The sequence below is a fragment of the Syngnathoides biaculeatus genome, chromosome 2 (genome assembly GCF_019802595.1).
Source record: "Syngnathoides biaculeatus isolate LvHL_M chromosome 2, ASM1980259v1, whole genome shotgun sequence".
NCBI classification, from domain to species: domain Eukaryota; kingdom Metazoa; phylum Chordata; class Actinopteri; order Syngnathiformes; family Syngnathidae; genus Syngnathoides; species Syngnathoides biaculeatus.
In genome coordinates this window covers 2622466-2871247 of record NC_084641.1, presented here as the reverse complement: position 1 = coordinate 2871247, position 248782 = coordinate 2622466, and the positions used below count along the sequence as shown (strand labels likewise).

Genomic DNA, 248782 nt, shown 5'->3' with positions numbered 1-248782 from the left:
AGCTGGGAGTGGAAAAGAATTTTTTTTTTTTTTGAGGCACTGATAAGTGCTTGTTTTCTTGTTTGTGTTCTCCTGGCACTGAGGTTCCAGCATTCCATGCTGCTCACAGAAGCAAACAAATATAGCAGGGTTTCTTGGGCCGGGTACTGAAATGTAACCCTTCTCTGGAGACCGGATGCAGGGTCATAGGTTTGGGACCCATGGAAAACAAAAATATGGAGGTTGGGACTGCCACCTCACAAAAATGTTTCACAGGACACTGTGCAAGTGGTCAAAAGGCTTTGGCTGCTCAGTGTTTACATAAGAAATGAACACATCAAACGCTTGATGGAGGCTTTTTACAAGCGGTCCTGAACAAGAAAACTTTTGTCAGCTAGGATTTCTTGGTTCAATTTCGTATTGTTTAAACATTGTGCAGTTCATATTTTGACAAACAGGATGTTCTCAGAGAAAAGTGGCCAATGGGCTTCGATTGTCACAAAGAGAGAGAGAGGGAAAGAGAGACTAGAAGAGTTGCAGAAAAGCATGCAAGTGGATGTCCTTGGAGATTTACTGGGTCATTTGCGGGTAAAACTCATCTTTCATTCAGTTCCCTGTTAGAACCCAACAAGTTGTACAAAAAGAATTGGAACATTGATTAGTTGGCTGTAGAACAGGAACATTTAAAGTAAGGTCAAATTAGAGGTCAGGGTGCAAAGATGGGGTTGATTAAAATTCATGTCTGGATTATTTTGTTTTGTAATACATGCACATCATTTGCAGCAAGTTGCCAAACATAAATGGGGTAAAAATATGTTTTTATTGTGCACTCCTGAACATTCTTGATTTTGAGTCTTTCTGGGTGTAGTTACTCTATCGACCGCGAGGGCTCCAGGAAGTGATGTAATGCTTTTTAAACAACTCCGCACTACACTTGGAAAGTTAAAGAAGCTCTTGCCATACTGCCTGCACCAATAGTATAACCACCTGCAACACAATAAAACATCGCGAAACAGCAAGGTCAAAGTACATGGGAATGAAGCGAACAACGGCAGACCGACACTAAATGAACAGCCGAAAATTCTTCCAAAAAATAGCCTCAAATTGCTAAAGACGGGAAGGCGCTTGATTCAAAACACAGATGACACATTGAGTCAAATTTATCGTTTAAACTGCTGTATAACAGCTATTTAATCATCTCAAAATGGCATTGTTTTTAGAGTAGTTAAATATTTGCTTATCCCCAACTAGTTATAATACCCTCGCTTATTCACTATGTTTCCCCTTGCTCACCTGTTTTTTTAACCATTCCACTAATTCACTTATTCATGTTTTTATTCCACGAAATATATTCCTTTTTTTCATAGCATTTGGAATGACTGCTGATTATTCAATGATTTTTGCTATTCAAACACAAATCACATCAAACTTGATTACATTTCCACTCCACAATGGACAAAAACTGTTCCCGGGAGTTTAAAAATATCACTAAATTACAGCATCCATCCATCCATTTTCTTCACCGCTTATCCTCACAAGGGTCGTGGGGAGTGGTGGAGTCTATCCCAGCTGTCAACGGGCAGGAAGCGGGGTAGACACTGAACTGGTTGCCAGCCAATTACAGGACACATGGAGACAAACAGCTGCACTCACAATCTCACCTAGGGACAATTTAAAGTGTCCAATTAATGTTGCATGTTTTTGGGATGTGGGAGGAAACCGGAGTGCCCGGAAAAAACCCGCGCAGGCACGGATCGAACATTCAAACTCCACACAGGCGGGGCCGGGATCGAACCCGGGTCCCAAGAAACTGTGAAGCCATCGCTTTACCAGCTGATCTAGCCTGCCGCCTAAATGACAACAATGATTTAAAAAAATAAATGAATCCATTACAGTATCAGTAAATATAATTCAGTGTATTGTACACACACAATGGAACTACAAGAACAGTGTATGGCACCACAGTTCACATCAAGATATTGCTTCAGTAGGGTACACTTTTTAGCTGTTTACTAAATGTAAAAAATGTCTATATAATAACATAGATAGCATGCACACGCACGTAGTGTAAATATACATATAAGTACACAGTTCAAGAAGCTTCTGTGAGAACAACAATAGATGAAGACGTTTCACGGTCAACCACAGCCGAGTGGGAAGTTCACACTTTTTTTTTTTTTGCACACTGAGGGAGTAAAACTCAGCTTATTTCTTCTTCTGCCGCTGCTTTCTTTCCCCCAAAAGTTGTGAGGGTGAATGTCCCAAGCCTCATTTGTGGTACAAGCTGAATATTTGTAGATGATCATGCAAACATGCCTTAGGGCTGATGTTGTGGTTTGATGCTGTGCTTTGTTGCTCCCTGAGTTGCACTTCAGAGTTCTTTGGGAGAATGAATATTCAGTGACAAAAATGGTAGAAAACCAAATGTGGCTCAGTATTAACATTGTAAGCATTGATTGTTGTGAGTGTATTTTGCCCAAAAAAAGGGAGACTGAACAAAAAAAGAAAAATGCAATTTTGGCAGTTTCCATTTGACGGTCCACGAGCTTAATCAATAATCAGTCAAAATTCAATATGCAGTCAACCACGTCAAGTCAAACCTTAAAGTGCTTGATTGGAGCTCACTTGATCTAGAATGCTTTTTGTATTAAAAAAAAAAAATCTTACACAATTTCTCTCATGCATACTACATTGGAATGCCAAACAAAATAGCATCTACATGAAAAGTCCATGAATTGAAAGCAAGACAGAACCCTCAAGAAAGTTATAATGCACAAATAAGGATCCTAATTTAGACATCTTATTGCAGATTTACTTTTTAATCACTCGCATACAAATAGTTGGGCCTCTGGAATGCGTGTGCAAGTGTGAAATTACACAACCAATTAGCTGTTGTGTTTGCTGCTGCTAAAGTCCAAAAATTTGTCTGTAACCAAGTTCTGAATGAGGCCAAATTGTGTCGTAACAGTGTGTTTAATGTCGCCCCACACACTGAGATTCTTGTGTCAGACAATGTATACTGTCAAAGTCAAAAGGTAAGCAGAGGTGGATTGCTACCACAGATTAGTATGCACTAACAGTGTTAGCTTCTGATAATCGCAATAATGTTGCACTCTCGTCCGATGTTGTCAACGTGAAGGTATTTGTAAGCAAGTGTGAAAAGCACTGCTTTGATACAGTAATATGCTTTTGTGTGTGCGGACATGAAGCAAATTCTGCTGATTCCACCTCACAAACACAACAACCGAGCAACGATACCATCCTGGAATTGTCACGAAATGTTGTGTATCAGTACTAATTAAGGTTCAAACCGAACGCTGCCGTGTCACTTGAGTTGGCACGAACTGCAGGAAGTACTGAATGTGACCGATAACATGCAGTCATACACTCAATCAAAGGTTATGTCGATAAAGAGACGCAGTAGAACATTTACAGTGGCCTTCCCTTTGTGACCAACATTACTCCGTCAGCCAGCTGAATGTCTTGTGGTGTAATGGTGTTATTACAGCTGACAATAGTGATGTTTTATTTAACTCGAGCGAGCAATACTTTTTATAGCCTAATGTGACATTCAGACAGATAGCATCATCACCTCCCGCCTTGCTGCGAGAATCCATTTTTCAATGTCACGTTCTGGACCGTGTTGTTTTTATTGCGGGAGGAAGGCTCTGGGTCATGATGTGACTCGCCGAAGATTTTTTTGCTTGCTCGTTCACTTTTCCGGGGAAAATAAGAGACGAGCTCGTGTGTTTACATCCTTCTCGCTGTCCATCTATTTTTGATTTGGCCGCTTCCCTGCCTCCACAACACAAGCCGGCCTGTGGGCCAGCCTGAATGACTGGGACTCGGGCTGAAGCCTTTGGGTGGTTGCCGTATGTTTGAAAATCGTCCCCGTGTATGTGCCTTACTCACTGGGAGGCGGTGCCGGTGGTGGTGTACAAAGAGGCATTATGCCGCATGCTCTGCCTGCTCAGCGCCCGGCCCTGGCTTCCACACAGGAAATGATAGGTTGGAATTTGGGGGAGGTTGGAAAATCCAAAAGTAGAATCAAGGAAATGCTAGAAAACAAAGATGGGCGAGGACAATTGAGATTGATCAGCACTCAGCTGCAATGTTTGTGTTTAGCTGACGCCTAAACTCATTGGGTGCAACATCTTTGCGGCATAATCACTGTACCCACATATGAACATTAATGCCAACTTGAATATTCTGTGTGTGACATGATTTGCAAAGATTTATTACACACCACATGACCTCCACGTCACGACTTGGACACCTTACATGAGTTACATACATCCCATGACATGCATACATGTGTCTTAGATAGACTGTATCACATGACTTTTGACTGTTTTGATCGCACACAATTTGGTATAGAAAAATTTGTGAACTAATTTTAAAAGACAAAATGCCGCAAAATATTCTGGGAGGATATAAAATTGCGTTTGAAATGCACGTTTTGCGTCACCTATTTCTTCTGTGATTGTTGTATTTGTTGTATAATTTGCTAATTATGCTATTTCTTGGCGGCACGGTGGATCAGCTGGTAAAACGTTGGCCTCACAGTTCTGACGTCCCAGGTTCAATCCTGGACCCGCCTGTGTGGAGTTTGCATGTTCCCCCCGTGCCTGCGTGGGTTTTCTCCGGGCACTTCGGTTTCCTCCCACATCCCAAAAACATGCAACATTAATTGGACACTCTAAATTGCCGCTAGGTGTGATTGTGAAGTGCGACTGTTTGTCTCCATGAGCCTTGCGATTGGCTGGCAACCAGTTCAGGGTGTACCCCGCCTCCTGCCCGTTGACAGCTGGGATAGGCTCCACCACTCCCCGCGACTCTCGTGAGAATAAGTGGCGAAGAAAATGGATGGATGGATGCGATTTCTTTTGCTGTGGCGCAATAATTTTCATTTCATTGTGACACCGCGAGGGTGAACAATATCTTGAGTAATGAATTGTCTACACTGGCAGTGTGTGAAACAATGTAAGATTTTTCTGCTTACAAATATAAAATTGAAATTGTTCTTCACTGCCTTGTGAGTGCCATCATATGATAGGTTGCATACGCACTAAAACACATGCCAGCGCGCATGCTAACACTTTAACCAATGTGTTCAGTTGTACTTCATTGGAGTAGTCAGACAAGAATATTCAGAGATTACGGAACTCGTTGTGTACTTAAGGTGCGGTCTCCATGTAAGTGCTCCCTATGGTCACAAAAATATGGTAGATATCATACATAAGTATTTTAATACTCCATCCGTTTGGAGACTTCATGAGTTGGGATGTCTGGGTCTATGTGTAGAGTTAGTTAAAGGTGTACTGCTGCTAATGACTAGCAGATGGTGACTGCCCACTGATCTTTGCGTTCTAGTAATGTCTCCCTTGAAAAGTGAAAGTCAAGTTAAACTGTCCAAAGGTTTTGCATTGATTGATGTCTCAATCAGTGCCAGGTTTGAGCTACTGGAGGGAAGTAGAAGCAAAAGCACAAGCACTCTTAAAACCTTCGCTGATATTTAGAGCTCACCACTGATGCTGTGAAGAGGATGGAAACAATCTCATACACACGATAGAACTCGATGCTAAAAATCTCGGAGGATGTTGAAATTCTAACAACTGACATTAAGAATATGGCTCTTTCTGACCATTTTTGTGTATTCTTTGAAATACACATTCATCTGAAAGTTCAGACAACCTCCATGTCATTCAAGAAAAGGTATATAAATGAGAGGACTGCCGCTAAGTTGCTGCCATGTGAGGAAGCTATAGACCCGTCTCAAATCTCCCTTTCATCAAGATTGAGTTATTTTGACTCAACTCAGCATTTTCTTGAAGTTAAATGGATTGTTTGACAAATTTCAATCAGATTTCCAAACTCATCACTGTACAGAATCTGCTCTTATCAAAGTGCTAAGTGATATAAGGTTCAATACTGACTCAAGAGAGGTGTCACGTTTGGTTTTGTTGGATCTCAGTGTGGCTTTTGATATGGTAGATCATAATGGGAACTTAGGTACAACTCAATGGAACAGTCCTGATGTTCAGGTCCTATCTGGAGAAAATTATTTTGTGACCACTGGAAGTGCTCAATCTTAACAAAGGGCCATGACCTATGAGGTGCCTCAGAGGTCAATTCTTGGACACCTACAGTTCAGGTTGTATATGTTACCCTTGGGTCAAATTCTTCAGAACTTCAATTATTGACTGTTATATTTAGCTGATAAATAACTGGATGAGCCAAAATTTTCTTCAACTAAATTATAACAAAACTGAAATAATTATTTTTGAGAATAACATTTTACAATTTTTTTTTCGGCTCATGTACACAACTGAAATGCTTTTAGACGCACTACAAAGAACGTTTTGGGTCAGACACATAACTGAAAGGCTTTCACACCTCGACTGAGAGACTCTCATGCACACTACTGAAATGCTCTCACTTGTATTGGCCATGCCGGTGTGACGGCCTGAGCGCTCCCCCGGGCTGAAAAGTCTCCTTGTGATTAATGCGCATATGTTACTAACAGGGGAACTCTGGGTACATAGCAGACGCTTACTGGGAAATCCCCCAGTCTCATAGTTCCCCTTCTTCTACATAGAGGGAGCTAACATACGTTATATCCTAACCCTAATACAACCTTATAACAAAAGTTGATAAAAAGGTATACACATATATGTACGTTCACTGTGTTCTTCTTTCTGAGACAAACACGGCGAATATGAACACTCCGCGAGTGTTATTAAAAGTTTAGTTTAGAGTGTTAAGAAGTTATCGAATGGCACATGTTGAAGAAGCATGGATGGGATGTTTCAGACTGGCCGGAAGTTCACAAATCATATGTGCATGAGCATTAATCACAAGGAAACTTTTCAGCCCCGTGAGCGCTCAGACCGTCACCCTGTCATGGGTGTGCCAGTCCCCGATGTGGCACCCACCTGCCTCAATCAGTAGATGAGCACACGGGTGCCTCGTCCCAGTAATTACAGCTCACAGTTACATGGCCATGCGTGTGAGCTGGTCTTTGCCAGATTGTTGTACTTATGTAACGTGCCTCCAAGTCCTTCCTGTGTACCAAACGCCGCCTCGTTCTTGACCTTCCTCTCACGACTGCCGATTCTGCTACTGCTGCCTCCATGGACTACCTGCTGGTGTTTTGACCTTGGACTGAATAGAGACTCTTCTCTAATTGCTCCTAAGCCTCGTGACTTGTGCATTTGGGTCCAGCCTCGAGTTCTCGCCGTGACACGCACACCACAGATATTTTTTGTTTTTCCTCAACTGCTGTCACACACACTTTAGAGTCCTTAACACATATCATTGAAATACACTTTTAATTTAGTAATATACCGATGTCACGCTGTGGCGACCCCTAACGGGACAAGCCAAAAGAAACATACTTTTTTTTACTCCTCTCTGTAGTTGGATTAAGTGTTTCACTAGTGCTAGTGTTTTAGTGGTTGATGCGAGCAAAAAAGAAACAAAAATCAGTCGTGCGTGTGTGTGCATGTGTGTGTGTTTCAGTAGCATGTGTGTGTTTGTGTGTATGTGGAACGTAATCCTGAATTATGCTCCTGATGACCTCTCACAGGTAAAAGATGATGTTCATGCAGCTCTACATATCCAAACACGTCTCCATTTCCTCCTGGGCTGTCCTATCTGATCCCATCCTGTCCCAGCGGAGTCATGCGGAACTGAATCAACAGGTGGTCGTCTAAGAGGTTCCTCGCGGCTTGGTGGCCCCCCTACATCACCTCCCTCCTCCGTGTTGACTTTATTCACCTCACTTGTTTCCTGCCGTAAGCGTTCACAAAAGGCCTCGGGAGCGACGGGCGGCCACTCGATACGGAAGGAGGAGAGTACAGATGCGCCTTGAGGAGAATCTCATTCTACTTGATTGAGCACATAGGAACGTTTGCCACACCTCTTTGACCTGCATCTCAACGCACACACACACACACACACACACACACACACACACACACACACACACACACACACACACACACAGTGGAGGCGTCGTCTGAGAATATGAGCATGTTCCAGTTCAGGGCATTGGAATGCTGAGCTAATGTTGTGAAAAGCGGGGGAGTAGATTTGCTTGATTTGATTTGATGAAGATGCACACGAGGAGGCTGCCTTTGAATGTCTACCAAATGACGTTCAAGGCTCTGAACACTTTAGAGCGCCTTTGAAGAGTTCTGAAAAACTACCCTCAAAAAGGATGAGAAGTCCAGAATTTGCCGGCGTTAAGTGCTGCCTACTTTGTTGGCTCGCCACTGTTGCTGTTTCATTGCCAATGTAGCGTTGTTGTTTGCGGGTTATTTCCAGCCTTCCATTTTCCCCAGCTGACTTCGTGCACACCCAGGACTGGTCCCCAATCAATCAATCACATGACAAACTAGCATTCTGTTCGCATTTACACCTTTGGACACATGAGAGTGGGGGTGCACAAAGTATGGCTGGTGGCCCAGATACAGCCCTCTCCACTCTTTAATCAGGCCCACAAACTGCAACTACGTCCATTCATATTTTTTTTGAATGTCCCACTCATAAAATATCCAGTTAAAATGTAGCGTTTGTGACAGGTAATATTAAAATGAGATGGAACTTGTCTTAGGGCAGTGGTTTTCAAACTTTTGGGGTAGCAACCCCAGTTGGAAATTAACTTTTTCCGTGCCCCTTGCTGCTTCAAATTTTCTCTGATGGGGAGTGCAAAGATGCTGGTGTTGAAAATTGGAAACCGGGGAGGGTGAAAAATTGTCAAGTGGGATGGAGTTTGGGGGGACTGAAACAATCTGCAAATCATGACACTGCACCCCCATTGAAACCATTGTCTTATGCCCTGTTCAGTCATTTTTCTAAAAGCCTCCTACTGTATTATTCGATTGTATTTATAGTTGTTACATTTGCAAGGCTCCAAAGCAACAAGTGCCAGTGGACAGTGACTGACAAAAGTGAAAATAATAGTTTCTCATCGCCTGTAACAAAATTACAATGCGGAATTTCCTCAAGTAGTTTTATAAAGGCTATAACAAAACATGGACAACATTCATTACATTTCACTGCTTTGTTTATTTTTGAGGGCTAGGTTTTAAATACAAACAGCGGGACAAATGATGCCTTCACGACGAGTCCATTTGAACAAATGTGTGGAAACGTCGAGTGTCTCACTGGTGTATTCCGCCTCAGCAAAATCGAACAGGCTTGGGGTTAACCATTTTTAAGTCAAAACAGACATCTCTCTCCTTCTGTGGTTGCCGGTTATTTGTCAAACGTCAGGAAGCTTTGCTTTCAAGAAACACTCCAACGCAGCTTGGAAGTGGAACAATGTCCGTTCACTTATGGACTGGACTGAGCACGCCAAGCGAAAACAATAAAAATCACTTGAGATGTATTTATTTGGTAAAATATGCATACATAGAAGATTAAGCATGAAAGCAGAGCGACAGATTCATCTCACGCTGTGTCTATAGCTCCAACTCCAAATGAGCGTACCTAGGAATGCTACTTTCAACTCACTTCAGCATAGACGATGACGTCAAAGTGCAACTTTTGTCTAACTGAAGCTCCACAACACACTTTAACATAGCTCGTTGGCACAAAGATGTTAGCAAGATTGTGGCAAGGTACAATTGTTGTTTATGTGAAGCTCCTCCATACACGTTAACATAGTTCTTGAGGCCAAAAAAGCCAAAAGATGGCCAAAAAGCACGACCTGTGTCCAAATGTAGTTCCTAAACTAACTTTAACAGTAAAGATTTTTTTGTGTGTGACTAACACAGAATAAATTCCCTGACAAATCTGCAAATATTGGAATTTGCAAATAGATTTTGCTGTACACAAAATGAGGTGAAGTGGTTATCATTCACGTGGTGGAAGGGATGTCTAATTTTGCTAACAGATGATGAGCCTTTGCGCACGCATGTGTGTGCATGGAACAACAATTGGCCGGCTGTTTGCAGTTGCCTTACACCTGTGCTTGAATCCCCCCTCTCATCTCACACACACACACACACACACAACACACACCACACACACACACACACACACACAACACACACACACACACCACACACACACACACACAACACACACACACACGTGCACACGCACGCACGCACGCACACGCACTCAAGCAGTGACCCCAACCCACTTGAGTTCTCACTTTACATCCTGCATTAGCACTTAGTGCTGCACCACAAAGAACAATGCATATTCAACAGGTGTCCCAGGTGCAATCATGCACATGCCCCCCGAGCGTGACATCTTATCGTTTCATTCAAATGCAGGATGTCAACCTCCCCCCCTCAATCTAGTCATGACCAGAAATAAGAAGCAAAAGCAGAGCAAAGTGCAGAAGAAAACATGGAAATAGTTGAACAAAAGTCAAGCGTACTTGAGCTCTACCAGGGTCCCCTTGAGCAACACACTGGACACTGTTGGCACTGGTCTGACATCCCAAAATGTGAAATTGAATCCCACCCTGCAATTCTAACAAAAGGCAGCTCCTTATTTCTCTGCCCTTAATAGCGCTCCCTGGAATTCTTCTAAGTTAATGGAATGTATTATTGTGTGATAATCCCGTCTGCGTTTTAAAGGTATCGCTAATGTTATACACACTCAATGACACAACCTTGGAATTAATCTTCAACAATGCCAAACTCTTGAGAACCTTTATCAACTGCACAGGAAGTGCTTTTAAAAAAAATGTTTCACAGAAATTGTAAAAATGTGTCGACTCCTGCTTATGCAAGCAAACAAGGGCTCTATGCATTGCAAAAGCCAAAGAAAAAAAGAAAAAAGGGCAACGTTGATCTTTGATTTTTGTGCCCTCTGATGCTATACACATAGAATACTACTGTATATGTGCTACAGTATATGACTAGAAGTGCTAGATGTTAACTAGTACATTAACTAGTACAGTGATTTCCAACCTTTAAGGAGCCAAGACACATATTTTACAATTGAAAAATCCCAAAGCACACCAACAAAAGTAAATGTCACCAAAAATGGATCGATTAATTACTGTATGTACTTCCTGCCATCAAATAGAAGAAGATTTTTTTGTTTTGTCTGTCATTGTGAATAAAGATACATTATTTCTTGGAATAAATTTTGTTTTTTTTAGCAATTGCATAAAATGGGATAACTTCCCATGGCACACCCGAAGAGGGGTCACGGCACACTAATGTACCCCGGCACACTGTTTGGGAATCACTGAACTAGTATATAACTAATGTTTGCCTCCCTTGTTATATGTACAGTATTTGTCCTCCAAATGTAAACTCTTTGTCCTCACTAGAAAGATAATTCAGCTCACTAGTAGAATGACTACGGAGTACTAGTCGGATGTATGTGTCTTACTAGAAATGTTAAAAAGTGCCACTTTTGGCCTACTTGTGTGACTTTTAGGCTACATTTCAAGAATAACACCAATGATTAGCAAGGGGGAAGTTCGAAAGGCACTACAAAGGATGAAAAATGGAAAGGCAGTTGGTCCTGATGACATACCGGGAGAGGTATGGAAGCAATTTGGAGAGGTGGCTGTGGAGTTTTGGTGCCACTGAAGAAACGACAGGAAGCAGAACTTGAGGTAGCAGAAATGAAGATGTTGAGGTTCTCGCTCGGAGTGAGCAGGTTGGATAGGATTAGAAATGAACTCATTAGAGGCACGGCCAAAGTTGGATACTTTGGAGACAAGGTTCGAGAGAGCAGACTTCGATGGTTTGGACATGTTCAGAGGCAAGAGAGTGAGTATGTTGGTAGAAGGGTGCTGAGGATGGAGCTGCCAGGCAAAAGAGCGAGGGGAAGACCAAAACAAAGGTTGACGGATCTTGTGAGGTAGGATATGAGTACAGTGGGTGTAAGAGAAGAAGATGCACGAGATAGGCTCAGATGGAAAAAGATCTATGTCACGCTGTGGCGACCCCGAACGGTACAAGCCTAAAGGAAAAGAAGAAGAAGACGATTTGATCATTGATGTGATTTTAAAAATATTTAGCGATTATATTTATAATAATAATGATAATATTTTATGGCGACCAGTTCAGGGTGTAGTTCACCTTTTGCCCAGTCCTTTGAACCTTGTGAAGTTAAGCAGCTTGAGAGATAGATGGATGGATGGCACTAGTGTTCTCCTCATTAGTGAGACAACAACAGTTCCAAGCTGCAACGAGTAACATTTTTCCCCCCTACTAATGCCTTCCACTACTGTGTGGCATGTATGAACACTCGTAGTAGAACTTTGGCATATCAGTACAACAACTATATTATTCCAGAGGCATTTTTGCATGATACTCAGAAGGTCCAGGGCGCTACCTACCTACTAGTTGGGGTGCGACACAAAAAAATTTTCTATCAAAGTGTATTGATTGTGTATTTGTAGGACAAAATTCAGCGCACTCATGGATTGACTATTTCGTACTAGTAGCGTTCCTCCATGACTGCATTCCACTACTCTATGACATTTGTGTAACAGGCGTCTATGAATGGAGGTGAAAAGAGCGTGAGGCGTGGGTAGTGTGGGGGGTTTCTGGGGAGTTTAGGGGGTTCTTCTGCGCTTTGGGGTGAGGGGCTTTGTGTAACTGGAGCCTTAAGAGCGGCACATAGGGAGGGGGAGGAAGAGTGGGGTGGGGGGGGTTATTGGTGTGGATAAAAAAATGTTCCCCCCTGGCTGAGAGGTTCACCTTCTTTCCCGCACTCAGCGTCACAGGTGTGTGCGTGCGTTGACTCAATGGCACACTGTATTGTAATTATGGCGGCGAAGCTGCTTCTCCTGCAAGTAAACGCAACTGCAGAGGCTCTTATCATCGTCACACTTGTTGCGACCCATCAAAGTGGCCCGTAAACAAGGAAAGTCAGTCAGACAATCAAGTTTTACGGCAGGGGTGTCCAAACGTCTTTCTCCGACGGGTTACATATAGAGAAAAAGAAAAATAATAAATAAAGAATGCATAAAAAAGTCATTCAATGATAGCTGCTGCACGATACAAAAGCACTCAAACTTTGAATTTTACATTTCACTCTCTCTTCCTCGCAGGTATTCTAAACTTAATTTGGCCTGCATCAACAGTCAGTGGTTATCTGCTCATGTTTTGATCAACTATAGTGGATAAGTCCCAACAATTATACAAGTAAATAAAAACATTACTTAGAGTTCCTTATTACTGAAATGAAAACAGCTAATATGGGCATTTCATATCCTTTCAACACAGCTGCAGGTTTTTATTCGGTCAAATGTCATTGATGGACTGGACCATGGGTTGCTTGGAGCATAGACTAGTTAGCTCCTTAGCATAGCGAGTTGAGCTTGAAAAGTAATAAATAAAATTAATTGTTATTTTGATTTTGCCCTTTATATATCACGGCTGTGATTATTTTAAAGATTGCAAAAATATCCCGTAGACCTCTACAAAACTGACGACTGGCTCCGGATGGCAACCCGGGCCGTAGTTTGGATCCCGATGCTTTCCGGGGACAAGTGTTGCACATCGCTCCCACGTTCCCTCCTGCGACCTCATCACGAGATGAGGCCTTTTCGCGCTGGGATCTGTCTGCACGCCTTTTGGGGATAATTCCTGTAAGTTATGACAGGCTATACGTGGGCCAGCTGCGATTTGGAGTCTCCATTATGCCTGTATGAATCCATTTTGCCGCGCCTGTCGCGCCGATTGTGGCGCTGTATGCCGAGATGAGTGCGACAAAGCTACGTCTCCCTCCGCTGGATCCTTTCACGGTGGCAAACGGTTGTGCATGCGTCAGTGTAACAATTGTCCCTTCCTGTCCTCGTCTTTGGATTGTAGAGCAATACTGTACAAAGCACACCAGGGGTTATATACTTCAATCCTCTCTGCATTTCTGAATATTACACAAAAGCAGCCTCATCTAAGAATAGCACTTTTGTATTGATTGATCACTTTTCATCACCAATTCAAATTTATTCCCACAATCTCTCTTTACGACATGAACTGACTGACCAATCTCTTATTAAAAAAAAAAAAAAAATCCACCATGTACATTGAAAAGCATTTATAGTTGAAACCACTTTTTTCCTCTCTCTCTGACATGAAATCAGGCTAAAGTTTTCTTGTTTTAGGTCAATTAGGATTAACAAAATCATTTCTGTTTGCTTAATGCCAGAATGATGAGAGATGAGGAGGACATTTCCACGATTCTCTTCCAAGGGTCCAGATGTTTACAAACATTTAATGAGAATTTGGAACCGTTCCCTTGAAACTGTTGAACTTGACGAGAACATTTCAGATATCCTTGCACGAGCTTCACATCAGTTGGCAGGAATTTTGCACGAGTTCATTCCTCCTAACAGGACTGGTGCAACTGAGCCAAGTTTGTAGGCCTCCTTGCTCCCACGTCTCTTTTCAGTTCTGCCCATAAATTTTCAATAGAATTGTGGTCAGGACTTTGCAATGGCCAATCCAAAACGTAGACTTTATTGTCCTTAAGCCACTTTGAAACCAGTTTGGAAATATGTTTTGGGTCGCATTTGCACCCCAGCTTTAATTTCTTGGCTGATGTCAGTATTTCCACAAAATATTATTTTGTCAAGATGCCATCTATCTTTATGACGCTCACCAGGCCCTCCTGGAGGAAAACAACCCCACAACAGCTGCCCGCTCCGTATTTCAAAGTTGGGATTGTGTTCTCAGGCATGCAAGCTTCCCTCTTTTTCCTCCAAGCGTAACAACACCAATTGTTGCCAAACCGTTCAATTGAAGGTTTGTCTTAAAAATGGAGGTCTGGCTCCCTCTGTATATTTGCAAACTGGAATTGACGATACTTTTTGTCTGTGCAAAACATACAGTAACTTTAGGAATTATGCCCCACATGGACCAGAACAAAATGCATGAGGGAAAAAAATATTATGCTGATGTCACCATTGCACTTTTGATACTTTACATTTAGTACTTCCAGTCCTATATAGACAATAAACAGCCACTCTGAATGTGACTATTGGATAAAATGTTCTTTTTCTGCCTCATTTATGCCACCCATCATGTGTAATGTATAAATGTTGTTGCATACATTGTGTAGCTTTCACTGTTATGGTATTTCATGCAATGTTTCCCAACGTTTATTTAACCGGGGCACATATTAACAAAATCTTCTTTATTTTTCTCAAGAAGTATACATTATATACTAAACTAAAGACAATCTTGTTTCACTTGACTGGCAAATTGCTATGACGGCTTTCTCACTCTGAGCGTGTCGTGACTTATTCTCTTGCATGAATGGCATCAGGTTAACGCACTGGTGTCAAACTCAGGGCCCGGGGGCAGATTCGGCCCACCGCATGTTTTTGTGAGGCCCGCAAAGGCAAATCATGCGTATCAACATCTTTGATTTTGATTGAAATCTATACCAAAATTTCAAATTGTGATATCATAAATTTTGTATTCATTGATTGTATTGCAAGAATTTTTGTGCTACCAAACAATAGTTGAAAAACCCATTACCGTTGATTTCTGACTCCAAAGCTAATTCGTAAATTTTATGTGTAAATATGTTAAGGCTGTTAAAAGATTTTTCTATGGTTTCACAGTCGTAACGGCCTTCTGAGGGAAACCGTAACTACAATGTGGCCCCCGGCAGAAATAAGTTTGACACCCCTGGACTCAAACTCCGCCATCAATTGGAGAGCATTTGATGCCTCTGTTTGTAACTATATGTTGCTGGCATAGCTAAATAAGAGATTTGGGGTAACAAGAAAAGCTAGTAAAAGCACTTCCATGGACACAACAAACATGAATCAGCCCTCACATATGATCATTTAAAATCTCCGGTGTTTTGCCCCCAAACAAACCACTTTGAGCATTTTTACAGCGAAGCATGGTGATGATAGCATCAGATCATAGCAGCAATAGTGTTGATAACTTTTGTTTACACTCTGATAAGAGATTTCATCAATTATTGTTGCTGCATGTGGGCAACCTTGTTATGTTGTTCTGTACTTCAGCGGCAGGAAGGAAGGGTGGAGGAAGTGAGGCATAATACAGTAGGTATCTTTGGAATGCTGTGCTTTTCATTCCTTCACCATTTTTCATTCATCATCAGGCCTGCTTGGCCGTGTAACTTTTCAAGCATGCAGGTTCATGAACACATAACGTTTTTGTTAACATCTTTGCAGATATTTTTTTTTTCTTTAATGTGAATGACAACACAGAACCAGGAGAAAATTCCCACTACGGTTTTTATTGCTCTTACCGCCTGAGATTACAAACAAGGCACTGTTGTATTTAACTCTGTCGTAATATCACCACAGACCAGTAGGAGGCGCCATGGTCGCAAAGGGCATCCAGCCTGCCCAAAATTACGTAAAAGAAGAAAATACTAAGCTAACTGCTCGATAATTTCGCGTCATTTTTTTTTTTTTATTACGGTGAGTAAGAACAACAGTTCGGGGAAGAAAAATCACTCTTAGTGCACCAGTGTGGCTGCAGTTACCTTGAAAAAGTAATTCAGTTACTTTACTGATTCCTTGATCTTAAAAGGAACTTACTTATTTCAAATGTTAAGAGGTACACGTAAGTTAACCATGTGCAAAAAATATGATTATAAATTATAAATATTTTGACTTTCTTTGTAGTTAGTTGTTATGTGAATTTTAGTTATGGAGAGTTAAGAATATAATGTGTTTGCATCTGTTTGAGTAGTCACAACTCAATTAAAGGCTGAAAAATGATCTCTACGAATGATATCTATGCAGTATGACAGATAAAGTGTCTTGGTTATGGATAGGTTTCCAAGACGTCACCACAGTCCTTAGACCAATCGGAAGAATTAATGATAGAAAAAAACTTCACGCTTCTCTTATCATCTGTGTTCTCTGACCTCTATGACACACAAGATGGCGGAATTGTAAACCTATCCATTGACTTGCCTTATGTTCCCGAACACTGTAGTTTGTTAATGATAAATATCTGTTGACTGTGCATAAACAGTGTATTTTAAGATAAAAATGATAAGAGCCGTTTGTTGTGAAAAAAGTACCTGTAATCTGACTAGTATAAAAAGTAACACAGATTACCTGATATCACCAGACCACATTTTTTGAGTGATGTGTTACAAAGCTTTATTGGCATCACTTTTCTGAGATACACTAATCTCAGAAAAGCGGCTCTCAGAAAACTTTATTTGATTGAACGGGCATTTTTTTTTTAAAATGAAACGCAGTGCAACAAAGTATTAATGAAAGTAAAACAAAAACAAATATTATTAACAGAAAATTGTTTTCCAAGTAGCAAGAAAAAAAAGTGAACTGAATTGGAACTGCCAATTTGGTCATTTGATAATAGCGTTTGTGTATATTAAACCTCAAAACAGGTTTGCACATTTTCCACACAGTCCTGAGGAAGAATGATGCGCTCTTCCGTGAGATGGCAGAAGGTGCCATAAACCTGTCGCTCCACTTGTTGCCATTCATACAGCAAAGTCAACTGCGGCTTTGTGTTCAATTGAACAGGCCCAGATTTGTGTTTTGGTGAATTCACTGGGAAGAGAGGATCATTATTCACTTTTCATACTTATGGTGCCAATTTTTTTGATCAGGCGGTGTCCAATGAGATATTTGTAATGTGTTGGTGATGTGTTCGGTAACACTTTTATAATTAGCTGGGCTTGGCTCACAGTGATCCCGTGACCCTAATGAAAATAAATGGAGGGTTCGTGGTTCAGAAAATATTCAAATTAAATAGAAAATAACGTTTGAATATTGGGTTAACTTCAGCTGTATTATTTCCAGAGAACATTTTTAAAATAAGTGAATTCTTTTTTTTTCAAAACCCTTTTACTTTGTTTTGTTTTTTTATATGCGCTGCCAATGAATGTTTCAGCCCATCTGTTCGTTTTACTCTTGAGCCCGAAACTGTTTGTCCACCACTGGTCGAAATTACAAGCAACATGTGGCACCTCCACCGAGGAGACTCTTGACATTTCCGACGGTTCTTGAACGCAGCAGTAGCAGCAAAGGTTTCTCAGAGGCCTTCATCCTGCCCCTTCCTTCTCCTCCTCCCCCTCATCTCCTCCTCCCACGCACACGCACGCACGCGCGTTGCAGCAGGCAGGCGTCACCGGCTTTGTGAATGAGCGTGCGCGTGTGCGAGTTTTGAGAGCGGCGCTCCGCAGTCGCTCAGTCGCAGCTCAGCGAGCGAGCGAGCAAGTGCGAGCAAATGGGATTTGTCACAGGAGCCCGAGCGTTCCACATCTTCACCTGCGTGCTCGTCCACGGCATCCTCGTCACGCTGCAAAGCAAAGAAGGTGAGTGTCACGTACCTTCTTCCGAGTCGGGAGAACGCGCGCCACGAGGAGTTCGTCCAAGAAACTTTCCAGGGTCGGCGCAGCTCTGATATCGAAGGCTACTTAGTTCGAACACTTGAGTTGTCCGTATTAATGATACACTATCGATATTGACCCGTCTTTTCCTTGCTTAGAAATGAACAATATCGCTTGTTTTACAAGTTTTTCAAATATTGTGCTGTGAAAGACAGATTCATTAATTGGACGGAGATTAGAATTTACAGATGATTTTTTTCCTATTGGCACAAAATCTGGCACATTTTTTTTCGTGTGCGTGTGCGTGTGTGTGTGTGCGTGTGTGTGTGTGTGCCAGTCGTGGCCCCCTCACAGCCCATAAAATCCCTGCTTAACCTCAATTGAATTTATTAGGAATGTTCCGTCCCACTTATTTTGAAACCAATACTCTACCAGTATGACTTTTCAATGTTGGATACTCACTGATACAGATACCGAGTACTGATACCACTGCTCCTTATAGGTACCTAAAAACACAATGACCAAAAATTGTGAATAGAGAGCTTTGTTTCATTGTGACGGACACCATAATTGGCCTCAAAGTGTACCAAGTGCTTATAAGTACTGTTAATATTTTACTTCTAACTTCAAATGCAATTTTCTGCTGTTTGTTATTCTCCAAGTGTGATGTACGGCTGCCACTTAACAGTACACATGGTCCTTCCAGTGCTATACAAAAGAATCACTCACCGAATTAAACGGATACAGTTTACAATACTGTATTTTAAGCATGAATTCGGATGTATTAGATTGAAGCTTGTGGAGTTGTGTACATCTGTTTAAAAACTAACACTTAACTTTCACAGTGCTTTTCAAATACGGTAATAGAACAATTTTAGTTTTTCTCTTCCATTTATATCCAACAATGATGAAATGCCAGGTCGATTGCGTAATCATATGAGGCGTTTATACTTTTATATACAGTGGGTTTTTACTGTGATAGAAAGCCTTAATTATGTACCACGTGGGCCGCAATGAAAAGGAGATTTCACTTGTAGAAATGTCCGACTGACTGTGCGCGTGTCCACACTCAGAGGTGCTGTTGGACATGAAGGCCACGGGAGGCGAGCTGGGCTGGTTGACATGGCCTCTGGAGCAGGGAGACAAGCCCGGGGTGAGTATCGGCCTCGCTTTGGCGCAGCACCCACACGCTTTACACACTTGGAATTTGTGCAGGAAGGCCCCAGCCTCGCTCGTGTGAAGTATTTGACCGTTTGACTTGTGCGGCGTGCTTGTGAAGGTTCTGGGCCTTTGTGTCAAACGTGCCACGGACGCGCTTGAAGTTGCCCGCCGAGCACGTCTGGGCTCCGCCGAAGTGGAGGCAGACAGAATAGTGGCTCGCCTTGGACTGGGAATGCTTGTGGCTTCTTGTGGTTTCGAGGCTTGGGCTGCGCAATTGTATGTTAGCGAGCAATTAACTTTTAAGGTCTGCCTCCTTTTCAGAGGCAAGGGGGCTCTTTAATGGTCACGGATAACTCAAACTATCTCAGAGACAAATGAAAATAGCCTTTATCGTTTTCATACAAATACTGTGCTTATTATACAGGAGGTGTGTTTGTCGAGTTCCATAGTGCGGTTTCAGAGTAATGGAGTGCTCCAGTTCACTGTAAATGGGCTGGTTTTACGTGCTGATGACTCAGATGTGTGGTCCTTCCACTTTAAATGCTACTTTTCTTTCACTTTGTATACCAGGGGTGGTCACGCACATTTTATACACGCAGCTATTTTATGTGTATGAAAACTGCGTACCTAGCCTGCCTTAAAAAGCCCCCGTGGGGCCAGTTGTTCCTTGAGAGCCAAGGCTGTGTTCAAACATGTTGTGGCTTTTCCAGAAATATTTGCGGCAACTTTTAGTATACAGTACAAGCTGTGTCGGAAAACTAACGTGGAAGCTTGCGCTGCTTTCTCACGCTGCGTTGGTTCGGCACACGACTCGTGTTTGAGAGAACTGAATGAACACTGGACCTAGTTTTTTGTTCCGCAGTGACGTTAATTGCTGCTCTTGAAGGAAATGAAATCCAGGTTTAGACTGTAGTGATTGAACCCTTGTATGTGGTCCACTGTCAATCTACTATACTAAAGCATACAAATTGAATCCATCCCTCAAATGTAGTGTTTCTATTAGGGATAGGTGTAATAATCATTGAGGTGCTGTCAAAAGAATCTTTGGAAAGTTCACATCTGCTGTGGAAACATGTCCAGGCGGCGTTACTCTGCTTAAAGGAGAGACTATTTTTTTTTCAACAATTTTCAAGCCATTCCCAAGTGTCTTAATAACGTGTTTGTGACATGCATTTGTCAAAATACCTCAAGGATCAAGAATGTTAGTCACTCTCTGGTCTCTGCGAAAAACTCAACCACCATCATAAAATGCACCATGATAAAACACATTAACCAAAGTACAGTACATGATTAAACTGGGTTATGTAATTTCCATTTCTCGTCTCCAAAACATAAAAACATAACACACGTTCAGAGTAGCCCATTGGTAAGTAACTCAGAGCAAGTACAATATATTAATTACAAGGGTAAGAAAACAAAGTACACAATAATGCACTCAGTGCGTTTGGCATTTTTTTTGTTGAGGTTTAAACGGGACATATTTTGCCAAACCAAACTTTTTCTGGCATTTGGGATGTAATCTTGACTCAATGGTGTCTCGGTAAACACGTGAAGTGAATTCAAACGGTCCAGGCATTCTGAGTTCCAGACATTTCTCTGCCGAGGGTCCTGCAATCACCTCTTTGGAATTTCTCGAGCTTATCACTTGCGAAGATCTTCTTCTTCCATTTGCACTCCCGAGCCAGCGGTGTCAAGATAATAAACACGTCACCAAACAAGTGGGTCTTTTCCACGGAAGCAGCCAAACATATGAAAGGGGGCGGTCTTCGCCAAATATGGACAAATCAGATTTCAAACTGGGTCAAACAGAAGTAATTGTCAGAGGGGCCTTTTCTGGACACTCGTATGACAAAATCAAGGTTAAAATAAAATTGACGATTTTATACACAGTACTAAGTCCATGTTAGAGTGTCACTCAATGGTGGTCTGGAGATCTCAGTAGCCAAAATACGGGAGGGACCTTTAAAGGTGATGTTAGTGGATCTTAACGCTAACTGGGATATAAAGGTTGTTCCACACTGAGCAGCTTTTTGTTGTTATATTAAGTCCAAACACAGTCCGTTGAGGCAAATCTCACAGTCACCTCTGGTACCTGAGCGAGGGTCGCGACCTCTATGAGTGTTTTTGTATGGTGCCTTAAATCTGTTCTGCGGCCCTTGGCCACCTGGGGCCACTCTAAGACGAACATACTGTATTTTGTTGGAGGCTCAGCCCCTTTTCCGATTTCGGATTGTTAGTTGTTCTTCACAGAGGACAAAGAACATTAGGTTTTACACCAATGTGATCAGCCTGAATGGTATCGTCTGATAATTAGCATTTTATGATGATGGTGTAAAGCCAAAAGAATATATCCCTGGTAGTAACATTATATGACCTTTCTATTGTTAGCCTGTGTGCCTTTGCCTTGTTTTTCAGTGGGAGGTGGTCCAACGGACCCTGAATGGCTCTCAGTTTTACACCTACTCTGTTTGCAATGTCGGCGAACGCGAGCAAGACAACTGGCTGCGCACCACCTTCATCCAGCGGCGACCTACAGCCTCGCGGGTCTTTGTGGAGCTCCAGTTCATCGTTCGGGACTGCAACTCTTTTGACGGCGCCTCGATGACCTGCAAGGAAACCTTCAACCTCTTCACTTCCGAGTCGGACGTCGACGTGGGCACCACCTTCCGCAAGGGCCAGTTCAAGAAAGTGGCCACGATCGCTCCCGACGAGATCACCAGCAAGAATGAGCTGCGCATCAACACCGAGACTCGGGTGGTGGAGAACCTCTCTCGGAAAGGCTTCTACTTGGCTTTTCAAGACATTGGCGCCTGTGTGGCTCTTCTTTCGGTCAGGGTTTACTACAAAACCTGCCCCGCCACAGTGATGAGCCTGGCATCTTTCCCGGAAACTGTGGCTGGTGGTGAGAACCAGGCTCTGAGGCAAGTGAACGGGGTATGCGTGGATAACGCCGTCAGCGAGGAGCCGCCTCGCGTGTACTGCACCGTGGATGGAGAATGGGTGTTGCCAGTCAAGCACTGCCAGTGCAAAGCGGGCTATGAAAAAGACCAAGACGTGTGTCAAGGTAAGCGCTTGATTGAACCCTCCAAATGTTGTCGTTCCCATGTGAATGTCTCGTCACACTGACCATTTGGCTTGACTGTTTGTTTGAGTTCCTGTCGCGTCGTTTGCTGCGTATGTTTGTCATGGGCGTTATTATCATCGCTCAGAGGAATTCTCCCCTTGGCTAACGTGGCTCCTCTGCAATGGAAGGAATGCTTACATGTCTCAGCTTCACCCCTGACCGTGATTCTGGGAAGCACAACCTAGACAAGGAGGATGTGAGTGCTTTTTACCCTCTGCGGTAAATTTGAGAAACAAATACAAATTGTACGGAGGGTGCAACTGTCTTTTAAGTTTTTGGTTGAAAGTATGAACCATAGTCTTAGTTTGAAAATATGAAACTGTCTAGAAACCGTACTTGTCCAGCAATGCAATGAGCCGGCATTTTGGCTAACACGAAGGAACAACGAGCTACATTCCCGGAGGTAAAACTAATGGAAACAAACGAGTCCACGAGGGGGCGACGCTGTCCTTTACGTCACTTCCTGCTTCTTTTCGAAAACAAATCCCTGAGAGGATTTTCATGGCGGGAGTTACAAAAAGCTGTGTACGTCAAAATCATGTTTTGTGGTGAAAAAACACATGGGACCATATAGGCTGTGGGAGTTTCATTAATAATATACCAAAAACCATCCGTTTGACGACACTTGACCTTTAACCTTTGCTTTAAGTCAGGGGTGTCAAACTCATTTTTCTCCCGGGCCACATTGTTGTTCTGGTTTCCCTCGGAGGGCCGTTGTGACTGTGGAACAAACATATTTAATCATCTCATCATATTTACAGAACCGAATTATGAACTTGTTTTGGAATCAGAAATCAAGGGTAATGTGGTTTTCAACTGTTCACGTTTAGTAACAGAAAAATGCTTGTAATATCTCAACTTTATCATTTACGATATATGACAATTTGAAATTTTGGTACAGTTTTTTTACAAAAATCATGGAAATTAGCACTCTAGATCTGGCTTCACAGGCCACATAAAATCATGTAGTGGGCCAGAGCTGGCCCCCGGGCCTTGAGTTTGACACCTTTGCTTTAATTCCTGATTTGAAACTTTAACCTTTGCTTCATACTTGAAACTGTGACTTTTATTTTCAAACCCCAATTTGAAAACCCAATATTGTCTTCCAGCCATGACTTTTAATGCCAAAAATCCCATTTTGGAACTTTAATCCTTTCCTGAAACGCCAACTCTTCAAACCTGTCCCTGTCCTGAATCCAAGCATTTCTTCCAATCCTTAATTTGGAATCTTTAGCCCATGCTCGAATCTAACTTTGTCTTCAAACTCTGATTTGAAACTGCAACACTGTCCTGAAAGTCCACTTCGAAACCCAAACATTTTCCACTTCAAAGCCTAATTTGAAACCACAACTTTGTCTTGAAAAACTCATTTGAAACCCTAAACCAGACTAAAATCCCTTATTTATTGCTTGTCTCTCCACTGTCATTATCACGACTTCACTTGTTACCTCCTTCATGGAGATGATGTCGTTGCTCATGTGTTTATGTACAACTTTCCCTTCTCAGCATATTCCGATCACATTTTATCAAGAGTCCATACATTGATGACATCATCATTGCAAAATCTCCCTTGTCAGAAATGGGAAATCCCAAGAAAGTTGGATGTGATTGTGTAAATTCCATTGAATGTGAGCAGACACCACCTGTTCACGTCTATCTTGATGATGATATTGTTGTACAGCTGTTCTTATTGGGTTTCATAAATGGTGCGGTGTGGGCCGCAACTGACCATCATTTGAATAATCGATTAATCCGTCAATTATTTCTTTCCATTCATCAACGTTGTCTTAAAAAGCCTTTTTTTTTTTTTAACTCCCATCCCTTTATTTTAAAAGAGAACATTTTAAATTGACAGTACAGAAAACTCACAAACATAAATGTGTTATGATTCATTTACTGCTTCGGTGCACAACATCAGTCTGAAAATTGGCACTATTGTTGATCATTGATTTCCAAAGTAAAACCAGATGTTTGTAAATGTCTCATGTTAATTGAACACAAAAGATAATCAGATTGGTTTCGTGACGGACTAAAGAAATCTGAGAATATTTCCAGTTGAGATGGCTGAAATGTTTCGGTTTGGACAGTTTAAGATTCGATCAATCGACGATCAAAATAGTTGCTTTTGTGTATACCCCGCTAATAAAGTACTAAATTAGATACCCTTGTTAATGTTAACTTAACCTGTTGCTGTTCCCAAGCGCTGGATGCTGCACTGTGATACGCTACAATCTCCATTCCACTGCAGCAGACATTCTCTTGTTGACCACAGTCAGAGCACCGATTCTGATTCATTTGCAAATTCAGTTGAAAATACAAATCCCGAATCATAACTTTGGCAATTGAGTGTAATTGAATGAAAGCACACTGCACAACGACCTTTGATGGGCATTGATCTGTTTTTGCCGCGGATAAAAGCCCAATTAGCAAAATCAACTTGTAAATCAAGGTACTAGTGTGCTATTAGCCACAACAGGATAATTTGTTGCGATCAAATTCTACCCCTCAGATTTATTGTAAAAAGTTTTTTTTTTTTTTTTTCCCCAGTTAGTGCAAGTGGAAATGCAGATAAGTGTTCAAGTTTCTAGGCCACAGCTTTAAGGTGTGTTGTGCCACTTGCATGCTCAGACAGGCCTGTTCAGATGACTAAACACCTCATGACTTCCATCAGTCCAAATTGCTCTTTTTGTGGAACACGCCAATGTAAAGACACACACACACATGCAAGCACGCGTATGCGCACATGGACAAATGCACTCTGGATTAGGCTTGTAAATCCCGCATGCCTGTAATAGATTTGCATTTAGTTTCCCCTTTCGACGGCATAAAAGTGGTGACGTTTACTGTCAGTCCATCAACTTTAGGCTGGCCAGAGAAGTGCCAGGTCAGATGATGTGGGCGACAGAGGCGGGTGGGAATGAGGACAAAACCTCTTAAAAGTGACAGAGAGCTTGTATTTAGAGGAGGCCTGTGATTTTAAAACAGAGACTGGAATGTAAAGGTAGGAGAACAATGAGGCGCTCTGTTTCCCGCTCACCTCCCCAGTGCATTCCTGATCCGTTTGCTGAAGAGCAGCCTCCTTCCCAGGCATGCTGGTAGTGCTTGGTGGAGGTGGAGGTGGTGGTGGTAGAGTGGGGGTCAAGACCTCTCATAATAATGACTAAACACTGCAAATCCAAGATGAAGTCAAATGGGAGCTCAGAGACGCATAAAGGAAGTAAGAGATGAAGGTGGAAGCGTCTGCTTTTGCTCTCCATCTGCTCCGCAAACATTTGAAGACGGCTCATGCTCGCGTTTGCTCAAAGGGAAATCTTCGACGGTGCGATGACGGACTCCCCCCATGTGACTGCACAGAATTTTATCACATTCATAAAGTGTAACTCACGTCCGCCAACCAAATTGTTTGGAATGAAAACACGCGGCTCATTTTGGCTCTTACAATGCGTGACCGTCAAGCTGACGATAAATCAAACAATGACGAAATGTTTAGTAGTGCTTTCACTCATATTTACCCTTTCTACTTGGTAGCTCGCTTTTACTGCTGCAATTAATAATACAGTTACAAATATGGTTTTAATTTAAAGTATTGACGTAACGACGACAAAGTCTGCTCATGAATGGCAACATCTCTTCATTTGAACGCCTCTGAGGAGCAACAAAGTTTTCAGTCTGTGAAGTTAAATGATAACGTTGCGGTGTGGAGTTTGAACTGCTGTCATGTAGCATAGCGCACATTTTTCTTTTTCTGTGGTTTTTATTCGCTAAAAAAGAGCAGCCTCCACCAGAAAGGTAGTTAAGTAAAGAAGAATTTCTAAGTCAAGTTAAGTGCAGCGAGAAAAGTTCCAAGCGCTTTTGTTGTTTTGCCGCAGTTAACTTCTTTTTCAACTTTGGTAACAGCGTAATGTGTTCAATTGTCTGTAGAGTTTCTGAAGGTTTCGACCCCGAACATACAATTTCCTTTGCTATGATTTCCTTATTGGAATAATTGTTTAAATTGAAAGGCTGGATTGTTTTCGACCATGCTTACAACTGACTGCAGTTACTCTAATGGTTGTATTTTGCCTGTGGATTAAAAACTTCTGGTATCAAAATATCTCTTGATGTGAATACTAGGTCTGGATAATCATTTGAATTGTGCATCATGCACAAATGTAAGTAATATGATAACTTTTGCTGCCAGTTGGTCCTCTGCAAATTCACTTCAACTTTTCCCATTAGCGTATTCATTATCAGTAAAGTGCTGGCGTAACTTACACTTGACCTGACTTTTTTTTTTTTTTCTAGATAGGAACTGTGGTCCCGACAATTTTTGCTTTGACTTGCCAACACTCAGGTGAGCGCTGCATGATGCCAGATGGCTCACCTCAATGTACTTTACATTGTGCAGCAGTTTGGAAAATAGTGAACGATTCCTCAAAAAAGAAGCTTCATACAGTTTATTGCCATAGCCGCTTGTAGTATTTGTCAAACAAAATTTAAAACAAAGAGAATTACACAGTGCATATTCAAAACTTGTTCACAACTTTACCTTAAAGGCTACTAACTTAATGCTAACTTCCAAAGGGAAACGCCATATGAGTGAACAAACTTTATATAAAGTTAAATATTTCAGAGAGTTATTTTTTTATTAAAAATGTTTGGGGTGTTGTTATTTCGGGAAAGGCTGGAATGGATTCTCTTTTGCATACGTTTGACTTAGAAGGGTCACTTTGAGATACTTTCTGAATTCGGACTGTAATTTTGTTCCATTATTTAACTTCTCTAACGTTCGTACCATGCATCCATTTTCAACGAAGTTCTTGGCCCCACTCCGTTTTTCTTCATTTCCTATCGGGTCCTTCATTCCACATCATCCTTCCTGCTGCAATGTTAAACCTTGGAGCAACGGACGGCCTCGGCTGCCAGACTTTGGCTCATCAGCCTCATCACACTTAATCGCACGTCGTGGTTTTTGCTCTGGAAAAGGCAATGAGAAGTATTTGGACCGCTGAGTGCAGAATTAGCATCCTGGATGAGCCGGAGCCTTTGTGGAGTTCCAGTAAAGTGATTATTGGTCCTACCAGAGACTTCCTGTAAACTATTTTCTGCGTCTCCTAATTTTCCACTCTGGCTGAGTCTCCACGCTCATCCTCGGGTGACGTGACGATCGGTCGGTGACTAACTTGTACTCGTGTGGTGAATGATGTGAATGATTAGTAATTGACCCCTCCGTACAGGGCACTTAACCACGCCTCCTGAAGTGACGTCACACCACGTGCCCTGACGTAAGACAAACAGTAAAAATGGCAAATACAATACAATACATTCTGAACTGAGACAAACTCCATGCTTCTGATTTCATTCAAATCAACGATATATTATAGATTCTAAATACAATACATTCTTAACTGAGAGAGACGCCATGCTTCTGATTTCATTCAATCATTCACACGTAGCAATGTTATGCTAGCGGAGAACGTCTCATTCATTTATACGAGACGTGTATTAAAAATCAAATTTAGGGCATATCTTCGTGCAAACACAGTCTGGTTAAGCTTCGGTCGCGAGCCAGCAAGAAAGCGACACGTTTGTGCAGTCCGATCATCGCTAAATATCGCTCAACAAAGAATAAGTGTGTCAATCTTTCACATGTAGCGGTGTTATGCTAGCGGAGAACGTCTCATTCATTTATACGAGACGTGTATTTAAAATCAAATTTAGGGCATATCTTCGTGCAAACACAGTCTGGTTAAGCTTCGGTCGGGAGCCAGCAAGAAATCCATACGTTTGTGCAGTCCGATCATCGCTAAATATCGCTCAACAAAGAATAAGTGTGTCAATCGTTCACATGTAGCGGTGTTATGCTAGCGGAGAACGTCTCATTCATTTATACGAGACGTGTATTAAAAATCAAATTTAGGGCATATCTTCGTGCAAACACAGTCTGGTTAAGCTTCGGTCGGGAGCCAGCAAGAAATCCATACGTTTGTGCAGTCCGATCATTGCTAAATATCGCTCAACAAAGAATAAGTGTGTCAATCATTCACACGCAGCAGTGTTATGCTAGCGAAGAACTTTGAATTCATTTATACGAGACATGTATTGAAAATCAAATATAAGGCATACCTCTGTGCAAACATATCTGTTCCAGTTGATATTAGATGGATTTAGTTGATGATGCGGTCTTCCACAAAGTTTGATCCATCGAAGGCATTTTTCGTACTGGGTCTTCGGTTTTGGAAAGGGTACGAATGGAACTCCACCAACTAGCCTTTCAGGATACCTGTCGTCACTATTACAAAGTCCGTGACTACACCTCTTAACCATATTTTTTGTTAAATAACCCAAATACGCGATAAAATGCTAACAAAACCTATACTGGACTATGCAATGTTGACTGAGAAAATGGCGGGAGCAAAAAGGGGCGTGGTTTATGCAGATCTCTGGCCTCTGATTGGTCAGTGACGCGGATTGCGCAATATCCACGGAGGGGTCAATTGTCTTGGGTGTGTTTACTTAACGACTAGTCTTGTGTGCTTCCCCCCTCACTCATCTGGCGCAACGTCTACCTCCGACCCCTCCCCTGACCGCTCCCATTTGCGCTCTATTAGTGTATTTATTTTTAAAAACTCCCATCTCTTTGTAGGTATATACTCATCCTCATTCCCATCCTTGTTATTCAGTGTTAAACGCAAAGACCTGCACTGTCACCTAAGGTCACCAAGCCGCTAAACAAAAGTCGCTTTGTTGGTTGTTTTTGAGCCGGCGTGCGGAAGTCGTGGATATGACACCAGGAACGCTGAAACATCCCGTTCCGCACGTCTCCGATGGGAGCATTCATTGTACGGCTGCTCAGCTCTCCTCACCACATTCAACCACCATAGAAATTCAAATCTAAAAGTTCAGTTATTAACCGTTTGGTTAATTGCTGCATGATGTTTTCCTCCCATTGCAGAAGTCCTAATTGACCCACTATTTGGGAACAAGTGACTTTGATTTGATACTGGTGTGTGTTTTTGAGAATTGGAATCCATTTGTTGGCGATGTTTGACAAGAAGGAGCATTGAGTGTACATATGAAATTAGACTCTGCCAGCCGCTAGCTAGCAATATGTGAGTGGCCTCTAAAGTGCTAGCTTTATGTGTCTTGTGTTTGAACGTTTTACAGTTTAATTTTGTGTTCGTGTGACAGAAAATGAGACTGTTCGCCTTTAATGTTGAAGGACTTGATTGTCAACAGATGACTGCTGACTGACATTTAGCAAGGATGCAACATGAACTTCCTCTTTAGATTTATTGTCCTAATAGGCTCTGATAACGGTGGAATTTCAGCAAGGAAGGCTCTTTTGGAGTATCTTGATAAAAGCAAGTAAATCACAGCCATTTTCTTGTGCTCTGAGTCAATTGTGTGTTTTTAATCGCTTTAACCCCTTCAGACCAAGGTCTTCCACCATTTTACTTTGTTTGGTCGTGAATGTGGCCAAATTCATTTTGTTGACCTGTGCTGGATGACATGTCTCCAATAATTGCTGAGTGAGATTTTTCTATGCGACGCTGATAAGTTCAATGCACACGTAGCTCTTTTTGTTCAATTTAAACACGGATTCTTCAGATGTGGTGCCAAGTTAGGATGTGCCGGGTGGGCGAGGGAGTCGTTTCTTCAATAATGGGAGGATGATAAAGGCTCTTTCAAGTCATGTCATGTTTCAACATTTGAAACCAGGTTGCCAGCCTCTGCCGACGAGCCAACAGGAAATGCGCCATTACAGTGAAGGCTGTTACTTTGTTGCTTTCTCTTTCTGTTGCGTAGGGAATTGCACCCTTGCGTGACAGAATTTGTATTAAGTATGGTAACGTAGGCGGGGCAGGCATTTATTTAATGATATGGTATCAAAGCCACTGCAGTGGAATGTTTAGCACAATTTCAAAACTATGTCTTTTCCCCAAGGGGAAATGCTCAATCTGTTACCAGGTCAGACCGTCGCTATCATAAAAGCTTTATTAACTCTAAGAAGTGTTGTAAGTAAACATTCACAAGTGTACGAGTCATACAAGTTTAAAAAGGAGTTCACCTCTGTTAATATTGTTGACATCAAAACACTGAAAAAGGGTGTGTGTGCATTTAGGGAATTACCTGATGTAATCAGTCACAATTATGGAAACCATTAATACTCCACAAAAAGACAAAACCGTGCCACATCCATTGTTAGGTGTTTCAGAATCAAGATTTGTGTAATAAGTAGTCACTGATTGTGTAGTGGTACACACACCTGACTTTGGTGAGGGCGACGTGGGATCTTTTGCTGCACAGTGATGGCGTCAATATCTGCCCTGCGACTGACTGGCGACCAGTTCAGGGTGTAGTCTGCCTTTCGCCCGAAGCTAGCTGGGATAGGCTCTGGCTCTCCCGTGACCCTTGTAAGGATAAGCGGCTTGGATAATGGATGGATGGATTTGTCTCATAACATGAAAGAATCATAAGAACATTTAAATAGATTGCGTCATACTTACCACAGATGCTGGTTTGTAAATGTATATAGGTGTGCAGATTGCTAAACATGTATTTTATAAGTCAAAGTTAGTTCAGCAGATCAAAGTTAGCTTAGCTTTTTCTCCGACGGATGAAAAAATATCGACCTCATTGAGGCTGAGCACAAAATCTTATTGGTTCGAGAAACCGCCCTATTGCTAATTTAGTTAAAGTTACATCGACAAGCATTACAGATTCTGAACTCCTGAGCAGATTACACTGAAATAGCAGTACCTAGTGGCTGAAATCTTACTGGAAGCAGTGCCGATGAGGAAAAATTTGAGTAAAAATGGACAAAATTACAAAGACAAATCACCCCCAAATACTTTTGATATTCACTGGACTGACGTTTCACACGCTTTGCACGTTTTTTCATTCTTTCTGTATAGAATAAAGCTGAATAGTTGAGATGTATAGATGTGGTTTCTCCATTACAAATTGTTATTGACTGTGTTTTTCTGCTAGAAGGGAACTTGGGAATGTTGTGTGTGTATAGATGTGTGTTTGTGGTAGCGGTTTGGAGGGAGCGCTGGGGCGAGGGCGGGGGTCACTGCAGCGCAAAGCGCAACGTGTTGTTCTGCTGTGTGAGGTGAGCTCAGCACTTTCCTTCCAAGCGTGTCATTCATCTCCTCGTCCGACAACAGCCTACCACCTATCACTGCCAACAGGATGAGCGGAAGCCGGAGGCCACCTAATCCCCGGTTGACTCCCCGACCCGTTTGGCTCAGGGCTTTCTATTGTGGCCGGCCACGCTCAGCCATGTTCGTAGATTTTTATTGTTGCGTTTGATCAGGAAGTAGACGGCATCCAGGAGAGAGCTCTTTTTGCCACCTGGCTGTCTCCTTGTCCACTTGATAAACACTCTGACGCGCACACACACACACACGCACGCACTCATGCACTCACACACACATAAACATGCGCACACACACACACAAACGCGCACACACACACACACACACGCACGCACACACACATAAACGCACGCACACGCACGCACGCACCCATGCATGCACACACACACACACACACACACACACACACATATATGCTCACACAATGCTATTTGTTGAAACACAATATGTGTCCTTTCTGTGCTATTTCACAATATTCCATGTACAAGTTATAACTTGCCAAGATGCTTGTCTGCTTTGTAAAGAGCATCATAGCTATTGATAATATATTGATGTAAAAAAAAGTGCTTTGAACATGATACTTGATGATAAAAAACTTGTGCATACTCACTATTTGAAGTTATTCTCGCTGCCGGCCTTGGACAGATCCGCTATGTTCACGACTACACTAGCAAAGGCCTCTCATGTCTTCGTATGGAGCAAACGGCAATTGCTTTGGCTGGATCTGGTCTGATTTTCTGAAGACGTGCTGCATTTGTTTGACTTATCACTTCACTATTATCTACATTTGTTAGTTCTACAATAATTTATTATAGTGGGATTTCCACAGGTCTTACAAAAAATCAGCTTTCAGTTTAAGCAAGCCAGCAGTGTTTTTATTCTTTAGTCCCCTTTCGAACTGGTCTTTTGATTGGGTGCATCCAGCCGCCCCCTATTGCCGGTGGTCCAAGGGGAGAACGGGGCTGAGAGAATGGATTGTGTTTGCTAACGGCCACATGAAAGCCAGAGGAGCAATTCTCAAACAGATGTAATGCCCTTACAGCTGCTAATCCTTTTGGCTGATGAGCGTCCATGTGCACGCTTCCACCGTCCCTTACCTACCACCTTCCTCTACCTCATGTTACCTCCCCCAACAGAGACCCCCATTGTTCCACTGCAGCAGCAGGCAAAATGCTAATGACGTGTTGTCACCCTGCATTCAATCAGAAGGACATGACATATTGCCGTGATAGATTCAAGTAGTTCATGAAAGGGGCAGTCGGGGATAATGATTTACACATTTATTTGTATTCATCCAGTCAGCGTGTTTTTGTGTTCTTCGACAATTCTTTGGCCTGTTTCTCACCTCCTCACTGCGAACATGAGTTTGTTTTCCTTGGCCAGGCCAGCGACTCCCTGAAAGCTGCGCGCACCCTTTAACTCACCGCTGCCCTCAGGCACACATGACCCTACTGGCAAACGCCAGTGAGGGGCCCCCCTACCACTTACGCTCCGGGTCTCGGAGGCAATTTCCCTTGTCAAGCCTCCGTGTTAGCCATTCATCCATCTATCCGAGGACGCATTCATCACTGTCACCGTCTCATCCGTCTTAACTTGTGCAGACGCGCCGGGAGGGGCAATTCGTGGCTCCGGCTCCCGGACCGGGGGGCTGCCAGAATGTAACACGGCCCTTGCACTCAGCCTCAATAAACAAACAGAGCCGCTGGAGGCTGGTGGGGACTGAAATGACAAACAGCACTTCACTTTGCATCAGTCCAGAGAGAAAATGGGTGCCTTGATTTCATCAAGTGTTTGGACTTTAAAAGGCTTTTGTTCGTGGTCATATCAGGAGTCTTCCTTTTGGTTTCGACTCATTGCTGCTCCTTCTCTTGGTCACGCTTTCTGTGTTTTGTTACTTTCATTGAACGCTTGAGGAAGGAAGGAAGCGCTGCGCCAGCCTCACGCTTCCTCCTTCCTGTCGTGTCGCGAAACAATCCGCCTTGTGCATGGACTTGGAAAGCTTCCTTTCGTTGTTGTCTTGGTAATAAACCTCAACAGTCCCCCGACTGATGGTCCTAGTTAAGGTCGAGCCTTGGCTTACTGGCTCAAGGGTCAAAACCTACAAGAAGGGCCATGAAGAATGGAAGTACTTAGGAAAAGAAAAATATTGACATCAAAAACTGATTGCGAGGAAGTGGTTACATTTGGGTACCCTTGAGCAATTTCGTTTAAATGGACGGTTTAGCTGAGCTCATGCGAAAGCTACAAGATGCTGTGGGCTACGAAACCAAGATGACGCCTTAAAATCAGTGCTGGGCTGTATGACACAAAATTTCAAGTTAAAAAAGAAAAGGAAAAAGAAACTGTTTTCATAGAAGACCGACTCATGATTGTGAAACACCGAGGAATTATAATTCAAGGACAAATACAGTCAAAATATAGAACTTTTACTGTGTATACAGTATTCAAGTAGACCTAAACAGGAAACGTAAAACAAGAGTAACTTAATGAAGAGGCAATTAATATTTATGTGAGCCTTGAGGTCATTCACATTTAAAAAAAAAAAAAAAAAAAAAAAAGTAAAACAAAGTAAACTGCAAAGGAAAGTCACATCATAAATGGTATGTAGTAGAACTTGTATTAGTTAAAAGTCCAGGCCCAGTAGTATTGCGTTGCTTTGAGGTCTCTATGCACATTTAAACAAATCAAATTGTAAAATAAGATTATGCAGTTTCGATGAATGATTCATTTCCATCAGAAAATTGTTTTAAAGCCAATATTGATCATTTTAAAACTATAAATCGCAACTTGGCTTAAGTGTTTCCTGTTCAGTATTTCATAACTTCAGCCTGGCAACATTTGCCCAATTTCGGCCAATGTCGGCTATTTGAAACCACAATTATCCTCCAAATAATCGACTCATTTGTTGCAAGTTGTTCTGTTATTGTGTTTTACGCGTTCTGCAGCTTGGATTTTGGAACATTCAGTGTCTTAGCCCGCTTCCCGGTAATTTAACACCACTGTTACCAGAACTGTTTTCCTACACCACGGCTCTTTAGAAGCGCAACATTTGAAAAGGAGATGCCGGTATACTGCCCAGCACGACTATCAATTGATCAACTGTGCCTCTCTATTGACGGACTTCAGCATTTTGTGAAATGGATGCAACCACCGAGCGTAGTATGTCACAGTATCTACAGTAGCTTGAAACATAGACTGGAATAGCCGGAAGATTTTATCGGTCATGTACAGTATGAGGTCAACGTATGCACTGGTACGAAATTGGATCTTTGTCTGCTTTTAGGGACACTTAGCCCAACATTTCTTGCACACACAGAAAAAGCGTTTACTTTGTACTTGTTTTTATGTGGTTTTTGTATATGCTTGTCAGTAGTAAAAGAGTAATCCCACTGCTTGTTTTTATTCCTCCAGTTTCTAGAGAAGCACACATGAATAAACACTTTGAATTCATAAAGTCACATAGTGGAAAGTCCATTTTTTGGGGGGGTTTATTTTGGTCGGGCCCTCCTGTAGCGTGGCGTTGACTGGAATGCGTCTTTGATGCAACTGTAAGTTCGCGCAAGATGCATTAGGCTTGTAGGCCTGCCTGCTTCTTTTTTTTTCACTTGCCATGTGGCATTTGGGCAACTCCCATCTTCCAGTCTTTTTTTTTTTCCCCCTCTTAGCACTTGAATGGCGTGGCATTCCCATCGCCTGCTGCTCGCTCGCCGGTGAATAGCAATGTTAATAGCTTCGTTGGGGAGAGGGGAGGAAGGAATTTGGGGATTAGGAGTGAGGAGAGGTAGGACGATGAATGTGAGTTACAGGCAGCAGCTGCTTCCCCTTCTCAATGCTCAAGTCAGGTTTGCTCTGTGTCTTTTTACCCTTTCCGCAAGCCCCACAGCAGGATCATCATCTTCTCCCCACGGCACCTCACTTGGCCGGTTTAATCAATAGCCAAGCAGCTGGCCGAGGTAGACAGGAGCTTCTGTCCTAATGGGAGGCTTGAGTGACATGCGAGAGAATTCTTTTCATGCAAACTATTTTTTTTGGTGCGCCGTCCGCCCTTCAAGTTAATGTACACCTCTTCGCTGCTGTGCTCCCCTCTGCTGTGTGTCAAGGAGTAAATCCAAGTGATACGATGTCGCACTCTTTTTTTAGCTTCTAGATGAATTCCACTCAGCTGAAAATTAATCAGTTTCATATTGGCACTCGTCTTGTCACCAATTTTGATTGTTTTCATCATTCCACTTTTATGTCTCTGCTGTTGTCAAAGTCAATTAATCAATGATGTTTTTGATATTTTTTCAGCACAGTGCAGCGGTCCCCATCCTTTTTTCTCCACTACTGACCAGTTTCACGTGATGACGTAAAACATATAATAATAAAAACACAACTCCCCAGAATGCAAACTGTAGTTGTTGTCAAAGTCAAAAGTCTTCCGTTCAACGGGCCTTATCTGGAACATCACAAGCGCAAACCTTAAAACAGGTTGGCGGACTTTTTGTGCGCAGTGATAACTATGGGTTGATGACACGATAGTTTGAACCAGAATTTTCAAGAATATTGCTCTCTTTATCAGACAAAAGTTAAATACATGTATATCATTTATTCATCCATCCATTTTTTGAGCCGCTTATCCTCACGAGGGTCGCGGGAGTGCTGGAGCCAATCCCAGATTTCGTCTGGCAGGAGGCAAGATACGCCCTTAACCGGTTGCCAGCCAATCACAGGGCACATGGAGACAGACAACAGTGGCACTTACAATCACACCGAGGGGCAATTTAGAGTGACCAATTAATGTTGCATGTTTTTGGGATGTGGGAGGAAACCGGAGTGCCCGAAGAAAATCCATGCAGGCATGGGAAGAACATGCACACAGGCAGGTTTGGTATTGAACCTGGGTCCTCAGAACTGTGAGGCCAATCCATATCATTTATTTATCCCTAAATGGTATGCTACACATTGGAACCGCTGTCAAACAGACCCTGTTATAAGAGATATTGGATAAAATGGACCGGTGAGACCGAACAGTGCGTTCAAAAATAGTTTCCATTTCCCGCTTAAAATACCGTCAAGAAAGTCTGTTAGTTCTAGAATTGGCCGCTGCAGTTTAATGGGACTGTGGTGGAATGCAGGCAGAGAATAGGGTCGATGTATTTTTGGGTCACAGAGATACTGTGTGACTAGAACCAGTTCTAAAAGACATACAATACCTCCTGTGCCTTCGTGGCGGCCATGTGATGATGGTTCTATCTTTTGTCTATTGTGCATAGACCGCTGGGAGAGAGTGAGCGGTATAGCTACGGCGCTAACTCTGAGGAATACAAAACAAAAGTCTTTAAAGACATCTTGGGCAAAATAAAAAAGCACCGCCATTGTCTGGGGCTACTTCTATAGTGCAGCATTTCAAGTGGAGGGGGAAAAGTGTGTTCAGCATGCCATGCATGTACTGCATATAGAAATGCAGCCTAATTGACTGGAACAGGTGACGGGCAGCAGACATAATCCTCGCTCTGATTCCAGATATTACACACCCGTATGTGTTTGTCTGCATGGTGCGTTTGTGCGAACGTGCCACGGTGTGAGGTCACGAGCGACGGCCGCCATTGCTGCCGCTGGCGGAATGCTCTCGCCCGAAGGGGGGCCCTCTCGTTTTTCCTTTTACGAAGTGCTCTCTGGGACATTTCACGCCGTATTAAGTTCAAATTTCAGTACGCCGACAGACGGCGGGGTGCGCTACCTGTAGTTCTGTCCACTGACACTGGATGTGTGAAATAAAGTGTCACCTTATCTGGGCCTTATGCTTTAAAAAACATGCATGTGGTGTGAGGGGGGGATAGAATGTGCTAGAATGTTGAATGCCCTTCATTCACCGCTGCTGTTGCTTCTCAGATTTTAGAAAATATTTATAAATGATTTGTCAATGTCCTTTTATTAAGCTTGTCTTGTTTTTTTTAAAAACATTTTTCTAGGCAAATAAGTATTCTTTCAAGGGTGTTACTGTTTAAGAACAGTGGTGCAAATTAACACATCATATCGTGAAAAGCTGCAATACAGAGACATTATCGTAGTTTTACCTCTGCCACGTGCTTTAAGCATCCATCCGTTATCTGATCCGCTTCTCCTCGAAAGGGTCGCAGGTTCTTGAAATGTATTTAAACAGATTGGTAACGTAATTGAGGGCACAGCAAATTGCCAGCATGTGTGTAATACCTGCGATATGTGCTTTTAAAAAGCAGAGCATGGTGTGGTGGGATTTGACGTCAGCTACCTCGGTGTGATCTTGCTATTTGGAGTCCGCGTGTGAGCAGTGGTTGATAGCAGCTCCTGTTATGTTTGTCTTCATTCTCCTTCTTTTATTGTTCACCTAAGCCAGTGGTTCACAAAGTTACTTTGCACCGTCCCCCTTTTTGGAGGTGAAATTTTTAAACCCCAGCATTTAATAAGCATCTGATAAGTGCATCGTTGACTGTGGCACATGCGAGGAGGACACAGATTTTCGTTATTGTAGTTCCACATAATACTTGAAAACTGCGGTAGGTGAATCACTACAAGTGGGGGAAAACTGCATCACGTGTCGGAACTCAATAATCTAGTAGTTCTACTATCATTAGTTTATTTACAATATGTTCTCCATCAAGGTTATGCCTTCATTAGCGTGTGTCTGTGTGTGTGTTTCTTTTCAGGCTACACAAAGGAGGTCTTCCGCATAAACAAATTCTCAAATTATTTTGATACCATAGAAAATGAAATGAGTGGCATTTTTTCCCCCACATCATATATACTATGTGGTGTGTACTTTCATCCAGATCCAATCTCGACTGCAACATCTTAATGAGGCAGGGAAGTCTTTGTCCTTGTAAACTGGATTTGAAGTGAGCATTTGTATGGACAGAATGTGTACGTTTCACGGGGATCTCAGTGTTTGAAGTTAAGCATGACTGGAACCTGCTGGCTCACACGTTACCCGTCTTCCTGCTGCTGAATGCGGGACGACTGGTTGTTGTTGTTTTTTTTTTTTTTTTCAAAGACAGGCAGGAGTTTCCTGTGTAGAAGAAACAAAGAGGCAGCGTATCGGTGGCAGTGTTGCAAGGATTGATGCAATTGTAATGACCTGAGTCAACATCGCACAGCCTCTGTTTTCTTTCTCATATCTCTTACACCTCTGACCTTTGCCTAATAACATATCCACTGAAGACCACTGTTTTGCATTATATGAGGTAAAAAGTTCACGGCACTCGGGGAAACCTTCAAGGAGGCCAGACTAGCTGGTTTTGTGTCACATGCGTTGTTTGCCTCAAGTCACACTCACAAATGCCCCTTTTTTTTTTTTTTTTTCCTCAATGCAGAATGTCAGCCCGGCTTCTTCAAAGCGGAAGCTTCTGATGAGAAGTGTCAAGCGTGTCCTGCCAACACCCATGGGCCGGGTGCCGGGGCTTTGTTGTGCTCCTGCGTGGAGGGCTTCTATCGAGCCCCCAGCGACCCTCCCACTGGACCCTGCTCAGGTGACAACACGCTTACATCTTTTTTTTCACACCAACTTTCCGAGTGGACAGAAGTAATGTGTCACTAAGAGGAAATGAAATTGCAACAGCGTGTCACCGAGGTGACCTGTTGGACGAGAGGTTCTGGTTGGATCTCTGCGCTTCTCCTTCACCAAACCTTTGCAAACATGCATTGATGGACCTTACTTCGTGTAGAGATTCAAAAACATCAGACATTTTTTTTTTTTATTTAAAAGCAAGTAGTGAAAATGTTACCTTTCTTAAGGGAGAAATCCTGACCTACTATCTATATTTTTTTGGGGGGGTGGTGCAAACATTTGAGCAAATTCCAGACTTCTCCCAGTTAAAATCCAATCTGAAGCAGCTATCTTAGAAAGATGGGCAACATTTTGAAACTTTGTACCAGAGAATTGTGTCAAATTTGATGGTTATTTGGTGAATTTGCCATGAAATAGGCAAAGAACTATTTTGTCACTGCTTGGTGCTTTAATTTTAGCATTTTTAAAAAATGTTTTTTTTTTCATCACGGTTGTTCTTTGGGAGGTCTTGACATGTCATGAGTAGACCAATTAAAAAATATATATCTCCCCCTCAAAAAAAAGAAGCCTGAAAAGACCAATTCTGCCATTTGAACTTGTCAAAGTCATGCCGGCCAAGGCTAGCAAAGGCTTTTGTGTGCAAAAACTTGATTGCTCACGCAAACAGATGGCGAGACTGATCTGCTAAACGAGCACTCCCAGGATTACATCTGCCAGTTAACTTTGTGCAGTCCAAGGGAAGTAAGTATAGGTTAATTTGACACATGGAGTGTAATTTATCAATTTGAGACAAACTGCAATGGCTAATTTTCCTACTTTGCATGGGTACTTTTTTTTCCCAGCTAAAGTCTTTTGGGGAAGGCAATAATGGATCCCGTTGAGTATTCACATGCACAAATGAGCGCGCATATAAACACAGCCCACATACTGGTTGGCTGCTCTAATGAAAGTAACTTTATCCTAACAAGATTTACTGAGAGATTCATATGAAAATGCTACTCAGACGGCCATCTCTGCTTTGACGTGTTTGTTAAAAGTATTTTTCCACACGTTAACAATATATTTTTCTCAGTTCTTTTTGGAGCAAAGCCCGTCAAAAGTCTTGGCACGAGAAGGGTAATGCCAGCAGCAGGATGTACAATCCTAATTGCTGTTGTTAACTTTTTGCCTGATAGGCTTTACTTTTTACTGGAGGTCATTACTGTGTTGGTGCATCCAGATGTTCTCATAACACCAAACGCTGTCATCTGGCTTACTGAGTTTCAATAGTTTCAAAACTATGAAAATAAGAAGGAAGAAAAAGAAAGAGAAGAACAAGGTCAACAGAAGCTTTGTCCTAACTGAGTTTGGTTCTTTGTTTTACACGCATGGACAGTCGAAGCAAGAAGTTGAAATATGGTGTGCAAAAATTCACATTTCATTTTCTGTCTCACTGTCTGAAGTCAAATCAGACTAAACCTCTCCTGTTGTAAGTCTTTCATGATCATCAAAAATATTTAATTTTGTCAAATGCCACAATAATGTGAGAATTTCTTAGAGAATTGTATATTTTCTTCAAGGTCAAAAGTTTACATACACAAAAAGTACTATGTCTTTAAAGAACATGGGGAAGCACAGATTATGACGTCATGGCTTTGGAAGCTCGTGATAGTTAACTGACAACATGTGAGTTCATTGACGGCACACCTGAGGATATATTTGAGGCCACACCTCAAACTCAAAAACTCTTGTTTCCTTGTTTGAAATCATGGGAAAATCAAAAGAAATCGGCCCGGAAATCAGAGAAATAATCGTGGCTCTCCACAAGTCTAGCTCGTTCTTGGGTGTAATCTCGAGATGCTTGAGAAAGTGCCACATTCATCTTTTCAAACAATGATATTGATCATGTAAGTGATGACTCACTTACACCAGTTCTATCAGGAAGAATGGGCCAGGAATCCAGCTGAGTTCTTTCAGAAGCTTGAGGAAGGCTACCCAAAAAGTTAGAACGAAGTCATGCAGTCCAAAGAAGGAAATCTAAACTTTTCGCTTTGAAGAAAATAATATAAAATGCTTTTAAGAAATTCTCTGTCATTATTGTGGGATGTAACAAAATCCAAGTTTATGGTGATGCTGACTGATCTGAAACTGGAGAGGTTTAGTTTGATTTGACTTAAGACAGTGAGAAAAATGTCTCTTTGCACACTGTGGAATAAACTTTTGGCTTCAACTGTATGTATGAGTGCATTGTAAAGCAGTTTGTCAGTCCATTTTGGGAAAAGTGCTGTACCAGTTACATTTACTTCCTTACTGAATTGATCGTTATAAAAGATTTTATTTTTTATTTTGAAGTATCTTTCGTCTTGAGTCGTGCACTCCAGCATCAAACATGGACCCAGTTTTGACAGCCCATGTCTAATACCTATATTTTTATTCATCCCATGCCTAGGTCTCCCCTCTGCCCCCAAAGACCTCATGGCGACGACCACGCAACTTTCCGCCGGAAAACTCCTCCTCTCCTGGAGTCCCCCAGATGACAGCGGAGGCCGGTCGGACCTGACGTACAGCGTTGAATGCCAACGCTGTGACGGCTCATCCTGCCAGCCCTGCGGGGAGAAGATCCAGTACGATCCGTCCAGCTCTGGCCTGACCGACACCAGGGTCTCAGTGAGCGAGCTGGACGCTCACTTCAACTACACTTTCACCGTGGAGGTGCACAGCGGCGTGTCCATGTTTGCCAGTGAGGCCACGCCTTCCACCAGCGCTTTGACGACATCTCTGCACTACACGGGTGATGAGTGATGCTGTCTTTCTGCAGAGCGGAACATGTCATTTGTCCTCAGGATGGAAAACTCAACAAAGGCGCTCTTGTCTTTAGAACCCCCAAAGATCACCTCCATTCGAATGGTGGAGAGAACAGCCACCAAGTTGTCAATCTCCTGGGACGTCTCCCCCCGACCGCGTTTCCAACCTCGGACGTTCCGCTATGAACTTACCTATCGCAAGAAGGTACTTGTCTTTTCTCACATTTCAAATCAGCACTCTTCTGCATTTTCTACAAATCAAACTCCAAGATACGCATTTAAATTGATCTGTTATTGAGCACTGATGTCATACAGTAGATTGAGAGAGCTTGATTAATGTTGCACAAATTTTGAAGATAAATGTCTCCTTTATTGTGACTCTGCTCGTAAAGTAGCGGGAATAATTCCAGAAACTTTCCATGGGAAGTTGAGGTGAGGAATTTTGGAATTACCCTGTGTGTACATTGGACACGTTCTGTGGGAATTGATGAGAATGAATATAAATGAACTGAAACTTTCAAATCATTAATATAATCAGTATCATGTACAATTTAATATTATAAATTACCTTATGCAAATTATTATATATTTTAAAATATTTTACCCATTATGTATTGGTTAATAGTACAAATGTACTGTACTGTATGTTCCGTCATTGAAGAGGGGCCTGGGGAATGCAAATGAGAGATGGTTTATCAATGTTTTCAAATTGAGTGCCCTTAATAGCAACTTTCTAATTTTGGCACATTCTTACTGTCAAGTCATCTCTGAATTTCCTTAATTCCTGATCATGATTCAATTTTTTGAGACGTACAAGAACGGCGCAATATGTCTCACCTGCCCTAAAGGGACTTTTAGAATACCATTTTGTTGACACATTTGTGACCCACATTGCAGCATAATAAGCATTATTATTTTTTTTTTTTTTACTTAAAAGCACAGATGATGATGTAGAAATTTGTAAAAAACACCGCAGCCTCATTTGAAATCCCCATGGTTCTCCCAGGATGACAATCTAGACGTGACCACCTACACGGTGCTGATCTTGGAGAAGAACTTTGTACAGATCAACGATCTGGCCCCAGGCACGGCCTACCTGTTCAGGGTGCAGGCCCTCGGCACTGACAACAGTCACGGAGGCTCCAGTGTGGAGGAACAGTTTGAAACCTCGTCAGCGGGTAGAGACCACTCGAGCGACTCTTTCACACATTTTGGAACTGTGCAATTTTAATGGCGCCTTTCATGTGGCTTTTTCCAGAACCTCTGACTCAAACCAACCCCGGGCTTATTTTCGGCCTGCCAGTCGCTGGCGCAGCCGTGTTGTTCATACTGGTCGTGGTCGTCTTTCTCCGCAGACGGTCAGTAAGCACTCCTCCTTTTTTCCTCCACGGGGCCTCAAAATGGCCTTCTGTCTTCGCCTCTTCTTTTCTTTCTTCCTTTTGTCAACCGTCTACACCTCAATGTGTCCCAAGCTTCAAAGAACAAAACAAAAGTGTCGGACGTTCAATACTTGGGAGTGTCGGGTCCTTTGACAGGCAAGGTGTGGAGAGTGCGACGTTGTCGGTGACAAGAGGCATACGCCTCTCGGCATAAAGAGCTTCTCTGTTTTGTAAAGTTGCGCCGAAGCGCTCCTGTAGCAGTCGGAAGCTCGTCCTCGTCCACCTTCCCCCTATCGGCGCGTCGCTCCTTAGCAAACACAGCCCGTCGTTAGCGAATATCAAAGAGATCCTTTGTGGAAGCCACGACAAAGGTTGCTATGTGCCACTGATATTAAAGTGGGGCTGTCGCGTAAGGAAGTAGAATATGCAGCTTCCCCCGCATGCCTCAATTAACCTGCATGTCGCATTTTTTCATGATTGAGGTGTGTTTCTGTGTCGCAGGAAAACTAAAATGGGTTTTATTATATATTTTTGCTATGTATGTGCAATTATTTTAATTTCACTATCATTTGAATTTTTTTATCTTTTTCTTTCTAAAAATATACACCGGTACTTTTATGTCATGAAATGGGTCATAATGGCTTGCAACATAACATGATTTTTAAAGGTACAGTTGACTGTTTTAAAACTGTTACATAAGGTTTGAATGGAGGTTCACTTTTTACACATTATACTAATGTAGGTCAGCTCATACTGTACACCGAAAACAGGTTTATATTTTTGATGCTAAATCTTTAAATTTGGTCTGTACACATCACAAATTCCTACCAAAAATGTTTTATTTCTAGTCAAAACGTACTGAATTACACTTGCGAAAATGGTTTATAAGCAAGGCACTTTTTAGGTACTTAGTCTTATTATACTTGTAATCAGATTAGTTTTGGATGGAAATCGGCCAAATATTCTTGTTTAGCTTTTGAGTATTTGCATTGCAGCCTATAGGGATTCTGGTCTTACTGTGTACAACCTTGTTTGGTGGTAAATAAAAGTGATCTTTTGTTTGTTTTTATACAGAAAAAGAAACTCTCACACCAGACAAGGACCGGAAGATGCCTACTTCTCCAGCTCAGGTACTTGGAAAATAAAGCCCATTTTATTCCTCTTTCTCCTCGCTTGATTCGTTTGATCAGCGAGACAACATGCATCCATTGTTGTTTTCTGACCCCCGTAGAGCAACTGAAGCCCCTGAAGACGTATGTGGACCCGCACACCTACGAGGACCCCAACACAGCTGTCCTGAAGTTTGCCACCGAAATCCATCCCAGCCACATCAGCAAACAGAAAGTCATCGGGGCTGGTGAGTGAATGGCAGGCGGCATGCTGAGCGATGTGGCAATCCCCAGTGGGGCTGTTTACTCAGCACATTTTCGGCAGCTTAATGTGCCGATTGACAGCGGCTTAGTTCAGTAAGATGAACAGCTACCTGGCTTGTTGTGGCAGGTCTTGCCCGAGTTGCGATACATCAGCACCTCTCAAATCTCCCACGCACAAGATGTTTATTCAAACTTCTTTTTTTTCTTTTTTTCTCCGATATACACCCCCACCCCGGTTCCCACGACCGTGTACCCCTTTCCTATCTGAGAACTGATTCCCATCCCCCTACACCGCAGGTCGTCCGCTGCTTCAAAAGCATGCAACTTTGAACACAGCTCTGTGGGAGAGCCTTAGGGCAAATAGCTATAAATATTTTAATTTTTCTCCCTTTTTTCACAACTTTTTCCCCCCTCCATCTTGCTGCCATTGTGCCCTGCAGGAGAGTTTGGTGAGGTGTACCGCGGTATTCTGAAGGTCCCAGGCAGGAAAGAGGTTGCCGTGGCTGTCAAGACGCTAAAGCCGGGCTACTCGGAGAAACAGAGGCAGGACTTCCTGGGCGAGGCTTCCATCATGGGCCAATTCTCCCACCAGAACATCATCCGACTCGAGGGGGTGGTCACCAAATGTATGAAGTCTTTGTTCAAAATGGTGTCTCAACTGTTTCTTAACATGTTTTTTTTGTTTGTTATCTTTGTGTTTGTGTGCAGTCAAACACGCCATGATTGTGACAGAATATATGGAGAACGGAGCACTGGATAGGTACCTCAGGGTGAGTTCATATAAATATTGTACAGATAGTGCCAGTTTCGATTTTTGGGCTGGTTACTTACAGTCCTTCATGGAAATCATGAGGGTACTCATTAGCACCGACAGGATGCATGGTGGTTTGAAATAATCGAAATTGCTCGATACTGTTGTGTTGGAAGAGGGCACGTTCATTTTTGACTTGCTGGCAATAAATTGTATGCTGTTGATGTAAAGGAGACAGCTTGTTTGTTTTACAGTTTAACAGTTCCCAAGTGTCTTAATAAAAGGTTCCTGACATTCTTTGGTCCAAACACACTTAAGACACACAAAGGATAAAGAATCACAAATCTCACAAGATCTTCACCTTGCCTAGCTGCAAAATCATGGGGGTGGACAAACTTGGTGTGGGCCGGTATCGCAACATTTTCAACAGTCACACGTAACACAGATTTTCAGAAATAGGTATCTTGCAAAATATTTAGGTTATTGGTTTATTTAAAACTTGATGCGTCAGGCAGGCACTCCATGGGTATAAAATTAGGTACACAGTTTCACAAATGACTCTTATATGCTCAAATTGTTTCTCTTTAGCATTTTCACATTCCTGTGGTTAAGTTTCTACTGAAGACGTCTTCAGTGTTATCATTTTCTTGGCTTTTTTTTTTTTTTTTTTTTAAATTTGACACATTATTAACCCTAGAGAACCCAAGACATCCAGATCCTCTTTTAAAAAAATTATGTACTAACTAAATTGATCAATAAGCATCAGAGGAACACAAAAACATCACATTTGGAAAAAAATACTTTCGATTTAATGGGTCACATATGACCCAGTAGGCCTTAACTGGCAAAAAAACAATGCATTTAATGCAGACACATCTGAGACGTTGGGCTTTAAGGGTAAAAAGAGTAACTGGGGTGCGTTGTGTTTATACAGTGGGTCCTTAATTACACTGGGTCAAATGTTCATCATGGGTTCTCGAGGGTTAACTGCATGGTTTTCCTGAATAAAAATGATTTTTTTACAACACTCCAAATGAAGAAATCTCTTGTGTGAAGTCTGGTGATCATGGTGGAAAAAAACAAATAAAAAAGAAATAAATTGGAACCTCAATAATCAAAGAAAATGTATTTATATAGGATGTCTGTTATACACTAAAACTCATTTTAAAGGCCAATTGTACCCAATTACTATACGGTAAATAAATAGTTTTAAAAAGCCTGAAAATATTTGAAAGTTCCACATTTTAATTCAGGCAGGCTCATCACGCATGTGTGCTTGGTCACGGTAACATTGTTGATGTACTGTACTCATTTTAGGCGAATCACTTAATGAGCCACATGGAATTAGTGTGCTTCCTAGTTCCAAATCTGTTGCCATAGGGGAATGGCTCGACAAAAAAAAAAATCTGTTACTGACTCAAAAATAGCATGTTCCAGACTTGAACGACTTATTTTATATTCTTCATAGTTAACGCCGCAGCCATGCTGCTCTCTCTCTCTGCCAGTGCTCTTTTTTCAATAGATTCATTAGACCATGGCTGCCACGTCAGCGCCCCGCATTCAACAATGTTCACCATGTTGGCATGGGGGGGGGAGAGACACGTCTTTTGGAATAGGATCTAGTCATATCGTATAACTGTGTCCCAGAAATACTTGTTTTCTGCCTGTATTGCACCACAGCACCAGTAAATGACAGACAATTCTGGAACTGACAGACTTTGTCAATTGTATTTTAAGTGAGAAATGGAAACTATTTTTGGACACATTATTCTGTCCCATTTGATCCCATATCCATTATATATGGGTATGTTTTACTGAGGTTCTAATCTTTGAAGAAATCAAAAAAAGAGGGTAGACAATAAAGAACTCGGTATAACTCTTGAAAAGTCAACTTTCCATAATATGTCACCTTCAATTAACAAATTTCAAAACTTTGAAATGGAGGCCAGTTTGTGACTTCTGGTTCAGTTGTGCTACTGTATTTGGCGTTTGTAATATTTTCTTCTCTTACCTTCAGGACCGCGACGGTGAGATTTCCTCCTTCCAGCTGGTGGGCATGCTGCGGGGCATCGCCGCTGGCATGAAGTACCTCTCTGACATGAGCTACGTCCACCGCGACCTGGCCGCTCGCAACATCCTGATCAACAACTCTCTGGAGTGTAAAGTGTCTGACTTCGGCTTGTCACGGGTGCTAGAAGACGATCCTGAGGGGACCTACACCACAAGCGTGAGTTAGATGTAGGACGAATGGCATCAACCCTTGAGTTTAAAGACATGTTTGGATGAATTTGGATTTTCTTTATGCAACAGGGAGGAAAGATCCCAATTCGCTGGACAGCTCCAGAGGCAATCGCGTACAGGAAGTTCACATCAGCAAGCGACGTCTGGAGTTTCGGCATCGTTATGTGGGAGGTGATGGCGTTTGGCGAAAGGCCCTACTGGGACATGAGTAATCACGAGGTAAGATTTTAGTTCTAGGCCGCACTTTACGGCAATACGTAGTGCCCGCCTCCTCCGAGTCACCAGCGGCGCTCCTGGAAAACTGTCTGCAGGTGATGAAGGCCATCAACGAGGCTTTCAGGCTGCCGGCGCCCATGGACTGCCCCTCGGCTGTTTACCAACTCATGCTTCAGTGCTGGCTCCAGGACCGCTCTAAGAGGCCGCGTTTCGGGGACATTGTCAGCCTGCTGGATAAACTGCTGCGCAGTCCAGAGTCCCTCAAGGCCATCGCCGACTTTGACCCACGGTAACCTTTATTCAAACATAGCATTAAGTTAGGGAGCCCGAGACAAGACACAGCGGGAAAAGAAATCAGTTGTGGCAACAATATCTGAGTTGGGTCCAAAAAAGTAAAAAAAAAAAAAAAAAAAAAAGATTGCTTTTAAGTCCACGGGGATGATTTTAAAGGGAAATCTTCTCTTCTGGATTCAAAATATATTTTTGTGGCTAAAGTCCTATAACTTTTCTGACACACCTCCCAAAAATAATATGTGCTCAAAATGCTAATTTTTGACCGCAAATTGACGAAAGAGCCATACTGGAGATTAGGACAAGCATATCGAGCACATCTTCTGTAGAAACGACAAGATAGACGTCGAGGCCATGTCACGACATTGAACAGAATTAGTCTGATTGAAATGTATTTTAGGCTGGGGAAGAGCCAAAAAGACATTCTGAGAAGTTCTGCATTTTCAGGTACGAGTGAATGCTTTCTTAGTTTACCAAAGATTAGATGCCAAAGTTGATTATGGGAATGATATTAAAACCACAAACGAGTATATTACCTCTTGCATAGGTAATATCCGTTTCGTGGCCACAAATTAGTATATTGTGGCCACCATTTAATTTTTCATCTCATGTGTCGGGATTGGTTATCAAGGCCTAGAAATGAACATCAACAATTTGCATTTTCTTTCGAGAAACTCAGTGATTCTCAAGTGTGGTACAAGTACCACGAGTGGGATACAGTCTCTCTCTAGTGGTATACGGAAGAATTATTGGATTAAATACAAAATGTACAACAGTGAAAACATGAAATAGAAACGGAATCAAGCTTGTGGCAGGGCAGCAGCTTTTTTTTCAACTTTGAAAAATTCAGCACGTACATTTTTAATTTTCATTTATAGTTAATTTTTTTTTATTTCTAATGTACATTTTTTTCCAAGTACAGTTGAATTGTACAGTACAGTTAAATGTGCTTTTAAAGAACCAAGCTTCTGTATTTTTATTTACTTTTTTACAGTACTGTACTAATGTACTAATGTTGTCCATTCTGGTAGTACCTGGAAAGCTAAATATCTGCTAATGTGGTAGTTGGTGTAAAATGTTTGAGAAGCACCTCTATAGAAAGTCATTGTTACAGTATTTTATTTGTAGCTACAATCTTAATTGTGTGGACACTTAAGCCTACAACAACTGCAAGAGTAATACTCGAGTAGACAAATATCTTTGGAGGCAGCACTTGTAATAAAACGTTGGGCAACCGCTGTTTGAAAGAAAGGGTGCAGCTTGTGTACCCGTGGACTCCATAGACCAAATTCTGCAGTAGCTGTTTTACCAGACTCTCAAGTGTCTTTGTGCGTGAGAAAAGGGAGAAGCGACATTGCCGTCTCTCAATCGGCACTTCTCCCCCGACTGCCCCAACTGGTTTCCATCATAGCGTCTTCCGGAACTGTTATTAAAGCCGTCACTCATCTGCTTTACGATGATGATTATTAATATAATCGCTTATTCTCCCCCAGTGTATCCATCCGCCTGCCCAGCGTCAGTGGCTCAGATGGCTCGCCCTTCCGGTCCGTGTCCGAGTGGCTGGAGTCCATCAAGATGAGCCAGTACAGCGAGAACTTCAGCTGCGCCGGCATCGTCAGCATGGAGCAGGTCCTGCAGATGAAGAACGAGTAAGCGCTGACTTTTGTTGATGCCACACATTTGTTTTTACATTACTCTTATTATTATTATTTCTGGTTTCTATCCATACATTATATTGCATCAACGCGTTTATCCTCCCACCGGGACATCTCTTCCCGACTTTGTCCGAGTAGTTTCTAAAATCTGCAGAGTCGTCGGCGTCATTATCATCTTCAACCTCAGTCAAAATTTGTGATGGAAAGAAGTAAGAATAAAACATGTGGCTTTCTTTTTTGAGGTCACGCCATTTTTTTTCTTTCTCTCATCCCTTAATCCCTCCCTCTGCCCACACACTTTGCCCTGAGCAGCGCTTTGCAAACCCTCAAAAAGTCACTTTTGGCTGTTGAGGGCAAAATGCTTCTTGTGGCTTTTTTTTTTTTTTTTTTAAGTGGAGAGAACATTCTTGAAGAAATTGAAGGTGGAAGAGGGGCTCAGTCTTATCTTCTCACATGTATGGGAACATTTAGAAGGAGGCAATTGAATCAAATTGCCCAAACGTTTGGAGAAAAGGCTTAGTCAAGCACATCATATCTGCTTGTTTGGGACAATAATGAGGGCCAGAGCTTTTTCCAAGCGGGCAAGCAGCCAAAAGGAAGCCACAAGAGGAATCTTCCCTGCCTGCTGTATGGCGTTTGCATTTTAACTGGCTGTGATATGGGAAGATTGTGAGGCAGATGACAAAATCGTTTGAAGTGTCGGTTGTGGGGCAATGGTGCGTTTGCGCGGCCCCATCTGCAAGCACTCGCAAGGCGACCGGCAGCCAAGTGTATCATTGTTAAATCATTAAAACCGCTAATGAAGGCTTTGACCAAAGTGTTGTCCTTTCATGTTGTTACGTTGAACCCGCTACACATGAATGGTGTGGAGGCGGGTGTTTAATGACTTCAAACACGGGAGTGTGAAAGGTTTTGAATTTTGGCCGTAATGTAAAAGCTGACATACTGACATATGTCTCTCTCTATCGCTCTGTCACAGGGACATCAAGAACATCGGGGTGAGGCTGCCTGGCCATTTGAAACGAATCGCCTACAGCATTTTGGGCCTAAAAGACCAGACTAGCACTTTGAGTGTGTTCGCAGTGTGATTGCCGCCACAAAGGGACTTGAAATCAAGCACTGAAGCAGAAAAGAAAAAAAAAGAAGATAAAAGCCCTTTGGACTCCCAGTTGAGATGGAGCGAAAGCGCAGGGACAGCGCGAACAAAAAAAAAAAAAAAAAATTGAAAACAATCATAAATTCCTGTCCACTTTTTCACGCTCGTGTCAACAAGAGACCCGAGCAAACATCAGCAAGCCGTGGAGGGAATACACAAGTCGACTCAAGTACACGTGCATTCCGCTTTTACAAAAAAGTACCACGAGTCGTGGGAATGGCTTCACGTTTGTAGCCGGCGTGGAGCAAAGGTAGAGAGAAGGTGTGGCAGCATCAGCGGCGACAGTGCGAGCGTGGAGTCCGGCTTCCATTTCCTGTTCAACCAGTGAGGACGCTTGAAACGAGCTCGAACCAAACTAAGCTAGAATATTGTAAGCAAAAAAAAAAAAAAAAAAGTCAGGCTTATGCATGAGGTACTCTGTAAATAATTCACTTGTTCTTTGTTTTTGGGAGTTCACCCAAACCACTGGGATTAAAGAATTTCTAATGTAGCACTTCCTTTGAAAATTTTGTGGTTTTGGTTTGTGTAGAAAGGACAGGAGAAACGTCTTATTATGCTTTTAAAAATGAAAAGCGATGGTGCAAATGAGAAGTCACTCGATCTGATCTGCCGGTAATGAAGATGGAGTGCATAAGCTTTGCCAGAATCCAAAAAAAAAGCAAAAGAAAGAAAAGAAAAAAGATGACATGAGGATGAGTCTTGTCATGGTGGAAATGATTTCATACTAAATGATAGTTTCAATGTCTCGTGTATTTTTGTAAATGACACACAAATCCTCGTGCGTTTCTGGAGGATATGGGGAACAAATGCTTTGACAATGAAGTGCCACATTAAAAAGTGCCTGTTTTGTTTTTTTTTTTTTCAAATTGATGACTGCAAATTGTTGTTAGTGATGTACACCTTTCTTGACTTGAATTTTTCAAATGATCCTTTTGTAGATGATCAATCTAGCTTTGGAAAAGGGATTCTTTTTGTGTTACATTTTATATAATGTCACTCAACAGATAATTTTGTACATTTTCCACTATTTCTATCCAAAGCCATTTTAGCTGCCTCTCCAAAAATGATCCTTCATCAAAGAGTTAATGACTTGTATTTAATAGTTTATTTATTTTGTACTTTTATTTATTCATCCTGATAAAACACTGATCTTGGATTAGAATTGAAGGTAGCTCTGTCATTCGGAAAACAAAAAGCTGTCCTTTTTTATTGCTGAAATATAAGTTGAGTTTGCTTCCATTCATATGTTGAGCAATAAAGTCTTAAATCTCGATTTGACAATATGCTGTTTGTGCTTTCTGTATGTGAAATTTGTGGAATATCAATATTTACTGTTGACTGTAATGGTACACAACTGTACTGTATCATTTCGAGAGGAGGTACTGTACTTAATATTTTGGTGAGACTACTTGGGTACACGATGGACAAATACTGGAAAAAGTTCAGTTCAATTATGTTTACTCCAAGCAGTTGTAATAAACATTATTTTGTACGCTGTTGAATATTGAAGAAGCCCATTTCTGCCAGATATTTAAAAAAGCGAAAGCTAAAATAATCATTCATAAAACAATTATGTCAAAACGATGTGATACAAAGTCACAAAAATGGAGGCCCTGTAGCTCAATGGTTAGAACACTGGTTTAGTAAACCAGGGGTTGTGGGTTCATATCCCACTGGGGCCTCCACTCCCTGAGAAGGGTTGTGTCAGGAAGGGCATCCGGCGTATAAAAAAAAAAAAAAAAAAATTGTGCCAAACATATATATGCGTTCATTTGAGATGATACGCTGTGGTGACCCCGAAAGGGACAAGCCAAAAGAAACTTACTTACTTACAAAGTCATAAAAATGAGAAATGAGGTCATAATTAGGAGAGTCATATTTATGAGTTATCTATAATTCTTACTTCGAAGCTCATTATTATGAAATAGTATCTCATCATGACTTACAATGTCAACACAACATAGTATTTCATTATTAAGACCAATTTTTCATTTTTTTTTCATCTTATGGCAGTTTTCCTGCAGCATCAACATATTTTGGGGTGTGCCAAAAATTAACATGCAATGCATTATGACAACTGTCAAGTGAATTTGATTGATATAGAGAACTCTTCCTCAGGTTCTGGATCAAGAAACGTTTTGAATTGTAGAACCCCACTCAACCAACACCGTTTAGAATTGCCTCGACTTACGAACGTCTCGAGTAACGAAATATTCACGTTCCGAAACGCGTAAAAATATTGTCTCTAGTTATGAAAGGAAAACATAAGCACTGTCAACGAATGGATAGGTTTCCAATGACGTCAGCACAGTCCTTAGACCAATTGGATAAATTAACGATAGAAAAAAACTTCACGCTTCACCCATCCCCTGCGTTCTCTGACCTCTATGACACGGAAGATGGCGTAATTGGAAACCTCTCCATTACGGTAGCACACATTGGAAAAGTGCAACTTTTGGAGAGTTTTTCTTTTCTTTTAAGCACGTTTATTAATCTTTATTCACCACCAACATTATTATTCTGAACTGTAAATATACCCCTAAGTTCGATCCCGAAACTCTTTCATATCATTTCAAACTCACATCCATTACTAACGAGAACAAATGACAGTACTTTGAGTGCTTCCGCAATGGCCGTTTGCCCATATTTGGCGCTAAACAGAAAGTAACCTGTTGCGTTTTCCTTCACGTGTGGACACAAATGGGCCACAGCTCAGCTGTGTGGTTTTGTTTCAAGGGAAATCCCTGCGTCGCTTACAATGAGGAGGAGGGAGGTGACTAGCGGCAGCTATAAAGAAAGTAGACCTACGGGATCACTGCACATTAATGGCTGATTTTAAATACAGGCCTTTTGTGTCGAAAGTCTCCAATGATTCTGTTAGTCCATACGTCAGGGCCTTTACAGGTGATTTGATTTTGAAATGGTGTTCCTTCAAATGTGGAATCCAGAGTTATTTTTTTTTTAAACACGTAATTTCTCCCAGTGTCCATTTATTGTACTTCTCTTTACTTATGGTATATCCGTCATATTCTAAAAGCACAGGAGTGGATCAAGATTTAGGATAAGACCTGTTAGGAAAAGCATTTGTGTAGCGTTTGATTCCAAAGTGCCTGGGTGCGTATTACTGTCCACCTATTTCAGGTTATTTTTGCAGGGGCTAAGAATGTTGCCCATGTTGTCATGTTCGGGCAGAATATTTAACTGTTTACAAGGTCGTTAATTGTTATCACGTTTGCTGTCACCTTCAAAATGATTGATGCTTGTGACAAAGCCCTCAAATGCATTCTTCAGATAAGAAAGGGGAATGTCAATGTTTAAGTATTGAATTCATCTGGAAGAAAGGAGCCTGGGAACAGGGATTTGTCACTAAGTCTCTAGCGAGTCTTTGTCCTTGACTTCCAGCTGGCTGTGTGTTCGCGCCCCCCTCCGACCAGTAGAAGGCCTCAAAATAGTTGCGGCTTTGTGTGGCAGCGCTTAGCGCAGAAAGACATTTTCCATCCATTCTCTCTCAGCGGTTGATTCTCTTTTTTTTTTCCCAATGCGAGATGGAAAAAGAGGGGCAGAGACACGCCGTTGCTGATTGGACTCATTGGTTTTATGCAAATCCACACGTGAGCGTGTCCAAACCGAGCGGCGGCCGGCCGAGTTTTGCTTGATGTTCCTCTCGTCAGCTCTAATGTGATTATCCTCACGCTGCAGGGTCTGAATGAGCGCAACTTTGTATCATGTCATTAACTGACAGTAAATAAGGGACCTGCATGGCGAGCCAGGGGGAAGGGGGGGGCGCTGGTGGTGCTGGTGATGCTGCTGGCAGCAGCTTTCATTGCAGAGTGGAGCCACGCTAAAGGTTTCCACCAGGTCACATTAGCATGTTTGGCCATTGTGGTGAAAGCGTGGGGACTCCCGTCTCTCCTACCTTCTTCCACGGCTTTTCTCCATCTGCAGGCCACATGAGAAAGAAAGGGAAGCTACCGCAGTTCATGAAATACATCTTTTTCCTTCTGTTTTTTTTTCTTTTAAGTTCTACTGCTTCCTCTTTGTCATGCGTTGAAAAAGGGAGAGGGAAAAAAAATGGCAACGCTGTGGAATTTACATCCTGGCTAACTTTAGCTTTGGGTTCCCAACCATAAAACACATCCTCCAATTTCTGTCTATATTGGTCTGCCTGCGTCTTCCCTTATGGGGATTTTGCACATAATTCCCCTTCCAAGCTCTGCAATGAAGATTTTACGCCCTGAACCAAGATCATAAAAAAATTCTAAAGCTTTCTTTTGAGAATAACTTGCTGGATTTTTACAGTAACTTTTGTCATGTGGTGTCAAAGAGCAAATAATTCTCTTTCTTAAATGTCCCAGAAACAGCTGTTGATTGATGGCTGTACAACGCCACATCAGATGTACATCAAAGGACATTGAGTTAAATGTAGACAACTTGAAATATTTACTTTAAGATTCTCCAAATGGAGTTTTGAGATTGATGTTTTTTTTTTTTAATGAACTGAGAAAAACCCTTTGTAAAATGTGTGTGTGTGTATAAATATACTCTAAGTTGATACATTTTGAAATTTAGAAGAAAGTTCAACTGTATTGAAAAGGTCTTTGGTGTCATTTCATGGCAAAACCAGTCAAGGCCAAGAAAATAGTTCTCTTCAATAACAGATGACATCCATCCTTCCATCCATCCATCCATTTTCTTCACTGTGTATCCTCACAAGGGTCGCGGGGAGTGCTGGAGCGTATCCCAGCTGTCAACGGGCAGGAGGCAGGGTACACCCTGAACTGGTTGCCAGCCAATCGCAGGGCACATAGAGACAAACAGATGCACTCACAATCGCACCTAGGGGCAATTTAGAGTGTCCAATTAATGTTGCATGTTTTTGGGATGTGGGAGGAAACCAGAGCACCCGTAAAAAAACCACACAGGCACGGGGAGAGCATGCAAACTCCACACAGGAGGGTCTGGGATTGAACCCGGGACCTCAGAACTGTGAGGCCAACACTTTGACCAGCTGATCCACCATGCCGCCTAACGGTTGACAGAAATTTCAAAATGTTTGCATAACTGAAAATTACCGAACGTAATCATGCTTTGCGAATTAAAAAAACAAGACGTGTGTGTACTGATACTACGAGTTCTTGAACTAACCCTTATTCTCCTCACCGATTCACAAAGTCTGCAGTCGAAGTCAGCAGAGCCCCATCTTCACTACACTGTGTTGATGGTGCACTGCTTCCCCGTCCCGAGACGGCCGGATGGTGGACCAGAATTTCCTTAAAGCCGTCCGGACGTCGTTCTCCACTGTCTCACCAAACTTGCCCCACCCCCAATTTTTTGCGACCACGAAAGCTGCATTCCGCTTGGCCAGCCGGTGCCTCTCAGCTGCCTCGGGAGTCCAAAAAGGCCCAATAGGACTTTTTCCTCAGCTTGACGGCATCCCTCACCGTTGGTGTCCGCTAACGGGTTCGGGGATTGCCGCCACAACAGGCACAGACTACCTTATGGACGCAGCTCCGGTCATCTGCCACGACAATAGAGGTCGCGGAACGTGGCCCAGTCGGACTCAATGTCCCCCGCCCCGCACGAGACGTGTGTGAATTTCCTGCTGGAGGTGGGAGTTTGAAACTCCTTTTGGCAGGGGATTCTGCCAGATGTTCCCAGTAGACCCTCACAATATGTTTGGGCCTGCTGGGTCAGACTGGCTTCTTCCCTGACCATTGGAGCCAACTCACCACCAGGTGGTCATCAGTTGACAGCACCCCACACACTCTTCACGCGAGCTTCCAAGATATGCAGCCATATTGCTTTAAAAATGGATTGTGACGCTGTCCATCCACCTGCGTGTCCTCATTGGGGCCTCGGGTGAACAGAATCCTATCCCGGCTGACTTTGGGCGAGATTATGCCGTGGACTGGTCGCCAGCCAATCACAGTGCACACGCACAAAGACAATTTTTACATTCGTATTCGCACATATGGCCCATTTAGATTGAGGGAATAATTGTGAGACTAAAAGTAAAAAACGTCTATATGTTTTATTGACTTTCTGAGCAGTGCTATTGAGGAAAAGTTCACAGAATTTTTTTTTCTTTCCTTGTAAAAAAAAAAAAAAGAGACTAGAAGTACTGTATTGTGATTTGTATTTATTTTAGCCAGCAGGATCCGCGTCTCTCTCCTAACTAGATGAATTTCTTTCCTTACTTTTCAGAGCCCCCTCTTCATTTGCGCCTGTCTGCATTCGTTTGAGAGGCCATTTATCGTCCCGCGTGCACCCCAGCTGGTAATTACGGTCATTATAGCAATTAGGGAGCATATGGAGGGGAGGTTTTAGTTAGACCCTGAGGCTGCGCGCTCCTCCATCAAGAGGGATGAGGTGGTCCGCACACCAATTTTAAAGAGAAGGGAAGAATTGGATGACGGGCCTTCCTGTTGTTGTCGCCTTCGCAGACCTCGCCTGCTTCGTGACCAGAAGCATTAGCCAGCAAAAGTCCTTCCCGCTCTCACATCCTCTGAAGATTATTTTGGTGCTTCAGTAAATGGGAGGTGGCAGAGGGAGGAAAGCAGACTGCGGTTTTGCGGCATTTATACTCGAAAACACTCACGCACGCATCCCCACGCCTGTAGTGTCACATGAGCCTTGGCCTAATATTATGCTCTCATTGTGTCTGCCACTGTGGGAGTCCTCGCAGATGCGGGTGATACAGCAAGGGAAACAAGCTTCACATGTGCACACAAGCCGCAGAAAGTCCCCCCCACACCGCGCACACGCGCTTTTCCTCGCCATGTTGGACGCCGAAACTGTCCTCTGTTGCTCGGCCTTTTCGGGACTTTTCCCAGCATTGCCACTGTTGTCTTTGGCGCGCGCGCACAAAGAAAATAAGAAGGAACAAGGAGCCACTGTTGCAGGTTGTCTTGTAAATGAAGTTCAAAACGAAGGCGTCGCTTTTGAAGATGCGATCATGTTCATGTTCATAGCCAACATAAAGTGTTTAGTCAAATTTTAGTGCGGTCATCTTTGTTGTCAGGACGGAAAGGTCAGTCGATGTCAAACCATGAAAGTCAACTGAAGAACAGACAAAGTGTGCTTTTCTTTCTTTCTTTTTCTTTTCTTTTTTTTTCAAAACGACTACGTTTATTAAAATCCAAAGCAAGAAGTATATGAAAACATTTATTGTTATGCTTGTGCAGTGGCGGCCATTCTGCATCATACTGTGAGCGGGTTGTCATGTTTTGGTTACCTCATAGCGAGTGTTGGAAAAATGTATTACATGATAATTACTTTTGAGTACCTTTTGTTGATTTCTTAATTTTGAATGAAGCGTCCTCGAATAAAAGTGGATTAAAACCTTTTTTTTCTAGATAAAAGGGGCACCGGTGACAAGACGCTTGAACTTCTGACGTGAGTCGTCCTTCTCCCACTATAAACACTAAGACGTTGAGCCACTTCGTTCCCGGTTATCCGACCGAATCGCGACATGTGGTCAGATAGCTACAATCCCACAATGCACCTTCCTTTCAGATAATCTGATGGCGTGGCTGCTTTTGAGCGTGACGGCCGTGAGTGCATGAGAGAAGGCGGATGAGTGACTCAACTTGTTTTTAAAACGTCCAACGTGACAGCGTGTGGACAGGAGCAACGTGACTACTTTAGAGTGCCTTGTTGTTTTCCTCGAAACAAAAAGGGTGGGATACATCCCAGAAGCGTTAACATTTTTGGGCAGCTCAAACATGTAATTAGGTGTTGGCATTAGAGAGATTCCAGATGAAGAAGGATACTTTTATTTTTTTTTTTTCACACCAGGTCATAGACGTCTTGTTTGGTTAGATCATCAGTGGACTGCTGAGTGGGGTGTTTGATGGTCTTATTCAGTGGACGCTCCCACTACATTTGGGACTTGGACAATGGCTGGATTTTTTCTTTCCTCTTTTTAATAACAATTGTGTATTCCAATCCCAGCCCCGTCTGTGTGGAGTTTGCATGTTCTACCCGTGCCTGCGTGGGTTTCCTCCCACATCTCAAAAACATGCAACATTAATTGGAGACTCTAAATTGTCCCTACGTGTGATTGTGAGTGCAGCTGTTTGTTTTAATGTGCCCTGCGATTGGCTGGCAACCAGTTCAGGGTGTACCGCTCCTCCTGCCCGTTGACAGCTGGGATAGGCTCCAGCACGCTCTGGTACCCTTGTGAGGATAAGCGGTTAAGAAAGTAGATGGATGGAGATGGATATATATATATTTGAGTGTGTGTGTGTGTGTTACCCAAACAACGGGCACAAATGTATGAAGAAGCTCGACAAAGGAAAGCCGCAGCTGGTTCGAACTGTGAACTTTAAAACTCTCTCGGAGGCAGACGTGCTAACCACTAATCCAGTTGCCGGGTAGGGAGACCACAAAGGATTTTTTAATGGGATGACCAGAAATCGGGAAGAAAATGAAACAATGGTCAAAATGTTAAATGTTGTAATTAAACGTTCAAAATAACAATTTTGTAACCGAGCCAATGTTGCTTTTTGTCAACAGGGCGTAATATTTAATAAGTAATTACAACAGCATCATGATTTTTTTTTTTTAAATAAAGGGGTGGCAAAAAACTTTCCAAACAGTAATGCCCCCCTCTGCTGGCCATTAGAATTCTGGTTGTAGACACGACAACAAGACATACTCAGTTGTTGCTTTTTAATATTGTTTTTGTTAATTTTGTTCTTGTATTGTATAGATTATTGTCAACAAAATACATGACGTGTACACATAATATTGTCCAACGAAATTGGTTGGGTGGTACAACTGCTTTCCTGCCATCTAACCACAAGAGGTCAGACTGGCTCCAAGAAGTATTGCTCAAGAGTGTTGGAGATTCGTATAGTTAAAAAAAAAAAAAAAGAAAAAAATACTAGGTGGAAGAAAGGTGTGGTCGTGGTCGTGGTTAGCACTTCTCAGACTTCTGGTCTTCCATTGTGGCTTTTCCACGTTTGTTCTGTACTTGTGCGTTTTTTTTTTTACACTAGCTTTTCTTTGATCGAAATTGTCCAAAGCTGTGAATAACGTTGTCTGTCCGCAAGGGGCATGTGATTGGCTGACAGCAAGTGCCCGGTGCCCCGCCTCTCACCCACCCAGAAGTCAAGTGTTACATTAAAAAAAAAAAAAGGAAATCGATGTTAATTTTAGCAAACAAATTAAACATTGAAATAACCCCAACATAAATAAATAAATAAAAAATAATTATGGGCAGCACACCACACATTTTTATTTCTTTTCCATACATTTTCAGTGGAGTGTAAAACATTATGTATAGCACTGTATTCTTTTAATTTTCAAGTAGCGACAGTACTTTGTTCGTGATAAATACATTTCAAATCTGTTTTTATAGGTAACAAGCAGTGAGAAAGAAAAGAAAAATGCATGGAGACATGAAATACATAATTTCAGTATTTGACTATTCTTGTTGAACAGGAAAATGTTGCCTGGTTTGAAATGACAGAAACAAAAGAGTAAGAGAGTTTTATTCAGACAACAACAGATAATACAGTATTTTAATACATGAAAAGCATTTATTAATAGAGCGTGTCTATGTTGATAATTGTTTAAATCTTAATTTCAGTGCGGAAGGTCTGTGCGTGCTCGTGTTTGGCTGGGTGTCGCCGCGCCCGGACCGTTAGAGTCCCCTCTGCAGCCAGTGATGACGTCACTGAAGTGGGGTCCACGTCCTCGGGTAGCTGACATTTGTGGGTGAACGTGTTCATCACAGAACCATCCTGGGCCAACTGTCAACCAGGAAAAAGAACATTAAATGGGTTTGCATCAGTTGATGAAAGTGTCATTCACTCACATGGACACGAGAGATCACAACTTTGGGGGATTCCCAAATTTGAATGTGTATATTTTCAATTTGAATTGATTGGCCTTGGTGGCATCGTTTTGGCATTCTGGGGTTCTTTTTCATTGTTTTTAATGGCCCTGAGTTTCATATTTGTCTTTGTTGAATAGTATAAAAACCTGGGAAGTCAGGAGGTTAATCAAATATTTTTATTGGTAATATTTATCCAAAATTCAGACATACTGCATGCTGTGCAGTGTAGTGTAGTGAGAAAAATGGGAAAGACCATGCTGGCTTTACACAAACACTTGGCGCAACATTAGAGATCAGCTTCTTTGGGTCCAGAGTAAACAGTTCATTTGCAAGTCAGAAAGGAGGGACATTCCTTTGAGAACAATAATTTTTACATTCTGGATTGGGAATATCGCTGGTTTAAAAGAAGCCATCAAAGTTGAACTAATGCGGTCATAACGAAATAGTTGAGGTTTGAAGCATCGCCCATTGCCAGCTTCCAACAATGTCCTGACATCTGTCCCCAAAAGAATGTCTCATTCTACGGGGAAGAGCAGCCCGAACGGGAAAATTTGCCACCAGGCGAATGAACGACCGGTTTGCATGAAGGTCATTCAGCACCCGAGGCGGGAGATGACGACGTCATCATCTTTATTAATATTGTGACCATAACATTTTACCAAACCATACCAAGACAGTCCCGAATGCTACGTGATCTGCAAGTTGAGATTCATTTTCCATTCATTAGCGTGGGGGCATGGAGGCCTGCCACCCCGAAAGATGGTGGTTGTTTTGTGTTATAAAAGTCATCACAGAGCAAATGAAACTCGCATTTTAAGGCATCAATGGACTGCGAAAAAAGTACCACTGGGGAGGACATTTCGAAATTAATGATGGAAATGCGAGAATACTTGTGATCAGAACCAAATTAGCATGGTTGGTGGAAACAGAATTTCAAGTCAAGTAAGAGATTCCGTACCTTTTCGGCACGGACTTCGATTTGGTTGTTGGACGTGGTGACGATGACGTCTTCAGGGGAGAAGTCTCGAACGTCTACTGTGAACTGGTATGAATCCCCGAGAGCTTTGATCTTCCCGCTTCCACCTGCAAATCACCAACGTTGTTAATAGGAACAGTAGTACAAAAGGATTTTTGCTCCGTTAATAACATTTTCGCCCGACTTCAGAACTTCACATTGTTTTCATTCATGTCTTGACGAGATGGCCCTTTGCATAGTCAAAATACGTATGTATGTATCTATGGTACTTGAGTTTATAGTGGGAGTACTTTTTCTACTTTTTATAATAATTGTTGGTTGTTTTAAATGCCATTGTCAGCCAGATTTTAGTGTTGTGAAAATGCCGTAAGTAAATGATAAAGGTTGAAAAGGTATGTTTTTCAAATTAGCAGACAAATCAAGAACAGTTTTCCTCTCCTTCTGACACATTTTAACTACTGCAATTAGCTGCCGACCAGTTCAGTATGTTCCAGATAGAAGATAGCTGGAGTAGTTTCCAGCACACCTGCAGCTGAATGAGGATAAGTGCTACATAAACTAGAGGGATGGATGCAAATATGGATGGATGTTCCGTCTGATATATTACGCAAGACTGTTATAATGCATAGATGAGTCAAGAGGCATACTGTATGTCAGTGGTGATGTGATGTGTGGACAGTGACAGCTGTTTTTACCAGTGTGACCTCAGTCATGAAGGATACACACAAACACGGCAACAATTGGCAGTCCGAGTGATATCAGATTGGGTTTAACATATGCGGGTTAGGTATATTACACTCACTATGTCCATGTGTATACCAGTAACCGAGCAACCATTTGTTCATGCCTCTTGTGCAGACATCAGCCAGATAGTCTGTGTCTGAAGTCACACTGGCAGGCAGTCCAGAATTCTCCAGCTCGAGTGCATGCGTGTCTGCTCTAGTGCACCCTGCCCGCTCCTGTGCAGCTTCCACAGGATACCATTCATGGTTACCAAAACAATTGTGGAATGTCGAGCACACAAATTCCTGAAAAATTCCTTTAAAGGTCAAGTGTTTGTCCGTACACGACATTACCGTGCACATCAATCATATTGATTTTATGGACGATATATGTATTCATCAGCAACTGGAAAAACTAAACAATTATATTATCCATATAAATATCAATATACTTTTAGAGTATCAATCTAAGTAATTGTCGGCTAATGAGTCTTGTGAAGAAATACTTATGTGAGCTGCACATACTGTTTGATAATTTCCAGATGTGAAGTCAGTTTATCACCAGCAAACATTCAGTCCGACGGCACATAAAGTTGACAGGAAGCAGATTAAATGGTATGCTAATTATGCCAGCCTGGGGAAGGGTACTCCGTTGTCTTTCCCTCAGTCTGAGATATGCTATAAGTTTTATACACTACTGTACCACCATCATCGGAACAAAATCCATTTTACTGCTAGCAATGCGGAACCAAGAGCTTCACAAAAAATAGAATGGATCACAGCAATAGATCAGAAGTGAAAAGATATGGACTTGGTAAACCACACACACACACACACACACACACACACACACACACCACACACACACACACACACACACACACACACACACACACACATAGCATTGTCAATGCAGTGATTCTAAAACAAATGTAATGTGCAGCCACCCTCTGGTCCTCATCAGCACACGTGCAGTCACATCAGATTAGCAGTTGACTTTTTCAGAAGACCACGGAGAAGGGCATTACTAGAATCTAGACGAGAGAGAAAGCCACGAGTTCTGGGTATGTTCTCCATGTTCCCATATTTTGGCGATTTTAGATCTCCATAGAGTGACTCTCTAACGTGGATTTGGGATTTAAGTGTCATTTTCATGGAAAACAAGCACCTTGGCTTTGTCGGAAAAGGACCTTGTGTCACATGAAATCGTGTAGTTTTGGCAAATGTTCTTTTGTTCTCCTCTGTTTTGTCCTGGTTGAGCTGCAGGCAGTTCACTCTCCATCCATGACTTTATAGCTAAATAAATTTTAATAAGGCATCAGTAGACTCAGTGCCATCAGGACACACGGTGAAAATCTGCATTATTATGGCAATGCAGGGACTCCCGATCACATCCCCAAGGGGAACTGTGTAAAGATTAAAAAGTTGTGGACTTAAAGTTGACCCTTGGACCACCCACACTTAATTTCATGTGTTCCTGAGGAACATGCATCCAAACTCAAAAATAACAACTGATAAGATAAGAACGGAACCAGTTAGAAACAGCACCTGAGAGATCAGCCATGTTTCTGAGTCTGTTTAGTAACAGTCTCCAACAATTGGTGTAAACGTTCGTATCAAATGCCAAGGTAAAATCCAGTAAAACCAAGATCGTGACTTTTTGAGTGTATTACAACTGATGTTATTTAAAATATTTTAAAGACTCGCCACTGTACAGTGGTTCATCCGAAGAGTAATTAGCTATTTTCTCAAATTTGATTTGTTTCAAATAATTGCTTGGATCAAAACACTTTTTCCTCTAAAACATTGCGTTAAAATGGTAAGGTGGATACTGCCCTTTACTTATTAAAACATCCATCCATCCATTTTCTTAGCCGCTTATCCTCACAAAGGTCACGGGGAATGCTGTAGCCTATCCCAGCTGTCAACGGGCAGGAGGCGGGGTACACCCTGAACTGGTTGCCAGCCAATCACAGGGCACTTAGAAACAAACAACCACTTACACTCACAATCACACCTAAGGGCAATTTTAGAGTCTCCAATTAATGTTGCATGTTTTGGGAATTTGGGAGGAAATCGGAGTGGCCGGAGAAAACCCACACAGGCATGTGGAGAACATGCAAACTCCACACAGGCAAGGCCGGGATTTGAACTCTAGTTCCAGAATTGTAAGACAGACACTCTAACCAGTCGTCACTGTGTGGCCGTGAGTAAAACATCGGGATCCAAACTGCTCCTTTTCACAAGGGGCTTAGCACTGCCGCTTTGAAGGCAGTGGGTGAAAACATCCATCTGATCAATGTTCCTCAAAGAATTCATAAACGCTTTTAAAAGCACTGTGGCAATAGGCTCATAACAGTTGAAGTGCTCCTGACATCAACAATTTTTGGAGTGGTTGACCTGTCTCATCTAAATAATTACCACGCCCGATTGACTACTTGGGTTACTAACATGAGTATGGCCTTAGGTCACCAGGACAATCGTCGAGAGAGTTAAGGATTGGGCTAGCGATACGACTGACCAGACTTGGGCCTTTTTGTGACACGCGCCATCATTCAGCCAAATTTTTGCTTTGACTTGCAAGTGCGAAAAAGATACCGGTGCTTTATGCTGGAAGTATTTCAGTTAATCTTACTTCACAATAAGCATTGCAACATTTGAACACTTAATCAAAAACAGTGAAGTTTCCAGCTGTTAAAGTTGACAACAACCAAATGAATAGAAAACACCAATGACATGCTAACAGTATCCACAGTCGCGGTATTAGGACACTTTAAGAAACATTAAAAGAACACATAGACAAATGATATAATAATTGTCACAGTAAAATATTCTTAATTCTTAAAACCGATCAACACTGCAGCAATGTACTGAGTGGTAGAACAGCAGAAGAAGTCTAAGGCATTCTTCTTCATTTGTGTGCATGACTGAGCCATACAAAGTGCCTGATGGGTAAGGTGGGCACACCAGAAACTAGTTTGTATTACTATATATGTTTTTCTTTTTTTTTCTGGGGGAGATGGGGAGACTGGAACGGATTAATGGTATTTACATTTATTTCAATGGGAAAGATGCTTTGAGGTTTTTTTTTAAACCCTGATTAAGAATTTTCAAATGCAAAGTTCACGACAATCACAAAGACATTAAAACGCATGGATAGTATTTTCTGCCATAGAAGCAGCACTTCACAAAGTCCCCCATTCCTATCAATTTCATATGCAGATCTGTCCCAGTGGTGGATGCTGTGGACATATTGCCAAACAAAAGATAAGGGTTGTCGTGGGGAAAAAAATTCTACCCATATCACAGGCCACCATTGTATTTTACTGGTCAAATGACCATCAGATAGCTTTGATGGTCTCGAGCCTTGTCTCATTCTCCCACCCACAATATTTTCACTCTATCTGACGTCATTTCAGACATCAATAGAAACGCTTCAAATTATCTCTCACTTACTGGAAAAGCCCAAGGTGTTGCCCCCAGGCCTAATGAAGGGGCCAAAGTCCTCGGAAAACATCCCGTGACTCTTCTCCATGTATGGGTTGCTGGAGGAAGATGAGGACGAGGTCTGATGGAAACTCCGCTCCGATCGGTAGGCAGAAGAGTTGCTGGCACTCATGGATGGCCGAGGTTGCCCGGTGAGGCAAAAGAGTGAAAGGAGAAGGGAGAGAATACTTGCTACTTTTTCTTCCGGAGGACGGCTGTTTCCAACTAAATGTAACAAAACAGAACCTTCTCTCTTTTCATCGCTTCTCTTTACAGCTAATGGTCATTTGTGTTGGACAAGGTCAAGGCATCCATCCCCTTATAGTGTCACTCTTTCGCAGCCACTCCCCCTTATGTCCCTTATAGGCGCTGTTGGGCCTTGTGTGGACAGGAGCAGCGCACGTGTGTGATAATGGTCTATTTCTATCAGCCCGCACCGAGCGACGGACGGGAAGGCTCTGTGCTTGGAAATCGAGACCGCCTGGAAGCGAAGTTGTGTGTGTGAGTGCGTGTGTGTGCATGTGAACAGTTGCCATTCGTGCTTCACCATCCCTGAAAATAGATTATCTCTCTGTTGAGCTCACTGTGCGCCATCACCTGACAACAAGGCTTTCCAACACGTGGGTCGCGAGGCTCATGTGGTTCTCTGGCTAGTGCTGCTCGCATTTTGGCGGTTTTTAATTTTAATTGCCAACCTAAAGTTGTTTTTTTTTTGTTTGTTTGCCATTTGGTTAGCAGCCTGCAAGCATTTCTGTGTGTTTGTGTACGTGCGCATGCAGCTAACACTAACGTCCACTAACAACCCAGCCTAAACTCCCAGACCAACAAACAACAATCTAAGTCTCTCATTCAAGATGTATCACTTCAGCAGCACTTCCTTGGCTAGGCTTTGGTGCCAAATTGCAGAGAGTGAACCGCTAATAGGTGGTGTTGACAGTTTTTTTTAAATGTCTTGATTGGATAAGCCCAGCCTATGAAGAAGACATGAGTGCTGTTTGACATCATAACAAGAAATCAGATCATTCCCTTGAGTAGGTTACAATCCTGTTAAACGACAGCACTCCAACCAATGTCCTGAAAGCAATGAAATTCTAGTTACCGGGATGTATCTAATATAAGAATTGACATAGATCAACAGTATTTTTTGGGTACTTTTACCCCGTCACATCACTTGGACCACGGCAGAATTTGTGCAGTGTATGTCACATAGGCCGATGAAATGATGCCACAGCAAGCGAGGAGCAGACACCACTGAGCACCTGCATAGAAATCAGCTTGGAAAACTACTGCACAGCTCAGTAAATATTATTACAAAAAAAATGGCAATAAATACAATGGAAAATAAAGTTGGTATGCAGTCTTACCTTTCTCCCCAACATTACAGAAAAAACATCATTTTCTTTACTTTTCGTGTTATGCACCCCTTTCAGGATTACAAGAGATTTTTTTTTGTACTGACTAGCTGAATGACACACAAATAACGCACAAACTATACTGAGCAAGATGGAAAATATCTGATCATCAAGGTGAAGATGAGAGCCAAACAAAGATGGAAAGAATGCACTGGAAAACAAAGCTGTCCAGGGGTCGAGGACTTAGTGGTGTCATGCTTTGTGTTTATTAATATCTGCCACTCATGACGTCCAGCTGAAGGCATCCTAAACTTTCCAATTCGATTGCATGACTTTCCTAATGTCTTTGTTGTTATACAGTGTAGCGTTATGGTCACTGGACTTGTATGACGCTGTGTTTGCATTGTTGGTAGATTTATTACAAGGCAATGATGTCACAGCTTTTACCATCTTTGCATGACATGAATGTAGAATACGCTTGTTAAGAATAACATAACTCCGATACAGTTTGTATAGCTAAATATATGATCAAAGATTAACAGAGAGAGATTATATAGGGCATTGTTCTTAAAGCATTTGTATGTATTGAAAAAAACAAAAGATATTGATCTATTATCAACATGAGAGTAATAGGGGTTGAAGATCTAAAATATTCTGGTCAACGACAATGTCATGAAAGTTGAAGTATATTAATCGTATATAATTATAACTTAGTAAGGTCATATATGGTACTGGTACATTAATGTCATGTTGACATTGTAAATTTTTTCATGATCAAAAAGTTGTATTATTGTACATGACATTATGACGATGACGATTGAGCTTCCCGTTGAACCGCTGACCCCGTTTCTTGCCGCTAGTCACGTGATCCTATTGCAAGTAATACTTTAATACTGATTGGAATAGTGGGTGCTAGCGACTCAAACCGTTACTTTCATCTAGAACCTTTTATATTTATATTTTCAGACACGCTGATTTGAATGAAGACTGTAAGTGACAGGTGTAAAATGGAAGATTATAAAACAAGATGTCAAAAACATTTGATTAGTAACTATTCAATGTTTTAAATGTTGATGTCAACTCATAGGCTAACTAGTTCAATCCCTGGAGAGTAGTGTGACCTCACAAATACTGTGTCTTTAAGCTTACATTTAAGCGCATGTGCTTTTCGCATGAATCATTTTGGAAAAATGTATACTGTATGTATCCTCTCGTCGCGCCGCTCAATACTCGCAACTGGTAGTCTAAATGCAGCCCAGCAAGTCACCCACATGCAGCACACTCAAGAACATCCGTTTGTCCCCAGTAACAGCGTGAACGACACAAGTCCGCACGTCTCAGTTCGTAATTCTTTCTAGATGTCAATGATGTCATTTTCTTTGCTCTCTGATTGAATGTCGAACTCAGAATTATGCAGCCATTCATTTCCTATGGTGTTTATCTTCTATGATGCGCTGGACTGGAGTCAGTCTCAACTGATTTCGGGTGCAGGCAGGGGGTGGCTCCGAATGTCTTAAGAGCAGAACCTTTATCATACACAAGACACTCTGAAGGTCGGACCATTTAGGACTTTCCTAGTTTAGTTTAGATTTTAGGTATGGGAAAGTCCTCCAACTGACTGCCATTTCTTTTATTAGGAAGAATATTAGCCACACAACACTTTGATGTCATTGTGCCGGTATCCCTAATGTAGGGGCCAGTGACTACTATTAGACAATGCACACTAGAAAATAATAAAAATGATATGAGTCAGCAACATCAGAAATAACTCCAATCATCTTTTGGAAACAAAAGTCGAAATGGACAATTGACCGTAAAAGATGAGATGCGTGAGTTGAAAGAATGACAAGTAATAAACATAAGAGGGTGAATGTGATCCGGTAATCCATTCCATCTCAGCAGTGGCATTGAATCTGCAGTGTTCATTTGTTTGTATACATTCCAAACAGACCGTGTGTCACTTTCAGCTGCTGTGTGTTACATAAGGCTGCAGACAGACAAACATCCCATCACCATAGATGGTGCAAGCATGGAAGGTCGTGCAATATCACATGTTCATCTATTTTATTTGTGCAACGTAATTATCATTTATCAGCAATTATTTGTATTTGAGCTTATTAAAATGTTTGGTGTACAGTATTTGTAAAATTGTTAGGTTGTAGCTAATAATGTTATAGCTAATAACGAAATGAAAGGTAATTTTTTTACATGCATTATTTTGAATTACTGGAAAGTAATTATTATTGTATACTATATAACTACTTAATAGAATAAATAATGTCAAACGCATCTCTAAAATTGTTCAAATTGAATTTGCCGATATTAGCAACAACAACAAAAAAAACCGCACACAAATTACTAGAATAGCTATGACATCACTTTGTTATGCGCATGGTCAGTGTTCTGGATTAAAGAATGGAGCGGACCGAATGCGGTCCATGGGCTGTAGTTTGCTCACCCCTGATCCAAACAACATTTTCAATGTCCTGCAGAATTCCAAGCATTCATCTGGGCGGGAACATACAGTGCAAAAGCCTTCTTGAAATTGCTTTGACCTGTCGTAGCTAAACAAATCCGGACAGGGTGAATGACGACATAATGACGACACGGCATTCATTATGTGCAAAAATGCGTATTAAGTCGGACAAATCCCCACTGAAGGCCCAGGCCCCAAATATTGTTACTAAAAAATATACTCACTTTTTCCCTGTGGTGGAGTGTTTCCATGGAAACAGGTTTTTCCACATTTGTACCATTTTCTGTGTAAGAGAGAGAGAGAGAGAGAGAGAGAGAGAGATGCTCACAGAGCTCAAATCTCTAAAATAGTGCAAGTGCTAATTGGAAGTGTGAAGGAGAGGTGCAATTGAGAAAAGTAAAACAGTAACTATATTCTTGCCTCAAGCCAAGTGTGCGCCAGTGTTTGTGCATGTGTGTGTGTATAAAATAAGGTCCATGAAAGACAAATATGTTCACCCACCCACTGAACTTTGGACTGGGGTCAAAATGAAGGTCATCATTGTGTCAGGTCAAATGTAGGATGTTTCATAATGTGCATTTCAAACAGTTAACTGTACAACGATTACTATAGCCGTAATGATAATTCTTCCCTATTGAATTTTGCTGCACTCTATGATTGGGAATTCAAGAGAAATGTGCCCCTCATTTCTTTCACATTTACATTCATGCTGTGTTTGAAAGTGGTACTACAAGGTTATTGTGTGAGTGTATGTTTTTTTTTCAAGTTTCTTTTTGTAAATCATTGTCTGCTGAGGTCATATGAATGGCAGGTAGCAAAGATTTAATCTTAGCCGAGCTCCCAAGTGTGACTGCATGCATAAATAATCCTCTTAAATCTCACAGCAGCACCTTCTTCACCGACTTCAGCAACAGATCTTTGTTCCGTCCATTGCATCTCTCAGGTCAGTTAGAGCTTCAATTCGGATTTATGTATAATTTAAACAAAAAAATCTAAAATTGTGGTTTTTGCTTGTTAAATTCATTGAAACAAGGCAGCATGAAGATCCCGGAGGCGTCACCTCAGAGCGAAAATGACGGAGGCAGCAGCCAGCCCGAAAGAAGAGGTCAGCGCCAGGCGTTCCATCGTGGGACGCGAGTTCCCGCTTGTCCACGGAAACCACACGGACGCTCCCGTGTGTTTGTCAAAGGTCTGACATTTTACACGGATCACTGAAAACTCCATCAGTGCATCGTAGGCGAGTCTGAGTGCAATTGACATTTGCAATGCTGAGATCACTGAGGTCAAGGCACTCACAGCCTCTCCAAATATCCACACGATCTCCTTTATTCTCACCCACTTCCTGTCTTTTGGCTATCTTTCTTCATAATTACACTAAGTTTTTATGATTTGATCAAAGCAGTAGATGAAAATACAATATGTGGGGCCTGAAAACCCAAAACGACTGCTATTTTCAGTCGCAGCACTTCGGTTGATGTGCACGGCTAAATCGTTTACTTTTTGGGCGTGAGTGGCCATTTGTCTTTTTTTTTTTTTTTTTTGTGATGGTCCATTATTTAAAACCCAAAATAAGAAACAGCATTAATTCAATCAAATGCAACTCCATGGAAGTTGGTAGCAAGAGAGCCTGGGGATGGCCCACGACACGACGGAGAGGCGATTTCTCCCGGCTATCCTGGGAATGCCGCAGGATCCACCTTGGAACTGCTGGGGAGAGGGAAGTCTCATATTTTATTTCCAGAGTTCAATCCATACATGTTGCTCATTTTATTGACACAGGCTGTTTATTGAAGCTGCTGTGCTGTCTGGAGCGAGTGTGCAGAGTGGAGTGGTTTGTCTACGCTGCTCTCGGAATGTTAAGTGCCATTCTCAGCTTCCTTATGGACTTGAGTGTAAGCAAGCTGCTGACAGGTACATGAACTTGCAGAGATTTGGACATTATGCGCTAAGTTTTGAATGATACTGTACATAAAATGAAGCACGATTGTGGTTGTACTGAACTATTTTCAAGCAACGTGAGCATATCTAGAAGGTCACAACCTGACAAAAAGCCAAAGAAAAATACCAAACTTTTTTTGTTGTTGTTGGTAGAAATTCTCCAAAATTGTGTATTTAAAAGATATTGTGAATAAGTGAGGAAACTAAAAGATATGTATGTAAAAAAAAAAAACAACACACACACACACAAAAAAAAAACCTCAAAGAGTAACAGTGTCATCAGGACATTTGTACACAGAAATATCAAGTATGTGTAGCAAGTGTATGATGGATTCTGTTTGTGTGTACTATAAATGCAGCTCACAATTGGCTTTACAACCAGCTGGAAGGCAACAGTCTGCTACAGTTCTTTTGTTGGACTCTTTACCCTACATGCCTCTGCACCATCTCATCTTCCCTCTGCCACAACATCTGCCCCTTTTCCACAGGTTCGTTTGACACTGCAAAGGTACATTATAATCAGAATAATCAAACCACACAATGATGTCATAGAACCAAAGAGTAAAAACACAGATAGATGTAATACAAAAAAAAAACCAACCAAAAACACAAGACTTAATCCTCAGTCACGCATTGTCATCAGTTCCAATGTACTACAGACAAAAACACAAGATAGTAAAAGAAAATGGCCCTATCGCATTTACCAAGCCATATCTATGCGAGTAACCATGTCATAGCTAAAAGCTACAGTGAGAGAAAATTTGACTGAGGAAATTGTAGTCCTATGTGGCGCCCTGCCAAAAGAAATGTGGCTTCCGCTATCTCTTGGCAAGTTAGTTGGTTGTGCCGCCCAGATATATGTAATTACAATGCAAATATCCCCCCGAGTGGTTCAATTCTTATGAGGCAAAGCTGTGACATTTCTTGAATACTTTTTGTTGTTTCGGCAGGCTCTGGACTACCAGAAGTGAGGACCATGCTGAGCGGTATTCAACTGCCGCAATACTTAAATCTCACCAATATGTTCACCAAGTTCCTGGGCCTCATTTGCACGCTGGCAGCCGGGAGCACAATTTTCATGGGGAAAGTGGTGAGAGGCTTCTCATACATCCAGTTGCAGCTTAAAAAATCACCTATGTTATGAATTCCATGTTTGTTTCCTGACATCAGGGTCCATTTGTGCATCTTTGCACCATGATGGGAAGCTACCTGATTAAGCCCTGCTCCCAGCGACAAGCCACAAAGGAGGTACGATCACAAACGTTTTTTGCCGCGATATTTCAAACCAAAAAACACGTGCATTCGTGTCACTAGAAGTAACAATACAGTGGTCTGAGAATCTTTCTTCTTTTTTTTCTGGAGTACATATCCACTTATCAAGTTCTAAATTAAAGAACCAAGTCATGTTTTATTTTTTTGCGTCGTTCCCAACAAATGTGGAAGTACAACGGCCCATTGAGTGCTGCTTGCAACGTTGATATTCTTCTTTTTATTTTTCTCAAGCTGGGGAACCTTCCTCAAAGTCGTTTGGTGCTCCCAGGGGGAATCATGGCACACAGTACAGTTGAATAGCGTTTTGAATGAATCGGTTCATTGCGCAATGGTTCTGTGTTGTGTACAAGAATGCAGATGGAGAAATGTTGGTTGTAGCCGCTGCAGTCGGTGTCGCCAGTTGCTTCGGAGCACCCGTAAGTGGTGAGAAATAGATATCAAATCTTTTCAATATTTCATATAATATTTCACTTCCTTTTTTGTTCTCCATCATGTTCGTTCTAGCTATCATTTCATCATTTTCATCGTACTCTCAGGTTCTTCCATCTTCACACAGACATCCAACAACTATTTGGAGAAGTTAATCTTGATTGTGTCCTGTTTGTCTTAACTTTTTTGTTGACCTTAAGTCCACTTGACCTGGACATAACTGTATATGTACATACATATATGGACTATTTTAAAAGGATAGTTACGTTGCAATCGTGAATTACTTCTCTGCTCTCAGAGCCCCTAAATGCACCATGGTGATAAATCAGGTTGCCTGAATCAGATTCTGAGTCTGAATCATCATGAAAACATTCTAAATTTACCATAATTTCTCAAAAATAATGCACAGATTTTTCCAAAAATATTTTAAAAAAGTTAATAGACTGCATTATATTTAGATATGGATGAGAAATAAAAAAATACAATCACATTGTATAGTCGTATACAGGTACATAGCGTGGTAAAAAACGTATACATACACATTTCGGTATGCTATTCGATGTCTTATGTTACACATTTATATATATTATGTTAATGTGCACCCCCAACCTGAGCTCTCAGAGCTCCTCCGGAAGCTTGTATTTTATGATTGTTAGCGTAGCATGCTTGTTGCTACTGCACCAAAGATCAGAAATGACTGCCCATGAGTTTGTTGAAACTTAAATTAAGACAAAAAAATCTCGACTACAATGGCTAGTTGCGCAGCTGCTTTTAAAAGAAATGTGTCATCACTCGTGCCGATGATGCCGGCAACCCGGAAATCGGGCCGTAGTCCGAAACAATGATAGCTTGCCTCAATGGCTTTAGGTGGGTATCAAAACAAGGTGAGCTCAAACTATGTGGGGGACATTAAAAATAACGGTAGAGCGCACACAATTGAAATGCTCGCTTTTAAAAAAAAATGTGCCCATTACACTCGTTTCTACCTATTTTGAGCTCACGTTGTTTTGACAGCCACCTGACGCCATCATGAAAGATGCTATGGATTGGAGCCAAATGGAGGGGGAGAGGTTGCGCCACAACCTAAACTCTTGGGATTAAATAATTATTTCAAGTCATCAATGATGAGTTCCACAGCAATGCACCAACTAAAGATACGATGAATCTTTTTCGGATTGGAGACGAGTCACAATGCTTCTTTTGAAGGCTTGGCCAAGGATGTGTAATGTAGTGGATAAACTGCACTTTGCAGAAACGTCTTATCCACAAATATTTAATGCAGTGTTTAATAAACAATGTTAAAGAATTTAAATTTTTAAGACTGAAATATCTGTGAACAGTATTAAAAAAATGTTGTGCCGTCATCGAGCATTTATTTTAGTTGTTTGAGGGATTCTGTTCTGACAATTACAGGGACCAGGACAAGCGTGTCCTGTGGACTGTCCCGAGATTATATTACCGCTACATCAGCACATGCACATTATTATTAATGATTGTTTTTTGAAAAACAATACAAGTAAAAACCTCACAAAACATAAATCCAGATCATTCCTAATATTCTGAGCACGCGGGTAGATTTTTTTTTTTAGGTCAACTTTGGGGGTGCGCATTATACTTCAGGGCGCATTATACTCGAGAAATGACGGTATACACGTTATCTATTTTCTAAAACTAACTCAGATTAACTCAGGTTCGTGAATAAACTATGAAGTAATGCAGCCCTATGGGGGCACAAACCAGTGCAATCTGTAGGCCGGTCCCAAGCCCGGATAAATGCAGAGGGTTGCGTCAGGAAGGGCATCCGGCGTAAAAACTGTGCCAAACAAATATGAGCGTTCATCTAAAGAATCCCATACCGGATCGGTCGTGGCCCGGGTTAACAACGCCCGCCCCCGGCACTGCTAACCTGCAGGGCGTCGGTGGAAATTCAGCTACTGTGGGTCGAAGACGAAGAGAAGAAGGAGGAAACCGGATCCAGCGTCAGAAGAAAAAGAGGAATGCACAGAGCCTACAACTGAGTGTAGGGACTTTGAATGTTGGGACTATGACAGGAAAAGCTCAGGAGTTGGTTGACATGATGATTAGGAGAAAGGTTGATATTCTGTGCATCCAAGAGAGCAGGTGGAAAGGTAGTAAGGCTAGAAGTTTGGGAGCAGGGTTTAAATTATTCTACCACGGAGTAGATGGGAAGAGAAATGGAGTAGGGGTTATTTTAAAGGAAGAGCTGGCTAAGAATGTCTTGGAGGTGAAAAGAGTATCAGATCGAGTGATGAGACTAAAATTTGAAATTGAGGGTGTTATGTATAATGTGGTTAGCGGCTATGCACCACAGGTAGGATGTGACCTAGAGTTGAAAGAGAAATTCTGGAAGGAACTAGATGAAGTAGTTCTGAGCATCCCAGACAGCGAGAGAGTTGTGATTGGTGCAGATTGTAACGGACATATTGGTAAAGGAAACAGGGGCGATGAAGAAGTGATGGGTAAGTACGGCATCCAGGAAAGGAACTTTGAAGGGCAGATGGTGGTGGACTTTGCAAAAAGGATGGAGATGGCTGTAGTGAACACTTATTTCCAAAAGAGGGAGGAACATATAGTGACCTACAAGAGCGGCGGTAGAACCACGCAGGTAGATTATATTTTGTGCAGACGATGTAATCTGAAGGAGGTTACTGACTGTAAAGTAGTGGTAGGGGGAGTGTAGCTCGACAGCATAGGATGGTAGTATGTAGGATGATTCTGGTGGTGGGTAGGAAGATTAAGAAGACAAAGGTAGAGCAGAGAACCAGGTGGTGGAAGCTGAGAAGGAAGAATGTCGTGCGGCCTTCCGGAAAGAGGTGTGAGACAGGCTCTCGATGGACAACCGAAGCTCCTGGAAGACTGGACGACGACAGCCAAGATGATCAGAGAGACAGGCAGGAGAGTACTTGGTGTGTCATCTGGTAGGAAAGGGGAGAAGGAGACTTGGTGGTGGAACCCCATAATACAGGGAGTCATACAAGGAGAAGAGATTAGCGAAGAAGAAGTGGGATACTGAGAGGACTGAGGAGAGGCGAAAGGAGTACATCGAGATGCGACGTAGGGCAAAGGTAGAGGTGGCAAAGGCTAAACAAGAGGCATATGAAGACATGTACACCAGGTTGGACACGAAAGAAGGAGAAAAGGATCTCTACAGGTTGGCCAGACAGAGGGATAGAGATGGGAAGGATGTGCAGCAGGTTAGGCTGATTAAGGATAGAGATGGAAATGTGTTGACTGGTGCCGGTAGTGTGCTAAATAGATGGAAAGAATACTTTGAGAAGTTGATGAATGGAAGAAAAATGAGAGAGAAGGAAGAGTTGAAGAGGCAAGAGTGAAGGACCAGGAAGTGGAAATGATTACTAAGGGGGAAGTCAGAAAGGCATTACAAAGGATGAAAAATGGGAAGGCAGTTGGTCCTGATGACATACCGGTAGAGGTATGGAAGCAATTTGGAGAGATGGCTGTGGAGTTTTTGACCAACTTATTCAACAGAATACTAGCGGGCGAAAAGATGCCTGAAGAATGGAGGAAAAGTGTTCTAGTTCCCATTTTAAGAACAAAGGGGATGTTCAGAGCTGTGGGAACTATAGAGGAATAAAGTTGATGAGCCACACAATGAAGTTATGGGAAAGAGTAGTGGAGGCTAGACTCAGGTCAGAAGTAAGTATCTGCGAGCAACAGTATGGTTCATGCCTAGAAAGAGTACCACAGATGCATTATTTGCCTTGAGGATGCTCGTGGAAAAGTACAGAGAAGGTCAGAAGGAGCTACATTGTGTCTTTGTGGATCTAGAGAAAGCCTATGACAGAGTACCAAGAGAGGAACTGTGGTACTGCATGCGTAAGTCTGGTGTGGCAGAGAAGTATGTTAAAATAGTACAGGACATGTATGATGGCAGCAGAACAATGGTGAGGTGTGCCTTAGGTTTGACAGAGGAATTTAAGGTGGAGGTGGGACTGCATCAGGGATCAGCTCTGAGCCCCTTCCTGTTTGCAGTGGTAATGGATAGGCTGACAGATGAGGTTAGACTGGAATCCCCTTGGACCATGATGTTCGCAGATGATATTGTCATATGCAGTGAAAGCAGGGAGCATGCAGAGGAACAATTGGAAAGATGGAGACATGCACTGGAAAGGAGAGGAATGAAGATTAGCCGAAGTAAAACAGAATATATGTGCGTGAATGAGAAAAGTAGAGGGGGAAGAGTGATGCTACAGGGAGAAGAGATAGCGAGGGTGGATGACTTCAAATACTTGGGGTCAACAATACAGAGCAATGGAGAGTGTGGTCAGGAAGTGAAGAAACGGGTCCAAGCAGGTTGGAACAGCTGGCGAAAGGTGTCTTCTGGTGTGTATGTGACAGAAGAGTGTCTGCTAGGATGAAGGGCAAAGTTTACAAAACAGTGGTGAGGCCGGCCATGATGTACGGATTAGAGACAGTGGCACTGAAGAAACAACAGGAATCTGAACTGGAGGTGGCAGAAATGAAGATGTTGAGGTTCTCGCTCGGAGTGACCAGGTTGGATAGGATTAGAAATGAGCTCATTAGAGGGACAGCCAAAGCTGGATGTTTTGGAGACAAGATTCGAGAGAGCAGACTTCGATGGTTTGGACATGTTCAGAGGCGAGAGAGTGAGTATATTGGTAGAAGGATGCTGAGGATGGAGCTCCCAGGCAAAAGAGCGAGAGGAAGACCAAAGAGAAGGTTTATGGATGTGGTGAGGGAAGACATGAGGGCAGTTGGGGTTAGAGAGGAAGATGCAGGAGATAGGCTAAGATGGCAAAAGATGACACGCTGTGGCGACCCCTAACGGACAAGCCGAAAGGAAAAGAAGAAGAAGAAGAAGTGAATAAACTATGAAGTCCTCCGCATATAGTAGTTGAACCCATCAAGATCAAAAGGCTTACCGTTGCCAAGCAAAAGAATGTTTGGTACCTGTATTGTTTTACAAATAAGCCTGCACTGTGGTTACCAAAAGTGCTAACACTATACTACTACAGTAACTGGGAGCGTTATTTGGAGACGTTTCTGGGCAAGACTTGCCCCGCTTCAGCATGATTGGGTCCTGTGTCTCAGGAAGGGCAGGCAAGGCAGATGTAACTAGAGGAGCATCCTAAACCCATCACAATAATGTAAAATGAAAACAAAGTTTGTTATGGTAAGGTTTAGCGTTATAGTTGGGTTTAAGAAGGTTAAGGACGGGTTCAGATTAGGAATAGGTCAGGATAGGATTAGCGGGAAACATGTTCTCAACACCACACTTAAATGACTTCTTTTTCCATCTGGAAGCAACATCTGCAGCGATACAATGACCAATAATACTTCAGCAGTGCTTGTCCAGGAGCCAGTAATGTTGGAGCAGGGCATGTCCTGCATAGAAATGATGGAGGAATCCTAATAAAACAACTGGGCTTCTAGTTACTAGCATGCTTAGCAAGATAGTGGAGGTTAGCTACGAAAAGTCAATCAGCAGTGACTCTTTTTTGTTAATGTTTCCTCATCTTATGTTCTGTAGGAGTGCTCTTCAGCATGGAGGTGATGTGTTCTCACTTTGCCATGCGGAACTACTTTCCGTCTTTCTTCTCTGTGGCCTGCGGCACGTTGACTTTCCAATTGTTGTCTATGTGGAGCGGAGACAAAGGTAAAGAAACGTGGTCAATGCAAAGGTACTATTGACAAGACAAGAAGAGAAAAGTACGGACAAACAAAATAATACATTTTGGGCTCTATTTTCATGACCAGCGTAAATCCTCCTCAGTGGGTGATATAAATCTGTGCGGAAGCCTCTTAGACCAGGTTTTTGTAATTTCGCAGATGCAATCGAGAGTTTAAAATGGGCAGTCTGCGTTGTTGTGTGAGTGAACACAGCCAACTTAATTCGCCACCAATGAAAGGAGCTCCTCTCATTCCCTTTAAATGATGTCTGTGTACAGAAAAGGGCACAGCGATCCATGAGTGATGGAGCCTTGTCACTGCTCCTGGCTGCTTTGTCAACAGGTGACGTGGGTGACTACCTCATAAAATACAAAAATGGACTGATACAGTGGTGGAAATTGTGTACCACTGCAGGATTTAATTACAAAAAGAAAAATCTCACCATTTCCTTCTAGATCGGTTGATGCATCAAACACAAGTGACATTTAAGTCAAATAAACTTGAACTTCCACAATTGTTGATGAATGAAAGTCAAACTTTAAGCTGACTTAGTTTCACTATCAGTGAAGTCCAGTTCTCTGCTACCCCGTAGCATGCTGTTTTCATCTCTTTTTTTTTTGAAGATTTTCTCAAGACGCTTTTCACAGCCATGACCAACTGGACTCACTGTGGGTCGTATCGCTCAGCATCAGCGACAGAACCTTTTTAATGCTTTTTCGGCTTAGTGGGCGTAAATCAATGTGGTCCCATAAGCTTTCGGAAAGCTATTTATAGAGAAGGCGTCGGAGTTCTGTCCATTTTCTGGTTTTAACTCAGCATGTAGCTCTGTCACTTTGAAGCCATCTTTGTTTATTGGAAAACAGGTACAAACACACACTTATGCATGTTTTTTTTTTGTTGTTGTACAGGCCTGATAATTTTTTCGGGTTGAAAAATGCACCAGTTTTTAAAGGGCTGGCAAAACAAAACGTATAAAGTAAAAAATGACTTTTGATGGAATTTATTTCAGGAAAACTTAGTTTCAGACTTTAGAAAGACACCAATGAAGCTGAATGATGCAACATTTGCTTTGCCTTGTCCCTCCAGAGACTCTTCAGGTGTTGTTTCAAACCAATTTCCCCACGGCTTTCCCTTTCTTCCCACTGGAGATTCTGCTCTTTGTTCTGCTGGGGTAAGAGGACTCTTCACATCCGATTCAATTGCATTCCCCCGAAGACGTCTGTTGGATTCATATTCACATTATGCTACGTGACAACTCTGAGCCGTTTTGTCTGTCTCATCATGACTGTAATGATTTACGTGTGTGGCTACTGGATGAATCTGTGCATTTGTATGTGGTGGAAACAGGCTGCTGTGTGGCGCTGTGAGCTGCTTGTACCTCTTCCTACATCGCCTCATGCTACGACTCATCACTACAAACATCAGCCTTGTAAAAATCCTGAAAACAGAGTGAGAGCACACACATGCAATGGTGATGCCATTACCCCACCACTGATAAGTAATAATCACATCCACCCTTCCATTTTCTTAGCCGCTTATCCTCACAAGGGTCGTGAGAGTGCTGGAACCTATCCCAGCTGTCAACGGGCAGGAGGCAGTGTACACCCTGAACTGGTTGCTAGCCAATCACAGGGCACACCGAGACAGTCACACTCACAATCACAACTAGGGGCAATTTAGAGTGTCCAATTAATGTTGCATGTTTTTTGGGATATGGGAGGAAACCGTAGTGCAGGCAGGGCCGGGATTAAACCCCGGTCCTCAGAACTGTGAGGCCAACGTTTACAGCTGCTCCACCGTGCCGTGGTAATACACACACTCACTCACACACACACACACACACACACACACACACACACACACACACTCACAAACATCCAATAAAATGTGTGTGGTATTTTATTTGACAACGCTATGATTTAATAATGAAATTAGAAGTTACTTACGATTTGCTCAGTAGTTGAGTACTTTTTTTCCACTGAGTACTTGAGTAATTTATGGGAGTGCTATTTTTTTTGCTTTTATTTGAGTCGTATTACTTTCAAGTAACAATATTCTTACCTGAGTACAATATTTGTACTCGATATATGTAGTCTACCCACCTCTGTCCAGGTTATAACTTACCTCTCACCCAAAGTCAGCTGGGTTACGCTTGAGCTCTCCCGGGACATAAATAAGGATAAGCGGTGTCAATGTAAATCAAATATTAGTGAAATGAGAGTGATGCATTTGTGTGCAGGAAAGTGCTGTACTCTGCTGTCGTCTCCTTCTCTTTGGCATCGCTCACCTTCCCTCAGTCTGTGGGTCAACACATGGCGTCCAAGGTGTGACTTCATTCGTTATTACTTCACCATCGTTACTGTAACCCTCAGGCGAAATCATAGAAATGGGGATGAGTGGGAACATCAGTGGAAACAGGTTGGGAACAAATTGCGAATGTTTTGTGTTAACGGGAACGGATTCAATTAGTTTTTTGTTGGGAAAGACAATGAATGCTGTCTTCGATGTTACTGCAGCTTTTATCCTGAATGTGAATATTCTTTTCTGAAAGAATAGTGACACTCTCTTATTTCCTTGTGTGAAATTCAGTCCACCATGAAACAGCTGCTGACTTCCTTACTGGACAACACACTGTGGATATCTCAATCCCACAATGCCTCTGTGCCACTCAAGACAGAGTGGGGCTTGTCCGGGTATCCCGTTTGCCGATCTCTGACTGTCTTTCTGGTCATGAAGGTACAAATAAAGGACGGAATGTACTGGAGAGAAAATTAGGCCTAATATCATGCAGTGAGTGGCACGCTGGAGCTTCTGGTGAGAGTGTTGGACTCACAGTTCTGAGGACAAATCCCTGGCCTGCCTGTGTGGAGTTTGCATATTCTACTCGTGCCTGCATGGGTTTCCTCCAGGCACTCCGGTGTCCTCCCACATTACAAAAACATACAACATTCATTGGACACTCCAAACTGCCCCTAGGTGTGATTGTGAGTGTTTGTCTCTATGTGCCCTGCGATTGGCTGGCAACCAGTTCAGGGTACGCCCCGCCTCCTGCCTGACGATAGCTGGGATAGGCTGCGGCACTCCAATGACCCTTGTGAGGATAAGCGCCTCAGTAAATGAATGAATGAATGAAAGAATCATGCACCAAGAGACTAACATTTTCAAAGGACAATGAGCCATTTAAAGACATTGCAATTTTTCAGGAGGCGGTGTCATCTTAAACCAGGCGCTAAAAGGATTTGCCAATCGGCATGGATGAAAAATAACTCATACTGCCTCAAATTTGAAAAACAAAATGCAAGTCTTACCAAAGAAAAAAAACTTGCCAGTTTTAGTTTGTAATATATTTTTTTTAAGTGTGACGTGACAATAGTCCTCATCTTAATGCAATTTAAGCTTGTAATATTCCAACTTTATTCTCTGGATGGAGCAAATTTCAAGTCTTTTTGTTGCTACTCAGCTGTGGATGTCAATGCTTGCCTGCACTCTGCCTCTACCAGCGGGATACTTCATGCCTGTATTCATCTACGGTGAGTAAGGGAGGGAGGAGGAGCATGTCCTTGTCTCATTGAAACATAATTTCATTAATGGTCTTCTTTTTTTGGGGGGTCGAGGGTGGGGGGAACACAACTTCATTCGTGTAAATTTGTGTTTATTTGTTTGTTAAATTTAATACAAAGCAGTGATTTTGCTTTCAAAATCAATTGCGGAATAACTTGGATTAATTTGGATTCCATTCAAATGTTGTGTTTTGGCGCATAACCTGAGAACGCAACCCGAGCAATAAATGCCAACTTATTTTTTAATTATTTTTAGCCCAGTGCTTCTCTTCTTTTCTCACCATTGAAAGCCATATTCCTATTGTTGCTCAGGCACAATCAACTATTGTAGAAGTGAAGGACAATAAAGACAATTTAGTTTTCAAAAATAGCCTCAGGAAGCCCAAATGCAGTATATCATATCTGTAAATGACTCATGAAATATCACAATTGCACAAAACTCCACCAATATCTTGGGACTAATGTTTACTTTTAGCATATTAATGAAATGATTTGTCCTTGTCTCATTTTTTTTAAATATGCATAAAAATTGTATTTGAATAGCGATATGTGAGCTTTTTATACATACAGCATTTACTGTATATTTAACATTGGTCATTGGAAGGCAAATTTTCCTGTGAAAAAGGGTTTAAAAACCTATGAAGTGCTTTATTGTCCATACATTAGCAAATTGAATCATTTTGTGTCTATACTTTATTACTCATTACTGATTTTTTCCAGGGGCAGCTTTGGGTCGTTTATTTGTTGAAGGAATTGTTTACATATTCTCCAGAACACAGGAATGGTCTTCTATCAATCCTGGGGGGTATGCACTTGCAGGTAAGAAAAGGAAAGAAAAAAAAACATTCCAGTGTTTAGCAAGTTAAAGTGCATCCAAAATTCCAAAATGTCATGGAATAGACCATTTGCCTTTTGAAAGAAATTTATTATATGGCAATATTGTAGCTCCGTCTCTGAATTTTAATTTGTTGCAGCCCTTTTGGATTACTTTAGAATTATATGAAAATCCATCCATCCATTTTCTTAGCCGCTTATCCTCACAAGGGACATGGGAAGTGCTGGAGCCTATCCCAGCTGTCAACGGGCAGGAGGCAGTGTACACCCTCAACTGGTTGCCAGCCAATCACGGGGCACATAGAGACAGCCGCGCTCACCAAATTATTGCACAGTACAAAACATATACTGTAGTGTAATGTACAGTGATTGTGTTGTTGTTGTTGTTATGTAGGTGCAGCAGCCTTCTCTGGGGCTGTGACGCACACTTTATCACCAGCTCTTTTGGTGCTAGAATTAACTGGTCAGTTCAGCCATGCTCTTCCCGTCCTCCTCGCGACTCTGCTGGCCAATGGCGTCGCTCGCTCTGGCCTCCGCACGTCTTTCTATGACGCTGTCTCCATCAGCAAGAGGCTGCCACACCTGCCCTCTCTCATCATGGCACGACCCGGGTATGTGCCCATCTGGAATGCAATTGATTTTATTTGTAAAATGTAGACCACGTCTGATCATAGGGCAGCCTGGAAGATTGAGATCATTAGTTCACAGGGACCTGAGTGTGAAGGTGTGAGGACCCAGTTGAAATCACTTTGATTGCAGCAAATCACCTTTTGGGAGGATTCAACATTGCTCAAATGTTCCCAAAATGATATATGGGATATCATGTAGCCATTTGACAAATCTACTATAGTACAGTAATAATGTTTTTCTACTTCATTACTTCCGACCACTCTGCAACTGTTATCATTTCAGTGCAAAGGAACACATCCCCAAAATTGATGTAGTGAGTAAGAATCTAAATCTAAATGGAATAGAATATCCTTTAGCCTTCTGTAATAACCCAAAATCTCTCACAGAATAGCGGGGAGGCATTTGTGAAAATTGGACTTTGGGCTTTGACTGCAGGCTGCTTTGAGGATAATGCGGCTCTCCTTTTGAAAGGATTCTCTCCATGGAAGTGGGACGCGTTTTGGGATCGACACCAGCGCGACTCCAGAAAGCGGCTGGCCTGGAGGAGGTTCGACATGTTGTCAACAGCAGCACCGAGACACAAATCCCTGTGGTGGACTCACACGGTGGGCTGACACACACTTGAGTTGTTGTCCTTCTCCACACACTTCGTGGCCAGACAGAAAGAAGTTACAGCGTTTCAACGTGTAACAAATTATTTCAATGATCACATACAGTAGTCTGCTGCTTGGGTCACAAAGTGGAGTGTTGTTTCATAAACGAGTAGTGAACGGTATGAAAAAATAATAACGTAAACCATTATTTTCAGTAGCTAAGCTCAATTAGTGTTTTGGAGAAACGGCTCCTCTCAAGATGATATAAATGATTTTTCCCGTTTTGCACCAATTGTTTTTAACATCGATGTTCCATTCTCATCCCTGAAGATGTGCCGGTGTTGCTGGGCTTTGTCACGCGACCACAGCTGCAGACGTTCCTGCGTCAATGCAGTGCTTCCCAGGTAAAAGTGTGCGTGCACTTGTGAGTCACTTTTGAACGAAAACACTTCAAGACCGAGCTGTGGCAAATAATCTGAATCATGCTAAAAAGCTTTAACAATAAATTCAACACAGTTACACAGTCACTCACAAATGGGTCATGTGGCCTGTGGTAAAAGATGGTGTCCGAAAAGAAAGGAGCCGTACTGATATGGACAGTGTTGCACAATGCATCTAGCCATATGACAGCAAGAAAAAAAAATGCGTATTTGGTGACTGTGAACAGGAAGGTAACACGGTAATTGAGCTCCTCCATGGCATACAGTACACAGCTTGTCTCTCATTTCAGATGTATTATACATTTTCTTGGCACCAATTAATAATCTCCTACCAATTCAGGGTTTTCTGACATATTTGGTTGTTAAAAAGGGCTCAAAGGTGTTTTTATCAACTGCCTGGGGATAAGTGTCTAAGAAAAACACATTAACAGATAAATAGGGTTTGACTGAATAATAACAGCAGAATAATATGAGTGCTTTCAGATCATGTCAGTGATTGACACATGCAAAAAAAAAAAAATTCCAATACTGTGGATCCCCACTATGTGTGGATAGCAACTGGGCAGAATGCAAGCAGTAAAAATCCACTGATGCTTAACAGCCAATTATAATTGCATTGGGAGGGAAAAAAAGGTTTTACCAAAACGTTCTTGAATAAGTTGGGCAAACATTTTCAGGGTTGGTTCTCTGGATATTGTTTATGTAATCATTATTGACTATTGGCACGAATAGACGCTTGTCTCACACAATTGTAAGGCAAAGGAGACTGTAAACTGGTTGATGTTTTGGTCCTCGTTCAGAGATTGGAGCCGCATCTGGACGAGGTGTGCAGCATTCAACCGTCTTCTGCCCTTTTATCTCCTCACAACACCATTCAGGAGGTGAGAAAGTTATTATTCATATTTTTGTATTTCTATGAATAATTCTGCGCCGAAGGCTCCAAATCATTTCATGAAGCCAGTCGACCATGTAGAATAATTCCAAAGCACCAGCAAATATTTATTTGATTGATGCTTTCTGTCAATTGTTAGTTCCCAGCTGTTGTCATCTGTTGTCAACAAGTCTTGACCCATATTTTTCACAATTAACCGCGTTTACATGTTCAAGGTGCTTTTCAGATGACCTTGTTGAGAAATTGAGGATTTAACACAAGTTGCATGGACAAAAAATAAAGATTGTAGCACTGTTTTCTTTTTTTTAAGAAAGTGCAACATTAATAGTTTGACTACTTTTTTACCAAACAAAGGATGACAGACTCGATGTTCTTTTCAAAGCAAGGCAATAAGTATGCCTTGGAAAAGTAACTGCAACCTTATGTGGAACATCAACACGGGTCTCGAGGGGCAATCTTGGACCCGGGATGTATACCCGTTTCGAACACTGTGTATTACTTTTCATTTTCCAAACACTTTCCATCAGCTGTTTACCAGAGTTGATTTCACACATTTTGGCCATTTAAAAAACATTGCAGGAGTAGATAGACACTTTGGTTGGTTGCTTGATGGACTGGAGGAAAACTATTGTTTGTATTTGAAGAAAGAACGGCAATCTTTCTTGCAGGTTTTCAGCATCTTGAGTCTTGTTGGGGGTCAGACTGTTTTTATCACTGAAAGAGGAAGGCTTCTTGGGTGGGTCACGTGGGCAGAGGTAAACTTGGCACGCCTATGGCACCCATTTGTTCACATGGAAAAAGACACGTCTGTGTTTTGTCCACCAGATGAAGAGAATTTTAGAAGACTTGGCCAAAGAAGTGTAAGGCACTCCGAGGAGAAACATCCGCACGCTTGACCTATTCAATAATCTGCTTCAAATCTGTCTGATGAGAACGATTAAACACTATTAAAAAGCACTAATTGGTTGGCTCTGAATTCACCGAGTGTGGTTTTATGGAAAAGCTCTTTGTATGTTTGCACAGCATCACTGTCAATACACTTTAATGAATACGAATGAATAATGAATACACGATTAGTGTCGTCGCTCTCTGAGAGCAAACACATGATTTGCTGTCCAAGGCTGCTTCTCTGCAGTTTCACATTGCAACTCTGGCAAGCGATTAAGTCACTATGTGAGCAAGAATAGTCTCCATTGTGGTGAAGGCTAATGAGGATCATATTTTAAACACCAAAACCATGACATCCATGTTGGCGTGTGCTCAAAACATGGATCAAAAACACGCAAGGAGCAGCAAATGATACAGGTGGGTACCAAGATATTCACAACATACTGTACTTCCCATTGGGCCACAGTTCCACATACAATAGAACAGTGATTCGCAACTAGTGCTTCAGGACCCAAAAGAGGATTGCGCAGTCCTTCTGGGTGGGTCAGGGAGAGTTAGTAAAAAAAATTACATGCATTCTTGTGTCAATTTCTTTCCGCTGCAGTCCAGAGATGTGCCAACTTCCCATTTGGAACATAAGCGACCGAAAGTGTGGCTGCATCGTCTTTAGCCAAGAGTTTACTCCGTCCACAAAGAAATTGCAGCTCAGCCTCTGGTGAGCAGACATCATGATGAACAATAACATTTTATACATGAAACTCATTTGGAACAGTTTAAAAAAATATAATATACGATATATCCATTGTCAGAGGCTATTTTGAAACAAAACCTATTTGTTGTCCTTCGGCTGTCGAATAGCGGGGAGCAATGCTGCAAATAAGGAAAATGCAGCTCCCATGGTGACAACAGTTGAGAGTCAATGCAATAAAAAATGTACACTGAACATAAAAGTCGAGTTTAGCCAAGCCACTACGGGATACATTCACAAAGGTTTTACAGTAGCGTTCAAAATAATAACAGCCCAATGTTTTCAGTGTATTTTTTATTGCTGCATGTCATATCAATAGGTACAGTAGAATGTCAGAAAACCATCAAGACCCAGCATTCAAGATATGCAGTACACACTCTTAAGTCTATGTAATTGGACAATTTCTTGAAAGGGTTGTGTTCAAAACAAGTCTGCCATTGACTTTACAAACTCAAAACTATTTTGTACAAATGTTTTTGTTTCTAGGATTTACCAATCCTTTGAATCACTAAACTAATATGTAGTTGTACGACCGTTTTTTTTTTTTTAAACATGCAAAGTCTTAGTTCCAAACCAAGAAAGATAATGTCATGGAGTGGCCAGTCCAATCCCCTGACCTCAATCCAATCGAGAACTTGTGGGGTGGCATCAAAAATGCTGGTTCTGACGCAAAGTTAAGAAATGTAAATTAATTGTGGAATGTCGTCAAGGAATCTTGGAGTTGAATAACAGCTGAAAGGTTCCACAAGTTGTTTTGCCTCCATGCCACTTAGATGTGAACCAGTTATAAAAAAAAAAAAATAGAATTGTGGTCATACAACTAAATATTACTTCAGTGATTCAAAGGATTGGTAAATCCTAGAAAAACAAAAGTTTTTACAAAATAGTTTTGAGTTTGTAAAGACAACAGCAGACTATTTTTTTAAACACATCCCTTTCAACAAATTGCCCAATTGCACAGCCTTAAGAGTGTGTACTGTATATCATGAATGCTCGGCCTTGTTGGTTTTCTGAGAATCTGAAGCACATACTGCTAACTTGTTTCACGTAGCAATAAAAAAAAAAAAATACTGAAAATGTGGATTAATCCGGTTAGTCACATTGGACTGCTATTATTTGGAACACTACTGTACGTGAGGGCCATTCTTGTGAGTTATTTTCAGTGAGTGCTGGTGTTAAATGTCTTTTTTTCTTTCAAATCCAAATACAGCGGTGGGTGCCTTGAGATACGAGTTAAATTTTTTCATATGCTTGTTTCTCAAATCGTCTTCCCCTATTGAAATGAATGGAAATGCCGTTCATTCGTTCCTCTGTCCTAATAAAACCAAGAATATGTTTTTTTAATATGAAAAATAGTTCTCTACAATATAATAATAATAATATATATAATATTAACTTTTTAAAAATATGCAGTAAATGACAATGTAAATCAATAAAATGAAATTTACCACTTCTGCTTCAATTTACAGGACATAGTGCTGCTCCTTCTGGTGCAAGCTGTTTGACCACCAGGGAGCATAATAATGCTGACATACAGATGTGGGGTACTGTACACGATGACACTGGTCTTACAGTACTACAGGTAACTCTCAGTAAATTAGAGTTTGGTAGAAAAGTCCATTTATTTCAGTACTCAAACATTATACAGATTGATTCAACACTTGGGGAAAATAATTTTACGTGGGCAAATTCCTGCCTAGTTTCTACATGGAAAAAAAATACTGTTTCTTGATTGTTGGATAATATTCTAGTTTCTAGCAATTATTTTTTCGGGGGAGTCTCAAAGCTATAACCAGAATTATACATATTAATGACTGTGCATAGTGCATCTTTACTTTTTTAAATGAACTACCAAAGTTTTTGACACTATTCAGATTTACCATGATGCACCAGTATTACTCATTCTTTGAAGAGGATAAAGAATATATACCTGTGCGTATCAAATTGTCTGTCTTCATTGTGTTGCCACAGCGTCTGTGGTCAAATATCTACAGCTTAAAGGGTAAAACACTGTGCCGCTGATTCATTAGCCTGTAAATGGCATTTTGCATTGTTTACCATTAGGCTAAGTGAACTTTCCAAAGGCAAAGCTACAACATTTTTTTTTCAACACATGTGTATGTACTATGTTTAGTTTGTCAGTAAACCTGGACTGGGAATGACATTTAACAGTTTGAAGCCTCTTCCTTTAAAGGATTGTTCACCATCTGCCAAACTGCTGCTTGTTGTGAAGTGAGGATCTCGTATCGCAAGGCACCGCTGCAGTTGTAATGCGATGGTGTTTAGTTATAAAACACATCGTCCTCGGACAGCGAGCTGCTGTCTATGTGTCTGACGGCCGCCTCTGCGCTGACCGCACTGTGTTTGTCCTCGCTTGGAGAATTCCTCTCCTGCTGTCTAATGGAGGCTACTGGCGGTGGTTGGGGAGCGACCAGGTCGCTGAGCTGGCAGTCGGCCTGCGCCTGAGCGCAGAGGTTGTGCAGGTACTGGGGCACGCTGACGCCGCCGTCGTCCAGCAGGAAACAAGACAACAGGTGGCTCCTCTGTGCTCCTGAGGGAGGAAGAAGGTACAAGAGCCGGGAAAATCCAACAACTGCATTTCCACACTTCTGATAAGTATACTGACCGAAGTCATAACGTTACCTCATATGTCAGGAAAAATGAGACGTAAAACGTGATGATCAAGTCGGTAGACCTCATTTTAAATGATGGAGTTTTTCATCTTTGAGTTTTTGTGGTTTATTTGCTACATGAATGCGCACCTTGACGATGCAGAGCTTTTTGGTTCGCCATGACAACTCGCGACTGACACTTTCCCATTAGAAAAATCAGCCACCATGGAATACTATTTCAAATCCATTTGTACCCTAAATTACAATATTTCTCCAAGTTGCATGAATTAGATCCTAGCAGTGTATGTATTTTGCATAGTTTTCCTTGGTTGACTGTTTCCAGTGCGTGGACTCTAATCTGGATGCTAGATTTTTCTTTTTCTCCAATAAAATTTCAGCGTTGTTTTTCAATGTCAATGCAATCTGCTCAGACAGGCTTTTCATTTTCATTTTTCTGTCTTGCGCAGCAATCTCGATGGATTTTTTTTTACATTTACTGATAAGCATCTCCTTTGAGTGTAATGTATTTTTTTTAAGGTTTTGAGAAAAATATTGATTTAGAACTGTACCAGATTATGTACCAGGCAGTTTTGTGCTGTAATATTGTTTTTATACTCTGAACACATTCCCTTATGCTAGTATACTAACTGTTAGGATGTCAACAATTGAGCTAATATCCTTTATAATGCTTCCTTACAACGGTAAAATTGTTTTTTTTTTTTCATACCACCTTCATGTTAGCATTAGTATGTTAGCATTTTAGCTAACAGTCACGATTTTTTTTAAATGTACGAAAAATGTTTTCAAATTGATCTGGAATTAGTATACTCTTGGTTGATTTAAAGCATTTTAGCTTCCAAAATTTTACCATGAAACTTCACAAAAGGCGCTTTCGAACTTGCAAGACTCCGCAGAGCCATTCCAAATGTTTGGCCTGCCACTGTATTTAAAGGGCTGGTTGCTCATCGGATGAAGGATTTATTGTTTTGTCTCAAATTGGCAAAAATGATAATAAATATTTACTCTGTCCCTGTGCTCATAAACTCCATAATCTCCACTTTGCTCCAGAAGCTGTTTTCAGGCAACAACCACATCAATAGTAAAAACAATGAGACCTTTGTTAACCTTTTGGGTTGGTTAGCGTTACCCATTCTGACTGCTGTGTTCAATGCAGAGTGGGTTTTTTTTTTTGTTGTTGTTGCCAGTTTCCCCTGATGCAAGAGGAAATTTTCATTTAAGCAAGACATTACTTAGCTGGTGAGCCTAATTGGACAGAAATCTATGTATACTTCATAGAATATATATCTATTATGTGACCAAATGGATTTAGAATGGCATGTCATAGAAGCTTTTGTATTGCCATTCTTGCCTCTATAGAGAGCAATTATTGCTGACATTTTGAAGAAGCAGCTTCAAGAGACCTCAGTGGAGGCAGTGGGGTGGAATGTGATCGTCCATTGTCTCGCCATCGCAGACAAAGAGAGACTTTGGAAGCAACGCCGACAGGTCGGGCTGGTGACAACCAACCTTGCAAGCTGCTCGAAAGTTGCTCAAAGCAGTCGTTCACGGGCCAAACACTCATGGCCGCCTCGGCCAAGGCAAATTGTTCTGCTACGCCTGCACACAAACATGTTATCGCCATTGTTTTCCACGTGAGCCATTGTCCCCAGAGCTATATTGATCATTCTTGCCTGAGAACAAAAACAAGGTCCACATGGTTTGTTTTGCTCAATTGAATTCCTTCTTCTGACTCACCAGCAGCAAAGCGCGCTTCCTTGATCTCATCTGTCATTTGGGAGTAAAATTGTTCATCTTCCTGGGGCCCCCAGCTTCCGCGTCCTCGTGACCAGCCTCCGCTCCAGCCCCCGCCGCCGCCGCCTGGTCCAGCCTCCCCGCCGCCTCCCCAGCCCTTCCACTCGATCAGGTGAGCCACTCGCCCCTGAGCCATTGCCGTGGGCTTGGTGATGTGCTCCTTTATCGTGGCCACCAGACCTAATGAGGGATGGGTGCATGTTGAGCAACTGGATGTAAGAAAGGTCTAAACAGGAAGACTGGGGATAGATCATGCGGAAGCAAAAGTCATGAACAATGAGGTCAAGCCAAACAAGAAACCGAAAAAATTTTTTTATCTTTCGTGATTCAATTAGTTCAATCCATAAATCTTGTATTTATCCAACATTGGCTTAGCGAGCTTAATGGCGTCGCTGTCATCGTTTCCCGGCCCTGTTTGGCTCTCATAAGAATTCATTGCCTCTTCTCATCTGGCATTACACACAACATTTTTGTGGCCTTTCTAATTCTGCTTTCAGTGTGGAAAAGAACATGTTGATGAAAAGAGGAACACAGCTGAGCTGAGACAAATAGATGAGTACACCTTACTTAAATGTTTATTCGTCCCCTTCTGTTTGGATATGGGGTTATGAGGTTAGTGTGCATTTGTCCGCGTGCATATAAAACAGCACACAGGAGCCAAATAAAATTACTAGCGCCCATGGTTACTAATATAATTTTCCACGTCGGCTGACTGACTCACGGTGGGCCACAGCTTGTTGTTGACGCTGTGAATGTGCGCATGCGGTCTCACCTAACAGAGAGGACGTGGCCAGCTCGCCAATGCTGTAGTGGTTGCTTTTATCTGCCCCTCTGTCGTTTGATGGTGCCTGCTCATCCTGTACACAAAAAGAATATCTTCATTACCCCATTTTGTGTTGGTGTGTGTGTGTGTGTGTGTGTGTGTGTGTGGGGAGGGGGGGGTTAGCTTCAGCTAATCACATCATGATTTCTTGAAATGGGTGCTTTGCATGGCTACATGACAAACTGCTTTCACAGTGCATTCCCTTCAAAGTGGAATGTCAGAAATGTAATGGTACTGTCAGTATTTAGTCGTCTCTGTCTTTCAGATAGAACTCGCCGTAGCGCATGTCCGCTCAGCTTTGTGCATTTTGATAATTAGTTGCAAGACGACTTCAGTGCCGACGTCTGTAGCTCGGTTTTTTTCCATCTGGGACGCTGTCTCTCTTTGCGCGCACATATCTGTGCGGCACCGGTTTTCTGTAATGCAGTTGACTGATGTTGAGAAATGTACAACCGAAAATTATTTTTTCTGGAAATATGTATAAAAGACCCAAACAAAGAAAACCTTCATCAGTAGAATAAAATAACATGTTTGCCGTTGATTCAAATACCTGTATAATAACTGAAACATGTCCCAAGTTAAAAATAACTAGCTTTTTGGCTTATCCTTGAATGTTGTGAAAGAAAAAAAATAACGTTGGTAAATTGTTGGCGGCATGGTGGCGCAGCTGTAGCGCGTTGGCCTCACAGTTATGAGGACTGGGGTTCAAATCCCGGCCTCTCCCTGTTTGGAGTGTGCGTGTTCTCCCCGTGTCTGTGTGGGTTTTCTCCGGGCACTCCAATTTCCCCCCACATCCCCTCTAAATTGACCGCAAGTGTGACTTTGAATGCAACTGTGGTCTGTCTCCATGTGCCCTGCGATTGGCTGGCAACCAGTTCAAGGTGTACCTTGCCTCCTGCCCGATGACAACTGAGATTGGCTCCAGCACTCCCGTGACCCTTGTGAGGATAAGCGTTTCAGAAAATGGATGGATTGTAAAGTGTTTGAACTTCCCCCACAAAAAAATGAACTAAATTGGTCATTAAAGATGTGCCCGTGTGTTTGCTATATCCTCTGAAAGTGGCACAGGTTTCAACAATGCCTGCGTACTCCGTTCTCAGCTCTTCGGTATGCCACTGTTGCATTGAAATAGAAAATAACGAGCACGCACAGGCCGACGACGTCTGTGCAGCATTCACAACTCCGTGCTGAAAGAAGTGAGACTAGAGGTGGATATTTCAAACTCTTGTGCTTTTTGCAACAAATTGGCTGTAGTCAATATAGAGAAGGACACTGGATCGATTTCTCTGGCTTCTTTTCCATTCTCTTCAACTTGTTTACAACTTGGTGCGAGTAAAATCAATGGCAAGTGGCAACCTGTTTTCTTCTTTTCTCTCTTTTTTTTCCTTGAATAGATAGACAGTTTAAGGACTACAAGGTTAAATGTGTTGGGACACCTTGTCTGAAGATGTGGGAATGTTCTGTCATTGGCTATTCAATATATTACAGGAGACATCGTTGATAAATGACCTTTGACGATTTTTAAGTGTGATGCTGGAGCATAATGAACCTGTTGCATTATTTTTTTAATCAACAATATACATGGCATTATCAACAGAATAGAAACAGACTTTCTCCTGCCTGCAAACACATGCTTAGCTCACCCTTGTTATAAGCTGAGCATTATGTGCTCATTAGCAACATAAAGGGCAACATTTGAGCTGATAGATACAATGGATATGCAAAGTCTACACACCCCTATTCAAATGCCAGGTATTGTGATGTGAGAAAAGATGTGATCAAGTTCAAGCATTTTGTAACTTTTTCACCCAATGCTAAATTTCAAATGAGAAATAGAAATAAAAAATCAAAACGATAATTTGATTGCACAAGTGTCCACACCCTCATAATTGTGGATGTGGCTCAAAATACACTAGCCACCACTATCTCTCACTCTCTCTCTCCTTCTCCCCCCCCCTCTCTCTCTATATATATACACACACACACACACACGTTTTTTTTTTTTCAAATGACTTGTGTAGGGGGGAGGGGATATGGTGGACAGTTGGGGGTGTGCCCAGACTTTTTTTTACCCCAAGATCTGCTTCTCAAGCATCCAGCCTCTCGTGATCGACGGGGGTGGGGGGTGATGGTTTTTTTTTTGTCCGTTTGTTTTTTTAGAATGACCAATGATGAAATAGAATGACCAAGTCACAAAGATCTACCCACCACTAAAATGCAGCACATATTTATTTTAAAGTATATTGAGGAGCGAGGCCAGTATTGAGTTTTCCTTTTCTCCCCGTGCCTGCATGGGTTTTCTCCAGGCACTCCGGGTTCCTCCCACATTCCAAAAACATGCAACATTTATCAGAGACTCTAAATTGCCCCTAGGTGTGACTGTGAGTGCGGCTGTTTGTCTCCATATGCCCTGTGATTGTCTGGCAACCCGTTCAGGGCGTACCCCGCCTCCTGCCTGATGATAGCTGGGATAGGCTCCAGCACTCCGCCGACCCTTATGAGGATAAGCGGCTAAGAAAATGGAGGGATGTAAATACAAGGCGAAATTTATCAGAATGAATTTGGCCTTTTCTGACTTGAGAGCATTTTACCTTGTGAGATAGCTGACTTTTCAGACACATTAAAGAAAGAATAACCTCCGGGGAAAGAGCTTTGACTCACCTTGCCGGAGGGTGCAGGATGACCCTCGTGGAGCGCCGTCACAGGATAGTGGACGTCTGTTGGTTAAGCACACACACAAATGTCACACGTATCCCGGCCGTATGCCTGTGTGTTTCTAGACACTGCTCATGGGGTTCAGAACTATTTGCTTCTCATTATCAGGGCCACGGGTCAAGCGTTGCGTTCGACTGGAACCTCGTGCCAACTTCATTTTGGGAGTGAGGCTCATGAATGACAAGAGGAAATGACAATTAACATCCTTGAAAAGGTCACTGGAAACACACACACTCACACACACTCGGGGTTTCCCCGGAGAGGTGGCGCAAGACAATTGGCTGTTGCTGTGGCAACCCTACAGCAACAGGAGGCGAGTGATACCCTTTCATTTACTTAAGTCACCAGAGCAGGAACCAAGTCCCAAACACACAAACACACACACATTACCGTTTTATCTGAGTGTCTGCCATCCTCCCTTTTGGAATATTTTCAGCGTTCATCACAGATTCAGACAGAAAATATTGCACGGTAGTTCAATGTCATCCATAATGACAATGTCAGATGACTTCAGCATCTCATTTCTTGTGAAGTTCTCTTAAGAAGGAAGGCCCCGAGTGAACATTTGCATGCCAACATCGCCGCACAGAATACAAATGACGAGACGCGCTTTTGATGGATTTGTCACATCGGGATTTAGTATTGTTGCCCTTATTCTCACAAAGCACAGCTACCTGCAGACTCACAAGGGAAAAGTGGGTCGAAATGAGTGGTGACAGTGGGGTTTTTTTACGTGGAATAATTGTGTCACACAATCATCATTCGGAGGACAGATCCAGGTCATGATTTTATTTTTATTCATTTGTGGTATTTTTAGTGTCTGATGCCGGATGTCAGCCATTGACATGTCAGCAGTGTCACTCAGTCTTGTGAGGATAAAATAATCAAAGAGCAACTTTCAGGCTCGCTTCCACACACTCGCACAAGCACGAGGATATGCACACACATGCATCCGGACACTGACCTTTGTGACTTTTACAGAGGCAGCAACCCATGATGTGTGGAAAGCCTGCAGGCGCTTATGTTGTGCCCATGATGGCTTGAAGATGACGAGGGAGGGCAGCTGGCTGACTGGGAGGAAGAAAGAGACAGAGAGACGGCGCGTGGGTGAGGGAGCAGAAAATGGGGAGAAAGTATGAATGCATGTTTGGTGACGTATACAACAAATCCCCTCCCCTCTTACATCTCTATTCTTCTCACAAGCATGGTGGGGCGGGCGGAATCCAATCAGGGAATATAACAAAATGATTGCAAGTACAACAGCAGCAAAGGATGTTTTCTTTTCATGGTAATTATTTAAATTGGGTTCATTACGTATATTTGGCCTGTGGGCATGCTCTGAATGCATCTGCTTGATGGTCAGAGGTTGTGAGTTGGAATCAAGGTACATCGGTTTCCTCCCAGATTCCAAAATCATGCATGCTAATTTCACTGACACTTCTAAATTGTCTGTACATGTGAATGTATGAACATTTGTTGGTGCGTATGTGCCCTGTGATTGACTAGCAACAAGTCCGGGGTGCATCGCGCCAATTGCCCGAGTCAGTTGGCAGAGGTTCAGCTCTGAAGCGCTGCCACATTTATTTTGTGCTTGTGTCTCTTTCTCCGAAGTTCAAAGTTGGTATTACCAAAGGACGTGGATGTCTAATTGTGCTTGCCTCTAATTTAAGTTTAGTTATTTTACAAGTGGGCATGGTGTGACAGAAAGGGGCTGATGTAGAAGGACTTGACTTTCAAGCGGTGAGGATGGTTTGATCCCAGGGGTGCCTGCACACTGCAGCAGCACATACATAGAAACTGCATTTACCCGATTATATTGGTGCACTGAAAAAATAAACACTAATCCATTATATATTTTCACTTTGATTCAATGTAAATTATTCATTGTGTGTATGGTAGCAGACATTCTCCCCGCGTACTGATGTGACGCAGTGACTCCCCACGGCCTTATAAACTGGATTCTTCCACTCTGCTGTAACCCTCCCAGAGAAAGATCCCTAGTGGAACCTAAAGTAATTGGCAGGTTCCCTTGAAATATGTATTTACAGCAAGGGTCTCAAACGCACTTTACCTTGGGGCCACTGGATGAAGAGTGTGGCTGTGGCTGAGCCGTAGCCTAGCCTCGGCACCAATGCACACGCACGCAATTTTAATTAGAATCTTTTTTTTTAAACTCAAACATCTTTTTTAATATTTTAACACAATAAGTTTTTTTTTTTTTTTTTTGCAAAACTACTGATAAAATGCTCCACGGCAACGATGCTGTAACTCTCACTCATTGAAAAATGTTTCTCAGCTTGCATCAAGCCCGGTCGATGTCACGCCCCCGAGAGCCATATACCCCGCCGTGATTGGTTGGTTCGATAGCTCCGCACACAACACGGTAAAAGTGCCATTTGTATAAAACTTGAGGGCCATACTAAAATTAAACTTTCATGTTATGTACGGGGCCACAAAATATCGTTTCATGGGCCACAAATGGCCTGCAGACTGCTAGTTTACAGTCATCAAAGAGTCCTTGCCTCGTTAAAACTGGCAGCAGACCAAAAATGGTGGGACTCCCCTCTCTGGGATACCAAACATGCATGCAACCCACTGACGCTTAAGAATACTGCAACCTGTGAACTCATTTGATGTGGAACCAAGAATAAATGGGTTTTGATATTTCACAAACTCATCAGCAATATTCCAAATGTATGCCTTGATGTCTATGTCAGTGTGGCAACTTTCCAAGCTCACCTGCAAGATCTTGAGAACTGGTTGTCTTGATTTGACTCCAAGCAGCATACTATGTGATTCAAATCACAAGTAGTTTATTTGCCAAGACAAACGTATAAATAAGATGCTTGATCACTGAATAAAAAGTGTACCAAGTTGAGGTTATTTTAAGTTCACGATTTTAAACCCGGGCAGGCCGGTGGGTCATATGCCCTGGGTCAGCTGGAAAGCGTTGGTCTCACAGTTCTCATGTCCCGGGTTCGATCCTGGACCCGCCTGCGTGGAGTTTGCATGTTCTTCCCGTGCCTGCGTGGGTTTCCTCCGGGCACTCGTTTCCTTACACATCTCAAAAACATGCAACATTAATTGGACACTCTAAACTCCCCCTAGGTGTGATTGTGACTGCAGCTGTTTGTCTCGATGTGCCCTGCGATTGGCTAGCAACCAGTTCAGGGTGTACCCCGCATCCTGCCTGTTGCCAGCTGGGATAGGCTCCAGCACACCCCGTGACCCTCGTGAGGATAAGCGGCTAAGAAAATTGATGGATTTTAACCCCATTTATGGGTCAGAATTATAGACAAGCTTCAAGCTGATAGCTGTGGTCTTTTCCAGGTCTTCTCACCCCTTCCCCACTGCGGGTACAGTATTTATCTCATGACTCCCACCTTCTGGAGGCACTTGTGTTTTTCCTCCCCCCCCCCCCTCTCTCTTTGTGTGTTCTGGCTGGCAGCTCGCCAGCCACAAGCCAACCTCGCTCAGCCATCCCTCCCCCTGCTTTGTTAGGACACTTGGCTTGGTAACTGCAGACCTTGGGGACTTAGAAATTAATTGCTTTTTTTTAAATACACAAATGATACAGTATCCTGAAAGTTTTTATTACATGTAAACCATGTTTCAATGTTGGAATAAAAGGCCGGCCCTACAGGACTTGAATGGAACAGCGATGTTTCTATGTTTTTTTTTTTTTTTTAGTTGCCCTAATAAAGCACTTTCAAGATGACCTTTATACAGTGTAGGGAAATGTTTTTCTTAACAGAACACAGGCACATACAAATTTTATATTAGAATAATATTACCAAAATAATAATGATCTCTATTTACTGAAATTAAATTTACCAACTCAGAATGAAATTTGCATACAAAACTGGTATTATTCTGTTGTGTGAATGGCACAGATTATTTATATACCTTCTGCTACCCAGTGGGAGAGCATTTCATCGTTCTGCCTGTCACTGTACGTCGCTGGCAAAGATAATTTGATGTGACTAAATAATCATTTTGAAACCAAATAAGTGAAATTAGGGGATAAGCTGTCCAGAAAATTGATGGATTGTTGGATAATTTCTCTCAGCATACCTAATGATCTCTTATGGAACACGAATGTGCACAGTGTTTGGGAATTACCGGTGTGTGTATGTGTGTGTGCGTGTGTGTGTGAAATTGCATGTCTCGTATATGCAATAAAAACAACAAGTAAAAAACAATACATTTGTAGACTTCTAACATGAGTAAGCACAACACACTTTTTTTTAGGGTGTAGTGTGTTGGCTGGGGTGTCTGGACGCTGCAACTAAATTCTGGCGCTGTTTCCATCTTCACAAAAATGCTACTGCTTCTCACTCAAATAACAATATAAAAAAATGCACGAATACAAATGGCAACACTAAGATTTTGTCAAGGGAAATCACTCAATGTTTTTTTTTTTTGTAGTGACAAGGCAGGACGGAAGACCCCAGCCATCCCTTGATCGCTGAGCTTTTACAAGGTTGCAGGGGAGACACACATACAAATGGTAGAGTGAGTTCTTTTGTCTTTTTAGATGACAGATAATTCATAAAATATTTTCCCTCGACTCACCTAATGATCTCTTATGGAACATTAATGTGCTCCTACTCCTTCCAGGTTCAAACATAACAGAGGCAACAACTGTTTACATAAGAGCGCTTTTCAGGATAACTCGGGATAACTCCCTGTTTGGTTTTCCCAAAGTGTTTCAGGGCATTATATTCCTACTGAACTGAAAATGTATAAAAAAAAAAATCTTTCATCTTTTTCTGTAATTTTGCAAATAGAAATAATTTCGGTAATTGACCTAAACACTGAAAGTGTTGATTTTGACTTCATGTCAGACAACGAAGAAAAAACGTGTCTTCTTAAAGTAAATGTAATGTTCAGCTGTATCCCCAATTAACATCTTCAGAAAACATGTTGCGAATCATGAAATTTCATTTCTGACACGTGATATTTACAAAAGACTCGTATTATGAGTTTGGGAAATATATATATATTTTTTTTATCATAGAAACAATTGTGACCTTTTGGTCATGGATGAAAACGATCAATTATTTAAATTCTGTAAAATTTATTTGCTTTTCCGAGGGAAATTGAGTGGGCCATATGTTTTTCTTTTCCTTAACCGTAATTGATCAAATTATATGAAAATGACACTTACTGTGTATAAAAACATTTTCTGATTCGACCTACTTTGAATCTCAATATTTCCTGGTAGAATAGATTATTAAATTGTATTGCTAGAGTTGGATAATTAAAAAATTAAAAGTTTACTTTCAGCACAGCCACGTGGTAGAATTGCGCAAGTGCCAGTGTTTTCTACTGCGCATGCTCACGAACGAAAAAAAAAACATCCGACCGGTCCCTCTCAATCGATCAGCGAGAGGAAGATGGCGCTCAACCAAGTCAACTGCACACGGTCGATCACCGAAAATCTCGATCGCCTCTCCCACTAGGATCAACTTTTCCTAGCAGCAACCGGGCCACGGACTCGAGAACGCGTCGAGGAGCGTGCATAAGAGCGGTTCCGGGGGTAGGTCTCCACGAATAGCGGTCGGCATGAAGGCGTTTTAGAGAAGAGCTAGCTTTGAAAACAACGGACGACGGCGTCCGCCATCTTGTCATCCTGGCTAGGCATGCTAAGTTCATCCCCGATAACGCGACCACGACGATCATGGAGGAATTGTAATCGATTTATTGCAAGAGTGGCCGGAAGCGTTCATGTTTTTCGCTCATATTTGCAATTCCCCATCAAGTTTTCTTTTGTGCCAGAATGGCGTCTCTAAATCCTCATTTCGCGAAGGAACGTTTGGTTTCTGTCGGTAGCTGAGAGTTTTGTAGAGAATTAATTATAAAAGGTGTCGTTTTATCTTAACCCAGTAGTGACACTCCTGCCAGTAACCGCTTTTTTACAGATAATGTCAAAATCAGTCATTATTGTTTTTGGAAACATATACAGTATATTCACCAACATACATGTGGAGTTTCAACATTATTGATGCTTCAAGTGGGCATCTTATTGTTAACCCCACTCTGGGAACACACACATACAGACACTGATAGGGACTGTCCATGCCTAAAAATTCTGAACTGAAGGATTCTTTTGAATTTAAGGTCTACAAAAAATATGAACCGTGCAGTTGCCTTGGTTTGGACCTTTACAGGTGAAAACGAGAAGTGTGTCTTTGAAAGATTATTGTTGCGATTGTCGTTGATTCTTCTCGTCATGTGCAAAATAACTCCACTCACATGGTTTGTTTTTTTGAGGGAATTAAATTCATGTGTCATCACTTTATCAGTTTTTACATTTTGCATTTTTTCCCCCAAAAAACAATAAATAAATGACCTGATCTTCCACTCATCAAATTGTCTCAGAGTCTACGTCAACTTCCTGGTCATCCAAAAAGCTTTGAAGGCCAATGGAGTTCCCGTTGCACAGCGGGAAGGTCTTGGAGCAGCTCAACAACCAGCGCAAGCAGGGCTTGTTGTGTGACTGCACATTTGTTGTGGATGGAGTGGACTTCAAGGCCCACAAGTCTTTGCTGGCAGCCTGCAGCGTCTACTTCCGTACCCTCTTTCTGGACCAGAAGGATGTGGTGCATCTGGACATCAGCAATGCCGCAGGTTGTGACGAGCGCTGTGTTGCGCTTTTCTGCTGCTGCGGCCGTTTGTGATGCTTTCCGTCGGTGCAGGTTTGGCCCAGGTCCTGGAGTTCATGTACACAGCCAAGCTGAGTTTAACTACTGACAACGTGGAGGATGTGATGGCTGTCGCCAGTTTCCTGCAAATGCAAGAGATTCTAAATGCTTGCTCCCTCTACCAGTCAGGGGCTAATTCAGCTCCGTGCCTCGGAGTCGTCGCGCTGGATGTTCCTGAAGGTGAGTGCAGTGTTTCTGTAGGATTGATGGCTGACACTCGGATTTAATTGATGAAACAAATGGTGCACAGTGGTACCTTAACTTGAGAGTGCCTCAACTTTTCTGGTTTCAAGTTTTCAAAAATTGTCTTGGGTTCTGAGCACAGGTTTGATCTACAGTGAGCATCAGGACATCCGGGCACCACCAGTTCATGTTACTGCGCAGTGAAAATATAGTCACAGTTATATTCTTTTTATCACCTATGTATATAGATCCTATCCCTATGCAATCTTTTTCCATATATTGAACTTAGATGGATGACACCCAGCTCTAGCTCCCCACCAAACCTATTGCCATGCGTCCTTATTCCTCCCTTACTCCCTGCTTCTCTGGTTCTCATCCAATTTTCTACAAGTTAGCTGTGATAAAACCGAAATATCTGAAGTATTCAACCATTGTACATGTCTTTCACGTACATTAACGTTTTTTGTTACTTGTAAAGGCGAAAAAGCCGGGGATGGACAACTGAGAGAAGACTGCGACAGTGACCTGGCAGATGTGGTGTTCAGTGCCGAGCATTGTCCTTCCATGTGCACCGCTGAAAGCAACAATAAGCTCACAGAAGATTACAACCAAACCACACAGGGCTCAGCACAAACACAGAAGGTGGACGTGTCTGAGTTGAACCCCCCACAAAGCGGTCCAGTTATAGCACAACCCACCAAAAGTAATGTTGCACAAAAGAGAGCGCCTGTCAAGAAGGAGGACGAGGAGGATCGTGACGCTATACAGGATGTCGCATCAACTTTTCAGGATGATCCCTCTGATGTAGACTACATACCACGTAAGTTCATGATTTTAAAAAAGAAAGCACTAGCTTCATCGCTTTGGTTTATATTTAGGCAGCTAGAAATGTCAACATTCTCATATGATGCATTGTGATATCTTCTGTTTTGCCAGATGCACCAATCAAATCTGTCAACACTCCCATTTTTACCAGTTCTCGTGGTAGACGAATTAGGAAACCTCCTCAACGGAACTTCCCTCCTGGTAAGCCCGACTTGTGATTTTATTTGCATCATCAATGTCATCGGTTTTAGCTGGATGCTTACTTGTCCTTTGGATAATTGAGGCAAATTAAATTGTCGTTCTGCTGTATTTAGATTTTGTGAACAGGATGGGGTTAGGGTTAGGACACAAGCATGCAAAGATTTCAGACCATGAAATTTGGTAGATGTCTATTTACTGTACATTGTAAACTGGGGCAAAAAAAACGGTTGGAGGTGTTTTCATGATCTGTGATCATTCTTTTGTGATGAACTGTAAGACAATGACCCAGCTGATGAAGGTATAAAAAGTGAAACTAAGAAGATCATACCAGGCCAGGAGGTTGAATCTGAGGAGGTCGATGAAGAAGACACGACCACTGAGCCGCATTCGGACGGCGCTCAGCTCGTGGGAGATGCACGCAAAGACACAGAGGAGAACGCAATCCACAGCACCGCGATCGGGAGCCGATCCGAGTCGAAGCCTTACAGCTCTGTGACTCACAAATGCGAGGTGAGAAATGTGCACGACGGGCAGCACAGTGGGGCGTAGTTATCAAATCTGGCTCAATGTTGTGAGATCCAGGGCTCGAATCCTCCAGTCAGTTTAACTGGAGACTCAAAATATATTAGCAGGTGTCCAAATGTTTTCCTCCATTGACTACATACAGAAAATGGAATTTAAAACACATGGTAGAGCCAATCAATCAAGCGCTTATCTATTTTTTTATGTATTGTTGTATTTTTAAAAAAACTGCTAGGTTGCACCTGTCTGTTGGTGGTGATTTTGAAATGGCCCACAGCCCACTTTTTCACTAGTTCACAAAGGGGACTTGGAGACCCAACAGAAAGTGGAGGAAACCATATTTAGATTTCTTTGTTGTCATTTTTTTAACTTCACACACCAGTGTACAATGAAATCTCATTGTCAGCTCTGTTAAAACCATTTCAAAAATTAACTGACAAGCAGTTAAGTAAAATGGAGACAAAGCAATGACTAGTGGAAAGAGAAAATTTTTTTCTTCGCAATTGGTATTATCTATAGTCACTAATAGTATGACTCTTTTTTTGATCAATTGTATGTATCTATCCATCATCTGAGCCGCTTATCCTCACAAGGGTCGCGGGAGCGCCTTGAGCCTAGCTCAGCTATCTTCGGTCTGGAGGCGGAGTTACACCCTGAACTGGTTGCCAGCCAATCTCCTGAAAACTAAATAAGCCAAATATATGATGTGTACTTTTTTCAAGCACTGTGGGAAGAAATTCACGCACACTGGCAATTTCAAGAGACACATGCGCATTCACACGGGAGAGAAACCCTTCACCTGCCGAGACTGCAACAAGGCTTTCTCTGATGCGGCGGCTTGTAAAGCTCATGAGAAAACACACAGGTCAGAGCCACGTTGTACTTAAGTCTTTTTTTTTTTAACTCAAATGTTTTGTTGTTTTTTTTTTTTTGTTCAAGTAATGGCAGTCTGTCGAGCATTAATGGTGCGATGTCTTCCCCTCGGCAGTCCCCTGAAGCCATACTGCTGCTTGATCTGCGGAAAGAGCTACCGTCAGATCAGCCTGCTCAACCTGCACCGCAAGCGACACACTGGCGAGGCCCGCTACAGCTGCGAGTCATGCGACAAGCTCTTCACCACGTCGGGGAACCTGAAGCGCCATCGGCTGGTCCACAGCGGCTTGAAGCCGTACCGCTGCGAATACTGTGACAAGGCTTTCTCGGACCCCACCGCCAAGATGCGACACTTAGAGACGCACGACGCCAACAAGGCCAACAAGTGTCCGCACTGTGACAAACGCTTCAATCAGGTAATTGCTTCATACAGACAATTTGTACACCTGCAATAGGATTTCTTGTATACCATTCATTTTTGTCTGTTAGCCTGGAAATCTGAAGGCCCACTTAAAAATCCATATCGCAGACGGACCCTTGAAGTGCAGAGAATGCGGCAAACAATTCACCACCTCAGGTAAGAAAAATAACAGCAGAGTGAGTAGCGGAATTTGGCATCTTCATAGGCTGCCACCGCATTAGGTGGCACCTGGTGGGTTTTTATGTGATTTATTCATACAAATTAAGTTAGAACGCAACCATGTGCTAATTCTTATTAGCACTGCTACTAATATTTTTTTCTAACATTAAAATCAATGGATTTAATTAAAACATCCCTATATATTTATATGTATAGAGATATTGTGTATAGATATATATTCAGGCAAACCTTTTAATAAAGGTAAAAAATAAATATGAGGCCCTAAAAGTCTCTAAAAACCCCTAAATTTCTGAGGGTCCATTTAGGGGGCCCTAAAAGTCCTTAAAATTCACCGAAAACCGGTCAAGCCCTTAAAAGGGTCTTAAATGAAAAAAAATCAAAGGGAGGATTTCTACCGCCAAAATTCTCCCTAAAAAAAAATTATCTTTTATTTTTAAAAAATAGAGATCCGTCTGGCGTCCAAAACAGCCGGAAATTGGCAAGGGAGGTCACTCTGTGTTCACAACTTTTTTCTTATAGTCGCCATCATGTCGTTGATATTCCATTGTTTGTTTTTGTGAGGAGGCATTTCCTTTCGTCTTCGTAGCGTAGTTCTTTGATCGATCCAATAAGAATACTTATATCATGGGGAAGTGCATTTTTCAAGATGCTTGGGTTGAAAGTAAAGAGTTTGGGAGCTGGGTTCGTCGAAATCCAAAAGATCGGCACATATTCTACTGTCATCTGTGGAAACAGAGTTACCAGCTTGGAAAGATGGGCCTCAAAGCACTGGAGTTGCACCAGAAAAACAGGAGACACGCTGATTTGGCGAAGACTGTCTCATCTTCTGTTAGTATGAATCTGTTTCTGTCAAAATATCAAGATAGTGAAGCATTAACTTCAGGCAGTAGTAGGGATCAACCAAGCACCAGTACTGGCAGTGCGTGCACACTTACAGTTGCCAGTCATCGACTTCAACCAGCCAGAAGTCAGGCTCTCTGAACGTAGTTCAATACATGGAAATACAATACATGGGTTCGCACTTGCTACCTCACCTCTGAATTCCTGGGACATTCAGCAGCAACTGATCTTCAGGAGTGTCTGGACCCTATCGTGTGTGACTTCGGTCACCAAAAGCTGCTCCAGCTCTCGATGGATGGCCCCAATGTTAATTGGAAGCTGTACGAATCTATTCAAGAAGAAATAGAAAAGATGACCACCCGCCGTATGCTGCAGACTGGAAGCAGCGGTCTACACATCCTCCATAATGCATTTCGAATCGGTTGCGAGGCAGCTGGATGGGGGGTGGAAGATTTTCTGTCCAGTCTCTACAACTTGGTTCGCGATGCACCTGCCAGGCGCGAGGACTTTAAACAAGTCACTGGATCCAACACTCTCCCTCTCATGTTTTGCAAGGACAGATGGCTTGAAAACATTAATGTGGCAGAGAGAGCCATCACCCTGATGCCACACGTATGAGATTATTGCGAGGGAGCAAGGACGAAGGAAGGTGAACTGCCCAACCAACAGCTCCTTCACTGTTGTTCAGAAAGGAGCACAGGACCCCATCTTGTTGCCAAGCTTCACTTCTTTCTTATGTGCGCCAGGCTGGTGGAACCATTCCTGAAATTGTACCAGACTGACAAGCCTATGCTTCCCTTCATCACAAAGGAAATGGCCACCCTCATCAAGACTCTGATGGAAAGGTTCATCAAGTCTGAAGTCCTTAAAGAAAAGGCAGCCTCCCTCACCAGCCTTGTCAAGATTTATGTCGGTGACAAGTCACACTGGGTGGATTTATCAAAAGTAGGCATAGGCTTTGGTGCTGAGAGACTGCTTCTGAAATCTGGCATTGCAACTGACCGTGTAAAGCAGGAATTTAGGATGAGCTGGCAAACTTTCCTGGTAAAGATGTTAGAAAAGTTGCTGGAGAAGGCCCCCCTCATATACAGCTTAGTCCACCTACTAAACTGGATGGACCCTCGGCAGATTGTCATGAAAGATGTAAATCAGAACAACAACAAAATACTCCAAAAAACCTTGAACATCATGGTGGATCACAGAAGGCTGGAGGAAAGCAATTGCGACAGGATTCTGTTCCAGTATTCCAGACTGAGTGAAAAGATCCAAGAAGATGAGGAGATTAGGGTCGCTTTCTCTGACTTCAACATCTCTAAGGGCAGGCTGGACACTCTCTTCCACTCCACTCTGCATCAGCAGGAAAGCCAGCAGTTCCAGGAGCTATGGGGGGTCATAAAGCAGCTGCTGCTCCTGTCCCATTGACAGGCATCTGTGGAAAGAGGCTTGTCCACAAACAAGGTCACCGAGGACAACCTAAGCAAGGAGTCACTGATTGCTCGGAGGCAAATAGTGGAGGTGGTCCAGCAATATGGAGGGCCTGACATGCTGCCTATCACAAAGGAGCTGTTGGTCACTGCGTCTTCTGCCAGAAGTATTTACTTCCAGGATCTAGAGGAAGACAAGAAGAAGGAGGATGCATCAAAACAGGCAGAGAAGAGGAAGGCAGCTAAGGTAGAGACAGCCTCAAAGTCAAAAAAGGCAGAATAGAGACTGTAGTTAGAATCTGTTATGTGAAGTAAATATGTGAAGACATTGACAATGGTCATATCAATGAGAACTACCACAAGGGGTGACAGGTGATCCCTGTGACAGGTTCTGAGGTACTGGAACCTTTGATGAACCAATATTGGTTGATTCACCATTGGGTGAGTCTTTTTTCTTTATTGTTGATTTGCCACGATGGCCCTAAATTTTTCATGTCGGCCCCTAAGAATCCCCCTAAAAAGCCCTTAAAATTTTTTGGGTCAGAGTGAGTGTGAACCCTGTTTATGTGTGTCAGGAAATCTGAAGCGTCACTCCCGGGTCCACAGCGGAGAGAAACCATATGTCTGTTCGCACTGCCAAAGAGCGTTCAGTGATCCCGGAGCTCTGCAGCGGCATGAACGCATCCATACAGGTACGTCCATTACAGGTGCACAGAGATGGCAAAAGCATCTGTATTTAGTACTTATTTAAAGTACTGATACCTATGCAAAAAAAAAAAAAAAAGTTCACACTTATAAATTGACTTAAGTAAGAAAGTCAAAAGTAAATCTACATTTTCAACCAAATAATAACAGATATGTTGTGAGATTTCTGTATCTCTCCATATGAGGCATGAAACTAGTCCAAAATTAGTAAATTATGTCCATGATCAGTTTGGATTTTTGACTCATTTTAATACCAGTGAATCATTCTTCAAGCTAGCTTTCTACAAAACTGATGTTGTTCATTCATTCCAGACAGTTTTGAAAAGTAGGGCCCAAAAATAACCTTGATAATGAAAGGTTATTCTAAATTCGGCGTTCCCTTGCTGTGATTGTACGACGTATATAACTGTACACTGCACAATGTGCGGACATCCTTGTTATTATGGTCCTGTCTATGGACCTGTCATTCACAAATGAAATATGCTGACGCTTTCCCCCACTAGCTTGGCTACATGGAATGTGCCAACATTTTGCCCCCCCACTAGCTTAGTGTCGCCACTGCTATGTGCCTCAAGGGATCTTTTCTACAATTTCTATGATCGATGCACTTGACTCACTTCTGTTTTTTCGTTGTCCTACTTTTTATTTTGTCGTCGTCACCAACTTTAAAAGGTAACAAGCCCATTTTTTTTAAAATGTAAGGAATAGGAAGTACAGATACTTGTTTAAAATGTTGCCAGAAAAATGAATACTCAAGTAAAGTAGTAAAAGAATCTATCTGTGTAATGTAATGTACGTCGTTACTTCCCACCTCTGCAAGTGCAATACAAAAGATTCCAAAAGTAGAGGCTGAATGACTGCCCACACATGCTGCAACACTCGTCTTGTTTCCTAGGAGAGAAACCTTGCGTGTGTCACACTTGTGGCAAAGCCTTCACCCAGGCCAGCTCCCTCATTGCGCACGTCCGCCAGCACACCGGAGAGAAACCCTACGTGTGTGATCGCTGTGGTAAAAGGTCAGTGACACTCACAAGTCTACAGTGGTTTCTTGAAATACAAGCTTCATTTGTGCTGCGACCAAGAACGTTTCAGCCTATCCCCCCAAAAATGTTTGTAATAAGGAAAACAGCACTATATACAGTACTTGTTTGTACATGAACAGAATGAAACAGTTTTTTCATTATGATTTAATATTGCAATCCAATTCATTGTGGTGCTCCTCCTGGTATGCTTATCTTGACCATTGGGAGGCAGGGTAATACAGTCATACAAACACAAATGAAGAATAGTACTCATACACTTTGAATTCATGAGCCTTGTCAAATACAAATTGAATATAATTTAATAAATAATGCTGCTATTCCATTGTACTACTGCAAATAACTCACTAAGATGCTGTATTGGTCATTTTTCCAAGAGATTAAGTACATGTGTTAGTGAGTTTTGTTATGTTACGGCATTTTCCATTGTTGGTTAGGATTAAGCTATGCAGACTTTTCTCAGGCAACACTACTGTATGTGGTTGTTGTAAATACACGTTTAGTTTGACAGTAAACAGCTGAGAATAGCAATAAACAACTTCTTTTTTGGTGAATGGTTCACTGTTTTCCAAATTACTGCTTATTCTGTAGTGATTTTAGTCGAGTTTACTGTTCGGCACATTTAGCACTTAACATCATAAGCTTGCACTTGCAAGTCTAAGGAAAAAAAATGTCCAAATGACTGTTCGTGTCTGAGGAAACCCTGGTAGTCGGACCACTCATATCGCAAGGTTTTAATGGCATTTAACTTTCTAAGTGTCCAGTGATGGACTTGGCTTTGGGTGTCCTGGAATTTTGGTCTCTTTGGCAGGTTTGTGCAGTCCAGTCAACTGGCCAATCACATACGTCACCATGACAACGTGCGGCCTCACCAGTGTCAAATGTGTGACAAGTCATTTGTCAACGTGGGTGACCTTTCCAAGCACATCATCGTTCACACAGGTAACACGTGTGCCAGTTTCCCTTTTTTGACCTTTCACTTGACTGTTGACTTGTCTTTAGGAGAGAAGCCTTTCCTGTGTGACAAATGCGGCAGGGGTTTTAACCGCGTCGACAATCTACGCTCTCACATCAAGACCGTCCACCACGGAAATGCCGGCATAAAGCGGAGAAGGCCCGGCGCCGGCAGCGACTCGGACGTGGAGAATGACGGCTGCGTCGAGGCATCCACCTCGAACGGCGAGATCAACATCGTAACTGTCACCGATGACATTGTTACCCTTGCAACTGAAGCCCTGGCGGCCAGCGCTGTGGCTCAGCTAACAGGTCAGAGAATTGAGTGACGTCAGGCTTGGTTCAGTATTACACGATGTCAAAAAAGTCAGCACACCCATGAGTGGAAATGTCCATATTTGTCCCAATTACCCATTTACACTCGTTAGTGACATGTGACGTGGTACAAGGTTCTTAGATGTTGATGGGGAGCAAGTGTATTAAATCTGGTGTAATTTCTCTTACGCTGGTCACTGGAAGTTCAGCATGGCATTTCATGGCAAAGAACCATTGACGATCTGACAGCTGATCCCAGGGCTACAGAACATTGTGTGTGTGTGTTTTAATCCGTGGAAGTTTTTGGAATTGCACTGAATGCTCTGTAGCCCTCTGCCTGGAGGACGTGGATGGATTTTTACTCTCCTTAATGTTTTAGTTAAAGATTGCCCAGGCAATAAGAATGTTCAGTTGCAACCTGTAAAGCTCTGGTGACCTCCATGCACAAGAGTTTTAAGGCAGTGCTGGAAGAATACGGAGTCCACACAATATATTGACACTTTGGCACACGTTTCACATTTTCCCTTTGGGATGTTCTCATTTTTGTTGGCAGCGGCGTCAACGTCAATAGTTGTCTATTATGTTATTTTTAAATTGTATTTTAGTTAGAACTGCTGCAATTTACTTTGCTGGGTGTCTACTTCTTGTGGACATCATGAATGAACTCTCCCTGTGTCACATTACTGTTACCATCACAAAGTATGTGTTATTTGTGGCACTTATAAACCAGTGCTCTCAGTGGACGGAAATTTGTGGTTTGCAAAGTATAATGTGCGTGCATGTAAGCAGTGGATTTTTCTTCTTGTTTTTAACTTTTGGTTTATCTCGTGTGGTAAAATTAAAGGTCCACTGACAGCCATATAGACATTTTAAAATAGATATAATGAAAACTACATATATTATTATTCACTTCAATGCCAATATGAAAAAAAATGAGCAGAGAGCGTGTCATTCATGTGCAAAGTTGCGGAAGTCTCACTCGACATCCCAGTGGTGGCCATGGTGCCTGCAACGTCATTTACAGATGTCACACTGGGACGGTCGCCATTGAAAAGACCCTTTGCCACCTGCTATGGGAGATGAACAACAGAGATTTTTGGCTTTTTCTTCTGAGACTGAAGCTCATTTCAAAGAGAACATCTCACAATCAAGTGAAATGACTGGGGCAATATTACCCTATCGCGAGCCATATTTAGATGATGTGCGGATAACTTCTAGCAACACACTCCCCAACAGATGGACGAGGAACCCGATGAAATGTTCAAAATGAAAACCCAATACCAGTGCTTTGTTATATTTTGCCGGTTTGACCAAGGGGATTTATTCTAAAATATCACGTAACATATGCCATATACTGTGAGAAAAATTAGTCCCCCATAACTATTATTTTTTTAATAGCTCTATACACACCTACCTGTCATTTAGAACACACAAGGCTCTTGTTGTGGAGTCACGACGAACTAGGTGTTTTAGAAGAGTGTGAAGAGTGAATCCATCCTCCTGATCGTTTCAGCAAAATCCAGCAATTCAACGAGCCGGCGTTTTGACTAACAAGCAGTTCCTGCTGGTAAAACAGGTTTAGACACACGAACCCACCAGTATGGGCGTCTGCAAAAACGTCACTTCCTGGTTCTTCTACAACACAAATGCCTCAAGAGAATGGAGATGCAAAAATCCATACACGACAACATGCTGAAATGTGAAAACATAGATGGCTCCATTCTGGCTGACTTTTTTTTTATTAAAAACATACTAAAGTGTATGTTTTGAAGTGTCAGTGGACCTTTGATTTCTGTTACACGAAGTTGAGTGATCGTATTGCAATATTCGTATGACTCGCCAACATTGCATCACACTAGCCAAAGTAACTTTCAAGTGGTACTTACCTATCAATCAGATGAACAAACATTCACATTCACAGCTTTGGCCCATGTCAGTAAACCTGAAAGCCAATACTTGATCATGTCTTTCCAGTGTTACCAGTGGATGCGTCCGTGTGTGCTGATGCAACCGAAGCTTTGAAAGCTGAAATTACCAAAGCAGTAGAGAAAGTGCAGGAAGCAGGTGAGCCTGAAAAGTACCAAGTGTGGAAACTCTTACTAATGCACTGTGTGGGCTGAAGGCCCCAAACATAAAGAATTAGGGGAGAGTGCTATGATCTAAAATCTATATCATGATATACATTGTATCCAACTAATGGTAATGGGATATATTGTGATATAAACTCAAATGTAAAAATTAAAATAGATGTGTTTTTGGATGGGTTATCGCAATCTCACGAAAAGCTAGAAATAAATTGTGTATGTACACGTCAAAAACAAAGCTGCGTACTTTGTATTTGTGCTGATCTCGTAATTTAAATTCACCACTCTGAAATACAGACAACCACGATTAAAATTGCTGATATTCGCAATATTATAGTAGTATATTACTTAATAGATATGAATGTACTTTAGACCTCTGTTTGAGGTAACATATACGTTTGTTTTTCAGACATCTGCGCGTGGATTGCAGCTGTTATTTTCTCTCTAATTTTTGTATTACAGTACTTGCTGTTTCTGCAGTTCATCTGTATTGTGACGTACACAAGACAACTGTTACTAGCGACATAGACCTAGCGTGCGTTTATGACTGCAGGAAAAGTAAAAAAGCGTCATGCAACTGTCAACACTGCCCCATCCCTCGCTCAGTTTCATGACTTATACTCCGTGGTAACGTGGCCACAGCTAGATTGGGGTGATACTGTACCGTTAAAGCACTGGAGCCAGGGTCCATCTGAGCACTTAGCACAGCTCGTCCTTGTCATACACATTTCTTATTGACTGCAATAGAGGTGAAGCTTGATTACAACGCAAACTAAAATTCCAGTCCCTCTCAGGCTTCTTTCCCCCTCTATTTCCTCTCCACCCTCACCCCTTTTTTACTGCACATTGCAGTCGAGAATGACACCATAACAGAAACATTTCTAGGTCGTGGCGGTGCGCATGTAGCAGGGGCTTCATTTATATGTTTATTTAGTTAGGTATTTATTTGTAATCACAATTCATCAGTGGAGTCCAAATCTATGCCTTTTACTTAGTATACTTTTTATACTACACACACCTATCGACAACAGAATGCTACACACTCAGCCCTGATATTTTGTATTGCACAAGTAGTAGTGGTGCAGTGTTTCTAAACCTGTGAGCAAAGCACATATTTTACACTAGAAATTCTCACGGCACCACTAAAATATAGTGTTACAAGAAGTAAACAAACCAAAACAATGAGCGTTTACTTTGACTTACAACAGAATGAAAATTCTATAATGGCTTTTTTTTGCATGCCCCCGCCTTTCTGTTTTTAGACCCCAACACGGAGATACTTTACGCCTGCGATTCCTGCGGTGATAAATTCCTAGATGCTAGTTCGCTAGCTCAGCATGTACGCATTCACACAGCCCAGGCCTTGGTCATGTTTCAAGCAGACTCGGACTTCTACCATTATACGGCGGTCAGCAGCGCTGTGGGGGACAGCGCCGCAACATGGCAACCTGTAGCCGAACAGGTGATCCAGGAAGGTGAGCTCATATTCCGTGGCCAAGTCGGAGAAGTCAGTGCAGAAGAGGGGACCATAGAGAAGGTACAAGGGGAAGGAGGGCTTATTGATGGGAAGAATGGGGAGGATGGACAGCTTGAAGTGGTGGCTGAGCTTCAGACAGATCGAAAAGCTGACGGAGAGCTCATAGTGTGTGAGGTTCAGGTGTAATCTTACATCTTACATTCCCTATATAGGGAAAATAAATTATTTTGTTCATTTGACACATCATGGAGAAGAGTATTGTTAGCAAGCCTGTCTTATTAGGGAAAAAAAAGAAAACTGACTGAAAAATGGAGATGACCTCCAAGATGTTGGTCGTTGTGGGAGTATCCGCTAAATGCACTGAAAACACACCCATTTTACAGCAAATAGGTCCCCACAGTACAGTATGTGCTGAGATGTCTCTAGTCTACTGCAGGCTGAATAACTTGTACTCTTTTTAATAATTCACTTTCCCTAGTGTTTCTCTTACGTGGGGACTCAGCAACACTGAGGGAGGCACTGTCATATTAGACAACCCCACTGCCATTCTAGCTAGCTTGTTAACTCGTTAGCTTGTGGGCCTATAGACATCGTGCACCTATGTCATAAAATCATTGCCATATTGCCGGTCAAACAAAGCATTATTGAAAGTTAATTCCGTTGAGACGAAACGAAAATGTCTTATCACACGACCCCCAGAGTTTTGTCCGATACGTTAAAACATTTATAAGGTGATAATAAACAAAGGTACATGTTAAAATAAGAGACATTTGGCATAGAGGATCCGTATGTAATGCCGATCACGGTTTATTATTTTTTTTAAATACACATTGTTCTCAAATGAGTCAACTTGGCATTACAAATACTTCTTAATAATTTGAGATTGAGAAGAGTAATTCCTATCTGAAATGAAATGATTGCTACACAGGTGTATGTATTTCATTGGGCACCATTCATCCCGTTTAATTGCTGAAAACCATCGATCTTTTCTGGTCTTTTCAGTTGGTATTCTATAGAATGATGTCTTTTAAGAACTGTCTCATCTATTGTGACAACCAACAGCACAACAAGTGTCAGCTAATTTGAAAAATCTGCTCCAGTTCAACAACTCACGCACTGCCGAGCAGCTTTGTTTGACCGGCAATATGGTGCCGTGAAAACGGTGACATCACATGCACGATCTTTATAGTTAAGTTTCTCCAAAAGGTTTCTATTATGTGGATCTGGCCCCAGGAGAGGCTGTGAAATATTGGACGAACCCAATTCTGGTCCGCGGACTAGTAACTGCTAGATCAGCAGTGGAAACGTCTAATTGGCCATTGCCTTACTCCGTGCTCCGCACATGGCATAACACTTGAGGGAAGATCCTTTTTTTCAGTTTGTAGACATTTTTTGATGGCTAAAAAAACACTTTAGTGATAGAAATCGGCCAAGTTATCACTCCGAATTAACTGGCGAATGCGCAGAATGGCCTCTGATGCAATGACGGCACTTGGTACTTATAGGACTCGTATAGAGAAGCAGGGCCAACTCATACCAGAAAGCCCAAGTGCGTACTCTGCCTTGTTTTTAATGAGTAAATAGCTGAAAGAGTCTAATGCTAAATCTCCGCAATTCAGTAATAAATATTTCTTTTCATGTTTTCAGCACCTCAAACATATTCAATGGATTCAAAAACAGATGACTTCACAGGGTCTTTAAAACTTTACACAGTTCAAAAGATACCTTTCAAAGTTTCCCACTGGGTGCAACACTTTAAGAAGGAAAGGTAGACATTAAGGCAGCGTTAGTTATGAAGTGTATATCATTCCAACATTGTACTAAGCATAATCAGTTTATTTTTGTATTGTAATGATGGATAGTGCATTGTCCATTGCAAAAAACAAGAAAAGTATGTATTGGTTTTTCCTTTGATACTGAGTTTGGGTATTTTATTAAAGTACAGAATATTGTACGGATTAAGTATTTTCCTATATTTCTTATTAGTATAGAATATTTATTTTGTCCTCTTATGTGGCGATTCAACATCACAACTTTAATATTTTACGCTTCTTGGACAATTTAAAGTTTGCATTGTCAAAGTCTGTAATGTTACTGCATTGGGGTGAAAATTTGATCCATTAAAAAAAAAAAAATCCGCCCATTGTGTTACTTTTCTTGTCATCTTTCATTTCACCCCATGATTGAAGTCTGAATGAACGGCTACTACTTTGTGGCGTGCCTTTTAAATAATGATGGCCATATTCCTATTGGAAAGATATCACTGTCTGTTATCCTCAAAAGTTGAATAAACATAATGTGTATGGCGAGTGATGGTGCTCCTGGATACTGGTAGCTTCTTTCTTCTCCACATTTGACAGTTGCCCCAGCAAGTCCTTTTTCAGCATCCTTCCCAAATTCTTTGGCTCTGAAGGTGAAACCAGGGTGGTGCTATACGTCACAATTTGGGATAGTTTGTGAACAAAATGGAAAACAAACATGTGAACAGGAATATTCTGTATTTCATGAAATTTAAAGTGAAATGGCTTTGTTTTAGGCAAGAAATAGCATTGTGTAATCATTGTGCTGACTCGTTAGGTTGTTCAACTGCTACTGCAAGTTGCATTTGCACTGTGCTTTTTATTTTAATTTTATTTTTAACATGGCTCGCCATGATGTCAAGTCGTCAGAAGTTGAACTGCACTGTGTTTGTTTGCAGACAAAGTGCTTTGTGGGCAGGCAGTTGCACTTTCTGGCCCAGTAGAGTTATGTTTTGTGTGGGAACGTCCGATGGATTTTATTTTTATAACTAGTTTTGAAAAAATGTGGTGGTCTTTCACAGGCGACACATGTGCTGATTTGCCACTCAATTAACTAAACGAATTTGGTGAGATCTTAAATCATTTTGTGTTGAAATTTGGCCAAAATTAGATCAGCAGTATAATGGATTACACGCCGTGTTTTCTGGTGTGCGGCTCAAATTAAAACAGCGCAGGTAGGCTACGACGTTGCTTTCATCACATTGGTGGATGAAAACGTCGAGGCGACGCATTCAGACCTCTGATTGGCTACTTCTCGGGGGTCAAAGTTAAGCGCCGCAGGAACGCTGACGTCGACTTGCATCCACACAGCAGCGTAATGGCCGCACCGATAGCAGTCATGCCTATAAACCGGGCCGGTTCTCGATGGTCGTCGAAAACACGGACCATTCAAAGGAGATGCACACTTTTGCACATTGTTGTTGTATCGTTTTCGTTGGCATCCTTGTTGCACTGCGCTTCGGCCAACGGTAAGACGCTGGTCCTGCTGGACAACATCCACATCAGAGACACCCATTCAATCTTCTTCCGCAGTCTGGCAGGTGAGTGTCAAATTGATCTAATTGCATTGTTAACTTCTCTCCTCCTTGTGTTAGATAGGCCAGCTAAAATGGTGTTTGCGAGTCCGGAGTTGGCTTTGGTTTTGAAAGTCATGCTGTGCGAAATGGAGGCTAATATTAGCCTAGCTTGGAGTGCTATAGTTGACTCATGACCGACTAGGCAATACTAACAAGAATTTAACTTCTGGACAGCTTTCATCCACCACCATCACCTAATTTATCTAGTGATTTATTTAAAGTGGACTACAGTATACATTGCATTCCTCAAGAAAATTTAACAGCTGGGTACTCGGGCGCGCACTTTATACGTCATTTCTGACGCATAATTCAATCTGGATCAACGATAACTAGTCGAACATTTGTAATAATTCTTGTACTTCTAACAACGTTATTTGATCGTGTAATCAGTCAATGCAGTTTTTGAGCGACTCGACTGTCTAAATGTTATTTCACCATGTCTATTTAATTTTTATTCTGCTTTCCATGTTCTCTATGTGATAGCAGGGATGAGAATTTTCCGCCGATCGGCGGATATCCGACTTTTTCAGACCCAAATGACCATTCTCGAGATAAGCGCAAATCCGTTGAAAATTTCAGGGGGGGGGGGGGGTTATCGTGCGCCTGCCTCTCGGTGGAAGCTGCAAGTTCAGCTGAGTGCTAGCACAAGCACGACTATCATAGGCCGTTCTAACTTGCTCGGTAGTGTAAATATTTTCATTTTGCGACATAAACATTGAAACTTGTTTGCGGCAGATTACTCGATTGAACAACAGAGTTATACAGTGTAACGATCCAATCGTGTTAGTGGTTAATCGAGTTTCACCATTGGCATGTACATGTGTTCTCGGTTCTCAGAAATCGCAGTGTAACTTGTTAATTAGCCAAATGATAGCGCGAACTGAGCGACGGTGTGTTCATAGTTTTACGATGGCGAAAGGGTTAGAAAAAAAGGATGAAGATCAAGTGAGGGCAATTGACCCCTCCGTACGGGCACTTAACCACGCCTCCTGAGGTGACGTCACACCACGTGTGATGACGTCAGACAAACAATTAGCAAAAATCTCGGCGCAGCAAGAAAAGAATAGAGCGAAACTGTCCGATTTACCGGCTGATTTCTCACTCGTATTCTTAGCTAACAGTGAAATATTGTTGAAAAGCAGTGTTACATATCACACTTGTGTGCAGAATCTGTATATGTATTTGTATAGCCGTTTGTGAACCGCCGTATGAAGTAAAAGAAGGCGAGGCTTGATTTACGAGTTTTCTCTCGTTTTCTTTGTGTAACGTCACACGCTCACCTCAATAATTATTCTTGAATTAGTGCCGAATCTACGTAAGTCCCGACCGAGTACGACAATCACTTCTTTAGTGTCCTCAAACATCCTTCCTTCAGTATTGGTGTCTTGGTGCACGTTGAAGGCTTTTAGGACTGCTAGTCCGGTTTATCTTAGCTCACCGCTGAACAGACACACATTTGTGCAGTCAGATCATCGCAAAATATCGCCCAACACAGATCAAGTGTGACAATCATTCACACGTAGCTATATAATGCAAGCGAAGAACTGCTAATTCATTTATATGAGACATGTATTGAAAATCAAATATAGGGCATACCTTCGCGCTAACACAGTCCGGTTTAGTGTAGCCGCGGACAAAGGGACACGTTTGTGCAGTCAGATCATCGCAAAATATCGCTCAACTCAGATCAAGTGTGTCAACCATTCACACGTAGCTATATTATGCAAGCGAAGAACTGCTAATTCATTTATATGAGACATGTATTGAAAACCAAATATAGGACTTACCTTCGTGCAAACATATCTGTTCCGGTTGATGGATTCAGTTGATGATGCGGTCTTCCACAAAGTTTGATCCATCAAAGACATTTTTCGTACTGGGTCTTCGGTTTTGGAAAAGGTACGAATTGAACTCCACCAACTAGCCTTTCAGGATACCTGTCGTCACTATTATAAAGTCCGTGACTACACCTCTTAACCATATCTATTGTTAAAGAACTCAAATACGCGATAAAACGCCAACAGAAGCTATACTGGACCATCCAGCGTTGTCTAAGAAAACTGCGGGTCCAAAAAGGGGCGTGGTTTATGCAGATCTCTGGCCTCTGATTGGTCAGTGACGCGGATTGCTTAATTTCTACGGAGGGGTCAATTGACAAGGATGCTGGAATCATAAACTGTTTTAGATGGGCATAGGTGGAAAATATCAGTGACATATGTAAATAATTGTATATAAACTATTCATTAAAATACTAAAAACTTTGAATTCATTAAATTCTTGAAGAGAAATATGAATAAAGCAGCCTACAGCACATGTGTGGTAAGGTAATTTTTATTCATATTGTTCTAAAAACTTGTGCTTCATCTCTACACTATACTAATTCTATGAATAACTGACTGCATATCAAAAAGAAAATATAATGGTGTATCCATATTAAACTGAAAGAGATTGAAAATTCATTCTGAAGTTTGACAAATGGTGAAACTCTATATAATGTGCTTCAAATAAGTACAATAATTCAAGCATTGAAGAAATGAAATTATTTCAATTTTTGCTGTACTTGTCGAGCACCAAACAAGGGACATTTTTTTTCCACAAATACAGTTAAATTCAGTGTTGAAATTAATGGTTTTGGGGCTAACAAATTGCTAAAAGCGCTCAGCTTCCGGGGGCTAAGCCCCCTTGGCCCACGACGGGGCGCTGCCCCTGTACCCCGCTGAGGGACAATGTACTTTTTTGGTGAGTCCTGTGTAGTCCTTGTAATATAGTTGTTCAGCTTGGACTTTTATGCTATTGTTTGTAAAAGTGTAGTCTTTAATGTGGAAGCTACCCACTATTGACTGGTACTGTTTGTGACCGTGCATAGTCAGTTTTTATGTAATTTTATAACTTTGTAGACTGTTTAATGTAGTTGTTCTGTTACTGTGAAGACTGTTCAGTATTGTTATCCGACCATGTCAGTTTAGTGTTGTTTTCCTTCACTGACATTTTAGATCGCGGCTTTGATCTTACATTCAAGACCGCCGATGACCCATCACTTTCTCTGATCAAATATGGCCAGTTCTTGTATGATCATCTCATCATCTTTGCCCCATCAGTAGAAGGTACATGACTTGTGCTTTTCTTAATATTCTAGTGTCACACTTTGCTATCTAAATTCCCAAAGTATTCTCTCCGTCATCTGCAGACTTTGGAGGAAGTATCAATTTGGAGACTATTACATCCTTCATTGATGGCGGAGGAAATGTCCTGGTTGCTGCCAGTTCTGATGTTGGTCTGTTGACTTTTACATTTTCTGGCCTCGGTTAAATATGATTTTAAAATGCTCAAATTCCGTTTCTGTTATGTTAATCAGGTGACCCACTGAGGGAGCTAGGTAGTGAGTGTGGCATAGAGTTTGATGAGGAGAGGACTGCTGTCATAGACCATCACAACTATGACAAATCTGATCCTGGAGAGGTAATCAAATTGTACCAATGCCATCCCGCATCATGTTTAGTCACGAGTCGTCTTTTTTTTTTTTTTTTTGTCTTCAGCACACTCTGATTGTTGCTGACCCGGAGAATTTGCTGAAAGCTCCAACCATCGTTGGAAAAGCCACCAATAAACCGGTCTTGTTTAAGGGTGTTGGGTAAGTAAGATGAAATTGAAAAGGGACATCATTTTGGAGTGAAAACACACCAATTGACGTCACTTTAATGTTCTGTACACTACTGGGCGATTTCAATATGATACTATACTCTTGCCTAGAAAGAGTACCACAGATACATTATTTGCCTTGAGGATGCTCGTGGAAAAGTACAGAGAAGGTCAGAAGGAGCTACATTGTGTCTTTGTGGATCTAGAGAAAGCCTATGACAGAGTACCAAGCGAAGAACTGTGGCACTGCATGCGGACGTTTGGTGTGGCGGAGAAATATGTTAGAATAGTACAGGACATGTATGAGGGCAGCAGAACAGCGGTACGATGTGCCGTTGGTGTGTCAGAAGAATTCATGGTGGAGGTGGGACTGCATCAGGGATCCACCCTGAGCCCCTTCCTGTTTGCGGTAGTAATGGATAGGCTGACAGATGAGGTTAGACTGGAACCCCCTTGGACCACGATGTTCGCAGATGATATTGTGATATGCAGTGAAAGCAGGGAGCAGGTGGAGGAACAATTAGACAGATGGAGGCATGCACTGGAAAGGAGAGGAATGAAGATTAGCTGAAGTAAAACAGAATATATGTGCATAAATGAGAGGGGCAGAGGTGGAAGAGTAAAGCTCCAGCGAGAAGAGATAGCGAGGGTGGACGCCTTCAAATACTTGGGGTCAACAATGGAGAGTGTGGTAAAGAAGTGAAGAAACGGGTCCAAGCGGGGTGGAACAGTTGGTGAAGGTGTCTGGTGTTCTATGTGACAGAAGTGTCTCTGGTAGGATGAAGGGTAAAGTCTATAAAACAGTGGTGTGTTTGTATGATGTACAGATTTAGAAATGGTGGCATTGAAGAAATAACAGGAAGCAGAATTAGAGGTTGCAGAAATGAAATGAAGATGTTGAGGTTCTTGCTCGGAGTGAGCAGCTTGCATAGGATTAGAAACTAGCTCATTAGAGGGACAGGCAAAGTTGGATGTTTTGGAGACAAAGTGAGAGAAAGCAGACTTCGATGGTTTGGACATGTTGAGAGTTAGTATATTGGTAGAAGGGTTTTGAGGATGGAACTGCCAGGCAAAAGAGTGAGAGGAAGTCCAAAGAAAAGGTTGATGGATGTGGTGAGGGAAGACATGAGGGCAGTTGGGGTTAGAGAGGAAGATGCAGGAGATAGGCTAAGATGGCAAAAGATGACACGCTGTGGCGACCCCTAACGAGACAAGTCGAAAGGAAAAGACGACTAGAAGCTACAAATATCAATCAAAACTATGTAGATCTATGTCATGTATTAAATGGTAATCAGAACATAAATACAGAGCTACATGCTATAAATACTAATCAAAATGTTATTGGAAATTACATGCTGCAAATGTTGCAGTACATGCTAAAAATAGGGATTGATGTGGCTCACATACCACATCTGTCCTCTGTCAGCATGGTGGCCGACCCTGACAACCCTCTTGTTCTGGACATCCTCACTGGCTCTTCAACGGCTTACTCCTTTTTTCCTGACAGACCCATTTCTCAGGTACCAGAAAATATGCTTTAAACCAGATGTTTGCATACACTACCTTTTTATTTAAAAAAAAAAAAAAAAAAAAAACCTCACTGCAATCAAAGCAGTACAAACTTGGCTCAGCTACACCAGTTGTCAGGACAAATTAATTCCTCCAAAATTCGTGTCAACTATTGTAAGAAGCTTGTGAAAGGATACCCATAATGTCATAGTTTAAAGGCAATGGTACCCAACCGTTTGTCCTTGCAACGGTCGTGGCAGCAATGGTACCGAATACTGAAATTAATGTAAACTACATTCTTTGAGGGAAGTCGTGAAAAATAGTCTCAAAATGTTAATGTATTGTATTGGCATTTAGCAAATGGGAATATTTTGGGTAATCCTAATCGAATATAAGCCTGAAGAAAAATGTGTATAGCTTTTTATATAGTTTCTGTAAAGTTCTGGTTTCATCTGTAATCCCATGCACTTCAGTCTATGCACATGCATGTTGGTTTCCTACACAGAAAAACAGCTCACAATCAATTCTTGATGTACAATTTTAAAGTGAAAATGACTTGAGTGCCTTGAGTAGCGGTATGCATTATTTATGATTATTATACAAAGTGACTTTAAAAAAAAAAAAAAAAAAGAGTAATTTGGTTTTATACCCCCACCCCCATTCCAAAATCTCCTCCTCTAGTACCCGCATGCTGTTGGCAAAAATACCCTGCTGATTGCCGGCCTACAAGCCAGAAACAACGCCAGAGTGGTTTTCAGTGGCTCACTGGACTTCTTTAGTGACGCTTTCTTCAACTCTGACGTACAGAAGGCCGCACCTGGATCTCCGCTGTCAGTCCTTGCTCACAGTCTGCCTTTTTATTTTGCTCACGCTTTCTTCCTGTTATTCTTTAGTCAAGTAGAGGGACATTCTGTTCTTCTTATTCCTCATAGACACGAGCAGACGGGAAACAGGGAGCTGGCCGAAGCTCTTTCACGCTGGGTTTTTAAAGAGGCTGGTGTCCTCAGGGTGGGGGACGTTAGCCATCATCCCGTGGGAGAGAACAATCCCCCCTCCGCATACACAGTGACTGACCTTGTGGTGAGTTTCCCAGTGGACTACTCATAATATTGAAATATAACTATCAAAAAAAAATTGTTGTAAAATATATTTTAAAAATTAGAAAAAAATTACTTTATAAAACCATGCTGCCCCCCCCAAAAAAAAAACCTCAGTCTGTGTATTTCAGAGGAAGAATGCACTTCATAATATTCCATGTTTTCATTTTCTGAGCTACTTCTCCTTTGAATGGTAAATGTGTTGTTGACGCAGGAGTACAGCATTGTTATTGAGATGCTTTCCAACGGCCAGTGGGTTCCTTTCGATGGTGACGATATTCAACTGGAGTTTGTGAGAATTGACCCCTTTGTCAGGACTTTCCTCAAGAAGGAAGGTAATGAGTTGCAGCTCGGTCATCTCAATGTACTGTCCATCATATGGAATGTTTTGGTTCCTTCCAAGATGGGATATACAGCGTCCAGTTCAAGTTGCCCGACGTATACGGAGTTTTCCAGTTCAAGGTGGACTACAACAGACTGGGATACACCCATTTATATTCCTCCACTCAGGCGAGTTTGTCTTTAAATTTTGCCGTGGTGGCTTTTGGGGTAAGGAAATAGAATAAGTGATGTTTGTCACAACAGGTGTCGGTGCGACCCCTGCAGCACACTCAATATGAGCGCTTCATCCCCTCGGCCTTCCCGTACTATGCCAGCGTCTTCTCCATGATGTCAGGACTCTTTATCTTCAGCGTTGTATTCTTGCACATGAAGGAGAAGGAGAAGTCTGACTAATTTGGATTTTCAAGGGAGACAACAATTGATACGATTGAACATTCAAAGTGACTCGAAATTGAATCTTTTTGTGGTGAAGTACAAAGGCACTCAAGCTTAAGTGGCTGCTGGGTGTTTTAATGCCGGTGTGGGGTCTTTATGAGACACTTCAATTCAAGGCCTGTGAAAACTCAGAATTCTGTCAATGTTACTCTAGGTTGTGAAATTCTTGCTGTAATTATGATCAAGCGACAACAGGAATTGGGTATTGACCTTTGTTTCACAATTTATGTAAGTAACCACATGCACTGAACAAAAATATGCCAACTGAGAATTTCTCTGAAAACCTTTTCAACAATAAAAGACATTCCACATGGAACTGTGACCATGATTGTTTTTTTTGTCTAATTTTGCAACTTACAAGCAATTTAAACAGTCCGCAATGTCAGCAAATATTGTCAAAACCAGTATTCTTAAGAAATAAGGACTAAACATACAAATACTTTTGAATTTTTAGGGTGGCGTTTTGGCTGAAATTCCAGGGCAAAGTCATAGAAATCAAAATTCCTAGAATGTATTGTTGGATTCAGGGATCAAGCTTTGCTCTTCAGGTTCTTGTTGGAGAATGGTGAATTGTCCATTAAAAAAAAAAACAACAACATTGAACCGTTGGATGTGCTGTCAAGTTTTATTGAGAGTAAAATTAACTCTACCCATAAATAATATAGTACATTTTAGGTTTGTGAAATTTGCCCCAAAACCCAAACTATGTCAAAAGTTCAGAATGACTCCAGTAATGCTCAAAAGATGGCTCCTCCCCGTACAAACCCATTTACTACTGGCCTTCTCAACCACACCTGCGTGCACTCCTGGAGGATTCTTCAGGTTTCTGTCATTGATTTGATCCATGTTCTCAAAACGGGTCTCATTGATCCCTTGAGAATGGAAAGAAGTGGGGAAATTACCCAAAAGTAGGTCAGTGGAGTAAGGTGGGTTGCTCTGGTATGTTTTTCCTCACCAGGAACTGTTGGATGCTCAGGACTTTTATGAGCAGGAATGTTGTCATGGTGAAGCAGCCATCGCGTACATAATTAGGCAAACTGTGCAGGATCGTTTTCCAGGTGTACTGGTTGATCATCTCAAAGTGGGGAAACTTGTATTTTGAGTTTGAAATATTTAATTTGTTACATCAGTGCCCCTAGCCTTTTTGATACAACCTCTAATCTTGTAAAACAGATGCTTTTGAAAGGGAAAATGATTGACATGCAGCAGGTGTGTCGTTCAAAAGCATTAACACTTGGGCAAGTTTGAAAAGCTACCAAAATGTGGTATTGTTTGGAATATTTGGTGCCTGTGATTAATTATGATTAGTCCGAATTCAAAGATGTGATCAATGTGGTTTACAAAAGTGCTCTAGTTTAAACTGGCTCGAGCCATTTCTGAAAGTTTTCGGTAAAGTAAAACCACTATACAGACGAGTTTCTTCGATTAAACCTTTGCGTTGCGGATTATTAAGGCCTCCATGACTAAATACAAAATATGTGCCATTGAATATTTTAAAAGTAATTAAAAACAAATGAATATAAAACGAGTTGTAACATTTTTTCTGGTTTCATTCTAAAGATAAATACCTGGGTTTTGAAAAAAATATTTTGCATATAAACCTTTTGTATATAAAGATTTACAAGAATAATTAATAATATAATAACTAACATATTCGTAATAACTACTTGTTTAGATTTGTTGCCATGATTATTTCCTGTAAGCACCCAAACGGATTTTGTTTTTGTGCGTTCACGTCCCGTTTCCTGTGACGTAGGCTGAGTGGAATGGCTTGGCGAAGGGTTAGCGATGCAGCGCATTCGGTTAGCACTAGTTCGCCGTTTGTGAGTGACAGAAAAATAAATTGTATAACTTGGCGCACAATATACGTAAAGTAACAGCAAGAGACGTGCTAACAAGTGCAATTTACCGACAGTGCGCTCAAGATGGGGTTACTAGTTATCTGTTGTTTCTTCTCACTGCCTTCAATGCCTTAAGTGGCTGACTGCCGTGGGACGACGTCAATATTGTTCAGATCGTCGGGTGTCAACGGTTAACGCAAAGGTTAATGTGTTTATCGGAGGTACTTTATATGTGTGGCCGAAAGCGAGCTACGGCGCCGTTAGCTTTAGCAATCCAGTACTAGCAGCGGACAAGCCAGTTGGAGTCAGCTGACAGCCTTCAGTGAGCTGCTGCGCCCCTTCGATCAGAGAACCGCTCGCCATGGATCAACTCAAAGTCAAGGACCGCATTCTGGAAAATATCTCCTTCTCCGTCAAGAAGGTACTTGAATTTTGCGTGCGCGAATGTTTTGGTCAGTGTGCAACCTGGGGGAAAAGGCTCCAGCCCAGCCCGAATCCAAATTGGCGCATGTTTACCTCTTCCGACTTCCCGAGGTTTCCAATTCAACAATAATAGCTAGACGTCATGTAGCCGTAAATTGCGATGACCGCATATGGCCACTGCGGCATACAACGTCGGACGGGACAGCGCAGGAAGCTTGCCAGACATTTGCATCCTCGTAAATCTTGAACAGTCTACGTTTCTTGCTTTGCTGTGACTTGGAATGTGTGACAACATTCGTTCGACACACCTCAATCACTGGCGACTTCATTCATTCATCTGTTCTCTGAACCGCTTAAGCCCAAAAGAGAAGCACAATCTGAGATAACATCATAAACATTGTTCCATTTCGCCTTTACGAAAGCAGAATTTGTGCAGATATCGAAACAGATGTGAATGCCCAGTGAACAAAACAACAGTACCGTTGCTTTAGAAGCTTGCGCAATGTCTTCTTGCAAGTTGTTGTCATTCTTCCTCAAATGTGGTAATCAATCTTCAGTCTCCTAGTTAGCAATCACTGTGAAAGTAAATATGAACATCCCCATGATTGTACTCTTTACTCCTTGGACACATGACACACTTAGTTTTCAGCTGTATTTATTTACGTCATTCAATGCATTTTATATTGGATCAAAAGCATCTGATCTTACATTATAGCCCGATTCTTTTAATGTAAGTGAATCAGTCAAACAGTTAAGTCTTTGTTCATTGCAGACAGATTCGAAAAGACTTTTCCACCAAATATCTTTAGTTCTGTCATGTTTTGCTTACACTTTGGTCTTTGGAAGGGGATTGAGGTCAAATTGTCAACTCCCACCACTTGTCTAATTTCATTTTCTACCTTGTATTGTTGTTTTGTTGGAGGCCCCGTAGCTCAGTGGTTAGAGCACTGGTTTGGTAAACCAGCGGTTGTGGGTTCGTATCCCACTGGGGCCTCCACTCCCTGAGAAGGGTTGCGTCAGGAAGGGCATCCGGCGTAAAAATTGTGCCAAACGTATATATGCGTTCATCTGAGATGACACGCTGTGGCGACCCCGAAAGGGACAAGCTGAAAGAAACACACGCACATTATTGTTTTGTTGAACTGGAGTCACAATCTTTGGCTAAACAGTAGAGATTAGTTGGGTAACCCAAATGCCTTTCATTCTTCCATTTCAAGTACAAATCATGTATCATGGTGTGTGTGATACAAATTAGTTTCAAGGCTTGTGTGCCACAGTTTGTTCCACCATATTTGTGATGCTGCTCCTACCTGTCCCAGTGAAAAAGTTCCTCTCAAACCCTCCAAAATGGTGTGCACTAAAGGTTAACTCAAAATCATCATTTAATAGTTCAGTTAGCACAGCTGTATCTCTTTTTAGAATGTTTGGTGAAAATCATGAAAACAAGTTTCGTCATTTGTATTGTCTTCATGTGAAAAAGAATGCTCTTGTACTTTAATCCAAAATCGAATGCAGCGACGTCAGTGACAAGTTGTGTTTCTGCAGTTGCAAAGTTACTTTGCAGCATGTGAAGATGAGACTCCAGCCATCCGGAACCACGACCGGGTTCTTCAACGCCTCTGCGAGCACTTAGACCACGCGCTACTGTACGGGTAAGAAAGTTGTTACATTTCTGTTAAGTTGTGGTGGGAAGGCCTCATATAAACATTTCAAATTCAGTACTGAATCAGCGTCCACCAATGTGTCCTCAAATATTTGTCCATGACGGTTTCTCCTCTGCAGGCTGCAAGATATCTCATCAGGCTATTGGGTTCTTGTCCTTCACTTCACAAGGAGAGAGGCTGTCCGGCAGATAGACAAGCTTCAGCACATAGCAACGAACCTCGGTCGAAGTGAGTCTTACCTGCGTCCTAACGGGCATTTGTGTGCACTCCGTTAACCCTAACGCTGATTGTGCTCTCAGGTCGGGCTTGGTTATACCTGGCGTTGAGCGAGAGCTCTTTAGAAAGCTACCTACGCCTCTTCCAAGAGAACCAAGCACTACTACAGAAATATTACTTCAAGTAAGGAATTCTGTGTTTTTTTAACATAAAAAAAACAAAAAAGAAATTGTAAGCAGAAAATGTATCAGATATTCTAGGTCTTGTCGTGTTTGTGTAAATAAATCTTTCTTTAAAAGGCGGGCACTGGTGCGGCGACTGTGAGTTGTGGCCCACAGCACCTGTTGTGTTCAATAAAAATGCATGACAAATTGTTGTTTTCCTTTCCCAAGTGAGTCAATATGTCACTATGCTGTAACCCCCCCCCCCCCCAAAAAAAAAAAAAAAAAATCAACAGCTTGAAAAAAAAATAGTGAGAGAATGCTGTAGAGACTTTGAAATTGTGTCCAACAGATAGCGGTACTCTCCCCCATTGAAAACATGCAGGAAAATGTCACACCTTTTACTGTTTTTTGCAAACGGGCCTCAATACTGAAAGACATGCGTCGCTGTTGATGTTCAACAGTGATGTGTATTTAAAATTACTGTGTGTTATTCTTGTCTGACTTTGTAAGTCTTCGATTCCTAAATTAGCGTCTTATTGAATAAGAAATGACTAAAAAAAGTGAGTGGATTCAAATGTTTTGATGATTGATGAAATCCACAATCAGTGTTTTTGTTGTTGTTGTAGGAATGCATTGGTGTGCAGTCACGACCACTTGACGCTCTTCCTCACACTGGTGGCCGGATTGGAGTTCATTCATTTTGATCTGGAGCTGGTCCGCATTTCTTTCCCGCCTTTCCTTTCCAAATGAACACGTGCCGCGTCTCTAACCCGCCCCTTTAACGCTGCAGGATGTGCCCTATTTGGACGTGGCCGCCTACATGCCAGAGTACTACAAACCACACAACCTACTGGACTTCGAGGAAAGGCTCCCCAGCTCAGACAGTTTGTCCCTGCACTCCTTTACCTCCCTGACCTCCACCAACCTGGAGTGGGACGACAGTGCCATCGCCCCCTCAAGTGAAGGTGAGCTTTACATTAGGAGCACATCATGTGGGTGAAACGTGGTTCCTGAAATGTCTACTTGGGATTTGATATTGCGGTCGGTGAATAAAGAGCAAGTGGCATGGGTCATCGCTGTTCTCAATGTAGAATTTTGTTGTTTTAGTTCACACTTTTCTATGTACCCTCCCTATATTGATTCACCTTTTTTTGCATGCCATAATTCAATATTATTTTCAAATTGTCTATACCGCTCACTAATGTTTCATGTTATCCTCCTTTTTTAGATTATGATTTCGGTGACATCTTCCCCGTGTTGCAGGCAATGCCAAGTGCAGACTGGGAAGGTGGGACATTGGTTGAACCTTCCCTTCCTGCCATGCCACCCCCTTCCCATTTCCTTTGTCATTCCGCTTTGTTTTCCTTAATATATGTTGTACACACAACTTTCTGTGATATGAGGCCAAATGTGTTTCTCATTGTGGAAAATCAATAGTTTTCTTATTCAAGTGTAATTTTTTTGGTAGCACATTTAATTATGAGTCAATCATGAGTCTACTTGATTACCAGGAATAGCTCACTAATAGCTTTTAGCACAACAACAACAACTCCTTTGATAAACATTGCAAGTAGCGCTGTGTTTACACAGTAATCGTTTCCAGGTCAAAACGTTATTTTGTTATTGCTCAAAAAGAGTTTTGGTTTAAAAAAAAAAAAAAAAAAGAGTGCTAAGTGACAACAGCTGGAATTTATAATATTTTATTACAAACAATATATATGTATTTTCAAGAATACTTTTCAGCAACTTTGAATAGGATCTGTTAAAGAGAGCACAATTTAACTTTTTTTTTTTTTTTTAGATCATCCAACATATTAAGTTGCTTGCTCTTTTGTTGTATGCATGAAACTCATGTGTTATGTCATCCTAATGCTCTGTTTTCTTTCGCACAGTGAAACGAGTGTGGCTGTTGTACTCTTCTCGTACAATCTGTCCACCGTACGCTTCTTCTTGGTGTTGTCCACAGTATGTGACACAGGCTTAGAATCTAATCGGAAGTAGTAATAAAGAGTTATCCAGCCATCCATTTAGTGACTGCTTATCCTCAATTAGGTTTGCATGTGAGCTAGAGCCTATCATAGCTGACTTTGGGCAAGACCTGTGGTAACCAGCGCATGGAAAACCCAAACCCCGAATCTCTGAACTTTGAGGTAGACGTGAAAACTACTCTTTCACAGTGCTACTAAACAGTCAGTACAATTATCGTTAATATTGTACTAAAACTGCTGTATTTTAATATCAGCTAAATGGATGGATTGTTTTCTTTTCTTGACCAATTGCATAGTTTTCAAGAAGACACATACTGTGCTCAGTTTTTTGATACGGTAGTAAATTGGTTGTCCCTTGCCGTTCTCGGTGGTTCGGGATCAAGAGTAATCGAACGCTTCCTATAAAAAAATCAAGTTTTAAGTGTATTATAATTGACAATAGTCGCCACAAGATTGACAACAAAAGACTACTTATCTGGATAAAGTTCCTCAACACACTTCTATAGTTCCTTGTTAAAAAGATGTCACTAAATGGCATCACATGCGGGTTTTTTTTCAGCAAATAACAGAGGAGGTTAGGTCTCTGCAAAATGAGCCAATGTCAAATGTGAATAGGCGGAGGTTCACTTTAGTCACTACGTGAACTCTTTTCAAAGAAATGCTCAGATTCGGCCTATGTCACTGCTGCCTGTCTGTCTTTCTATATGGTCCTCTGTGTTTTGGGCCCCGCTGATGAACATCGAGAATGCGGAAAACCCTAACTCGTGTGCATCTTTTTTGTGCAGTGGAGCTGTAAAAATACACAATGCTTCTGTGGAAATGTGTGTACAGATAAAAACAAGTGGGGGTTCTGAACGTGGCAACATATAAGTGACAAAACGCTCATTTCTAAAATGTTGTGTATTTCTTCAACTCCAAGAGGAAATGTAACATGTTTCTAGTCATAACTTTGTGTATTGGTGTCACTTTCCACAAAAGACGGCGACATGACTGATCAGGCGAGTTGCCCGAGGTCCAGCGGCTCCGATCCTCTGACCGTCATCAGCGACTCGGTGGTCTTAACAGTTGGGAACCTCAAGCTGAAGGCAGGGGCTCATCTATCACCGTCCAGTCCCACATCCAGACACAACCCTTTCAATCACGACTCGGACGGCAACACTTCAGCCGATGTAACGCCGGTTCATGTGGCGCGCTGTCATGTTGTCCGCGCTGGAGAGGACGGCGAGAGCACCAACAACGAGCTAGAAGTTATTCGGTAGATTGCCAACTTTCTTCCATTTGTTTACATCAGTGCTTTTCAAACTTGTTTACAGCAAACAAGTTTTTTCTTCAAAAAAAAAAAAAAAAAACGCCCAACCACTGCAAGATTATGCTCAGGTTGAAGATTTAAATTGGTGTTTCTTGCACCTACTACTAGAGGAAGCACACATCTCACTGTGAATCTTCGATCTACTTGTACATATGAACAGTTTATTCCTCTTGACCTCCAGGATGGCAAGACGGAGGAAAGTGAGCAAGAAACGACGTGGGAAGAGCTCCACAGATTCCATCAGCAGCATCCATAACTCCTTATCATCCGAACACATCGAAATGGGCACCAGTTGCTCTAACTCGGAGGAAGCAGAGTCCTTGAACTGCACTTTGATACACCCGGACAGGGCAGGCACAGAAGTGGTGGCAGAATGTGACAAGGATGGTGTGGAGGCCCTACTAGGGCTTCCCGAGATGAGCGACACCTCCATGGATAGTGTAGGACAACCCCTTCGGGACGTCATGGACAGACTTACCGAGGAGGTCTCCGACCCGCCCAAGTACGACGAGGAAATACAGAGGGATGAGGGCCCCGAGCTTCCACCACAGCAGCCCTTTCGGGAGGACTCCGGGGGCGAGCCTCCCGACCCAGACGCGGGCACGGACCTCTTGCGGGCCTCCGAAAATGTACTCTGCGTTACCCCCGTCGATCCAGACTCTGCTCCCTCAGGTGGTGGGCGCTATGACCCTCCAGAGCATCGCAAGTCACAGATACTTTCAGGTGGCCATGAAGATCAGGGAGAGGCAAAAGCGCCAACAGAACGAGGAGCAGACGTGAAGAACGGGGAGGGATATGGTTCAGATGAGCGGGAAATGACTTCTGTACAAAATGAGAAGCTTAGTCCTTCAGAAAGTTCTCATCCTGCTGAATTTAAGTAAGGACCCAATCTGTTTTTGGTGCTTTATGTTACTACGTGATGTAATTCATATTCACTGTTTGCCTTCTAGGGTGGACAATAACCACTTACTACTCCTCATGATTCACGTTTTCCGGGAGAATGAGGAGCAGCTCTTCAGGGTGATCACCTTATATTTTATACAGTGGACATCTACATGTCTGTGGTTCGAAGGCTGCAGATTCACCTGTCCACTTTTTTTTATTCAAACCCCCCCACCCCCCCATAGTTTAGGAAAAATGTAGTGGTCTATCCCAGTCTATTCAAGAATTATTTTGGTTTAAATACAAATATAATGGCCATCAATTATCTGCAGATTTTCACTCTTTAAGGCCTGGTCCCTATTTCTCGCAAATAGGAGGGGTCCTTTGTACTGATGTTTGTTCCACTCTAATTCTATTTTGATTTAGTGGTAGCTCGTGTACAAATCACTTTCTTTTGAAGTGTTTTTTGAACTGTTCATTCACGAATTGTTTGGTGATGGGGGTTCAGTTTGTCATCCCAGTACAGTAATATGTGACCACTTAGGTTAATTATTGATTTTTATTCTAAATGGATTAGTCACACCACTTCAGACCTTCACTTTTTGCCCGTCAAGTAACGATTGTACAGCTGCTGATTTTTCCGTTGACATAGCCACAATAGTAGCATGGTGGAGCAGCCGCAGAGCTTTGGCCTCACAGTTCTGAGGACGGGGGTTCAAATCCCGACCCCTCCTGTGTGGAGTTTGCGTGTTCTCGTGCCTGTGTGATTTTTCTCTGGGGACTCCGGTTTCCTCCTCCATCCCAAAAATATGCAACATTAATTGGACACTAAATTTCCCTTATGTGTGATTGTGAGTGCAACTTTTGTCTGTCTCCATGTGCCCTGCAATGGGCTGGCAAGCAGTTCTGGGTGTACTCTGCCTCTTGTCCGATGACAGCTGGGATTGGCTACAGCTCTCCCGCAAGGATAAGCGGCTCAGAAAATGGATGGATGGATGGATGGATGGATGGATGAAAACTGCAATGTATTAATTATGCAGCCCAGTGGAATAGCATTCCATCTTGTCTTTAGATGGTGAGGATGAGTACTGGCCATATGGAAGGGGACCTGCAGCCTCTTTACCTGCTCCTGACTGACTGTTACATTTACCTTCTGAGGAAAGGTCAGTGAAATGTTGCACTAAATACCCAAATAATGTGTGACCCAACCAAATAAGTTTGTGACCTCTGCACTGTTGAGCCTTTAAGGTGTGCTGAAATTTTCATTATTCTGCACAGGTGCAGCAGAGAAGCCTTACACAGTGGAAGACGCCGTTTCTTACAATGAGCTTGACTACATCTCAGTAAGATCTTTCCTCAGCCCTTCTCTCTGTTTGTGCGTGTGCTCACTACTTAACCTAAATTCCACTTCTCAAACTCAAAACTCTCCACCTATGGTAGCTGCCCAATTAGAATTTTCCAAAGTATTGGTGCAACAATTAATCAACAACTAATCAATTATCAAATTAATCAATAATGATTTGCAATAATCAAGTAATTTAGACATTCAACTTAAAAACGTCTTGGAATTTCAGCCTCTCAGCTGTAAATATTTACAATCTAATAATAAAACAGACAAGTTATGTTTGTTTCAATAAAAAAAAAAAAAAAAGATTTGCATCCATATGTAACTTTGAAAACAAAAATGTTTTTGCCTCTTCTGGCGTTATGGAGCAAACCGGTAATTGAATCATGATCAGTTTTTGCTCTTTGCACTGTCAATTTGAAATAAAGTCCTTTTTTTTAATAAAGTGGCGGGGATTTTAAATGTTTTTAAAATCCATTTCATCAGCCAAAAAAATAACAGATTTGTCGATTACTGAAAGAACCGTTAGTTGCAGCCCTCGTTGAATGGAATTGCTCAATTCTGAACACAACCACATCCCCATTTATAAACCCAATTCAAATGAACTTGGGACATTATCAAACAAATAAAAACAGAATACAATTGCAAATCAAGTTCAACCTGTATTTAATTTAAGACACTACAAATACAGGCTCGTTAATGTTCAAACTAATAAACTTTATTGTTTTTAGCAGATAGTCATTAACTTGGAATTTTTATGGCTGCAACACATTTCAAAAAAGCCGGGGCAGTGTAAGGTCATCCACCGTGTTATATCACCTTTTCTTTTAACAATATTCAATAAATGTTTGGCAACTGAGGACACTTGTTGTTGAAGCTTTGTAGGTGGAATTCTTTCCCATTCTTACTCCAGGAGTCAACAGTCTTTACCCTTTCATAATGCGGCACACATTTTTAGTGGGAGACTGCTCTGGACTGCAGGCAGACTTTAGTCTGGTATCGGCATTCTTTTACTACAAAGCCACGCTGTTGTAGTAAAACGTGCAGAATGTGGTTCGACATTGTCTTGCGGAAATGAGCTAGGGTGTCGATTAAATAAAAAAAAAAAAAAAAAAAAAAAAAAAAAAAAAAGTTGCTTGGATAGAAAATCTATATTTACTTTCAGCATTAATGGTGCTGTCGCAGATTTCTAAGATGCCCATCCCATTGGCACTAACACAGCCCCATACTATCACAGATAATGCACTTTTGAATTTTATCCGGATAGTTCTTTTCCTCTTTGGCTCGGAGGACACGACGTCCACAATTTCCCAAAACAATTTGAAATGTGATCTCGTCAGACCACAGAACACTTTTCCACTAAAGGATCGTACTTTCAGTGGTTTCAGAAGCTTTTGAAGATTCTATAGACCGCAGGTGATGAAATCCCTAAACTCGTTGCACTTGTACATTGAGGAGCATTGTCCTTAAAGTGCTCTCAATTTTCTCAGGCACCTGTTCACAACGAGGTAAACCTTGCCCCATTCATGCTTGTGAATGACTGAGCAATTCAGGGAACCTCCTTTAAACACAGTCATGGCACCCACCTGTTCCTAATTTGTCTGGTCATCTGCAGGATTTTCCAAATGGGTGTTTGATGATCTTTCCTCAAGTTTCTTAGTCTTTTTTTTTCCCACCTTTACCAGCTTTTTCGGAACTTGTTGCAGTCATCCGTCCATGCATCATCTGAGCCGCTTATCCTCACAAGAATTGCGGGAGTGCTTTAGCCTATCCCAGCTATCTTCAGGCAGGAGGCAGGGTACACCCTGAGCTCGATCCCAGCCAATCGCACGGCACATAGAAACAAATGACCATTCACCATAAAATTCCAAGTTAATGATTATTTGCTAAAAACAATAATTTTCATCAGTTTGAACATTAAATATCTTGTCTTTTAGTGTATTCAATTAAATGTAGGTTGACCATGATTTCCAAATCATTGTAATCTGTTTCTAATTTGTTTTACACAACATCCCAACTTCATTAGAATTGGGTTTGCATAAGAGGATGTGTATACATTCTCAATTGTTTGATTTTACATGCCCTCTGGAAGACTTTTTTTTTTTTTTTTTCAGTTTATAGGTCACAGTAATTTTCTTTGTGTCCTTTTATAAATCACACACATTTGAACTTCCACATTTCATGTTTTCAGGTGGGCCTTGATCAACAGACAGTAACCATAGTTTGCACTAATAGAAGAAGGAATTTCCTGTTAGACACAGCTGATGTCTCCTTGACCTTGTGAGTGTTTCCATGTCTCCGTGTGTCTTTATGGAGCACACTCCTCACCATAATCTCATCACTTTTGCTTCCAGATGGTTCTTGTCCGTTCTTAAGACGGCCATGGTGAAGGGTTATCGAGAGCCCCCATATCCTTCCATCCTGACTGATGCCACCATGGAAAAACTAGCTCTCACCAAATTTGTCTCCCAGGAATCTCACTGCGAGGTGAAAACATGCTAAAGGCCCAGCCAGTGGTGTCTTTTTTTTCCTCAATCCTGTTTGTGCCTAGGCTTATTTTTACATTAGAAACATGTAAAATAAAAATTGCACAAAAAGCGTAGATCCTGAAACAATGACACTGTATAATTTCCCACTTCTTAAATGTATTTATACGTATTAATTTTACAATCGGGGCATACTTGTCTACCAAAGAGCATTTAATTCTTCTTGTCATGTTTTGGCTCATTGACATGAAAAAAAAATTACTTTCCCATTGGGCAAAATAATTGGAATTGACCTGCAATGTGAACATACTCTTAAATCGCTGAGCAAAACTGACTCTTTACAAGCAAATGCTATGAATGAAGTCATGGTATAGTCACACACATACTTATCGTGATCGTATAGCTAGCTACAAATTTTACAGCAGTCCTAATTAATTCGAAACCTAACCCCTCCGCTGGGCTCATATGTTGGTAAATTTCATTAACGCTAAGCTCACAAATTTGAGCATTGTGTATGTCTTGCTTGAGAGACGTCGTATCACTGGCGTTCGGCTTTCAGCACGTTCTGAGTTCATTTCTTGCATTTGTCTTCTCATGAGGTGTACATCATCTTCTTTTGTTCTTTTACGGTAGCTTGTGAACTTCCGCGTAGTCTCCATTTATTTTATGCTCCTTGAATCAAAACACTACGCTCTGCTTCCGGCACCTTTGCATGCATTGATGGCGTAACCACGTTGCGCTAGTTTCTGTTCCGTTAGGCTTCGCAATTTCACTCTTTCCTGCCATTAACAGGCAACCTCTGTATATACCAATGTTATTAAACTGCGAAGGCTAGCAGCAAATCAGTTAAGTTGATCTCTGAGGTAGAAAGAAACTTCCAAACATTTTTCTGTTGTAAATAAAACATTTCTGTACTTGTTAAAGCCTCACTTATATTTACACTTGATTTGTCTCCTGTTTAAATTTTTATCGCTTAGCAGAGTTAAATAATTCGGCCAAGAAACTGAACTAGTCTCTTTTGCAAGGGGCTGCAGTATGCACCCGGGATACTGCTTGTGCGTATGCTCATGATAGATGACATCCTTCGCTCACGCATTCCGACTCTATATTCTCTGATTGGCTATTCTTTCCGCGCCATGACATGTTATAATATGATAAATAAAACTCTATTAGGGTAATGGGGAAAGATAGAGATGAGTTTTCAAAAAATTATTATACAAATATTTTGCCAGGTCATACAGATAATTTGAACATATCCATCCATTTTCTGAGTCGCTTATCCTCAGTGCTGGAGCCTATCCCAGCTGTCTCTGGCAGGGCAAATGGAGACAAACAACAGTCGTGCTCACAATCACACCTAGGGGCAATTGAGAGTCTCCAATTAATGCATCTTTTTTTGGGGATGTGGGAGGAAACCGGAGTGCCCAGAGAAAACCCACGCAGGCACGGGGAGAACATGCAAACTCCACACAAGCGGGGCCGCGATTGAGCCCGGGTCCTCAGAACTGTGAGGCCAACGCTTTACAGCTGCGGCACCGTGCCACCAATTTGAACATATATTTAAAATAAATTCTGCAAATTTCCCCTTTAAAGCAGTGTTTCTGTGTACTTCCAGGTTTCTGAAGTTTCTATACATCTATATTCACTTATCCACTGGGAGGATCCTATGGATACGACCTTGCCGAACTTGAAGTTACCTTCCAGCGCTAAGGAAGGGATGGTGCAATACCGGGCCGGCACCACATACCTGGGCAAGGAGCTGTGGAAAAGCTGCTACCTCGTCCTCAGGTGGGCTTGGGTGCGGGATTCCTCACATACACGTCTGGTCAAGTTTAGTCTTATTCTGCTGTTTCAAATTCGGTCTTCAGCACCGACTTTTGCTAATACATGCTAAACATTTTCCATGAGCATGATATTTTTTGCAATTTGACCAAATCATAATTCAATGTTCCTTCGCTGGCCTTCTGAGCATTCTCATTGCTTTGTCCCCTTCTTCTAGCAATGGAATTCTATACCTCTATGCAGAAAGGACTGATGTGACGCCAGTGCTCTCAGTCACTATGGGGTAATTTTTATGAAATTCTTACGCCACTGCCAAGGTGGGTGGCGTTGGTGATCGCAGGTGTCCTTCTCTTATCAGGGGGGAATACTGCGGAGGATGCCGTCGTTCAAACAGCTCTGAGCGTCCGCATGCCTTTCAAGTCATCCTGACAGAGCGCCCCCCGCTGGAGCTCAGTGCCAATAATGAGCAGGACATGGCCGACTGGATGCAGCTGCTCTGCCAGTCGGTCTCCAAAGGAGTAAGGACAGACATCAACCAAGTTTTTTATATTTACATATGATAATTATTCTTTGCTTTTTATCAGTTTAATTCACTATTATTGGCCTTTAATGACAGTGTCACCTTCTCAAAAACTGCTATAAATTATACTCTATATTTCTTCCACTGTAAAAGATAGTATGATTTATCCACAAGCTGCTCTCCTCCAGGTCATCCCCCAAGGTGCGGCCCCCACCCCATGTATCCCGTGTTGCCTGGTGGTGACGGACAGCAGACTGCTGACTTGCCATCAGGACTGCCAGACCAGTTTCTTCCGTTCATTGGGCAGCACCGACATCTATGACGTGGAGGCCGTCAGCCTGGAGGACGATGTGGAGTACTGCGTCATCGTGGGTGAACGACGGTGTAGCCGATGCCTTTAAAATTTCTCCCCCGCGGGGGTTTTCATTGGCCGGGGGATATTTTGTGATTGTTTTACGGGCAGGAGTTTGCTGCGGATCGTGACCGCTTCCTCCCCCCGTGGGTCTTGTACTTCAGCGGATGTGAGGAGAGAGACAGACTTCTCCGAGTGTTGGACAGCAGATGGAGAAGCATCTTCCAGGTCAGTCAGGATAAACTTTGTCCTCGCTATACAGTGGACTCCTGCATATTCACTCTTAAGCACCTGAGGAGGCACCTTTTCACTGATTGTTTTCCTTTTTTCTTTTTTTCAGTTTTTGCTATTTTATTCTTAGTAGGGGCCAATCCTGCAAATGCTTGTTGTTGGTTTTTCCATGCTAATGGAAACATTTATTTTTTTAATTATTTCCCCCTATGCAATTCTAATGGGCGTTAATTTTATACACTATACACATTCATTGAATAGCTGAGATCCACTTTTTTCTTTCTTATCTGTCCACTGTTAGATGTACACAATCTTGCCAAGTTATCACTGGCATATTTTTCAAAGGCTGATAATGGACCTTTCCGACTAGCGATCTTAAGCTCCGCCCCCTTAGTTTACATTTGCCATGTCCCACAAGCTTCCAAAATAGCGACTGAACAGAACAGGTTTGAAGTCGATTCTCTATCGCGTATTCTAGATCATATTGCAGTATTTTTGCCAAATGCGTCAGACTTGTCCAAGAGAGGTCTCAACTGTTTCATGCAAGGATATGAATACAGAATTAAGAATTTGGACGGAGCAGGACGCAATGTCAGAGTTACAGTGAAATGTTGGCGATCGATGCAAAAAAGTTTGACGCCTCACAAACTTCATATTGAAATTCACCAGGATAAAATAGTCGAATCGTACTGCGCATGTAACTTTGGGTGAGTACTTTTTACTTGGAAAGATCATGAGTAATATGAGTAGTGATTATAAGAGAGTTAGGTTTGATTTTCTTCAAGTGCATTTAAACAATGGTGATGAACTCAATCAGTACTGTAGTCACCAGATGAAAAAAATTGACTTGGATCGTAATCGAACCCAGTGCTCTGTCTTAAATGTCCGATGTGTTACAAATAGGCAAAGAGACATTTCTCTTGTATGGCATCACGCATTTATGTATCACTAACCCGGCTCTTCGGCATAAAGCATTACACACTTCATTCAACAGGTCAGTGATACGCTAACAAAGTGAAAGTTGTTCTCCTGCAATGTATAAAGCACTGATAATAATGAAATAAAACTGAGAGAAGATACTTCTCCCTCACTTACCTTCGAACATACAGCCTTGTGTTTGTTTATATTGTCCACATTTAGTTGTACGCACGCTCTTTCGTGAGCCTTAATCCATCTTAGACACTTCGTCAACTGTGTTTTAGGATTTGGGAAAGGAATCAACTGGGTCCCTTGTAACCTAGCAGGATATATTTCATCAGAATTGCACCTTTCCCAAAGCACATTTGAGGACCATTTTCTTCGGAACATTAACTTTTACAAGTGCACGCTACTGACAACCAGTATTGCTTGTGGGACAACATGGGGGCAGGGGCGTGTCAAGCCATGGGTTAAGACAATGCGGCTATCTAATTACCTATTATTGTACGAGTAATTGACAGGTCGGAAAGGTCCATAGCAGAGATTGGAGTAAGTCACACGTAAATCTCACATTGTCGCCTCTAAGTCTCCAACAAGTTACCAGGTTAGTGCAGAAAAAAAATCAAACTAGTCAAACTGAGTTGCCAACCAATTTCAAACAAGTCGAGTCATATTTCGTCTTAAATTGTAGTTCAAATCATACAAACTTGCTTAGTCACAACACGTATTGGAGTCAAAATGCTTTTTCAATAATCATGAAAAAAATACATTTGCAACTGTAAAACTTCAATGAACACACATAATTACATGAATACCTCTAAAAATTAAATGAACAACAAAAGTATGATAATTTGTATGTACTTTTACAACTACAGTATTGTTACTATATAGAATATTATATATATATATATATATATATATATATATACACAGTAAATGAACAGATAATTTAAGTAGACACATAGCTACATCTTGTAATCGGATCGCTTACTTTTTTTTAAAACTCTGATCATGTAAAGCCTAAAATTTTTCAGTGAGCCATAGTGACAGAAGAAAAAATAAATGCTGTTATATTTGTTGGCAGGAAGTACATACCGTAATTGACCCCTCCGTACAGGGCACTTAACCACGCCTCCTGAAGTGACGTCACGCCAACTGAGAGAGACGCCATGCTTCTGATTTCATTCAATCATTCACACGTAGCAATGTTATGTTAGCGGAGAACGTCTCATTCATTTATACGAGACGTGGATTAAAAATCAAATTTAGGGCATATCTTCGTGCAAACACAGTCTGGTTAAGCTTCTGTCTGCGAGCCAGCAAGAAATCAATACGTTTGTGCAGTCCGATCATCGCTAAATATCGCTCAACACAGATCAAGTGTGTCAATCATTCACACGTAGCTGTTATGCAAGCGAAGAACTGCTAATTCATTTATATGAGACATGTATTGAAAATCAAATATTGGGCTTACCTTCGTGGAAACATATGTGTTCCGGTTGATATTAGATGCATTTAGTTGATGATGCGGTCTTCCACAAAGTTTGAACCATCGAAGGCATTTTTCGTACTGAGTCTTCGGTTTTGGAAAGGGTACGAATCGAACTCCACCAACTAGCCTTTCAGGATACCTGTCGTCACTATTACAAAGTCCGTGACTACACCTCTTAACCATATTTTTTGTTAAATAACACAAATATGCGATAAAACGCTAACTAACCCTATACTGGACCATGCAATGTTGTCTGAGAAAATGGCGGGAGCAAAAACGGGCTTTGGTTTATGCAGATCTCTGGCCTCTGATTGGTCAGTGACGCGGATTGCGCAATATCCACGGAGGGGTCAATTAATGACTCATGCCTTGAGTCGACCCCAGTCCATTTGACTCAAGTCCAAGTCACATGACTTGAGTCCCCAACCTCAGGATAATAGAACATGGGAATATGGTCGTGAGAATTTCTGCCCATTTGCCAGTGTGTGGTAACTGTCCACAGGTGGCGCTCCCCCACAGGGAGGTGCGCGAGCCATCAGTTCAGAAGCGTTGCAGCGAAGGGCTGGCTTTAATGAAGAGCGCATGGCAGCGGGCGGACAGTTTGGCCCGAGGCCGAGCGCAGCGTGAGCCTTGGTGCTGACACAAACACACGAACACTTTTGCCAGTGATAGGTCAACACACTCATTTAAGGACGATGGGCCCGCGAGAGGTGCTCCGCCACAGCCAAATAAAAATATTCTGGAGAAAATGGATTCAGAGACATCTCGCATGTTAACAACACAAAAGTGAATATAGCGCTGCACATAATCCATGCCTATAGTCACTGATTTCCTGTTGCAAGTGTCAAAGTCAAGGCCGGGGAGTACATCCGGCATCCCGCACCGTTTATGTCGCCCACCAAGGTATTTAGTGTAGAAGGAAAAGAAAGTGTCTTTCATTTTTTTTGCTACGTCAGGGAAAAAAAAGTCCTTTGAATAATTCAAACATTCAAAAATCATTTGCCCTTGACTCAAATTAGTTAAAAATATTTTTGAGAAAAAGGATTTCTCATTTTTAGCACATTTGAATCCTCTGCAACTGAAAATTATGTACTTTTTTGTGTAAATAGTTTTATTTTCATGGAATTTTTCTTCAGTTTTACAGCTATTAGTCTTTTTTCACCAAACACCAATTTTCACATTAAGTGTTGGGGTTATTCCTGTATTCTTAATTTTTGTGCCACAATTTAACTACATTTATTAATTGCCGTGGCAGATGCGTAAATTAAATAATAAGGTGCGCTGACTGGAATTCAATTTGAAAGCAGAAACTCCAATTGTGGGTTGTGTACTGTCACGAAACACAGAGGGAAGTATGTCCTGATTTTTGTATTTTTTTTAATGATTTTGATGTTTGAATCTTAATGAAAATTCCAAATTTCAAGAAATGAAGACAGGTAGTTTGGTCTCCTATAAACTATTTTCCAATGTATGGAGTATGCAGTTGGAAAATTTGAATGTAGCTTCACTACAGTCCCCGCCAGCTTGCCGAAGAAACGTCCTCAGCTCACTAAGTTGTCATGGCTAGCGGCTACTTTTTATTCATTATGTAATATTACTAAACATGAAATGCTTCCATCTTTATGTATTTTTTTTTAGAATGTACAATCCTGAGAAAAATATAACAGGCGTACGACCAAGTGAGAACAGTGAGAGCAGCAAAGCGTCCATCTGTGTCTAGGACAACAATGTTACAGACCCTTACCTATGATTTGTCTCAACAGCAGCCCAATTCCTTCTTTAGCTTTTGTTGCTAATCACAGTTAAATAATTGGGCCAAGAAAATGTAATCGTTTTTACTCTGCAAGAGGCTGCGATACGTCCATGCAAGGCTCCGTGTGCAAAGTGTGCACCTCCTGTCTCTACAGTTTCTGATTGGCTATTCTACTGTAAGGTTGTAGGGACAGGTTTAACAAAGTGTTGTTGTTATTTTTTTATTGAGAGAACTGCATACTCTTACCTCTAATAACGCCATCATTTTACAGCCATATATACAATATATATTTATGAGAGCCTTTTCCTTGCACATTGTATTCCTATCGGTACCACTGAAAAAAAATTGTTGGTGGTTGGACTGCTGCTTCTGTCATTGTCAATCAGATCTATGCTTAATACAGGAGGAGGAAATGATGATTATGATGCACTTTTTTTTCATCCAAGTAACTCAAACATTCATTATGCTTTTGTAAGTTTAGTTTCTGTCATCAAAAAGATGTTGTTTGGGCAATTAGTGTGGCCTTTAACCGATACCTGCAAGCATTTAAATTGCCTTAGATTTACATCACATGAATTTTAACTTTTCCAAGTAATCTATTCTAGGTTTCTTTCCCTTGTAACATAAACCTGAAGGTTTTGCGCTAATACAGTACTGACTGCTATTTCGTAATTCCTCCCACCTTGGCTAAAGCTCCAGTTCCATCTGAAGAAAAGTTGCCCCAAAGTGTGATACTGCATTCTGCTAAGAAGAAATGGCAGGAAATCCTACTAGAACATCAGAACTTTTGGGGGTAGTTTAAATTGTGGGCTGACTCTCATTCAACTCATGTTGCAATGTGATATTCATTCTGGATGCAGCCACATCCCCAGTTTGGGGCTGTGCACACTTGTCCAAGCGCAGTTGGTTGTTTTTATTGTCTCTCCACAAATGATTTCATGCGTTTTTTTGAGTTCTACATGCCATAGCTCACATTAACAGTTTCAAAAGTTTTGAAATGATTTGTCTTTTTTTTTTCTCCTGAATCACAGACCTGCCATTTGAAAGGTGGTGTGTAGACTTTTATTTATTTTTGGAATATCTGCTGTACATAATTCACAAAAGCGTGCCGTCATGTTGAGTGCTTTAAATCTTTTCCAAGTGCCACTTGATCGCCTCTGCTGCCCTTTTACAAATAGTGAAAAAAAAATGAAATAAACTCAGGTGAAAAAGCTACTGAACATCCAAAATTCACCAGTTTTTTGTTTTTGTTTTTAATTGCTGCTTTTATTGCTATTCTTTTAATTTTCACGTTGTTCAATGGATCTCAGAAAAGCGAAAAGGTTTGGTATTAAAAATTGCCCTCTTTGACAGCTTTTGATATGAAGTGATACATTTGTATAAGCACAAATCATGAAGATAATGTTACATTTAATGCCTCGAGCAGTGTTCCTCAAAAGTGGGCTTTGTCATCTTTTGCAACACTGTGCGCGGTTAGCGGGGAAAGAAATCTCTCCAGCGGGGTTCCCAAAGTTGCTGACGTGTGCTTGTCTGATTCTTGAGAGAAATAAATCTCACGGACTGAAAAGCACAAAAGTGTAAAGGTGGTTTAACGTGTCATGTACACTAAGTCAAACATTGCTGGCCAATGGTGTATGACAGCTTTTTTTTTTTGTTATGGAAATATAATTCAAGTAAAATGTGTATTTTTCATGCTTTCTTTTTTTGAGGGTGCAGCATTAATGAAATTGAACATGCACATAGCATTTTTCCCCTCCCCATATTGTTAAATGTGCTAACAATTGGAAAACAACCTTTTAGAATGCCTAAGAATAAAGTTTTAAAAAAAAATCAATCTGTGATTATTTTATGTCACCATTGTAACAAATGTGTGTGAATGGAAAAGGCCCCCCTCCCCCCATTTCTCACAAATGCACTTTATGTGTTGTGTGTATTTATGCTGCTCCTTCTGAAGTGTGCGCCTTGGCCACCTGAGGGCAGAAGAGTACAGAACAGATGTCCAAGGAGCCAGCAGTTATGTTATTTGGAGAGGATCAAGAATTTATGCCCGAATGTTTTTAGATGCTCTATCTCCATGTGTTGCTCCATTGTTTGTGTTGAAATACTAGTTGCTTGGAAAAAAAAAAACATTTTGCACATTTATTTATACTGCATTTAGTCAGAATCAAACCAAATCATCCATCTCGAGACCCATTTGTAATCTGTTACAGTCATGTGCTGTTACACATTTTGGGATTAAACCTATAAAGTCTTTTAGATTTTTGGGGAAAATGTGAAATATTTAAATAAAGTTAATATATATTTCATAATACATTTTGATTTTATTTGAAAAATGTATATTTCTAAAGATTTACTTATTTCTATTTAAACATCTATAAAAAAGAATTGTATTAAAATATAGATATGTGGATATAAAATAGATGTTTTCAACCCAAAAATTAATTTCATAACTTTCACAGAGAACAACAGTCACATGATGCAAAAAGACATTTTACCACTTATTAAAGGAAGTACTATATGTTCCTATTGTTTTCATGAACAGCCTGTAATGTGAAAGCCATTCAAATTCTGGTTTTATGTGTCCCACCCCCACGCCTCTATTCTTTGAATACCTGCCTTGACACCTTAGAAGATAAGAGATCACCTTGCCATCAAGAAATATTGTATCTGAAAACAACGTGGGACACTGTAAATACCTGAGGCAGAAATCCACATATCATAAAATGCAATCGTTATTTCACATCCTACACTTTTTGCAAAATCAGATCCACTTTATTGATTGGGATACAGTACTATGACACAATCTATAAAACACAAGGAGGAACACATAACACTGTGACAGAAGATGAACATTCCACATGTAGTAACTGGTGGTGTGCGAGCTTGTTGGGGTTTCTTCCTCTCATCAATATGTACAAAATGCTGCTACATCATCTTTTTCTCTCTCCTGGCTCAACAAACATACAAAAAGCATTGGAGGATTTAGAATACAGACAATAAAACTGTGCAGTTGGTCAGAACACACAAAAATACATGCACAAAAAAGCAGACAAGGTTAAACAGCACATCAAGTACTGCATCATTTCTTTATGAATGTTTTTGGCAATTTTGGATTTACTGGCAACCCTGACCCAATAAATCCAGCAGATTATGCTGTCATTAAAAAATAAAATACAACTAGCCTGAGCGACAGTTGCTAATCCATTCGTCTAGTTTTTTTCTTAACATTGTGCAATGAATACAATTGTGTAATGAAAGAGCATTCTAAAAATATTTTGTCAGATCATACAGAGAATTTGAACATATCCTTCCATTTTCTGAGTTGCTTATCCTCATGAGGGTCTCAGGAGTGCTGGAGCCTATCCCAGCTCTCAACAGGTAGGAGGCGGGGTACACCCTCAACTGGTTGGCAGCCATTTGCAGTTCCCAAGCCACCCGAAAGACATAGTCTCTCCAGCGTGTGCTGGGTCATCCCTGGGGTCTCTTTCCGGTGGGACATGCACAGGAAGGCGTCTGGGAGGCATCCGGCTCAGATGCCACAGCCACCTCATCTGGCTCCTCTCAATGTGGAGGAGTAGCAGCTCGACACTGTGCCCCTCCCGGATGACCGAGCTTCTCACCCTATCTCTCAAGGAGAGTATGGAAATCCTGCAGAGGAAACTTATTTCATCCACTTGTATCCGGGATCTTGTTCTTTCGGTCACGGCCCAAAGGTGAAGGTAGGAACATACATCGACTGGCCTTTCGACTTAGCTCCCTCGTTACCACAACGGACTGATACAAAGTCCGCATCACTGCAGAGGTTACGCGATCCATCTGTCCATCTCCCACTCCATTCTTCCCTCACTCGTGAACAAGTCGCCAAGATACTTGAACTCCTCCACTTGGGGAAGGATCTCATCCCCGACCTGGAGAGGGAACGCCACCCATTTCTGATTGAGGACCATAGTCTCGGATTTGGAGGTGCTGATTCTCATCCCAGCCGCTTGACACTCGGCTGTGAATCGCTCCAGTGAGGGCTGGAGATCACGGCTTGATGAAGCCAACAGAACCACATCATCTGCAAAGAGCAGAGATGCGATGGTGAGACCACCAAACCGGACACACTCTCACCTCAGCTTCGAGTCCGACTAATTCTCGGCAATGCGGACCAAACTCTGACAGCGGTCGTACAGGGACTGAACGGCCCGTATCAGGGGGCTCGGTACCCCATACTCCTGAAGAAACCCCCACAAGACTCCCTGAGGGTCACGGTCGAAGGTCTTTTCCAAGTCCACAAAACACATGTAGACTGGTTGGGCGAATTCACATGCACCCTTGGGGATCCTGCCGAGGATTTAGAGCTGGTTCACTGTTCCACAGCCAGGATGAAAACCACTTTGCTCCTCCTGAATCCGAGATTCGACTTCCCGACAGACCCTCCTTTCCAGTACCCCTGAATAGACCTTACCAGGGAGGCTGAGGAGTGTGATCGCCCTATAGTTGGAACACACTCTCCGGTCACCCTTTTTAAAGTACTATTCAGTGGAAATGTATTATATTTGTCTATCATGCAAATGTAGCTAAAAATTTCATTAAAAAGATATTTTAAAAATTCTCAAATAAATTAGCGTCAAAGTGCACATTTTCTTTGTAATCCGAATGCCTTCCATGTCTGTTTCAAACTGAGACTCTGTTGAAGCTGCTTCCGTGTGACGTCACACCTGGACAACCCCAGTAAAGACAATGCCGTCCTATACAGACAACCATTCATGCTGCGAGGAGATAGACAGCAGTGATGAAGAAGTTTCTATGGAATACTCTGTGGAAGGAATAGGAAATGAAGAGGAGGAATTTTCTAATGCTTCCAATGTTCAAAAAACAGGTGTAATTCAACCATATATGTCGTGACTTGACGCCACATTCCGGAGAGTACAAGAACTAGCCGAATCTAACTGACATTTCGTACAAAATCTTGAGACTGACTTTGACTCTAATTTATTTAATTTCTATTGTGTTGAGGACCTTTAAAATATTTTTTTATGAAATTTTAGCTACATTTGTATGATAGACAAATAAAATACATTTCCTCTGGATTAGTACTTTAAAAAGGGGGACCACCACCCCAGTCTGCCAATCCAGACGCAGAATCCCCAATGTCCATGCGATGTTGCAGGGGCGTGTCAATCAAAACAGACTCATAACTTCCAGACCCTTGAGGAACTCCGAACAAATCTCATCCACCCGCGGGGCCCTGCCAACAAGAAGCTTTTTAACCACTTCGATCACCTCAACCCCAGCGATAGAAAAGCCCGCCTCAGAGCACCCAGACTCAACTTCCTTATGGGATGAGTTGGTGGTATTGAGGAGGTCTTCGAAGTATTCTCCCCTCTGACTCACAACATCCTGAGTTAAGGTCAGCAGTGGTCCATCCCCACTATACACAGTTTTGACGGTGCACTGCTTCCCTCTCCTGAGATGCCGGACGGTGGACCAGAACTTCCTTGATGCTGTCTTGAAGTCGTTCTCACCGAACTCCTCCCATGCCCGGGTTTTTGCCTCAGCGACCACCGAAGCTGCATTCCGCTTGGCCTGCCGGTACCTATGAGCTGCCTCGGGAGTTCCACAGGCCAGAAATGCCCGATAGGACTCCTTTTTCCGCTTGACAGCATCCCTCACTGTTGGTGTCCACCAACGTGTTCGTGGGTTTCCGCCACGACAGCCACCTTAAGGCCACAGCTCCAGTCGGCTGCCTCAGCAAAGGAGGCGCGGAACATCGTCCACTTGGACTCAATGTCCCCCGCTTCCTCCGGGACGTGAGCAAAGTTCTTTCAGAGGTGGGAGTTGAAATTCCTTCTGACGGGAACTGCTAGCCGTTCCCAGCAGACTCACAATACGTTTTTCTGTCTGCCACGTTGGACTGGCATCTTCCCCAACCATTGGCGCCAACTCACCACCAGGTGGTGATCAGTTGACAGCTCCGCCCCTCTCTTCACCCGAGTGTCCAAGACATGGGTCACAAGTCCAATGAAACGACCACAAAATAGATCATCGAACTGCGACCTAAGGTGACCTAGTGCCAGGTGGACATGTGAACACCCTTATGCCTTAACATTGTGTTCGTTATGAACAATCTGTGATGAGCACAGAAGTCCAGTAACAGAACACTGAAGTTCTGTTCAGGGGGGGGGGGGTCAAGTCACCCAGCAGAATGATGGAGTTGCCAGAGGGGGGGCGCTCTCCAGCTCTCCCTCTAACGACTCCAAAAAGGGTGGGTACTCTGGACTCCTGCTTGGTGCGTAAGCACAAACAGTCGGGACCTATCCCCCTACCTGCAGGCGGAAAGAGAGTACCCTCTCATCCACCGGGGTAAATCCAAATGTAAAGGCCCCGAGCCGGGGGGCAATAAGTATACTCAGCTCGGCATCTCTCCCTGTGGGCAACTCCAGAGTAGAACAGAGTCCAACCCCTCTTAACAGGAGTGGTGCCAGAGCCCAAGTGGTGCATAGTGGCGAGTCCGACTATATCTATTCGGAACTTCTCGACCTCACGGACCAACTCGGGCTCCTTCCCTGCCAAAGAGGTGACATTCCATCTCCCGAAAGCTAGTTTCTGTAGCCGGGGATCAGATCGCCAAGGTCCTCGCCTTTGGCCACTGCCCAGGTCACATTACACCTGACCCCCAAGGACCTCTCACAGGTGGTGAGCCCATGGGAAGGGGGACCCATATTACCCTTTTGGGCTGTGCCACATGGGTGCAGGTCCGGCCACCAGGCGTTGGCCTTCGAGCCCCACCTCCAGGCCTGGCTCCAGAGGGGGGCCTCGGTGACGCACGTCCGGGCAAGGGAAACCAAAATCCACTTTTTGTATTCGTCATAGGGGTTTATTAGTCCCCCCCTAAAAATGCTTACTGGCTGTTTGTCCCAACCTATTTAGATTTTTTGGGGACACGTTTCACCCTTGGTGGACAGCCGGAAATCCTACACGAACAAATGCATCCCGACATGGTGAGAATGCGTTCAATGAGCGAGACACGTGACCCCATTTGCAGGACACACACACACATGTCCTTACTTGCAATGAAGGTCAACTTTGTCGTGCCTACTGTTGAAAATGATCCCAGTCAACATGGAACTCAGAATTGACTCCTACAGTACATCCCCAAATCTCCTCTCATCGGGTTCTTAGTCTTAAGTGGGCATAACGGGATACTTCATTTGCAAACAAACAAATTGCCTCAACAAATCTGCATTTCCCCCAAATAATAATGCCTTTTGAATGTCAGAATATGGTACAGAATCAGAAGTAATATGTCACGAACAAATCTTGGGACTATGTTTTATGGTCATTATAGAATAAAGATGTTTTATTTTCAGATGTATGTACGAATGTATTTAATTGTCCCTCGGGAGGACGACGGAGCGCTTACCTGTGAATGTTGAAATGCCTCTTTATTTGTTCATTTCCTTGTCATGCTCAGAAAGAATAACCTCTGTTAAGAAAGGAATAGTCCATCTTAGTTTGTATATATATATTTTTTAAGATGCCACCAAAACATTTAATCAACTTTATTTCTTCTCCAGTGGAACCTCTGCATTTGCATAACGTAACTTTCGTACGATTCTGTTTTCAATATTAGCCTCGACAAAGCACTCCATGCGCTCGGTGCCTTTTCTTGGCCCCAGGTTCAGTTTTTTGTACTTACTGTGACCGTCGGATAACCCAAGACGGGGCCAAAGAAAGTTCCAGTTTGATACACAGAATTTAACAAAGCGCTATTTGGAAAGTACAAAAATGGTGGATTACCTCTGATTAATTTGATTTAAATAATTTCCACTGGGAAATATTACTTCAGTTTTCATACAATTTGGTTTTAATTTGACCTTTTGGAAGAGAGCGATAAATAAAAAAATAGTGGTTCCACTGCGTGGGCAGGTGACTTCCTCAGCATGCTTACGTTTGACCTCCAGTTTGCAGGAGACTGTGGCCTCTCCTTGCGCATTCTTGGCTCTGCACGTGTACACGCCGCCGTCAAAGCAGCACGGCTTGCGGATCTCCAGGGAGCAAATGCCCTGGTTGGAGAGCTGCCGAAACTTGGGGTCGTCACCGATGACCATCTGGTTCTTGAGCCATTCGATCTTTGGCTGGGAGAGAACAAAATGAAGAACCGCCGATCAACTCGTGAACTTAGGATGGGGCCTCAGCATCTCCTAGACCTCCTTGGGTCCTTGCTGAGCTGAAGTGCCCAATGGAAGGAGACAAACTTCAAACTCCTCCTGACATCTTTCTATTTTTCTTCTCTTATCATCGGTTTCATTCCTGCGCCACCAGGTTTCCATCGTGCTAAAAATGCATCAAAGGGTTACCAGTGGTCAAGTCACGGATAACTGTGCTAACGGAAGGAGTGCAGTGACAAAAATAGAACCTTCCCCCTGCGCTATCTTCACAGCAGGACAACAGAGTCCTGTATTGTCTTATCACTTGTGTCGTCCCTGCTTGGTGCGCTGCATCTCATTATCGACGATATCAGGACGTGGCACCAGGCTCGGACCGACAGGGCAACCGTGAAGGGAGTCGGTTGAGAGGTGCAAGGTGGCTCGAATGTTTAGGGCGCTCAAGCAGGCTCAGTCTGCTTAAGAGTCTAAACGCATTCAGCTTGCATGAGTGTGGAATATTTGGTAGATGGGCTGCACTTCTATAGTCTTTTATCTACACCATCACAGTGCCTAAAGTGCTTTGCTTGGCCTCATGTTCATCCATGAACACACATTCACGCACCAATGCAACCAACTGCTGCCGTGCAAGACGCTGCCAGGCCTACCGGGAGCGAGTTAGGTTTCAGCGTCTTGCCCAAGGACACTTCAAAATGCGGATAGTCAAAGCCAGGATTTGCACCAGCTACCATTCAGTCGCTACCAACTAAGCCACAACCGCCCCAAACACTGAAACACTGACCGGTATTCATGCTCCACAAGTCTTTGTGATGCTGTCCTGTAAAAGTGTTCAAAAATTCCAGTCAAATTGGTTTAAGCCCAACTGCTATGATCCCGCAAATGCCGGCGTCCTTGGTGAAAAGCCAAGGACGCGTAATCAGTCGTATTTCCGCCGCTGCCTGTCACTTAATCCGCAGCCGCATCAGGCAGACAACTGTAAAGATATGTTTAACCGGTTTAGCCGATGATGCCATAGTGACCGGAACGGCGCTCGGACATACCAGCGCCGGCCAGCCCACAACTATTGACCCACTCATCTCGAGTCTCACTCATCATGTGATGTCATCAAGGGAATAATATTTAGGTTGTTTGCAGACTGCGTATTAAACATTTGAAAGTACCAGTAAGAGCCACCCACTTGCTCATGCTACTGAACATGCATTTATACAAGCTTACGGTAAATTGCCACTTGGCGAATGATGATGCAAAGACATGAAAGAACATGAATTCGCTACATGCGGAATTTCACATGACCAAACACAGAAAACAGAATAGCTGACTTCCTGTGTCTGCTAAGGAAACAATGGTCTTCAATTGGTCCTCATCCCCCCGTGAGCTCTTCCATTGTTGAGATTCTGGACAACAATTATCGAAGAGAATCCCAAACTGACCTTGGGACTTCCGCGAACAGAGCACAGCAGCTTGGTGGTGTAGCCGACAGTTGCAGCACGGTTGCTGAGCGGCGTGGTGAATTTGGGCGCCTCGCTGAAGTCATGCTCCTGGTACTCAGGTGGCTTGTAGATGATGCCTGACAACACACAAAGACAACGTAACAAGATGTACAGTACAAGTACAACACCAGTGAATTCCTCTTTCGTCCAGTTTGCTCAGAGTCAGTTTGGTGTGGAAGAAAGTTGAAACGGTTGCCCTAACCTTGACCCTGTCTCAGTGAACTACAATGTTGACTGCTAAACAACTGAAATGATGTGGTTGCACAAGTGTGCACATCCTCATAACTGGAGACTTGGTTGTGTTCAGAATGAACCCATCACCGTCAAAATTCAGTCAGCACAACCCTGCTAACATGCTAGCGTGGCCCTGATAAACCCAAATTAATTGCCGATGCTCTCGTAGGCATGTCCTCAAATTTCCTTTGATTTCTAGCAGTGTTAACACTGAATTTTATTTTCAGATGTTCCGAATCCCCTCAAGGTCCAGTTGAAGAAGAACAGTGCTTGTTCATGATACTGCTATACTTTTGGTATGGTGCTCTTTTGGTGATGAGCAGTGTTGTTTGCAGGAAAGATATCTTTTGGGATGAAGGCCAAAAGGTTCAACCTTGGTTTCATTGGACCAGAACAAAATCTCTCCAACACACATGGGAAACCCGTTTAGTCTGGTAATGCTGAACTTTTTGGCCATGATTTTAAAAGGTACATTTGGTCAAAACGCAGGACTGGCGCGACCTCAACAAGACCTATATTTCAGTACAATAGAAGTAAGAAAGACTCTGGTAAAAGCAGCAGCAGGCTGTTGTATTGAAATATAACATTAAGGACTGGCAGTGAATCAGTTTTAAGTAAAAGTTAAAACAAAGTTCAGATTTGTATTTTACTCTAGTAGAAATGTAAAAAGAATTGTTTTTTTTTTTAATTTTACTGTCAAAACTTGGTTTTGAAAAATAATTACCCGTACTTAGGTGAAGTACAGATACTGGAAAATTTACATTAGTACAGTAATGAAGAATTTGTACAGTACTTCATTATACTTCATGACTGCTAATATCTAGGTCAGTCACACGCACTTCTCGGTTAGCTTTCTCAACACTGAGTACCGAGATATATTCCTGCAGTAGCTGTTGTTGCCTTATATTTAGAAGTGTCAACAGCTTGTGCATTCACACACTTCTTGCAGCTCATTAAAATAACGTAGTTGAAACCAAATCTGCGGAAGCGTGCTCACCCGTCTTCTGGATCGTGGCCACGTCCTTGGTGATGGCACTTTTCTCACTGACACCCACTTTGTTGACAGAAAACACTCGGAAGGCGTACGAGTTTCCCATGATGAGGTCCGAGATGGTGACGGTGAGCCTGCTGTAGTGTTCCAGCACGGTGAACCATTCCTGCGAGAACGGGCCAGCGGCGGTTAGCAGAGAATCTAAAGTTGTGACGGTGACGGCGTCTTCACGATGAGCTGATACCCCGGTCTTCCTGTCGGCCTTCTGGACAATGTACCCGGTGATCTCCGTGTTGCCATTGTCCTTGGGCGGTGTCCACTCCAACGCGGCATTGAAGCCCCAGCAGTCAACCAGTTTTGTACTGCTGGGAGGACCTGGCAGCTCTGGGAGGACATTTGGGAATTGAGCAAAAAAAAAAAAAATCATCTCAAAACGTGAGTGTGAGTGCTCATTTACAGTTTTTAAGCTCCTCCCCCACAAAGGACAAACAAAAAATGGTTCAAATTGGTTGAAACAGGCTTGACAGTAGTACATGATAAATAATAGGATTTGTGAAGAGAATCTACCATCTTGTGCATGTAATTTGCTACACAGTGGTGGAGTATTTCAAGATACAAGTTGTTTTTATTCTTTGATTTGCGAGCTCTCTTCTCAGCTCACTTACAACAAGAACTGGTTTGGGATGTAAAATTAACGAGCAGTTCTTACACACAAAAAAAAACAACAACCTACAAGTTGTTTATTGCCACACTCACTTGAAATTTACTGTCAAATGAAACATAAAACAAGTTCAGCATTGTGATTTTAAAACAGCCTCATCGCTTAGCCTTTCGTTCCACTATCTTAATGCTAATGCTAACACAAAATGGGACGCGCTGATGGTATGCTTAGCATCAGCAATGCTGTAACATTTGAAGCAATGGATAGTGGAACATAGTGGTGGTAGACAAATAACAAGATTAAACAAGCATATATTCTTTATCCTCTTCAAGGAAGGGCTCATATTACTGCAAAGAATAAAAATCCTGTGAGACTCACCAACGATTTGAAGGGTGATGGTGGCTTTGTCTTCAAAACAGTCCACCTTAACAGTCATCTCATAAACACCCGAATCCTCCCTCTGAGCGCCGCGGATGAACAGGATGCTGTCCTTGTCGCTATTTCTGATGTTGACTCTCTTTGGGTCCAAAGGCTGGCCATCCTTTTGCCAGGACACCAACGGTTTGGGCTTGCCCTGTGGCATGATTAGAAGAGAGCGAAGCAGTGAGAACACGGCCGGTCACATTCTTCGAGACATTTACAAGCATATGCGGGATGAAACTCGAGCTCACAAGGAACGGGATGACCAGGTTGACCTGCTCGCCAACTTGCTTGACAAAGCACGTACGTAGGCTGCGAGGAACTTTGATCTTCGGGCGGTCTGAAACATGCAAGTCCTGCAAGATTACCCATCACGTGCTGTCCGTGTTGTACTCCTGTCCCTATCTGAGCTGCATGATTGACAGCTACTGTGAGTGTCAACCTTGTGACGCGCAATGACATTTATGAAGTGTGTTTTCACAGCAGGGTGCCTCGTTGGCTCCAAATAACACTTTGACACTTTCTATTTATTGAGCTCCAAGACCGATGATGCAGGTTAATTATGGTTGTGACAAGCTGATTATGATGATGATGAATATATTACATCCACAACATTAGGGACCACTGCAGGCGATCAAAATAACATATTTACAGTGCATATGAAGAATTTACACAGCCTTGTACAAATGGGGGGTTATTTTGATATTGTATAAAACTTTCAAGGGTCTCCAAGGAGGCGAAAAAAAAATCACCAGAAGCTAAAAAAAAAGATTTTAAATTTGGACTTAATCAAATGCACTTAACATAATAGCAAGTGTGTGTTAAGTCCCATTGAACATGAGTTTTTTGGTCAAATATGAAATCAGGGACATCCCAGTTGTAAGAGGGTGTGCACACTTGTGCAACCAGGTTATGTTTTGTTTTATTGCTTAAGCAATTAGTACTACTTTATAAGAAATGAAATGTTTGAGCGCAAAGTACAGTATTCAGGTAAAGGAGACAAAGCCCTTGAAGCATTTTTAGAAGGAGCAAGTCTTTAATGAGGAGGACATTGGATCCGTCAGAAGAAAGATTTCATCACAAGCGCTGCCTTGCGGAGTGACGGCAGCTGGGAGGGCGTTGCCATTACAGAGGCTGTTATTAGAAAGAAAACGGACTGTCGGGCTGTGCGGTCGAGGCTGAGTCTGGTGAAAGACGTCCGTCACATTCGTTGCTGCATACGCAGCAAATAGCTCAAGCGCTTATGAGATATATAAAACCATCGGCTTGAAGCTAGCTCATCGACTTTGAATGTCTTATCTCCGTAACCCATCAACATCCTGCCCATCGATCTCCTTCTCGCATCTCAGTTGCACCTCACAACACTCCTGAACCAATTTGGCTCGTCCTCCTTTCCTTAAGATTTGTCAGCTAAGATTTCAGATCAACGCGGCTCACTTCCACTTTTGGCCCCGACGCTAATCCCTCCAAATAAGCAGCGAGACGTCCAACCCGCCAGCGCTGCCACAAACCATCCGTCGTAGGCAATTGTTTGCGGATAAACTATGAGGGGATTTGATCTCTGAATCACAAACGCATGCAGCACAGAGCTGAAATTAACTTGCACAGGCCAGCCGTAATCCGTCAATTAGGCTCATCTTTCTCACTGAGCGCCACTTCTTCTTGCGTGACCGCATTTCTCCACTAAATGTTCTTGTTTGTCGGCAGATATTTGAACCCCGAGCATTAAATGTGCCCAGCGACAAGAAGCTGTCCTTCAGTGTCCCTAAGTGGGACAAGACCACGCAACTGTCGAAGTGAGTCATGTATTTGCTTTAAAGCAAGACATGCTACTCCTGCATTAGGAGTGCTCAGTGCACTTGTATACTGTCGGCCACAGTTTTAGGGCCCACCTAGACTGCAATTATCATGTTTAAAGGTTCCCTTCCATTAGTTTTTGTAAATTTTTCATGATCTTTTTCATGTCCTTTGATCAGGTTTTGGAGATAACTTGATAATTTCATTTTAAAATGTGCAGAATGTCCTTTTTCAATCTACTCCAGTTGATTTTTTGCGAATGGCAATTGAAACGGATGCATTTCTCGTTGACACGCGACATAAAATGAACTCTGCTCCAATTTGGACGATATCACATCATCAGTTCAATGTAATATAATATAATTTTATCGAATCCAGGAAGTAGAATTAGCATGTTAGCTTGTTCAAATGACGAGATTGGGCTCATTACATTGAATGACAGGCGGAAGCTCAAAGGCAATCTGTGTGGCAGGCTCAATCACACGAGCCGCTGCTATTCATGTTACTACACGAAGATGTGAGAAGAGAGTACTTGTGTGTGTTAAAAGTAATACTCCTCCTTTTTAAAAAAAAAATGACATACGAAAATGCTAAACATCCCTTTGTGAACTCCATACAGCAGTAAATAAACTTCCTCTTGTCAGCATGATTATTTTCTGCAGAGGTTGTATGTGTACATTTTTAATCGCAGTTGCTGTGTCTGTATGTTGCTTTTGACAACTGCAGCCTCGGCATTCTGAGCTCCTGTCGAACGTCGTCGGCTGCTACTCACCGGCCACCTCACGGATCGGCACGGCCTGGGCGAGCGTACCCGGCTGACTGCAGCCGGCGGGGTTCACGGCCACCACCCGGACAAGCAGCAGGTCGCCCACGTTCAGATCCTTGATGCAGTAGTGGTTACCCAGGGTCAGTTCCTCGTTTGCCGCCACCCAGTCGGTACCTGTAGGGATGATTATTATTTTTAGAGCCCATTTTTGCTCTTCCATACAGTACGCATCAGTGGCACAAATGTACATAATAACCACAGCCACAGATCCAAGAAGGACAGCCAAAGAAGTGCAGGCCTTACTGGCTTCACGTTTCTCAACCGTTTGCTTCAACATGCCAGAGCCAAGGTCAAAGGTACACAAAGTGTTATCATTGTCTGTCAAGACCAATTCAAGATTCATGAAACTTGTTAGCAAATAGGGTAGCATCTGCATTATGGGTTGGTATAATTTTTGATTCTTCAGGTATTTTGAGCGTCACAGAAATGTTACGAAGACAACTGTTTTGAACAAGACAGTAATTCTCCTTTCATGAGATACCGCGTGTCGAAATGCCTTTCCAAACGACATAAGAATGACATTTTAGCAACCATTAGGAAAATGTGACGCGGGGAACGCAGCCCTGCTAAAGTGACGTCAGGAGACGCAACCGAGCTATGATTCATTCTGACCTATGACACCCAAAGGACGGGTGCATCTTCGCAACCCACTCCCATCCCCTCCCCTCCCAACACACACTTTCGCCACAGAGCACCCATGTGTGCAGGCGGTCCTACTTCCATCTTTGCAGTACTCAACGATGTACCCATCCAACCCTGACTCTCCAATGGTCTCCGGCGTCTCCCACTTGACGGTGAGGCTGGCATCGTTGACGTCTTGCACGGACACGCCCAGTGGTGGGCTGGTGGGAACTGCCAACAAGCAATTACATTGAAAGGAAATTATGCACCTGAATCGTAAAACTCAAGTCCCACTGCCTCACTCAAAAGAAACCAAAAAAAATACGCTGCAGTAGACATTACGATAAATGCACTTTGCCTTTCTCGATTCCCGATTACACTTTACTCTGAATGAGCTTTCTGAAGCTCCAGGCAGCACACGATTGCAGGGGTTACCTGGGGGAGGCGGCGGTCCAGAGGGCTCGGGCAGCTCCTCAATGGGGGGAGCAGGTCCTGCTGGGAAAGCAAGCAGGCGAGCGTTGATACAGATACCGAACAAACGACAGCTGACGCCGCGTCCCATTTGAATCTATTTGTCTACTGTGTGGCACTTAAGCGGCTGGTGGTACAAAAGGCATCGGGCAAAAACAGCACAGGGTTAAAGCCATAGTGCCTGTTGCCGTATGGGCAGCTGTCAAAAGAATCCATGTCAACCTTAAAAAGGTGTTAAGTGTTTCTTGCTCTGTATCATACAATATCAATACTTGAGATTGACAGTTCAGCGAGTCTAGAATTAGTTAATTTTCTAGTGAGATGTTGACAGCCTTCCACGTTACCAGGTGCACTTTCATTTGTAATGGGACCATCCTCCACCGTGACGGCCGGCGGCGCTTTTCCCTCGGCCACTGCGGCGACGGCGGCGGAGGTCTCCACCGGCGCTGGCTGCGGTTCTGCGCATTCTGCCACCGGCAGGTCGGCCTCTGCTGCCTTCTCGGCCGCCTTCTTGCTGGGGGACTTGCCTGGCATCATTCTGAGAGACGACCGGTCCTCTGGATGGAGGCGTCTGGAGCATCGATGTCATTTATAAGCGTTGGGGCCAACTTTACTCCACCCATTACCTCATTTGGATGCCTGAGCTGTGTCCAACCCTTACAAGCCTGAATCTGAAATAAAACCTTTACTCTCTGCAGTACACAAGACTTTTCAACATCCACTGTATTGGGAGACTACATGTACTGAGATTATGTAAATTAATCACTAAATTAATGTCATTGTAATCACTTATATTACTTTGAGTCAGTTTATAATTAAATCGCAGCTGCAGATTCCCATCACAACAATTTTAGTCGCATTTGAAAAACTTTTTCCATTTAAATATGGCAATTGTGATTGACTCTCTCAGGTTATATGCATTTCTATATTGATCACAAACATGACGCGCCACCATGTGATTCAATCTATTAGTTTTCAAAAGCTTGTGTAGCGTTACACCGTTGAACAAAAAATCTATAGACTTTTGAATATTTTTGGATTTATAATTTTGGAGTTGTTACTGAAAATTCACATATTGTTGACATTTTACATTTTTTCCAAATAAATGGCAATCTCAGTTTTTAGGAGTTATGCTGTTAGTAGTTTTTAGAATAAAGTCAAAAAAGTTGATTTTACTCAAATGTATAAATATGAGTAGCAAAATCAGAGGGTCGTATTCAAATTCAATTTGTGTCCCATAACCTCCAAGTGGACAACAGGATGATGTCAACATTTCTGAAATCATACGTGGATTGGCAATACTTTATTGTGTCCAGAGCTCAATGTTAGACATGATGCAGTTACAGAAACATGCCGTAAAAAAACACTTCACCCTCCTTAAAAATCAAGCGCTCTCGCTGTCTGCTGTCTTTTCTTAACATTTCCGCTCTTTTTCAGGATTCCCGTCACAGATGCGCTCTGTATTTACAGTGTTTACAACAGCCATGTCATGTACAAAAGACAAATAAATCTTTACAAATATTTGCATAAGAAAATGTCATAGAAACAAGGTGAAAAGAGGGAGCTGTCCATTTTTTAATTATTATTTTATAAACATGATAGGTCCAATCAAAATAAAAGCTTTGGGAAACACGGGGAGGAAGATAAATCACAATTTCGTCCCTCAGATTCTCAAACGACTCCAGTCAACGTCCACACGCACACACCCATGAAATCACACAGCGCCCACTTGTCTTGCAAACTGTCCTTTCCACCTGACTACCAGGCGAAGGTCCAAACCATCAGCACGCTTCGAGCCGTGAGCCAAAGTGATGAACTTCCATAAAATGCAGGAGGCCTCCGAGTGGTGTATTCAAACAGCTCAAAGGCAGCTTTAGGCCAATCCGGTCTTTCAGGCACAGACAGATGTAGGCATCACGTCTTTACTTTACATCAGCACCTTGGCTGGAAAGTAGAACATGTAGACGGAAAATGTGCAGAAACATCGAGAGGTTTGAGGGCCCGCTCGCTGTTTCGTCCTCCTACGTGTCACAGAAACACTCGAGAGCTGAGCTCTCTCTCGTGCTTGGCATATGAAAGGCAAAGGACACCGTTCCAGTTTGCAAAGGAATATTATAATAATTGACGTGGAGTTTGCAATTTTTTTTTTTTTTATTGAAAGAAGCAGCAAGGACGGAAGCACTGGTTTGGTTTTCAGACCGATGCAGTCGCTGCACGTGGCTGATTATTACTGAAGATGAGTCGGTACAAAATGTTACAAAAGATGCATCCTCATCTATCGCGCACAAAAAAAAGGTTTAAAACAGCAACAGGAATTGTCTGTTTTATCAGATTAAATAAACAAGCACTTGTTATTTTTTTGACTCTTCTGTGCACTTACAATCCTGGTTCAGGGCGATCTACTAACCACCGAAAACGAGCCACGTTTCTTTCATTTCTTAGTTACACTGTGGAGTGTATGCCAGAAACATTGAGGTGCTGCCATCTAGCGGCAATACTGTTTAACTGCAAGATTCTCCTCGAACACGTTCACGTCTCCTCCTGAAGTCCAGTTGTCACACATTGGAAATAAAGTGCAATTTTGTGATCGAAAGAAGGATGCAAGCATCCATAGGTCCAGAAGGGGGACAAATATGTGGGTCTGGACTGCTCTTCATGCTTGTGGGACCCAATTGTCAGAACGCCCAGTCCTCAGAGTGGACTCAGGCCGCTATCCCGCTCCGGCGACTCGGCGCTGTTTGCCGACTCCTGCAGCTTCAGCAGCATGATCATCTTTGAACGAGGAGAGCGCAGTTGAGGGTTCAGTGAACACTTCGCAAGAGCACGTTTCAGCCGGCCGGGAGCAAAACTCACCAGGGGATCGGACTCCAGCGTGCTGGGCGGTGGAGCGTCTATGGCGGGCTTTTTCTCCTCACTGTGTGGACCAATGGTCGGGGGAGGTAGGTGATAGAGTTTGGATTGGTCCTGCTGCGCGCCGGGCCAAGGGAGGGTCCCCCTCACCCAATCAACGGGATCCTCCCACACCGCCTTGTGACCGTGAACCTGTGCAACAAAACGCACGACAAAGTTCTTATAATGCTTTTTTTTTTTTTTTTTCCCCTGAGGCAGCCGCAGTTGTGCGTGTGCCCACCTTGATGCCATCCTTGGCTCCCTCCTGCAGGTACGGTATGATGGAGTGGTTCCACAGGTCAATGAACCACTTTCGGAATTCGACCACCGACACGGGACACGACAAGAAGAAGCAGGGGCCTGATGTGGGGCGACACTTCCTGGTTAAATCGTTCCTCTTTGAAAATGTCTATCCCCCCCGCGTCCCCCTTTCAGCCACATCTTACCAATTAGGAAATCCGATGTGCTGTGTTTCTCCAAGAACGTGTGGAGGTGGTACCAGAGCTGCGGGACCCAGTCCAGAACGCAAAGGAGGTCCTGGTGCTGCGACGCGTCGTGCTCTATCTTCTGGGAAGCTTCCACAACTTTCCGGTGGAGGTACCGAGGCAGAAAGCCGTTGACGGGCTCCACGTTATTAGAGAATGGAACCATCCTGTGGACAACGCGGCAGACATCAGGGGTAGAAGTACAGATACTTGGGTTCAAAACAAGATCAATCTGTGAAAAGCACGTGTCATGGTTTAACTCCTGTTCCAAAGTAAAAGTAAAAACTACACTGCAAAAACGTAATTCGAACTGAACTGAATTTATTTCACGCTTGCCGCTCACCTGAAGCTGAGGTGCAGCCCGTGGTTGGACGACATCTTCACCGGCTGATTGGTGGTTCCGATGACGTAAGGACTGAAACGCAAAAAAACGCTCGCTTCAAACTCACCGGCCTTATTTGTTTCGGCAAATGACATGACTTACCATTTATGGTACTTGCAGGTGAGCGCCCCGTTGACGAGCTCGGTGACAGCGGCGGCGTCGCCGATGTCGTCGATGATCACGACCAGCGGGAGCTCGCCCGCGCTCTGCCGCTCAATCTGATTGGCTAGGTTGGACAGATAGGACTGCAGCTCCTTGGGGGAGCAAATAACGAGGAGACGCAAACACGAGGGGCCGTTTGGAACATTATTCACAGTTAGCTTTCACACTCAGCACTCAAATGCTTTCACACATACAGTACAAACTACTGGAAAATCCTCTCATATATGCTACTAAAACTTTCTCACAAACAACTCAAGCCCCATCTATCTATCTATCTATCTATCTATCTATCTATCTACTCGTGTCATAGAGAAGCAAAACAGACTACACACGCAAAGTCCATCCATCCACCCATCCTTCCATCCATTTATTTTCTTCTGCTCACTGCCCCCTACCTCTTGTGTCTGTTGATGCATGTTGAAGGAGACGGCGGCGCCGCGGCCCACGAGGCCGGGCTCGCCGTCTGCCCCGGGCGAGTCATTACGGCTGCGCTGCAGGAGGTAGCGGGCCAGCCGCTGAGCCAAGTAGGTCTTCCCTGTGCCGCTGGGCCCGGCGAGGACCAGGCGCCTGTGCTTTAGCAGCAGGCTGATGTAGTGCAGCATCATGGGCTTGGGAATGAGGGTCTCGAATACCAAAGCGTCCACACTTTGTTCGCCGAGACCTAGGGACATATAATATCATAAGCCCACGTAGGCTTTTACTCATATCCACAGGAGAAATAGTCCCCACCACCAACAACAACAAAAAACTTAACTATTGCAATGGAAAATGAAAACATACAGTGCATTTCAATAAATTACCACAGAGATTCTCAAAATGTGCAAAGAATCTTTCAACTCAACCGTCAACAATGTTGCTCAGACTTTAGTTCTTTTTCACTTTCAAGCGCATTACTGTTGCTTTTACTCTTTTAAAACTGTTCAGAACTTTTATTTAGGTAAAACTGGAATTTATGAACAACATATTTGAAATGAATTACTATTTGGGAACACTTTGTCTGACTTCATCCAAGCACAGTGTTCATTTTCACATTATATAATGTTGATGAAATGCATGATTTTTAGTATGTTATTAATGAAAAAACGGCAGCCGACATGGACCCATGCAATTTTTCACCATAAAACATGGTTATTAACATTTTGACATATACGGCTTTTTGTAACTCCCGCCATGAAAATCCTCTCGAGGGATTTGTTTTTGAGAAGAAGCAGGAAGTGATCTACATGGCGGGACCGCCCTCAAGTGGACTCATTTGTTTGTATTAGTTTTACCTCCGGGAAGGTAGCTCGTTGTTCCTTCGTATTAGCCCAAATGCCGGCTCGTTGAATTGCTGAACATTGGTTGAACACTCGGGAGGATGGATTTGCCCTTCATAAGTTTGCAAGAGACCCGGTTCGTCGTGAAAAATGGATTGCACGGTGCAAAGGACAAGAGCTTCGTGGGTTCCAAATGACAGGTAGGCGTGTATACAGCTACTAAAGAAAAATAATAGTTGGGGGGGCCTAATCCATAAATCAGGGTTGCTAAATGTGTCGATGTGCGCATCGGAAGGCTTCCGTGCAGCAGCCGCTGAAGGGATCGCGACCGGCCTTGTCGACAAGCTCGAGCCTGCCGCCGGCCTTGTCTGCTGGGGTGACTCGTAGCAACGGTTGCTCGTGTCTGTCGTGGAAGTGGGCATTTATCACCGCTGCACGGAGGTGGATAAGGCGGGGAGGTTTTTTGGCCGTGATCCGCATGTCATCTAAATATGGCTCGAAACAATTGGGTAATATTGCCCCGGACACTTCACTCGGTTGTGAGATGTTTTCTTCGAAAAGAGCTTTCGTGTATGAAAGGCATGTCCTACAGTAGGGGCCACAGCGTGTTTTCTATGGTGAATATCTGGGGTGACGTCACGGACAGCAAATGCAGGCAATACGGCGACCACTTGGATGTCAAATGAGACTTCCGCAACTTTGCGCATGGATGACGCCCTCTCCGCTCATATTTATTTTTTCGCGTGGACATTGAAGTGAATAATCTTGTATGTATTTTTCATTTCAATATCTATTTTAGAATGTTTATAGGGATGACCCTAGACCTTTAAAGTGACTTACAATCATTTTAAATAAACTTTTTAGGAACTAAGCCTGGTTTCTGATGAACACCTAGGACTACTATGCTATTGCATTTTAACCCATTCGTGGGCAGCGTCCCATTTTTGGGACATCATGATTTTCACGCATTATATGCTTCAGTATATCAAAATATTTAAGTGTTTTAATCTGAAGCCATAATTTGGTATCAGGAGAGGGTAACTCATCGGTCAAAGTTAGCAGTTAGATTTTTGGGGCGAGATTATAATTAATTATAATATTATAATAATTATAATTATAATATAATCATTATCATATAACTTAACTATAAATAAAAAAACAAGTGTTATTTTCTTGATTGTGGCCTGTTAGGAGAATTTTATCTCAATAAGGCAAAAAATTGCCACCCTGGCCATGAATGGATTAATGTCGGTCATCATGGTAGTACTTGAGTAAAATTGTGGAAAATAAAATTAAACCTTTCATTTTTTTCCTTAATTTTTTTTCAAAATTGTACATTATATACTGTAGATTCACTACACAAAGTAAAATACTCCACATTTTCCTTTTCTACGATTTTCGTAATTATAGTTACACCTCATGAAAACCCAAATTACTTGCTACTTACTTTTCCTTTCAAAAGTTTGTCTTCTTGAATGTATTTTTCTATGTGTTTAATGAATGCACGTCGATTTAGCTTTTTGAAACAAACTACTAAAATAAATATATCTCTTCATCTATTGAGATGCACCTGGCCCAAGCCTCACCCACTGCAGGAATGTGGTACTTTATGAAACCTTTCGCCCATTGGCGGAGGTTAGTATGGTCCACCTTTGGTGCTCCGAACCTTTCAAGGTGACAAAGATCTGAGGCCGACTGCCGCTCAGACTTCGATATGGTGACACGTGAGGTTTGTCTCCTCCTATAACCCTCAGCGCTCCCTGGGTCAGCTCGTACATGTGTAGCGAATCACAGTTCAGCCCCAAACTGGCTGTCGGGTCCACCTGAGCCAGGTACTCCTGAGCGACAAAGACCCAGAATGAGTCGCATTAACGCGTTGAAGCATCTACAACGGCCACGCACAGCCTTGCGTGGACTTACTCTGAATGTCTTGGCAATCATGGAGTCCAGATACGCCCATTCGGTCCTCTCGCCAATCATCACGGAGCCCAGGTAATGCTCTTGCAGCTGTTTGTGCTCCTACAGAGAAATGACGACTGCAGTTGGTCAAGAGCAAGAAGTGGCCGTGGAAGCTACGCAGGCGTGTCTTTACCTCCGTTTGATCGGTGAAGCAAACCAGCACTTGTGCGCACGCCTCCTCCAGCTGAGACGAAACACTGAACATGTTGCTTGGAGACACTTCTAAAGGGCACAGGACCAAAACAAATAATGGAACTCATTAAGTACACTCGCACAGTCCAGCATGAGCCAACAAGAAATGCATACTTTTTTCTTCACAAAGGTACGAAAGCTCGATTTGCATTGACCCGTTCTTTGAAATCCACTTTTCTACGGCTCAAAAGAATAGAAATGGTACAGCATATGATCATACAATAACACAAATAATTACAACCTTATCTGAAGAGATGGCCAAAATATTAAATTGCTTTTTTCACATCATATTGTACTTCCCAATTGGATGAAACCTGGTTAAGCATAACTGATGAAAGTATTTGTACACTTTTTTCAAATCGAATATGAATTTTTTTCCCACTTGTCCGAAATATATGAATTCATTTCTGAAATTGTGAATGGGGAGTATCTTTAGATCCAAATTTTATTCCCACCCCAAACTCCCTAAAAATAAAATAAAATGTGGTATTATTTGGAAAAATATCATTGCATAATGTTACATTGTAGTTTCTAAAAACAATCTCCAATGCCACAGTTAAATCGAACAAAAGGGTTTTTGTCCCAATTTTTGCTCCGTGCGCCTTCTGCTGTATGTGCGCTGGCCACCAGGGGCAGTATAACACAGACATTGAGACACATGACCGACAGTTTCACAATGCTGGATCTGTGGTTGTCACCCACCTGGACCTTTGCAGTCATGCAGACTGAGGGTGAAGGACTTGCTGAGGGACACGGGCTGCCTCAGCGATGGTCCCGAGAAGGAGGCCAGGCCTGAAGGCTGCGAGGTGGACGAGGTGGGACCAGAAGCCCCTCCGTGATACTGACTTCCGATTTTCAGATGGTCGTTCTCCGCCTTCAGGCTCTCCACGGTTGACTGGAACACAACCGTTGGGATTCAAACAAATTCAAAGTTATGTGCCCGTGGCGTTCTTTCCGGGCCAAGCCGACCTCCATGCTGTCCATGGCGTCTCTGAGCTGTTCCAGTTGATGTGCCGAGTTTAAAGCCTCCAACCGGATGTCTGTCAGCTCTCTCTCTTTCTCCCAGAGTTCTGAACGAAGCTCTGACACCGCTCTCTCGTCGCCTTCTTCCTCCTCCGTTATCCCCAAAATCCTTGAGGGAAGGGAACAGAACACAGGTCAAGTGGTCCCCGTAAAACTCCAGATTAACTTTCATTTCTTACTTAGAAGAGATGTCAGACGTGGAAGTTTTGAGGGACAAAGACAGGTTCTCTCCTACATCCACCCCTTCGTGCAGCATCTTGGGGGAGTTTGGAGCTGAGGAGTCGGGAGTGACGATTTCTTCGATGTCCGAGCAGGTTTTGGTGCCTTTCTTGATGCTGAAGGCCTTGTTGAAGGAGCTTCTCAGCTAGGGGGACGCAGGACCACACGCAGCCAGTCAAACTAACAAACTCGGGGGGGGGTGTTTGATTTTATTGCTGAGGAATTCAAAGGAAAAACAATCTGCGACTGCCACACCAGTGAGCCGGCTCTCTATAGACTCAAACGAACGCCAATCAGCCTGTCCAAAACTGCTTAAATGGACGTTTTAGTTACATCTGGTACAAGGTGAGCGAACTTAGGTATTGGTTAGTGTCCAATTCAATACACGAGATGAATGTTTAATTGATTTATTTTCATTTTATTAATCATTATCATCCCGTATGTGTTGCACACCACAGCGACCATCATCACTATCTGGCATCATTATTGTCTCTGTTCACAGATCGATACAATTGGTCAAGTGGTTTATTTTTTTTACATATTGTTGACCAATGTAAAAGTGTTGAAAATGGCGGCGCAACCTTCACGCACGCAAAAAACACTCATTTATTTCCTGAAAGGGGAGCACAAACGGCTTTTTGAGGTGGCGTTTGCTGCCTTGCTGATGAGTACTGTGACAGTAGTCAAGAAGCAAGACGAGCATGGCTCCAACAACTGGTTGCCATTTAAAAAAAATGATAATTAAACAGAGGATGGTATTTTCAATGGAGAAGCGCGGGTGCAGATCGATAAGAGCAAGTATGTCGGAGTGATGCATAACGAGAAACACGCTTTGTATGATGGGGAGGAGCAACGTTTAGCCTGGGAAGTTACGGAGAGTCTTCACTCCATCTGCATTTCCGGTGCATTTTCAAGATGAGTTTTCCAAGGACATTTCTTACCCAGCTCTTTTTCTTCTTCTTCTTGGCATCGTGGTCCTTCAAGCTGCCAACGCTTGACAAACTGGTCAAACTGTTGAGGCTGGAGAGGCTTTCGCACGAGTTCTGTCGACGAATGTGCAAGTCTGGGGAAAACACACAGTATCAGGCAAATATTCAAAGGGGCACAGGAAGCGGTTACGACATCAGAGTTTCGGTAGTTTTCAACCTTTCTCGCTGTCTGGATGGTTTAAGGCTCCATGTATGACGGCCTGCGCTTCATCATTTTTGGCCTTCAGGGCCTCGATGGTCTCCCGCAACTCCATCAGTTCTGTGTCCTACACATACATAAAAAGGAGGATTCCTATAGGAAGAGGAATGTCTCGTGTTGTTCCAGTAAAAAAAAAAAAAAAACAGCGGGGGGCGAGTGAGGCTTGATCCTCAAATGTGACTGTGTCAAAGGTTCAAAGAGTCAAGCCCCATACAGTGCTGCTTATTGTGTGCTGACGTTCTCCACAGCGCACTCTAAACCTGGATCTAACCCATCTTGTCCTGGCTGGACTGCACAGGTCACTGGGCTGGCACCAACAACAAAAGCTTGTTGTGGAGCGGTCTAGACGGGCCTTTCAGCGTGAGCGGCAAGGCATGAAACGCCACCAGAGACTCCTCACATTTCAACTCACAGCGCCTCCAGCTCTGATCGCTTTATTCACACTCCACGCCGTACGTGGCTGGACGAATGTCGGAATGTGGTGTGCGCACGCAAACTAATCGAGGCTTCAGTGAGCTTTTTCTTTCCCTGATCCCCTGAGCCCAAGTCAGATTCCGAGTGCCGCGAGGGTCTCAAACCCGCATTCTTCTTCGGTGCAGGCAGTCATTAAAGCACGGCAAAGGCGCCGACTGCCGAGCGCGTGGGCCCAGTGAGGAAATGCAACCGGAATTCAAACTCGCGCGCGTCAGCGTGTCGTTGGGTACCTTCTGTTCGTGGCTTAACGACAGACTCTGCAGTCGGGTGGTCATCAGGGCAAGACTTTGCTCAAAGGCAGCCACCAGATTCGCCTGTTTGAAGAAATACAAGAATGGCAATCAGAATCAGAATACTGAAGTCAAAACATTTGATCTGTGACATGATCCATAAAAATACGGTCGTTGTTTGCAAAACACAAAAACGTCATTGATGTCAAAGTGTTTAGTCCCACGAGGTTCAGATCATACACCCTTTGATCTTAATTCATGTTTAAATCACAAATGAAAACCCACCATTCCAAGTTAATGTGTAAATCTGACAAGTTTTAATCCTGTTTTCATTTTTTATTTTGTTTGCAATTTTTTCCCAAACATTGAAATATTTCTACGGTGTCATTGAATACCCTTTAAAAGAGCTATATTAAATAAATGCATTACTATTATTGTAGTAAGGGATATGGCTTACTCTGAACTGATCACAGAGTTGTTTTCATTATTTTGACAGCAGGAGAACGCAAAGTCACAAATGTGCATGAGGATGTGCATGGTGGTGTTACGTTATGATTATAGTTTAATTTGAGTGTATTTGTCATGACGATTTTTTTTTTTTTTTAAATTTGTGGCTTCTGTTTTGTGGCATGTCTTCTGATGTGCACTTCTTGCACTAACAACATGAAGATAGTTCACAACTGCATAGTCAGTGTTGCCATATTGGTGACTTCTTAGTTCTATATTTAACAACCTAATTTTTTCAAAAAAGGGACTACCGACTTTAAAAAAAAAAAACAGGACAGGTGATGCGAATCATTTGCTTTCTGCGGGAAAAAAGGGGCACTCGGATGAAGTGGAACTGGTGGTCATCCTACACTGGAGTCGGGCCCATGAGGCGAAAGTCATAGCCGCCAACGCAGTGGCTCGTGCGGCTTTCAAGTGGTCAGGGAGGGAGGTTGAGGCACAGTCGCGCTGTGCTGGCTGGCATCCGTTATGGAAGGCAACGCAGGACTCAGTCACGCTAGACATTCTGCCTACGTACTCGACGCAAAAACAGCGATTTATGTTGGGTATCCGTTTCCAAGCTGCTGTCCAAGTATTTTGCCGAGGTCGACTGTCTCACCAGCACATAAGCTGCGGGGGGGGTGTTACTCTTCATGAACGTTGACCGCTCATATTATGATTTGACATTGTTATACATTTCAAAAGTTAATTTACTAAGGACTGTGTTTACATTAATGTTTTGAAACTTTTTTAATTATTAATTTTTTAAAAGTCACTGCTTGGGGAAAAAAATACTTGCTGGATTAAATTGCTTCAAAGCTTTGTTGGTATCAGGAGAAAAAACAAACAAATCAAAGAAATGAATTGAAAACTGATTTAAATTTTATTTGAAGGTCATATCAGCCATATCTGCTTTGTTGTATGAAGCAGCCTTACTTCAAACTATTTGTAAGTTATTTTTGGTCTTAAAATCCGTGTTGTCTTAAGGAATCTTTAGCATGAATAAAGTGGTTTGGAATACATGGTAGCTGGATTTGAGGCAATCTTAATTCAATGATTTTAATTCAGTAGAATTCATTTTGGGAGTGCTCACGTTTGCGGACAGCTGTGTGGTCAGGTTGGACACCTTTTCCTGGGAAGACTCCAACTCTCTCCTCAACTTCCGGATTTGCTGAGATGGGGAAAATTGGTTCAAAGTGTTGACGTGGCTCATGTTCCACAAACACCATTTTCAATGAGGGATTTGCGAAATGAAAGACAGATTTGTTCTCATCACACGACAGGGATGGAAAGCGACTGAGCAGCGGGGAGAAAAAACACACACCTCTCCCTGTATCCTTTCCTCTGCCTTTGCATGCAGTGGGAAGAAAATGGTTGATAGTTAGCAAGGGAACGGAACATCCTTGAGGGAAGCAAGAGAGGAAAGGGGGAGGAAGAAGAGGAAGACGAAGGGGCACATTTTTAGCTACCTGTGACTGAATGGCATTCCCACTCACCGACGAGTAGCTGGACGAGCCGTTGGACGCCAGGGAGATGACAGACCCATGAACTAAACACACACAATTTGGGGAATCACCAAGGAAATTAGGCCGAGATTTAGACACATTTACTCTATATAAACAACTCCAAACACTTTAAGACATTTGAATTCTGAGTGAAATTTAAGTCTCAAATTCAGTCTGTGAATTGACCAACATATTTCGGGGTTGTGTCAGAATTTGTGCTACCTGGTGACGCTCACAATGTAAAATGAGATAAAGTTAAAGCCTAAAAACGGATTTTGAGCAGTGTGTCATCAACAGTCTGCAACAGAGACAGCATGAGTCACACAAAGGTAGAGAAGTGGGCATCCTCGGAAGGTTTTTGTACAATACATGGGTCAGACGTCATGTCGAGCTGGCTATTCAGCCCCTTTTTGGGAAACACCAAGTTGCGCAAAAAGTACTAAATCACAAAACGGTTGGCCGTGTCCGGTCACAGTTTAAGAAAAAGTCAAATTATCCTCACCTGCAAAGGTTCCAGTGTTTTTTTTTGTTGTTGATGTTCTTAGCAAAATTCCACCCAAAAGCCAAATATGTCAGTGTCAATATGTACAGTATGGAGTATATGCTGTCAGTACTGCATATGGTGCTGCTGACTTGCCTTCATCATGCATGTCCTTGTCCCTGAAGGAGCCAGAACGAACCATTGCTAAACTGCGGGGGCGTTCGGCCAGCGATAATGTGCTTCCGAGCGGGGACGCCGCGTACAGCTCGATGGAGGCGTCTTGGGTCGGGATGCTGTTGGATCGGGTCATCCTAGGAGGTCCACTTAGTGGACTCGGCACTAGTGAAGCGCAAGTAGGGAACGGTCACTTCCCACTCGATTACCGGACAATGTTTCAATGCACCCTCAAAGATAATCGTCGCAAATGCAGAATACGTCAAACGGCTCCTGCGTGAGGCGGAATTTGTATTCTGCAATGTGGCTGCTGAGCTCTTGTAGAGGCGGGCCTATATGAATAAAATATTTGTACGTGAAATTGGCTCGACACACCTGTGCTGTTGATGGAGGAGCGGGACAACGACGTGGGCGAGGACGACAGCATCGGAAGAGTTTGTGAGTCGGCCATGCTCAGAATCATATGAGAGTGTCTGCGCTCTCCTTTCTCTTTTCCATCAAAATCAACGTGGGAGGCACTGCTGAAACTACACGCACAGATGACAAAGGCAGAACTATTTATTCCAGGGTACACTTATGAAGTGTTTTAAAATGACATCCTTTGAAGTTATTTTTTTCGTGCAGAACACATGGATACTTCCATACGCTTACCTTAATCCTTTCTTTGGCAGAGTGTTTCTGTCCTTCTGAGAACTGTGGGCAACAAAATGATATTATTTAACCTGGCAACTAGTTGGGAAGACACACAAATCAGTAAATCTAGCAGACGACTGCATTTCACCAACAATTATGACGTCACTGGGAAGAGTACAATACTGAAAATAGACCTCTGGTGATAATAGGCTTGCAGTCTCAGTGTGTACAGATGAAGTAGTGTTGACTTGGTATCTCACTTAATCACTGATATAAGCTACTATATTATTCTTGAACAACAATTGTAAGTCATCTACCCAACGCAATTCCGCAGCTAATTTCGAGATGATGTCACATTTCAGAGTAACTCAAAAGTGTACTGCTCATATTCTCCAAGATGCGCATTGCTCAGACTCACTTGTCTATCTCGGTCATGGATGCTTCACTTCCCGAGCTCCAGCTAGCGTGATGGGCTCTGTTTTCAAGTCCATCTTTGTCTCCGGGCTCAATGGAGCTGCAGCCTCTGGTGAACTTCTCGCGGCCTCTGTGCTGCAGCTCTGATGCCACGCTCATCTGGAAAGGCAGGGACTCCATGCTGCGATGCAGCCCAGACACTCGAGGGTAGAGCAGCGGAGAGGTGCTCCCGGTGCTCCCCTTCACCCCGAGAGAAGTAACTTGCCGAGGCCCCAAGCCAATCCCCGAGCCTGAGAAGCAGGCTGAAGAGTTGACGTTGAGCGAAGGGGTGGGGCTAGGCGTGAGGCAGGAGCTGGTGGAGCTGGCCGGTTCTTGAAGCTTTGAGTAAGGAGGAACCTTGGGAGGCAAAGAACCCTGAGCGCCAATGACCTCCAGGTTGTTGGAGTTCAGCTTGTCAAGATGGGAAGCGGACGGAGGCTTCGTCAGGCTGCGTGATCCGGACAACCTACAGATGATCACACAAATTCATATTCCTACTTCTCAGTAGTTGACAGAATTGCAGCATGTACTGTATATTTTGTTCCCCAAACTTTACTCAGCCATGGAAAATATTTAAGATCAGAAAAATTCCATGCCACCAACCAACAATGTCACAAAAAATACATACAGTGAAATAATGATGATGTGGTCTCAATTTACATTCTTACTTTGTGTGAAACTTGATCTTATTTAGCCTATTATTTTGTATTTTGAATGGCAACAGGTTAACAATACCTTCTGCCATCCAGTGGAATAGCAATGGGGGCAATTTAGACTCCCCAATGAATGCGTGTTTTTGGGATGTGGAAGGAACCAAGAGTTCCCGTAGAAAACCCACGCAGGCACGGAAAGAACAAGCAAATTCCACAAAGGCAATGCCAGGACTTGAACCCTGATCCTCAGAACTGTGAGGCTAATGATCTAACCAGTTGCCTCCACCGTGCCACCAATTTGTACTCAATAGAAAATAATTTTGAGGGCATTAACTTGTGGATCTCATGCCACACGAATGTGTTTCAACGCAGCGGTTGGGAGTCACAGGTTTACAATCTGAAGCACCTGTGAGCGGAGGATGAGGGTAGATCTGTGCCTTTGTTGCCGCCGGGGGGTCTCAGCCCCTGCAGCCTTCCTCCGCTCTCTGAAGCACTTTGTGTTCGAGTCCCCTTCGAAGAACCAGCTCCGCACTCGGAGTCCGACACGACGGCTTTAGCTTTGGCTCGTTCCTTCTCCTTCTCTCTGTCTGTTTGATTGACAGGACTCGGGATCGCCCGACCGGACGTTTTACTCAACCCGCCCGCTCCAAAACCGAATCCGGCCTGCTCTTTCAGCCTCGGGCCCGGGAGGGCCGTAGAGGAGGGCTTGTTCAGCCCGAAACCTGCGTCCGTCGTGCTGCTCACCGGGCGTGCTGAGCTCGGCCGGGTTAGAGTCAAGGTACTTGTCTTGGCTGGGCGGGGCAAAGAGCGGTACTGGAGGGACGTTCTGGCAGTCGGAGACAAAAAGCCACTCTGATCACTGTTCGAGACATCCAGACTCGTCTTCCGTCCACCTGCAGCTGGTTTGACAGGAATACCAGATGTCTTGGGAATGTTACCACCTGCACTCATGGTGGCTGAAGCGCTGTTACCGGACGTGGGCTTTTTGAAACCAAAGTTGCCTCCGGTCGATGGCCTGGCAAGACCTGATGGAGGTTTACGTTGCTCGCAAGAAGCGTTCCCATTCCGCTGATGCTGATCTTTCCCGGCATCAGAAGAAGAGCGTTGAAGACTGGAGTTTTTCACCGCTAATCGGGATTTATCTGACGGCTTCCCGTCCGTCTTCACTGTACCTAAAGAAGGAAAACAAAGAAAGACAAATGCCTGAAAAACTGCCCGGTATGCTGAACGAGTCCAAGCAAAGCATATTAGACTGTCTGCTGATGAAACCAAAGCAGACCGATAGTGCGTAGACCTGACTCACAGCCACCTTCTTATCATGGACTTACTCCTCTTTTCCATCAACTCTCCAAAATTTTTCTCTAGCTTTCCAGTAATGTGTGTGTGTCACAGCTGCGGTGATCTGCTTGTGGAAAACTGCTGCTCACTTTAGCAAAGCGTGTCTGTGGCCACAGATGTCTACGGAACGCTGTCAAAATGAACTTCTGCATTGTTGTCGACAAGAAATCTGCAAGAAAGGTCCAGGATTCGGCCAGTGTCCCAAGTGGCAAATTAGCAAGACTGGCATGAAAGTTATGATGTGAAAAATGTTGATGAGTCAACGAGAGCTAGCGAGCCTTGGCCGCACGAGTGAAAACTCTCAACGTTCTAATGGCTTTTAATTTGTATCCAATGGGAGTTATTAGAGAGGTTTATAGACAATACATTAACACACTAAAACCGCTGTTGAATGAGACCCACCGCGTGCAGCCGGGGGCCATCTGGAGTCACTTAGGGGTATTTTTAAAACCGCGACACACACACGCACAGAAGACCACTCACATATCCCAGTTAATTGCGCATATAGAAATATGATGCATCATGTTTTTTACTGCCTTTATAAATGTGAAAATTGGCTTCATGTCCTGTAAAGTCATAAATTCAATCTATTGTCTGACAAGAGCACATTTACATTGTGCATTGATAGAATTAAGGAAGCTCCATCCATCCATTTTCTGAGCTGCTTATCCTTACAAAAGTTGCGGGAGTGCCGGAACCTGCCCCAGCTCTCATCGAACAGGAGGCGGGGTTCACCGTGAACTGGATGCTAGCGACTCGCAGGGCACAAAATTAAGGTATACTGTACATATAAACCGCACAAACATCTTAATAAAGGGCCATGTACAGGTTCCTGCAATTCACAACTCCTTTCTGTTGCCAAAAAAAAAAAAAAAAAAAAAAAAAAAAAGAGATTTAAGAAAGATCAGCCGTTCCCAGTGCCACAATTTGTTTAGATGTTTGTGTGATTAACAGAAGTTAACATTCACTCAAAGCTGACACTTTCGAGCTGAATACAAAAGGATGTGGTTTATCCCAGGCCCAGTTATTTTATTTTACTGGTACATGAAAAAATAACCTCATTGAACAGTTTGACATGGAGAGAACAAATGGAGAACCATTTGTTATTTTGGGAATACAGGCACATTAAACATTGCAAATTAAACCTGCAATGCTTTATTTACCAGGGGTGGGCATTCAATCAAGTGCTCTTGATTGGCTATGGGGAGAAACAAAATTACCGTTATTAAATCATCAAGTGCTGGCCCCCAAATAATGCCTTGGAATCAATTCCACAAACTCATTCAAACCCTTGATGCATTTTCTCCACTTTCATTACTTCATTGTGAAAAATGACAGGAATTAACACCTGTTTGACTTCTGAAACGAAAAGATTACCAAATAATTGAACTTTGTGACATAGTCTTAACGACCTCATCAATGGCAGCCACGTAGACAAGATGGTGCACAACGTTGCAGATGGTCGTGGAAAGAACTGTACTTTCCATATGAAGCTTTCCTGTAATGATTATAAAAAGACTTCCTTCAGAGACTGGAACAGAGCTGCTTCTTGCGTGCATACCCCCTTTAACATAGATCACACACTGACGTGTGCTTAGGAAAGAGCTGCACAATATCCATGATTGTGCAAGTGACGGGTCAGATATTTTTGTGTCAGGGCAATCTCAAACATGCCCTGTATACTCACAAATACAATACATAGTTTTATATACAAATTTGTTCAACAACAAGCGCAGATATAGCAGGACAGGCAACGGGAAGAAGAAAAACAGTTTTTCAGTGTGCGCGTGTGTGTGTGCTTGGCTGGCAGGAAGGGAGTGGGTGGCAATGGGCGTTTGATGCATGGCACCCCCTCTAAAGGCCCAGAGGGTGGGCTGCAGCTGCGGGTGAATGTGCGTGGACAAAGACAGCGAGTGTGTCGGTCGCGATGTGTGGCTGTGAGACTGGCAGAGTACAGAATACCAAGCCAGACAAATGCGGCAGTGTGCTGCATTCATGCGCAATTGTGAACTTACCTGCCACCTTCAGGCCACTCTGAGGCGTGTGCGTGATCGGGGAGGTGACTGCCACTGGTGGGTTTCTACCCTTCTTGAACGCATTCCCGTGGCCCAGGCTTTGCGGTTTCTTCAGTTCGCCCTTTGCACCTTCGTGACCTTCCACCTGAGGCCTCGCTTTTTTCCACTTATTGGCCGATTCGGACTTGAGGCTTCCCGTGTCATAGGTGCCGCTGCCCAGACTCTTGCGGCCGGCTTTGGTATTGTCGCTGTCCCACGAGAGTCCACTTTCCACCAGTGATCTTTTCTCCGCATCTGTGCGCATCTACAAAGACAGATAGACCTGATCAACAAACATAACTGGTTGGGAGAAAATATTTTGATCCTTTTTTGTGCCTGTGTTGCCATAATGCAGTGATCCCCAACCAAGGTACTGTGTAGACTTTTTGTAGTTCCTGTGTGTCAGACAAAGTCCAAGGAGAAAATATGAATACTGCATCCAAGTCAGGCGTATCTAAAGCCGCAATACAAATGCTCCACGCGTCAGAGAGAGTGTAACTGAAAACAGCCTCAGGCAGCAAAAAGCTCCCGTGCAGCAGGTGTCACTTACAACGGACACGTCGCATTCTGGTTTAACAAGTCTGACGGCAATCAACGTTGAAACGATTGGGATAAGTTGGCGCCATGGAGAGCTTTGCCCGATCACCTTGTCGGTGTACGTTAAGAGTGCGCGCACACAATCTCGTGCACACACATTTCCGCTGACAACGTGTTGTGTGTGACAGTTGAAGCAGTTGCACCCTCATATGGACTCAGGCCGGATTCCTTTTTTTTTTTTTTTATTAAAAGTTAATAGACCCTGCGGAGAGGCGGAAGGAACCCCCCGACCACCAACCCCACCCCCACACACAGCCACATCCATGTAAGCAAATCCATCTTTCCTACGTCAGTAGTTGTCCGCCATTTAAAAAAAGTTATGTTACTCCTTTCCTTCAACCCTTTGTCCCACTTTCTTCAATTTCTTTGCCATTCTCCGTTTGCTTTTCCTGTCGAGCACAAGCGATGTTGATTGAGTGCTCCGTTGGAGATGAGGGATAAAAACATTCTACAGACACAAAAACAACAGCAGCCCACGAATGAGAAGTGAGGCCGCTGCGTGTACATTAGATGATATGGACCACAATGAAGAAGGGATGCGTGGTTGCCATGGTAATGGGGCCATAATGGTTTCCATGACTCCAGCAATAAGGCACGAAGGGAGACGCCCTGCGGGTTCTTCTGGCTAACTGGCCCGAATGCCGGATTGCAGATGGTCCCGTGTGTGCTAGAGACCTGTCCTTCACGTAAAGGACAAGACAAAGAGTTGCACTCTCAGCCTCCCTGCAGTGCTGTTGCTATGGTTACCCCGTATCCCGTTTTCCTGCTTTTCACTCCAGCCCCCTCAAATATCCCACTGCAGCGTCGGCGTTAAGCACACTGTGGAGGTGTAACCTACATCACACAATCTGGCAGCGTAAAAGATAAAATGGATAAAATGTACTTCCAAAAAATTTAAATAGCATCAAAAGCCCAATTTAGATAGGCCATTCAACTTCAAAAGTCAAACTTATAGAATTGCATTGCACACAGAGTGAAATATTTAATGATTTTTCTCAAAAATATACATGTATAATTTTGATGATTTTAGCTTACAGCAAACAAAACTTACCACCTCTAGAAAGAAGAATATTATGTTATAAACAAATGAAAAATTATAAATTATGGAGGCATCTGCCCTCTGAAAAGTACTATCTCAATGTTTGATCAAAGTACAAAATGTACAGTATGACTATTAAAAAATATTCCACCATATCATAATTTATCGAGATATACTGTATCTGTATAACCACAATAAATGGATGAAATATTGTTACGTTGTTACATAAATTGATACACTCTGACCGTGCCAATCAAATGTAATTGTACATGACCATTACATTTATGTCTTGAGTCACATTAGACTGCAAAAACAATAAAATTGTCAGGGCTAAAACATTATTAACACTTCTACAGGGTGCCATGGTCATCTGCAATCTTGGGAAAGAATGAAATTTTGTAAATTTCAGGCTGATCTGGACTAAAGCATCACCCACAACGTCAGAGCCATCGCTAATACTTGCAACCACATAAATTTAAAAGTTTAAAATTTTAAAAATTAAAAAGTTGGGAACACCCCATAATGGTTGTGTTCTCCATTATGAGCGCACAATACTTCAACGAGGTTCTGTGTCTGAGCACTGCAACCTGCTGCTACTTCTGTGTAAAAGTGCGTGCACTCTACGTACACACGCCACGTGTACAACGCGTTAATCAGCACCTTGGGGGATTATCACCTTAATCAATGCTCACACAGATGGCCCGTGTGCGCCATGTGTGTGTTGGAGCGCCAGCATGCCTTGCTTACCACAACGGCTGAGTTCCTGCGGGAGCCAATGGGGGTGGAAGGGAGCGAGTTGAGGGTGGGGCTTGTGATGAACTCCTCGGAACTCAGGTTGTCCGAGCCGTCACTCAGGCCGCTGCTAATGGAGCTGCTCTCATCCCAGCTGGAAGACAAAAACGCTTGGTCGAGATCGTGCTGACACTTGCGTGGTGGTTTGGAATTCTTAAAAAAAGACTTTAACGTCACATCCTGGTTACGCTTCAGATTGATATCATTGAATGACATTTGCTACCCATTGCACAGCGGACCACGACGAGTCACCATTTAGTAGAACCAAAGTGTGGGCTTGAATATATTTTTGTGCTCTTTCTGTCACGCCCCAAAGTGCCGCCAAACAACCCCCCCCCCGATCCCACCCATGCTGTTTCTAAGCTACCGTGCTACCGAAGGCCTAGCTAGCATTGATAAACGGCTGTCGGCGAACAGTAGCTTGACTGAAGATTTCAGTCTGACAGGCAGAGAAGAGGAATCCTGGTAGAGTGGAAAACAACGGAGAATGCAGGCTGCCAAACTTCTCAAGGCGATGCAGAGAAAGGTTGGGATTGCTAGCGGCAACGGTAGGAATTAGAAACTCATCGACAGGTAACTGATAGCTGCGGAACGTAAGACAGGTCACGTAAGTTCCCAGCTAATGATAATGAGGGTTTAAGAAAATGAGCTCATATGTATCACTGGGTCAAAAATGTAATACAATGGGAGATGGCAAACAGGAGAGTCATACATTTTTTCATGGCGTACAAGTGTCAAAATACATCCCTCCATTCTCACGCTTCCAGTGCAATTTCAAGCCCTTTCTATTTTCAAAGGGTGATTGTGTATGATGGTGTTTGGCTGTTTTTAGGGTTCAAACTATTCACGTGGACATTTCCCAACGTTTTCAGAGCTGCAACCCTGACTGAGAAATATCCAACGTTGGTGTTGGATTGGTCCTTAACTCCAGCGAATAGTGAGGCCTGACGGTTGTGCAGGGTGAGAATGTCAAAGTTTCCTCTTGATACGATCCATGTGGCGTACATGGAAAATTCCATTCAACATGTTCCAACACTTATACGGCATCTTTTTTCAATCTCAGACCAGGTGCTCATTTGTTGTCTTGAATTTCAGTTAAGCTATTAAGAATTGAACTGTTCCATCACTGATTTCGCAGGTGACACATGAAGTTTGAATCGTTCTTCAACATTGACAAAATGCGACATATTAAAGTAGTACATCGAAAAAGGCACTAGCTCAGTTATGGTAGCAACCGACTCGCTGCCTTCCTGTTTTTCTTCGATGAAATATTCATAGCCGACTCGTGGCTCACTTCTCCTCATACACGCAGCATCCAACTTCCACCCTGCTGGCACCGCAGGCACTTAAAGTCAACAGAATCTCAGCCTACTTGCACAAAAATAGCACTAAGAATATATACATGTGTGCTGCACATACACACCATCGCACCTACAATTACAGGCGCCAGTTGGAAGTGCGCTCGGACAAGGGTTTGTTTCCTCTCCAAAGCGACTGCGGTAAAAATCCTGACACATGCAAGTTGACTGATCGAATCGGACAAAATCCTCAACTAAATTGAATCCGGCAACTGGTCCAAAGTGGTGATTGTGATGATGCAAAGAAACAACAACAACAACAAAAAACAGCTTTGTGGTATATGCGGGGGGTGGGTCATTTTTGAAAACTCAGGGGTGAGGATGTGCCCTCGTTTGGGTCATTAAGTTAGGCTGCTCTTACAGGAAAGAGTTGGGGGGTCCTAATAAGGTCATACTGTATATACTGTTATACATGTAATACAAGGGCCTTCCGGTTGAGTGCCTGTATGGGTCGCAGCGCAGCCTGGGGGGTTCTGATGAGAGCCATTGGGGGTGGGGGGTGGGGTTAAAGCCCACCCTGTCTGGCCCTATTTTTGACACAAAAAAGAACAGAGCAACTCAAAGGGTTGCCATGTTGCCGGTACGCAGTAGCATTAATCTACAGAGCATTTTGGGTACAGCGGCGCATTCTAAATTCAAACAAGTATGGAGTTCAATTTTGGATCATTTCTGTGTTGAGTGATGGAGTCGTCGCCTGGTTTGAGTTTGGGTTGCCGCAGACTCTTGAGCGGGGAACTGAAGTGGTTCCTTCTCATGTCGAATCTGTGGGATTTTTATACGGCATTACTGTTTTAAAAAACTCCACCAATGTTGAACCCTTCTCCCCCTCCTACCCCCTCAGAGACTTCCCCAACATATGAATATGTCATTCTTTCCTCATTCGACACTCGCTGATGGAGGATAAACCTCCGTGTGGGACGTGCAGCTGTGGTTTATCACCACTGCCACACCAGCAGCAGCTGTATGAAGCAATACTTGTTTATTCGGCGCAAACAGACACAACACTCACTGAGCTGGTTTGTGTCAATTCAGCTCAACTCAGAGACAAAGTCAAACAACGCAAAACACCGCCAGGATAACAAGGATGAGGAAAAATGGGCACCAAACCAACAATATCATTTACACAAAAGCTGGTCCAACATCCTTGCGACATTTAGCTCGAGGCATGATAGTGCAGCCAAAAATGATCCTAACGTGCAGTTACTAGAACAATAACTCAATTAAATGAAAAAGTAGCCCACTGAATGATGACGTAAGTAAGCATAACAATTTGGTGACAAAAACACCTCAACAACTAAGTAGCTGGTGAGTGACTGTGTCCAAATTCCGATATTGCCCGACAAAATTGCTATAAAACTAATCCCATGATAAATTAAATTCTGATCAAAGAAACTAAGAAAAGTTCAACCAGAAGAAATGGTCTTAAATGAATACATTTAATAATTTACACAAATTCAAAGTGAAGTTGTTGTAAACTGAAATGTGGACGTTTTGAGGCAGACACTGGTGGTCATGTGACTGCCTGAATCTATTTGATTGGGAAAATGGAGTCAAATGTCACTGTTGGTCATGTCGGATTGGTTGAACAGAGTCTCGTGACAGTGCCCAAGGCAAGAATGTACCTGACAAACTAAAACAATTCTACAGATCACATAAGCAACAAGAGATTTTTTTTAAAAAAAGGCTAGCGGAATGTAACTATTTAACAGAGCAAATCTAATATTTGTTCTTAACAACAACAACAAAAAGAAGTAAATGGAAGGTAGCAACCTTTGCTCCCATCCACATTTTTATTTTCCCTCTTTAGTTTGTGCACAAATGTGCAAAACTTTGTTGGTCAATGATAAAAGCACAATTTAAAATATTTTTGTTTGGTTAAAGATAATGTAATAATTATGATGCATAACCAGACATGTTCTATCAAGGGTGCTTCAATGTAACAGAAATACACTCATTAATTCACCATTGAAACAATAACCGCATAAATGGGCACAAATGAACAAAAAAATTTCAGACCTGAACTACGGAAGAACCGCTTTCAACTTTGCTCTGCACAAATGAAGTTTAATCCATCTTCGATACATACTGTTCACTTCTGCGATTTGCAAATGGCAAACACAACAAAATCCTTAAAAGATAAACATCTTAATCTTCCCATGACCGGACTTTTTGTGACATACTGAAAAGGAATTCCATTTGCCTGCCAAGAGCGGATATCCATCCATACCCATCAACATGCAGCAGCTAGCTCCGCCGACTTCCATCAACTCTTGACAAAAGAATGCCTGAAACAGGGGCGCACGCCAAAAAAAAAAAAAAAAAAAAAAGAATATCTTAAGTCATGAGAAGTGGTGTGTCGAGAGAGAGGAAATGTTTTAAAAGCGTAAAAAGGAGAATGGGAAGACGGGAAGTGCTCTTGACGACATGGAGAAACTTCTCTTCTTCACAAGACACCATGTGTCTGAGTCCAGTGAGCTCTCCCTCGAATATTTCCACCCAAATCCCAATTGTACCAGGAGCAAGCCTCACCTTCACTCTACCTTGCAAATATTATAGCATACCAACATCCTCAGAACAGTTCTGCAAGAAGATCCCCTCGCAGTTCCATGCAGAGATGGGATGAAAGACACTGCATGCACGAAACTACGTAACGACAGCATTGAAGTGTCAAGCGCGGCCATTAACGAGGACCCTAATTAATCCCAAATGAGTTTCGGCTGCCAAAGGGCTCACTCTGACGTCTCTCGAAGGCAACAACATGAACTCGTTCAGCAGCATTTACTGCAAATTTTCTTGGTGTGTGCAATCACTCCAGAGAAACAGTCACATTGAGGCGATACATAGATTATATTAAGAAGAAAAACACAAATATCCCTGCAAAGACCTGACTAAACGTTGATCAGAATAGTGACGATTGTTGTTGGCTGAAACTCAAGATGAAAACAGTATCTCAGCTTGACGTATATTATTTGTCACTTCATTTCCTGTTAAAAGTTGATTTCAGCCGTGCTGGCAAAAGTTACGACTGGGAATTATTTCAAATGGTTTCGCTGCTTTTCCAGTTTTGCAGATTGATGGCCAACAGTTGTTCCAGCCTACACGCAGTGCAGACATGCTCACCATGACTGTGCCTCGCACATCACACACAGAAGTCGACTATCTGCTGAGCTAAATGCTCTGCGCTTCCATTAGCAAGCCTCTTTGTTCCTCCGCTATGCGAGCACGAAGCTAATTTCTTATCTCAGTGCGTGCGGTCGTTCTTTGGGGCGGATTGTGAGAGAGCGGTAAATGCTCCTCTCCCTCGTTGCGCTTAAAATGAAGGCTGTGTTGAAATGAAGTGCAGAGGAATGCTGCTCAGACAAAACAAGTGCTCCTGCACAAGTTCTTCTAAATTGAACTTGTCCATTCTGCACATACATGTGGCTGGAAGTAGCTGATAAGAAGTTCCATTTAATGAATAAATGAGAAAAATTTGTTGCACTGTGTTATGTGTGGTTCTGGACAATTAAAGGCACAAGGAGTCAACTATATAGCCAACAAATGACATTGTAAACAAACAAACATTGTATAAAAATGGACAATAGTTTGTGCAACCTGCTAATCTTTTAAAAGATTCTGCCAATATACTGTTAAATCAGTCCCCTCCCACCCAGTTGCGCAAATGTATGGAAAGACTGTGCACACGTCTACAGCAGACAGGAAAGTTCCACTCCTAATAAAATCCACAATGTCACATGGCCCAACCCAAAATGGCTAAATCAGATGGCTTCCTGGTTGCGCTGATGCCTTTTCAATCAAATGGAAAAAAGGGGCACTGCCAGATTGGCACCCACCAACCGGATGAGAGACGGAGAGGGGAGAGCTGCTGAAGTCTTTTGATTTCTCACCAGACACGTTGCTTAAGAATCGAATTATCGATTAGTGCAACGACCGAAAAGGTGCTACAACATTCAGATGCACTTTTACCATTTCCGACTTAATGTCCAGAGCTGGGGTACACAGATGGTGAACAACATGAGTTCTTGGACCACTTCGGCTGCTATCGCGAGGAAACAGACTTGCGCATGGGCGTAACACACCATCCGGTCGCGTTCATTTTTGAAACCAAATAAATCGTGTGCAAAATGAGACCCGACCAAACAGTTCCCTTGTTAGCACACAGTATGTGAGTATTTTAAATGTATTGCAGATACTACATGTGTTCCTCTGTATTTTGTGATGCATCACCACAGCTCCACATAAGCCTGTAAAGAATCCAGCCAGAAGGTCTTGCATATATTAAAGATTCGATATTGGAAACCTCAAACTCTGACATCCGAAGCCAGTACCGGCAACGTATGACGTGGTCATCATCAGAACTCCGTTTGATTGACCACAGTTGAAGTGCTGCTGTCTAGAAACACGGGCTGCTAATCCCACAGAAACGCCAGCATGGATTGCGGCTGTGCAGTCATTGCAGATTGCTAATAAACGACTATTAAAAAAATGCCACAGCGCTGACTAGTTGTTCGGGCCACTTGTGCGCAATAAGCCACAATCCACTCATTAAAACGGCTTTTAATTTGTTACGCCGCTCCACATTCTCAGACGAGTTGTATCGTTGAATACTAACAGTAAATCAGGAGACAATTCAAACTGCAGCCTCTGAGCATTCACACAGGTGAGAAAAAAACTTCCTTGTCAGCATTACCGCATTGGTGCAAGGGAGACAATGTGACAGAAATAATCCAACGTACGTACAAAGTATTTGGACATTGCAGGGGATTAGAGCGCAGGCTGGAGTTAATGAGTTTAATTACTGCTAATTCCTTCTGCCAACAGAAAAGGAACGGGCCACTGGCCTCAACGGCAAGGTGGTCCGAGGCACTTCCATCAGTGAGCGTCAAAGGGGACAAATGACGGGTGTGACCCCGACAGCAACAGCCTGAAGGGGTTGAGGCCTCGAGTACACGCAGACATGCACGCACAAGTGACGCAGTCAATGGACAATGGGCCCTGCGTCGCGCGAAGGTACAAGTGTTCCCCCTTACAAGAATTTTGATATACAGATTTGCCATGTGACGTTTTTTATTGAAACCTATGATCAAACCCTAATAAAAAGTAGAAGATTGACATATTTTTAAAAAAAAAATTCTGAATGATGTTCAAGAAATAGTACAACCCCTTCCTTTGACTTTTATTCTCTTTGTGGAAGGGAGACAGCAACATAAATCTCCGAGGGTTTGTCCTCATTCCCAAATTAAACTAGTCCAACACGTTGGAGCCAAGAGTTGACTTAACTCGGAATGAACTACTTCGGTCTCGTGAAATGAAGCAAGACCAAAAACAGCGAGGGGCCCTAGAAAGAGCAAGACGGGTGATCTCGCTGACACCCGCTGGGTCAACTTGATCTACTGTGAGCCCCAATATGGAAGACACAAGTTGACATGAGATTCCTTCTTTGGATTGACTTCCTGTTCACGCAAGGTCGAAGTTTTAAGGCGAGAGGATGGAAGTCTCAGATGGATGATACACGCCTTGGAGGATTGACTTTAAAGCTCTTCTGCATAAATTAAGGTATTAACTGCTAAATGAGAGGTCTGAGGATTATCTTTTCCACAAAGTGCCCTTAAACTCAAAGTGGACAGTTTGACAAAACAGGTTAAAAATTTCATAAAAGACATTTAAAAATTATGTGGGTGGTGGTGGGCCCTGATACGGCCTAGTAACCCTTGACAGCAGAAGTACGGATATCCACAGATTTCTTCCCAAAATCTGTCAAAGGAAGCAGGAGAGGGAAAGCACTCCTGGGACGAGGCGGCATGTCTTTGCAAATCACCTCCTTAAGTAATGCCGTCTGTGTTCCGTGCGAAGCGCCCACTAACTTCGGCTTCGGCTTAAAGATTTTGGGAGGGGTTCAACAAAAGGGGAACCCCGGTGTTGGGAGGCCCAAGTCCACTTTGGATCCCGGGTAGAATTACCTTCTGGCCTCCCTCCAGAAACGTCAGCTGACTTAACGGCTGTGTGAATTAACGGCACAGGGGGATGTTTTAGTATGAAAGAAGGCGAGAGGGAAGGAAAAGGAGGACACGGACAAGAGGGAGGTACCATTTTTAAATGCAGCACGTTTCTTCCAAGTTGCTGTTGACCTGAAGCAGCTGCTTGTAGCACATCGAGGTGGAAACAAATACTAGTAGCATTTAGTGGCAGGGAAATTTCTTTTCCAAGAGGTCATTGTCACAAACAATAAAAAAAAGAAAAAAACACAAACGATTCATAAAACAAATACATGAAACATCTCGTTCATATATCCTTTTTGTTGTATAAAAGAGGATCACAAAATCCAGTGAAGAACGCCATCAAGCAAGCAAACCTGGATTCTCGCCTGCTGCCTGTTTAGTCAAAAATGCAGATGTTTATTGGTTAAGTCTGGTAATAGTTGTTGTAGCTGCAGTACATATCTATTATGATGACAGCAGCTAATGTGTTATGAGCTAATCTCGCCTGTCCTCGGTATTCAAGCGGCATGTGTTATGTCAGCTTTTGCATGGCAGATGGAATGAGAAGGCCAGAATAAAAGGGAAAGGGAACAATGCACAAAAATTTCACTCGTGTGCATTATTTTAATCGACTAAAGCTGCACAAAGAGACGGCAGAGCTGACTCGAAAGATCACCACTAAGCACCTAAGAAAGGTTGTCCAAATAACACCTGAATAAAAAAAAAAAAATAATGTATGAAAGGCATATTGATGGCAGCAGACAAACTCGCTTTGTCTGGTTGAGCTCAAGTAAATGACATTTTAAAGCATATACAGTGCTGTCCTGAGATATGAGTGTCATTTGTTTGGGGACCACGCTTGCAACTCAAAACATTTGGAACTTCTTTCCCCATTGAATTAAATAGAAATACCTTCAATCTGTCTCAGCCACCCAAAAAAACAACAGTTATTGCTAATGCATTCTTGATGAAAAGACACAGGTACTTTTCACTAGCCTGTTTATAGCGTTTCCTTTGCTAGCCTCAAACATGCAGAAAAAAGGGCCAAAGTGATGCGCTTGTTTTTAAATTCCCGACATCTAATTGTCTTTGTTCCATATGCTTTGTTTGACTGAGTGTGGCCACAAACAGCTTGCGGCCTCTGATTTCTATATGTAAACAACTGCTTGTTGTGGCGTCAGTTCTTGTGTCTAAAGTCAAAATCTAAAAGATGCACACAGGCTGTCGTGTTGGCGTGGGTGTGTACGTACATATGAAGAGGTGAGCGACATGCCTGTCGGGCACTCCCGTCAGGAACACGCAGCCATCAACTGCTGTCATCCGTGATGGACACATAAGGCTCGCGCCACTTCAAGACGTAACAGCATTCCTGGTCGTGAGGCGCCTCCAGACACACACTCAGCATTCCTGCCCATGTATTCTGGGGTCCCACTCCCTAATCCACTGACATCAGCAGGACATACCACGCATTTGAGCCCAAGACGTCTTGAGAAGATTCTAAAGCCGTTAGGTTCCAATTGCAACTTTCCCCTTCATTTCACGGTGAACCTGCCGCATGCGGTGCTGCCGCTTGACTTTTGATGTTGCTCGCCTCACCACAGGAGGCACCACCTCGTCAAAATATGACTTCTGTCTGTGAGCGTGGGTTTCTGTGTACGATAAACGGTGTGTGAGTGTGCAATTATCGTACAAGCACAGGTTACGAGCATATGTAGGTAGCACGTGCAACCTCGTGCAGTTACTTGCTAAGCGCTAATAGTCTGATGGCTTTGTCGGTCGCTCATATTTAGAGGCGTAACCAGCTATGACGATTTATGTATTTATCAGGCGACGTTTCTTTCTACTTAACTGACTTCTGGGAAACTTTGAGGAGGAGTCGGCTACGAGAAAAGGAACAAGCCTTCACATTGTAGAATGGATCCAGATAAAGCTTTGACCTTTCTTATTGACTGGAAACACAGCATTCCTAATGAAAAGTGCATGCGTGGACAGGAGGTGCAAAGGTCTTCACTAGGAGTGCAAACTATTTTGTTGACCTTGAAAGCTGTACACTTCAATTACTGGTGACAAGCTTAGTCATAATGCCATCCATTCGTTTCTATAACGCTGAATCTAATTAATATGAATATGATAACAATATCCGCGCTGATACTGTGCATCAAAAAATGCTCCAATATTAACACACTGATACCACTTCACTCGTGTGATATATAACCTTTGGGCATGTGGAGGAAATCCATGTCAGCTGTAAGACATTTTATTAGTTCAGGGAGCATCCTTAAGTCCTCAAGCGTGGGTAGAGGATACGACAATCTTTTCTGCAGTTTTGATTGTCCGTTGTCGTCCTTTTTTGCGGCAGCGCCAAACCTGACTGTGATGGAGAAACACAGGACTGACTGCTTTGTAAAACTGCCTCAACAGCTCCCGTGGCAGGTCATGCTTCCTCAGAAGCCGCAGGAAGTACATCCTCTGCTGGGCCTTTTGGAGGATGGAGTTGATGTTGGTCTCCCATTTCAGACCCTGAGAGAGTGTAATTCCCAGGAACTTGAATGTCATAACAGTTGACACGGTGTAGTTGGACCGCCTGAGGGGGAGGTGTGGTGAAGGATACTTCCTGAAGTCCACAATCATCTCTCCAGTCTTGAGCCGGTTCAGCTGCAGGTTATGTTGGCCGTACCATCTTTGATGAGGCCGATGACTGTGGTGTCATCTGCAAACTTCGGGAGTTTGACACCCAGCTATGCTGAGGTGCAGTCGTAGAGAGAAAAGAGCAGTGGAAAGCGGTCACAACCATGGGGCGCCCCAGTTGTGGTGGTGCCTGTAGATGAGGTGGTATCCTGAGCCTCACCTGCTTGGTATTGTGCCTTAGGAAGCAGTAAATATACTGGAAGATGGTGGATGAGACGCTGATCTAGAGAAGCTTCGAGGAGAGGAGTTCGGTGATGATGGTGTTGAACGCAGAGCTGAAGACTACGAACAGGATCCTTGCATTGTTTTGGAAAATAGATGGGAAATTCAAACTCACATTCACAACAACGATTTGAAGTTGAAAGCCGGAGTATCCACAGAAAATGCATTCAATTAAGGGGGGCGACATCCAAACTCCACACAGGAAGGCCCAAACTGAGATTCACACCCTAAAGCTCAGTACTGCAAGGAATATATGCTAACCACTGCAACACCGTGCTGCCCTTCAGCCAACATGAAAACACTGAAACATTGACTCCATTCATGAGAAAAGTTATCTCTTGGCTGCATTTTGGAGAAGGTGCTTTAACATATCTTGGTCATGCGTCTTCACTTTGTGGACAAGACGGCACCAGCGACAGCGGCGTTTTTTTTTTTTTTTTTTTTCCTTTTTGAAACAGAACCCAGCAAAGCGTGGTTTCACAACAACGCTATCTTCCCACGAGCTCACTCTCGGCCCATCAGAAAACATCCGTGACAAGAGCTCTTGTAACCACAAAATCTGAACACGAGTGATGATCGTGAATGAAATGAGACGGAGCTCATCTTTAATTGGTGTGTATTCCGTGACTGTAATTTAGCAGCTTCTGAAAATAAATTGTGAAACTACTCAGCCGAGTCCACCTTCTGGTTTACCTGTGACTCGCACACACAAATAAATGACATCAGCTATGACACACACCGGGACCACATCATCACCTCTAGGTCAATAGTTTTAATGGAATACCATTCCAAAGATTTATGGGACTAGTGTGTCGATAAGTGATGTCATCATCTTTCCAATCTGTGGTTATTGTGGGGTGGATGCATGGAGGGTTGAAGTTGAATGACTTTTCACGATAACTGATCCTGTTGCTCAAACCTTTGTGTGTTGCTTGGAAAGAGCTCGCTCACAATCAACGTTGAATGTTTGCTTCCAAAATGTGTGTGGAGCCACCTTTTGACAGCCAGTCCATTTAGCCACTCCTATCCAACACAAACACCCCGCTGGGCCCCCGAGGGACTTGAAGATTGTGAAAGTGTTTGAAGCGCCGCGTGCCACGTGTGTGTTTGTAATTGACTCATTAGGGCCTCTTTGCTGCAATGGAGCTTAAACAAAGGGTTAAAGGAAACACAACTGAGCTTCTCTTTGTGTGTGTCAAAGTAATGAACAACATTATAGAAAATGTACAGCTGCAGAATCATCAGGTAGGTTTGTAATATTTTCATTTCCTTCCCAGCGTGAGAGGCAAAAATATGGGATCCACTACTCAAATATGCTGCAGTGCAGCTGCACACCAACGACAATTCATCCAGTCATCCACTTTATACTGTTTGCCCCAGTGTTCCATAACCTCTGCTTTAAAATTGAATTTGTTGCTACATACTATTAGGGACATCTCGATCACGTTACTTTTGCGCCAGAGTCATTTAAATTTGATTATCTCCAGCTACCGAGTCCCAAGCCCCAGACAAAATGCGAGTGCATCCAAATGATTTTAATTGCCTTGAATTTTGTTTATGCAAATAAAGCTGTGCCACCATCTCTTTAAATGCTTCTAATCAATTAATTGCAGCAATTGTGCACTCATAGGGCCACATTGTATGATACAAAACCAAGCCATTGCTATTTTATTTAACCTCGAGATTTTTTTGTCATTGTACGCCCCTTCAAAAAAAAAAAAATAAATAATAATAATCTTCGATTAAAAAACACACTGCTCAATGAAAAGCATTTTTTCCCCGACACTTTTTTGTACATCTATTCAAGCGCCTCGCGAATTTGCCCGTCCCGGTGCCAAGTCTGCACGGCGTGGGCACCGGGCAGCGCAGAGATGTTGCGGAGGCGGCTCACCCGTAGAAGGGGTCGTAGAGAATGTAGGTCAGTCGTTCGAGTTGAGTTCGGTTCGGGATCCTTACAGAGCAACACGCCCACTCTCGCCTGCTGACTCAAGCGCGCTCGCCAACGTCGCGCTCGTTTTAAAACAATGCAAGTGATGGCCGATTTGCAGCGCGCACACTTGCAGGTATCACATCGGGATTGATTAGCTAGGCTTGCGTTCATCAGGTAATTACAGTATTGTGATTTTGTGCAGCCGCCCACCTTTTTAGAGGATGAGTGTGAAAGTCCCGATGAGGAAAAACGTTTAGCGCGATGCTCCCAGTCAGATGAACAAAATTCACCGTCACGTTGTATGATTATCATACAACAATGGAACGCAACCTGCTGGAGTTTCATCAATGAGAATGCTTCCTCTAAGCGTTTACGCACGGGCGTAGGCGGCAGGTTGTTCCCCTGAGCTGATTAGCACATTAATTATAATACAAGTAAAAAAAATATCCGCAGCGGTCAAAGTGCATTACCTTGACACAAAGTGTATTGTCCTTCCCCGGCGCTGCGCAGTCGGCAACTGTAGCCTTTTGCCGTTCAACACGCGGCCGCTCATCGCACAAGAGCCACGAACAAGTGCACTTTTCAGGCTGCTTTGTTCCTCTCGGGCATGTCCGAAAAGGGTCCGAGGAAGAAGGAGCGCGAGAGACGATGCGAGCTATTTTTCCTCTGTGGACGGCGGAAGCGTTCACAGAGTGACTCGAGCGCTCCCGTGTTAGTCGCGTTGCTCCTCTCGCACTCACTCGCGGCGAGGGAGAAGAGGAGGAGACAAAAAGGCAACACCCCGAAATCCGCCTCCGCCTCCTCGTTGATCGCGAGCTGCCCAAAACGCGCACTGAAGCGCTGCCGCCGCGGCAGAAAAGCAAACCCACGCGCGAGCATCAAGTCCTCAAAAGTCGCAACGTTTTCACACATTGTCATCCACGCGCAAGACTGCCCACGCTCTTCGTGGACTAGGTCATTTGACGACTGCGTAACTGAACATCCAATACACACCCGTGAAGGACCCGGATTCTCTCAAACTTGCATTCATCGTTACTTAAAAAAAAAAGACAATTGAATGTTGATTGTGCCCATTTTGCCTCATCCCGATCACCTACGTCAACTGGTTTCATTTTCCCTCTGCAGCCGATTTCTGTGAGTGCATTATTTCTTTAAATTAATGCAGCCCTATGGGGGCACAAACCCGTGCAATCTGTAGGCCGGTCCCAAGCCCGGATAAATGCAGAGGGTTGCGTCAGGAAGGGCATCCGGCGTAAAAACTGTGCCAAACAAATATGAGCGTTCATCTAAAGAATCCCATACCGGATCGGTCGTGGCCCGGGTTAACAACGCCCGCCCCCGGCACTGCTAACCTGCAGGGCGTCGGTGGAAATTCAGCTACTGTGGGTCGAAGACAAAGAAGAGGAGGAAACCGGATCCAGCGTCAGAAGAAAAAGAGGAATGCACAGAGCCTACAACTGAGTGTAGGGACTTTGAATGTTGGGACTATGACAGGAAAAGCTCAGGAGTTGGTTGACATGATGATTAGGAGAAAGGTTGATATTCTGTGCATCCAAGAGAGCAGGTGGAAAGGTAGTAAGGCTAGAAGTTTGGGAGCAGGGTTTAAATTATTCTACCACGGAGTAGATGGGAAGAGAAATGGAGTAGGGGTTATTTTAAAGGAAGAGCTGGCTAAGAATGTCTTGGAGGTGAAAAGAGTATCAGATCGAGTGATGAGAAATTTGAAATTGAGGGTGTTATGTACAATGTGGTTAGCGGCTATGCACCACAGGTAGGATGTGACCTAGAGTTGAAAGAGAAATTCTGGAAGGAACTAGATGAAGTAGTTCTGAGCATCCCAGACAGCGAGAGGGTTGTGATTGGTGCAGATTGTAATGGACATATTGGTAAAGGAAACAGGGGCGATGAAGAAGTGATGGGTAAGTACGGCATCCAGGAAAGGAACTTTGAAGGGCAGATGGTGGTGGACTTTGCAAAAAGGATGGAGATGGCTGTAGTGAACACTTATTTCCAGAAGAGGGAGGAGCATATAGTGACCTACAAGAGCGGAGGTAGAACCACGCAGGTAGATTATATTTTGTGCAGACGATGTAATCTGAAGGAGGTTACTGACTGTAAAGTAGTGATAGGGGAGAGTGTAGCTCGACAGCATAGGATGGTAGTATGTAGGATGATTCTGGTGGTGGGTAGGAAGATTAAGAAGACAAAGGTAGAGCAGAGAACCATGTGGTGGAAGCTGAGAAAGGAAGAATGTTGTGCGGCCTTCCGGAAAGAGGTGAGACAGGCTCTCGATGGACAACCGAAGCTCCCGGAAGACTGGACGACGACAGCCAAGGTGATCAGAGAGACAGGCAGGCGAGTACTTGGTGTGTCATCTGGTAGGAAAGGGGAGAAGGAGACTTGGTGGTGGAACCCCAAAATACAGGGAGTCATACAAGGAAAGAGATTAGCGAAGAAGAAGTGGGATACTGAGAGGACTGAGGAGAGGCGAAAGGAGTACATCGAGATGCGACGTAGGGCAAAGGTAGAGGTGGCAAAGGCTAAACAAGAGGCATATGAAGACATGTACACCAGGTTGGACACGAAAGAAGGAGAAAAGGATCTCTACAGGTTGGCCAGACAGAGGGATAGAGATGGGAAGGATGTGCAGAAGGTTAGGGTGATTAAGGATAGAGATGGAAATGTGTTGACTGGTGCCAGTAGTGTGCTAAATAGATGGAAAGAATACTTTGAGAAGTTGATGAATGAAGAATATGAGAGAGAAGGAAGAGTTGAAGAGGCAAGAATGAAGGACCAGGAAGTGGAAATGATTACTAAGGGGGAAGTCAGAAAGGCATTACAAAGGATGAAAAATGGGAAGGCAGTTGGTCCTGATGACATACCGGTAGAGGTATGGAAGCAATTTGGAGAGATGGCTGTGGAGTTTTTGACCAACTTATTCAACAGAATACTAGCGGGCGAAAAGATGCCTGAAGAATGGAGGAAAAGTGTTCTAGTTCCCATTTTTAAGAACAAAGGGGATGTTCAGAGCTGTGGGAACTATAGAGGAATAAAGTTGATGAGCCACACAATGAAGTTATGGGAAAGAGTAGTGGAGGCTAGACTCAGGACAGAAGTAAGTATCTGCGAGCAACAGTATGGTTTCATGCCTAGAAAGAGTACCACAGATGCATTATTTGCCTTGAGGATGCTCGTGGAAAAGTACAGAGAAGGTCAGAAGGAGCTACATTGTGTCTTTGTGGATCTAGAGAAAGCCTATGACAGAGTACCAAGAGAGGAACTGTGGTACTGCATGCGTAAGTCTGGTGTGGCAGAGAAGTATGTTAAAATAGTAAAGGACATGTATGATGGCAGCAGAACAATGGTGAGGTGTGCCTTAGGTGTGACAGAGGAATTTAAGGTGGAGGTGGGACTGCATCAGGGATCAGCTCTGAGCCCCTTCCTGTTTGCAGTGGTAATGGATAGGCTGACAGATGAGGTTAGACTGGAATCCCCTTGGACCATGATGTTCGCAGATGATATTGTCATATGCAGTGAAAGCAGGGAGCATGCAGAGGAACAATTGGAAAGATGGAGACATGCACTGGAAAGGAGAGGAATGAAGATTAGCCGAAGTAAAACAGAATATATGTGCGTGAATGAGAAAAGTAGAGGGGGAAGAGTGAGGCTACAGGGAGAAGAGATAGCGAGGGTGGACGACTTCAAATACTTGGGGTCAACAATACAGAGCAATGGAGAGTGTGGTCAGGAAGTGAAGAAACGGGTCCAAGCAGGTTGGAACAGCTGGCGGAAGGTGTCTGGTGTGTTATGTGACAGAAGAGTCTCTGCTAGGATGAAGGGCAAAGTTTACAAAACAGTGGTGAGGCCGGCCATGATGTACGGATTAGAGACGGTGGCACTGAAGAAACAACAGGAATCTGAACTGGAGGTGGCAGAAATGAAGATGTTGAGGTTCTCGCTCGTAGTGACCAGGTTGGATAGGATTAGAAATCAGCTCATTCGAGGGACGGCCAAAGCTGGATGTTTTGGAGACAAGATTCGAGAGAGCAGACTTCGATGGTTTGGACATGTTCAGAGGCGAGAGAGTGAGTATATTGGTAGAAGGATGCTGAGGATGGAGCTCCCAGGCAAAAGAGCGAGAGGAAGACCAAAGAGAAGGTTTATGGATGTGGTGAGGGAAGACATGAGGGCAGTTGGGGTTAGAGAGGAAGATGCAGGAGATAGGCTAAGATGGCAAAAGATAACACGCTGTGGCAACCCCTGACGGGACAAGCCGAAAGGAAAAGAAGAAGAAGATTATTTCTTTAAATTGTAGCGTTTCTCTTTTGCTATTGTTTTACTTCCAAGTGTCTTTTTTGTTTTGTGTAATTGTTGCATTCGCAGGGCATTGGGCGGGTCAGCCCTAGTAGAAATTTAATACCATAAAAACGCGAATGTATTTTACTGTATTGGCAGTCGCTATTGCTTTGTCTCCATTTGAGACTGGGAGGGAGAAGCTATCTAAATATTCAGTGGTAGCTTGACTTATGCTATATATATATATATATATTATATATATATATATATATATATATTCGGCCATCCATTTTCTTTGCCGCTTATCCCCACGAGGGTCGCGGGGAGTGCGGGAGCCAATCCCAGCTGTCAACGGGCAGGGGGGGGGGGTGCACCCTGAACTGGTTGCCAACCAATCGCAGGGCACATGGAGACAAACAGCCGCTCTCACAATCACACCAAGGGGCAATTGAGAGTATCCAATTCATGTTGCATGTTTTTGGGATGTGGGAGGAAACCAGAGTGCCCGGAGAAAACCCATGCAGGCACAGCGAGAACATGCAAACTCCACACAGGGGGTCCAGGATTGAACCCGGGTCCTCAAAACTGTGAGAAGATCCACGGTGCCGCCTAGTATTAATATGTTGTGTGGCAACCCTAGTAATTTTTAAAAGCAAATCTTCTTACAGGCATTGTTTGTTTTTCTTCTTTTAATCGTCTAGTTCATTCGTAAGACCCTCGAATGAACCTTACAGGGTCCATAAATTCTGTGAAGGAACTGCAGAGCTCTTTGTGCGCAGTCATGAACACACAAACAGCAGGCTTGTTGGCATCTCGCAAATTAGGCCACATTCATGTGGGTGGCGGACTTTATTTTGAATTCGCTGTATGCAGAAGCTCGGCGCAATGTAAAGCTGTTTTGCTATACAGTGGGATTTTCAAAAATGGCGTCGGGGCATAGTAACAGATCAATATCGCAGCACTTTCTCTTCCAAATTACACTAAAGAAAGTCCAACTGCTGTGGAGACGTGGTTTAAGACAAATGGTGTAGAGCGACATTTCCGATTCAATTTTACTAATGGAATATTTTTCATTCCCTAATCCAGGACCAGAAAAGTTCTGGCTAATAAACAAAAGTTACGGTGGCATAAATAATCTCCAATCAGAATGTAACGAAGCATGCAGGGTTAATGACTGCCACGAGTGGTTCTAATGTAACAGTGTGTATTGGCCAGTGGAGACTTGCAGTGGGTATCATGTGTCCGGTCCCCCCTCCCTCCCTGACCCCCCACGGCCAACCATTGGTATTAAACACTTTAAGCACTGAGTAGACCCCAGTGAATAGATGGGTCTGTTCAGTGGTGGGTTGGGGGGGGGTGATGGAGATCACTGACACCATCTATTCAGTAACAAAACAAAATGGACTGAAAGACAACGGACAGAAATAAAGAGATTGGAGCAAAAAGAGAGGATCATTAACAGTCTTTTTAAACAGGGGGCTTTCTTCAGGCTACGGCTCCTCCGAGCCATGCGGTAGTGGTAGCAATGAATTACATTTATTCCGTTACATTTGAATTGAATAACTATTGGGGAAAAAAAAACTACTTGCTGGAGTAGTTTTGATGAAACATACCACCCAAACCAAAACACCTGTTTTATACCAAATTATCTTTCCCTCATTGAAATGAATGAAAATGCCATTAATCTGTTCAAGCCAAAGGCCCCCGCAGTCACCCCCCCCTTCCTATAACGTGTATCATAGCACCTCATAAGACTTTTTTTGTTACAGTACATCAATTGAGTGGCCATTGTTGTGCTCCTTCCGGTGTGCCCACCTTAGTTACATGGGGGCAGTATAAGAGACAAAGATATACTATTTATTGAGATGTCTAACTCCTTTGAGCTCATCAGTACGGCACTAATATTAGTTGTTCTTCGCAGACAAAGACTACTATAAGACTGTATGATATTATCTGTCTAGATGTGTTGCTGCACATTCGTAGTTTATATATTTTTTGTGTCTCCTTGACAGGCTTTATTATCCATCCATCTATTTTCTTAACCACTTATCCTCACAGGGGTCGCAGGGAGCGCTGTAGCCTATCCTACCTGTCAATGGGCAGGAGGCGGGGTACACCGTGAACTGGTTGCTAGCCAATCGCATGGCACATTGAGACAAACAGCCGCACTCACAATCACACCTAGGGGCAATTTAGAGTGTCCAATTAATGTTGCATTTTTTGGGATGTGGGAGGAAACCGGAGTGCCCGGAGAAATCCCATGCAGGCGCAGGGAGAACATGCAAACTCCACACAGGCGGGTCCGAGATTGAACCCGGGACTCAGAACTGTGAGGCCAACGCTTTACCAGGTGAGCCACCCTGATTTATGACATTATTTTGAATTAGTCACCAGTTATAAGGTACTTGCACGGTTTTTGTTTTCATTTACTTACCCTTAGTGATTATTAAGAGAACTAAACTTTAACTGAAGTAATATTTTTCTAAAAAAAAAAATAGTATCCATTGAAGAGTACAATTTTTGACTACGCATCCCATCTCTGGAGGTGTGTGTGTGTGTGCGTGCACATGTATGAGACTAACTTGTTGACATGCTGTCAGGCGTTAGATTCAACTTCTGGCATTACTGTTGCATGGAAGTGTTGTTGGAAATGAAAAGAACTGCTTCTGTGACCACACATACACACACAGTCAACTAGTTGGAACTCACAATCTCTCTCCAGGAGGCGGAGCTTAGAGGGGGCTTCATTTTATTTATGTCAAGCCTCATCCGAGTTTCTGGAAGGGGCAGTTGGACGCCGGCCTCAGTCTGTCTGGCCAACTTTTACTTTGAGCTCTGACTCACGTCCAGACATGTCTGCCACCGTGTTTATTTGCTTCCCTCTTTCACAACTAGCCACCTTTTCACGAAATAGACCGACCGCACAGTACACTGGGGGTCCATCCTTGCTGTATAGGGGGGGTATAATTAGGCGACTGTATAATGACAGTACACATGCAAGGTCACCGAACTGACCCTGGGAACCTGTCAGTGCTCGACTGATGAAAGAGGGAAGAGACCTGGGAAAACTCGTCCTCCTTATCACACCAGGAACACACACACACAGCCCACATAAACACACACTCATCATGTAAGCATAGTTACGCACATGATGAGCCTGTGCTTCTCAGCAAAAGTGAAATATTTTTATCTTCCTCACATCTGAGCGGAGGAGAACATAAAACAGGATCCATCTGGCGTGGACTGGAATAGACACGCGGCGCCGCTAAACAAACGGGTTTGCAGTAAACTGCGTTTATATCAATACAGCTGCTGTGTGTCAACGGCACTGTGTCGGTGACACAACAGCCAGCTGAGAGCGAGTCCATTAACACTCACTGCTGTCACATGGCTTAAAGGGGAAATCCACTGGTTTGCATTAACAATGTATCCAATGGTTCATGTAATATGTACTCTATTTTAATGTTGTTAATGATGTTAAATCCTCTCTCATTTAATAGTGTTTTGAGAAGGTTTGTATCAACAATTAAGAATTTTCAGGGGCACTGCCATTTTGTGAGTCACATGACCTATGTGCATGAATGTTGCGTGTTACGTGCCGCAAAAAAAGGCTCGATTACATGGGACACCATTTATGCCCAGCGCTGATTTCTCGGATTTAGCCTCATCTGATGAAGAAATAGCAGTATCGGTTGATCGAGAAGACGGAGGAATATTTCCATACATAGACGTGAGTGGCACAGCTCCGGAGCTCGGGGGAGCCATGAGCTCGCTTCACGAGCCGTGCAAGCGAGCTCCGGGGCTCGGGGGAGCCGGTACTCGGTGCCACTCACGGCTGTGTATGGAAGTATTCCTAACCCTATTGTAGGCAGCAAGTTTTTTGTTTTTGTGCAACATGATCAAAATCCAAATTCTATCAGTAGTAAAAAAAAAAAAAAGAAATAATTGCTTTTTAAACAGGTACTCAGTTCATTTCAGCCTACACTTTTATACTTATGTGCAAGAGGTGAATCTTTTTTTTTTTTTTTTTTTTTTTTTACACAATTATCTGTACTCTGGAGAAGAAAAGTAAGCACTATTGTATGCTTCAACATTTGCAGCCTGGTTGTGGACAATTTAAAATCTAATCAGGGTGGATGATAATTCCACAACACTGAATGAAAATAAAACATTTGAAATTAAACCACGATTTTTAGTTATAACTTCCTAACGTAGACTTTGAAGGATCTAAGACACAATGGCATGTCAGCCTCACAGTCAGTTCTTGAGGTTTTGGGGTTGTAGGCTTGTGAGATTAATTGAGGTTAAGTGGAAGAGCTCTCGTGGCAGCACTGGAAAAAGTTTATTTTTTTTTTTAAATCAGCTTGATTTGCATTTTCATTGAACATTGTCTGCTTTCCATTTTGACAAATGGGAAGAAGGAGAATATGAATGAAATTTACAACGCCAACCGTTTTTTGGCCTTTTCGGAAACCGACGATGCACTCGGGATGGAAGGAGGAGAACAGGAAGGCGGAACGGGAGGAGGGCAGGAAGAAATGCACAGTGGGAGTCGAGTGGAGGTGGGGGGGGCGTCAAGGTGGATTGTTATGCGCATCACAAACCCCCGTCACACCCTTTTGTTAAAAGTTTCAAGGCTCACGAGTGTTTGTACCAGGTGTGCGGGTGTGTGCGTGCACGTGTAGTTGTGTAGATTTGAGGCGGCTTTTAGCCAAAGCTCCAAATCTCATCTTCAACCGTGCAGTTTCATTTACCCCCTAGAGTGGAGCTCAGCAAGTACTTAGGTAGGATGGAAGTTGACGAAGGGCATGAATGAATGAATGTATGTGTATGTGTGTGTGGGGGTACGCCGGGGTGGGGTGGTGGTGGGGTTAACTGCGGGAACCAGTCTTGTAAAGAATGAGCCTGATCATTTCCTTACAAAACAGCAGCAGCATCAACAACAAAATAATTTCTTTAATCAACGTGTTACTTCAGGTTTTTCTTGCCATCTCAGGAGGATTTGTAACCCTACAAAGAATCTGGCAAGATTTCAGCAGACAAAGTTAATACATTTTCTTTGATGCTAAGTTAAAATTTGAAAGTATTTATCAAGTGAAAAAAAAAATCACCTTTTAGCGAATGAAAATCATTCCAGCCAACTGTTTGCATATTGCATATATACAGTACTCTTTTTTTTTCTAACCACTTCAATTATTCAAGTGTAAGAAAAAACACAATTATAATGCATGAGGAAAATTGTATTTTGGGGGTGAAGTGTGTTTATGTATCTGGCTTTTACTTACATAAGAGAAGTGCAAAAGAAAAACATCCATCCATCCCTTTTCTAAGCCACTCATCCTCACAAGGGTTGCGGGAGTGCTGGAGCCTATCCCAATTGTCAACGGGAAGGAGGCAGGGTACACGCTGAACTGGTTGCCAGCTAATCGCAGCGCACATCGAGACAGACAACGGTCCCCCTCACAATTACACTTAGGGGCAATTTTGCAACCTTGATACTTTTGTAAAATATTTTCACTCAAATATTTGTTAACAATTCGATATTTGTTCCAATATTTGCTTAATTTTTTGTATAATGTCACATTGTAGGTTTTTTTGTGTAATATTTTGAGCATGAACGCTTCGCCTCGTGTCAAGTGTACCTATTATCCCTTCTTCTATTACTCTGCCCCATTCTTGTGCAACTCCCACTGACAGTAATCATCATTTTGGTCACTAAATCGGCGAGACGACATTTTCATTATGTTCCATTTCTATGTAAGTATTTATCTTTGTCCTTTTATGTTCTAACTCACCACCGATGGTGGCATATGTTGACTTGGCCGATAAAGATATTGGTAAAGATATTTTTTTTTTCAAGCATGTTCGGATAGCTTTGAATTTCCCACTATTTGTTGCTCTTCAGGCATTTGTTTTTGTAATCTTTCCCCTTGCTTAAATCGTACAATGATATAATGAGATCTACAGGAAGAGCGGGATCAGTCTTTTTCCTTCAAGGAAATGTGGTAAAATTGGTTGTCGGGACCAGAGTGGTGACCTTTGAACTGCTGAGTCACCGCTTTTATTTCCACTGCTCACTCATATTGTTGACATGGTAACACATCCCTCTGAACTATGTGGGGGTCCTCAACGCACGCACACCCTCACACACGCAACATTTTGGCCGATGGATAGCCTGGTGAAGCTCCCCGTGTTGTTGAGGACTGCAGACCGAGTCCCTCAGTACTCGTATTCCTTTTCAAGGGTGCCATCAGAGGAAGCCAGGAAGTATAAGGGATTATATCATTCTGTTGCCGTAGCTTTCGCAGGCCTCAGCAGTGGGGGGCTATTCGGGAACAGCAGCCGTTATGATGGTTTGGGGATTTGGGCTTTAAGGAAAGGTATCCTGAAACTGTATCAAGTGATACAATTCTGATTGACTAATCTGCAACAGTAGGTTCGGACGTGCTGTGTCATGAGAAAAAAAACCCACACACATTGAATCGCATTTCTATAGATCAGAATTCAGGCATCTTCTAAAAGTTGATTAAAAAAATGGATACGTACAGAATGGGATGTCGACAGCAAAAGTATCTCATAGATCGGATCTACCCGACCTGCTGAATGAGAGCTTGACAATTAACACATGCCGATTTTAAACTTCTGCAAACTCAATCAAATTTGGTCAAAATATGCTAAATTGGCAGTGCATCCACTGCTTAAAAAGATACCACAAATAATTAGTCATACTTGTCTGACGGCCCTCTAAATCCACAGCCCAGCCCAACTAAAGGCTATGAAACGTTAGATAGTTAAACGATCTGTATCGTTTACTTCCATGTTGTCAGTGCTCAGCGTTGATGTTTGTAGAGTTATGTGGATTTGAAAGGGAAAAAAAAGAACATAGCCATTAAAATCGGAATTTATCACTTGGACCTGCAGTGGAAATCCAGCCATCACCATATTGTGTAACATTTTGTTCAACAACACAGTTTCACACTATCAAAAAATAAGATCACTCTGGGGTGATCAGACAGGAGTGCTTTCCGAGCATTCCTGCGACAACTGATTGCAGGCAACTGGATTTGAGTGCGAATGTCAAGTGCGCATATGTGAGTTCATGCGTGCTTGCGAGTGTGACAAAAATTGAAATAAAGCAACCAGATTCAGTATCTATACCTCATATAGTGGATTCAGAACAGCTCTCCTCAGGATGTGCGTCTCATTTGGTTTTGAAAACGTGCCGTGAGTACCAAAAAGAAGTTAACAATAAATTGTTCCTTCTACAGTGCATGCAATGGGGAAAAAAAGAGGGGTGCGGGGTTCTGACTGAAAAGGGAGGTGTGGGGCCAAGGGTGGGGGTGGGCGTAGGCCAGCAAATCCTCCGCCCATATGGTACTCCCTGTAAAATCTCTTGGCATGTTAGTGTATTTCCGTATGTGCGGGCACCTCCTTTGTGCCACTTTAGCCGACGCGCAGATTAACATAATTTTGCTTTGTCAGTGGCACCTTGCTGGTGCGGATTTTTCCACTTACATCAGCGGCGCTACTATACATTTTTGGTGGTAGGTTTCCGTGGTTTTAAGAAGGATTCGTTGTTCCCTCAGGTGTGGCGTGATAACAATAGAGAGGGAGGAAAAAGACAGGATGGGGTGTCGCTTTATTGGCAGGGGAAGTCATTGATTACACGCCACGCTGAGCGGACGGACTCCAAGGGGAAAGAGCATGAAGTCATCAAGGCCTGCGGGGGGAATGAGGAAGGTGGAACTGACAAGCACAACGCAGGCGCTGTCGGCCTCTAAAAACACCACAAAAGACAAGCTGACTCCTGACAAGTTTGCGTGGCAATAAATTCCATGTTTAATATGACTCAATTCGATGTATACGCCGCCAAATCACAACAGAAGAGTCAATATTATGTCACAATGAACTGCTTTGGAGACGTTCTCATTTCACCCCAAAAAGTTCAAGTCCAACTTCTTTCACTTTGGCAAAACGAACGTCATCAGATGGCAGAAGGTATCGTTAACCTGTTACCATTCAAATGCAAAATAATAGGCTAAATAAGATCAAGTTTCACACAAAGTAAAAATATAAATTGAGACCAGATCATTATTTTACTATATATTTTTTGTGACATTTTTGGTTGGTGGCATGGGATTTTTAATATACAGTACATGCGACAATCCTGTAGACTACGGAGAAGTATGAATATGAATTTGTGTGATCAACTGTAGGTTGTCAGCTTGCTGAAGCCTCCGTCCGCTGCCCATCTTGCCAAGCTGAACTCCAACAACCTGGAGGTCTTCGGCGCTCAGGGTTCTTTGCCTCCCTAGGTTCCTCCTTACTCAAAGCTTTAAGAACCGGCGATTTCCCAAACACTAATGTATTTTTTGCTTTTTTTGGTTTTAATAATTATTATAATCAGTGTGGCACTGCCCGTGTCCTTGTCAGTGACTCCTTTTCTCACTCAGAGTCTCTCTGGAGACATCATTATCAACATCATCATTATCATTACTCAGGCTGTGTGCACACACAGGGTGGGGCTGATTCCCGAGTTGTTTTTTGGATGGAGGGCAAGTCTGACTCATTGCACAATTGAGCTGCAGGATCTCAGCAGGAGGCACCTGGGCGTGTATTTGGGCGTGCACGTGCGTGGAAGAGAGCGTTTAGTTCTTTGTTGACCAGCAGATGGGGTCAGAGTACAGCTCTACTCCTGTACTTGTTTGGTTACTCACACGCAGGTGCACACATTATCGTATGCACGCGCCAAATTCGGAGGCGAATGGCGACAGTTTTGGAGGTGAACGATGGGCTCTTCAGGTATTGATTTGAAACTGATAAGCGATGCTGGGCCGCCTCCACAGTCAGAAAAGCAAATGACTCACCCGTCTCCAACAATAAATAAATAAAAGGTCATGGCACCAATGTTTCATTCAAGAAAGCTTTCTGGTCTTTCAATTTCTCTGTATTCTCAAACATTGTGAAGGGCCCACTTCAATTTAATTAATTTATTTTTTTGCACAATGACAATAACAGTAAATCCATCCCGTTTACACAGTTCCAGCATTTCGATGGACGCTGTTTTGTTTCGTGTATGACCCGCGTCACATGAAGGCATTCATAATTGACAAGGCCCATGTGGAGAAGCAGGGTGTTTCCTAGGGTAACCATAGAAACCCAGAGTTTACTGGTGGGGAAAACGGCTGAGCGCGAGAGCTCAACGAGACGTAAGCAAACGGTCTGCGTCCAGCGGGGTGCAAAACAAGCCTTTCCTCATCTTTGTTCAAGGCTTGCTCCCCCACTGTAAATGTAAACTGTATTAATGAGAGAGGTGAATATGAGCACCAAATCCCAATCCCAATGAGCCCGTTTGCCGAGGTTTCAGACATGACCAATGATGCTTCTGCAAAGCCAGGCACAACTTTGACAAGCAATGATTTACGACACGTCACCATCGCTGGGGAGTAAACCGAATCAGAGGCCATGGTCCCCTAACTGACAAAGGGCCACACCTCGTCGGTGTTGCACATTAACCTCACACACGTGACCTCCCCATGACCCCAATCTTGCGTGTGAGAATGATGTGTGTGTGCGTGTGTCGAGAGGGAGTTCTACTTCCAGATGTGTGGAACTCAGCAGACAGGCAGAGGCCCTGCGCAGGAAGTGGATTAGCAACTCGAGGCCTCTCTGACTAAGAGAGTGCAGACAGGTCGTGGTCCAGTCACCATAAACAAACCAAGTGGACAAGGTGACACAGTCCAATTAGTCACTCTGAGGCACGTGATGACTCAGATTTTAATTGGCTATATATTGAGGCAAATACTGCCATTTTCCCATTTATTCTCAGAACAAAGACATTGGCAACCCCCCCGCCCCACCCAAAATCAAAAGAGCTGTCAGGGCAAATTGATTGGGTTGTGACCTCTGTATGAGCAGAGAGGGGCCTTTATGTATAATGGAGGAGAGTGTTCTGTGCAGTAAAGAGTGAGATGAAGCGGAATCATCCCAGATGAAGCGGTTTCATCTTGACAGGTCCCATTGGGAGGGAAGAAAACTACAACGGTCACACCGCCCTCTAGCGGCATAAATCAGATTTTGCGGTTAACTGATCAATGATTTTTTTCATCTTGGGCCTTTTATAGTGTTCTATAATGATCTTTTTCCAGTGTGATAATGCAATTATTTTCTGGTTTAGTTCCAGCTTTGACTTGCCAGGGTGAAATCTCCTCAATGTCATCAGCAAAGGGGGCGGCTATGAAATCAAGTCATGCAATGGGACTGTGTTGCAACTGAATGACTAGGGGATGCATTTTTTTGGTGGTTGCCATGGAAATGTCAGTTCATGGCCAGCTGTGGGATTTTAGCAGCAGGATTTCGCAAAGTGTTACACGTACTCACAATCACAGTCGACAGCGAGCTAATGTGTGTGTGGTTTTTTTTCCTTTTGCAGTTGAGGAATGTGAACAGGCGTTCAAACGTCTCACGCCGAAGAGCTGCAAGTTCACAAAGAAAAACTTTGTCCTTTTCCAGTGAAGACAAAACTATACACCTTCTGATTCACACATTTTCCATTCAATTCATTAGACAAATGATTTGAGATACAAATGTTTTGAGTTACAAGCATGCTCAGGGAGTAAATAGGATTTCGAGGCACCGCTGTACCTGAATTTCTACCTTGTCCAGTTTTTAATCAACTAATTTGTTCCAACTTCAGTGGAATTCAGAATTCCTTACAATCCATCCTCGTATTTCCAAATGAGTGTTGACGTCAGAACGAGACAAGAAAATACAACTCACCCGTTCCTCAGATCATCAATGTCCACATCGTCTTCATCCTCCTCATTGCCACTTTTCCCACCGAGGTCACTGTCGCTCAGATAATCCGCTTTCAGCAGGGATGGATCCGCGTCGTTCAGCTCTTCGATCAGGTGGATGCGAGAGGCGTGACTGATCCGGAGGGCGAGGTCCGACTGGCTGTTGACCGCGGACGGCGCATCGCCCGCCTGGAGACGTGGGCTCGCTTGACCGTGGCGCCACGACAGTGGCGAGGAGCGATTGGATTGACTGGAAATGGAAAACGCAGCAGCTTCATCACTGTCGTAGCACACGGTCCCCGCCAAACAGCTAAAGAATGAGAAAGATGGTGTTTGAACTACTTTAGGGGATCAAACAATGTTGATGAGAACAAAAAGATAAAATGATGATTAAAAAAATATGAATTGATTCCAAAAGGTCAATTTTGTAACTTTTTTTTTGGCATGTGGCGGGTAATAACTGGATCAAACAAGTATTGTAAATAATGTCTTTCCCGTTTCCACTATGTCAGACTACTGCCATCAAATCTTCGAGTATCTCGGGCAGACTGTGGCGACACTACACGACATTCATCCCAATAGCACCGCATCAGGTTTATTTTTTACGATCGCTGGCTTTTATCGTCAAATCGAACACTGTCGAAGAGGCAGTACCATAAAAAGTGGTGTTACTGTTGCGACGATGATACTGCGTGTCGACACATTGTGTGTGTGTGAGGGGATGAGGAATGGGGAATGAAGAAACAGGAAAGACATAGTGGTCGTTTCTGGTGCTTAGGAGATTACGTTCATTCAAGGATTGCTCAAGGTATGCTCACATACTTTTAATATGATACGGCTCACAAGCACACAAGAAAATCTTGTGCAGCCTAGCAAGCTCAAGCTAGAAACATGTCGGCGTTCCATCGAATTATGCATTGCAACTGTTTCTGCAAACACAATTCAAATTTGCACCGCAGGGCCAGCAGCATTTCTTTCATTTGGTTGTTTTGAGCTAGCCAAGTTCAACTTGCAAAGTACGTCTGTAGCGGTCTCCAGATGGGAATACTTTACAAATTAATCAGCATCTCTGGTGGGTATGCTGTATTTTATGATTTTCTTTTTTTTTTTTTTTTTTAAATCATGTTCTCAGATGACTATCGATTCCGTATTACACCAGACAAACTACAACCGGTGGCAGAGCTATTTCAGAGCTACATGGGCAGGTTGTGGAATATCTTTCGTGACATGAAATCACCATGCCAGGTTGTTACAGTTACAGTCTGGTATGAAAAGTAAAGAAAATGTATTCCATCCAGGAAGAATCTGCTGATTTGCTGTTCTTCGTGTTGGGCGTTCCCACTGAATGGCTGACAGCGAGCGCGAGGATGCGTGACAGGTGAAACACGCACTCAAGGAGGAAACCTGCGCACATGCCGATTTAAGTAACCCGAACCAGACGTTGGGAAAAAGAAAGCAGATAAAGGGAGAGGAAACGCATGCCCATAATCGAAGTATTATTGTGTGTCTCTGTGTCTCTGTCTCTGTCGTCAGTGTGCATCTGCAGGGGGAGACTTTTGAAGGCAGCCTTGAGCTAATCCCCCATCACTTCTGCATACATTAAGCAGTGTGAGGTGCAAAATGACAAAATCAAAGGTTTCCTTTACTTGAAAATGGAGTGCTTAAAGGTTGTAAAGAATCATGTCCGTAACCACCAACAGCAATCTGCACATTCCAACTGAAAATGATGACAGTGTTGTGGGCATTATGATAAATATTTCTTATTCCGTGTGGATGAGTGTGCATGTGTATCTGACCTGTGGTTCAGCTGCACCCCTCTCAGGCTGGTCATGGTTTCCTCCAGGTTCTGCCGCAGGTCCAAAACATTTTGCACCGTCTTCTTCCTCTGGGATTCTGAGTCTGCAGCAGTGCACGCAAACAAACATAAAATGGATATTTTTAGACAGCAAAGGCCACACTGGAGCATTTCTGACAATTGACAACATCTATTCATTCATTTCCTACATCGCTTATCCTCAATGGGGCTGGCAGATAATTTGGTGTTCAACTTATCTAACAAGCACATTTTGGAATACGGAGGAAAAACACATTCGAGCGCAGGGAGAGAATATGAAAACTCCGCACAGGATTCAAACCCCCAAACTCAAAACCATGAGGTGGATGTGCCAGCCGCTCCCCCACAGTGCTGACACCGACAACATCAATGCTAAATATACTGAAAAGATGAATGCAAATATGGTTTAGTCAATTTGATGTTGGTAACAACAAAAATACACTAGAAGAAAACCAAAAAAAGAGGAACTGACATCCATGATGGAAATGTGTCCTCTCGTTGCACTCTGACACTTCAAAAAAAGTGGAAAAGAGTTCTGGCGCTTAGCGACATGTTCGGGAAAGTTGCATAAAATTAGAAGCAAGAAGATAAAGCTAGAATGGCCACTGTTGACATAAGTCTGTCATCCACTACACAGGTTTGAGGACCTTGCGTGCATCTGCCCGCATTTGCCCTGATCAGATGGACCAAAATTGCGTTAGACCACCTGTGCCAAAAACAGAAACGTGGTCCGAGTAGGCGCAGGTCTAAACAGACTTTCTGACAGCAAAATCTTTTTCCGCCTCACGCATCTCCAAGGGCACACCCGCAGGTTTTGCGTTTCCAGGAAAATCAAAACTAGCCAGTTTTTATCCTGAAGCACAGATGCATAATATTGATCTAAGTGTGTAAAAAAGTTATTAAAAGGTTCATTCATGAATTAAATAATTCATTAAAATATAAAACTGAATTATACTGAAAGGTTTTCTCATCCATTCAATCTATTTGTCGTATCGTAAAAAAACAAATGTTGAAACGTGTGCTATATCTTGATGAGGAAATATGGTACTCCAAAAGATTCTACTACATAATGACATAATTCAATAGAATTAAAAAAAAAACGTTTTTTGTATCACACTGCACAATTGAAAGGCTCAAGGTGTGTCTGCCTTGGACACCTAGGGGAAATTTACTGGTCACAGACGTCTCAACTTTCTCAGCATATTATTATGGCACTAATATCAATCGTTCTCTGTAGAGGATAAAGAATATACAGTATGACTGATTACTTTTACGTGTTGCCATGTTTGTGTTCATTCAGTCATCTGCCTAAAGGGTTAAAGCGCTAGATGCTAATTAGTATTAGCATTAATCTAGCAGTGTTTGTACTTAGTACGCAAAGTGTAATTATCTATATGTTCACATTTGAAGTAAACTTCAAGTGGGAGTGGCAATAAAGAGGCTGAAGCATCTTTTGAAGTATTGTTCAATATTTGCCAAAGTGCTGCATGCTGTGAAGTGAGTTGAGTTCTCTGCCACCATACAGCAAATTGTCTTTCAAGGTTGTGCTCAAAAGTCAAAGTAAAACATCGTCAGGACTACTCGTATCTTCACAATGTTGAGTCACTCATACCTCAAGCCACCACTGTATACTGTATGTCGTACACTACCATTAATATGCTAAGACACTCGTTCAATAGCATGGTAAATTGCTTTGAAACGTTTGAGTGGTAATGTGCATTGACACACGTAAACACACACAATCACTAATCCTAATTTCTTATGGCTTCTTATTTGTGAGTCATGTAAAAGCTGTAATAGTTCCTCATGCAGCCATGTTTCTTCGCTAACTCACCATCAGCAAAGTGACTCATACATGACGATATCAGATAGTTCACCCGGTTCGGTAAACCATTTGAAGTTAATTTAATGGGAATATTAGCACAGATTTGGTATCTGATTTATGTTTCATAGTAATTATTGTCACAAAAAGGCACATTTTGATCCATGACTACAAGATTACAAGCGCAAAAAAAAAAAAAAAACAGATCACTAAATGCTCTTTCTTAACCAAGTGAGTCCAGATGGCGAATGAGGAGATGAAGGGGGGTGGGGGGGGCAAGCCTGGTCAACCGGGAGGCAAACTGCAACAGCTGCAGACAGCGCAAACAAACACGAGTGGTGTGTACACTCACACTCAACACACAGAGGAACACTTGGCTTGCACCACTCAGGGTCAAGGATCGATTCCCCCCAAAGGAAAAATGGCCACAGACAATTGAGCAGGCATCCCCGAGGGACGGAGAGCTCATTGAAGAAATGATGTGCAAAAACCTTTGGCCACTCACTCCACAGGAAACCTTTGTAAGATGGAGATTTTTTTTTTTTTTTTTTTTTTTTTACAATACAGCCTGTGAATTGCATCTCATCAGAGCATTGCTAGGTCGCCATTGTAAAGGAGAACTGTTTCATAAGTAAATAAGGGTAAAAATAAATTAAAAACAATAATACATGAAACATGGTCAAATTTAAATAAGTGAATTAAGTGTAGGCCATGTAATGCGGGGGCCAGTGTGTTGAAAAATACTGTAAAAGATCTTGAGGAAGATGGAGAGGCACATAGTGTATATTGGAAAAGACACATTTCATGGATTATTTCAGTTTGCACAAAACTTTAACAGAACAAAGAACCCCAAACACACGCGTGGGCACATGCAGGCCTTAATGGCACAGTGTAAATGACCCTAAATGAGGGTTTTGCTTAACACTGGCGTCCAATTGATTGGGTACGGTCTGGATGAGCGTGCGCATGCTTGTGTGAGAGCGTACATCCGTAAAATGCTTCCTGCCCGGCATCTGCTCTGGCCCTGGTCGGCCCAGCTGGGGCATTTGGGATGGTGATGCTGGGGGGGATTAGAAATGCAAATCCTTGTCAGCTCCCCAGGGGTGTGCATGAATCACACCGATCTTGTTCAAGCACGTGTGATACAGCTTGAGTGCAAAAAAAAAAAAAAAAAGAAGAAGAAAAGAAAACACCTCACTGGCCTTATTTTTTTTTATTCCCACTTACCTGTTCACCTTAATGCATAAAAAAAAAACATGAGCGATAATTTGTTGAGAGCTCATCATTTCACGTGCAGTTTAATTGAGATAATTTAGTTGAAGGCAAATACTATGCTTCAGTTAAGAATGGAAATGTCAAGACAGCATTTCAACATTCTTTGGAGTGGTGCTAATGCAGGAGTGTCAAACTCAATTTAGCTTGGGGGCCGCTGGAGGTAGAATTTAGCTGACGGTGGGCCGCAAATGCACATAGACGTGCATGCAATTTAATAAGATTTTTTTTTTAATCCAGTCTTTTCAAACATATTTCTCATTTTTTTAACAAAATAAGATAACCAAGAATGCTGGTGCAAAACTACAAATAAATCTTTCCATGACAACACTGCTATAGATTTCAATCAATTCACCCCCGAGAGCTATGTACCCTACTGTGATCAATAGGTTCGTCAGCTCTGCATTCAACACTGTGAAAGTGCCATTCACAAAAAGTCGAGGGCCGCACGAACATTCAACTTTCATATTAAGGTGCGGGCCAGAAAATATCAACTTGCGAGTTGCAAATGGTCCCCCGGGCCGCCAGTTTGAGACCCCTGTGCTTGTGCTAATCTATTGTAATGTAAAGTAGATGACGTGTGGAGACTGCTACGAAACTGCTGTGTACTGCTGTGTACTGCTTTTGCTCCCTTGGGCCATTTGTCTCCTCTCTCCATCACCGAGATAGAAACTCCCCAAAGGTAGACTAATGGTTCTGGCCTTGACCGTCTCTTAGTGCAGTACTGCCACATCCTTTCCTGACTGTTGAGTCACTCGCTGGCGCCAGAGCACCTGTTTTGCAGAATATGAATGAATGAATGAATGAATGAATGAATGAATGAATGAATGAATGAATGAATGAATGAATGAATGAATGATGGCGGCTGCTCCTAATCTTTCCTTTTCCTTGTCTGGACCACATGTGCGCACATATGTTTCTGTCACGAGAATCTCCTCAGGCTATACAGCCACGTTGTAAATGATAGATTGGTGTGCCTGAGCTTTTGCTGATGCTGCACAACAAGGCACATATGCCTTCATTTATTTCAATGTTTTTAATGTAGTTGTGCACGTCTTAGGGTTAGTTTAGAAGTAAACTCATCGCTGCTTTCAGCAGTCCTGGCAAGTGGCCTGCCTACAGGAAACAAAAAAAAAAAAAAAGGAGGAGTGAAGGCCCCCTGTGACAAATTGTTATTCTTCACCTTAAATATAGTTTTAAAAACGTTGCTTATGTTTTTCTGCCTTGTAGTGAAGACAGACAAATTAAAATTGCTATTTATAGTATAATATATATATATATATATATATATATATTGGTGTTGGCCTCATAGTTCTAAGGTCCGGTGTTTAATTCCGGACCCGCCTGTGTGGAGTTTTCATGTTCTCCCCGTGCCTAGGTGGGTTTTCTCCCACATCCCAAAAACATGCAACATTAATTGGAGACTCTAAATTGTCCCTAGGTGTGATTGTGAGTGCGGCTGTTCAGGGTGTACCCTGCCTCCTGCCCGTTGACAGCTGAGATAGGCTCCAGCACTCCCCGTGACTCTTGTGATGATAAGCAGTGTAGAAAAAAGAAAATATAGGTGTTTAACAGGTTAAAGTTCCCATCTTCCAGTACGCTCTGTGTGCATTTGACCTATATAAACTAATGTACTGTATGTCCACGACAATTGTTTTAGAATACACAATCAAATGGTCAATCTTTAGTTTGCTTTGCATGATTGCTCACCCTGATTCACTCTTCCCCTTTCCAACACCGACATCACCACCACCATCATAATCATAATTTTAGTGACCTCAGTTTACAAAACAGGAAGCATTGCAACATGTCACCATTCCTGTACATCTGGATCAAGTGGACAAACGTGCACACACACACACACACACGCACACACACACACACACACACACACACACACACACATACACACACACACACACATAACCACACAGTTTCATAGTTCTCCGGTTCACCAGGATGGTGCTTAATATCCTAACCTTGTAAGAGCACATGATACAGTATGTGATGATCTCACCACAGTACCATCTTTGTATGCACAATCTCAACACTTTCCCTGAAGGAAAAATCCTAAAGCCTGTGCACATCTAAGAGAAGGTGAAACACAAAAACACTTTCAGAAAAGTCACCTGACCTCTAAAAATGGGGAACAAATGTAATATTATCCTTCCATCCATCCATCCATCCATCCATCCATTCATCCATCCATCCATCCATTTTCTTAGCAGCTTATCCTCACAAGGGTCGCGGTTGTGCTGGAGCCTATCCCAGATGTCATCGGGCAGGAGGCGGGGTACACACTGAACTGGTTGCCAGCCAATCGCAGGGCGCATAGAGACAAACAGCCGCACTCACAATCACATCTAGGGTCAATTTGGAGTGTCCAATGAATGTAGCGTGTTTTTGAGATATAGGAGGAGTTCCCAAAGAAAACCCACGCAGGCACGGGAAGAACATGCAAACTCCACACAAGGAGGGGCAGGATTGAACCCGAGTCCTCAGAACTGTGAGGCAAACACTTTTTAGCTGCTCCACCGTGCCCCCTAATGTAATATTAGATGATTAGAAGATAGAAAGAATGTTTGGTTGTAGTACAGGCTAAAGGCTAACATAAGCACACTAAGGTCGCACCAAAGACCCTGCCGATGACTTTCTGCTGGTTTAGGTTATGCGGTATTCTGTATTGATGTTGCAAAAACACATGTAATACCTTGACTAATAAAAATGAGGACCTGATGATACCTCTGATATAAAACTCTGTGATGCAGTGTTTTAGAGGGGAGTGATAAAAGAATTTTGGGACTCATCAGTAGCCATGAATATTTCAGATCAGATGGACAATGCAAGCCAACTCACAGCACGCTACTGTACCGTTACTCCTGAAGAGCCCGTACTCCAATAACAACGCATCATGCCAACTGTCCTTTGGCAACAACACACCGTGACAAACGAAAAGCATCGAAAGCTTATAGAGTTTAGCTCAAAGACAAGACTGTCATTTAAACCTGGCACCACATGTTGGACCAAATGCAAACATGGGCGCGTAAATGCAAGTGCAACAGCTCCTTAACCTTTGGCCTATCTTCTTAGAAATCAGTAAGACTCACACTCCACTCTTCAAGAGGACGATGAGGCCAACATCTCAGCCTCTGGGCAACTTTCAAACTCAAAGGTATGGAGGAGTGACCTAATTGTTGACCTGTGAAAAAAGGTCATGAAAACAAGGTGCCTTCAGACCTGCACACTCTACACTTGTGAGTAACGCATCCATATTTGTACAAGATGTGAGTAGAGCACATAAGGCCTTTTCACCTTGTACAATTTATTGCAGGACTGTAGAAATGTATTTTAATGTTGGTCAGCATTTTTGCACTTTAAGAGAAAAATGTTTTTTGAGGTGGTACTTGGTGTATAATGTTTGAGAATCACTGCTCTTTTATGACCAGTCAGTCATAAGATTTTAAGTGTGCGTAGGAGACTTTTGATGCTGCAGACCGAGCATCCAGTAACAATGCACACTTTCATCTGAAAGCCATCATCAGAAAAATACACAAATAGGACAGAATACAAACTCATACTCAAGTATTCATCACAACGTGGGCTACATACCAGTCTTCACGCTGTTATCACTGACACAATTCAGATCATTGTATCAGCTTGCATGAAGATGAACAAAATGTACAAAGACAAAAATACATTTGAGGGAGTCACGTGTTTCTACGATGTAATGATGTTTCACAAAAAAGATTTAAGATTTTTTTCAGACTGGTTTCCAACATGAATTGGGCGGAAGCAGCAATCTCGTACTTACTATATCTTGCTAGACTATAACGTGGCAGCACATGTTTAGCACATCTGCCTCACAGTTCTGATGAGCCAGGTTCAAATCCGACCTCGCTTGTCTGGAGTTAATAGCATTTTTCCTGCCACTCTGCTTTCCTTAAGCATCCCAAAAATATGCATACTCGGTTAGTTGAAGATTCAAAATTTTCCTGTATATTTTCAATGTGAGTGCGAATGCTTGTTTGTTTATATGTGCCCTGTAATTGGCTGGAAACCAGTTGAGGGTGGACCTGAGGGATCTAGGACAGGCTCCAAGCACGCCCGTGATCTGTGTGGCGTGGAAAATGAATGAATGAATATATATGATGTATATATTTGTGTTGTGCAAGAGCTGATGAGATAAAAACAAAAAGTGCTCTCTTATAATTTGAAAGGAGGATGGCAGGAAGCAGACAGCACTAATGCAATGCCTGCAACATTAAGTCCTTGGGGAATTACCATTTCAAAATGCACACAAACATACATGCACAACCACTGGGACAAATCATATCCTGATGCATATGTCCATATTGTTCATGGTCACCATGGCGATTCCTTTGCTACAATCCCTTCTATGTACGGCATAAATATTGTATCTGCTCTCCTGTCTCAGTGGCGACAGAATGCCGTGTCCCGTCAGCGACCATCGTAGTTGAGCGACTCGAAGGGGAGGACGCAGGGCTGAAAGGATACTTCACGTCGCAAGCCATTTTATTTGTCGTGTCACTACTTCCTCGACAAAGCGTCCTGAATGTGGCACGCGGCAAAGACACACTTGGCAGTCTGAGTACAATGAGGAGTGAGTGAGGGCAAGACTGGAAGTGGCTCACGCTGAAGTCGTTTTTTTTTTCGTCTTTTGAACAATTCCTCTGAAGTGTTCATTGTTCTCCAGAGAGCTCCTAAAGGATGCTGGAGAAACCTTTGCGTGCACAAATATGCCCGCATATACACACTAGCACATTGTGAATGAACAAACACATTGCTATTCGAGGCACCCTTTAAAGACGTGTGTGTCGCTTCGTCATCTTTTTGCGTGCTCTGCGGTCATGGGCTCAGCCAACGGTAAAATTACACATGTAAAAATGCCACTTCTGATTCGTCTTCTTCTTTTGCTTTCGGCTTGTCCTGTTAGGGGTCGCCACAGCGTGTCATCTTTTTCCATCTAAGCCTGCATCTTCCTCTCTAACCACAACTGCCCTCATGTCTTCCCTCACCACATCCATAAACCTTCTCTTTGGTCTTCCTCTCGCTCTTTTGCCTGGGAGCTCCATCCTCATCACCCTTCTACCGATATACTCTCTCTCGCCTCTGAACATGTCCAAACCATCGAAGTCTGCTCTCTCGAATCTTGTCTCCAAAACATCCAGCTTTGGCTGTCCCTCGAATGAGCTCATTTCTAATCCTATCCAACCTGGTCACTACGAGCGAGAACCTCAACATCTTCATTTCTGCTACCTCCAGTTCTGCTTCCTGTCGTTTCTTCAGTGCCACCCGTCTCTTATCCGTACATCATGGCCGGCCTCACCACTGTTTTGTAAACTTTGCCCTTCATCCTAGCAGACACTCTTCTGTCACATAACACACCAGACACCTTTCGCCAGCTGTTCCAACCTCCTTGGACCCATTTCTTCACTTCCTGACCACACTCTCCATTGCTCTGTATTGTTGACCCCAGGTATTATAAGTCATCCACCCTCGCTATCTCTTCCTCCTGGAGCGTCACTCTTCCCCCTCCACCCCTCTCAGTAACACACATATATTCTGTTTTACTTCAGCTAATCTTCATTCCCCTCCTTTTCAGTGCATGTCTCTATCTTTCTAATTGCTCCTCCACCTGCTCCCTGCTTTCACTATATATCACAATATCATCTGCGAACATCATGGTCCAAGGGGATCCCAGTCTAACCTCATCTGTCTGATCTTTCACCTAAATCTACAGTATCTGCTCTATCTAATCTTTCGTGAAGTAAAACTCCCATGTACACAAATCTCAATCCAAACAGATGTCCTTTAGGTTTTAATTTGTAATGCACTTTAAATCTGATGGCCTTTTCTAGGATCATAGATGTGTGATTAGTGCAATGGAGGCTGAATCTTTTCATTATCTTGATGTAAAGACTAATCTGAGTGCTTGCTACAGTCTTAGAAGCGAACCCCTCATGCTAAGAAAGGCCAGTGCTTGAGGGATTGCTCTCTCGCATCCAAACACACATACACACACAAACACACACACACACACACACACACACAGACACACACACACACACACACACACACACACACACCTCATTATCGGTGCTGGATGGGGCCCGAAGGTGTCGTTAAAGGAGGACATCTGAGGTTCAAATGCTTTTGAACGTAAGCAACCTGTGCAACATTCTAAAGAGGGTGCGGTCCTATAATTAATTTTGTAAGATTTATTAAACAAAATGGGGAAAGCAATCAATTAGCCTTTGATGTGTGTCTTAGTGTGTGTGTGTGTGTGTGTGTGTGTGTGTGTGTTGATATTTTGAATGTCATGTTGCATGTTTCAGTCCTAAGTCCAAAGAGGCTGCTGCTGCTGCTGCTGGATGGACAACAAATCAATTCCAGTAATTCTCTACATCCAATTAACAGAAATCTCTTAATCACTCATTGGTGGAATAGCCCCATTGTCCCTATTAGTGAAAAACTGATACTAATCTTAAACCTCTTCTCATGATGAAGCAGGCCTTAACTGGAAATTTCATTAACTGTTTGAGGCTTTGCAGTCAGCGCATGCATGGAGAGCACATTGTGTGTGTGTGTGTGTGTGTGTTGTGTGTGTGTGTGTGTATGTGTGCGTGTGTGTGTGTGTGTGGATTGTAGTACATCCTGTGTCTGTTCTGTGCACGTCCTCTGAACAAAAGTCATTTTTCACTGCTTACTTCCGGTTCTGTTCAAGCATAGTGGTTGACTGAAGGTGACCTGACAGAGTGGGAGCACAACTGGCTAGCAAAACCGCAAAGCAACCTCTCATGTCAATTTGACAATGACGCTAACCACCAGCTGACCAGGAGGCCACTGGTGCTGCTGGGCTTGGGAATACAGTACTGAGTGCGACAGAAAACTATAACCGTAAGCATTCATCCCTTTAACAAGTATACAATTACTACAATACTTCATTATTTTAATGCTCACGAAAGCTGGGATATTTAAATATTGACCTTTGTTGAGGGATACGGTTTTGGTCAATTCTTTCAAGTGGGTTACCACATCTGGATCGGACCTCAGTGGTGTCCTACATTATCTTTGCCGACTGCTTACGGCTCATCTGGAAAGGACGTTGTCACATTGCATACTGCTAGCTGTCACCAAAGAAGATGGAACCCATTTCAATGCCAGAAGCATACAGGATATGGCTAACGGGCTGCGGTCAATTTAAAGTTAAGATTATCCTGACATAACGCAGAACAGCAAGCATCCATTTCCTAAGAGGCTAATGAGAAAGCGGGATGAGGAGAGCACAGAACCGGCATATGCTGATACGTCTCCCAATATGAAAGAGCACGCAAAGCCGAAACCAATCAGCTGCATGTCCAAATGGAAACGGGGGACATGATAAAAGATGAGCCCACAGCCGCAGGCAAGAGGGCAAGTCACAATTGGCCTCTCCCAAAGGCAGACGTAGAAACTCATGAGCGTCTTCACACGCTTCACCCACACACCTGCTGTGCTTTGTGTGACAAAATAATCTGCAGATCGAAAAGCCTCAGTCTGTCTCTGTGGACAGATTTGAATCGGTGGCATTTTTCATGATTTTACAACCCTACTTTTGTTACAGCCGTTCTAACATGCAAACGTCTGATGCTTCATTTTATACTCTGTCCCTCGTTTGAAGTGCGCGTCCTCTCCCTACCTGGTTTCCAGGCGTCTAGGTGTGGCTAGCGACAGGGAAAAAAAAGGATTGTGTTTGAATGCAAACTACATCCCCAAGCAATATTGTGTCTGTGTGCAGACTGCAGGGGTAAGGAGATACAAGACGGCAATTTGAGGCTGTGAAGGAGGAGAATTTTGATATAAAAAAGAAAAGATTACATGATATCACATTTTAATCTCTTTTTCCACTGCTAGTTCCTTGACTCTTGGCAAAATGAGTCTACATTCCCCTTCCTTTCTCCTTAGCGTTGCCCGCGGTAAGAGAGGGGGAGGAGGAGGCGGGCGGCGGCATTGGTAGGTAGATGGTGACCATCTGTCCGCAGCCAGGAGATCAATGGACGTAAAGGGGAAGTTGAAGGTCGAACATGAGGGTGGAGGGGGCGTGGTACTAGGATAAATAGGTAGGGCGCTTTAGCTCACGCAATATGCTGCCGTATTATTTACCATTTGACAACGCCCACCCACACGTCCCACTCCCACTTCCTTTGAGCATGAATGGCCAATTTGGGATGCAACAACGTAAACATGTCTAAATGAGGATGCTGGCATTTGTGGTTCTGTGAAACCGAGAGAGTGTGTCAGATAAGAACCAGTCGTTCCATTGCTAGCTCATGAATCAACAAAAAATAAGCAATGTTAACCTTCCAGAAAAGCTTATGTCAGGCAAGCAACACAAAAACATTGATATTAGCATCCATACAACATTTTACTTTTTTTTTTTTTTTACAGTAGCAGTCAGTTTGTTTATATTAATTTAACGTCGAGCAGTCACTCCCATTTTCTGTGCACAACATCATGACAGATCAAAAATCACTAAGAAAGTGTACCATATTTATGGACCTTTTTCTAGACATGTTTCTAAGTGATGTGGGTCTCATGCTTGACCCCATGCAAAGCATGCTGAGAAAAAAAGTGCACTTACCAAGCATTTGGCTGAACAGCAGCTGCTCCAAGTCCCCCAAAACTGTCACCACTAATTCAGGGTCCACCTTTAAAAAAGCCTTATCGTCTTGTCCTTCTACCCCCTTCTCAGATTTTCCCTTGTCCCCAAGTTTTGTGTCATTATCCCCAGTCCCGCCAGCTCCATTAGCCTTAACTGGCGGATCGTCCAAGTCTGGTCCTGGACTCTGGTGTGCATCAGAGGTCTTACTAATTGGCTTGACCTCGGCAAAAGGTCCCCGTGGTTTTCCAGGGGCTGGGATTCGGCTCACCTTTCCCAAATTTGAGGTCACCCCTTGGGAATTGAATGATTTGGGCTTGCCTTGGAAGAGGGACTGTTCTGACATTGAAAGTGTTCTGGAAAGTGATGTTTTTCCACTTGCAGCCTGACCCGTCTTGGTTTGCACTCCTTTGTTGGTGCCAGCACCAGGCTGGCCTGCATCATCATGCCACCTGGGAGTCTGGTACAGGTGCAGCTTTTTCTCAGAATCAGTGAGCACAATCAAGTTACTAAGTGATCGCTGCTTTCGTAGATTGGACGGATTTGAGACAGGAATGGGGATGGATCCAGTAGTTGGCCGGTAGACTTTCAGCTCTGATCTGGAGGGACGTGGAGGTCCCTGGGGTAGAGCAGATGGCTTGACCGGGGGCTTCCTTGAGGCCATGGACTGGGATGAAGAATCCTTGCCTGAAGTCCTTAGGTCCAGCTCTCTTGGCTTTGCTGTCATGCTAATATTAGCCACATTAGCCTCCAGCATCCCTCCTGTAGAGAGCCAAACAACAGGGGCATGCTCTGATATACACACAGGCAGACCAAAATAAAAGGTGCGAAAGATGGGAGAAAGAGCGATTAAAAACAATAGAGCCGTCTTGGTTTGCTGTCTCTATGGAAGCACACTGGACAAGCTCGATTCCCTTTAGTTGAAAATAACAAAAGCATCAGTGCAGACGGCCAGTGGCAGTTTGGTTACCTCGCACCTTAAAATCCCTGGATGTGAGGATCTTTGTACAGAGTCTAAAACAGCACCTCACAGATGACAATGGAGCTGTCGGAACAAAACGCAGCAGTCACTGGCCGTCCTGCCTGTCTGCACCTCTGCTTGCTCCCCGCTCGGCATCTCCTCCTGCTCCTGAGGCAGGCAGCAGCCAACTGACAGGAGAAGCAGTCGCAACAGTAGCGACACCCCCCTTTTTTCCGTCTCTCCTCCCTTTGCTTGTCTCTGGCTCGCTGGTTTGCTCAACGTAGCCCCGCTGGATCATTCACCCGCCTTCTCTGTGGTCCACCGCTAGCCTTCCTTCTTCTAGCTTGCTGTCTCTGGCTCGCCCTCCTCCCACTGGCTGATTCATCAGTCCCTCCCTTCCCCTTTCCCTCTGTCTGTTTGTTTTTTTTTATCCTCACATGAATATATGTACATCTTAAAAAGCTTGATCAAACACTTTTTAATCAACCTCAAATCTGTCTTTGCTTGCTCTGTCTGACACACCACACTACGCTACACACCACATGGCAAACACAAAGGTTTACTAATAATATACCGTCTTTCTTTCCAACTTTGTAACAAAAAAATAACTTAAAAATTTGAGTTTGGATTTATCAGATAATTTCTTTGTTCTTATCGTTTCGTTTAACAGGGGTCTCAATCAGACGAGCAGTGTGTGATGGCAAGGATCCTCAATGTCAAATACTGCCGCCAGAATAAAAGATCCCCCCCACAAACCCCACCGTAACATCTACAGCCAAGTCCTTCATAATCACATTTGCTGCTTTATTCATCCATTCAGATTCAGATTTTGTTAAGTGTGTTAACCACAGGAACCCCCCCCCCCCATGATTATCTTGAATTATCAGAGGACTACAGGTTTAATGGGACATTGAACAATCCCAAATGCACAAAGTTGGCCAGGCTTGAAGCCTTTTGCTTTAATTAGCAGCCGACAGCCCTGAAATAATCAGCCCGACCACCACCTGCATAACATCAACCACCCACTCATCTCCATTCCCCCCACTCCGTCCACTCCAGCCTTCTTCCAAATCCACACCACACCACAACAGCAATTCTCAATCCACAGGCCATTACGCTCTGGCTGCGTAATCGTATCCATTTTCCAGCACGACCTCTGTGGAAACACGTTGGTTGAAAACAAGAACAAGTGCATGTGTGGGTGACGGTGTAGATAATTCAGTGTGTACTCCTCTTGAATGTGTGTATAATGTATGTGCGGCTCGGTCTCTCACAGTGTCACATCGATGAGACAACGCCAAAGAAGCCCCCATCTAGGAATTCAGCAGTGCTCCCGCATGTTCAAAAATGAAACTTCATTCCACTGGACATCCCATCTCGGGAAACTCGGCTTCAGATGCGAAAAATCTATTTCTGAGCCATCTTCCTACATTGGATAAGTTAAGAGATGATTTGATAGAGAGCCATAAATGCACAAACACCATCCATTCCATTAGGGATAGTAATGATGGCAGAGCATAATCCTTAATAATAGAAAGTAATCAATAAAACTGTTTACAGGAAACAGTATGTATCCAGTCTCCTTTGAGCTCGCCGCTTTGATTTAGCTGTACTATATTATAAAAGCGCTTTTCTTCCTTTTCTTATGGGGACATGCACGATTGGGAACCTACTCTTTGTCTTGCTGTACAAGTTTCCACTCTTCTGAAAAAGGTTCTACGATATTATGGAGCGTTTGTGTAAAGGTGCGAGGTCAGAGGTCACTGATGTCAGACGAGAGGCTCACGATCTCTGTTATTGTTCATGGGATTGAGCGCTGTCAAGCATTTACCCCACACCAAACCCGTCTCCGAATGCCTTTTGACTTTGCTTTGGCCACCGGATCACTGACATGCTGGGATAATCACAGGCCTTCCAAAACTGTGACCACACAAAAATGGAAGCTTAGAATCGAGGGAAAAAAAATGACTGATACAAAAATTAAGATTCAAAGGGAAACTAATATGTTGTACCTAATTGATTAAGGCAATTTTCTCCTCAACCTTTGGTTTGACTTGCAAACATAGACTTGAGAGATGAGAGCTTTATGGGGCCAGTGAACTCAACTCACTTCACTTTAGAGACAGCTGTCCGAAAAAGAGACTTCAACTTGTTTATTGCCACTCCCAGTTGATGTTTACTGTCAAATTAAACTTTTAAAAAAAAGAAAATTACACCTTAGGTATTTAAAACAAACACATAGCTTAGTCTTACAGTCTGCTAGATTAATGCTAACGCTAAAAAAGCACCCATTTTGCAATGCTATAACCCTTTAGGCAATGGATTGAACACAAATGAACAGACAATTTAACAGTATTCAGTTTTATTTATTATTATCATTATCATTATATATTTGACTCGTATTAAAGCTGCACTAATATACCGTATATTTTTCTATTGTCTATTTGTCCTCTCATACAACACCAGAAAGGGCCACAGAACAGCCATCCATTAGATGCACTGCGACAAAAATAGTTGAACTTTTTTAAATACTATTTAATTATGTTAATGCTATATATTTTTATGAAGTACAATATTTTGGCATGGTAGTATTAATCCTTAAAAGTTTCCGTATTTTTTTTTTTTTTTTTTTGGGGGGGGTGGGGGGGGACTGGAACATATAAATGGCATTTCCATTAATTTTAATGGGAAAAGCTGATTTGACATATGAGTATTTTCAGTTAAAGTGGTCGGAGAACAAATTAAACTCTTTTCAGGTCAATAGCATAAAAGAACGTCACGCATTACAAGTTGCAAAAGGACTGATGAAGGCACATTTATGGCTCATACAAAATACACAGCATAGTCTGTTGCTAAATGCTAAGATCCATTAGCTGGAGTCAGCCAACTTCATTGAAAGGGCCAATGTTGAAGTCGCACTGAGGTCAAAGCTGTGGCTTAGTGACAGTTACGAGGCTTCAAGGGCCAGTTGCAAGCACGTCCGGGGGGGCTGAGGGGTGTAATTTCGGGTTAATAGCAGCCGTACTTCTGCTCTTACACCTCCCTGATGACGGGTTTGTGAAATGAGACCGAGTGTGTATAAGGCAGCACTGTGTGTCACACACACAAACACAAACAAACACTCACACACAGGCAGACACTCACACGCTGCACTAAAAGCACACACGCAGTATTAAGTGCCTGTTGGCAGAACAGAGTTACTTGTCTGTTGCAGTACTCTCTTGGCGCTGCTGACTAATCATTTTAATATACCGCGGATATAAGCATACACTTTCTTGATACTTAGCGCACACACGCATACATGTTGAGGCACACAGAAGACTGCCTTTCCAGTGTGTGCATCTTACCTGAGCAATTTGGCTTGATTTCAGAGAAGCTGGCAGTTTGACTGTGCGGCAGACGCCAGCACTCTGTATTGGGCTTTGCATTCATCACTTACTGCACACACATTCAGCAGGTAGGAAATTTCTGTTTGTTCGTGCATGAGTGCTGACCACCAGCCCAAACCTTGGGAAATTGGCGAAAATCATTTCTACACGCACACATTCACAATAGAGGCAGTTTTAAGCCCGGGTAAATAGAGATTCAAGGCTGAATGTTCAGATTGAAGTGGAGCGTGCCGCAGCGACGAGCAGTTGGGCAGAAGGAAGTAAAGTGTGAATAGAGTTGCACCTACATCTCAGAATAGTTTGAAACCAATTCACCATTATATCTCAACAGCCTACTGAGGGCAGGGACTGCGAGGTCGTGGTGGGCGGATCGATCCGCATTTTGGTAAGACAGATATTGATGTTGATCAATACTATTATCAAAGCAACTTGAATTTCTGTTTTGCTGCAGACGCACTTCTGAAGTTAAATGCCAGACGTAATTTAGGGGCCCGACTCTTTGTGTTGCAACTCATTGAATGCAGTTGACAGTTTAAAGCAGAAAACATTGGCACTTATTCCATAACTCTTGACTTTAAAATATGGCTAGCATAAATAATTCCCACCCCACCCCATTCAAAGTCTAGATGTGTATTTTTTTCATTTTTTTTGACACAAATAAGTGAAAATAGCAAAGTTCGATAAATTTGCATGCGCTTGTTTTGTAAAAATCATTCACTATCATACCCCCACGCAGAGAGCAACTGGCTGGGGTTAATTAAGTCATTTCAGCCTAAATGCGCAGGTTTTGTGAACTATTTCTAGGGCTGACTGCATTGCTCACATTTGAAAAAAATTTGGAACGTGACATAACACATGGCAGCACAGTGGAACAACTGGTTAGAGCGTTGGCCTCACAGAAGGAAAATCCCAGCCCTGCCTGTGTGGAGTTTGCATGTTCCCCCCATGACTGCGTGTGTTTTCTCCGGGCACTCCGGTTTCCTCCCACATTCTAAAAACATGCAACATTAACTCTAAATTGCCCCAAGGTGTGATTGTGAGTGCAACTGTTGTGTGTCTCCATGTGCCCTGTGATTGGCTGGCAACCAATTCAGGGTGTCCCCGGCCTTCTGCCCGATGACAGCTGGGACAGGCTCCAGCACTCCCACGACCCTTGTGAGGATCAGCGACCCAGAAAATAGATGTATGGATAGAATACATTGATTCAATTTCATGATGCTTCAACTGTAAAAAGTATCAGTACCAGTATCAATATCTGCGATACTGGGGTGGTATTTATCTGTTATGGATAACAAATATTGCAGTTTCGCGCACAACTACTGTGAGGGGCGTTGCGGTATTTGTAGGTTTACAAAGAAAAGAAAACCACCCAAAAATAAATACGTGAATCTTGAACTTTTTGACGTGATCCCATTGGACGTCACTTTCAGCCACTCTCTGTTGTCACAAAGGACCTCCAAATTCCACATCTTTTTGAGTGTCAGGAAAAGATAGAAAGTCACACGTACTGGCGTGAGTGACTATGCACAGCAAAGGAGCAGATTTAGCTCGGAAAACAAATTTGATTGGCGACTGAATAAACTCAGAAGAAGAGGAGGAAAGGATGGTGTGTGTATGTGCCCGAGAAGCAGAGGAAGCATGTAAGACAGAGAGGGGAAATCCTGCCTCACAGCATCTCCCCCCCCCCCCCCCCCCGCTTCAATTGCTCACGTCTGGTACCATGCTAACGCTCGGGGGGTCCACAGGACATGGAGGTGAATACTCCACTGCGATACATACGAGCGGGACGCTCTGACTCATGAATGAGGAGAGTGATAATACACAGCGTGACTCACTGGTTGAAGCATTTGGGGAATTCAGACACTTCAGGCCTATCCGTGACAACAGTGTGACTGCATCTGGGAGGCATAAAATGTGAATCTAACAAAAACAGCATTCTGGAGCCCGATGGACGTCACACGCTCATTCTGAATCATCCACAGCTCGACAACAATTGGCGTCTTGAGAAAAAGGCCAAATGTTTGTTTTGAAGGGTTTTAAATTGTACTCTTACGACTGGTTTAGTGTTGACATTGTCATTGCCCGCGCTCGTTGCCTGGTTACAGCGCCGTGAGTGCGAGAGTGGATTTGTCACATGAGTGAGTCCGCTATAACTTGACTCCCTGCGTTGGGAGTGACCCCGGTGGTCAAAAAAGGGATTTGGAGTGCGCTCTCATTCAATCCACCGTTCTGCTCTTTTATCTCTCGCACAATCGACTGCATCCATGACTGTGTCCCTGTTAAGGGTAGACAGTAGCCGGCGGCGAACATGCTGATGTTTAATGTTGACATCTCTACTACAGCTTTTCCACCTTTCAATATGTTTCAGAAGGGTATAAAAAAATTGGCACATAATGGATTTATTATACTCTTGAACCATATTACCCCGCAAATCAATTCATAACTACTGCTTTCCTTTTTCCCTTAAATTATCGATGATCTGATTTTCTCTGCTCATGTTTTATCTTTTTCTACTTCTGCTCCCTAAGAATAAAAATTCTTGCTAATTACAATTTGTTGTGGATGCAGGAATATACTATTATGTATCCGCACGTGTGTATGAAAAGCACACAATAGGATATGCGGCTCAGATAATGGATGGATAGTATGTTGTTGTTACAATCTAAGAAGCGTGATGGGATTAAAAAAATCTTTCAATCTGATTTTTAAATTTGTGGATCTTACAAAGTATTAAATATGGATTTGATGCTGTCACTGATGGTGCTGGCAACGTGGGTTCAGTTCCCATTCAGTGATTGTGTTGATATATGCGCCTTATGACTGACTGGTGACCAGTTCAGGGTGTAGTGTGTCTTTCACCCAAAGTCACATGGGATAGTCTCCAGGATTCCCACGACCCTTGTGAGGAAAAGTGTCTTGGAAAATGGATGGATTGATATGATACCAAATTGGGTTTAGATTTTTTTTTTTAAATGGCCCACATTAAACTGACATTTTGTTTTATTGTAAAGGTGATAACATGCTGAACATTTACAGTCATGATATTGTATTCATAAGGGCTGGCTTAATGAAATGTTGTATTGTCCAAGATATTCATAGCACAGATTGCCATGATCTCGGGTGTGCATCTGTACCAAGACGATGACATTGCAGATTAATACCAGGATTCTATACATGTGTTCAATATCCTTGAGCAGAGTATTCTGGGACAAGAAGTAAATTATTACCCTGGTGTGTGCGCCTGCAAGAAAGAAACAGATACGGAAAGACAATGGCCTTGCTGGAAAAAGACACAAACTGCCCACCATTTATCTTTCAAAACACCATCTGTGTACGGTCAGACATCCATCAAATTCGTCACAAAGGCGCACGTTTGTGCACAGCATCTCTGGAGAGTGGCAAGGTCAGACAGACTTGGGTCTAATTTAAAGACCATATGGTGCCGCAGCCATATTCAATGTCTATGTCTTCATCGGGGTCAGAAGATGAGACAACGTTATAACACTGATTTTGAAGTAATTTGTGTTGAAACGCTGTTTCAGTCGCTACAGATAAATACACGTCGGAACAGAACACACAGCATATATTCTATATGTTGACATCCATTCACCTTGTCTTGTGTTCTGTTTTCCTTCCATCCAAACATGCTTTACCTCTCTTTCGCTCGCTCCCTCCCGGTGTTTTCCGTTATTACAATATAAGCCCTACTGCCGCGTGCCACGATTGCACCTTTTGGTCTGCTCTAAAACACCTTCGATGCCCTTCAAACACCAGTGAAGCATCAGTTACAAGACTGGGACCAAAAGCATCATGCAAAGACAGCAGGAGGCCTTTTAAGAGCACTACACTCCCATCCGCTATTCCACAAACGGAAAGTTCTAACCATTTATTTGGCATTGTTAGAAGATTAAAAGAAAAAACCCAAATAAAGGCCTGAATACAACATCATTAAGCTGGTGGTTTAATGTACTGTATAAAATATACTTTGCCCGACAAAAATAATTTCTAAAAACGCAAAGGACAATGAATATGTGACTGTGAGAACTGCTATCTTGTCTGTCTACATGGGTTACATTTGTGGGCCATTATTTGTGGGAAAATGGCAAACAGTTATCCTGCCTCATAGCGTGGTTTTAAACACCCATCTACATTTGGAAATGTGTTCCCTCTCCAATTAAAGCGGAAGAAACTCATAGAGTACTGACAGGAGGATGTATACGAGATGAGGATGGGTGAAAAGCTGAAATCAATGTGCACACAATGCTGCCTGCCAGCGAGCGCAGCCTTTTCATCCCATTACTGACCCACATCACCGCTGTCATCCTCACTCATCGGCGGATCCTGACCGCTTCTCTTCTTCCCATCTCATCATCCCGACCCGCTGCAGTCATCACCGCCGCGGGCCGAGGCACACATTCCTAACTGTGCCACCTTACTTCAGACGTGGCGGCCGAGCCCTGATGAGTAGGAGGCCTTTATCTGAAATAAGGCTGCTTATTCCCAAATCTATTCAGGGCCAAGAACGAGAGTCATATATCTGAACTTGGCAAGGCTTGTTTGACTGCCACAATAAATGTTGTCTTGCTACTGAAACATTAGCACCCAAACATGACAAGAGCCACCTCCTGGCTGTTTAGTGCTCTCGGGCCTACTGAGCAAATTAAACGAAACTTCTGGGTTAGTTCAGGAAAAAAAAATAGTGATGTGAACTATAGCAGTGAATTTCTCAAACCTGGTGTCAGGTCATCACAGCAGATTTCTATAGATCCAGACGAACAGTCGCTCACTTCATCCAATGACAAATCGCCGTCTTGCACCTGCAGCCTGTCAACATAAGACATATTTATACATCAAAATGTTTTTCCTCTTTCCTTCATTTAGGCCTGCTGAGGGACTATGAGAGAGAGTGTACTAGGCCTTAAAGGCTTTCTAGTGGACACTTAAAAGATCAGCTCTGCTCCAGAAAGCAAGTGTGTGTGTGTGTATTTGCTGTAAAAAGATACGCAAGAATTGGAATGAAATTCCACAACAAGCCTCTGGGACTGGTGTGCCAGCCTGTACAGTCGGAGGTCATATGGAGCAATGGGAGAGATGGGTTTTGCATGAAATATAAATCATCTTTGGTCAGAGTGGAAGACTTGATATCAAAGGACCACTGACCTGAAGCTGAAGGGAGCAACCGCCGCCATGTTGACTCGTGGAGCTTGCGTCTCCACTGGAGCAGGCTCCGTTTGCGGGCCTTGATGGGGCATCTCTAAAGGTGGCCGGCACATCACAGACATGGCGAGCATGCCCGGCGGCAGCATCGGAAGACTGGAAGAGGACGGTGGACTTGAATCCTCCGGTGTCCCCATCTCCTCGTCCGATTGGGTGGCGCCGTCGCTGAGAGCGCTAATGGCTTCCTGATGGCTAATTTGAGGGCGAGGTTGGTAGACGTTACCGTTGTTGGGGATAGAAGACTGGGTAGGGTGGATTTTTGGAGCCACCTCCGCCCTGCCTGGCACGACATCATGAATCACCCTGGAAGTGGAATGCTCTCCCCTCCTGAACTGAAGCAAAGTTTGGTTTGTATTTGTGCAAAGATTTCTATTACAGTTCCCATCAAGTGAAAAATCTGCATCATTCTGTGTGGGCTTTTCCAGGTCCAGAGCTTCTTTGGAGTGTGGCGGAGGCACTCGGAGCTGAGTCAATGGACTATTGTAGGTTGAAGAAGAGGTCTGGCGAGCACGTAGACCTGGCTGGTGGACGGATGGAAGCTGCAGGCCCCCATATGTTGGCACGTCCCGATGGGATGATTTAGGTAAGCCGGAGCTCCGAGGGCAAAGTAATGGAGACTGCGTGGGTGTGTGTGTGGGTGTGCATTTGGAAGTCTGCGTCCTTTGGTGCCTGTCCGCTTTTTGGGAGGCAGGTAAGGGCGAGCGTGGGAGCGGGATTCCCGATGAGGCAGGGGGCCGAAGGGTGGACCTCATCTTGACGCCCCCGCTCATGATGACCTAATAAAGGAGTCACAAAAGCCAAGGAGAAAACAGATGTTTTACTTACTCAGGACGGGTTTTACACCATGTTGAAATGAAACAGCAGATCCTGAAACAGCAACATGTGAATCAAGCATGTCCTGTATGAAAAACTGAGTCACCATCGGTTGGGCTTGTTTTTAGCACAACTTTGGAGCAACCATGCAATCAATTTGGCCTGCCGGGTCTTCTGCAAACAAAGCAGCAAACAGCAGTCTGAGTCCGAGTAAAAGCACATGCTCATGGCGACAGCTGAATCGTGCTCACAAAAATGATTTTCTCAACAATATCAAATTATAGACAGACACTGCTCTCTTTCTGTGCTTTCATTTACCCGATTTTCATTTCAGTCCTTGCGACTGAAATTAACTGAAAGGACTCGTTTCACCATTCCACAGTGGAAGTGCAAGACAATATAACAAATTGTGAAAGACATTTCAGAAAACACGTTAACAAAAGCCAAAACACTTATATTTCAGAAGAAAAGTAACAAAAGCCAAAAGAGTTTTACATTTCAGCAAACAAAACACTATTTACAATGGAAATCTCGTTCCATCTGCGTGGACTTCCCTTTCGTGATACAGAAGCCAATCATGTTGAAGCGAGGTGCATCTTTTGTAAAAGTGTTTCTGCTCTCGTTAATGTGTTTTTGTGAAATGTAAACATGTTTAGGCTAATATTTAATCTGTTTTCTGAAATGTAAACGTATTCCTGCTTTTGTCAATGTGTTTTCCCAACTTCAAAAGTACTTCACAATTCATTGTATTGTTTTGCTTTTACAGGCCACCGTGGTGTGCTCCGTCTTGGCCCATTCAGAAATGCATAAATGTCTTGATAACTATATTAGAGCTTGACCCAATGGAACCGGTGCGCATGTGTGTCTTACCCAAGTGAAAGCTTTCAGCGTAATATCGTATCGTTCGCATCCTTGCAGGAGAAAAAGGAGATGGGAGTCGATGAGGTTGAAGAGATGGGAAAAGAGGAAAAAAGAAAGCAACAGAAAACTGATGAAGGATTACAACATCTGGGGGAGAGAGAGATTGCAAAATGATTTGCTCTGCCTCATAAAACTTATTATCAGGAGACTTGTGGAAAAAATTAGCGCAAGTGTTTCAGCATGTAAAAAAAAAATGGCATCACTATAAGTGATTTATACAGTGGTACTTAGAGTCGAATCTTTGGTTCGAAGTCACCACAAATGTTTTCAAAAGCTCCATTTAAAATCACAACAACAATGTGAATTTTTTAAAATTTAAACATTCAATTAAAAATTTGAAATTAGTTATATTTCATTTATATATATTTTACGTCTTAAAGATGATCAGAAGAAATGGACAGAATGTGAGTTAAATATGAGGGTCACAGCAGAAGCTCTAAATAGTTATGGCTGTTTGATATTTCAGATCAATCCATCCATTTTCTTAGTCGCTTATCCCAACAAGGATTGCGGGAGTGCTGGAGCCTACCCCAGCTGTCAACGGGCAGGAGGCGGGGTACACCATGAACTGCTTGGCAGCCAATCGCAGGGCACATGGAGACAGACCACAGCCGCACTCACAATCACACATCGGAACAATTTAGAGTCTCCAATTAATGTTGCATGTTTTTGGGACGTGGGAGGAAACCAGAGTGCCCACGCAGGCAAGGGGGGACACGCAAACTCCACACAAGAAAGGCCGGGATTTGAACCCTGGTCCTCAGAACTATGAGGCCAACGCTCTACAGCTGCTTTCTCGTCCCACCAATATTTCAGATTTTCTTTTTAATTAATCTGCATGAATTTGAACAATTCCGTGTTTTTCCTGTCAATATTGGGTGTTGTCTGTACATTTATGAGGAAAAAAATAATTTAAATGATTCTAACAAATGTCTATACCCACTGCATATATTATATGGTCTGTACTGCTGTATGAGTGTGCGTATATGTGTGTATCCATCCATGTTCTTAGCCGCTTACCCTCACAAGGGTCGCGGGAGTGATGGAGCCTAAGCGGCGAAGAAAATGGATGTATTGATGAATGATTATATACAGTGAACAAAATAAGTATTTGAACACCCTGCTATATTGTAAGTTCTCCCTCTTAGAAATCATGGAGGGGTCTGAAATTTTCATTGTAGCTGCATGTCCACTGTGAGAGTGATAATCTAAAAAGAAAAATCCAGAAATCACAATGTAGCATTTTTTAACAATTCTTCAAAGAATCTACAGAAACAACAAAAATGTATATATATGCTTTTGTGTCTGAACTCTTCATATATAGATGGTATGAGACCAGATTTGACTTCTTTGCTGATGATGGCAACACTACTGCAGCAACAATATACAGATACAGAGACTCATTTGTGTTTTGAACATGAAGGCAGGGATCAAATAAAAATGTAAGAAAATGTAAGTTTGACACTAGAAGATAAAACATGCAAGGTCTGTCTGTCATATGTTTATTATTCATGGTTCTTTTGTGTAAGTACAACTACAAGTGTTTAACTGATGCCTCGTTAACAAACACTCAGAAGGCATAAGTGCTTTTGAGTTTCTCGGGTACACAAAGTGAAAATGACTACAGGCAGGGAACAAATGACATCTGAAATAACGCATTACAAAATGATTTGACAAAAATGCAAAGAAGTAAATGTTTATCCAGAACTGAATTGTGTGGTTTCATTTTTTGATTCGTAGTGAAGGAAAGGTTTCTTTCTTTTTTACTGACAGGAGAATGAATTCCAAGCAATTTAACGAAGACTCCAAGTGATACTTTCAAATTGCAAAGTTTGACTGGAAAAGTTTATATCCAATACAATGTGGATAAAATTATGTTTACTATGTTATCATCTGGTAAAATAATGTGTAGAATACAGTGTGTTGTATTTTGAGGGTGTGGGAGAGGTCATAGGTGACTCTATAAGGGTTTATGAATGAGACTTGACAAGTCAATCTATCAGTACAATACTGACATCTGCTGGAAATTATGCATAACAACAACAGCCAGTTTTTTTTTTACATTGGCCAACGTTAAGGTGGTACTGTACCAGGTACAGTATGCTTGTTGAAATTTGTAAGCAAAGCACAATGCAGGGGTCGACCAAGGTAAACTAGGCCTTAATCGCTCACACACACACACACTTATACACAACCTTGTGATGAGCACTGACTCATCACACGGCCAACACATGAGATAGTAACACATGTCTCTGTGTACTGATGGACATCAAGGTTTTTCTGTCACGTTCCCTCATGAATCCCGAGAACCAAAAACACAGCACTGTCCCGACTTTCCTGACTGAACTGACTGACTGAATTTAGTGGCACAAACAAAACACGGTATTGCTGGAAGTGACAGATTAATAAAGACAGGAAGCGTATCAGGGATGCTTAGGATTCAAAAAGTACATGTTCAGAATCCTCTGACCCAAACGCATTTCCTACCTGCCAGCAGGGTACGACAGTACGTCTCGGGCCCAGGGGAGGGAGGTCCAACTTCTCCGATGTCCCAGGAACAATGGGCTGTTTTTTCCCGGATCAATGTTGCATCCGTGCAGCTGGCCTCTCATTGGTCTGCAGAACCGAACCATTCACCAAGACAGGAAGCTGTGACAAACAGTAACAACACCAGGAGCCAATCACAGAAAAGCCCGCACTAAAGTGACTCATTTTCAAAGTCACTTGCCTGGACAAAGTCAGCCTCCTCATCATTTCACAGGAAAATGCTATTCAACACAAAAAGGTACCTGAGTTGAAAATTACACAATGACCCTGAATGACACACGTTTGGTCATCCTCAGAATGGTTCACACACTTTTTATGAGCGCTCGACCACACACAATCGTGAAGTGTTTCTTGAAATCTGTGACGCAGTTGTGGCCCAGTGAGAGTCAAAGCAATCAATTCAGTTTGTATAAGTCACAGTCACCCAAAGTGACTCAGCTGTATTTCCAGTACCTGCAGCCACACACACTAAACTTCTCAGAAAGTAGCATACTTCTGCTAGAAAAAAGACCAAAAATAACAAAGAGTCCACCTTGCTCATTCTAGAACTATATGTTTGGTCACAGATGGACACTATACGATCTGCAGCAGTGACTCATGCAGCCAGTCAATATAATGCTGACTCAGGGCGATGGCATCACGCCTGGTAAGGGGATCCACCTTTTGCCCAGCGCCTCTCTTCATCTCTGTTCAAGGATGTCATTCCATCAATAAACGCCTCTACTTCACTTCAAACAAAAAGGATACAAAACAAAAACAACCACCAACACCATTGCAAAACTTAGTGAAGAATAATTACTTTAGAATGAACTCGGAAAATAACAAGTGCAAAAACCAAACAAAAAAATATGTATACCGTAAAATAAGCACAAGGCAACACTCACCCAGTGTAAATATGAAGAGTCAAAGCAGCAAGTGGATTTTGCTTCCAGCCCGCATGCTTCTGATTGAGTTTGCCTCAATCCCCGCCGATGCTCCCGTCTCGCTCGGACGCACACCCCTGTGAGATGCAAGCGTGCGCATGTGTCTTCCCCAAGTGTGACATTGAACTCTCACCACTACGTCACGGCGCTCTGCTGCTGCCGCAGTCCGCCTGCAGCCGCGTCCCCGCCCCCTTTCCTCCCCGAATCACCTTCACTATCTCTCTCGGTCGATAATGGACCTGTTGGCTGTGCTCCCCCTCCAGTTTGGGATGAAATACAAGCCCGACTACGGCCCGGCCCGTAAAATGGATGAGTATGGTTTAGTGTGTGTGTGTGTGTGTGTGTGTGTGTGTGTGTGTTGTGTGTGTGTGTGTGTCCCACAGCGTTGCCTACAGTATATTCTGTGCATAATTAAAAGTAGGAATTAAATCACTATTTGGTCACACAAAGTCATAAGATGAAGGGAATTAGACATGACATGAGCACAGAATCAAAGAGTTGTGAGAATGGCCAAATGAACAAGCAATCAAAGCAGTGGCTCATTTGCTCCATTTCTTCAATGTGAAAGCACCAGACAGATGCAGAGATAAAAAGCCACAACGGCGAAGAGGAAGAAGGCAGCCGAATCAACAGTTAGTGACACAAATATTTTCTTGCCGCAGTCTGACACAGGCCTATAGGCGATGATGCACATTTCAGATTTCACCTACAGCAGAGCTCATCAACTTCAAACTGTAAAACTGTCAACACATTTAATCCATGATGGCCGTGATTCCCTCAAAGTGTGGCAGGGGTACCACAAATGGCGTGTGGGAATTGGAGATAATATTTAATATTTCAAAGATGGAATACAATCAAACACATTAGAATGAAGAATGAATTCTTCCTCCAACCATCTTTTGGGCATGTGAAAGTATGCTCACTCTGACCTTGTTTGTTACTTCAGTCTGCCTTTTCTGGTTTTTCTTCTTGATTGTTTGCTCTTGATTTGTTGTGTTGTTGTTTTATTAATTTGTTCATATTATTTTGGTGTTTATTGCACCTTTGAAAAAAAGACAATCAAATATTTTTGATATGATTTTGATCAATTCTCTGACCGACGACATTACTGTGTGTTTATGATGGTCATTAGGTCCCGGGTTCGATCCCGGCCCTCCCTGTTTGGAGTTTGCATGTTCTCCCCGTGCCTGCGTGGGTTTTCTCCGGGCACTCCGGTTTCCTCCCACATCGCAAAAGCATGCAACAGTAATTGGACACTCTAAATATCCCCTAGGTGTGATTATGAGTGCGACTGTTGTCTGTGCCCTGCGATTGGCTGGCAACCGGTTCAGGGTGAACCCCGCATCCTACCCATTCACAGCTGGGATAGGCTCCAGCATTCCCTTGACCCTCGTGAGGATAAGCGGCTAAGAAAATGGATGGATGGATTATGGTGGTCCTATTTATGGAGGTGGTACTTGGTATATAAAAAAAATATTATTGAGAATATTTACACAAAAGTTCAATGGCAGTGGGTATTTATGTGTTACTTCAAAATGTGGATTTTATTTTATCTTTTAAATGATGAGCGAAGCCTCCATAAATTGAGTGAGAATGCACAGATTCAGAAATCTATATCTCTGTAAAATCCCCTCAGAGCTAAAGAAAATGTACAAATAATATTGAATCAAGGTCAAATCTATGTTGGCATTCACAAGAATTTAACATGAAAAATTGCAATTGGAACATTAATGCTGTGCACTTTTATAGCAATAGCAGCAACTCGATCAACTTGAAAAGGGAACAGAATGTAAAGCTTCCTTTTTTCAGATGCTGTTGTGACTTTCCATGTATCCAATGTAGCAGCCTTAGCGGAGGTCTCTGAGTGAAACAAATTACTGCTGAGGCTGTCCGACAGCAGCAAACAACCAGACTTTAGCATTTTTGTGATTATTACATTATTAGTAACATTATCTGACAATTTCTGAAGCAATACAGTGTTAACCACCTCACAGCAACATTGATTAAAATTGTGACTATTTATTTTAAATTACTTAATCTTGTTGCATTTCAGGTATTAACTGGGTCCACACAGTCGATAAATGGTCATTTGCCTTTTATCCCCCCCAAAAAAACCAAATAAACATGTGCCCACACAAGCACCCATCTTCCTCATGCAGATGCAATATATAGAGCAGAATCAATACATTTTGCAAAGATTTAATACCGTACTCACAATAACGCAGCATCCCTCTGGTTTGTTTTGCTCAGCTTGTTGGGTAGATGCGCCAGAGTCAGACGCTCACGAACGCACTCACATGATGTGTTGCTTTGTTTCGCTGTCTCACATAACGGGAAGTGGCTTATGACTGAGGGATTATGGGTAGAAGAGTGCAAAATGTGTCAAGTGTGTGTGCATGTGTGCGCAAGGGAGGTCGTGTCATAGCTAATCTTCTAATGGCCCATGAGGCATATCGCCACCCCCCCCCCCCCCAATCAGAGGCAGACGCTGACAGACGCCGTTGTGACAATGGGACACTTGTGTTACTGTAACCCAAGGGACATCTGGAAGCTCATGTGTATGTGTGTGTGTTGTTGAGTCACATTTTGATGTTGCAAGTTAATATGGGAGACACTCAAGTGACCATCACACCACAATTTAGTTCCATTACAACAAAATTATGTTGTAATTGTTATGTGAAAAGAAAAAAAAACAACTATTGATTTCATCAAGAAATATTCATGTGCTGTGCGGCTATCAATACAGTACTGCAATTAATTCTTCTACATACAGTACTGGCGTACTAAACATCCCAGGGAGCAGCTGCAGTAGAACCTTCACACTGGGTGGTGGTCTGAGACATTTGCGAAGCACTGTTTATACCACGGCGGCACAGTGGGTCAGCTGGAAAGCATTGGCTTCACAGTTCTGAGGTCCCGGGTTCAATCCCGGACCCGGCTGTGTGGAGTTTGCATGTTCTCCTCGTACCTGCGTGGGTTTCCTCCCACATCCCCAAAACATACAACCTTAATTGGACACTCTAAATTGCCCCTAGGTGTGGTTGTGAATGCGTCTGTTTGTCTCGATGTGCCCTCCGATTGGCTGGCAACCACTTCAGGCTGTACCACGCCTCGTGCCCATTGACAGCTGGGATAGGCCCCAGCACTCCCCGCGACCCATGTGAGGATAAGCGGCTAAGAAAATGGATGTATGGATGTTTATACCACCACTGAAAAACATTGCAACAATGTGGCTATCTATTCTTACAGCGCTCATCCTCAATTAGGTTGAGGGTGAGCTGGAGTCCTTCTCAGCTGTCAACTGACACAGCAAAAGACGGGATACGCACTGGCCTGGTCGCCAGCCAAACGCGAGGAACACGGACAAACACATCATGGGTAGTTTACAGCCTTCGATTTACTGAACAATGTTCATGGAATGTCGGAGGAAGCCATAGAAAACGTATGCATGCACGGGTGGAAATTGTAAACTTGAAGAAAGGATGTCCTCGCAATACCAAACATAGAGGAGGCAATGGGACAAGCTCACTCATCTTCACTGAATTGACAGCAGCAAAATGAACTGAAAGTCTAACGAAACATCTTCTCTGCCACTTTTAGGAAATGTTTTCAATCTACAGCAAAAACAGAAACAAAAAAAAAGTCTCAATGGAAGTATCCAGTATATGAATTTGGAAGCTGTACATATTATTTGGCCATTAAGGCCTATGTGGTTTACCATGTGATGAAAAAATATTCTCTTCACAGAAAGAGTCCAAAGATAAATGGACATCTCGAAGATTTGTAGTCTTTTTCCCACAACAATGTTGGCCAAACTGGTTGCGTCATCACAATCAGACCTCTTTCAATTAGATATGGTCACAAGCAAGCTGTTAAAGGGTTAAAAGCCCAGTTGCCCGAGGGAATGCATATACAATGGTTAAAGCTGCCTTTGCAAAACCTGCACTGACAAGTTAAACCAGCTTCATCAACTGGGAGATAGAATTCCTTGCACCCCTAAAGACTTACTGCAAAGAAAACACCAAAAGACAGACAAGTCACAGGTAAGTACATCCTTCACAGTATGTTCCTTTTACGTTATGATATTCTTTTTTTTTGGGGGGGGGGAGTGGGGGGACACTGACTCTCTGGTAAGGCGGCAGCTTCACCATCAATGTTTTAAGAGCGATTCTGTTCAAAGTAGTAGTTCAAATATTGAGTGAGCGAACACCAAAAGGAAGATAACACCTACTCAGATGCCGCTCTTTACATTTTTCCGGTCTCTTGTTTTTGTTGACTTATTCGTTCGTCGGCATTGGTGTAAATGAACAAACGACAGACTCAGTTATTCTGCCAGGACAGTGCAAATGCTATGTCACAAATTGTATACATTCACACAAGCTAAACGAAAAGAAGATGTTCCAAATATCTCTCAGATGCATCATGCACTACAGTTTTCAGCTAATAATGAACCTATTATTAATACGTGTGTGAAAGCTTGTTATTTAGACAGATTAATATGCCATTTTGGACATGCTTTAACATTTAATAATGTGATCATGTCGCTACTATTTTCTTACATTCCGGATGAGAAGTGAAATGTATTCATAGATTTGGAGAACTAAGCCTTTAGACGTTGAAACAGATGAGAAGTTGACATATCCCCTTTTGCCAGAGGGTCGCTCCAAATACCCACCTGCATACCTTCACAAACATCCTCCCTCTAATTACACCGCCTCCAACAAGGAGCTGACGGGGGCTGCCAATGTTGGGATTTTGCTGGGAAGAATTGTTAAAGGAAAAACAAAAAACAAAGACCCAGTGCACAGCAAGGCACTCCTTTAAGGTTAATATAGCGCCAAACTTTTTGGAGTCAAAAATGTACATGGTCACGCACATTTAAATGAAATGTACATAAGAAATGAACCTATAATGTACAATTCATCATCTGAAACACTGAATATCAAATGGTTTCTTTACAATGTATCTTTCCTCAATTTGGAAAAAAATGTATGCATGATGACGATTATCAAAAGTCTCTGTGATCAAAAGCAAACAAAATTCATTACCATTATTTCACCAATGACTAGCAAGTTCCAAGACAATTAAATGAAACCCGTTTGGAAAAAGCCATGAAAAAAAGAGACAGGAAAAGCCCACTAGAACAGCTAAAAAGAATTTGGGGTTAATCGGATTCAGTTTGAATAGTGGCAGGGGTGGGCTGACTCCCATTTAACATGACTTTGAATGTGATTGATTGTAATTTTGAACACGGCCCCACTTAAAAAGTGCATCTGCACACATCTGGTCCCAGATCATCACAATTTCTTTTTACTTTCCCCCCTCAAAAAGATTTTTCAACATTTAAATTGAGTTGTACAATTTACAGACCACATTAATGGTGGAAAAAAGGATCTACTGTGCTCTCCTTTTCTAACATTACACAAACCTGACAGTAGAACAGGGGTGTGTAGACTTTTTTTTTTTTATATATAAATATCCACTCAGATAGTGAATATCAACCATGCGACCCATCAGAATGTAAAGCCTTTGTGTGAATGCTGGCTGACACTCCTGTAGTAGGACTTCACCATCTTACTACAGCTTTAATTAACTACAATTAATTAAAGGAGATGCAAAACATGGAAATAAGCAGCTTTTCTACAACTTTGTGGAGGAGGAAATCATTTGAAACTTGAGCCAAAATAGCTTGAGGATAAACTGCTGAAGGTGCTGAGGATCAAATTTTGCTACAACCTGTTTGGCAGATGTTGCATCGGATATCCTGAGTTTTCCGTTTTTTCCAGGGGACGTCATTGATTCAAATGCGAACGAAAACTTTAAGAACAGGAAATAAAAAAGTTAGTTCTACTGGTTGGATTGTAATTGATTTTCACAGCCTGCATGTCTCACCAGGTTTTCACAGAAAGACCGCGTTCAACAAAATACGGGGCAGAATATGCATCCACTAACTAGAACTTAAAACCATGCACGTAATAAGCTCTGCTGAAATTCTATTGTCAAACAATTGCTACACTTTAAACTTTCTCTCATATAACCCATTCGATCCTAAATCCATCCATCAATTTTCAACAGTTAGCTACTGTATGTCAATGTTGAACAAAGTTGAGGTTCAGAGGACGTGAAAAACAAGCCATGCTCTTGAAGCTACTGTGATGCTTTATCATTTCAGGGCCAAAATTAGTAGAGAAGACAGGAACAGCCTCAATATTTCATTATTTTGCATTCTTTTCACTGTATTTTCTTCATTTTCATTTTTGATCTTGCAAATAATGTCCGTCTCACAGAGTTCATTGTGTCAATTCATAAACGCAGCAGTAATATACAAAATGATATTTTGCATTTACTTTATAAGCCAATTTTGTCATTGAATAACGTTTGACTCCTAATGTCAGCTTTTAGTCATACGAAGATTCAAACTTCAAGTTCCAACTTGCAATGTAGTTACGATGTCACTGTGGAGCGTTGACTGCATCTCTGACAGGATGCGGCAGAGTTTGCGTCAGTGATTTCAAGCACAAGTGGATTTGTGTGTGCATGCAACTATGCAACAAGCCGAAGAAACAATTCCAAGTGGTATGCATTTTTTGTGTGAATCCATTAAAATCCTTCCAAAATACACCCGCTGTATGTCCAGCGAACCAATTTTACACTGACTTTTTTTTGCCCTTATTTTATTTTATTTTATTTTATTTTTACTTAGACTGGAGAACAGAGTCAGATCCAAGACAAGCTGGTTGGATATTTGTGGAAGAACTTCTGGAAAATCACAAAGCTTCAAAGACACTTTTTCTTACCGTGGACCTCAGAGAAGATAAAGAGTCTCAAGAACAGGCTTTAATCTCCTTTTACAAGAAAGACAGCATTCAGTGGGCTTCTCCACTTGAATGCAAACTGAAAGGTAGTATACAAGCACTGGATGTAGATAATTGTAATTTATGAGCTGGTCAAATGAGGTCGAAGCATTTGAGCTTTTCAGACATTATTGTTAAAGAGAGTAGGGAAATTCCTGAAGTCCTGTTTTGATGTCAGTGTTGTATTGTGCAGCGTAATGTCTTAGATGAGGAGTTGCCATCGTGGAGATTTGTGTGCAAAGGTCAAATTCCAAATGCGTAGGCCAGCATTTCCAAATCTTAGTGAGCTAATGCACATTTTTCACATTCGGAAAACTTTATCAGTACCTTAAACCTTCTGCTGCCATCTAGTGTAAGAGCACTGAATTTTTGTGCTTGTCACGATATGTCGCTGCCTCACTGGCATAGATGCAAAGATACGTTATACGTAGTGAATAGTAACTCTAAGTTTGTCCTTGTGCCTGTCGCCAGTCAGTACACACATTGTCTCCTTTGTCCAAGATGAAAAAAAATATGTATGTTTCTTTTCAGGCGACGTAGCAACTGGAAGTGGAGTTCTCCGCCACATGATGTCGATGGTCATCTTTAGGCTTACAAGTGGATTTCACGTAAATTTAGGTTCAGAATTGTGGCATACAATGTGACATACAATGTGACTATATTTCATGTCTTGTTATTGTTGTTTATTGGAGGTTATTTTGCTCAATGGTTGTAAGCCTTGAATAAAGGTTTACAATGGCTCTAGGCTAAAATTCAAATATTTTGTCATTTTGGAAGCAGAAATTTGGCAATTTTTAACCCAGGCACGAGTTGATTGGTTGCCTTTGTGGCTTGATGAGCTTTTCTTTTAATAGAACTCAATTACCAATTTGTGTGTGTGTGTGTGTGGTTTTTTTTTTTTGAACTATAAAGAAAATTCACAAAACTTTGTTCTCCTGACTTTTGCAGGTGGTGCAGCTGTTATCAAAGTCTTTGAAGGTCAGCCTGATCACCTGATTCCCTCAATAGCAGACAGCCTGTTGGACGACGACTTGTTCGCCATAGCAGGCCGCATGATTGGCCATTCCTTTTTGCATCATGGGCCAAGTTTTCCAGGACTGAGCCCAGCTATTATTCACACGCTCCTTGGGGGCTCTTTGGAGACGACGCCGATAACAGTGCAGGACTGCCCAGATCTCGACATTCGTGACATTGTGGCAATGGTGAGCTTTATTCTGACATAATCTATTGTCCTTCCTTTTCTTTTTCTACTTTATTTGTAACAAAAGTAATCGTAATCAATTAAATTATTATGCATGTGGACATAGTATAAATAGGACGGCCTTTTCATGACGTTTTCCTTCTAGCTCAGTGGAAATGCTGAAATAGACAACAATGACAAGATCAAACAGCTTAGCGTGCTGTGGAATCTCCCCACACCGAGTCCTGCCAACAGGAAGTGGCTGTCTGAAAAGCTTCTTTTGCATGTGGTAATATAAATGTGTCACTTTTGTCTCTCAGTTCCTGCTGCAGTGATGATAAACATCCTGAAAATGACTCGTCATAAGACAACACTCCATATCATTAGGTTAGCTTGTACCGCTTTAATATGTGTATATGTTGAATTAGGGGACTTGAATCATTTTAAATAAACAACAAAAAGTCCAAGTTATTATTATTATTAGCATTATCCCGAGTTTTCAACTCTCCCATATGAGGTATGGACTTCAATGCAACTCCAAACATAGCCTCAGATTTGGAGGTCCCGGTTTTCAACCCACGGGCCTAACGTTGCAAACCACCTCAGCATCCGTTGAAGGTCACGGCTTGATATGGACTTTGAAATCCAGTCATGTTGAATACCAGTGATGAGATTTTTAGGCCACAGTCTGTTCAACCGGAAAGAAGACGTTTCACACTATGCTGCACCTTGCAACCTTCTTTTCCCACAACTGTGCATACAAACAATACAAATAAGAAAGATACCGAAAAGCAGTGTTATCACTACACCACTGTAGTGTAAAAATATGCACACGTCACGACCCATCGAAACGGAGGTAGGACCGAATGCCGGAGTCGGGAGACGCAGAGGTAATTCGGGAAAAATGTTTATTATTCCAAGGTCGGGGATTGGGCAGGCAGTCAGGTGCAGCAGCGGTAGTCAGGACGTCAGGCGTAGAGGGCAGGTCCGCGGGCAGGCAGGAGTCGGTACACGGGAGATCGATCAAGGAAGGGAGAAGTGTCAAAGGATTCAGGCTTCCAGGGGCAGTCGGAGAACAGGTCGGTCGGAATACGATCAGAGATACGGAAGTGCCAGAACGGGGCATAAACCGCAATGATCTGGCGCCGGACCAGTCGTCCCCATGGAACCCGCACACCCAGGGCTGGACCGGCAGGACCATGACAGTACAGTATATATATATATATATATATATATATATATATATATATATATATATATCCACAACAAAAAGACCATTCTAGTCCGATGAGACGTTACAATATGGTCGGACCCTAAACATCTGCAAAACCAGCACTTTGTTTTTCTTCGTAAACATGATATCTTGTTTGTACACCGCAGGTGATAAAGCGAACGAGGCGTCAAGTCAGTCAGTTCCGAAGAGGCCTCCAAGACACGGGACTGTGGCCTATTCTTATTCACCGAAAAGAGATCATCCCAATTCTATTTCCCAGGGAAGCAGAGACACAAGTCTCACCTCAGGTTGGACAGCAAAATTGTTTCACTCTTGGGCGTAGGTTGGGGTGGAACAAAACCAAAAACTGACCTGGATACACCCTGTGAGTGATTTGGAAAATATCATTCCAGATGCTTTTGGATTGCATCAGGTGGCCTTTGTCAACAACCGCCATCTTTGAATGCTACAAGGTGGTGGACTTCGATGAGCGTGATGCTGAGGATGCATCCAGAGTGTCTGGCTATTTGAGAACCTTCATTGAAAACGGTATGCATCACTCCATGGACTGAACATCTGAAAGGGCTTTCCAGGTTGTCTAAAAAGTTGTTTATTTTAAACACAGCCTCTTCTGCTGAGTTAAAGACTCTCATTTGGTTCTGGATCGGATGGGAGGTGCCAGCTGCAGAAATGACGGTGGAAATAGTCGAGGGCGTGCTTCCCACAGCTGTAACGTGTTTTGAGAAACTGAGGCTGCCAAGGCACTACACTGAGTACAACACGTTCCAAGTGGATCTGCGTGCATGTATAGCCACCAGCTGGAGCGGATTTGGCTGCGCATGAATTACTGTATTCAGCAAAACTTGCCAAACAGGAGCTGTTTCATTTTAGGAAACATATGCAAAAAGGTTTTGACAAAATTTCAAGGATAATTTGTGTTCAACTTTACGGTGCAGGCTGTGGAACCTGGAACAGCTGAATTAGGTAGGCGCTGAATGATCCCCATGTAAACTACCACTATTATCATGCCAAAACTTCCAATTGACATTTTTCAAATTTAGTGTAACAAATATGAAAATACAACATACTAATATATTGTCTGGGGATTCCGTGCAACCAATGTTTGTGTATTTGTTGTACATTTACTTAAACAAATTATCAATCTATTCCTTATTTGTCCTTTGCTTGCTCTCTCATTTGGTGGGAGGATTAATTTGATATGTGTAAATCTAGACCATCAGGGTGATTATGGCGACAACATATATCCAAAATAATGATGAAAAAAAATACTTGCAACCAGTGAATCTCAAACAATGGTCTCCACAATCAAAGGCCAAACTCCTACCAAAAATCTGAAAAAAAAAATCATATTCCTAAAAAGAGTTACACGCTGAATTTTAACATCTTTTTATATTGTGGCCAACCCCACAAAACCGAGAACAAATCCACAAGTGCTCACTTGCTTATTTGCTTTATCTTTAGCAATGCATGTTGAAAGCTGAATGATGCTCCCAAACATTTTTAACGTTAATGTTATGTTCCCTCCTATATTTAAAATACAGAATTAGCTTTTTGTGCACTGTATTGTCTGTGCTTTCATCCTCGATCAGGCAGTGTCATAGTGGAATTTTAAAATTAGACACCATCTCATCCTGTACTTTCTACTTTGGCTTCAGACCAGACCGTTTTTACAAAAAAAAAAGAAAATCTCGTCCACTTTCACCACTTTTTTTTCTATTATTCACATACCCCGACATTCATTAAAGCAACAGCACTTTTTTTTTTTATTTTACCATTATTATCGAGACTAAACACAAGCAGCGTGTCTAACTCTCTTTGCTCTACGTTGCCCAGACTGTGTGGGTGGACGGTGTTTGTAATTATGAGTGGACCCCCTTTGAGGTCCGAAGGTCGAAGTCAGGTAAACTAGCAGGAGATCGTGTGCTTCCGTGTTAAAAAAAAAAAAAAAAAGTCAGGCTGTGGTTCACTCCGCTGGATTGGTTTTCATGTGTGCTGAGAATGTTGATGTATATCTACTCATAACAAATTTTACATGTGTGATTTTTCATGCTTGACTGTGCAGATTTGCGAGTGCGATGGTATGCGGGTGTGATTCCGCCCGTCAAATCACAGTGACTGCAACACACTTCTTTTCCTTTCGGCTTGTTAGACCGTTAGGGGTCGCCACAGTGTGTCATCTTAGATCAGGAGGCGGGAACCTTTCCACTGGGAGAGCCATAAATGCCAAATATTTTAAAGCATAATTTCAAAAGTGCCATGCAATATTTTAAAAAGCGAAGTACGGGTGTATTTGCGCATTTATGTAGAACCAACACTTTTAGAGTACAATAAAGTCTCTGAATTCTTTTAAATAACAACGTTATGATGTTGCTAACCAATGATGACAAAAGTACTTCTTACCATTAATGCGACAGCAAGTGCTGCACTTTGGAGTTCATATATCTTCAGATTAAGCTTCATGCAGGCGTAGAGATTTCCTACCGTTCATTGTGAACGTAATTAAATTTGATTTTCTATCATGCTGGTAGGATGGTGAACAGTTCTTGGCGACAAAGGCATGTCTTTTATTCGTTTGATTATCTTGTCTTTATGCGGAGTTGGCAAAATGTTTATTGGCAACGTCGACTACGAATGCTTTGGCATATTTCCCATCTGTTAATTTAAAGGGGAACTCCACTGGTTTGCATTAACAATGTATCCAATAGGTAAATGATTTCCAACCTTTATAGAGCCAAGGCACATATTTTCCAATTGAAAAATCCCACGGCTCACCAACAAAACTACATGTCACCAAAAATGGATAGATTAATTACTGTATGTACTTCCTGCCATCTAATACAAGAGGATTTTTTTGTTCTGTCTGTCATTGTGACTCACTGGCATAAATAGATGAATAAAGATACATTCTTTTTTGGAAATAATTGTTTTTAATTTTAGCAATTACATAAAATTGGCTAACTTCCCACGGCACGCCTGAAGAGCGCTCACGGCACACAAATTTACCTTGGCACACTGTTTGGGAATCACTGCAATAAGGCATGAAATATGTACCCCAGTTTGACAATGTGATGTTAAATGCTCTCTCGTTTAATAGTGTTTTGAGATTTTTTTCGACAATTACGAATTTTTAGGGTCGCTGCCATTTTCGCGAGTCACATGAGACACTCGCTCCCCGGCGAGCGAGCTCCAGGGCTCACTCGTTTGTTTGGTAAGACGGAGGAATACGTCCATACACAGCCGTGAGCGGCAAAAGCTCCGGGGCTCG

General features: G+C 42.7%; 10 protein-coding genes, 2 long non-coding RNA genes and 1 other non-coding gene across 24 annotated transcripts; 7 read left to right on the top strand and 6 right to left on the bottom strand.

Moving 5' to 3' along the window:
- The first annotated feature begins 17955 nt into the window (after positions 1 to 17955).
- On the top strand, positions 17956 to 52567 carry epha2b (eph receptor A2 b). Its single transcript, XM_061813095.1, has 17 exons — positions 17956 to 18252; positions 19341 to 19420; positions 21844 to 22492; positions 39027 to 39182; positions 41649 to 41990; positions 42078 to 42208; positions 43010 to 43181; positions 43262 to 43361; positions 44457 to 44512; positions 44614 to 44739; positions 45196 to 45381; positions 45464 to 45525; positions 47524 to 47733; positions 47817 to 47966; positions 48059 to 48252; positions 49748 to 49903; positions 50889 to 52567. Exons 1-17 carry the CDS (start codon positions 18165 to 18167, stop codon positions 50995 to 50997), a joined length of 2967 nt encoding a protein of 988 aa, XP_061669079.1. The 5' UTR covers positions 17956 to 18164; the 3' UTR covers positions 50998 to 52567.
- Positions 27127 to 38700, bottom strand: LOC133496971 (uncharacterized). Of its 2 annotated transcripts, none has more exons than XR_009793906.1 (5): positions 38645 to 38700; positions 37891 to 38044; positions 37755 to 37820; positions 27613 to 27811; positions 27127 to 27508 (listed from the first exon to the last, which is right to left on the bottom strand). It is a non-coding gene; the product is annotated as an uncharacterized LOC133496971 (long non-coding RNA). The 2 variants fall into 2 exon arrangements; XR_009793907.1 differs by having other exon boundaries at positions 38626 to 38667.
- A 107-nt stretch (positions 52568 to 52674) lies between the features above and the next one.
- On the top strand, positions 52675 to 52747 carry trnat-agu (transfer RNA threonine (anticodon AGU)). The gene has a single exon. It is a non-coding gene; the product is annotated as a tRNA-Thr (tRNA).
- Positions 52748 to 60545: 7798 nt separating this feature from the next.
- Positions 60546 to 66384, bottom strand: hspb7 (heat shock protein family, member 7 (cardiovascular)). Its single transcript, XM_061807806.1, has 3 exons — positions 66064 to 66384; positions 61868 to 61992; positions 60546 to 60823 (listed from the first exon to the last, which is right to left on the bottom strand). The coding sequence occupies exons 1-3, from the start codon at positions 66224 to 66226 to the stop codon at positions 60644 to 60646; spliced, it is 468 nt and encodes a 155-aa protein (XP_061663790.1). The 5' UTR covers positions 66227 to 66384; the 3' UTR covers positions 60546 to 60643.
- A 4575-nt stretch (positions 66385 to 70959) lies between these two features.
- clcnk (chloride channel K) lies at positions 70960 to 87046 on the top strand. Its single transcript, XM_061813055.1, has 19 exons — positions 70960 to 71110; positions 71701 to 71832; positions 72219 to 72347; positions 72810 to 72949; positions 73030 to 73107; positions 73482 to 73554; positions 79094 to 79219; positions 80320 to 80404; positions 80581 to 80682; positions 81473 to 81557; positions 81823 to 81969; positions 82694 to 82763; positions 83514 to 83612; positions 84022 to 84238; positions 84729 to 84862; positions 85181 to 85254; positions 86091 to 86171; positions 86851 to 86937; positions 87008 to 87046. The coding sequence occupies exons 1-19, from the start codon at positions 70960 to 70962 to the stop codon at positions 87044 to 87046; spliced, it is 2049 nt and encodes a 682-aa protein (XP_061669039.1).
- A 2374-nt stretch (positions 87047 to 89420) lies between these two features.
- Positions 89421 to 98057, bottom strand: fam131c (family with sequence similarity 131 member C). Of its 2 annotated transcripts, none has more exons than XM_061813067.1 (7): positions 97852 to 98057; positions 96745 to 96851; positions 95727 to 95782; positions 93015 to 93099; positions 92186 to 92422; positions 91958 to 92047; positions 89421 to 90369 (listed from the first exon to the last, which is right to left on the bottom strand). In XM_061813067.1, exons 2-7 carry the CDS (start codon positions 96773 to 96775, stop codon positions 90101 to 90103), a joined length of 768 nt encoding a protein of 255 aa, XP_061669051.1. In that variant the 5' UTR covers positions 96776 to 96851; positions 97852 to 98057; the 3' UTR covers positions 89421 to 90100. The 2 variants fall into 2 exon arrangements, with proteins under 2 accessions (XP_061669051.1, XP_061669058.1); XM_061813074.1 differs by having other exon boundaries at positions 96745 to 96847.
- On the top strand, positions 90357 to 116941 carry zbtb17 (zinc finger and BTB domain containing 17). Of its 3 annotated transcripts, XM_061813034.1 has the most exons (17): positions 90357 to 90385; positions 92260 to 92354; positions 100209 to 100290; positions 102165 to 102413; positions 102482 to 102667; positions 103149 to 103490; positions 103607 to 103696; positions 103974 to 104206; positions 104941 to 105083; positions 105207 to 105507; positions 105581 to 105668; positions 108532 to 108648; positions 109557 to 109677; positions 110513 to 110643; positions 110704 to 110967; positions 112945 to 113034; positions 114317 to 116941. In XM_061813034.1, exons 4-17 carry the CDS (start codon positions 102209 to 102211, stop codon positions 114715 to 114717), a joined length of 2712 nt encoding a protein of 903 aa, XP_061669018.1. In that variant the 5' UTR covers positions 90357 to 90385; positions 92260 to 92354; positions 100209 to 100290; positions 102165 to 102208; the 3' UTR covers positions 114718 to 116941. The 3 variants fall into 3 exon arrangements, with proteins under 3 accessions (XP_061669018.1, XP_061669009.1, XP_061669027.1); XM_061813025.1 differs by lacking the exons at positions 90357 to 90385; positions 92260 to 92354; positions 100209 to 100290 and adding an exon at positions 101128 to 101322; XM_061813043.1 differs by lacking the exons at positions 90357 to 90385; positions 92260 to 92354; positions 100209 to 100290 and adding an exon at positions 101505 to 101953.
- A 573-nt stretch (positions 116942 to 117514) lies between these two features.
- Positions 117515 to 125251, top strand: ddost (dolichyl-diphosphooligosaccharide--protein glycosyltransferase subunit (non-catalytic)). The gene is made up of 11 exons (XM_061813084.1): positions 117515 to 117871; positions 120901 to 121011; positions 121095 to 121181; positions 121263 to 121366; positions 121444 to 121538; positions 122973 to 123066; positions 123737 to 123885; positions 123988 to 124135; positions 124367 to 124487; positions 124556 to 124662; positions 124738 to 125251. Exons 1-11 carry the CDS (start codon positions 117649 to 117651, stop codon positions 124885 to 124887), a joined length of 1389 nt encoding a protein of 462 aa, XP_061669068.1. The 5' UTR covers positions 117515 to 117648; the 3' UTR covers positions 124888 to 125251.
- A 461-nt stretch (positions 125252 to 125712) lies between these two features.
- On the top strand, positions 125713 to 146465 carry plekhm2 (pleckstrin homology domain containing, family M (with RUN domain) member 2). Of its 7 annotated transcripts, none has more exons than XM_061812970.1 (21): positions 125716 to 125855; positions 126992 to 127191; positions 128739 to 128845; positions 128976 to 129085; positions 129157 to 129256; positions 129864 to 129951; positions 130028 to 130202; positions 130466 to 130525; positions 132204 to 132480; positions 132716 to 133411; positions 133485 to 133554; positions 134489 to 134579; positions 134695 to 134759; positions 136953 to 137041; positions 137116 to 137248; positions 138863 to 139035; positions 139247 to 139312; positions 139388 to 139547; positions 139738 to 139917; positions 140013 to 140129; positions 143045 to 146465. In XM_061812970.1, exons 2-21 carry the CDS (start codon positions 127132 to 127134, stop codon positions 143180 to 143182), a joined length of 2955 nt encoding a protein of 984 aa, XP_061668954.1. In that variant the 5' UTR covers positions 125716 to 125855; positions 126992 to 127131; the 3' UTR covers positions 143183 to 146465. The 7 variants fall into 7 exon arrangements, with proteins under 7 accessions (XP_061668947.1, XP_061669000.1, XP_061668990.1 ...); XM_061812990.1 differs by having other exon boundaries at positions 125721 to 125841; XM_061812981.1 differs by having other exon boundaries at positions 125731 to 125868.
- Positions 146466 to 147170: 705 nt separating this feature from the next.
- mybpha (myosin binding protein Ha) lies at positions 147171 to 160614 on the bottom strand. The gene is made up of 12 exons (XM_061808389.1): positions 160304 to 160614; positions 159924 to 159980; positions 159585 to 159719; positions 158814 to 158981; positions 156496 to 156584; positions 156203 to 156398; positions 155408 to 155547; positions 155170 to 155329; positions 153879 to 154015; positions 152232 to 152418; positions 151704 to 151766; positions 147171 to 147242 (listed from the first exon to the last, which is right to left on the bottom strand). The coding sequence occupies exons 1-11, from the start codon at positions 160494 to 160496 to the stop codon at positions 151726 to 151728; spliced, it is 1503 nt and encodes a 500-aa protein (XP_061664373.1). The 5' UTR covers positions 160497 to 160614; the 3' UTR covers positions 147171 to 147242; positions 151704 to 151725.
- Positions 160615 to 161251: 637 nt separating this feature from the next.
- LOC133496873 (neuron navigator 1-like) lies at positions 161252 to 231982 on the bottom strand. 2 transcript variants are annotated; one of them, XM_061812938.1, is made up of 31 exons: positions 231965 to 231982; positions 230989 to 231821; positions 230561 to 230652; positions 221461 to 222240; positions 209688 to 209790; positions 207875 to 208201; positions 180579 to 180717; positions 178157 to 178460; positions 175210 to 175975; positions 174116 to 174616; positions 173716 to 173757; positions 173440 to 173591; positions 173047 to 173229; positions 172374 to 172453; positions 171998 to 172075; positions 170419 to 170502; positions 169673 to 169781; positions 169468 to 169589; positions 168487 to 168671; positions 168254 to 168416; positions 167987 to 168179; positions 167226 to 167314; positions 167054 to 167152; positions 166800 to 166971; positions 164273 to 164538; positions 163818 to 163969; positions 163677 to 163748; positions 163295 to 163500; positions 163090 to 163208; positions 162813 to 163001; positions 161252 to 162731 (listed from the first exon to the last, which is right to left on the bottom strand). In XM_061812938.1, exons 1-31 carry the CDS (start codon positions 231965 to 231967, stop codon positions 162651 to 162653), a joined length of 6684 nt encoding a protein of 2227 aa, XP_061668922.1. In that variant the 5' UTR covers positions 231968 to 231982; the 3' UTR covers positions 161252 to 162650. The 2 variants fall into 2 exon arrangements, with proteins under 2 accessions (XP_061668922.1, XP_061668930.1); XM_061812946.1 differs by having other exon boundaries at positions 172401 to 172453.
- Positions 188745 to 193001, bottom strand: LOC133496887 (uncharacterized). The gene is made up of 3 exons (XR_009793883.1): positions 192761 to 193001; positions 190808 to 190943; positions 188745 to 190702 (listed from the first exon to the last, which is right to left on the bottom strand). It is a non-coding gene; the product is annotated as an uncharacterized LOC133496887 (long non-coding RNA).
- Positions 231983 to 236482: 4500 nt separating the features above from the next.
- Positions 236483 to 248391, top strand: LOC133494459 (G2/M phase-specific E3 ubiquitin-protein ligase-like). The gene is made up of 6 exons (XM_061808329.1): positions 236483 to 236549; positions 244052 to 244305; positions 244450 to 244572; positions 245664 to 245804; positions 245910 to 246045; positions 246122 to 248391. Exons 1-6 carry the CDS (start codon positions 236483 to 236485, stop codon positions 246337 to 246339), a joined length of 939 nt encoding a protein of 312 aa, XP_061664313.1. The 3' UTR covers positions 246340 to 248391.
- Positions 248392 to 248782: the final 391 nt, after the last annotated feature.

Excerpts from the sequence above, each read along its gene's own strand:
- epha2b (XM_061813095.1), top strand. The coding sequence starts at position 18,165 with ATGGGATTTGTCACAGGAGCCCGAGCGTTCCACATCTTCACCTGCGTG. Across the intron at positions 43,362-44,456 it reads GTCGTCTTTCTCCGCAGACG|AAAAAGAAACTCTCACACCA; the intron begins GTCAGTAAGCAC and ends GTTTTTATACAG. Across the intron at positions 47,734-47,816 it reads AGGGGACCTACACCACAAGC|GGAGGAAAGATCCCAATTCG; the intron begins GTGAGTTAGATG and ends TTTATGCAACAG.
- hspb7 (XM_061807806.1), bottom strand. The coding sequence starts at position 66,226 with ATGAGTGCCAGCAACTCTTCTGCCTACCGATCGGAGCGGAGTTTCCAT. Across the intron at positions 61,993-66,063 it reads CAACACCTTGGGCTTTTCCA|GTGGAAGCGGGAAGATCAAA; the intron begins GTAAGTGAGAGA and ends GGTGATTTGCAG. Across the intron at positions 60,824-61,867 it reads TCGAAGTCCGTGCCGAAAAG|TTGGCCCAGGATGGTTCTGT; the intron begins GTACGGAATCTC and ends CCTGGTTGACAG.
- clcnk (XM_061813055.1), top strand. The coding sequence starts at position 70,960 with ATGAAGATCCCGGAGGCGTCACCTCAGAGCGAAAATGACGGAGGCAGC. Across the intron at positions 79,220-80,319 it reads TATGTGGAGCGGAGACAAAG|AGACTCTTCAGGTGTTGTTT; the intron begins GTAAAGAAACGT and ends TTGTCCCTCCAG. Across the intron at positions 85,255-86,090 it reads GTCAATGCAGTGCTTCCCAG|AGATTGGAGCCGCATCTGGA; the intron begins GTAAAAGTGTGC and ends GTCCTCGTTCAG.
- fam131c (XM_061813067.1), bottom strand. The coding sequence starts at position 96,775 with ATGGGTTGCTGCCTCTGTAAAAGTCACAAAG. Across the intron at positions 93,100-95,726 it reads ATCCTGCACCCTCCGGCAAG|GATGAGCAGGCACCATCAAA; the intron begins GTGAGTCAAAGC and ends TTTTGTGTACAG. Across the intron at positions 92,423-93,014 it reads GGCCACGTCCTCTCTGTTAG|GTCTGGTGGCCACGATAAAG; the intron begins GTGAGACCGCAT and ends ATCCCTCATTAG.
- zbtb17 (XM_061813034.1), top strand. The coding sequence starts at position 102,209 with ATGGAGTTCCCGTTGCACAGCGGGAAGGTCTTGGAGCAGCTCAACAAC. Across the intron at positions 102,414-102,481 it reads GGACATCAGCAATGCCGCAG|GTTTGGCCCAGGTCCTGGAG; the intron begins GTTGTGACGAGC and ends CCGTCGGTGCAG. Across the intron at positions 105,669-108,531 it reads CAAACAATTCACCACCTCAG|GAAATCTGAAGCGTCACTCC; the intron begins GTAAGAAAAATA and ends TATGTGTGTCAG.
- ddost (XM_061813084.1), top strand. The coding sequence starts at position 117,649 with ATGGCCGCACCGATAGCAGTCATGCCTATAAACCGGGCCGGTTCTCGA. Across the intron at positions 121,012-121,094 it reads CTTTGCCCCATCAGTAGAAG|ACTTTGGAGGAAGTATCAAT; the intron begins GTACATGACTTG and ends CGTCATCTGCAG. Across the intron at positions 124,488-124,555 it reads GACTTTCCTCAAGAAGGAAG|ATGGGATATACAGCGTCCAG; the intron begins GTAATGAGTTGC and ends GTTCCTTCCAAG.
- plekhm2 (XM_061812963.1), top strand. The coding sequence starts at position 127,132 with ATGGATCAACTCAAAGTCAAGGACCGCATTCTGGAAAATATCTCCTTC. Across the intron at positions 129,086-129,156 it reads AGCAACGAACCTCGGTCGAA|GTCGGGCTTGGTTATACCTG; the intron begins GTGAGTCTTACC and ends TTGTGCTCTCAG. Across the intron at positions 130,526-132,203 it reads GCCAAGTGCAGACTGGGAAG|ACGGCGACATGACTGATCAG; the intron begins GTGGGACATTGG and ends TTTCCACAAAAG.
- mybpha (XM_061808389.1), bottom strand. The coding sequence starts at position 160,496 with ATGATGCCAGGCAAGTCCCCCAGCAAGAAGGCGGCCGAGAAGGCAGCA. Across the intron at positions 155,548-156,202 it reads CATCACCCTTCAAATCGTTG|AGCTGCCAGGTCCTCCCAGC; the intron begins GTGAGTCTCACA and ends ATGTCCTCCCAG. Across the intron at positions 152,419-153,878 it reads CTGTTCGCGGAAGTCCCAAG|CCAAAGATCGAATGGCTCAA; the intron begins GTCAGTTTGGGA and ends GTTCTCTCCCAG.
- LOC133496873 (XM_061812938.1), bottom strand. Across the intron at positions 222,241-230,560 it reads CTGTGATGACCTGACACCAG|GAGGGATGCTGGAGGCTAAT; the intron begins GTTTGAGAAATT and ends GGCTCTCTACAG. Across the intron at positions 163,002-163,089 it reads GAGCCAAGGATGGCATCAAG|GTTCACGGTCACAAGGCGGT; the intron begins GTGGGCACACGC and ends TTTGTTGCACAG.
- LOC133494459 (XM_061808329.1), top strand. The coding sequence starts at position 236,483 with ATGGACCTGTTGGCTGTGCTCCCCCTCCAGTTTGGGATGAAATACAAG. Across the intron at positions 236,550-244,051 it reads GCCCGACTACGGCCCGGCCC|GTGGTGCAGCTGTTATCAAA; the intron begins GTAAAATGGATG and ends TGACTTTTGCAG. Across the intron at positions 244,573-245,663 it reads AAAAGCTTCTTTTGCATGTG|GTGATAAAGCGAACGAGGCG; the intron begins GTAATATAAATG and ends TGTACACCGCAG.